At 47.2% G+C, this 282,564-nt stretch overlaps 9 protein-coding genes, 1 long non-coding RNA gene and 1 other non-coding gene across 21 annotated transcripts; 5 read left to right on the top strand and 6 right to left on the bottom strand.

The window, feature by feature from the left end:
- Positions 1-22,478: 22,478 nt before the first annotated feature.
- On the top strand, positions 22,479-38,543 carry CFP (complement factor properdin). 2 transcript variants are annotated; one of them, XM_035097427.3, is made up of 10 exons: positions 22,479-22,577; positions 26,373-26,523; positions 28,223-28,395; positions 29,872-30,042; positions 31,167-31,364; positions 31,939-32,112; positions 33,792-33,986; positions 36,737-36,848; positions 37,865-38,004; positions 38,194-38,543. In XM_035097427.3, exons 1-10 carry the CDS (start codon positions 22,499-22,501, stop codon positions 38,196-38,198), a joined length of 1,398 nt encoding a protein of 465 aa, XP_034953318.1. In that variant the 5' UTR covers positions 22,479-22,498; the 3' UTR covers positions 38,199-38,543. The 2 variants fall into 2 exon arrangements, with proteins under 2 accessions (XP_034953318.1, XP_034953319.1); XM_035097428.3 differs by lacking the exon at positions 33,792-33,986.
- A 1,219-nt stretch (positions 38,544-39,762) lies between these two features.
- LOC118075478 (uncharacterized) lies at positions 39,763-52,233 on the bottom strand. The gene is made up of 5 exons (XM_035097487.3): positions 51,933-52,233; positions 46,349-46,517; positions 41,670-41,847; positions 41,513-41,584; positions 39,763-40,731 (listed from the first exon to the last, which is right to left on the bottom strand). Exons 1-5 carry the CDS (start codon positions 51,997-51,999, stop codon positions 40,561-40,563), a joined length of 657 nt encoding a protein of 218 aa, XP_034953378.1. The 5' UTR covers positions 52,000-52,233; the 3' UTR covers positions 39,763-40,560.
- Positions 52,234-68,625: 16,392 nt separating this feature from the next.
- SYN1 (synapsin I) lies at positions 68,626-152,629 on the top strand. Of its 2 annotated transcripts, none has more exons than XM_088658762.1 (13): positions 68,626-69,106; positions 94,592-94,649; positions 97,062-97,153; positions 99,274-99,430; positions 100,560-100,649; positions 141,163-141,225; positions 142,500-142,642; positions 143,008-143,082; positions 143,649-143,751; positions 145,790-145,939; positions 147,747-147,810; positions 148,112-148,799; positions 150,604-152,629. In XM_088658762.1, exons 1-13 carry the CDS (start codon positions 68,757-68,759, stop codon positions 150,629-150,631), a joined length of 2,061 nt encoding a protein of 686 aa, XP_088514888.1. In that variant the 5' UTR covers positions 68,626-68,756; the 3' UTR covers positions 150,632-152,629. The 2 variants fall into 2 exon arrangements, with proteins under 2 accessions (XP_088514888.1, XP_034996542.1); XM_035140651.3 differs by having other exon boundaries at positions 150,566-150,847.
- Positions 102,942-112,114, bottom strand: TIMP1 (TIMP metallopeptidase inhibitor 1). Its single transcript, XM_035140652.3, has 6 exons — positions 112,083-112,114; positions 111,392-111,556; positions 108,040-108,137; positions 107,039-107,156; positions 104,394-104,515; positions 102,942-103,243 (listed from the first exon to the last, which is right to left on the bottom strand). The coding sequence occupies exons 2-6, from the start codon at positions 111,519-111,521 to the stop codon at positions 103,037-103,039; spliced, it is 675 nt and encodes a 224-aa protein (XP_034996543.1). The 5' UTR covers positions 111,522-111,556; positions 112,083-112,114; the 3' UTR covers positions 102,942-103,036.
- On the bottom strand, positions 121,445-126,232 carry LOC148683327 (uncharacterized). Its single transcript, XR_015947264.1, has 2 exons — positions 125,810-126,232; positions 121,445-123,997 (listed from the first exon to the last, which is right to left on the bottom strand). It is a non-coding gene; the product is annotated as an uncharacterized LOC148683327 (long non-coding RNA).
- Positions 152,630-153,742: 1,113 nt separating the features above from the next.
- Positions 153,743-180,741, bottom strand: ARAF (A-Raf proto-oncogene, serine/threonine kinase). 3 transcript variants are annotated; one of them, XM_035140649.3, is made up of 16 exons: positions 180,711-180,741; positions 174,897-175,129; positions 172,921-173,027; positions 171,098-171,200; positions 170,344-170,498; positions 170,126-170,230; positions 169,341-169,491; positions 168,255-168,285; positions 167,318-167,472; positions 166,062-166,264; positions 165,801-165,977; positions 165,270-165,316; positions 164,856-164,974; positions 158,732-158,863; positions 158,392-158,526; positions 153,743-156,984 (listed from the first exon to the last, which is right to left on the bottom strand). In XM_035140649.3, exons 2-16 carry the CDS (start codon positions 175,119-175,121, stop codon positions 156,844-156,846), a joined length of 1,986 nt encoding a protein of 661 aa, XP_034996540.1. In that variant the 5' UTR covers positions 175,122-175,129; positions 180,711-180,741; the 3' UTR covers positions 153,743-156,843. The 3 variants fall into 3 exon arrangements, with proteins under 3 accessions (XP_034996540.1, XP_060125061.1, XP_034996539.1); XM_060269078.2 differs by having other exon boundaries at positions 174,897-175,057; XM_035140648.3 differs by lacking the exon at positions 180,711-180,741 and having other exon boundaries at positions 174,897-175,302.
- A 7,654-nt stretch (positions 180,742-188,395) lies between these two features.
- LOC118097567 (uncharacterized) lies at positions 188,396-191,846 on the top strand. The gene is made up of 2 exons (XM_035140538.3): positions 188,396-188,455; positions 190,548-191,846. The coding sequence occupies exons 1-2, from the start codon at positions 188,453-188,455 to the stop codon at positions 191,538-191,540; spliced, it is 996 nt and encodes a 331-aa protein (XP_034996429.2). The 5' UTR covers positions 188,396-188,452; the 3' UTR covers positions 191,541-191,846.
- A 12,108-nt stretch (positions 191,847-203,954) lies between these two features.
- KIF17 (kinesin family member 17) lies at positions 203,955-243,383 on the bottom strand. 7 transcript variants are annotated; one of them, XM_035140617.3, is made up of 14 exons: positions 241,902-243,383; positions 240,642-240,788; positions 236,551-236,652; positions 232,955-233,144; positions 230,901-231,353; positions 220,358-220,467; positions 219,221-219,368; positions 217,917-217,999; positions 215,347-215,480; positions 212,687-212,918; positions 211,850-212,108; positions 210,479-210,552; positions 209,007-209,127; positions 203,955-205,644 (listed from the first exon to the last, which is right to left on the bottom strand). In XM_035140617.3, the coding sequence occupies exons 1-14, from the start codon at positions 242,130-242,132 to the stop codon at positions 205,457-205,459; spliced, it is 2,472 nt and encodes an 823-aa protein (XP_034996508.1). In that variant the 5' UTR covers positions 242,133-243,383; the 3' UTR covers positions 203,955-205,456. The 7 variants fall into 7 exon arrangements, with proteins under 7 accessions (XP_034996508.1, XP_088514584.1, XP_034996506.1 ...); XM_088658458.1 differs by having other exon boundaries at positions 209,007-209,124; XM_035140615.3 differs by having other exon boundaries at positions 217,905-217,999; positions 241,902-242,321.
- An 883-nt stretch (positions 243,384-244,266) lies between these two features.
- PPAN (peter pan homolog) lies at positions 244,267-258,743 on the top strand. The gene is made up of 12 exons (XM_035140618.3): positions 244,267-244,904; positions 245,024-245,194; positions 245,962-246,063; positions 246,862-246,912; positions 247,819-247,989; positions 251,017-251,093; positions 254,601-254,708; positions 255,175-255,298; positions 255,507-255,585; positions 256,992-257,121; positions 257,255-257,415; positions 258,158-258,743. Exons 1-12 carry the CDS (start codon positions 244,887-244,889, stop codon positions 258,580-258,582), a joined length of 1,617 nt encoding a protein of 538 aa, XP_034996509.2. The 5' UTR covers positions 244,267-244,886; the 3' UTR covers positions 258,583-258,743.
- LOC118075512 (small nucleolar RNA U105B) lies at positions 246,691-246,772 on the top strand. The gene has a single exon (XR_004691390.1). It is a non-coding gene; the product is annotated as a small nucleolar RNA U105B (small nucleolar RNA).
- Positions 258,744-266,129: 7,386 nt separating the features above from the next.
- On the bottom strand, positions 266,130-274,473 carry EIF3G (eukaryotic translation initiation factor 3 subunit G). The gene is made up of 11 exons (XM_035140614.3): positions 274,321-274,473; positions 272,704-272,750; positions 271,257-271,385; positions 271,070-271,158; positions 270,370-270,429; positions 268,671-268,775; positions 268,001-268,190; positions 267,767-267,874; positions 267,446-267,582; positions 267,222-267,328; positions 266,130-266,221 (listed from the first exon to the last, which is right to left on the bottom strand). Exons 1-11 carry the CDS (start codon positions 274,338-274,340, stop codon positions 266,206-266,208), a joined length of 1,008 nt encoding a protein of 335 aa, XP_034996505.3. The 5' UTR covers positions 274,341-274,473; the 3' UTR covers positions 266,130-266,205.
- Positions 274,474-282,564: the final 8,091 nt, after the last annotated feature.

Below are 282,564 nucleotides of genomic sequence, written 5' to 3'. Positions count from 1 at the left end.
AGCTTAATCAACGAAGCAGTAAAAACATAGACTCAAAGAATCATAGAGTTGGAAGAGACCACAAGGGCCATCCACTCCAACCCCCGGCCAAGCAGGAAACACCATCAAAGCATTCCTGACATATGGCTGTTAAGCCTCCACTTTAAGACCTCCAAAGAAGGAGACTCCACCACACTCCTTGGCAGCAAATTCCACAGTCGAACAGCTCTTATTGTCAGGAAGTTTTTCCTAATGTTTAGGTGGAATCTTCTTGGTCCTGCTAGCTAGGGATGATGGATGCTATAGTCCAAAAACACCTGGAGACTCAAGTTTGGGAAGCACTGATCTAAATGGACAGACTCCCATGCCTTTAACAGTAGTGCAGAAGAGAGAGAAGTTCATCAGGTGCAGCTTTGCTATGTAGGTGAGGAAAGAAGCCACAAAGCTGGATTTCTCTCTTCTAGATGACCATTAAAAGTTCACCAACAGAACATTCCACTTTATTGCTCATGGGGTCAACCTTGGAGATTGGATGGTTAGGATATCGAGGCCTCTAAGACACTCTTAAGCTTAGCTTCTTAACATCACACCTGGGCCCCAGCATCAAATGAATGTGGCTTCCCCTCGTTCTGCAATGGAGATGTTGTGCCCGTGGCTGATTTCCTAGAGATCATGGCATCAGCTGACCAGCTTTGGTGCTAACATCAGAAGAGGGGCCCTAGAAATGTGCCCAGGTTTTTTAAAGGGTCACCTTGCATGGTGTTTGAAAAGCACTACATTGCCATGGATTCAGACTATAAGAAGATGTCTTATAGTGAGTGCATGGATTATCCCATCTGCTTCAATATTGCCCACCCTGACTGGCAGTAGTTCTCCAGGGTTTCAGACAGGAGACATTCTCAGCATCGCCTGGAAATGTAAAGGTTTAAACCTGGGACCTTCTGCCTGCTAAGCATGTGCTCTGAGCCTCTGATATTGAACTATGGCTTCTCAAAGAGACAAGAGATCCTGGGGGAAGAGCTGCTTTGGAATACATCTCAGCCACTACAGCTGGGCTTCTGCAATAATGGGCAGCTGTAGACAAGGGTTGAGTATCTTCTAGTTCGCATGTGATGATGCCCCAGAACTTGCTCTGGAAATTTTTGTCTGCTCAGTTGCCTGAGGGTCCAAGGTTGTGAAAACTGCTATCTTAGGTTCTAACTCCCCCCCCCCCCCAGCCCCAAACGCAGATCTGGGAAATCTGAGGTTCTCTGAATGTTTCTGGACTACAGCTCCCATCACCCCTGACCTTTGACCATGGGTGACCCGCTCTTGAAAGAAAGGCCATGGTCTTAATCATGGAAGCAACCTTTGCAGGCAGGCAGGCAAGCAGGTAAGTGTCACATCAAGGCAGCATCAGTACCCTGGGATTCTACCTTCCTGACTCTCACTCCGCGAGATCTCTGAGGAGCACTGCCAGAGCAAGCAAAAATTTGTTTCAGCATTCACTGTGGCAGGTGGATATGACTTGCATTCCAGGTGCTTAGAACAGTTCTCTGTCCATTACTGTCCATTATCTAGTTCCCATCTGTGACAGAGATATATGGAAGACTATCGGATGGTGCATTTCCCCATTTTGTACAGCACGGCATCACACAGCATGACTCAAGATGCTGTAATGGGTGGAAAGCATGTTTAGCCTGAGGCTGTGGTCTCTTCTGGCAGATCTTCCAGTGATGGGAAGGTCCAGAGGCCAAAATGCTCAGAACAATGAATGTGAATTATACCTTTGTACAGCAAGCTAGTTTACACACACACACACACACTTGCACACTCTCACTCTGTCCTCCATCCAGGTGCTCACAGAATGTTATTATGAGTGTTCAAGAGCACAAGACACCCGGGCAATCCCCCAAAGAGCAGACAGAGAGGCCTGAGAGCTGCATGTGTTCCCTGGGCCTGGGCTTCCCCATTATAAAGGGTATTTTGGCAATTATCTGAAAGGGAGATGCATGCTGCTTGCTTATCACTGTACTCTGAGTTGTTGCTTTTAAATTTGCATTCAACAAAGGCTGTCTTCAGACCCTTCAAGTGTCCTTCTTTTCCAGGGATATTCCCATACTTACAGACGCTGTCCTGGTTTCTGATTTGATCCCACAAATGTCCCACTTTTCCTTAGAAAATGTCCCACTTTTCCTTAGAATTTTCATTTGAAAAATGTTGGAGGGTATGGAGTTACCAGTATGTGACCACCGAGCCAAAGATTTAAGTAACTATACAACCTTTAGAAGACATCTGAAGGCAGCCCTGTATAGGGAAGATTTTTAATGTTTAATGTTTTGTTATGGTTTTATATATGTTGGAAGCCGCCCAGAGTAGCTGGGGCAATCCTGCCAGATATGCAGGATATATATATAAATAATATAAATATAAATCAGGGGTCAGCAAACTTTTTCAACAGGGGGCCGGTCCACTGTCCCTCAGACCTTGTGGGGGGCCGGACTATATTTTTTTTTGGGGGGGGAATGAACAAATTCCTATGCCCCACAAATAACCCAGAGATGTATTTTAAATAAAATGACACATTCTACTCATGTTAAAACACCAGGCAGGCCCCACAAATGACCCAGAGATGCATTTTAAATAAAAGGACACATTCTACTCATGTAAAAACATGGTGTTTCCTGCTTGGCAGGGGGTTGGACTGGATGGCCCTTGTGGTCTCTTCCAACTCTATGATTCTATGATTCCTGGACCATCCGCGGGCCGGATTTAGAAGGCGATTGGGTCGCATCCAGCCCCCGGGCCTTAGTTTGGGGACCTCTGATATAAATTAAGAATACATGTCCTTATTTTCATCAGATAAATTTTGGAGGGTATGTTATTTGCCTCTGCCAGAGATTTATCCCTCCCACTTTTCAATAAAAATTGCTCATGGAAGCTAACAATAAGGTCTGCAACAGAAAATAAACGATTTGCAAACTGTATTATGCAGTAACACAATGTAAACATCAGAGCATATAGGAAAGTGTTTTTTTTAAAATGTCAGACAGTTTAAAATGTATTTAAATTAAAAACATGGCAGCAGAGGCGAACAAGCAGCCTAGAGCAGCCCAGACAGACCTCAGTGGTCAAACACCTGTTTTATTTAAAAGTGTTTTGCCTGCCAGCCGGTTTCAAAGTTTCCACACGTGGGATATTCCAGATCCCCCTGACTCTGCCATTGCTCTGGAAGGAAGCACACCAAACCCATAGCTGGGAGTCCCCCCCCCCCAGCTTCTCATTTATTGCTGCACATGGTGTGTTGTTGTGGTTTGGTACCTCCCTCGTATGGCCAGACATGGCTATTACACAACCATTACACATCCATTAATTCTTGCTTTTCTTTTTTTGTTTAAGTGAGGCCAAGAGAGAGAGAGAAAACAGGGGTGGGGGCAAGCAAGCTCTTTTAATAATTATCTTAATAATTAATTATTCATTTTTATAAAAAATATTTTGAAAAGTGCAATATAATAAAACAACAACAAAACAAATGGTTACTACACAGTATGTGATTTGAAAGATGTGAAAAGCAAATGTTCTGCCTTTAGCCCAGTCTTATTCAACATCTTTATCAATGACTTGGATAAATGGCTTGAGGGCATCCTGAGCAAGTTTGCAGATGACACCAAATTGGGAGGGGTGGCTAATACCCCAGAGGACAGGATCACACTTCAAAATGACCTTAACAGATTAGACAACTGGGCCAAAGCAAACAAGATGAATTTTAACAGGGAGAAATGTAAAGTACTACACTTGGGCAAAAAAAATGAAAGGCACAAATACAGGATGGGGGACACCTGGCTTGAGAGCAGTACATGTGAAAAGGATCTAGGAGTCTTGGTAGACCACAAACTTGACATGAGTCAGCAGTGTGATGCAGCAGCTAAAAAAGCCAATGCAATTCTGGGCTGCATCAATAGGAGTATAGCATCTAGATCAAGGGAAGTAATAGTACCACTGTATTCTGCTCTGGTCAGAGCTCACCTGGAGTACTGTGTACAGTTCTGGGCACCGCAGTTCAAGAAGGATACTGACAAGCTGGAACGTGTCCAGAAGAGGGCAACCAAAATGGCCAAAGGCCTGGAAACGATGCCTTATGAGGAACGGCTTAGGGAGCTGGGTGTGTTTAGCTTGGAGAAGAGAAGGCTAAGGGGTGATTTGATAGCCATGTTCAAATATATAAAAGGATGTCATATAGAGGAGGGAGAAAGGTTGTTTTCTGCTGCTCCAGAGAAGCGGACACGGAGCAATGGATTCAAGCTACAAGAAAGAAGATTCCATCTAAACATTAGGAAGAACTTCCTGACAGTATGAGCTGTTCGGCAATGGAATTTGCTGCCAAGGAGTGTGGTGGAGTCTCCTTCTTTGGAGGTCTTTAAGGAACGAGACAAGGTTGTCCGCTCTCGCCCTTACTATTTATTTTGTCAATTGAATGCGTACTGAATGAGATCAAAGATGATGAAGAAATTAAAAGGATTAGAGTGAAGAAGCATATAATTAAAGTGAGGGCGTTTGCGGACGACATTATAGTCATGTTAGAAGATCCGGGAGAATCAATAAGCAAATTAAAAAAGAAGCTGGAGGAATTCGGAGAAGTATCAGGCTTTAAAGTGAATGTTAATAAGACAAAAATATGATAAAAAATTTAAGAGGAGAGGAGGCAGAAAATTTGGAAAAGCTGACAGGATGGCAAGTAGTAAAAAGAGTGAAATACCTGGGTATAATAATGACCACAAATAATATAAATCTATTTGAAAACAATTATTTAAAATTGTGGAAAGAAATAAGAGAGGATCTGGAAAGGTGGAAGAGCTTATTTTTTATCAATTTCAGGCAGAATTGCAGCTATAAAAATGGTGGTATTACCAAAGATTATGTTTTTCTTTGAAACGCTCCCGATAGTGGGGGGGAAAGCGGTATTCGAGGAATGGAGAAAATTTTTGAGCAAATTTATTTGGGCAGGGGGGAAACCCAGAATACAGTACAAATTATTAACAGAGACAAAAGAAAGAGGAGGTTGGGGAGTACCGGACCTGAGAGTGTACTATGTTGCGGTTCTGCTGGATTAAGGAATGGCTCACTTTGGAGAACAACGAACTTCTAGAGGTAGAAGGATTCCGCAACATTAAAGGCTGGCACGCATATCTTTTAATGGAGCAGAAAGGGAATAAAAGGGAATTCTCAGACCATATAATTAAAAAATCACTGTTCCAAATTTGGCAGGAATTAAAAAATTTAGTGGAACCCCAAAGCCCTTGGTGGGCGTCCCCCGTGGAGATGACGGCAATGGGTAACAGCAGGAGAGATGGCAAACGGCCATCTTATAGGGATCTGGTAGTAAAGGAAGGGAATAGCCTGAAATTGAAATCATATGAAGAAATAAAAACACATTGTTCGAGCTGGTTACATTATAGCCAAATACAAAGCATATTTAAAGTACACAAAGCAATTGGCTTCCCTGCAAAGGAATCTAAATTACAAGAAATAATAATAAACAATGATAAGAAACCATTGGGGAAAATGTATAAATTTTTATTAGATTGGGAATTAAAAGATGAATTAACTAAAAAGGTGATGGTAAATTGGGCAATAGATATTGGAAAACCAATCTTAGTAAGTCAGTGGGAGAAATTGTGGAAATTAGACACGAAATTTACAGCGTGCATGACAATTAAAGAAAACATTTTTAAAATGTTTCATAGATGGTATGTAACCCCAGAGAGGATTGCTAAATTTTACAGATCAGGAGACGGTAAATGTTGGAAGTGTCATGAAAAAATGGGGACTTTCTACCATTGTTGGTCCAAGGATGGCAAAATTCTGGAATGAGATATACGAAAAATTAAAAAAGATGATGAAATGCACATTTGAGGAAAACCCTGAAATATTCCGTTTAAGTATAGTCCCAGTAGATATCCCAAAAGACAGAATTAACATCCTACTATATGCCTGTGCGGCAGCAAGGATATTAATTGCTCTAAATTGGAAGAATGGCAGGAGAAATTGGTAGAATACTTAAAAATGGCGAAACTAACGGCAATAGTAAGAAATGTACCTAGGCGTAAAATAATAGAGGAATGGAAGTATGTACAGGATTATCTGGAAAAAGAAAACATAGAAAGTAATTTAGTAACGTGTTTAGAATAAAGATATAAAAGGAGAGGAGGGATGAAAAATCATTAGAAAAGAATATAAATAAAGGAATAGAGAGGTAGAGCATGAAAAATGACTAGGAGAAGGGAAGCGTGTTGTAAATAGTAGGACAAAATTTTGATTTTGTTTTTTTTCCTGTTTCTGTTTTTGTTCTTTTTTCTTTTTTCCTCTCTATTTTCTTTTTTCTTTCTTTCTTTTTTCGTGTATGTTTCTGGAAATTTAATTTGTTATTATGTGAATGAATTATTATGATTTTGTATCTATCTGTTATATCATGCTGGATGAGTGGATTTGAAGCATTTATGATTTATATGATTTACTTAATTTTATGTTGGATGAGTGGATTTGATATATTTATGATTATTTATGATTTATATGATCTACTTATTGATGATTACCTACCAGTTCTGTAAACTTTTTAAAAAGATAAATAAAGTGTATTTTTAAAATCTAAAAATAAAATAAAATGGAGGTCTTTAAGCAGAGGCTTGACAGCCATATGTCAAGAATGCTTTGATGGTGTTTCCTGCTTGGCAGGGGGTTGGACTGGATGGCCCTTGTGGTCTCTTCCAACTCTATGATTCTATGATGATAGAAAACAAACTATTTACACGGAGCAATGGATTCAAACTACAAGAAAGAAAATTCCACCTAAACATTAGGAAGAACTTCCTGACAGTAAGAGCTGTTCGGCAGTGGAATTTGCTGCCAAGGAGTGTGGTGGAGTCTCCTTCTTTGGAGGTCTTTAAGCAGAGGCTTGACAGCCATCTGTCAGGAATGCTTTGATGGTGTTTCCTGCTTGGCAGGGGGTTGGACTGGATGGCCCTTGTGGTCTCTTCCAACTCTATGATTCTATGATTAAAAGAGCCCCTCCATAATACTCTCAAGAGAAGCGTTTATGAAAGGGGGGAATGGAGTTCATTGTTGTTGTTGTTTAGTCGTTTAGTCGTGTCCGACTCTTCGTGACCCCAGGCCTTAAGTTCTTTGGGGGGGGGGATTGAGAACCATTGAGCCCAAATCTGAGTTTGAATAAAACAATTTATTTATGTACCTATAAACATGCCAGTCAGTGGTGTAAAATGGCTTTGTGGCTTGCAGGGCCAAATGTAGTGTGGCCAAAGGGTTCATCACAACAAGGTCACACACAGCTTACCTTCCAAGCCCACATTGCCTGGACCAATAGCATAGATTTGTCCATGAAACTGATAGAAGCAGGCAGAAGCAGCGAGCCTAATGGTTGTGGTATGATAAACTGGGAGGGGTACGAAAAGCTGGTGACTTGAACTGGAGTCCTAGATGCATCAGGGGGCGGGGAAATACTTGAATGCATGATTCACATTTCAGGCACATGGGGAGCAAAAAAGGCAGCCCTTTCTTAGGAAATGGAAACTACAGAGAGAAAGGGAAATAATAAATCATGACTTGGAATAAACTGTTCCAAGGAAAGGAGAAGAAGATGAAGCAATTTCCTGAGTGTCACTGTGACCTGTGGGCATTGCAGTTGTATACTGGAGTTCTGGCAAGTGCCAGGCAACAAGTCTTATGAATGTATGACAGTCTGCAGATAATAACAAGGAGGCTGTGTATTGTTCAGAACATTGGCCGTGATGGAGTGGCTGAACACATAAGGCAGGCTTTCTTGGTTACCCTTAAGCCCTGGGCTCTGCACTGTCCTGGCAAGCAAACCAAGCTCCTTAGGACCTCCCAATAATAATGATAAACTTTATTTAATGTTGAGCAAACTTTATTTAATGGTGAGGTCAAAGAGAACAACAATTACCAGACCTTTAGAAGCCATCTCAAGGCAGCCCTGTTTAGGGAAGCTTTTAATGTTTGTTGGATTTCTGTATTTTAGTGTTTTGTTGGAAGCTGCCCAGAGTGGCTGGGGGAACCCGGCCAGATGGGCGGGGTATAAAATATTATTTATTATTATTATTATTATTATTATTATTATTATTATTATTATTATTCTGAAAAAAGTTAAGACTTGGACTAAGTAAGTTGAAATTTATTGATTGGGATTAAGAATTTGGCACTGGGAGGAGGCGTAAAAAGGAAGTCAGCCCCCCCCCCCAATTGAGCATGGAATGAAGCAGTAAGCTATGGAAAACCCAGAAATACAATTTTAAAGAACTTTTTCCTGATGCAGAGTAAAGGGAAAAGTTAAAGTGCATATAATCTCTGCAAAAGACTGAGATTTGACAAGAAAGGAATGTGCCTGTCTGAGAGTGAGAGACAGAGAGCTGCAGACAGATAAAGAGGATTTTTTTAAAAAAATAACTTTAAGGCTGCTCAGTACTGACTTTGAGTTGGATGGTTAAGAGAAAAAGAAAAAAATCAGAGGTGGGATCCAGACCAAATTGGACTGTATCTTTTTTCTATACTGGATAATATAATACAACAACAACAACAACAACACTTCCTGTCTGCTACAAATATGGAGGAGGAATGTGGCAATGGACTGGGAGAGAAAGTTCTGCATTTTACCAGCTTCTTTACAAGAATATCATGGGGCACCTTGTCAAAGGCCTTGCTGAAATCAAGATAGGCTACATCCACAGCGTTCCCTTCATCTACCAGGCTTGTAATTCTGTCAAAAAATGAGATCAGATTAGTCTGACATGACTTAAGCAGATTCCACCTAAACATTAGGAAGAATGTCCTGACGGTACATCCTGTTTGACTGTGGAATTTGCTGCCAAGGAGTGTGGTGGAGTCCCCTTCTTTGGAGGTCTTCAAGTGGAGGCTTAACAGCCATATGTCAGGAATGCTTTGATGGTATTTTCTGCTTGGCAGGGGGTTGGGCTGGATGGCCCTTGTGGTCTCTTCCAACTCTATGATTCTATGGTTCTATGATTCTATGCTGGACCAGCCGAGAAGTCGCAGCCCCCCCCCCCAAGTGAACGCAACAGGCCGGAATCAAGGGCACCTGGCCGCTGATCAGCCGCCGTTCAGTAGATCTCTTCTACTGAAACCATTGAGGCATAGTTTGCCGAGCTATAGAAAACAGGAGGGAAGGTAGGTGAAAAAAATATGATTGAATAAAAATGATGGTGGCACTCGTTATATAGCACTTGAGGTGGAATTTGTTACAAATATGCACCTTTTGCACATTTTCTACACCAGTGGTTCTCAACAGGTGGTCCGTGGACCCACCAGGGGTATATTTCGTATGATAACAGATTTTTTGTTTTGGCCGCTTCCTGCATGAGCAGTCTAGCGCAAAACTAGAATTAGATAGAGGCAGTAGTTCTGCTGTATGCCATTAGGTGGCGCTTTACAAACACTACGCGTCGGCTTCATTTGTGCGCTACTGCGCAGGTACCCTGTCTTCTCCATTCCCCTCCCTCCTCCCTGGCGCGCGCTGCCTCTTTGCAAAACAGTAGTGTTTGTAAACAAAGCGTTGTTTTTCGCGGAAGCTACAGTTCGCGTAGTTAAAAATGGATCGTTGGTTAAAAAGTGGTTCGTTAAAACGACAAAGGCCTACAGATGAAGAGGAAGATAATGCATTGATGTTCAAGCATGTAAGTCAGTGACTCTCGAACCGATCTTGTCAGTGTCCATTGAACCTAAATCGTAACTGTAAAAAAACGTATAAATATAAAATATAAAAAGACTCTTAATTTGGCTCTCACTTTTTTAATTTTAGGATTAGGAATTAATGGGGGGTCCTTGTCACAATAGCGGCTCGATGAGGGGTCCTCGAGAAAATTTTGTTGGGAACCCCTGTTCTACACAATAAAAAGGAATAAAGGAAAATTATGTTTTGAATAAGGCAGACCATTGATTGGACTGAGCATAAGGTAGCTCCTCCTCATTTCTTTTTACGAATACAAGGGATTTGGGGGAGGGAGACAGAGTAGGAAAGGAAGACTAAGAATTAGCCAGTGTCATTTGCTTACTTGCTTTCACATGTGTTTGAAATATGATTGGCTGGGGGGGGGGGGGCAGAAGGTGATCTCGCCTAGGGTGCAAAAACCCTAGCATCGGCCCTGAGCACAATATTTACCATGTCTGTCCAGCAGTAAGTTCTACTGAATTCAACAGACTTGTTTCCAGAGTGACTGCTTACTGAGCATTCATCCTAATTTGTTTGCAGGGAGATTAGAAAGCAGTTGGCTCTTTAAAGAGCTTTCACTCTGATCTGTTTGCAGGGAGATTTGATGACACTTGCGTCAAAGCAACTGTTAGAACAATAGGCAGGTAGGGTCTTAGAATATTATAATCTGATTGGCCTGCAGGAGCAGCCCAATCAGGCCCCAGGAGGAAGTTAATCAGTCTATTATGCAGGTAGGTTCCTAGAGTGACATTCCCCTTTTGTGCGCAGCAAAGCGTGAGCGTTAGGTTTGTTAGAACCTCTATAACATTATACTTCAATATTATACTTCCTGGCAAATCCCCTTTTTCCCTCTTAAAAGAAATACACGACACAATGGTATTAAAATAAGATAGAGTTTACTCACATGACATCCTGAGTTATCAGCATAATCTCAGAAAGGCAGGCTTACATAGAAAAGTTACAAATATATACATCTGGAGTCTTCTTAGTAAAGTGAGGCTCTATCTGGTCTCTCTTTTGGCAGCAGGCCGAGAGGGAGAACCATCCTAACTGTAGATTCTCTGGAGATGTGTTCCCATTGAAGAAGAAATGGCTAAGAGAGAGAATGGCTGCTGGCTAGGGGCTTTTGTCTGCCAGCTAATCCATCTCATCTGCATATCTGGAGGAACAGGAACTGAACTTAGTCAGGTGTCCCTCCAGGTGAGTTCCTCTTAGTGGACACTCTAGGAACTGTTGTGACTTGTCTGCTCCAGTGTTCCATCCCACACTCCAAAGAAGGAGACTCCACCACACTCCTTGGCAGCAAATTCCACTGTCAAACAGCATGCACACCATTTAAATAGCAATGCTCATGAACTTCGTGGGGCCCCGGGCCCCTCAAATATTTTATTGCAGGGGCCAAAGCCCCCATTGCCCCTAGGAGCCAAAGCCCCCATTGCCCCTAGGAGCAGGCTCCTATGCATGGTGCCATTTACTGCCGGCTTGCTCCTGACCACCACCATGTCAGGAACATGCTGCATGGTTTTGAACGCCGTCTCCCATCATCCCTTACCATTGATCAGGCCAGCTGGGGCTGATGAAAATTGTGAGTCCAACAGCCTGGCCTTAAAAGTGTGCTATCCAGGTAGGAGCTGCCAACAAATAGATAAGTTGCAATTGGTCTCCACATCTTTAGCCGCAGCTTGAGCTGCAGACATTAGGAAGGAACAGCACTCATCACCTTGGTGTGAAAAGCATCTCTTTACTGCCGCAGTTCTGTGGGGTATCAGCCACCAAAGCTGCTTTTTACCATTCACTGCTTTGTTCGAGATGTGAAGAGGTTGGTCCCATATCTTTCTTTTTGCAGAGCAGAGATTTATTTGCCAAGGAGATCTTTCTCTCTCCCCCCACCCTTTGGTCTTTGCTCGCTTCCTCATTCTTCCAATAATGTGTGTTATTTCCTTGACTTGAATAGCTCTTCCAATCCCCTTTCAGTTCTGAAGAAGTTAAATTTCCACCACTGCAGTTTCAGCCTCAGCTCTTGCCTCTTAATTTAGATCATTCTCAAGGCTGTTCCCAGAAGCCATTGTGCAAGACAGGAAAGAAAAACCTCTTTTCCAAATGTGTGTGGTGACCTTTTAACCCCTTTTTGCCCAAATATTAATAAGCAGCACTTGTTGTTATCAGCTCTTAAGAATGAATGAATGAATAAGACTAATTACTAAAACCAGTACTATTATCAATAAAACAAACAACAGCAATTATAATATTTGAATATTTCTCAACGTTCTTGGAGCATCTCACAAACCACAGACCACAAAATGCCCAATAAACTTTAACACAGCAATAACAATTAAAAACAACCCATTACACATGCTGTTTAAAGCAATTTAAAAACATTTGCTAAAATGTAACCACCAGAACAAAGTAGGTACCAGCCATGCCTCCCTGGGGAGAGCATTCAATAAACTGGGCAACACCACTGAGTGAGAAAGGTGCCTTTGAGGAAGATCTCAGTGTACATGGGCTGGTTATTAGAGAAACAGGTGAAACTCAGAAAATTAGAATATCGTCAAAAAGTGCATTTCTTTCAGTAAAGCAACTTATTATTTTTTATTTTTCTTTTAATTTTTACAAATGCTTTCTTTTGGAAATTCCACAGTAATAAAAAAATAGCTACAATAACACAAAAATAAACATTGCTATTACATTTCATTAATTACATTCCATTTACAATTGACCCACCTAAAGACAAATAATTACAATTAAGCTTAACAAACCCTCGCTTAAAGAAAGGATTTTTCTAGCGGAGGTTGCCTCGCTAGACAAATTCGTTTTACGAAAAATTCGTCTAGCGAATCGCGGTTTCCCATAGGAATGCATTGAAATTCAATTAATGCGTTCCTATGCGTTAGACAAATTTTTCGTTATAAGAATAGACCCGTGGAACGAATTAAATTCGTCTAGTGAGGCACCACTGTACAACAAATAAAGGCTTGACATAACTTGCTTTGCATGTCATGCATCTATCTCATATATTGGTTTCACCTTTTAAGTTGCATTACTGAAATAAATGCACTTTTCAACGATATTCTAATTTTCCGAGTTACAGGTAGGTAGTCGTGTTGGTCTGAGTCAAAGCAAAATAAAAAAATTCCTTCAGTAGCACATTAAAGACCAACTAAGTTTTTATTTTGGTATGAGCTTTCGTGTGCATGCACACTTCTTCAGATACACTGAAAGAGAATCAACCAGACCCTTATGTATATTCAGAGGGTGGGGGTGAGAATGGGTGATGGGCTGATAAGAGTGGTAAACCTGTTGATGGCTGTGAACGACTGCTGATGACTGCAATTGGTCCAATTCTCAGAGTTAACAACAAGACTTTGAACCCGGCCTGGTAGCTGATCGGCAGCCCAGGTGATGGAGCGAGGAGGGCCAGGTGAATAAGCTGTCTTCGCCCCATGTTGCTTAAACTGCAGCTTTGCCTTTTCTCTCTGCACCCTCCTCTGTGAATAGAAATGACATTTTCTGTCTTTTCCTAACATCTTTGGACCCTTTGCTTCGTTATTCCCAAAGAGGTTGGGAAATCCAGGAGGAGGAGAGTCGTGGAAGCCATTAATATTTTTCCTTTTTCCTTTTTTTTTCTTTCCTTTTTTCCCCCTTTTTATATTTTTGCTTCCCCCCCCCTTTTTTCCTTGTTTTTCTTTTTTCCAGTACAGTGAAGAAATAGCTGGGGGATAAGCCAATCCCCAGAGATCCTCCGCCTTTGTCCTCTCAGTGGCAGGGGGGGGATGAGGGGGGAGGAAGGAGGGGGGAGGTCAAACCCAGCTTAAAATGGACCCCTTTGTTCCCCAATACCCATGGGTCTCACTGGTGGCAGAGGTGGGCTTGTGGGTGGAGGGAAAATGAAGGGACAGAGTTTATGTTGTATATTTTGTATGTGCTTTCTTTTTCTAAAAATTAATAAAAAATTATTATTATTTTTTTAAAAAAGTACTATAGCTTTGTAAACAAGCATTTCGGTTTCCCTGCGAATGTCCTGGTCCTCAAACACTCTGCACTTCAATCGGGAGAAAGAGCTCAGGTGATGCTGGATTTCGGCATCAATGTTGGCCCTTGTGGAAAGGTAACTGCCTAGGTGGGAGAAGTGATTGACATTTTCTAATGTTACACCACTGAGTTGGATGTGCATTAGCAATTTGAAATGCAATGGGGAAATGACCTCACTGCCTTTAAGTCAGGGTACACAGCCATAGAATGGTCACTGTTCCAGGCGGTCACTCCACTGCAGCTCTGCATTTAGGCTTGATTTGCAGACATCAGCTGGGATTAATGTTCATGCACATCCTGTAGACAGCCTCACTTGCTGATATTTGCACATGGAGTGGATGTGAAAGGCCCAAGAGCAGGCCAACTCATTTCGTCCTCCTCAGCTGCCAATTTCCTAAGGCCCAGCTCTTCCATTGCAACAAGAATGTAATAGCAAATTGCAATTGCTTTGCTGGATCAGACAAGCAAGCTGTTTCCAACAGCAGCCGGCCAGATGCTTTTGGGATGTGTCACAACCAGAGCATAAAGAAATGGGGGTCCCAAAGGTCATCTAGTGCAACTTCTTGCACTATTTGCTGCATATTTATCCCCAGCACTTGGGGCTGGTTGAGTCTTTGTACTCTGGAGATCATGAATTTGCAAAAAGAATTCATTTATTTCAATTGTAATCTTATCTTCATTGGTCCAACAATCCCATAGTAAGGAACAGCACACTAGGCAGAATCAGTTGGGTGGAAGCATAAGGGTAATGGCACAAAATCACTAGGTAAAAAAGAGAGAAGCTTCTGCAGTAAACAGTTCAGCACAAAACCTCCTGGTTAAGTAAGAAAGAAGGCAGAAGACTTCCTATAAAGGTTTCCTAAGATTTTCAAGAATCTTAGGTGGAGGCACTATGAATATTAATGCTGCCACCTCAGGCCAAGTGCCTTTGAGCACTTGAGGTTGAATCCTGGCAAGACAGAAGTACTGTTCTTGGGTAACGGTGCGGGCTGGTGTGGAGGACTCCCTGGTCCTGAATGTGGTAACTGTGCCCCTGAAGGACCAGGTGCGCAGCCTGGGAGTCATTTTGCCTTGTTTTTTCCAAATAATTTTTATTCATTTTCCAATATTCACAAAAATAAAATCACAAAAGACATAACAAACCCTAAAAAAACCCAAAAAACAAAGATAAAACAAAAATAAAACATGAAAAAGAAAAACATAGCGGTTCTTACATTTTTTTCTAAACATTGTTGACTTCTTCAATTCCCCCCACACTGGGTCCATTTTAGAATCTCAATTAAGCAATTTTCATTTTATATCTTAAATCATTCTAACACATTTTATCATTATCATCAACTATTCTGTTCTCTAAAACATCCACTATCCTCCACCAATAATTAATCAATTACTCCAAATCAAAAATTATTTTCCCATCCTCTATCTTTTATTTCTTCACTCAGTCTAAAATTTATTACTAAAACTTTCCATGATTTCAAATATTAATTTTTCTAACATAATAACATTTAATCACGTAAAACTAAGTCAGCCCCCCCTTCCCCTGGATTAAGGGTTTCCCAGATTTTTCAGCGAGTTCCATAGGTCATTCCAGTTTCGGACCATCTAAGGCAATCAAAAAGTAACATCCATTTTTCTCTTCACCCCACTCCCACCCTGTCCCTTCCTATCCATCCTTCTTCCTTGGTTATCCCCTGCTGCCTCCCCAATTCATTAAATGTTACAAAACACCATCTAATTGGGTGTTAGATTTTTTTTAGCCCTTTCACAATTTTCCTTTCCCTTAAACTCTGGCCCCAGTATGGATTCCGCCCTCCCTTTCTCACTGGTATGGCATTTTCCCATACTGGTTCTTCTTTAAAAGCTCTTTGAATCAAACATGAATCCTATTCTCCCCCTCTCACTGGGGGAGCAATATTCCCTTCGCCTGCCTTTTCTTCTTTTAATTCTGCATTTTCCAGAACTGGTGGTTGTAACTCTATCTTGTCTAAATTCTAAGTTGGGAATAATCCTTCTTCATCCCCCCCCCCCAGTTCTGAGTTATTTTTTTCATTTTGCAATCTGTATTGCATTCTGATACACGTCACATCTTGTTGCTCTTGTTTAGTCGTTCAGTCATGTCCGACTCTTCGTGACCCCATGTAACCAGAGCACACCAGGCACTCCTGTCTTCCACTGCCTCCTGCAGTTTGGTCAGACTCATGTTGGTAGCTTCAAGAACACTGTCCAACCACCTCATCCTTTGTTGTCCCCTTCTCCTTGTGCCCTCAATCTTTCCCAACATCAGGGTCTTTACCATGGAGTCTTCTCTTCTCATGAGGTGGCCAAAGTATTGGAGCCTCAGCTTCACGATCTGTCCTTCCAGTGAGCACTCAGGACTGATTTCCTTCAGAATGGATAGGTTTGATCTTCTTACAGTCCATGGGACTCTCAAGAGTCTCCTCCAGTACCATAATTCAAAAGCATCAATTCTTCGGCGATCAGCCTTCTTTATGGTCCAGCTCTCACTTCGATACATCACTACTTGGAAAACTATAGCTTTAACTACCGGTATGTGGAACTTTGTCTCTGCTTTTTAAGATGCTGTCTAGGTTTGTCATTGCTTTTCTCCCAAGAAGCAGGCGTCTTTTAATTTCGTGACTGCTGTCACCATCTGCAGTGATCATGGAACCCAAGAAAGTAAAATCTCTCACTGCCTCCATTTCTTCCCCTTCTATTTGCCAGGAGGTGATGGGAGCAGTGGCCATGATCTTAGTTTTTTTGATGTTGAGCTTCAGACCATATTTTGGGCTTGGGATTCATCCAGTCCAGCCTTTCGCATGATGAATTAAGTCTTAAGTCTTCAATAAGTTCCAGAAGTTGTTTTTGAAAGTCCAAGTCAGATGATGTTGTGTCTACTGACATCCTGGCCGTCTCAAATTTCCTAGGAAAGCAAAGATTACTAGAGAGGAAATGGCGTATTTCTTAATTCCAAAGTTCAAATACAAAAGTCATGTCCGATCTGGTTCGAACTCTCATTTTTAATTCTTCTTCATATCTTAAAAATCTTGTGTCCATTTATGAAAAGAGCATTGTCCAACTTCATGTACATTTATATTTTGTGCTCTCTTCACTGCTGACAGTTTCCAGCATCAAAGAGGCAAGCAAATTCCTTTCTATTACGATGTCATAATGGCGGCTTGCTGATCCCTCCAGGGACCCGACTCCAGCTTTCAGGGGGACTTTCCGGCTTCGGGCAAATTAACTGCGTCTTGGTACGCTCAATGGGGGAGTGTATAAGAGTGTATAAGAAGCTTTGCAATTTGTGTTTCTTTACTCTTGTCGTGAGCTGATAGAGTCTCTTATTAATAAGAAATTAAATTCTTTCTCTGAATTCAACCCTTGGAGTCTTGTTGACTGTCTCTGTCCTTGACTGGGCGCAACTTAAGGAACCTCCTTATCAGCTGATAAGGCTACAAAACAACTACCTGACATTTAGAAAACATCTGAAGGGTGCTCTGTTTAGGGAAGTTTTTAATGTGTGACATTTTAATGTATTTTAATCTTTGTTGGAAGCCGCCCAGAGTGGCTGGGGAAACCCAGCCAGATGGGTGGGGTACAAATAAATTATTATTATTATTATTATTATTATTATTATTATTATTATTATTATTTGCCGAAGTGGGATTTTAAAGAAGCGTTTAAAGACAAAACGCTTCTGAGCATGTACAGTGTGTCTGTCTATTCCAACACAGTCACTTAAAATAATAATAATAACCACAGATAGTTTTTGAGAATATAAATAGTGCCTGCCCCACTCCCTGCTAAATACACATAATGATCACACTTTTTTTTGGTCCTGGATTTATTTTCTCTTGGTCTGGTAACTGGTGCCAGGAACTTGAAATCTGGTCTGGACTGTGTGGCAAAAGTTTGTCCAAGCTAGATATGCAAATGCTCTAATGGCAGTACAAGATTTTGCCTTAAAAACAAAACAGCCTTGAGACTGAAGCGCAGTGACAGATTCCAGGAATGCGGAGAAGATTTCATTTCCCCACTTATACAAACATCAGTGATGTCAGAGTAGGGAAACAGCAACAGAGCCTTCTGGCTATGGAAGATTTATGCACCTGTAGGCCATTGCAACTTCCCCCCACTGCTGGAGTGCTGGGGCACTTAGGAGGAGCACCTTCCAACCCCCCCCTCTTTTACATAAATATCTGTTTCCCTGAATATTTTACTTCTCAAGGAAAAAAGCAGCTGGAAACAGAGGGGTGATCTTGACCAAAAATGAAACTGGAAAGGAAATAGTTATAGCCGCCACTACTAGACTGTGGGCAGTTTAACAGCTGCTGTTCTACAAGCTGAAAGTGAAATAACAACTCCGCTTCCAGACTTTGTAATTCAAATAAATTCTGTAGCCAAGTGAGCAACACCCCCCTTCACAAAATATGGAGAGAGGTGGTTTTAATTGAGGCTGCTGTGGGGGTTAAAGGGATCTACATCATAGCTGTCAACTTCCGGATTGGAAAAGAAGGGATCAGCAGCGGCGCGGCACCGGAAGTCGCTTCTGCGCATGTCGAGACATCAATGCTCAGCAATGCTCATCAATGGCTTCTCGTCATCCTGGAAAGAAGTGACTAGTGGGGTCCCACATGCTTCTGTCTTGGGCCCAGTCTTATTCAACATCTTTATCAATGACTTGGATGATGGGCTTGAGGGCATCCTGAGCAAGTTTGCAGATGACAACCAATTGGGAGGGGTGGCTAATACCCCAGAGGACAGGATCACACTTCAAAATGACCTTAACAGATTAGACAATTGGCCAAAGCAAACAAGTTGAATTTTAACAGGGAGAAATGTAAAGTACTACACTTGGGCAAAAAACAACAACAAATGAAAACGAAAAAGAAAGGATACTGACAAGCTGGAATGTGTCCAGAGGAGGGCAACCAAAATGGTCAAAGGCCTGGAAACGATGCCTTATGAGGAATGGCTTAGGGAGCTGGGTATGTTTAGCCTGGAGAAGAGAAGGTTAAGGGGTGATATGATAGCCATGTTCAAATATATAAAAGGATGTCATATAGAGGAGGGAGAAAGCTTGTTTTCTGCTGCTCCATAGAATCATAGAGTTGGAAGAGACCACAAGGGCCATCCAGTCCAACCCCCTGCCAAGCAGGAAACACCACCAAAGCATTCCTGACAGATGGCTGTCAAGCCTCCGCTTAAAGACCTCTAAAGAAGGAGACTCCACCACACTCATTGGCAGCAAATTCCACAGTCGAACAGCTCTTACTGTCAGGAAGTTCTTCCTAATGTTTAGGTGGAATCTTCTTTCCTGTAGCTTGAATCCATTGCTCTGTGTCTGCTTTTCATGAGCACCAGAAATCACTTTTGCGCATGCCCGGGCATGCACAGAGGCGATTTTTGGCCAGCAGGAGCTGCTTCCTTATAAATCTGGGGGAATTACGGGATATTTTGCCATTCGGGATAACAGCGGGAAACGGATTTAAATACGGGGGTTTCCTGCGAAAAACGGGAGACTTGACAGCTATGATCTACATTGGGCTCTGCTGTCTCTGTGCATTCTGCTGCCCAAGGTGGTCACCTCACCATGCCTCATGGGTGGGCTGGCCCTGTTTAAAGCCTATTCAAAGCATGTTTCCTCCCTCAAAGGATTCTGGGCACTGTAGTTTACCACCCCAATCTACAATTCCCAGAAACCCTTAACAAAATACAGTGCCCAGACTCCTTTGAGGGGGGAAATGGGCTTCAAATGGGCTTTAGAGGTAGAATGTGTATGCAGCCTCAAAATGGTTAGAACAATCCATTGATGGCCACCAGCCATGGTGGCTCTGTCTCCATCACTGGAGGCAACAATGCTTCTGATGCTGGTGTGAGAACAGGATGCTGGGCTAGATGGGCCATTGGCCTGATCCAGCATGCTCTCCTTATGTACTTAGAGGTTATATAAGTGACCAAACTACTGAAGGGTCACAAAGGCTCATCTATGTCTGTTGAAGTGAGTTCTACTGTATTTTTTTAAAGCTGAATTTTCTCAGTTCTGAAAGGAAAAAGCAGAAGCTGGTCGGTATTGTTTCTGCCTTTGTGCTTTGCTCCTGGGTTCTCCACAGCCATCTGTCCATCTACCGTGACGCAATGTTGCTGAACTAACATGGACCTTTCATGTGAGCCAGGGTAGTTCCTCTTAAGATTGCTGGGAGTTGGGAAGCCTGGTGGTTAAAATAAGCCCAGTTTGTGTGTGTTGGTGACACCGCATGACTTGGGATCTGGCCCATGAAAGCTCATGCCAAAGAGCCTTATGTCTTTTCTAAGGCATTGAAGCTGATTACATCTTATACAATGAAATTTATGCTCTCCATTGTTATTGTTATTTGGAGCCTATGGCCTTTGAGGTGTTGATGGGCTCCCATCAGCCTCACGAAGCACCACCAATGGTCCAGAATGGGAGGACCTGTAACAGCCTCTGTAGTCCAACCTGGCAAAGGTTCCCCACTCCTGACTTAGGGTGTTGTGTGACAGGGTGCCTTTAATGTATCACCAGGTGCACCCCCTTCTCTTCTTGAACTCATTTCTGCCTGACCTGTGCCCCTGCCTGTCAGAGTCCTGGTGTGTCTGCACTGTCTAGTGGCAGTCAGGCTATTGGGGTTCCTGTCATTAAACAGTGCATTAAACCCAATCATGGAGGGGTGAGAAACGTAGGGGGTGTCTGGGTCACCCAGGGTTTTATATTTTGCGCTCTCCTCTTTCACCCTCATTCAAAGGTTCTTTAATTCCTCCTCGCTTTCTGCCATCAAGGTTGTGTCATCTGCATACCTGAGGTTGTTGATCTTTCTTCCGGCAATCTTAATTCTGGCTTGGGATTCATCCAGTCCAGCCTTTTGCATGTTTTATTTACACATACGGTATATACAATCTGAGCACAGGATGGAGGGGCTCCAGGCATTAACATTCTAAGAGATATTGACTCCCCATGAGGTTTCCAGGGAAGCCCCAAGGTCAGCTTTGGGCCCAGCACAGCGCAAGACTCCAGCTTCCAGCATCGGCCAAAAACTCTCAGTAAGTACCTGTAACTCTGGCTATTGTTCTTCTACCTTACAAGGTGATGTTGCTTCCAGCCAGATGGGTGGTGGTGGTAGTTAGCCCCTTTGTCTCCATGGCAACATCTCTCTAATGCAGGGGTCAGCAAACTTTTTCAGCAGGGGGCCAGTTCACTGTCCCTCAGACCTTGTGGGGGGCCAGACTATATTTTGGAAAAAAAATATGAACGAATTCCTATGCCCCACAAATAACCCAGAGATGCATTTTAAATAAAATGACACATTCTACTCATGTAAAAACATGCTGATTCCCGGACTGTCCGCGGGCCGGATTTAGAAGGCAATTGGGCCGCATCCAGCCCCTGGGCGTTAGTTTGGGGACCCCTGCTCTAATGTAAATGGAAGGCTAAGGCCATTATCTTAACTAAGAAACTGGTTTGGCTGGTTTCCTCTCATAGAGTCAGATTGCACCTACAAGGTTTGGAAGGGACCCCAGGGTATCATTCAGATTGACTCCCACCCAAACTTTTAAGAATACCCAGCTCAGATACTGATGTTACAGACTCCTGCCATCTCCCCAACAGACTATGCTCCACACCAGCAGTGAGGAACCTGTGGCCATTCTTGACCATTCCTCATGTTGGCCGGGGCTTTGGGGGTTTGTAGTGTAACAATGGCTTGGGGGGCACAGGTTCCTCCTTCATGCTTGAGATGTTGTGCATTGATCCACAGCTCTGCCTACAGAGAACAAAGAGACTTGCAACCCCTTAAAGACTAATGAATTCATTAAGGCAAGATGAATCTCAGGGTCCATAATGAATGGACAAATGATGGAGGAAATGTTGTCCTTGGCTGGTCAGTGTACATATGCCTATATCAGAGGTTTCCAACCTTTTTAAGTCCACAGCTCCCTTGACCAACTGCCCAGTTAGGTCACCCCTTGCCTGCGGAGCCAGCAGCCCCTCACCCCTTTTTGAACACCCTCCCATGTACTGTAGAGTGTTCCCTTGGCCTCCTCTCCCCTCTCCTTAGGAGTCCTCTGAGCAACTGCTGGTGCCTCTCCTTTTCTCCTGCCTCAAAGAGAGATGCCTCCTCAGTCCTCACACTGCCCCACAGGGGCCTGAGAGGCACCTCCTGGCCAGCCCCAGAGGCACCCTTCGCCTGGGGAGCTTGTAGCCAGGGAGGCAGAGACAAGAGAGGGCATCAGAGGGGAGGAAAGAGGGACTGAGGCCAGTGTTGCCTACAGCACCCTTGACCATCATTCAAGGCACCCCAGGGAACACTGGTTGAAAACCACTGTTCTATATATCCCCACCTTACTTATATTGGTGCAAACAAGAGATCTCCTGGGGGGGGGGGTTGCTTCATAGAGTCATAGAATCACATATTTGAAAGGGACCCCAAGCATCATCTAGTCTAACCCCCTGCAATGCAGGAATATGCAGCTCTCTCACATGGGGTTTGAACCTGCCACCTTGGCGTTATCAGTGCCACACTCTTAACACATGGAGCTATCCTTTGTTGCTCTCCCTGGACTCCGTCCTCTTCAGCTGCAGGTTTCTGAGCAGGGTGCTGCCCCACCTATCAGGGCTGAGTCACTGCAAGGGAGTATTGCAGGAGGGGCTGACCAGGGACTTCCCCTGCTCCAAACTTCCCCAATAGCTGGCCATGTCATCTCCTCTCTCTCAGTTCCTTTCACTCTGCTCCAGAGGCAGCCATGGTGATGGCTGGGGGAAAAGAGTTCCAGCTCTGGGTGGTGGTGTCTTGGTGGTTTGGGGTCCTGGAGGCTCCTGCAGGTAAAGGGGACAGGGATGTTTTGGTAATGAGTAACAATTGCGGGGGAGGGGGAGGGGGAAGAATCTTGCTTCACTTTGCATTTAAAGGCTGGCCTGCCTAATCTGCACTCTCTGAAACAATATGTGAATGGAAAAGCAACTATCCTTTGAAATCTGAGATTCTCCAAATTTTGCAGGGCAGTTCTCCTGACAAGTAATGTGTACAATGCTGCATATAACAGGGTGAACTGTGCACAAAAATGCACATATTTGTGAAAATAACATGCAAAATTGAGTGTATTAGGGGGAAATCGTTTTGCAAGAATGTGTACCTTAGGCAAAACCGCATACAAGAATATCTATAAAAGTGACTGCTTGGAGGTTTTTGAAGTGTTAACTGGTTTATAAATGCTTCAGAATAAAAATAAAATATTAGGATAAATATGCAACAACACCATGATTAATTTTCATGAGGAATTTTTAAAAAATCTTTACAAACTGATGTGGAAATATGGAGAACTGAATTCAAGATTAGAAAAATGAGAAATTAGAGAAATTGAAATTGACAAATTCACCCACCCCTAGTAGTGAAGGGAGAGTTGCCACCATTCTCTGGCAGGGCCTGTTCCTGCGCCTGCAAAGCAAGCAGAAATTAATGTCCTCATGTGCACAGACTCCTCTGAGCTGCATTCTGGGGAAAGCTTGATGTCCTTAACTTTTGTGTACTGGTAGCTAAGTGACAATCCTGGACATATGTTGTGTTTAGTTGCCAGTTTTTATTTCCACAGCAGCGCTGCCCTGCTTTTTTACCAGCTGCACAGCAGACAGGAATTCTGTGCACACAATCCTTTCCCCAGTATATGCAGGAGGGAATCCTTTGCCTATTGGATTTCTGCCTGTCATGCAGATGCTAAGCCCAGGACCCTCACCATGGGAAAAGGGTAGCATATTTAGGCTGCATCTAAGGGTGCTTAGGAAGCTTTCAGGCCCCTTTAAGCCACAGGTGTGGCTTAAACATTTCCATGCAACTTGAGATGTCAGAGGTAAATAGTGCAAAACCTGCCTATTATGTGACCAAAGTATCCCACGGGACTTATCGCTTCTTACCAAATCTTCCCTTGGAAGGGCTTGGATTCAGATGTGGTTTCAGCAGAGACCTTTTGTTGTGCAGGAGGACTGATACAGAACAATCCCTTTATAACTTGAGGCATTTATTTTTAAAAATAATAAATATGTTGCTATCCCAGCGTTTCCATGCGCTGCTCTGGTTTGCCAGAAGTGGCTTAGTCATGCTGGCCACATGACTGTATGTTGGCTCCCTTGGCCAGTAAAGCGAGCTACTGTTCACAAAATTAGAATAAAATAAAAAGGTAAAGGGACCCCTGACCATTAGGTCCAGTCGCAGATGATTCTGGGGTTGCACGCTCATCTCGCTTTACTGGCCGAGGGAGCCAGCGTTTGTCTGCAGACAGCTTCCAGGTCATGTGTCCAGCAGGATTAAGCCGCATCTGGCAAACCAGAGCAGCGCAAGGAAACATCGTTTACCTTCCCGCTGTAGCGGTACCTATTTATCTACTTGCACTTTGACGTGCTTTTGAACTGCTAGGTTGGTAGGAGCTGGGACCGAACAACGGGAGCTCACCCTGTTGTGGGTGATTCGAACCGCTGACCTTCTGATCGGCAAGCCCTAGGCCAGGCATCCCCAAACTGCGGCCCCCCAGATGTTTTTGCCTACAACTCCCATGATCCCTAGCTAAGAGGACCAGTGGTCAGGGATGATGGGAATTGTAGTCCAAAACATCTGGAGCGCCGAAGTTTGGGGATGCCTGACCTAGGCTCTGTGGTTTAGACCACAGCACCACCCGCGTCCCTAGAATAAAATACCCAAACCAAAATACAATGCAATGGATCCTTTCCCTTAACCCAACAGTTAATCTTTAAAGTCTTCATCAGGCTTTTCCATAGTTATTTTCCCACTAAAGCTTTTTTTTCATGCTTTGTCATGCATGCATCTTGTGCTATTTTGGCTACATAAGCAGCAGCACTCACCTCTGAAAACCAATAAGGGGGGGGGGGTGATGCAGCAAAACCATATGAAGCAACGAATACTAGAACATAGGGTGGGAGCTGCCCTAATACTGAGTCAGATCCATTTAGATCCATTTATCGATCCATTTAGATCAGTGTTGTCAAGAAACAGGCTGGGTTTCTATTATTATTATTAAACTTGAATTTTATTAACATATAAAATGCATACATTTACATTTACATAATACATATACACAACACACTACCTTATTTTCATAGCATAAAACATACCTACATTACTCTATATACCGTAGTACCTTCCTCTACTATACATACCAACATACCTACACACCTATCCCACACAGACACCCACCAGGAGACTTGACTTCAAGCGGTTCTTGTTACGCTACTTTATTTTTCCAACTAGTTTAAACGCATTTCATTATTTCTTTAATCTCTTCTATCTTGACTTGACTCTCCTTTCACTTGAATCATTTTCTGGATTCACTCAATGTCTGTCAAAAATTCTTACTTTTTCCACATAGATTTTGATGTATTCCTTAAAGATTACCCACTCCTTATTCACTTTTTGTACCATATTTCCTCTTATCCCCCCTGTTAATTCAGCAATATGGAAGTATTCCATCATTTTAGGTAGCCAGTCTGTTTTAGTTGGGACACTGCTGCTTTTCCAATTTTTGGCAATTAAACCTTGCTGCCGTGGTTGCATACATAAATATTGGTCTGACCATTCTTTTTATTTCCTCTGACATGATACCTAGGAGAAAGGATTCTGGTTTTTTTCAAATGAAAATCTAAACATCTTTTTCAATTCACTATAAATATTTTCCCAGAATCCCACTATCTCTTTGCACTCCCACCACATGTGTAGAAAGGTTCCTGCCCCGTTGTTGCATCTCCAACAAACATCACTACAGTTTTTATACATTTTTGCCAGTCTAACCGGCTGGGTTTCAGGCACCTCCTCCTAGGAAATGCCAGGGATCAAACCAAGGAGCTTTTGCATGTCAGGCAGCTGAGCGATAGTCCTTCCTATGCAAAGATTATAGCTGTTGGTTCTCAAGGGCCACCCGAAACAACAAAGGTTTTACCCATATTCTGAAAACCAGCAAGGAAGAGAGAGCAGGAACTTCCTGGGAGGGAATTCTTTCAGGATTAGGACTGCTACAAGGAAGCTCTATCTGCTGGTGGCGCTAAGGTAGATTCTCGTTTAATTTGCAGCAAAGCGGATAGTATTATTATTGGGGTTAATGTCGTCCTCCCATTTTACATCTAGGGGGTTTCTGAGATTTTGGAGTAGTATTTTGTACATTGTGGACACTATCCCTTTGCTGTGTCCCTTTGTTGTTAAGAGGAGGTTTTCAAAGGTTGTCAGGGGCCTAGTTGCTGCTGATTTTAAGAGGGCATGTAATTGGTGGTGTGTTAGCCTGGGCATTTGGGTGTCCCCTTGTTTGTCTTGTATTTCTTGTGTTGATAAGGGTTTGTTATCTGACCGACCTATTCAAGACTCACCTGGGACTACCAGCACTGGATGCAAACCTTACCTGTTGTAGGAACATCCCAGCTGTGTCAAAGCCAGAGATTTCTACACACACACCTCTGTCCATTCGTGTTCCAGGCAGGTGGGAGGCATCAAGGAGGGTATGGCCTGAAGAGAGTCCCCAAGGCCACATAGGGAAATTAATTACAGCCCCCCATTTGTGCTTAGGAGGGGGATTCCTATCCTCATGCTTGCCGCCTGCTCTTAGCTGGGTTTTCTCATTTCAGGAGCACAAAACGTTTTCTGCTACGGGGTATTTGATGCAACTTCAGGGAAGTGCAACGACCTTCTGGGGGAAGGGGTTGCCCAGGACGACTGCTGCCTAAATCACCGATACGGCTTCCAGTTGGACAGGAATGGACCTTGCCAGGCCTGCCAGTGAGTGTCACACCAGAATCTGATCACTAACCACTGTAGCCATGTTTTGCTCAGCACCTTCTCTAGCTCACCCAATCTCTCTTGCTGGAGATCCCCAAATACCTTCTGTGGCTACGAGCCACAATGGCATACTCTACCTCCAAATAGCAGTTGCTTGGGATCACAAGTAGGGAGAATGGTGTTGTACTCAGGACTCACACCATATGCTCAAAGCACATTTAACACACATGGATTTCCCCCCAAAGAATCACAGGAACTGTAGTTTGCTAAGGGTGCCGAGAATTGCAGTTGTTGTATGAGGAGGCGAACTATATTTCCCAGGATTGTCTGGAGGAAGCCATTTGCTTTAAATGTGCACCAAATTTGCTGTCAATGGATTGTGTATAAGTGGTTACAGCATGAAGCTCGCTTATTTTCTTTCTCCCACCCTAGCCGAGGCACCTGGCAAATGCCAAGCCCATGGGCTCCGGAGGGCCAAACACTGGCCTCCCTTAAAAGTATTTTTGGATCCTAAGCTGTTTCAGCCACCAACCTCATTATCCCCAATGGGACTCCCTCCCCCCTGGACACTATGCCAGGGGTTGGGCCTTAAAGGACAGGGGGTAATTAAGTCCCTGGTGTGGCTGTAGCTGCCTTGCCTAGTACCAGACCAACTACACAGACAACATGGGGGGGGGATCCCAGTAAAGGTACCGTCCTGCTGTGAAATTTGAAATGTTGGTTAATAAACCAGCATGACATCCTCTGATTTTTGTACAGCTTTTGTAACACCACAATTTGACTGTGATAGTGTGTGAGTTAAAAGGGATGCGGGTGGCACTGTGGGTTAAACCACAGAGCCTAGGGCTTGCTGACCAGAAGGTCGGCGGTTTGAATCCCTGCAACGGGGTGAGCTCCCGTTGCTCGGTCCCAGCTCTTGCCAACCTAGCAGTTCGAAAGCACATCAAAGTGCAAGTAGATAAATAGGTACCGCTACAGCGGGAAGGTAAACGGCGTTTCCGTGTGCTGCTCTGGTTCGCCAGAAGCAGCTTTGTCATGCTGGCCACATGACCTGGAAGCTGTACGGCGGCTCCCTCGGCCAATAATGCGAGATGAGTGCCGCAACCCCAGAGTCGGTCAGGGGTCCCTTTACCTTTACCTTTAGTGTGTGAGTTAATTTCAAATAAACACTTTGTTACAGGCAAATATTTTCCCCGCAAGGATATGGCATCCTTGTGAACAGAAAATCTAAGTAGGGTGCTGCCCTCATTGCTGTCTAACTAGTGCGTTGGGAATTAGCTCACCTAATACAAATTTGCACCTAGACTTTGTGAGTATGCAGCTAAGGGAGGAATTCAGTATAGTATGCAGATTGCTTTGTCAGCACCAGCAATCCTGCTGGCCTGAATCTCCCCTCTCCTTCCTGCTACATCCTGTTCGGGGAGTTGTCCTAACCCTCCAGAGCCAATTGGGGGTAGCAGTGGTGGTGTTTATGGGGCAGGGGAGGGAGGAAAAGCTGGTGGAAGTCCTTCCAGAGGCTTCGGCTGCTGGGGCTCTCTGCAGGATGCAGAGCTTCAACTCCAGTTGCGGATATTTTTGGATGCAGTAGTTTTGGGTATGGTTTGAAGAGAGAGCGGGAGAGAGAGCATTTAAAGGGTGTTTAGAGGGTGCTCCCCACTTAACGCAGCCCATGTAAGTCCTCCTCTTTCTTTTTGCACAGGGCAGCCCAGTGGAGTGACTGGTCCCCCTGGAGCCCCTGCTCTGTTTCCTGCAGGGAAGGCGTCCAACGGCGCAACCGGACGTGTCATGGGCGTGACGGCCCAGCCGGCTTTTGTCAGGCCGGCACCCGCCAGTGGGAGATGCAGACCTGCAGCCTGATGGCCTGTTGCCCCAGTAAGCATCTCGGCTCTGCTATTGTGGCTCTTTGTCTTGAACTTGGGGTGAAGCCAGATGTCACCTTGAAGTCCCCCAGGGTCCTTGAACTTGGGCTGAACAAAGCTTCCTTTCAGCTACAGAGTCTCTTGCTCAGATATACACTCTTGTTATCAGGTTGTTTTCCATTCCTCCTGGTCTTTAAGAACTACTATGGTATGCTAAGATCTAGGGCCTGAGTTTACTTGTTTTCCTCTTTCCTCCTCATCCATTTCCCCCTTTGTATTGTGCCTTTTGGTTTGTAAGTCTTCATCAGGGGCTGCCTTGTTTTTATTTATCTTATGCAAGCTGCTCTGGGAGCCTTTTTGACTGGGTAAAAATGCTGTAAATAAATCATTAATATTTATAATTACATCCACATGGAAACCAGTTGCTTCTCTTCCTTATCTGTAAAACCAAGGGTTTTTTGTTTGTCTTAACATTTTGTAGGGACATACAGGGCCAGGTACAGTGGTGCCTCGCTTAACGAATGCCCTGCTTAACAAAATTTCCGCTTAACGAAAGGATTTTTCGAGCGGAGCTTGCCTCGCTAGACGAATTCGTTTTATGAAAAATTCGTCTAGCGAATCGCGGTTTCCCATAGGAATGCATTGAAATTCAATTAATGTGTTCCTATGGGCAAAAAAAAATTCGAAAAAATTCAATGCATTCCTATGGGATTCGCTAGACAAATTTTTCGTTATAAGAAAAGACCCGTGGAACGAATTAAATTCGTCTAGCGAGGCACCACTGTAAATGTTATTCATAACTAGAATCCAGCCCACAAGTTGTGCATCTCCAACCTAAAATTTCAGTTCTCATATAGTGCAACCTTACACCTGTCTGCTCACAAGTGAGTTCTCTGTAACAAGCTCCCAGGTAAGTGTTTGTACAGGCGAGGAACCTGTGGCTCTCCAGATGGGGCTGGACTCTCAGCTCCCATCATCCTGACCCCTGGGCCTGCCAGCTGGAACTGTTCTGAGCTGGAGTCCAACAACATCTGGAAGACCACCAGTTCCCCATCCCTGGTATTGCAGTGGCAGAGAGCAGGCGGGGGCGTGGTGCTCCCATCTTCCTCCGCCAGTGGATATATGGATTGCATCCTAATATTACCTGTAGCACACCTGTCTGTTTATATGATGATAATTTCCCATTATTGTGGATTCTTGTAATCGCTGAATTCATCTCCCACCCATTTTAATTTGATTTAAATATATGAGCTGAATCTTTCAGCTTCGCTAATAGCTCCCGCTTTCTGTCTTCTGAATATATCAGCTAACTGGAGAGCTGCTGCCAGTCAGTCTGTGGACAACAGTTGGTTAGATGGGCCAGTGATCTGACTCACTATGAAGCAGCTTGCTTGGTTCCTAAGAGCATTTCTGCAGAAAAGACTGAACTTCATGAAAAGAATTCAGGGCCTGTCAAGGAAGCTATTCATCCCAGTCTTTTTTCTTGCAGGGGTGGGAGGCTGGTCAGCCTGGGCTGCCTGGAGTCCCTGCTCCGTGACTTGCCTCAGAGGGTTGCAGACAAGGCAGCGAACTTGCACCAATCCAAAACCAGACTGTGGAGGCAGCTGCCTAGGAGACAATGTGGAACAACAGCCCTGTGACACCAACCTGATCTGCCCAAGTAGGTTGTTGGCACTTAGCTGGAGAAATATTGGAAAATAAGAACTGGGTCAAAGGATGTCAGGAAGGGAAGGAAAATGGATGGAATGAGAGAGATGAAATGGAGGAGGAAGCAAGGCTGCACAGGAAGGTTGAATATGGATTAATCAACTACAATATATAGTTGATTATTGCCTTCCCCAGGGAGGTGCACCTGCTGTCTTTTTTGTGGTCTTTCTGGTACCTTTTTATTCACTAAGGTGAAAAAAGCTTAAGCTTGTGTTTCAAAACAAACTCTAGGGCTAGGCCTTCACAGTTTTAATATTGTTTTAAATAAAGCTTATGCTCACCATCTTTTAGGGAGAAATCTGATACACAAGAAGGCAGCTCATGTAAAGTATGGCACACCAGATCCAAATTCTGTTCAGAAGCGGGGCTACTACCAGCTGAGCTGGCCTAAGCCTGGCAGAGGGAAAACAAGAGATCCACTGGATCCTAACCACACCCATCCTGCTGGATTTTTCTATAGAATCACTCTCTTACTGGAGTTTTGAAATGAGCTGCAAATTATTTAATTCTGCTTCTTCTAGCATTATTTTTTTTGTGTGTGTTGCTGTGTTTATTGACTTTTTGTTTTGTTTCAATTATTGTATTTTGACTTTTTAAAAATATTGGATGCCTATTTTTATTTTGTAAGCCGCTAAAAGAATTTCACTGGTAGGTAGCCATACAAAATGATCCAAGAAATGGTTATAATGGTTTTTTTTAAAAGGCTGCTTTACTTTTGGGGTAGTTTTTTTTTTTACTGTGGAACCTTCCAAAAATGAAAATGGTAAAATCAATATTTCCTTCTGCCCCTGAGTGGCAGCATTTATTTATGTATTAAAAAGTGTAAGTTCTTACACTCCTTTGATCCATTAAAAAGGTGATGGGAATGAATGGAGGAGAGGGAATCAGGGTGGGGGGTTGGGGGTGCTGAATGCATGAAAGGAAAAATGGGAGAAGAGAGAGGCGGGACAGACTGAGGTCTGGAGCAAGAATGGAGGGGAAACAGGTCTTCTTGAGGTGAGGTTTCCTTGCCCTCTTTCTGCACCGCCTCCCCCTCACACCCTTCACCTTTCTGTGCTTGCTTCTCTTTTCACATAGCCCATGGAAACTGGGGCAACTGGGGCAACTGGGAGCCTTGTCCTGCCACCTGCATTCCCGAGGGCTCGGGGCCACAGCCCAGGCAGCAGCGCCAGCGTCAGTGTAACAGCCCCCCACCTTCCAGAGACCCCCCTGGAAACCCCTGTCCTGGAGCTGACCGAGATTACCGCTCCTGCAGCGGACTGCCCTTCTGTCCACGTAAGGAAAGAATGCCGCCTCCTTTACCCAGCCCTCCTCATGCAAGCAGCTTGAGGGTGAAGACCCTGTCGCCCCCCCCCCCCCCGGCCTTATGGATTTATTTACTGTGATGCCAGTTCTATATTGCAAAGTGTATATTAAAAATATCTCTTAGCGGTGTACAGATAACTAAAGCAACAACAATGCAAAGTACAGAAAATATTACAAAAGTACAGTTAACATATACAAATGTTACATTAACACATATGTGAATGTTAGATTCTTTGCCATCTCTGGCCGGCCGGATCGTGATCCAGAAAGGAAATGGCCAGAGAGGCTGGCCTGCCCCAATGCTTTCCAAAGTGACAGACCTAGTTTATAGGTCTCCTATAAAGACTCCTCTAACCCTTGACCATTGTCCATGCTGACAGCTGGGGCTGCTGGGAGTCCAAGACCCTCTGGGTGACCATTTTCATAGCCCTGCTGCAGGGAGTTGTGTCCCCTGGACAATCTAGTTCCACACTTTATGGGCTTAGCTTGTGCTTGTCTGAGCAAGTCTGGCTGGGGGTTCAGAGTTCTTTGTATTGCCCCACAGAGGACGGCAGCTGGGGCAGCTGGAAGCCCATTGGCTCTTGCTCGGTGACCTGCGGGGTTGGCCGAACGGTGGAGAAGCGTCTGTGTGACAGCCCTGCGGCAAAGCATGGAGGGAAGTTCTGCCCTGGTCCAGACACCCGCACTGACACCTGTAACACCAGGATGCCCTGCCCAGGTAATGGGGAAGGAAGGAGATATGGCAGGGGCAGCTCTTGTGGGTGGGGATCTAGAGCCAGACCACAAATCCTGCCCTGCTCACTTGATCCTGCCTGGCTGCTTCCCTTTCCTCCAGCCCTCCAGTGCCTGCTGCCATCTGTGGCCCTCCTGCTACCACTTTCTGGTCTTCTTCTGTTGGTGAATCTTGCCCCTTCTTCAGAAGGCTTGTGTCCCTCATGTTGTGAAATTCAGGAATTGAGAGGTGAAACTAGCCAGAACAAGTAAATGGAACCTCCATGTACAGAGGCTGTATATCTTTGAATAAGGTGCTTTGGGATTGTTGCCAGATCCCAAAAAAACTCTGTCCACTCTGAGCTGTCACATGTTGAGGAGACTGTGGAGGTCTGTCTGTACCTCTCAGGGCTGTTGCAAGGCTTCTTCTGTAGGTTATTCAGCTTCCCTTAAGAAGACATCATGCAAATACTCTGCTTAGCTCAGGCATCCCCAAACTTCGGCCCTCCAGATGTTTTGGACTACAATTCCCATCATCCCTGACCACTGGTCCTGTTAGCTAGGGATCATGGGAGTTGTAGGCCAAAGCATCTGGAGGGCCGCAGTTTGGGGATGCCTGGCTTAGCTGCTTGCTAAGAGGTCAACCTGCTCCTCCCTGCTGACCAATGAGTGTGAGGCCTGGGCAGCTCCAGGTCTGAGGGGGTCTCCTTTGTCGGTGGGCTGCTTCCTTGCCCTGCCTCATGGCTACGTCTGGGAACTGCCATGTAAATTTCCTACCATGCCCTGAAGTGACACTATTTCAGGGACATGGCAGGAAGTGAACATGTTTTTCAAAAGTGGGGTCAGGGCAGCCAACATGGGGGGCTCCAGCTGGGGTGCTGCAGATGGATGTTCCATTCTGACTCTAGATGTTTTGCAAACATCTGGATAGCTGGAACTTACATTGGATTTAATTAAAATCTTAATAGAATATAATAAGATGGGTGATGATGAAAAAGGTCCGGCTGTTTATTCATGAAAAGTTTCATGCCATGGAAACTTCCTGCTTTGCTGGGCCTGCTTATGGGTTGTGGTCATGTATTGTTCCTTCTGACTTTAGGCTATATTTTTGTAACTTGCTGAAATATTTTTATAATTTGGACAATCAATGCTTTAAAAGTTAGTTTTAAAGTTCAGTTGGTAATTTGGGGTGGAGGTACACACTTAACAACTACATATATGGATGTGTGTGAAACAGCGTGCAATTTCTTTGATCCATACCCCTAGGAAAGAATTTATATTTAATTATAACCCTTGTCCCAAGGGCTGCTCCAAGTTACAATACCCCCTCCACGTGAATCTGCTTGACATCAAGGTAGACAACTTCAGGCCTTGGGGCCAAATGTGGCCCCCCCAGACTTCTGTATCTGGCCCCTGGAATGCTCCGGCTGCACCCCAAATAGCTCCTGCTCTGCCCAGAACATGCCCCTTCTTTTTCTGTTCTCTCCTGTAGCAATTTTTGCCTGGCTGTGTCCTTGAACTGGGATGGTGACTCTCATTTGCCTGGATGGGGTGTGTGTGTCTGAATATGGGGATGGGTGGCCCTCAAGTCCCACCCCTGGACTATGGGGCTGCCTGTCCTTGCCTACCGTCGAGGTTGGCTAGCATTCTTCCTGACCCTCCTCTTTCTCCCGCAATGCCACACAGTGGACGGGCGCTGGAAGGAGTGGTCCGAATGGAATGATTGCGAGAGGCTAGGCACCAATATCAAGATTGCCTGTGACGAGCTGACTGGACTTCAGAAGAGAACCAGGACATGCATTGGACGAGCGCATGAGGGCAAGCGCTGTGCAGGGCAAACCATTGATATCAGAAGCTGCTACAATGTCCAGTCATGCATTTGTAAGTTTTGGGGATAAAAAGAGGAGGAAGGAGCTGCCCTGCCCAAGAATTTATGAAAGGCTAAGCTTCAGAAATACCACTTATGGGTGAGCCTGGATGATGGGAGGCTGCTAGGAGCCCTAGATGAACTGAGTTTTCTTTTTGTCTTCCTCTCCCACAATGTGATGGCCATTTCTTGGGTGGCTTTTTTGAAAGAAAGAAAGAAAGAAAGAAAGAAAGAAAGAAAGAAAGAGAGAAAGAGAGAGAGAAAGAGAGAGAGAAAGAAAGAAAAGAATTAGGCACTTGTTTTGAGTATAGGTCACTCTGTTAAAAACTAGCCAGGATATCTAAATGGAACCTCCATATTAAAGAAGCAGTATTTCTTTGAAAAAGCTGCCATAGGGGTGTTGCTAGATCCCCCAAAGACTCTGGCCCGTAGCACACATATGCTAAAAACCAGCATGTGCTGATGTACAGATGTGCACAGATGTGACCGTTGAGGGAAAGTGGCCTTACAGTAAAAAAAGGATTTTCAATTCAGGTAGAAGGGAGGAAAGTGACAAACACCTGGAGCTCAGGCCTCCTGAGGTGCTTGGTGGTGAAGAAGAGGCCCAAAGGCTCCTGGCTGTCCTCAACTGGAAGCAGAATGCAGGAGCCTTTGGGCTTTCCTGGTGCAGTCTAATAATGGGCTCTCTTTGGTGAATAAGGCCATTCATGATTCCTCTAGCATGTGGATTTTTAAAAACAACAACAACAAAGATGCTACTTTCTGGTATCTCTTTTTTAAAAATATTTTTATTGGATTTTACATTTTTATCACATTGCCACATCAAAATCAACAAAATACATTCCCCCAATTTCCTCCTCCTTCCGACTTCCCTCAACTTCCTTTTCTGCCCCCCCATTTAAACCCTGCCTGCTTTCAAATATTGTACATCGTATCTCCATATTGATAATTATTATTTCTGTTGTTAATTGTAAATGTTTACTGAAACCCTGCTAGTGAGTTTAGATCTTTACCTCGTTTCTAAGTACAACATGAAAAGTTCCCAATCTTTCTTAAATTCTCTATTTTCTTTTTCTCTTAGTCTTTCTGTTTACTTCGCCTTAGTTGGTATTCTTCCTTAGTTGGTATTTATTCGCTTTTCCATCTTTGGGCTAATAACATCCTAGCTGCAGTTGTAGCATATATAAAGTGTTTCTTCTTTTCTCTCGGTAAATCTTAACCTGTAATACCTAATAAAAACTCTTCTGGTCTTTTAATAAAAGTAAATTCAAACATTTTCTTAATTTCATTATAAATCATATCCCAAAACTTCTTAGTCAGTTTGCAATTCCACCACATGTGAAAAGGGTGCCTTCCTTTTCTTTACATTTCCAACACTTATTTGAACCTGTTCTATACATTTTTGCTATTTTTTCAGCTGTAATATACCATCTATACATCATTTTCATATAATTCTCTTTTATTAAAATAAAATCAGTAAATTTCAAATTTTCTCTCCATAATGTCCCCATTTTTCCATTTGTATATTGTGTCCTATATCTTGTGCCCATTTAATCATTGCACTTTTTACCTCTTCATCTTTTGTTTCCCATTCTAATAATAAATTATATGTTTTCTTCAACAATTTGGTATTATCTTCTATAATTTCTCTTTGGAATCTTGAAATACTCATGCTAAAACCTTCTTTAAATCTTCTTTAAATACCTCATTGAATTGATGATATTGCAGCCAATCATACACATATTCTTTAATATCCTCATATTCTTTCGGTATTAACTTCCCTTCCTTTTCTACTGTATTAGCAAATCTCTAGATGTAGGCAATATTTTCTCCGTATTTATTTTTTTGATTGAAATTACTTCTGTAGGGGAGACCCACCATGGGGACTTTGGTTTTAATCGTTCTTTATGTTTCTCCCATGCCCTTAAAAGTGATCTCCTAATTATATGATTATAAAACACTTTATGTCTTTCCCCTTTGTTGTACCACAAATACACATGCCAACCAAATCTATTGTCATACCCTTCCAAATCTAATAAATCTGTGTTTTCTAATTTTATCCAGTCCTGGATCCAAGTTGTGCATCTCCAACCTAAAATTTCAGTACTCGTATAGTGCAACCTTACACCTGTCTACTCCCAAGTGACGAGTTCTCTGTAACAGACTCCCATCTGTTAGGCCTTTAAGATCAAGTGTAGTATCTGATATCTCTTTCAAACAGATGCAGCCATAGTGAGCTGTAGACATGAGGCAAGATGGCAGAGGGTAGGTGAGACAACTGCGTCTCCCTACCTGATTATTGCTCCTTGCTTTTGAATGCCTGGCCCAAAGCCACAGAGTGTGCTTCAGGTTGAGCAGGGCTTTGAACCCATGGCTTTGAACCTCATAATGGAAAATTTCAGAGTTCTGATTCCAGCTCTACAGCACCATCTGGTATCACATGTTATAATGCATTCATAATGTTTTATTTTTACCAATGTAAAAATACATTGAGTCCTATGTCTTTCCGGTCCTTTTCTGAGGCTCTCACTGCCGTGCCCCACTGGTTCTTCAGATACTGTACCTGTCATATTGACACCATATTGATACTCCTTTAACAGTTGTAATGCTTCCCCCCAGAGCATCCTGGGAGCTGTAGTTTGTTAAGGGTTCTGAGAGCTGTTGGGAGAACCCTCACAGAGCCTTAATGGTGGTTGTTCAGTAGGCAGAGGTGGAGCCAAGGGGATGCCAAACCTGTGGGTCTGATTTGTGTGGCTTCTCTCAGTGAAAGGAGCCTGGACAGAATGGAGCCCCTGGGGTCTCTGCAACCCGCCGTGTGGGGAGAAGCCCATGAAATCTCGCAAGAGGGAGTGCAAAGCCATCTACCCCACTTACCCGTGAGTATGAAATGACCAAAGGGCAGTGTGTGTGTGTGTGTGTGTGAGAGAGAGAGAGAGAGAGAGATGAGTTGAGGGAGAGAGAAATAGGGAGTTGTTTAATTTTTGAGGGGCAAGCCTGTGAAACCACTTTCTGACTTGCTTGACTGGCCAGCTGCAGCTGGTGCAGAGTTCATGTATTTATCTGTTAATAGGCAGAAACTGCTTGGCAGTTTGCACAAAGCAATATCGAATGTTCACTAATAATACTGATAAAAATCACACATGAAAAACAAATGGGCATACAATTTATCAAAATAAATAAAATCAGATTGGAAACAAATAGGCTGTTGTGAGTTTGAGCAGGGAGGGGTTAAGCTCTCTGATGACTGAGTCCCTTCTAATTCCTGGGGTCCTGGATCCAGCAAGGGTTCAAATCCAATGGAGGATTCCATTGTTGGATTATCCAGGAAAGGGTCCTAGTTCCCCTCTAAGTCTGGCTCTGAATATAAAGACACCTGACCCTTTCACAGTCACATGCAAAACCAGTACAGAAGGGAGCCAGCAACAATATGTGGGGTGCTCTGAGCCGGAATCCAGTGGGGGGACGTCATGGCTTCCTTTAAAAAAAATCCTTGGTAACTGTAGTTTGCTAAGGGTGCTGAGAGTTGTTAGAACAGTCCTGGGACAGTCAATTGGTCTTCCCAGGGACTCAGGGAATTGCAGCTCTGAGGGTAATGGGGTAGGGTCTCCTACAAGCTCTCCTTAAAAAACTACAGCTCCCAGAATTCTTTAGGGGATACCATGACTGTTTATAGTGGTATGGCACAGCCTTAAATGTGCAGTGGTACCACACACACACACACACACACACACACACACACACCCTGTGTTGGGAGGTGGGGGAAGACATATCCTGCTGCAGCTGTCATGTTGTTATTGTCTCAGAGACCCCAGTTTGGAGGAACAGCGTAGGGGAGTGTGTCCTCCTAAGCCATGCAGCCGCTTCATTGTGATCCTTTCTCTCTGGCTTGCAGAATGACAGTGGAAGGAGAGAATGGGAAGATACAGAATGTCAGCTTCTGGGGGCACCCAAGACCCACCTGCCAGCCGCTGGATGGACAGAGGCTGGTGGTGGAGGAGCAAGCACCATGCCAAAATGTGCCACCCTGTGAAGGTGAGGTGGTGGCGATCTTCTGGGGAGGAGAAAATGATGGGGGAGGAGCCCAGCATTTCCCCTGGATTTAACCACATTTCTCTCTCTCTTTCTCTTTCTCTTTCTCTCTCTCTCTCTCTCTCTCTCTCTCTCTCTCTCTCTCTCTCTCTCTCTCTCTCTCTCCCCCTCCCCCCCGCCTCCCACCCCCAGACTGATTTTGAAGAAACTGTGGATTTCCGTGCTGGAGACTACCAGGAGCCAGGCTAATGTCAGCTTCCTTTCATCTTTGCAACCCCCAATAGTTGCTTCCTCTATTTGAAATGGTGACCTTGAGAACTGAGGAATAATCAGTACAATAAGTTGTGGTTTTTTCTTATATGTCAACACACTTACATGTCAACACATTGTGTAATGTGGATATTGATTCATAAAGGCTTCCCCCTATTTCGTAAGAATTTTTTCATTTTCACATAGATATAATTCATTGTATGCTTGTTGGTTGTTGTTTTATATATGATTGTTATTTTTGAAATTAAAAAAAAATACGTTTAGCATATCAAGCCAGTGTGTGTCCTAGGTGGGAGATTTTAATCACATCAGGGATTCTACTGTTTTCATTTACTGTAAAAACAACCACTGGATCTGGATGTTTTAGGCTGTTTGTTGAGAGCTCTGCTTGCAGACAGATGAATATGGTGTAAAAGTACATATAGTGGTGCAGCAATAAAACTGCTCACACATTTGCAAAGCTAAGCAGGGTCCAGTATGGTTTCAAATGGGATGGAAGACCGTGTGTTGAGATTCCTGCATTGCAAGGGGTTGGACTTCCAACCCTACAACTCTATGGTTCTATGTAGATTTGCTGAAAAATAGTATCTTTGACAATATGCTAAAAATTAGTAACAATGACAGCTTTGTAAAAAAAGACAATAACCTCTCTAGCTGTTGTCCTGGAATGCTCCTCAAGGTTCTAAGTGTTCCAGAGTGAAAAGCATTTACTGTACTGGGCTGTGTGCTGAGGTTGCAGAGGTAATAGTAGGGCAATACATTCCATTGTATTGTGGCACTGTGGAATAAACCACAGAGCTTAGGGCTTGCAGATTAGAGGGTCGGCGGTTTGAATCCCTGTGATGGGGTGCGCTCCCATTGCTTGGTCCCTGCTTCTGCCAACCTAGCAGTTCGAAAGCATGTCAAAGTGGAAGCAGATAAACAGGTATCGCTCCGGCAGGAAGGTAAACGGCATTTCCGTGCGCTGCTCTGGTCTTGCCAGAAGCGGCTTAGTCATGCTGGCCACATGACCCGGAAGCTGTACTCCCTCAGCCAGTAAAGCGAGATGAGTGCCGCAACCCCAGAGTCGTCTGCGACTGGACCTAACGGTCAGGGGTCCCTTTACCTTTACATTCCATTGTAGTGATTAGTAGGGTAGGAAGGGATGTCCTGGTAGACAACCATCGAGTTGGGTCGTTGCATCTGGACACATGTAACGCACATATCCCTGACACAATAAAGTGGAGACCTCTGGGTTTTGCGTCAGTCTCTGTTAGGCCTCTGAGTATATATAAACTTGAATTCAGGGCTTGTTTTCCCCATGGTAATGGAACAGGCTTAACAGGACTCAAACATTAGGTTTAATTTAGGGTAGAATTGGCAACAATTACTTCTACAAAGTGAATGAAGATCCAACGCTGGTTACCAAACCGGAACGCTTTACCCGGAGAGTGCTTTGAGACCAAAAAAATGAAAAGCACCACAAGCAGAAATCTTACTGCACACACAAGACACAGTTCAACGCTACTTTATTGACACTCATGAATTAGAGAAATATAAAATGGTGTGTTTTTAAAAATGGCTCTCCTCTACTTTCAGGGCTGAGTCCCACTTAGGAAAGGTTCCATATTTTGTCTTAGGTTTGGTTCCTCTGTCAGTGGAACCAGAGCGGCATCATGCATGTATGTAGATAATCGTAGGCTGGAATTCTCCATGGACAAAGACAACAGGCATATAAAAGTTATGACGCTGGAAGATGAGCCCCTCAGGTCAGAAGGCATCCACATGCTACTGAGGAAGAGCGGAGGACAAGTACAAGTAGATTCAGAGCTGATGAAGTGGCTGGGCCAAAGCCGAAAGGATATGCCTGGAAGCAATTCTTGTGTTAAAGGAGCATGCTGGCTTAGAAGTCAGTTCCATTGGAACCAGCGGGGTTTTCACATAAATGGGTTTGAAGACAGGAAAGGCAGTTCAATTTGTAGGGCTAGAAGGGGAATAAGAACACAAGGTGTAGGGAAGGAGGGCAGTGAGCCCAGGACATGGTGTAGGAACATGGACAGCTACTAGGCCATAAAAAGGGATGGGGTGGGACTTAGGGGTCCAAGGATAGCCAATACAGATGGGCAGGGAACCTGTAGCCCTCCAGATGTTGATGAACTGCAGCTGCCATTGTCTCTCTCTGCTGGCTCCCCTGCCTGAGGCTGATGGGAATGGGGAGTGCAGCAACATCTGGAGGATTCCTCATTGCTGGACAATAGGGACACAGTGTGTGTGTGGGGGGGGAACCTGCAATGTCAAAGCCAAAGAGCTTCAAGCGCTGGGGGTGGGGGTGGGATTCTTGTCTGCAGCCTGGATTCTTTGCTTGGGAGATGCTTCTCTGCTGACTTGTGCTGAAGGCCCCACAAAGCCTGTGGTCCATGCATGGAGCCTCTGTGAGGGGGCAGGATCAGAGCTCATGGTCCTGTGGTCTGATGGGGAGATCTGTGGGGGAAAAACAGGTTTGGTCGGGAAATCTGGGCTTCTGATGACACCTGCAACAAGCTGTAACCTGGCATCCTATCCTTCCCCCTCAGCGTCTGGTTCTGTGCTCATAATCCCATATGTGAATTGAAAACCAGGCGGTGACGAGATGTATGGAAAGCAACCCTCAACCTCCCTCCCCCAGCTGTGAGAGCAGCAGGGTGGTTAAAGGGTGCTCTATGGGGGAAGTAACTATGACTTCTTCCCTAGGTCCTTCTCTACCATCCCCTCTCTGCCTTCCAAATGAACAGCACGCTTATCTGAGCAAAAATATATGGAAATTGTGTGCGAATTAGAATCAGGACTGCCTGTACTCTGTACAAACAAATATTTGACATTATGTTGGAAAAGGGGGCCTCATATACAGATTTTGGGAATTCCCTTGGAAATACAGTTATGTTGAGGGTCTGGCCAAACCAGGGGTCTCTAACAGATTTCTCAAATGAGAATGGATGCTCACTAAATACCCAACGCTGTATGATCTGCCTGCAAACAAATCAGGATTAATGCTCAATCAGCAGGTCATTTGGTGTTATGATGTCATCTCTGTTTTATATACATTATAACATGAAATAATAATATAAAACTTTGCAAAAATAAAATGAAAATAAATAGAAGCACCCCCTGCTTCCTGCCTAAGAAAAGCTTAGTCCTCTGCGCCTTGGACTACAACTCCCATCAATCCTTAGTCAGCAGGTTGGGGAAGAGACTGCAAGAGAGAGAGCAGGAAATGGGGACTTACTGCAGGGCTGGTGATTTCAGGGTTCTGGGGGCGGCTCCGGCGGGGGGCGCAGGTGATAACGGAAGGCCGCATCTGAAAGATCAGGGAAAGAGGTGTTTTGAGCTGGAGATGAGGAAGGACAAGGCGAAGGTGGAAGGAGCGCTTAGCCAGGACTTACCTGCTGCAACTGGGAGACAGTGGGGGCTGGATCCAGGAGGGGCTTCCTCAGGGGACATTTATATGGGCAGGATGGGTGAAGCGCTCGAGAGTCTCTGCAAGGCTCAGGTCTGGATGTGGTGACACAGGGAACAGCAATCGGGATCTGTGCAGCAGGAGGAACCCTCTGTTCCAGGGAGCTGAAGAGAGAGATAGAGAGAGTTGCCTATACAGTACAGCAGAGGTTTCCAACCTTTCTGACTCCGTGGCTCCCTAACCAACTACATTCTTCCTGCAGCACCCCTGTAGGGCTCAGGAGCCCAGTTAGGTCACCCCTTGTCTACAGAACTGGCAGCCCCTCGCCCTTTTTCAAACACCCTCCCTTGTGGAGTGTTCCCTCAGCCTCCTCTCCTCTCCCCTCTCCTTCGGAGTCCTCTGGACAACTGCTGGTGCCACTCCTGGTTTCTGAGCTCCCCCCCCCCCAGAGAGGTGCCTCCTCACACTGTTCCCCAGGGGCCGGGGAAGCACCCCCTGGCCAGCCCCAGAGCACCCTTCGCCTGGGGAGCTTGTAGCCAAGGCTGCCGCAAGAAACAGCTGTGCAAGCCTTTGGGAGGCAGAGACAAGAGAGGGCATCAGAGGGGAGGAAAGAGGGGCAGAGGCCAGGGTTGTCCGCTACACCCCGGACCATCATTCAAGGCACCTCAGGGTGCCATGGCAACCACTTCAGTATACAAATGCAGGGGTGGAGGAAGGGGGGGTGGGGGTGGAGCACCCCAGGTGTCTTTGCTGAGGAGGATGACATTTGGCCCGCAACTCCCAAGCCTACCCTGAGCCGTCAGGGGAAGCGGGAGCGGTGCCGCTTTGCTGGTGGCGTTCCCCCACTTCCCCCTTCGTTTTGACAGCTTGGGGGAGGCTTGGGAGTTGTGGGTGAGCGGCACACTGAATGACTGCCATCAGTGGGTTGCTCTGCCCCTGGCTGCAGGGCGGGTGCACTGCTCTGGGCTCCCAAGTGGCCATCCCGCACCTGGGAGGGCACCCTCCGCACCCTCAGGAGCGCCCCCTGCCCTGGGCAGCCCGGCCAAATGCTCCTGCATTGAGCCACAGCCTGTTTGAGGGCCAATTGCCATGCTGTGAACTGCTCTGAGATCTATGGATGAAAGATAGTATCTACATTTGATTGATTGATTGATTAATTAATTAACTAATTAATAATAATAATAATCTAGAGAGTCTCTCTTTGGACTCTGGGGTCTTAGCCTCACATCACAGGAAACAGCAGTGAAGAAGTGGCTGCTCTAAATTTAACGTTGTGCACCCACCAAAAACCCCACCTCTCGCTTCAGGGATTAGGGACGGAGTGTCTTGTTTCTTCCTTAAAGTCTTGCACTTTCTCACTTTCCCTGTGGAAGTTAAGCCCCGCCTGCAATGTGGAAGGGGGCATGCCTGACCCCACACTAGATCTCTGCCACTTGGATGCCAGGCTAAGCAGTGGCCCTGTGTCAGAACTTGCCCGTCAGGAGGTGGCTATATGAAGCTCTCTGGGAGACTTTGGACCAGTCCCTGTTTCTCAGCCTGATCACAATAAACTGGGAGGAGAGCAGAAACTCATGTCCTCTGTTAGTCTTCATGCTCTGGCAGAGGAGAAGGTGGCATCTAGAGAGATGAGACTTAACTACAGCTTTATACCCAGACAGAACTATGGCTTGTATTCATCCCCACCCCCAGTTTTTTTTTAAATATAAGCACAACCTATACAATTAATATAAAATAGTCTATACAGCTTATTCATTCTACACTCGGACTGAAGCTGAGAAATTAATGACTTGCCCAAGGCTCTTCCATCCCAGTTAAAATGCACCTGGTCCCCAAGGATCTGGGACCTTTTCAAATAGGAAACCATCATTTCCAGACAATTTGCATGCCTATAAATATGTGCACCTTTAGGCTTAACTACAGAAAATATAATTAATGCCTAATTTACAAATGAAATTTAGTCTTCTACTCTGAATACATTTTATAAAGTTGTGTGTTTGTACATTTGTATGCCACTGTTCCTCCAAGAAGCGCACTGTGGCGAACATGATTATCCTCCTGCCCATTTAATCTTCACCCAGAGCCGTCCTTCCCCTTGGGTTTAATGGTGTGTTGCACCAGGGCACTGGGACGCTCGGGGGCGCCCCAGCAAGTGGGGGAGCCGCGCGGCTTCGCCCAGCTGGGGCACGGAAGGGGCGCCTAAGGCTGGCCCTGCACCCTCCTCCAGTCCTGCGCAGTGGCAGGGAAGGGCTGGAGAAGCGCTTCGGCGACCAATTGCGGCGCCCGTCGGTCATTGCACCCGCCTCCTGGGCGCGCACACCAAGGGGCGGAGGGAGGCTGATCAATGCGCGCCCGGCTCGCCGCCGCCGCCGATTGCTGCCTCCTCCTCTTCCAGCCTCCGAGCCTCGTCGGGGAGGCTCCGCCGGCCAGGATGGCTCTGCCGCTGCACCCTTCCGCGCCTGCTCTCCTGCTGCTGCTGCTGCCGCTGCCCGAGACGCTGCTGGGCGCCAACCGCACCCAGGCGAAGAGCCGCCCGCCTGTTGGTGCTCGGCTGGAGCGTGCGTGCCGCTAATTTATGAATGAAGGGGGGTCGCGAGGCGCAGCTGGCCAATCACAGAGTCGCGCTAGCCACGCGCGCTGGAACCTGCTCCCTTTCAGCGGGGGAGTCCGAGGAAGGGCGTCCTGCAAAGGCTTCAGCCTCCCCTTTGCTGACTCCTCAGACCCCGAAGGGGCGGCTCACAAGAGCGCCCTGCTCTGCCCACCTCAGCATCCGAGACGGCGGGGGGGGGGTGCGGAAGGTGTCTTGCGCCATCCCCAGCAGGCTTGTTCAGGTGTTCTGACGGCCCTGTCTTCACAACTACTTTGTGAGGTAGGTTAGGCTGAGAGATTGTGACGGGCCTGAGGTTGACTAGTTCGTGAGCTTCATGGCTGAGTGAGGATTTGAACCATGGTCTCTAACCACTGAAGAGTGGAAATATAATAATAATAATAATAATAATAATAATAATAATAATAATAATAATAATAATAATATAATGTTGTTCAGTGGCACCTAAGAGACCAACTAAGTTTGTTCTTGGTATAAGCTTTCATGTGCATGCACACTTCGTCAGAAAGCTCCCCCTTCCTCCAAGTGCCTCAAGACAGTGTACATGGCTTCTACAGAGTACAGTGTCCATTTTATCCTCGCAACAATCCTGTAAGGTAGACTAGTCTGAAACTAGGATGGGCCCAAGGTCACCCAGTGAGCTTCATGGCTGAGTGAGAATGTGAATCCTGGTCCCTCAAGTCCTAGTCCAGCACTCTAACCACTGTTCTGCACTGCCTCTCTCAGATTTATCAGTGCATTGGTGATTCTAACGCATGCCAGCAACTGCATAGCTCTAAAAGCAGATGTTAGAGCAAATTAATTCAGAATAAAAACATGTTTTGCAAAAGTAGTGGAAGATGGACTAAGTGAGGGCAAATCATGAACTCTGGACTCAAGGCTGATTTTCCCCATCTATGAAATGGGAATAACAGTGACCAACTCCACAAGAGTATTATTAGGAGAAATTGGATAAAACATGGTAAAGTACTTGGTCAATGAACTGAGAGAGCTGTCTTCATAATAATAATAAATCAAATCCTGTATGTACGCTTTTACACACATTTTGCTTCCTGCGATGTCTTCTAACAGCGTCCCCACCACACCTAGCTCCACCAGGGCTGCAGACACTATTTTCTAGGCCCGGTTCAGAGCTTTAGCTGTTCAACCACCAACCTGGAAGTGGCAAGAAATCTGTTTGTGACTTGGGCAGCACCCAGCACAGAGCGCCCAGAATGCACACACAAAACCCTGCCGTGTGACAGATGCTTCTGGGCTGTGCATTGTGGGTTCACTCTTCTTGCACAACGGGGAGCTGGTGGGATTAGAGGAAGTGGATGTTACACAGGACATTCCAGTGCGAGCCATAGCTCAGAGGCATAGCACCTGTTTTGTGTGCAAAGGCCCCTAGTTCAGTCCCCAGCATCTCCAGGTAGGGCTGGGAGAGAATAATAGAATCACGGAGTTGGGAGATACCCCAAGGGTCATCTAGTCCAACCCTCTGCAAGGCAGGAATCTCAACTAGATCATCATACAAGAAAAGTGTCACCCAACCTCTGCTTAGAAACCTCCAAGAGTCCACCACCTCCTGAGGGAGACTGTTTCACTGTCCAACAGCTCTTAATGTTAGAAAGTTCTTTCTGGTGTTAAGTCAGAATCTCCTGTCTTACAACTTGAACCTATTGTTTCTGCTCCTACCCTGGCAAAACCAGCAGTTTTCTATTGAGAACCATTTGCTCTAATCACTGGTAAAATGTGAGTTTTCCTGGAGGAAGTGCCAGGGCAAAAAACCAAACCCTATTGGGCAGGGAACTTTAAAGAGCAAAGCTTGGAGAGTGTGACGCAACCGGATGTCTGAACCCTATAAATCAGCAAGCCTCCGTTCTTCAAGTCTTGTGTCACCCTTGGAAAGAGCACCATGAACATCATGGTGAGGGTCACAATGAAACACCTTACAGGGCTGTTTTAAGGGTTGCCAGAGGCTGGAGCCCAAACATTTCAATACAGTAGTTGCATTAAAAATGCTGAGCCTCCCCCCTCTTATGCTACAGCGCCCCCTGGTGGTCCTCAAGGTCACTCACGCTGCCACAGGCCCGCAGGTTGATCGCTTGACTTTCGACGCCCTCTGCCCATGCAAGCTTCGTTCGGGGCTTCTCACATCCACACTGGGCTTGCGTTTGATCGCATAGACGGGCAGCCGATGGGCTGGGAAGCGGGGGAACCTCGGCTCGTTCTCAAAAGATGATTGACCTGGAAAGAGAGCGCCAATGAAACGTCTTGCAGTGCAACTTGACAGCAGGATGGACAGAGGCACGTTTAGGTGGGGGTGCCGTCAGGGTCGGCTCACCCATGAGGCAAGGCAAGGCAACTGCCTCAGGCAGCAAGATCCCCGGAGGCAGTGGATCCCGATGTAGATCTTTATCCCCCTGTTGCTCCTGGTGTTGAGCTTCACTCCTCCCTCCTTTCCTGGTGAAAAGGGGCACCATTTTGTGGTTCACCTCAGGTACCAAAATGTCTGGGGCTGACCCTGGGTGCTGTGGTTTGGGACTGGGAACGAGAGCAAAAATGGACCTGGCACTGGCAGCAAGCAAGTTCTGCAAATGTGGGTTTCCCATTATGCAACGGAGACTGGAGGCCCTTGAGACTGGTAGGGCAGAAGGCATGGAGACCCAGAGAAGGTGGAGCCCAGGAGAAGCAGAGCCAACTCAGCCCTCTTTTATCCCCATCTTCCTCCCTGCTGACTTCTATAATGGCAACACGGAGCCTAAGGAGGGGGAAGCAGGCAGGCAGGCAGGCAGGCAAGCAAGCAAGCAGGGTCGTGGCCTGGCCTGGGCTGTGTGGAAGTGAGAAGGGCAGGCAGATGGAGGTTGTTGGGACAGTGATGATGCATTTGTCCTAAAGGCCTAGCCTCTGCTGCAGTTATGGAGGGTGATGCCATTTGGAAACCATTGAGTTGGGCGCTAAATTGTTGCCTTAAAAAAAAAAAAGACCAGCTTCCTTCCTTTACCAACCTGGAGCGCTCCAAATATTTTTGACTCCAGTTCCCATCAGCCCCAGCAAGCATGGTGTTATAAGAATTTTGAGGTCATATATATATAATAATTGTTCATAAAACATGTACATGAATGTACAGAAACATGTCTGAAGCAGCACAGGAAAACAGGCCTGACTGACACCATTTTGACTCTCTCTGACCAGGTGTTCCTCTGCAAGGAAGAAGTGGGGTGGGGGGAACCTTCTCATTGTCTCAGGAATTAAAGTGATAATCCCTGGCATCCTGATACCTGGGTGCCAGACAAAAGTGTGTGATTAACTTGGCTGGGAAACAGGGAAATGTAAATATCTCTCTCTTTTGTTGATTAGGTTTTGGGGGCAGGGGGCAGGGTCCAGGATGCTCAGATTACTGCCACCAGACCTCCCCTTTCATGATGTACCTATGATGAATCTAGGGAGAGGGGTCTTGGGCTACACCCCTTCTGTGACATATGGATGATGCTTCTGGGGGGTGGGCTGAAACCAATTTCAAATTTCTTTTTAAGGGCAAGACACCTTTGTTTGGGGTTCCTTCCTTGTTCTCCTGCGTGAGAGGAAGGACCCTGTTGCAACAGCGAAAATAAAGGCTTTGCTTCTCAAACTTCTCTGGTTGGCCTCTGTTATATTCTCCAACCGATGGAGAACCCAATAAGGGAATAAGGGCAGATTTTTGCCCATATCAATGGCCAATGGTCAGGAATGATATTTTTGCCTTATAGTGGGGCTTGTTAAAATGATTTGCCTTATAGCGGGGCTTCTTAAAAGAGTGCTCGGCATGAGACAGTTGTCAGTTTTTAAGGCGGAACCCCCTTCTAGAGCAAAGAATGCTATTGCACTCCAGCTTCCATCAGCTCCCACAAGTATGGCCAACAGTCAGGGGAAATCGGAGTCCAGCAGCAGTGCAATCCTACCCTTGTCGTCTCAGCAGTAATCCCCATTGAGTTCAATGAGACTTACTCCCAGGTAAACAGGTTTAGGATTGGAGGGCTGGATACATCTTGTTTCAAGTGCTTGTGCAATTACATGCATGAGCATGAATACTAAGGCGCTGCTTCACATACTGCACTGGAGGAAGTCAATTTTGTACTGTTGATAACATCCTGTGTAATTGCTATATCCGTAACCAAAAGGACAAACACCACCTGGGCTTTTGTCCAGAAGAGGCTCTTGCAGAACAAATGAAGGCTTTGTGGCTCTGGCGGGGATCCTTATTATGAAAAGCAGCCATGTTATAAGTGTGTCTCTGTTTTCTTGAGTGTGCGCCTGCCATGATTCCACAGGAGCACAGAAAAGGCACAGAACATGGCACTGGGCACCACATCCAACTTTTGGAGAATCTCTGCTTTCATCTAAAAAGAAGCTGTGAGCAACACATTGGGAAATGCCAGCGAAGTGGCTGACCTTGATTTCCTGTGGTTAGAAGTGGTGCCTGACATAGCTTTTGGCTCCTCCCCATGACTAGAAATTATGCAGGAAGGGAAACACTGAAGAATAAATTTGCTAAATGAGAGTCTATAAAAAGAGCACAAGCAACAGGCATCAGCATTCATTTTTTAAAATGTAGGATTCGGATTGTCTGGATGCAGATTTTTATTTTATTGTTTAGTGCAGAGGTCACAGAGCCATTGCTCTCTACATGGTGTGGACTGAATGGTAGCAACTGTCCAGGATCTAACGCAAGAGGGTCCTTCTAATCTTGCTACCAGGAATCCTTTAATCAGAGATGGCTGGAATGAAAGCTCTGGACTTCATTCATGTTTCCGTTCTGCTTCTCTCCAAGTCTGAAGATAAAGGGAATACAGTGGAACCTCGGTTTATGCCTACCTCCGTTTACGAAAACCTCTGTTTACAAACTCCGTGGACCCGGAAGTGTTTTCATCCAGGTTCCGCGGTGTCAGATGTGCAGACGCGATCTGCACAGTGCGTGCATGCGTGCACACAAGTGCTCTATTGGCGCTTTGCACATGTGCAGAAGCGTTTGCAAACCGAGGTACCACTGTAGTATAAAAATATTCCTGTGCTGGGACACAGGTGGCGCTGTGGGTTAAACCACAGAGCCTAGGGCTTGCCGATCAGAAGGTCAGTGGTTCGAATCCCCACGACGGGGTGAGCTCCCGTTGCTCAGTCCCTGCTCCTGCCCACCTAGCAGTTCGAAAGCACGTCAAAGTGCAAGTAGATAAATAGGTACCACTCCGGTGGGAAGGTAAACGGTGTTTCCGTGCGCTGGTCTGGTTCGCCAGAAGCAGCTTAGTCATGCTGGCCACATGACCTGGGAGCTGTATGCCAGCTCCCTCGGCCAATAAAGCAAGATGAGCGCCACAACCCCAGAGTTGTCCATGACTGGACCTAATGGTCAGGGGTCCCTTTACCTTTACCTTTAGTCCTGTGTTGACTTTGTAGCCATGAAGATTTCAGAGACAAAAGGGGAAGATACTCAGGTGTCAACAAATTCCACAAAATCACTGCCTTTCCAAGTTCTGTTTTCAGCTGCTTTCCCCCTGAGGTGCAGACTTTTAACTTTTTTAAAAACTCCCAAACTGACTTTGTCTGGCACCTGTCCCAACCAGTCAGGGATTATTATTATTACTTATTAAATTTATATACCGCCCTATACCCAGCGGTCTCAGGGCGGTTCACAGAATATAAGCTTTACCACCCCACCCCACCAGTCACACAGGGAACGTGATCCTCACTTCTCTTAGGCTTCCAGAGAATGCCACATGGCCAATCTGACTTAGCAATGCACTGATACAGTCTCCTGCTTGGCCACAGACCCTCTCCAAAAGACCAGGGGAGTTTTGAGGAGCAGCACTTCTCCACCCCACCCCCACCCCATGTGGGGCAGCCTCCTGTTTGCCATGATAACTAGAGCAGCTTTCTGGGCTGCTTGTGAGGATCAATTGCTCTGAATGAGTCTGTTGAGAACTGCAACATTCTAAGTCTTAGGGCAGATGCAGAAAAAGGACTTGTTACAGCCCTCCTAGGACTGAACTGCCTCAGGGTGCAGATCCCATTCTGAATGCCCCTCATTCAAAAAAGAAAATAAGAAATTAAAAATCCTATACCCATAAAAATGAACCCAATTGGGAAAAGAGCCTAGCTGAGCCATGCTAGGTATCTATGTGCAGGCAGACTTGGCTTTCATTCATTCATTGATTCATCCATTTATTTAAAACAGGGATGAGGGATGGGGAAGCTGTAGCCCCCCCTCCCTGCCAGCGTGACTGAAGGTCAGGGGATAATGGGAGCTGTATTCCAATGGCATCTGGAGGGCCACAGTTTCCCCATCCCTGATTTTTTTTTAAATTAAATACCTGGTATCCCTTTTAAGGCAAAGCATTCAAATACATATGCAGTTCCCTCCATCTGCGTTCTATGTGCAGTTCTAGGTAGGCAATGCCACTTGCCTTTTCTGAGTGCATAAGTCTGGACCTCAAAGAAAATGTCTGGACTGAATGCTCCTGCCTTTTTTCGAAGTGGGTGGAACAATGGCATTGACTAATGGTTCCTGTTCAGACAGGTACTGGTGTGGCACCCAACACCACTTCAGGAAGCAATGTGCCTCTAGACCTGCGTTCATATGTTGTGGGATTAGTTAATTAGCAGTGCACCTTGTCCCATATTCATGCCAGTTCTCGCTTGTTTCAGAGCGCTTGCCCAGATTTATGGTGGGGAAAGCTATTGGGGATGAGAGCCAACTTCACATCATAATATGCGTGAAACTGAGGACAATACTGAGGACAATCCTGCCTGGATCTGCCAAAGTGAGTTCAAGTCCATGAAAGCTACTGATGCAATACATAAATAGGTCTCAATGTGCCAAGAGGCCCTTTGTTGACCCGGCCCCTTCAGCTATACTGAGCCCCACTTTTCCTGCTCTAGGCAGGTAAGACAGAACACTTCCCCCACCCAAAGGGGATTCTAACACCCCTTATTTTTGTGGGCTGCAGTCAAGATGAGCTCATGGTGTGCTACCATGATCACTGTAAAAGACAGAAGTCTCTGCCACAGAGAGCATACAATCCAAATTCCAACCGTGAAGACAACAGCGGGGAAAGGAGGATAGACATAGACAAGGGTAATGTATGCAAATCTAAAAGGAACCACCAGGTGGTGGGGATAAACTGTCAGCCTATAAATCTATAAAACAAATAAAAATAAAAGTATGCATATTGAAAAATCAGAAGGAGGTTAATATGTGAATGAAATATTGCAAGCAGATTCAAATTAAAAATGGAAAATTTTCTCCCCCCCCAATATACTTCCACTCTAATTGCACCTCTAAGGGTGAATCGGTGGGGTGTGTGGAGCAAGGCAGTGTTAGAGCCCTGGCAGTGGCTGGCCCTGTGAAGGGGGCCACTGAGGAGAATCTAAGTGGGGACACCTGGGAGAGCAGAGATGGTGTTGCCTCTCCCAGGCCAAGCACAGCTGGAGCCTGCAATTGCTTTTCATGCCCTCAGGATAGGGCTGATAAGTACAGCATTAGCCTCAGCAGGGAGCCAGTTAAAGGGGATGTGCTTGTTTTAACTGCTACATCCCACTGCCTCTGAGGCTGCAAAAGGGAGCAGGGGAAGTTGCACACAAACTGCATTGAAGCAAGAGGCAAGGCATGGATGGGTTTGTGGGACTCACCTTCCAAGATGTAGACCTTGAATCCACTGCTGATGCCTGTGGTGTAGTGAAGATCAGCCAAGGCCATCTCTGCTAGGAGGTCCTCACAGGAGAGTTGCAGCTTGTTCAGGAGAAATTCACTGCAGAAATCAGGGCCACCCTGAATCTAAATGTTTATGGTAATCTGCTCAAGCTGTGGGTATTTCAAGATCTTTCCCTACTCCAGCAAAGGGAGGCTCTGAATGCGCCCCCTTTTCTCCCCAGGGCTGAAGGGGACCACCAGTTCTCTGGACCCAACAGATTGTTCTTCGAAGAGTGCGACTTTCCTGCACCACCCACAGCATCCCTTCTTGAACTTTTGGATTTCTACATCGCAGAGGCAGAGAGGTGGGGCTAGAATTGGCCAGTTCCAACAGGCCTGACACCCTCCTCTCCCCTCTCTTGTTAGCCCCCTCAGGGCAAGTGTGCGTGTGTCTATGCACTATGTCACACCCTTGTGGGGAGGGGGAAGAGAGTGCAGTGCCCCCCAAGAGGCAGGTGTGCAGCAGATGGCAAAGGGGGGGGGTGGGATATTCCAAGGAGACGATTTGTACAGAGCTTCCATTGACAAATGCTGGAAGAGCAAGGAAGCACTTGGTGGGGGATCAGGAGGTTGAGCATAAATTTGGGGAGAGTCTGATCTGCTAATATCAGTGTCTGTGGAGGTGTTACAGTTTGCATTTTATACTTTCTTTTCTGCTTTGTACATCGTACGCCGGCTCCCTCGGCCAATAACGCGAGATGAGCGCCGCAATCCCAGAGTCGGTCACGACTGGACCTAATGGTCAGGGGTCCCTTTACCTTTACATCATACAGTTGCTCAAAGCAAGCAATTTACTACAGAAATATGGCTCACACTTTGAAAAGCCTATATCAGTTTTCATTTCTAATTTGGTATTAGTTGATCAGTCAAATACATAAAAGGACAAATGGCAGGGAAGGGTCTCAGAGGTCCATCCTATGAATGCGTGAAGAATGGGGAGTGGGCATGGGCGTAGCCAGGATTTTTTGGGGGGGGCAGGCCTTTTTTTAGGGGGGGAGGCAGAACCTTAGCTATGTATTTTTATTGATTTTTATTGATGGGGGCAGCTGCCCCTCCCTGCCCCCCTTGGCTACGCCCATGGGAGAGGGTATGGCATCGAAGCCTGGGAGAAATGTTTGAGATGTGTGCTGCTGAGAATGTAGAGGGGATCAGAGCAGGGAGGAGGCCCGAGGATTGTGTCAAATCAAAATTCAATACCCCCCACCCCTGTAATCTGCTCTGAGATAAGGCATGTGCTATGTGTCCCACACCCACCACATAGGAGGTGATGGGAATGTATGCCATGAGGTGGAGGCAGGGTTGAATTCTGGGTGGAAATCTGGGGTGCTGCTGCACTGGGGGAATAGAGGTGGGTGTGACAGAAAGAGAAGAGTTTGGAGGAGAGAATAGAAGTTGGCTTACGCTCTGTGGGAAGCTTGCGGGGTATCTGTATTTTGGAAACTGAATTTTTTTACTGTACTGCAGAATGTTCAAGCGGCTTCACTTGCATTATCTGGTCGCATCCTTCCTAACAACCCTGTAAGGCAGGACACTGGACCCATACAGCAGCTGGAGGACAGAGGCTGAGAGGGAGCAGCTTCCCCGAGGCCAAGTGAATGCATGGTAGCAGGCAGGTTCCAAGCAGGGGGAGGGAGCTCCCTGTTTCTTAGCTCAGGGAAGTTTGTGGAAACAGCCCGGGAAAGGGTGGCAGGCTCTGGCAAAGGAGAGGTTAAAGGGAGGGGGCCCCACCCAGTCCTGGCGTGAGGGAAGCCACGAGCCAAGCAAGCCCAATGACTTGGGGCGCGTGTCAGGGCTGGCTGCCCCCACACCCTTGGAAGCAGTCGGGCTGCATTCCATGAGCCTTCTCCACCCTGGCTTGCCTGAGGGAGGGAAGATGGCAGGCCTGGGTTGGACCAGCAGGGCCCGTCTCTCTCTCCCCCCCCCCGTGCCTGGCACGCCCCATCCTGCCCCAGAGGCAGCTGTTTTGTTAGGAAGGAGTGGAGTCTAGTGGGTAAGGGCGAGGAGTCTGGAAGTCTGAGTGGACTGGGAAGGAGGTGGGGAAGGGAACCAGCAAGTTTAAAGCAGCAGGCTGCAGGGCAGGATTCCTGGGCTTGCCCGGGTTTGCCCCAGAGGCACAGATCCAGAGATTTTCTTCTTCATCTAGCTCCGCTCCACCTGCATGGCAGTTTCCTTTTTGAGCACAAAATCTTCCTCCAGACATGCATGAGGGGGACTAACGAAGAGGTTCTGTGTGTCTGAATGCACAGCAAGGGGAGGCAGAGAAAAATAGCAGTGAAATTCTCCCTCCTGGCCAGCACTTAAATACACTTTGTTTCTGCTACTGTACTAACTTGGAGACTTGCCCTTTAAAAACAAGAAGCAAAAGTGCCCCTACCTCCCAGCACCTTTAGCAGCAGCAAGCTCTCAAGACCTTAGTTGGGGATAAAAGGCTGTATCACACAATATCTCTCCTGATTTGGCCCATGATGTGCAGAGGGGAGTGAGGTTGTGCCTGCTCCACTCTTGATACCCCTGATGGCCACACAAGGATGATGTAACATTCACACACAACATGTGTAGGCATATTCCAACATATTTAGGATTTCTCTCTTTCTCTTTTTGGTAGAGTGGATTTTCTGGGCCTATTTGTTTTTGGATTTTATCTGCATTTTGAAAATCGCACCACTTACATAGTCAGGAGCACTGGGCAATTTCCATGCTATGGGCTGAATCCCAAAAGTTTGTTGTCTGAGCCTGGGGTTCCCCTTCCATTTTGGTACGTGCAGTGAAATAATGGCAGGTGAGCTATGGGAAGAATTCCAAAATAAGGGACACTCAGGGAGACCATAAGAAAATGACTTTTTTAATGTGTCAGAAAACCAACAGCACTTGTCTTAGGGGAAGAGACTATAACTCCCATTTTCCCAATTAACTTGAAATGAATGCTGCATTGTCATAAGGCACTGTAATGAGAAAGTAAGAACAACAGATAAGCCTAGCCTACAAAACTACTCTGAGTGCCTCTATAGTCTATACTGTCAGCGCATACCAGAACACTAGGTATGCAAGATGAAAGTAGATTGCAGGTCTGTGTCATCCAGGTGCAACAAATCCACTTAAAACAGATGTTTGGGGGTTGGAAAGTGATGAGGGACTAAGGAATTTCTAATGAGAACATGTGTAAACATCCTGCAAACAGATCAGGATGAATGCAGGCTGAATGCTCACCGCCATATAACTGCCCAGGAAACAAATCAGAGCAAATGTTCAATGAATATTGGATATAATTATCTAAGAACCACATAAGCTTTGTGTAAGCAAATCAGGATGCATGAATAAACAGGCCATATGTTAAAGCTCTTTGGCACACCTTCGCTATTGACCAGGGCTGCCATACACCTGGGATTTCAAAGTTGGTGGGAATTTGCGAAAAAAGCTCAACAATTTTGGGGGTGTCCAGATATGCCAACCCTACTATGGTGCCATTTTACTGGGGCTTTTTCTTCAAGCTTTTAAAATAACTTTTGCCTTTTTTTTAAAAAATGAAATATTCACAGAATAGTGTTTAGGTGAAAAAGCATTATGGTGCAAATTAAAGTATATTGCCTTCTTAAAGCACACTTCCTCTTCTGGTCTTAACTGCCAGTGCTGTTTTGCCACTATGTTTGCCCCTTCTCCATCCATAGAGCTCTGTCAAGCCACAAGTGTGTTACCTTTTAAGAGGGTTTTACAGTGAAATCCAAGCTGGATTTCGAAGGGGGAGAGGAACCAGAGACCAAATAGCAAACATGCGCTGGATTATGGAGAAAGCTAGAGAGTTCCAGAAAAACGTCTACTTCTGCTTCATTGACTATGCAAAAGCATTTGACTGTGTCGATCACAGCAAACTATGGCAAGTTCTTAAAGAAATTGGAGTGCCTGATCACCTCATCTGTCTCCTGAGAAATCTCTATGTGGGACAAGAAGCTACAGTTAGAACTGGATATGGAACAACTGATTGGTTCAAAATTGGGAAAGGAGTATGACAAGGTTGTATATTGTCTCCCTGCTTATTTAACTTATATGCAGAATTCATCATGCGAAAGGCTGGACTAGATGAATCCCAAGCCGGAATTAAGATTGCCGGAAGAAATATCAACAACCTCAGGTATGCAGATGACAGAACCTTGATGGCAGAAAGCGAGGAGGAATTAAAGAACCTTTTAATGAGGGTGAAAGAGGAGAGCGCAAAATATGGTCTGAAGCTCAACATCAAAAAAACCAAGATCATGGCCACTGGTCCCATCACCTCCTGGCAAATAGAAGGGGAAGAAATGGAGGCAGGGAGAGATTTTACCTTCTTGGGCTCCTTGATCACTGCAGATGGTGACAGCAGTCACGAAATTAAAAGACGCCTGCTTCTTGGGAGAAAAGCAATGACAAACCTAGACAGCATCTTAAAAAGCAGAGACATCACCTTGCCTACAAAGGTCCGTATAGTTAAAGCTATGGTTTTCCCAGTAGTGATGTATGGAAGTGAGAGCTGGACCATAAAGAAGGCTGGTCGCCAAAGAATTGATGCTTTTGAATTATGGTGCTGGAGGAGACTCTTGAGAGTCCCATGGACTGCAAGAAGATCAAACCTATCCATTCTGAAGGAAATCAGCCCTGAGTGCTCACTGGAAGGACAGATCCTGAAGCTGAGGCTCCAATACTTTGGCCACCTCATGAGAAGAGAAGACTCCCTGGAAAAGACCCTGATGTTGGGAAAGATTGAGGGCATAAGGAGAAGGGGACGACAGAGGACGAGATGCTTGGACAGTGTTCTCAAAGCTACGAACATGAGTTTGACCAAACTGCGGGAGGCAGTGGAAGACAGGAGTGCCTGGTCCATGGGGTCACGAAGAGTCGGACACGACTAAACGACTAAACAACACCACAGTGAAATAAGGAGCCAGCAAGTGAGCGCACACACAGTGTGCTACCCCACCCAAAGTGTGGAAAGTCAGTTGCAATTCCACACACAGCTTATAGCTAGAAAGTAGAAACAAAGTAGCTCTGGAAGACACGAGTTTGGACAGATCCTGAGAGTGCTCTGGAATCACATAAGTGAGTGAGAGGGAAGAAGAAGGCATCATTAATGGTTTCTTGAGTGGCACATTTTGGCACCACGATGGAGACTCAAGAACAGATCTTGGAAGGCAAAACTGGGCTGCCTTCTGCTTGTCCTCCCCTCTCCTTAGGTGAAACTGCCTCTTCCCTTCCTTCTGCCGAAGTCTCCCCTCTCCCAAGAGGAAATCCCCCTCTAACACACCTTCAACAATCCCTGCCCAGAGGCAGCTGCGTTTTTGCACTCCAGCTGGTGTTGCCTGGGCCTCTGAAGCATCTGGGAGGCCTGTGGTGCATCTGGGCCAGGAGTTCACGCCGGGCTTGTTGCAACTAGCCAGGAGTGTGCTGCAGTGGTCTGCGTTCAGGCCTGCCTTACTCCTCCCTGGTGGTGCTACAGGTGGAAGCACGAAAAACAGCGAGGCGCTGAGAAGATGAGCTGCTTTGTCATAGCTCAAGGAAAGGGTTTAGCCTAGCGCCACAACAGAAGTCACCGCACAGAATGCATTAGGATTGCTTGGGTGTTCCTGCCTCTGCCACCATCTGGAATTATGTCCCTTTAAAGGACCATTAAAGAAGATATCCCACCACAGCACACATTAACAGGGAAGGAAAAGCTTCACTTTCTGAATTTCCGCTTGTCACACATTGCCCTTTAAGGGCTCACAAGCAAAGCCAGAAATCAACCTGGCAATCATAAATCTTGCATCGCTCCAAAACTGCCTATGTCCCAGACTGTCTCAGTGTTGGGGTATTTCTTTCTGAGAAATCTCATCCCATTTGGAAGGTAAGTTAGGGACGGAATTTTAAGATTGTGAATTCCCATACATGCCAGCTAAGAAGTAAGTCCTTCGAGTTCAATGGGACTTAACTCCCAATTAAGTGAATTTAGGGTTTTTTATTATTTATTTATTTATTTATTTAGCCAAAATGTTTTAGATCACTGGACCTCAACATATCCAGGCTGTGCACAATTTGAGAATATATGTAATATAAACAATGAAACAGCATAATAAAGCAGCTTTCAGCAGCGGCATGGGGGCAGGGCCAGGATGCTCCACGGGGCCTCTGAGGAGCCTGCCTGCCTCCTCCCACTCAGCCACCCTACAGCTGGGGGGGGGGGAAGGCAGCGGGTGGACCATTGGGGCAGCGCGGAGCCTCTCAGTGGTGACACCCAGGGTGGGCCACCCCTACCACACACCCCTTCCTCCGCCCCTGGCTTCCAGCAGTGGTGGTGGACAAATTAACAACATTAAACCAAAGAAGCCTGAGTGAAGAAAAATGCCATCAGCATCTGTCAAAAGCACAAATGGTAGGATCCTGGCATATTTCAAGAGGGAGAGAGTTCCAGAGATCTGGTGCCACAACTCTGAAGGCTCAATTCTTTGCAGAGGTCAGCTGGGTCTCTTCAGCAACCTGTGACAGAGGGACCACCTTGTAGCCGGAGTGTTGGTCTCTTGCATATGCATGGAATCAATGTTAACAAACTTTGAGTCACTCAGAAAAGGACACAATGAACATGCCGGGTAGATTTTCTTCATTGCCTTCATAGACACATGGTAGGCTGAGTAATGTGCTCTAACATGTGTTCAATCAGGTTTGCAGTGACTCTTGCACCACCTGAGTTTTCATTGCACACAGTTCCATACCCTCCAACAGATGAAAATAGGGACATTTCTCACCCCCCCATTTCCCCCCCCACCTGCAGAGCATTTCCTATCAGAACAAGGACGAGGGCCACCACCACCACTATCCCAACGGGACACAATATGCCCTCCCCTGTCCTGAGAAAACTCCTTAATCCCAATTTTATTTTATTCTTTGGTCAATTTACAAAAAACAAACACACAAAACACATAAATAAATAAATTTTAGAAAGGGGAAAGATTGGATGTGGATACACAAAGCATTTTTAATGAAAAAAACAAGACTCCTTGTGTTCTGCTCTTCTTCCCCTTTCTCCCTGGCCAAGGTGGCCCTGCCCTCTGCCTGCTCCTCAGAGCCGGCATGTCACACAGGGCTGGGCCCTGGCAGCTGCAGCCTCTCCCCCTCCTCACCCGCAGTCCAGCAGCCGCCATGAGCTGCCCAAGCGAGGAAACTGGCAGCAGGGGCCACGGAGAGGCCATGGGATGCTCCCTCCGAACTGCCATCGCCCCCACCATTGCTTGGGCCAAGCACCAACTCATCCTCCTCCCTGAGCTCAGGGCTGGAGGCCCTGGTGGGTGAAATAGGAACATTCTCGGATCAAATCAGAAAGAAGGATGGCTTTCATAATTCCGGGACTATCGCTGGAAAATTGCATTCCTTTACCATCCTGCTTTTCTGGAGGTACCAGTAAAACCTATCTGTTTTTCTGCTGTCCTCCTGCCTAATCCTTTCAGGAATTTTTACTGCTCCTCTTTCCTGTTTACAAGTATAACATACTTTGTAGTGCAGATAGATCTGCAGCCTGGGAAAGGCCTTCCTGCTTTTTCCTCACCTATTCTCTGCTACCTGATCCTCTCCCACGTGAAACCTTTTTGGGATGTGCTGATGTGTTTGATTGGTTGTATTGAATTCTATGATGCAATTCTTTTGTGTGATTACAGTAGCCTGGGCGAAGGGTGGAGGAGGTCCCTTCTCTCTCTCTCTCCCACTTCGGACCAGAGCTTTGCAGGTCAAAGTGTCTGTCTGTCTTTCTTTTCCCCTTTCCCCATTCTTCCCTACACTCATGAGTAAACCCCACATTGGGGCACTTGGAGCATATGCAGTTCCTAGGGCCTATTGGGGGCCACTTTGAATAAAATGTTGGGGGGCCAAGTAAGCCCTGCACTCCACAATTGACCACATGATGCAATGCATGGATACCATTTGAATGGCAATGCTTCAACTTGGGGGGAGGCCCCCTCAAATATTTTTCTAGGGCGCCAAAGACCCTTTGACCCCTAGAGGTTGGCTCCTATGGGGTCTATGATAAGCTGCACAGTAACAGAGGATCTCAACAGGACCGCCAGTTCTCTCTACGGTACTAGGAAATCCCTCAGAGCATACAAGGATCCATCAGATTCTATTAGGTCACATCAACACCATACGTTTAAAGTACATGGCAGTCCCCCACCCAAGAATCCTGGGAACTTTAGTTTGGTTAAAGTTTCTGGGAATTGTAGCTCTGTGAAGGGCCAGCTACAATTCCCAGGAATCTTTGCAGAAAATCTGTGTGTTTTAAATGTAAGGTGTGGAGGTGACTTTAGTCTTCAGGGCAGGATTGCAGCCTTGCTGTACACATGCACACACACAAGTCCTTCTCTTTTCAGCCCATCTTGAAATGAAAATGCATCTTGGTTTTCAGTGCATGGCTTCTTTTCCTCTAAACGATGGCATTCCTTCTCTGGAGAAGTCTGTTGGGATCCCTCTCTTCCTGTGCTTAGACAGGCACTTAAAGCACATTTATTTAATCAGGTTGTACTGATGCTTAGCAGGTCTCTCTCTCCCCCCCCTCCCCCCCGCCCAATGTTTAACCTGGTTGCTTGTTGCTGTGTCTTTGTACATTATAACCCTTTTGCACTGTATACTTCTATGTTTTCATTGCAGCTTGAATGATTTGATGTTTATACTTTTATTTTTTAGTTTTTGTAAGCCATTTTGAATATTATTATTTTGTAGAGCAGCCCAGGATCTCTCTCTTTATTTCTCTCGCTGTCTGTCTATTAAAAACTCCCACCCACAACTACCATCAATTTGTCACATAACAAATGCTTGGAAACTATTCTGAAAGTACAACCAGATCCACTGTGACCTGAAATGGTCTACTATATATTATTCGGCTTCAATCCTATACCCACTTACCTGGGAGGAAGATCCACTGAACTCAATCGGCTTGCTTCTGAGTAGACATATAAGGGATTATGCTTCTTTCTGGAGGGGAGAAGAATATGAGTGATTTATTGAAGCAGCCAGTGCAGAACAGGACTAAGGCAGATTCAATTAATATTAATTTATTTACATGTATTGCATACCTCTCTGGGTTTCCAGAGCTGCTAACAATTAACACAATCAGTTTAAAGCAACAAATCATCACATTAAAACATGCCCCCTGTGGAGAGGTGCCTTCAGCAACATTTGATGTGGGAGGGTGTCTTTGGTGTGAGTCTAGCGATGTTGCAAGCATGCACACGTGTCCCTATTTTCATCAGTGAGAAACTGGAGGCTGTGCAACTGTATGCAGGCAGACTATATCTTTCTTTGAAGGATAATCTCTAGATTTGGGGAGTATTGCAGTTTGGGTGGGGAGGGAGCAGGAAGCCAGCATGGGAAGCCTGGAAAGAGGGTGGGTGCAGCAGGCTGTTTTGAGAATAACAGCAAAAGCCACAAAGGGTCTCAGCAGCAGTATGAAATATGACAGATATAGATGGCCAGGTCAGGCCTCTTTTTCCTTCCCTACTCACCACATCAGCGAATCTTTAACCCCGGCACAACAGACTGAAACTCAACCGGATAATTTCCCATGCTCTGGGCTGGAAATGTTGACATGTGCTTCATTTCTGTCTATCTCCAAGACATTCTGGCACTTCCCCCAACCAGGGAAGAAGGAATGAGTGAAGATCTACATTAGGAACAAGGGGGGAAGAAATATCATCATTGGGAAGAAGGGTGGCAGAAGACTAGCAGCACCTCCTATTTGTTAAGAGGCCACTGTACAGGTGGCATGGGGGGGGGGCTGCCAAGGAGGAAGCAGACCTGGCCTCCAAGGAGTGAACACAGCAGGTGGTGCAGTCCATGGAGACCAGCTCTGCTGCCCCTGTGGATCCTGCCACCTGAGGCAGTCACCGCACCTTGCCTCACTGGCGGAACGGCCCTACCTCTGAGGCACCTGGGGAAAGATAACAGTAATGATAATAATTTATTACTTATACCCCGCCCATCTGGCTGGGGTGGGGAACCTGTGATCTTCTGGGTGGTGTTGGAATCCAGCTCCCATCAGGCCAGTGTGGCCAGTGGTCAGAGTCAGGCCTGATGGGAGTTAGATTAGTCTGGCGACATCTTCATGGTTACAGGCTTCCCAACCCTGGGTTAAGGGAAATAGTCAATGGGATATCTTGCCCCTTTCTGTTGTTGTTGTTGTTTAGTCGTTTAGTCGTGTCCCCATGGACCATAGCACGCCAGTTTGGTCAAACTCATGTTCGTAGCTTCGAGAACACTGTCCAACCATCTTGTCCTCTGTCGTCCCCTTCTCCTAGTGCCCTCAATCTTTCCCAACATCAGGGTCTTTTCCAAGGATTCTTCTCTTCTCATGAGGTGGCCAAAGTATTGGAGCCTCAGCTTCACGATCTGTCCTTCCAGGGAGCACTCAGGGCTGATTTCCTTAAGAATGGATAGGTTTGATCTTCTAGCAGTCCATGGGACTCTCAAGAGTCTCCTCCAGCACCATAATTCAAAAGCATCAATTCTTTGGCGACCAGCCTTCTTTATGGTCCAGCTCTCACTTCCATACATCACTACTGGGAAAACCATAGCTTTAACTATACGGACCTTTGTCGGCAAGGTGATGTCTCTGCTTTTTAAGATGCTGTCTAGGTTTGTCATTGCTTTTCTCCCAAGAAGCAGGCGTCTTTTAATTTCGTGACTGCTGTCACCATCTGCAGTGATCAAGGAGCCCAAGAAAGTAAAATCTCTCACTGCTTCCATTTCTTCCTATTCTATTTGCCAGGAGGTGATGGGACCAGTGACCATGATCTTGGTTTTTTTGATGTTGAGCTTCAGACCATATTTTGCGCTCTCCTCTTTCACCCTCATTAAAAGGTTCTTTAATTCCTCCTCGCTTTCTGCCATCAAGGTTGTGTCATCTGCATATCTGAGGTTGTTGATATTTCTTCCGGCAATCTTAATTCCTGCTTGGGATTCATCTAGTCCAGCCTTTCGCATGGAATGAAATCAAGACCTTTCTGAGTGGAATGAAATCAAGACGGCAGCGACACCTAGTGGCACATCCTAGCTAAATTGGGCCCCAGCTGATGCTCAGGCTAATAAGGGGAAATCTACCCTCTTACCTCCTACCGGTAGTTTTATCCTAGACATCCCCATAGCAACAGGAGTGGCCAAGAGCTTCTCTTTAGCTGCTGTTCTTTCACTGTTCTCTCCATCACGACCCCCCCCCACCTTGCTCTCAGCACTGGGAAAGGCCAGGATTGGCCTAGATGAGAGAATGGGATTTCTAGGGTTCTTTCAGTGTGGTTGTCATGGTGATGCAAAAGCAGAAAATCCTCTAACCCCTCTCCGTCTCTCCCCCCCCCTGCACTACTGCAGCAGCAGAAGTCCTCACAGTTTCTGAGGCTGCCTCTTTTAGTCATAACCACTCATGAGAAAATGTGAGGGGGGAAGTCAAGGGGCCACAAAAACAAGCAAGCAGACAAGCACACAGGCAGGCCATTCTGCATTGGTGCACGTTGGTACAGAAATATACTAAGACTCAAATATGCAGGAACACATTCAGAAATGCACATTTGATGCAGGTAAATATGACAACTCCAGCTTTATTTATTTGTTGAATTCAGGACCTTGTGGAATGCCCAAAGCAGCAAAACCATAAAATATACAAAAACATGTACATTAGATCATTAAAACAGAAACCATCATGCCAAGTCATGCATGTTTGCAATTTTTCATATAGCCTGAAACAAGCCTGCCAAATGGGAGGGGTGGCTAATACCCCAGAGGGCAGGATCACACTTCAAAATGACCTTAACAGATTAGACAACTGGGCCAAAGCAAACAAGATGAATTTTAACAGGGAGAAATGTAAAGTGCTACACTTGGGCAAAAAAAATGAAAGGCACAAATACAGGATGGGTGACACCTGGCTTGAGAGCAGTACATGTGAAAAGGATCTAGGAGTCTTGGTGGACCACAAACTTGACATGAGTCAACAGTGTTGATGCAGCAGCTAAAAAAGCCAATGCAATTCTGGGCTGCACCAATAGGAGTATAGCATCTAGATCAAGGGAAGTAATAGTACCACTGTATTCTGCTCTGGTCAGACCTCACCTGGAATACTGTGTCCAGTTCTGGGCACCACAGTTCAAGAAGGATACTGAAAAGCTGGAACATGTCCAGAGGAGGGCAACCAAAATGGTCAAACGATGTATGAGGAACGGCTTAGGGAGCTGGGTATGTTTAGTCTGGAGAAGAGAGGGTTAAGGGGTGATATGATAGCCATGTTCAAATATATAAAAGGATGTCATATAGAAGAGGGAGAAAGGTTGTTTTCTGCTGCTCCAGAGAAGCGGACACGGAGTAATGGATTCAAACTACAGGAAAGAAGATTCCACCTAAATATTCAGAAGAACCTCCTGACAGTAAGAGCTGTTTGACAGTGGAATTTGCTGCCAAGGAGTGTGGTGGAGTCTCCTTCTTTGGAGGTCTTTAAGCGGAGGCTTGACAACCATATGTCAGGAATGCTTTGATGGTGTTTCCTGCTTGGCAGGGGGTTGGACTGGATGGCCCTTGTGGTCTCTTCCAACTCTATGATTCTATGATTCTAAATGAAATGCTGACACGTCCTTGCAGATGATACACATGAGCAATATATATGTCACATTCAGTACTTTATCAGGGATTTCCACAAACATCTATAGCTAGATTTGCTTTTCCACATGCAGAAGTAGAAATTGGATGGTAGACACACTTCCAATAGGTCTTTTCCTGCCCCCTCCTCTTCAAAGCAGTGCAATTATGTTCAGCAAGACTGGAGCAGCATGACAAGGTGTAATTTAGGCCCTGCAGATACGCAACCAGGCGAGTGTGTTATTAACACCTAAAGAACCCCTAGCAGGTCTGGAAGTGAGACAGGCAATTACAGCACTTAGGAAAGAAAGAGGAGACAAGGCCAGAACAAGAGACTATTCCCACCAGGCCTGTGGGAGATGCAGTGGAATTTACCGTCAACATTTACTTTCTTTTTGAATCAAAACCACAGCAAGTTCAGGCACTTTTTGACCTGGCTCCATGCTTTAAGAAAAAGGAAAAAAAGGCACACAAAATTCTGTGCTGAGAAATTCATTGCAAAGAACACCATGGGGAAAGTTTATCCTCAGCACGCATGCATGCATGCACACACACATGTGCCAAGTGGGCAGCCAAAAGGGGAGCACAAATCAATGACTATTCAGAATCTGGTGTGAACAGTATGAATTCTCCCAGATACATCCTGAAAAACAAGCTAGTGGTATCCCTACACCCTGAGGGCTGAGAGGGTGGAGACCCTCTGTAATAGTTCTAGCTAGGTCTGCAGCCTACTTATTCAATAGCAAAAAGAGAAAATAATATGTAATCCTCCCTCCAAATTATTTTGGTAGAGAATGTTTGACACCTAGGGCTTTAATTCATATTTGATGTGTTTGAGCTTAATCCAATTTCAGCAAATGTTGAAAAGGAGATGTGAGTCATCATGGCTGGATGCACAGGCATGTGTTCCTCTTTGCTACATATTACCATCACCAGTGTCACATTAACCGGCCTTTTTGGTGGAAGAGGGATATGTTAAACATTTTCATAGAATTTATATATGAATCCTGGCCATTTCCCTGTACTTCAGATCCAATAATAATTTGAAGCGGGGGCCAAAGCAGTCGATGCCCCCAATCCTCTATTCTCTTTCTGTAAAGATTTACAGGTCTCAAAGCTGCACAGGTGAACCTGGGATCTGGATGCTGAGGGGAAGCAACGGGCTAGGATACTAATCAGCTATCTTGGCAACTCAATATTTAGACCCCCTCTGAACATGCAAAGAGCACCAGTTTCACCTTGATTCATTACATTAGTCATGAGGCTTGTATGGAGAAAAAGCATAGTATCTATTGAGTCAAAGAGCACCGGATCATCATAAATGCGGGGGAGTTCAAAGTGTCTTTCCAGCTGCTGTTTTGAGAAGGAGCTTGGAAGTTGTTGGTGTTTGTCTGTCTTAAGAGACAATGAAGAGTGCCTCCAGGGGTGAAGTCAAACTACTGTGTTAGCAGCATCGAAATGACCTCCCCAGGGCACAAGCCTTGGCTGCCCATATGACAAGACTCACTTCTCAGCCTTGCTGATGAGGTTCAAAGGAAAGCAGAGCAATATGTCTGGCACCACTCAACTGCAGGAGTTTCCAAAAAGAGGCATACAAGGTGCCACCCAACCTTCTTAGGGACTCCGCTCTGGATTTGTGTTGGGGTTACTCCTTGGAGTTTCCTTCTCTTGAAGTTATCCCACAAAGCAGCAGGGGTTTAGGACCAGAGTTTTCCTCCTTCCCAGGTCAAGGAGCCCCATCTGCCCCTCACTTCCCTCCACAGCATATGCAGGGTAGAGCAGAACTGTAAGGTTCAATCAGCACCATGGACAAAGGCACAGGCACAATCTTCAGCACTATGGACAGCACACCCACCATGATAAATATTGTCTGGTCAAACCTTATGCCGTTGTCCTGCCTCCAGTGCTGAGTGGTGGCTGGTGCCCATTGGAACTGGTAAAGTGGAAGGCTGGGAGGCCAACAGCAGGTGAAGCCAGGCTGCGTCAACTAATTCCAGTTTCTTGCCCAACCTCCTCCCTGCTGTGATCTACAAGGGCAACTGAGACTATGGAGGAGGAAGCCAGCAGGAAGTGTCAACCCTTAGACTGGTTAGTGAGAAGGAAGGCAGGCAGGTGGGGTTTGGCTGAGGACAGGCTGAGGTTAGTGGAGCAGTGCTCTAGTTGCCCTCTGCCCGCCCGCACTTATGACATTATGAGTTCCAGGGATGTTATGGGCTTGCTTAAGCCCTTTCATTCACCCCCTCCCCATTTCAGGCACTCAGGAGAGAAGGGGCAGCTTTAGTATCAAGTTGTCTCCAGTGGGAATTTTGTCTTAAATATGTTTTAAATATTTTATTGGGAGCCACCCAGGGTGGCTGGGGAAACGCAGCCAGATGGGCAAGGTATAAATTATTATTATTATTAATTATTATTATTATTATTATTATTATTATTATTATTATTATTATTATTATTATTACCCAGCCCATCTGGCTGGGTTTCCCCCACCACCCTAGGCGGCTTCCAACAAATACCAAAATACATTAAAATATCACAGATTAAAAACTTCCCTAATATTATTGGTTTGGTTTTTTTCTTTTTGCTTGGTGGTGTGCACCTTTCCCTTCTCTACTTATTTTCATAGCTCTGTAGGTAAATTGTTATTTATTTATTTTACAGATTGATAAACTGCTTAAGAACATAAGATGAGTCCTCTGGATCAGGCCAAGGCCCAATCAGTCCATGGCACCCTGTTCTCACGGGGTCCGTCAGATGCCTGTAGGAAGCCTGCAAGCTGGGCATGGATGCAGCAACAGCACTTGGCTCACCGAGGCTTCCCAGGAACTGGTATTTGGTGGCCGAATGCCAAAAGCTGTTGGAGTGGCATTTGATAAGCTAAAATAAGATTAAATGCAAACAATTAAACTAGCTCCAGAAACAACCAAAGCAATTTCTACAATTCTACAATTTAAAAGTCCACATAATGGCCGGGTCACACTTCAAGCAGGTAGGAAACGGACCTCCCATTTCTCTTCTTTCTCAGAGTCCTGGGTGGTGTCTGTCTGTCTGTCTGTCTCGGGCCCATTCATTGAAGGATCAAAATATGGGCAAGAGGGAAGTTCCTGCCTCTCCCTGTGACTGTAGCCCCATTCCCTGCTGCCCTCAAGGGAGGCTTTCCACTTATTCCGATATCCATTGATACATCCTACAGTGCAGTGGAACCAGTGGGAATATAAATCAGCTTTGGGATTTCTTTGCCACCAGCTTCGTGACATCATCGACACTGGCACCATGACGTCAACCTCAGCATTAAGGGCAGTGGCACCACCAGCATCAATTCCGCTGGAGCGCACAGCATCACCAGCATCCTTCTGGCTCTGTCCCTGCATCTCCGATGTTGGGTACCGGGCCGTACCATTCACACTCGCCAGGGAGGGGGGCTGAGGAGAGAGCAGCCGAGCTCCTCCCCTTCTCCCGTCGGCTAATGGTCCACCCCGGGATTCGCTTGGCAGAGATAAGGTGCCTACCACTGCAGCCGCATAGGGGGGAAGGGGAGCATTTGGGCGAGTCCACGCGCAGGAGAGCTGCTTAACTGGGCAAGGCTGGTTGCTGTGGCTCACAGAAGGACTTGGGAGGAGCCGCGCTGGGCTGGCTTTTCCTTTCTCTCGAGCGATCTCCCGCTCCCAAAGAGCAGGGGAACAAGGGCACCCATCTTTCCCTATAGATCCTCTCCCCAGGAGGCAGGAGCGCCCAGGAAGCGCTTTGGAGGACCTTTCCCGGCTAGAGAGAGAGAGAGAGAGAGAGAGAGAGAGAGAGAGATCCCTCCTGCAAATCCCTTCAGAAGCAAAGGATCCCAGAGGGCTGAAAGAAAAAGAAAAAGAAAAAGAGCAGCCTCATCTTCCCTACAGGAGATAGATCTGCTGCAGGGAGGGAGCCTCTCCCCGTTAGACGACCCCCCTTGAGAAATCCCTGGCAGGCTGGCCGTTCTCTGGATCCTCCTTTAGGTGGGCAATCCCTGAGATCTCCGCACAGCAGCCGTCTGGGGGTAGGGGTGGTGGGGATCCCACCTGGAAGGCTTAGAAAACTCCACCCCACCCAGAGACGCATCGCTCAAGGGGGTCCCCTCCTTAGGAGTCCCCCTGCCCCCACCCGCCGACCCCCTGCGACCCCCCGGCGCCAACATGAATTACCTGCGCAGGCGTCTCTCAGACAGCAACTTCATGGCCAACCTACCCAACGGCTACATGACGGACCTGCAGCGCCCGCAGCCCCCTCCGCCGCCCCCCAGCGCCACCTCGCCGTCGCCCGGCAGCGTCTCGCCCGCCGAAAGGCCGCCGTCGGCCCCCAGCCCGGGCGCGGGCAGCAGCGGCGGGGCCGGGGGCTTCTTCTCCTCCCTCTCCAACGCCGTGAAGCAGACGACCGCGGCAGCGGCGGCCACCTTCAGCGAGCAGGTCGGGGGGGTTGCCGGCTCCGGAGGGTCCTCGGGACGCAGCAAAGTGCTGCTGGTGGTGGATGAGCCAGGGACAGACTGGTAAGGAGCTGGCAAGGGGAGATGGGGAAGCCATCCCTTCCGCCCCGCGTATCCCTCCATCTCTCCATCCATCCATCCATCCATCCATCCACCCTTCCTTCCTCCTTCCGCCTGAAGGAGACAAAGGAAAATACTCCAAACCTCCTCCCCATCACCGCTCCCAGTTCTCCAGAGGGGGCCAACGGGATGGTGATAAAAACCAACTCTATTCTTTCTCCCCTCCCCAGCCTTGGCCACTTTGAGTGTCGTGGCACCAAGTTGTGGCAAATGATTCCTCCGAGGCCGGCTTCCCCCCACCCAACCGTTTCCACGCTGAGTGGCACCTTTGTGTTAAGCATACCGTGGTGCCAGGCAAGCTGGCAAATTGGTAGCTGCTCTTTAGCCCAGCCCTGGCTAACCTGGTCCCCTCCAGGTGTTTCAGGCTGCGGCTTCCATTGGCCCCAGCCAGCACTGCCCAAACATCCAGAGGGCACCCTGCCCCCCCCCCCCCGTTCTTTTGTCACAGCGCACAACAAGGCAAACAGCTCCTTATCATGCATGCTCTGCAGTGCATTTCTTCAGTTGCGCCAGTGTTCTCACTTTTGCATGCTCCCACCTTCCTTTAGAGTTCACCCATCCATCCCTCTTCCACCTCTTCATCCGACCTGTCATTCCATCCCAAAATCCATCCCCCCCCTCTCAGCTATTGCATCACCCCCTCACTTCCTCTTCTTATTTTCCCTTTGCACTTTTCTGTTGCCCCATCTGGGTCTGTGCTGAGTATCTCTTGCCCGTCTGGCAGGGCTCAAGAGGTAACAAAGAAAAGGCTAGAGGGAGGGAGGTGTCAGATAGCAGGTGGACATTGATGGCCACCAGGCAATGTACCCTTTGGTCTGAACCAGAGGTGAACTCAGCCCAGGGTCTTTGTAGACCATGTTTTCAGTAAGTGGCGGAAAGAGGAGAGATTTCCAGGTGAAACAGGTTGGTGTGTGTTGAAGCTGTGGGAAAGAAATGGTGCTTAGTTTTCCTAACACAAATGGCTTACCAAAAAAAAAAAAGGAAAGGGGGGCAACCAGTATTTGTCTTGCAGCCCCAACCTGTATCAGGCTGAGAAGTCAAAATGCCAGCTGGGTGGCAAGTGCCAATTTGGCTGCCCTCCCAGTCTGCATCTTGGGTTGGCTGGCCTTGCTAAGGTATGGAGGAGGTCTGAATAATTGAACAGGAATTTCAGGGAGTTACTGGAAGATGCTTCTCTCTGTGTCTGCCTTTCCCCCTCCCCAGGCTCATGGAAGATGAAGGGGAAGAGAACTGTGTGGGTTCATCCTTCAGCTTTTTGGTGAAACAATTTTGCACTTCCCCAAGGAGACTCCCTTGGGGAATGATCACAACCAAAAGCCAGGATTGTTCTTAAGGCTGCACTGCATGGTCTAATTTTGTTCCAAGTCTCCAGAGAATGTGTGACTCTCTGGTTTGACACACCAGTCCGACCCAGTCCCTCCAGACTCCCCTTCCTGCCCCCACCATGCCTTAACCCAGATTCCCTTCCCTTCAGAGGCTACAGCACAGGCATCAGTTCTCTCCTGGCTCTTCCAGAGACTACACTTGCCCTCTGCCTCCTTTTCCCTCAACCTTCCGGCTTCCTTGTCTGTGTGACCTTCTCTACCCCCAACTGTTGGGCCACTCTGGCCTGTAAGTGGCATGGTTGTCCAGTTTTCCAGAAGCCAACATGAAGAGAAGGCTCCATTTATCTGTGGTTTCTATATAGGGACTCTGAGACCTACCAGTCAGGGAACACAAGCCTATGAAGGCATCAGTCCCTTGAGCATTGCTTCCAGTGCTAAAATCCCAGGCTGGATGTCAGTTGGGGACAGGCATATTATATGGCATGAAGCTAAATCATGCCTAGCTTCCTGTGCTAGGCATCCCCCGAGAGCCTTCTCTCGCCTGCCCCTGATTTCTCTGTCAGAGCGACCTTACAGGGTGAGAAATGGACTCTGTGAACTCTCCCAAGGGAATCATGATTTTGAGGGGTTGTGATAACCAAGAAGGGCAAGTTGAACAAGACTGATGGGTAAGAAAATGGAGAACTCAATGCTTCCATTATGAATGGGATCAGTCCTTGTGCATGGAATTGGATCAGATGAAATGAGCACATGCACACATAATTTAAAATAAATAGGAATTTTAAACTAGAAAATACAGTACTACTGCTAAGCTTTGGAATTGAATGCCCCAGAATATGCTAATGGTCAACTGTATAACTGGATTAGAAAATGAGCTAGACAAATTGATGGCAGGCAGGAATATTAGGACAGCACCAGTTTGTAGAATTGTGTTTTGTTTTTGTTTTAATGTGGGGAAATCAACATAAGTGTCAGGACCTGCAAGCTCAGTCCATCTCAGATAATTCAGGAGGATTGCCAATGTGCCATGATCCCCTGGAGGGAGGAAAGGAAAAAGCCAATTCATTGTGACTTCACCATTAGTTAAACAATGTGTAAACTGAAGGAGTGTAAGCTGTTTTATATACCCCCTTTATAACATCTGATGCTGTCCACGGTCCATAACACAATACTGGCTAAAATAGATGATTGGTTGTCATGACATACTAAGCATTAGGATACATCAGTAACTGTGTTCTACTAAAGCAGGGGTGCCCAGAAGAGGGCCAGATTTGATGAAGTGAACATGCGTGAGGGTCAACAGAAGTTGTTGAGCTTTTTTTTTAGGACATATACTGCCACGGGGGCCGGATTAATTCTACTGGCGGGCTGCATTGCCACCCCCCCAAACAGGGCTTGGACTAGATGACCTTTGAGCCAGGTCCTTTCCAACTCTACACTTCTATGATTCTATGAATTATATGAGTTTCTCATGCAGCATACCGTATTTATGTCCCAATGGCACACAGGAAGCTGCATTTCCCAAGATCATTCAAGGTTTCCCAGCCCTTTTGTGCCTTTGAGTTATACATTGGGTGTTATTCATAAACAGAGGAAGCTCTCCTGGAAAAGAAAAATATATATTTCCTGCAGCTGTGTTTGATAAACACTCTGGTCTGCAACCTCAATGGTTTTCAGTCCTCCATTATCCCTGCAGTTGCCAGACAGAGCAGATGCTGGCCTTGCTGTCTCTTCGTCATTTTTATGGACTGTTTGTGTTTCAAGTGCTCTGCCTGTAATTAATAGGCAGAGTTATGGGCAGAGTTTGCTCCTGTTCTGTGTGTGTTTGTGTGAAGGCAGAATTGGATGTGCCGATTAACTCAAAACAGTCCTTCACTTTCAAACACTTGAGGGCAAAGGGGGCATCTGTTTGAAAGCAACAAAGAGTGACTGCAAGCATGCCTTACGAAAAAACCAAAAAAGAAATGAATAAGGAAAGCTGTGTTGTTGTTGTTGTTGTTGTTGTTGTTGTTGTTGTTGTTGTTAGCACCTCTTGCTACCAAAATAGGCTCCTAAGTACTTTTAAAAACTAGCATAAAGTATACAAAACTAGTTACACAAAAAATTAAATGTAAAGAACCATAATTTAAAGCAGTCCTTTTTTTGGTTAAAAACAAAACAAAATCATAAGGTGCTGGTACTCATATTTTGATAAACATGCAGTGGGTGCCAACACACAATGGTTGTCATGAACAGAAAAAGGAAAAAAGAAAAGAAAAGAAAAAGAGGTGACTGATATTCAGATCAGTGAGCACTATCACACATAAAAATAATTGATTAAAATACAAAACAAAATAATCCTGTTAAAACATTAAGCTATACAGTAGTACCTCAGTTTACAAACACAATTGGTTCCGGATGTCTGTACATAACCTGAAGCGTACTTAACCTGAAGCGTACTTAACCTAAAGCGAACTTTCCCATTGAAAGTAATGGAAAGTGGATTAATCTGTTCCAGATGGGTCCGTGGAGTACTTAAACTGAAAATACTCAAACCGAGGCGTACTTAAACCGAGGTATGACTGTAGATCCATAAATCCATAATTAAAATGAAAGCATACCTGTTAAAACAATACAGCAATTGAAACAGGAAACTTGGGTTGAGACATCAAAGGAATGCCTGCATAAACGTGTCTTCAAAGGCCGGCAGAATGCCAATACAGATGGCGGTTAGCTCTAAGAACTATTGGGCAATGGAGACCTACCTGGGTTCCAGCTTGATCAATCTCTGCCACGTTTTAGTCACCTCACCATCATGGCTATGGCAGAGCCCTATTTCCTTCTGTGTTGGAGGAAGACACTGTGGCTTGGGCACACACACAATCCTAGGTGGTTCACTTGGCAAGCTCCCAATCTCAGGCCATGTGGTTTCTCTGTACAGGCATAGGAAATCTTGCTAGAAAAACATTGGTGACCTTAGGGAAGTTGTGGTGCATCCATGCAGAGCTGATTGCAGGGGGCTCCTTAATTCACACTTCTTTGGGCTTTACCAGTATGTCTTTCCCTGGTGGGGCACCATGACACAGTGTCTGTTGATAAGATTGCTCTGGGTGCAATTCTGAAGTAACCAGGCTTGCAGGTGCTTCTTTGACTCTTTGAATTTATACCTGCAGGCCCTGGTGGAATGACATTAAAACCATGGTTTATGTGAACCCTGCCCAGTGGCTTACTCATTTTCTGAAGCTATCCTTTTGTCGTTGGTTCATAACCTTGGCTTGTTTTAACTATGGCTTGGCATTATCTGTGAACCCAACACCAACCCACCCTAGGCCCTTGCCAGGCTACAAAGGCATGAAGCAGAAGCAGTTGGAAAAGAAAAGAAATGTTGGAGATACAAGCCATAGTTTGTTTGATCATCTGTGGGACAACTTGTGGTTAAGGCAAGGCCCAGGGAAACCATTGACAAGATTCTGCGCAAACACAATGTACAAACCACTTTAAAATCTTGGCTTCAGTGGGAGTGTTTTTAAGCATATTTATAACCATTTGGCTTCCAAGAAGAAGGATTTAGTATCCTGCTACAAGTCCCTTAAACAAAAATGCTGATTTATATATTACCAGACTGGATGGATCATCCTTTTATTAATAGCCTCTAGTAGCCATTTGATTTCTTGCCTGGCTCTATTTCACTTATCACCGGCCTTCACTCACCTGTGATAGATCAGGTTTGGGTATATGTGTTTTGTGATTGCCTATGCGTGGCAGGATATGCTGCTATACTCAGCTACCTCCTTTCCTCTCATGGTATAGTTCCTCCTGCTCGCTCTTTCACTCCACCCCCGCTTCTTCTGTTCCCAATTGGCACAGGCCCCCCAAACCCATCACTCCAGCATTGCATGGTCCAAGTGCCAGTTGCCATCCGGAGGTTTTGGCATGGGGATGCCAGCCCTTGTGTGGTTGCAGTTGTTGTTGTTGGTATGTGTGAAGGTGCATGAAATTTGAGAAACCTCACTTAGACAGAGGTCAGGATACTCAACAGGGAAGAATGTAAACATGCATGCCAGTTAAGTTTATTATGTGAATTAGAAAGATATGATTTCTGCAGCCTGAATGTGTCAAATCCCAGGCTGCCAATGTTGAGGATTGCCACAGTAGGCCAATTGGCAATCTGTTGTGAATTTGCATCTCTCTCTCTCTCATCTATCTATCATCTCTATCTATCTATCTATCATCTATTTATCCTGCAAGCAAATAGCATAGAAATTCCAAACTTCTGAGTAGTTAATCAGTTACCTCCTTTATACAAATGTAACCTACTGAATTCCGTGCTGCAAGGTGGCGTGGACGATGGTATTTGGCTCAACAAAAGGATGAGACAGATCCATGGGGTTGGGTGGGAATACGTTTATCCACAGCAACTAGCCATGGTCAGGAAATGGAGACCCCATGTACAGAGGCAGTATACCTGTATAATATCAGGTAACAATGATCAAGAACAGGGGAAGGCTATTGCCTTTAACTCCTGCCTATGAGGTTCTCAGATACAGATTGCTGGCTGTTATTAGAAAACAAAATGCTGATGAAAATGGGATTTTGATCTGATTTGTTCTAATATTTTTAATGACATACATATCACATTTTGACATGATTGAATTTGGTAGACAATTGTGCAAATACTTCTTATGGTAAGAAGCCCTCAATAAAAGGAAAGAGTCCTTAATAAAATTCACAGAGTAGCATTCTCTCTTGTTGGAATGAGTGGTTCTCGTAGAGACTCTCTGGGTCTCTGAGGCCGGCTGGTTAACAGGGTGACTCAGAAACACCCCAATGGCATCACCAGGGTTATTATAATAGCACAGCAAGTTAAGTGCATAGGCTTACATTCAGCTCCCAGCTGGATTGAGGCTGGCTAATATGGTAGATGTGCATGCTGGGAAAATGAGCTACAAATATATTTCCCTTCTAGGGACATCTTAGGTAAGCAAGCAAGGGGGCTGGAGAACGACAGTAACTGGCTGAAGCAGGGGCAAAGTGGGGTGGTAGGTGGTCTGCCGTACTCGCTCCACTTGACGCCCTCTGCATCACACCCTCAACTGTAATGCATGCTTTGGGCATCCTGCTTTGTCCTAGAGATTGCAGCTTCAGGATGTGTGCACCGTAGGGAGCATGGATTGGCGGTGTTTGTCGCAGGCGGCTCTGGATCCCTGCTGGGGATGATGTGTCAGGATGCAAAGGCTGTTGTTTCGCGGCAGGGCAAGATAGAGGGTGTCAGTGCCTTGAAGGCTGCGGCAGACACACAGACAGCAGCCCTAAGCAGCTGCAGCCAAAGCCCTGCTCCCCAGCTGTCTCCCACTGGGTATGCAGCCCCATGCTGAACAGAAGATCCAAAGGTTGCCTTGTATATGCTGCCATCTCTTGCACCCTTCCCTGAGCTCATTGTCCTAAGCCACAGCCTCTGAGCCTTGCTTGAACCACCCGGGTCCATGTGCTCTGGGCATCCCTTTCAATGGAATGGCCTGTTTGTTTGCAAGGATACTTGCCACCCAACTTGATGTTGACAGAACCACTGCATAGTTCTCCTTTCTGGCTACAGTACTTGCTTTAATTGTTAGCCAAAGAGGCAGCCATGCTAGTCTCCTGCAGCAGCAAAACCAACAAACACTCTGTCAGCTTAATGTAGAGATGGGGATGAAGGGAACTGAAGGCTAGAGAATCTGGAGAGAACAAGGTTCCCCAGTCCTTGCGCTGAAGATTAGCGTATTCATTCTAGCATAACCTAGCCTTTGCCAACATGCTGGCAGGGGCAGAGGGGAGATGTAGTCTGAAACTCCTGGAAGGTACCAGGTTGGCAAAAGTGGTTGCAAAGGGTCACTGTGTTTGTTTGCCAAACCTTTCAGCTTGAATTTTATTGTCACAAAATGCCCTTTTTTGCATTTCTTTTCCCTTTAACCCCAGCCGTTATGTTTCCTCCCCACCCTCTTTTATACTCACATGGATATATTTGTGCCTAGGGGTTCCGGTTTCCGCCTGCAGGAATGGCGGACCTGTTTTCCATCTCTCTGACCTTCGTAAGGAATTTGGCGGTTGCTAGGGGAGTAAATGGCAACCCCCTACCCTCTCCGGGGGTTACGGAGAGGGGCCGCTGGCCCGCGATGCCCCCAGACCCACTCCGACTGTTTTTGGAGTGGGGGGAGCTTGGGCTGAGCACTTACGACGGCCAGGACTCCCGGACGCTAATCTGCATGGCGGGGATTTCCATGGTTAAAGAAGATAATTAGGCTTAAATCTATGGACATACTTCAGAAGGAGGGGAAGAAGCGCTGTTTACTGCTGAAAATTTTAAGCTGCTGAGTGAGAGGAGTCAAAGAATGTACGGCATCTGGAAGAAGGATTGATGGGGACGGAGCGATAAGGGAAGCAAGTTTTTATTTTTTCTTCATATTGTTGCCTCGTACCTTCCCGGACGCGATGTCCTGGCTTGTTTGGAGTGAAAGAGAAGCAAAAGACTGTGTGAGTTGAACTCTATAGCTGTTGTTACTGAGCATATTTCTTAAAGATGTGAAGTTGCCGATGAGAAAAGCCCCCCCCTAGTCAGACGGAAGGAGCTCTGGACGCGTTCGGAGGATTTATGAGCTGTGACGCACTTTAAATTGGAGCAGCGACCTGAAGCTAAGTTCAGCTATAGGGCAGGAAGATCCATTAATTTACCAAGAGTTCATGGTTGGATGTTTGGGTCTCCTGCCTGAAAAAGCTGTAAATTCTATAAAGATAAATAAATCGTAAATCTTCATGGCTATGAGAGAAAATGAAAGTGATTTGAGCCTTTCAAGATGGCGCTGCTACTTCGTCGCAACAGGGAGCTCCACTAAGAAGATTTATGGGGAGGCTGGACTGATTAACTCACACAGGAGAAAGAACATCTGTGAAACTTCGTTTGATATTTATCTCAGCAGCTGGAACAATCGGATGAAAGTGGAAAACACCTATGTGACTGTAAGGGGAAGATTTGGAATATTATGAGTTTGGAGGACGATTTGAACTTTAGAAATAAGACGGCAGTGGACAGTTGCGAGGAATTCCCAATTTCTTGAAGCATGGGAACCCAAAAATAAATTATTTAGATGATTTGGCATAACATTCGGTTTGATTGATATATATATGTGTATAATTTGAAATATTGAATGTGATATAATTGGTTTTAATTGGAAAATTAATAAAAATATTTTTTTTAAAAAAAAAAAAAAGGATATATTTGTGCCTAATGGGGATTATACTTCATCCATCTATGGACTCAGCGCCCACCAAAAGCTTGTGCCATGGTAGAGTTGTTAGTCTTTCAGAAGCCACTAGGCAGTTGAAGGCATGCATGAGCAAGTGTGAGCTCTGATTGTGAATGTGTGCACTACACATACTGAGTGGCTAGGAGGAGGGATGGGGTACAAATCCATTGTGATTGTAAGGTGCTTAACTGATTTTGAAAATTATATTAAGAGTCTTTTAAAAATATTTTAAAAAATCATATTCCAGTTATTCCTATTCACTAGGGACAGCTTTTATTTTCTGCTTTCCTGTCCCAGGTAAACCATTGTCCCCTATTTTTGCCTTTTTTTGGGGGGGGGAATGCCTTTTAATATTTTTTGTTAGTAGAAGATGCAAGAGCTATAGTTCTGTAGCAGTCTTCCCTAAGCTGTTCTGGGATCAATGGGAGTTGTAGTTCAAAACAGCTGGCAGGCACTAGGTTGGTGTAGCCTGTTCTGCAGTGTTCAGTTCCCTCCCCAGGCAATCTAGGAGGGAAATCTCTGAGTGGAGCATAGATCTTGTCTCTAGTGCACATGCAATGGAATGTGCACGCATGAACACTAAGTCACCATACACCACACAGCCTGCTGTTCCATCCACTGCACTTGCTGAAGTTTATCTTGAACTGCCAAAAACCTAGAATAATGATGCATGTTATGAAAAAATGGGATGTGAGGGGAGAGGATTGCAAGACTGTCCTTGCTTTCTTTTGTGAACTGGCAGAGATTATACTGGCACCATTTCTGCAGGGGGCATGTGGCAAAATGGCAACAGGGAGCATTGTTTCACCAAGGAAGTGCAGGTAGCTGAAAGAGTAGAATCATAGAGTTGGAAGAGACCACAAGGGCCATCCAGTCCAACCTGCTGCCAAGCAGGAAACACCATCAAAGCATTCCTGACATATGGCCGTCAAGCCTCCGCTTAAAGACCTCCAAAGAAGGAGACTCCACCACACTCCTTGGCAGCAAATTCCACTGCCGAACAGCTCTTACTGTCAGGAAGTTCTTCCTAATGTTTAGGTGGAATCTTCTTTCTTGTAGTTTGAATCCATTGCTCCGTGTCCGCTTCTCTGGAGCACCAGAAAACAACCTTTCTCCCTCCTCTATATGACATAATTTTATATATTTGGACATGGCTATCATATCACCCCTTAACCTTCTCTTCTCCAGGCTAAACATACCCAGCTCCCTAAGCCGTTCCTCATAAGGCATCGTTTCCAGGCCTTTGACCATTTTGGTTGCCCTCCTCTGGACACGTTCCAGCTTGTCAGTATCCTTCTTGAACTGGGGTGCCCAGAACTGGACACAGTACTCCAGGTGAGGTCTGACCAGAGCAGAATACAGTGGTACTATTACTTCCCTTGATCTAGATGCTATACTCCCATTGATGCAGCCCAGAATTGCATTGGCTTTTTTAGCTGCTGCATCACACTGCTGACTCATGTCAAGTTTGTGGTCTACCAAGACTCCTAGATCCTTTTCACATGTTCTGCTCTCAGGCCAGGTGTCTCCCATCCTGTATTTGTGCCTTTCATTTTTTTTGCCCAAGTGTAGTACTTTACATTTCTCCCTGTTAAAATTCATCTTGTTTGCTTTGGCCCAGTTGTCTAATCTGTTAAGGTCATTTTGAAGTGTGATCCTGTCCTCCTCATTTTGAAGTGTGATCCTGTCCTTCAAGAAGACCCTGAGATTCTTCCCCCACAGCCATATTGGTCACCTGCTGTCTTCTACCAGGGCAGCTTCACAGGCAGTGCAGAAGTTTGGGTACCAAACTCCCTTGAGAGCAGGATGCCAAACACCAGATTCCCCAGAACACCCAGGCAGTTGTTGGGCAGGCAGCAGGGTATTCTGCTCACAAATGATACTCTGCTCATGCCAAGAGGGGCAGTGAAAGAAACTCTGCAGGTGTTCAGAAGCACTCACCACTCCCACATGCTATAATAGTTATAGGCAAAATGTGACAACTCTACTGCTGAGCACTGAAACATGGAGGGGGGGCTGTCTTAGAGTAGAAGATGTTTCTGGAGGAATTTGTTTGTAATTTTTGATCATTCTTCCAAGGAACCTCTGATAAACACGGAAGAAATCCTACAGTTCCAAGAAAGACTTCTTGAAATCTGCAGCGCTAAGAGATAACAACCTGCAGTCTAAGGCCTATTCCTGTAACAACCATTTAGTTGTGCCACAGTTGTGTGCAAAAGTTTATTATTCCTAGTGTGAGTTCACATTCCTGCCTTACAAGAGACGTTGTCCTATGGGGTATATCTGCAAACTTGATCAGGATGCCCTCAAGCCCATCATCCAAGTCATTGATAAAGATGTTGAATAAGACTGGACCCAAGACAGAACCCTGTGGCACCCCACTAGTCACTACTCTCCAGGATAAGGAGGAGCCATTGATGAGCACCCTTTGGGTTCGGTCAGTCAGCCAGTTACAAATCCACTGAATGGTAGCATTGTCTAGCCCGCATTTTACCAGCTTCTTTACAAGAATATCATGGGGCACCTTGTCAAAGGCCTTACTGAAATCAAGTTAGGCTATATCCACAGCATTCCCTTCATCTACCAGTCTTGTTATTCTGTCAAAAAATGTGTGACATGACTTATTTTTCAGAAACCCATGCTGACTTTTAGTGATCACAGCATTCCTTTCTAGGTGCTCACAGACCATTTGCTTAATGATCTGCTCTAGAATCTTTCCTGGTATTGATGTCAGGCTGACTGGGCGGTAATTGTTTGGGTCCTCTCTTTCCCCCCTTTTGAAAATAGGGACAACATTTGCCCTCCTCCAGTCTGCTGGAACTTCTCCTGTTCTCCAGGAATTTTCAAAGATTATTGCCAGTGGTTCTGAAATCACCTCTGCCAGTTCTTTTAATACTCTTGGATGTAGTTCATCTGGCCCTGGAGACTTGTGAACTGTAGTTTACCATCACAGAGCTACAAGCACCTTTAACAAACTATGGTTCCCAGGACTCTTTGAGGGAAGCCGTGGGCCTTAAATGCACGACATGTTGGCAGCCTATGCTTGCCAAGGTTAGAGTGCCCATTTTTATTTTAAAAATAATGATACTTGGGTAGGGAAGGGGGTAAGCCTCAGGCACAACAGCAGAAGCAGCTAATATATTTAAATAATAATAATAGAATGACTCCTATGTCTGGTGCTGGTAAATCAAGTGGATTAAACCTCTAGGGACTTGGGAAGCTTCTTTGAACTGCGCCAGACCATTGGTCTATCTAGCTTGGTATTGTCAACACTGACTAGCAGCAACAATGGACATGGGGGTGCTGGGGATTGAGGCTGGGACCTTGGACATGCAAAGCAGCTGCGCCAGTGTTGCAGCCATTGTTGTGTTCCTGCATAGAATTTGTTGCAGGGTGAATGAGCTGTGCAAAGAGATGGTGGTTATGCCCAGATGCTCTCTTGCTCTGTAACCCCCTCCTCATCTTACCTTGGCCTTAACAGAGCCTGTGGAGGATTATTATTATAGGATGCTCATGCACCCCCATGTCTTTTGTGTAGGCAGAGGCAGCTCTACTATTAGGCAGAGTGAGGCTGCCAACTCTGGCAGCAGATGGGGAGGGAAACAGGCAAAATGTTGACGCCAGAGCTGCACATGCCCTGAAGAGCGAGCCAGCTTGCTTCTGCTCTAGTGCAGTGGAGGATGCTGTCCCCTCGCCAGTGCTGAAGTAAAATTCAGCTGCCCTTTCAGTTTACCTGTAAATGTGGGTGGACTGAAGGATCTTGTCTTCAGCCTCTGGCAGCAAAATGTCTTGGGCTGCTCTGCATGCAACCATTTGTGAAATGGCCTGTTGGGGCTGAGCACAACTATGTGGATCAATCTTCTATTGTTGTTGTTTAGTCGTCTTAGTCATGTTTGACTCTCTGTGACCCCATGAACCAGAGCATGCCTTGGAAACTCTCACTTTCTTCTCAAAGCTTCTCCTTTTTTATGTCCATGGAGTTTTCTTGGCAAAATACTGGAGTGGTTTGCCAGTTCCTTCTCCAGGTGGATCACAGTTAGTTTAAACTCTCGGCTATGACCTGTCTATCTTGGGTGGCCCTGCATGGCATAGCTCATAGCTTCTTGGAGTTCTTCAAGCTCCTTCGCCAAAACAAGGCAGTGATCCATGAAGGGGATCAATCTTCTAAGCACACATAATTTGTGCCTTTACTTTAACTCTGTCTTAATCTTCCCCCCTCCTCCTCCTCCTTCAAAAAGTCCCATCTTCCCTGGCCTTTGGCCATGCTGACTAAGGCTGATGGGATTTGGAGTCAACAACATATCAGAGGGCCACTGATCTAGGCCAAATAGATGTGATGCAAGAGATCCATGATTGAATCTCCTGATGTTTTTCTGTTGTTGTTTTTACTTAAATGCAGCCACAGGAGGGATCTAATTTTGATGGTGTCTTAGACTGTTACATCCTGTACCATTTCCCTCACCAAACGCATGCACACCTGAAGCTGTGCTAATTCCACCAAGGTAGGGAAAATATAGTGGGGGTGGGGGCATCTAGGACAGGGAAACACCACTGTGGGGATGCAGGGGTTAAACAGCTCCACTCATAGTGCTGCTGTACTGATCAAAATGGGAGCTTCTCTGTGGCTATTTTAAAATCCAAGCAAAAAACAGTACACTGAGCATCTGTGTCGCTTTATCCCTTCTCTTTTGGCCCCCTGCTTCTCTTTATTCATCTTGCTCCTCTGCTTTCTTAGCAAACCAATTAAATATTTTAGTTGGCTAATCACCCACCTTTTAAGCAATTGAACAAATAATAACAAAGTTCAATTTTAATAATTTCAGTGGTAAAAACTGCTATTTAAGGGCCTTTCTGTGATATTGAGGGAAGTGCAAGATAATTGAATGAATGAAGCTCTGTTTTACTGTTTCTTTTTGGAAGACAATATTTGCTTTTTGTCATGCCTGATTACAGAAACATCCCAGAATAAAAGCAGCCTCTTAAAAGAAATCTGTGCCTTCAGCTCTCCGTTCTAGATAAGTTTGAGCCCCCACCACCCCAGTTCATAACTTTGGTATGGGGAGGGGAGGGGAACCTGTGACACTTCATATATATTGCTGGACTGTAGCTCCCATCACCCCTGACCATTGGGCATGCTGACTGGGACTGGTGGGACAGCATCTGGAGGAGACCAAGTCCCCATTTTTGCTATAGTTGATACGCCTGCTTTCTCTTTCCGAAAGATGGCTGTGGTAGCACAGTTCTTGTAATCCTCCCTTAGGGCAGTAAAACCAGCGCTAAGATCACTCTCTGCTGTTATTTCAAAGGTACACTCTCTTCCCACCCTGGTTATTTTACCTAGCCTAATAATAACTAAAGCATTGCTTCACTTTGTTGTTGCTTGCCAGTTGCACCTGTTGAATTTCTGCCTGTCAAAGAGGCAGGAAACTTGAGGGGCGGAGGGAGGGAGCTGCAGCATATACAACAGCAGGATGCATTAAGCCTTCATGACCTAATTTCTTGTGTTTGAGGGGACTAAGATCCCATACATCTGCTTTCCACATGCAGGTAGAACCAAGTGGGGAATAAGCTAGTGGAATCCAGTGATTGAATGGACTGTGCCTCTTCAGTCTCTGGATGGAAGGTACCATTTTTAAGGCTCCCCTGTGTGAAACTAATGTTGCAGCGGAAGTTGTGGAGTCTTCTCTATGGGTTCAGAACATGGGCGTACCCAGGATCAAAACTAGGGGGGGGCAAGGGGAGGGGCCAAGGCACGGAAGGGGAGGGGCCACAAAGTGGGCGGGGAAAGTGCAGTCAGAGGCGCCGGGCTGATGGGCAGAGGCGGAGCACAGCCCGACAGAGCGCACCGTGGCGCGACCTCCCTCCAGCTGAGAGATTGAGAGAGAGAGAGAAAGAGAGATCTGGAACCGCGCAGACGCCCCTCTCTCCTTGCGACCCTGTTCTCAGCAACTGCCGACCCCTACACGGTTTTGCATGCGGGCAGATGACGGAGCCAAGCTCCTCCCGCTGCCTCGCGATGGCCCAATCAAAAAGACCCTGGCCAAAGGCGGGCGCCTTTGTCACAGAGAGGAAAGCTGGGGAGCCGCCGGCAATAGTGGAGCCGCCGCTGCGCCAGGAAAGGGGGCAGCAAGGCAGGAGTTCGCCAGGGCAGGAAGGCCCCCCTGCCGCGCTCCCTGGTTCCCCGCCGTGCATGGCTTTGCCTGAGGGCGTGACGGGGAGCTGGAGGGAGAGCGCGGCGCAACGGGCGGGAACGGCGAACCCGCGCTCTGCTGGGCTGTGCCCCTCCCAAGAAGCAGGGCTGGTGGGCGGAGACAGAGCCCAGCCCAGCCCATTGGAGCGCGAGTTTGGCGTTCCCGCCCGCCGCGCCGCGCTCTCTGGTTCCCCGCCGCGCTTGGCCTTGCCTGAGGGCGCGACGGGGAGCTGGAGGGAGGGTGCGGCGCGGCGGGGGAGAACGGCGAACTCGCGCTCCGCCGGGCATTGCCCCTCCCTAGAAGCAGGGCTGGTGGGCGGAGGCGGAGCCCAGCCCAGCGGTGCGCGAGTTCAGCGTTCCCGCCCGCCGCGCCGCGCTCTCTGGTTCCCCGCCGTGCTTGGCCTTGCCTGAGGGCGCGCCGGGGAGCTGGAGGGAGGGTGCGGCGCGGCGCGGCGGGAATGGCGAACTCGTGCTCTGCTGGGCTGTGCTCCGCCTCTGCCCACCAGCCCTGCTTCTAGGGAGGGGCAGCCTGCGGCCCCCACTTGCCCCGCGGTGGGTACGCTCTTGTGGGGGGGGGGCAGCTGGCTTCTAGAGTAGGGCAGCTGCCCTAACTTGCCCCTTGGTTCAGAAACCAATATCATAGTTTTCTGAAGGCTCAGTCAAACTCCATACCTCTTCAGACACCTCAAGCAAAGCTCTCCTTTTATGGGGATGCATTAGCTAGAAGGATCCCACCCCCTTGTTTCAAAACATTCCTGTTGCGCAAACAATGCACCATATCTCCATCCAGCCTACTGGAACAGCAGTCTAACTAGATGTAGCTTCAGCCTTTCCAGAGCACCCCTCCTTCCTTCCTGCCTACTTGCAGAAACAGACGTCCTCTCTACACATGCTACAGAATGCGGTGATGGAGCAAATTTATGAATGGCCCCTTAACGCTCTGCATATACAGTGATTGCCACCATTTAGGCCTATGGGTGCAGATGTGTATTTGAGTGAGTGCCTTGGGTGCCACCCCCTCTCTAGTTACTGCTCCCTACTCAGTGAGCCCCCTGCAGAGAGACAGAAAGCAAATGCATCCTCATGTCACTTTTCCAAGGGATCTCTGTAAAACTTGGATCCAGTATAATTAATCTGCTTGAAAAGCACCACTCTCCCAGCTTCCTCCTTCTGGGGAGAAAAAGGTAACCAACCTCACCCCACATGACCAAGGGGACAGTGAATTGGGAGGGCTCAGAGGTTCTAAGGCAGGCATCCCCAAACTCGGCCCTCCAGATGATTTGGGACTACAATTCCCATCATCCCTGACCACTGGTCCTGATAGCTAGGGATGATGGGAGTTGTAGTCCCAAAACGTCTGGAGGGCCAAGTTTGAGAATGCCTGTTCTAAGGGGTACTATCTTGGCAATGCCTAAAGTAGCACCTCTGCCTTTTCCTGGAAAGGATAATCTGTCTTTAACAGGTGTGACAGGAAGAAATTCAACAGGCAAAACCTTTTCCAGTAGAGGAAAAGCTGTTCTTGTGGCAACATACCGGTTGCATTTCTGTCTATCACAGAGTTGTTATAGGCAAATAAGGCCCCCCACCCCCACCCCCAGTAACCAATTTTGCAGGATAGTGAGATTCTTGTAGATTAATATGGGTGGATATGTGTGCTTTTTCTTAAAAAGTGAAGAGGGCATTTTCACATTAGAGTCATTATTTGAATAATAATGCATGTGGCAGCCAAACACTGACACAACACTCAATTTCTATTAAGTAAAGTGTCACATCTTCTAGCATGGAATACATTCATTCTGATTCCAAAAACAGACAATTTCACAGATAGGTGATATTTGGTGTGGAGGGAAATGTACTCTGCACATGCTCAGAGGTACTTATTGTTCCATATGTTTCAGGTCTGAGCTGGGGCATTTAAACAGGTGTCAGTTTTGAGTCCACAGTAAAGCTCTAATCAGCAGCGCTGCTCTATGCTAGGGTTGCCAGATGTCAGAGAGGGCAGAGCTCCTGCATCTTGAACACCTCCTGAAATTTCCTCTTCTGCACAATTCTTAGAAATTTTGGGAAGCCCTGTCCTCCCTGCTGAATCTGCAAGAGAGACCATAGCTGCCAAGTTTTCACTTTTCTCGCGAGGAAGCCTATTCAGCATAAGGGAAAATCCCTTAAAAAAAGGGATAAACTTGGCAGCTATGAGAGAGACTCTGCTAGTCTCCCTTCTCTGAAGGCCATAAAATGCAGCTAAATGTGGTTGTAGATGTGAACTGAAGAGAATGTTACTTGTGAGGCACATTGACATACGTAAGAGGAGGCAGCATGTGGCAATCCAGGAGGTGCTGATGTGCTGTCCATAGCTGCCAAGTTATCCCTTTTTTAAAGGGATTTTCCCTTATGCTGAATAGGCTTCCTCGTGAGAAAAGGGAAAACTTGGCAGCTATGGTGCTGTCTTCTCCCTGAGGGGGGGGGGGTGCCTAAAGCTTCCATAATGTGTTAGAAGGTATAAAACTACCCGCACTGAAGACTCTTTAGAGCAGGAGAGTGGATTGCAATTTGATAATGGAGTCTAGGTTAGAGGCGTAGGGTTGCCAACTGACCTGGCCTGCTTCTCTGCCGTTAAAAGCAGATTGATCTGGAGGAAATGGTAGCTCCTGCAATTCATAGAGCTAACATCACCGCTGGCTAATGCTTCACATTGAGCTGCTGTTTGACGGTGTAAGTGGCAGTTTGAAAAGCTGGCAACTCCAGTTGAGACAGCATATTGGGAAAAAAAACGTTATAGTGACTGTCTTGACGTCTTTGCTGCAGGGAGAAAACGTAATGAAGATGGACAAGGGTTGGCTACAACATCTTGTTCCATTGCATGGGATTGTTGCTTGCAGTTGTCACACAGATAAAGCATCACAGAACATTGTTATATTTAAAGGTGTGACTTGGACAATTCAGGGAGGTGGTGCTCTGTATTTCGGGAGAGTTCCTCTTCAAAGGCAACCCATTCAATTAAGCAGAACTACATAATAAAAACTTTTTCTGGACTGTACACTGCAGCTGGTGTGTGTGTGTGTGTGTGTGTGTGTGTGTGTTGAATGCACCCCTGTTAAAAGAAACCAGGTTATTTGCAGGAGTTGAACTGAACAGTTATAAGAGGGTGGTTTTCTATGTGCAGAGAGGTTCACCCAGGGAGAGATCATTCAGACATTGGACCCCATCTGTATCTTGAAGTGCTGCAGTCCTGGAAAGGCACCACTTGATTCTGCAGCATGAAAAAACATTGCTTGTGTTGGACAGGTGTGAAGTGTTGTGTGGTTGGCAGCAGTGTTGCACGGAGGTTGTGCTTTGCCAAAGTTTTCCACCTGGAGTCGCCAGGTGTTTGGGGGCTCAGTGGGCAAAGCCTGGAAATGAAAGGGTGGTCCTGGCACTTCAGTGGGTTGATCCCCACAGGTTGTACCTGGAGCTTCAGGTGTGGAAACTGATGGGCATAGAGCAAATAAACGAAAGCTCTCCAGCCAAGCAGAAAATGCCATGTCCCCTTGATTCTGGCCTCTCTCTCTCTCTCTCCGCTGCTTCCCTCCTTCCCTTGGAGATCCTGAGAAGAAGGTTTGAATCCTGCAGGTTCGGATCCAACCCTAAGACCCAGCAGCAGACTGTCACATGGCACTTGGCTTCTTCCCCACAAAATACTGGGAAATGTAATGTGCTAAGCCTAAGGAGTGCTGGGAATCGTAGCTCTGTGAGGGGTAAACTACACTTCCCTGCTTTGGGAAGAAGCCATGTGCTCTGACTATATGGTGTCAATGTGACACTTGTCCTGTTTATGTGGGGGGCAGTTCCTCTGCAAAAGGAAGCTACCTCAGATATGTAAGTTTGGGGTAACAGATGCTTCCCCTCAAGAGGACACCCGTCTATCTATATGTCTAAATGCTCCCTTAGGGAGTGTCATTATAGGAGATGCTGATGCACATTAGTGGAGCACCGAGATGTGCTCCTCCGTTGTGTGGGTGGCAGGCACACCAAGGTGCAGCAGAGCCGAGAGGAAATCTGGTTTGCAGCAATGCAGAGACAAGGTCCAGTCTATGGGAAAGCAGATCAGTGCTAGCACGGTAGATTTGAGTACCCGTACAAGACTGCAGGGACAATGTGGTGCATTGCAGAGGGCAATGGTTTTAGCAACCACAAGTCAAAAGCAAGAGATAGCTGTATTATCAGGTTTGGTGCAGTAAAATTCTATCAAGGTAGATGCCGGGGGAGTTGCTTTGCAGTCTTATTCCTCCTCTGTTTTTGCTGCAGAATTGCAAGGAGCAAGATGCACACCCAGTGACCGTTTCATGATAAGCAGTGCTGCTTGTTAGCAGCGTAGAATGCAGTGCCCCACAGTCAGAAATAAATTTTCTTATCAGAGAACTAGGAGCTGTTAGCCAAAATGAATTTTACAGGCGCAACCAGAAATTCCTGCTTTGTGAACATTTGTTGGAACAGGTGGATAACAAGCCAAGGGAGGGAAGGAACAAAGCAGAAGGCTCGAGAAGGTGGGGTGAGCATTTTCACTGTTTTCCTATTTTCATTTGTAGTATTGTGATCATCATCACTGCCTTTTAAACAACTATCTTAAGGTGATACATGAGGAATATTTATTTATTTATAAACCACTCTTCATCCATAGATCACAACATAAAAATGTAATATAAAACCACAAATTACATAATAAAAACAAGAACAACCCCACAAACCAATAAACCCCTTCCCCACACCCTCACAAGCACATTTAAAAAGGGTATAAGATATAAATCAGCCAAAGGCCTGGCTGAAGAGGAATGTTTTTCATCTGGCTCCTAAAGGTACATAATGAAGACGTCAGCTGAACCTCTCTGGGGAGAGCATTCCACAAATGGGGGCCACCGCAGAAAAGGCCCCTTCTCATGTTGCTCCTCTCATGGAGGAGGCGCAGGAAGAAGGGCCTCAGAGGATGATCTCAGGGTCTGGGTCGGTTCATATGGAGAGAGGCGGTCCTTGAGGTATTGCAGTCCTGAGCCGTTTAGGGCTTTATAGGTCAAAACCAGCACTTTGAATTGGACCCAGAAACTACTTGGCAGCCAGTGTGGTCAGGCTAGGATTGGTGATGTGTATATATGCTCTAACCATCTTCCCCCAGTGGGCAACCTGGCCACCAAATTCTGCACCAACTGAAGTTTCTGAACCATCTTCAAAAGGTTTTTAAAGATAATTAAAAGCAGTTAATTTTAAAGTGCCCTTACATCTTCTTCTTAAAGAAGCCCACTTTGTTCCTTTCAGTGATATGTGCATGTGTGGTTACACTCTGCACATGTTCAGAAACACTCAGCCTCAGATGAGAAACCATTTTTTTTAAAAAAAACTGAAGTGGGCATTCATTGGAAGACTAGGGCTACAACATGGGTGTTGTCTGCACGTGGCCCTTGGGACTGTGCCCAGGCCACACCTCATACTGGTCCTGCTTTCCCTCCTTCTTTAATGGTTTTGCCTGCCTGGAGTAGATCCTTGGAAGTCTGATCATGCTTTTTGCTTGTCCTGTGGGAGGACAGAAATATGTGTGGGTAGAAACCAGCCTACTGCAGAAAGGTAAAATTCACATGACTTTCTCTTCCAACTTTTGCCTCTAGCCCCACCCCCACTGGAATGTGGCTCCCAGAAGAAAATGTGGCCCTTGGGGTGAAAAGTCCCCCCACCTCTGGGCAACTAGCAATGGAATAGCTGTAACCCAAGCAGCATAGAATCATGGAATTGTAGAATTGGAAGGTACCCCCTGCAATGCAGGAATCTTTTTACCCAATGTGGAGCTTGATCACATGACCCTGAGATTAAGAATCTAATGCTCTACCAACTGAGCTGTACACATTTTGGGGGCTTTTGAGGGTATAAATAATAAATTATTATTATTATTAGGCTATTATTATGAATGCCTGTAAGAACATGTTGCAGTCATGCAGCAGAAGCTGTCCATGTTGCAATGCAGATGATATGTGTGTTTGCAAGGTGACTGCTGCGCAGAAGATGCAGCGCTGTGTAACAAAGCAGTCTGCTATGTTCTATAAGTGAATGGCATCCTATCCAGCAGGGCGTGCATCCTGCAGCAGAAGAATAGGGTCCTGCCTCCTGGAGGGTAACCCAAAATTTCAGTGCAGGGCTTTGCATAAATCGAAGGCGTCAGGAATGCAATGCAGGCTACCATAGGATTTTGCAGTTTTCTTGAGGAGTGTGGAAACAGGTGATGTGGAATGGTGCAGGATTTTGCAGCCTACCTGCGAAATGCTTTTTCAGAAAGCTGTTGCCATCTGCCCTCCTGAGAGGCCCATTAACTTTCTAAAAATTGCAGCGAAAACAGCTCACGTCCCCTTGCCAGCTGTTTTCGCTGCAATTTTTAGCAAGAGACTCTCCATCGGGCAGATTTCAGTAGCTTTCGGGGGGGAGTGATTTATAGGTAGGCTGAAAAATCGTGAAGGAGCACGAGGTCGCGTTTTGTACAGAAAAGTCCATCCACGGAAGAAACACGCATCCGTAGCACCACAGGCGGCAGTCTCCCGAAGGTTCACACGTTCTCTCTCCCCAAACGCAGTTGTCCATTGCTGCAGAGAGACCGGGGAAGGGAATGCGGATTTATTTAGCTGAGACAGCTGCACTCTTCGACACGCAGACTTTTGTTGCAATGCGTACGTGTGTGCTGTGTATGCCTCAGTATGGATGACTTTGGGGTGGTGGTTGTTGTTTTGCAATGCGGAAAAGTCTGAGTTTTAGGATGCAACCATCGTTGGGCGCGGGTGAGAAAGGGATTTTGGTGCAGAGTTCGATTCTAAGAAGGGACCGTTGTTGTTCCAAGGCAGTGCGCTGCCGCAGCGGACCCTCGTCTTGCAAATGCCTTGCCAGGCGTTCCTTTCCACCGATTGCTGGCCTTTAGCTTTGAAGTTCTGCAGCCGCTCGGGCTCCAGGATAGCTCGCGAGGGAGATGGTCTCGCACCGCGGGGGGAGGGGGAGGGGGAGGGGAGGAATAGGCAGGATCTTGTGATCCGCAGAGAGGACGCGCTCAGGCGCTCAGCTCCTCTCGCGGTGCGCACGGCTGAAGCGTCGTCATCATCGTCTCTCTCTCTCCTCCCTCTCTCATCCGACTGAGTCAGGAGGCCGCGGGGGCGCCTCAGTGATGCTCCAGCTACAGAATGGAGGGGGGGGGAGAGAAACTGTCCAGGATCGGAGACTGGAGGAGGGAGGACACGCCGTAGCATTGCAGCCCGGCCGAGAGGGGCAATCTCTCTCTCCTGCCTCCAAATAGCCGCTTCATGGGATTTAAACATAATCTTTGCGCCTAGGGGATCCCGGAAGGGGAGCGGGGCATAGTTCACTTCGCTGCCCCTCGACTCAGAGAAGCCTAGGGAACAAATGTCAGAGTTCCCTGCAAAGAGGGATTGGCTCTAACTGTGCTGGAAATATGGTGTTTAGGGCAGCCTTTGCCAACATGGTGCCCTCCAGCCATTTGGGGCTAAACCCCCACCTGCCATAGCCATGGTGAGACTGGTGAGCAGCTGCAGTGCCAAACCACTGCAAGTGGGTGGGCAAAGGTTGGTCGGTGGGGCTGGAATGTGCAGAGGGTGGGGAGACCATTCATTCTGACACTGCTGGGCACCAGAGCTGTACAAGCCTTGCTGAATATCCCTGGGGATGACAAATACCAGTAGCATTGTCAGGGAATGCTTTCAGGTGCGCTCATGCTTGGACGATCGATGTGCAAGCCCCTCTGCTGGCTCCTGGCTTTCCCCTTCTAAGCTGTGCGTTTGCAGCCGGCCGGGCTGCCTCGCTGTTGCTGGTGCGTCTTTCAGTTTGTGCCATCCTGTCCCTGCTGGGCATTTGGTTGCTGAGAGGAGAGTGAGCTGTAAATGGAGGGGAAAACATCTTATTTTTAGCTGCTGTGTCTAGACTCCCTCAGAGCTGGAAGCAAAATCCCAAAGGTCTTGCTTGCTGCCCTGCCTGCCTACCCTGCCCACTTTCCACGAGCCTGAATGTTTGTGTGTGGGCACGAGGGGGCGCCATATTACAAGAACTGGATTTGCTGAAAAGGGGATTAGAATGGGCTGCGAAATGGACCCCAGAGCCCTGGCCCTGGCCAGCTGCGATTGTGCCTGTGGGTTAAACTGCCTTTGCAGCCATTGGTGGCCTCAATAGCCTTCCAGGAGAGACAAAAGGAAATATTGCTTCACAGAACATGTAACTAGCCTATGGAATTCACTGCCACTAGGTGTGGTGGATTTCACTACCACAAGCCTCTAGGTTAGGTGGCTGTAAAATAAGATTTAACAGAGTCCTGGTTTTAAAATATGCACACTGCAAAGTCCTGTGGTACCTTAAAGACCAAAGGGACCCAGGTGGCGCTGTGGGTTAAACCACAGAGCCTAGGGCTTGCCGATCAGAAGGTCGGTGGTTTGAATCCCCGCGACGGGGTGAGCTCCTGTTGCTCTGTCCCAGCTCCTGCCAACCTAGCATTCGAAAGCATGTCAAAATGCAAGTAGATAAATAGGAACTGCTACAGCGGGACGGCGTTTTCATGTGCTGCTCGGTTTTCCAGAAGCGGCTTTGTCATGCTGGCCACATGTCCTGGAAGCTGTACGCCGGCTCCCTCGGCCAATAATGCGAGATGAGCGCGCAACCCCAGAGTCGGTCACGACTGGACCTAATGGTCAGGGGTCCCTTTACCTTTTACCTTAAAGACCAACCCATTATAGCATAAGTTTTTGTGGACTAAAGGACACCGCCGGTGGATTTAGTCACCCAAGCTGATAAAAACACAGGAGAGAGTCCAGCACCCTGTTCTCACAGTGGCCAGCCAGGTGCCTGTGGGAAGCCTTAAAGCAGGACTTGAGTTCTCTCCTGACATTCAATTCTCAGCAGCTGGTATATAGCAGGAGGCTGCCTCTGACTGTGCGGGTAGAAAATAGCCTTTGTGGCTCTTCATGATTCCATATTCAAGACATCTGTGATGGCTAACCCTGGAAACAGTTGCAATGGAAGGTCCGTCAGTGGCTATTTGCCTAGATAGTTGCATGGACCTTCCATGTACACAGGCAGTCTATCCTTGAGTCCGGTCAGGGAATGAACCTCCCTTTCATGCATTGTTTGTGAAAATCCAGCAGCATCTCTGGCTGCTTTTGGGAACAGAAGGGTTTTGTGGCTCCCATGCACTTCTTTGGGGCTTGTGTGGATGTCCTGATGGATTCATGAACCCCATGTGAATGAGTGGAAGGCGGACCACCATTTTAAAATTACTATTATTATCATTAGATTTATTATCCACCAGCAGGCCCCAGGTCACAGCAATAGAAAACACAGTATTAAAACCAACTTGAAACAAATTATAACCATGACTAGAGTGGGGGCTAAAAATATATGTACCTACAGTGTCAAATTTTGATTTTCCACTGCAGGCAGAGTTGTGGGGAGATTGGAGCCTGCCATAATTTGAACAACCACACTTTACACAGCAGTTCAATAAACAAACAAACAAACAAACAACAGCATTGCAATATGGGAAGTGGGAGGAGGAGGGGAGAGTTTCATTTCCCCAGGAACAAAATACTGAGCTTTGATGATGTGATGTCCCCATGTCAGAAGCGCTGCTTGGAGAGTATGTCTGGTTCCTTGGCGGCAAGTGACTAAGTACCGGTACTGCACATTTATTGCACCCAGCCATCTTTACATTCTGGAAGGCCTTGATGCTTTTTGGAAGAGATGGAGGCCATGTTCCATATGATTCTTTGGGTAGGAACTGATCTAGAAGATAGATGGATTCTGTTTTAAATGTCAGTAATAGAATAAAGCAGAGCAGAGCAGGCAGGAATGATTGTGCTCAGAAAAGATGCTGACCAAGGCTGGAATATTCTTTAGCAGCAGATAGCCACACAGATTCCATGTTCCATCCTTGCTCAAATTCAGTTTCCAGGGGCAGGATTGTACTAAGCTGTCCTGTCAGCACAAGGATTACCACTGGGGCAGCAGGATTTCCCCTCTCCTTCCAGCTGTGAGTGCCTCGAACCCACTCCAAATCTGCTCTAGAGGGTTGGAGGGAACCCCTAGACTAGATTTAGGCTGTGTGTGAAGGGGGGGCACCTTCCATTGCGGTGCAGAAATCCTTTTGCTGACAGAACTACTTCACATTGCATATCACCCCAGGACTTCGGTTCCCTCCAGTTCAAGGCAGGAAAAAACCTGTGGTTCTGCAGAGGCTTTTGGTCTCCAGCCTCCGCCATCCCAGACCATTGGGCATGCTGACTGATGGGAGTCGGGAGTCTAGCAGCATGTGGAGGACCCACCTCTGTTCTAGTTCGACTGAGGAAGCGGGTCTTGTGCTTTGAATTGGATCAATACTTTTTGGCTTGGATCCAGCCCTGTTGTTCTGTGCGCTGTGGTGTGGCCACACAGGTGAGTTGTTTGTGTTTGTGCTGCTGGCTCCAGTTGGGATCATTATAAACTTAGAGATTAGAATTGCAGAATCGTAGAGTTGGAAGGAACTATGAGGGTTGTCTAGTCCAACCTGTGGGACTCGAACCCACGAACCCAAGATTAAGAGTCTCCTGCTCTACCAACTGAGCTGAACATGGTGTTTTGTTTACTGCCAGAGACATTAACAATGCCTTTCTTTTTCTAGGGCGAAATATTTCAAAGGGAAGAAGCTTCATGGGGAGATGGACATCAAAGTTGAGCAGGTAAGCCAGTGTCCAGGGTGGGGGACTCAAGAACCAAGAGCCTTATAGGCTCAGGCTGGAACCTAGTGGGGACTGTGGGCTCACTCCACAGGCTCTGACAAGCCTGGGACTAGCAGGTGGAGTGGAGCAACAAACATGGCTTTGCTTGCTATCAATGGCCTGGGCTTGGCTAACGGGATGGTGTATTCTGTTTGCTGTGGTTGCAGCTCCTCCATCTTGAGCTGGAAAGCACATTGTCTAGACCCAGAAGCAGCGCCCACCTTTGGGTACCTGCTGGCCCCTGCTCTACCAGCCCCACCCCAGCTGGCGCTTCAGCCAGTGATGGGTGGCTCAGTCTAGGGGCTGCCATTTTAAATCTCCACAATGTCCTCAAGGTAGCATCTCTTTGTGGCATTGTGGGAAATATAAATGGCTGTCTCTTGGTGTTGCAGCTGATCCAGCACACTCCTTGGGGCCAACCAAGGGTGCCAACTTGAATAATATATGGGTGGGCCAGCTAAGCCCCACCCTGCATAATTGTTCACGTGATGTGAACACACATCGTTTGAATGGCAATGCACATCAAATGTGGGCCTTCCCCAGTCCCCTATGGGGCCAACTGATCTAAGAGCAGAACTCCTCAAACCTGTGGTCCTGTTTGTGACCCCAGACTGACCATGACACTAGTCGCCTGCACGCACATAGCCAAAATTTGTCACTGAGGAAGTTCACATTTTAAACCCTGAAGATACAATGTGTGTCTGCAGTTGGCAGTAGGTGAGCATGCTGCATGTTTATGAAAGAAGCCTGGCCTCAGCCTGACCCTCTCCATGCACCCTGGGGGAGGTAAAAGTTGCCGTTCATTGTTCCCTCACTTTCCCCGGCATGAGGCTGAGCCCAGGGCAAGGTCATGAGGTGGCTTTTGTGGTTGAGCTACTGGCACAAACCACTGCCTGATTCAGAAAGGGGATTCTGGGTAACTTTGGAAATAATGGACGCAACAACCACAGTGAGAGCAGGAAGTGAAACTCAAGGCTGATGGCTTAGGTCAGCAGTTTCCAAGAAGTCCTTTTAATGTCACTTTGTCTTCCCCTTTTTTATTTCGAAGGGGAAACAAACAAGCAGACTTACACATACAAAAAACACACAACATGCAACTGAAAGCAGACCTATGTAAACCCATATAAGAAAAGCGTTCAGCTCAAACAATTGTGCATTATATTCGGAATCTCTTCTAAAGACTGATAGATGCATTGGCATTTAATTGTTGGTTTGTTGTTGGGAAAACCTCTGTGCATTATGAAGGATTCTGTTATGTTTTGGGTGCACACTGAGTTCATGCAGGATGGTTGCTTAGGTCTTGGTTTACCCATGTGATGGGGAAGGCGGAATTCAGGCTGGTTGGAGCTGCTTTCTTCTTTTACTTGAACCCCAAAGTCTACCGACATTGTGCAAAATACACATACCCCATTTATTCATTAATTTTATTTATTATTAAATTTGCAAACCACCCTATACCTGCACGTTTCAGGGCAGTTACAACATAAAATCACAATATAAAATCAAAAAATACTTAATAAAAACAAAAACAACCCAATTAACCTCCACCTCCCCAACACAGTTTAAAAAGGCGTTGGATGTCAATCAGCTCAAGCTCTGGTTAAAAATGGGCTTCTTTTAACTGCTGTGATGTGAAGTTGTGCTTTTTCCCCTTGGACCAGGCATGATTTTTTTAAGGTGCTTTTTTAAGCTAATACCCAGGGCCGTCTTTGGCAGATACGGTGCTGGGGTGCAGCCCAGCGCCCCCAAATTACCACGGGTAGTGGGGGGGGCGAAGCTGCGCACTGCCAGCCATGGTGGGGCGCAACTCTCCCCCATGTTGCTACGGGAGATCAATCCCTGCAGAGGGAGGGAAGCTGTGCACCCGCCAGGCATATGGTTGGCGGGGCACAGCTGGTGGGCGCGCAGGAAAAGGGGAGGCTGCCGGCAAAGCCGCATAGCTCCCCCACTCACTGGGGCACCCCTGAGAAGCCGGCGCCCTGGCGCGATGCACCACTAAGCCCTATGGGAAAGATGGCTCTGCTAATACCGGTCCAATGCCCTAGATTGAGGCGTCTGGTAGCTTTTTGGTTCTATATATTCTGTTGTAGCTGCATTGGATGAGTGTACACCGAAAGGCAGCCTAAAAACATTTATAAATAAATAAAATTCCTGATCTTCTTACTGAAGAGATTCTTGAAAGGACCCTGGGGTCTCCTAGGACTTAAGTCAGCACACAAAACCATTCCAGTTGCGAACCTATGAACTGTCCTGCCTGTGTTTTTCAGGCTTTCTGTGTATCCCTGGTCCCTCCATAGAGTCAGGAGGGGGGCTGCTGACTGTACTTTGTGTGCTGCTTGGTCCATGACTAGGTCTTGTGGGTGTCTCCTGCAGGCAGAGTTCTCCGACCTCAATCTGGTGGCTCATGCCAATGGCAACTTCTCCGTTGACATGGAGGTTATACGCAACGGTGTTAAGGTAGTCAGGTAAGTGGCAGTGCCTGTCCTTTGGTGGCTCATTCAGCTTGTTTTGACGCAGGTGCGCATGTGTTTTCTCTGCTCATGTTTCAAGGCACTTCCACCGAGTGGGATCCAATCCCACACAGCAAATAAAGGTCATCTAATCTCCCTGCAAACAAGTCAGGGTGAATGCTCCTTCAATAGCTAACATCACCTAATCTCCATGTAAACAAAGCAGGATGAATGCTTAAAAATCAGGTCATCTGGAACCACCATTGGAAGTGCTTTCCTTTCTAACATGAGGCAAAGTTTTTCAAACTTTATGCAGAGAGAGAATCATAGAATTTTAGAGTTGGGAGGGACCATGAGGGTCATCTAGTTCAACCCCCACTAGGCTTAGGACTTTCAATAGCACCCAAATTCTCTCTTGATTCTAGGAGTACTATCAAATGTTGCTTCCAGTGATCAAAATTATGTACGTTCAGTTTAGGCATTCTTGGCCCTGCATCTTCGTCAAAAGCCACACTAGCCATCTTAAAAATCAAAATTTGTTAAAATTTTAAAATTTCAAAAATTTGCCAAAATTTCAAAATTAAAATCTCAAAAATCTCAAAAGTAAAAACAGCTATTTACTGCCTTTGTTGTTGTTTAGTCATTTAGTCATGTCTGAGTCTTTGTGACCCCATGGGCCAGAGCACGCCAGGCACTCCTATCTTCCACTGCCTCCCGCAGTTTGGTCAAACTCATGTTTGTAGCTTCAAGGACACTGTCCAACCATCTCGTCCTCTGTCCTCCCCTTCTCCTTGTGCCCTCAATCTTTCCCAACATCAGGGTCTTTTCCAGGGAGTCTTCTCTTCTCATGAGGTGGCCAAAGTATTGGAGCCTCAGCTTCACGATCTGTCCTTCCAGTGAGCACTCAGGGCTGATTTCCTTAGGAATGGATAGGTTTGATCTTCTTGCAGTCCATGGGACTCTCAAGAGTCTCCTCCAGCACCATAATTCAAAAGCATCAATTCTTCGGCGATCAGCCTTCTTTATGGTCCAGCTCTCACTTCCATACATCACTACTGGGAAAACCGTAGGAAAAGGCGTCTTTTAATTTCATGACTGCTGTCACTATCTGCAGTGACCATGGAACCCAAGAAAGTAAAATCTCTCACTGCCTCCATTTCTTCCCCTTCTATTTGCCAGGAGGTGATGGGGCCAGTGGCCATGATCTTAGTTGTTTTTGATGTTGAGCTTCAGACCATATTTTGCGCTCTCCTCTTTCACCCTCATTAAAAGGTTCTTTAATTCCTCCTCACTTTCTGCCATCTGGGTTGTGTCATCAGCATATCTGAGGTTGTTGATATTTCTTCCGGCAATCTTAATTCCAGTTTGGGATTTATCCAGTCCAGCCTTTCGCATGATGAATTCTGCATATAAGTTAAATAAGCAGGGAGACAATATACAGCCTTGTCATACTCCTTTCCCAATGAAGGCAGGCTTAAGGCTCGAGGTTACAAATAAGTACAAATAGGTTCACCCCATATGGGAGATAACCCAGGGACTGCTGGCTGAGAGCAGCAGTGCAGTCCAGGTGAAGCAGGAAGCAAGCAAGACGAAAAATAAGGGAGGGAGGGAGCTACGTGATTTGGCCTTTTACCAGGTCTGGAAAGGTCACACTCACCTACTGGTCACATGTAAAGGAAGGATGCTCCAGCCAGGAAGTTTGACTGGCTGAACCAACATCTACTGCATGTCCACTCTAGTAAAACAATGTTGTACTTGACTGCTTCAATGGATTACATCGCACAGAAAGGAGACAGGAGGGCTGTAGGACAAAAGAGAATCTGAGCTATCCATTATGCTAGACAACACCAATGTACAGACTCAGCAGATGCATTCTGGTTGATTTAGCCCTGGAAAGGAATCTATGGCTCCTTCAGTGGTCAAAGGAAAGCAAGCACATGGTCCAAGAGAACACCTGGTCTCATCTTTGAGATGCAGCAGATTGGAGATTACAGACCTGAGAGCTGAGATTCTGGGATCCTGGTCTCTAGGAAGCAGGCCTTATGAGCAAGGATGGGGGAGAGCGGTTTTCCTGGCCACCCTTTTCTTCCTTATCACGCTGGTTCTTCTTCTCCTCTTCCTCCTCCTCCTTCTAGGAGCCTGAAGCCCGACTTTGTGCTGGTCCGTCAGCATGCCTTCAGCATGGCCCGTGGAGGAGACCATCGTGGCATCGTGATAGGACTGCAGTACGCAGGAGTGCCCAGCGTCAACTCCCTGCACTCTGTGTACAACTTTTGCGACAAGCCCTGGGTGGTGAGTGGTGGGAGCTGATGTTTGGGGGAAGGACCAGACCTACATGACTGTAGGCTTTGGACTAGGTGGCAAAAATGAGTGCAGTGTTTATTGGCATACCCAGAAGTGGAAGGACTAGGGGTGTGGTGTGTACACACAGTATCTTTAAAGCATTCTCTTCCCCTCACAGAATTGTGGGCACTGTTGTTTACCCCTTAGAGAATTATAACTATCCAAAAATGAATAATGAATGAAGGAGCCCAGAATTCCTGGAGGGACCAAATGTGTTTTGAATGTGCTTTTCAGGTATCATGTGCTCAGGGCTCATTTGCTCATTTTCTTCCCATGGAACCATCACTAAATTAAAAGAAATTGACATAAAGCTGAGAGACTAAAGCTTGAATGGCCAGTGAAACCCAGTTAAAAGCCTTGGATAAACAGGAGAAGTGTTAACTAAATTGTAGGCAACAGACAGTCATATAGCTTGGCAGGATTCGAGCAGAGAGGCTGTTCTAGAACATAGATGACACTATTCTTGGAGGATAAGGCTTCTGGGGGGTTATAAAGCCTCCAGTATTGGAGGAATTGGGCCTCTAAATGACAGTGGGTGGAGAACCTGGGAGGAGAGTGTTGCGCTGTTCTGCTCCGCTTATGCTTGCAGGATTCCCATGGGCTTCTGGTTGGTTGCTGTGGGAACTGGATGTTGGACTAGAGGCATCTGAGCTTGCAGGGTTCTTATTGCGTTGCTGTAAGCTCACCAGATCCAGGCAAGGATGCAGCCTCAGGCATGGAGCAGCTATTGGGATGCCATGGGTCCAATACACAGGAAGTGGCCTGATTGGCCACTGTGGGAGCAGGATGGTAGAGTACCTGTTGGCCTGACCCAGCAGGCGGCTTCTTATGTTCTTCATAAATAGAAGGGAAACAGAGCAGAAGGTCATAAGAAGGAAGGCTAAGTTAATGACCCCCACTTTGATTTTGGCCTGCAGCCAAAGTGGACTTTCGAATGTCTCCCTGTGAAGGCAGCAGCAGCAGCAGCTCCCAGAGGGGGAAAGGGGTTCAGGGAAGCAATAGAGGCAAATGGGAGTTAGAACAGATTTAGAAGGTCTCTTTCTTGTTCTGCCTCTTACCTGTGGTGTCCTCCTGACAGTTTGCCCAGATGGTTCGCCTCTTTCGCAAACTTGGACCGGAAGAATTCCCACTCATTGACCAGACCTTCTACCCCAATCACAAGGAGATGGTAAGTTGGGCTGGAATGTGGTGGGAGGGCTGGAGATACCATATTTCTACTTCCTTTTTTTGTGCTAGATCAGTGATCAGAAAGGCTTGAATAATTGGAAGGGATCATGAGGGTCATCTAGTCCATCCCCTTGCAATGCCGTAATCTCAACTAAAAGCATCCACGACAGATGGCCACCCAACCTCTGCTTTAAAATCTCCAGGGAAGGAGAGTCCACAACCCCCAGAGGGAGACCATTCCACTGCCAAACAGCTCTTACTGTTCTTCCTAATGTTTAGTTGGAATCTCATTTCTTGTAATTTGAAGCCATTGATTGGAGTCCTATCCTCCAGAGCAGGAGAAAACAGGCTTGCTCCCTCTTCCATATGACAGCCCTTAAGATATTTGAAGATGCCTATCATATCTCCTCTCAGTCTCCTGTTTTCCAGGCTAAACATACCCAGCTCCTTCAAGCACTTCTCATAAGGCTTAGTTTCCAGACCCTGGTCCATCCTGGTTGCCCTCCTCTGCACATGTTTCAGCTTGTCAACATCCTTCTTTAATTGTGTCAGAATTGGACACTGGACTCCAGGTGTGGTCTGACCAAGGCAGAAGTGAGTGGTACTATGACTTCCCTTGATGTGGACACTATACTTCTGTTGATGCAGCCTAGAATAGCATTAGCTTTGTTTGCTGCTGCATCACACTGTTGACTCATGTTAAGCATATGGTCTAGATCAGGCATCCCCAAACTGCGGCCCTCCAGATATTTTGGCCTACAACTCCCATGATCCCTAGCTAACAGGACCAGTGGTCAGGGATGATGGGAATTGTAGTCCAAAACATCTGGAGGGCCAAAGTTTGGGGATGCCTGGTCTAGATCCTAGTTTCCCCCATCCCATATTTGTGCATCTGGTTCTTCCTGCCTAAGTGGAGAACCTTACATTTGTCCCTATTGACATTCATTTTGATGGTTTTGGCCCATTGCCATTTTCAAATGGGGCTGTCGTGGGCTTAAATGTTGGCTGGCTCTCATTGTGCACTGGATTTAAATGAGATGGGGTGAGAACACACAGCTTTCAGGTTCAAAATATGTCACATGCTTCCTTGTATGGTATTCCTATGGACACACCTTGCTGGCCAAGAGACTGCGGCTAGGACTATGAATAAGGGCTTGCATCGGGGTTTCCCAACCCATGGTTTGCGTTTGCTGTTACTGGGACTAGGCTCATGACTGCTAGCCATAATGGCTTTGGGCTACTCACACAGTCAGAGGTAGTAGACACCTCTGAACACCAAAAGCTTATCTCTTTTCTTGCTTTGCATCTGCAACCATCATCCAGCAACCCTCCCCTTTCCCAATCACCCTTTCCTCCTGTTTCCTTCTAGCCTTTAAAACAATGAACTACAGAGCTGCAGACAGGGAATTTTTATTTTAAACTCTTCTTACAATGCCCAGTATAATTGTTAAGCACAGTGGTGGGGGGGACCTCCAAACAGTCCATTGCTGTAAGCAGTTGCTCCGTTCCTTCCTCTTCAAGCCGAGCCACAATCTGCAGGGAATAGTTCTCCACTGCCCATGCTTGAGACCCTGCAGAGCGGCCTTATTGCCTTGGTTTCCTCCTCCTCCGAGGTTCTCTTGAGTACACTGCATGGTTGGAGATGGAGGGGCTACCTCTCCAGCATTAGGAGCCGCATTTGAACAGCTTGGAAGCCATGTCGGGCTAATGATTAATATTGAAAGCAGATGCTTGGCAGGCTGCATTTCAGGTTTATGGGGAAGGGCCAGGAGTCAGAGGGTAGTTCCAGACTGTCACTATCTTCTAGTGGGATTCAAACACATGATGGCCAATTCAGGTTGTGCAGTTATGGTTGACAGGGAGATCTTGCATGACAAACCTACTCCTCCCAAATACTGGGCTTTTTGCAAGAAGGAAAAGTGACAGGGAAATGCACTCAAAAGTGGTAGAACATTTTCTTTGGTGCAACATCCCCTAACCTCCTTCCATAGCCAGGGCCAGCTCATCTCCCTGCAACAAATGAGGATGGATGCTCAATAAACAGGCCATCCGGAAGGTCCTGCAGAAAATGTTGATGTGGGAAAGGCTCTACGGCTCATTTTGAAGAAGATTCTCTCCATGACCACTGAAGAACAACATCTACAACTTCTCCTGGCTCTACGCCCTTTGCAGAAAACTTTTTGGCTCTTCTGGTTTTTCTTCCAGAAAAAGAACTAGAGGCTTGCTCTTAATGGAAGCTTCAGATTTTCCAGGCAGAGAGCAAACAAGGAAGAACAGGCGAGGGCAGAGAAGGTGGTTTGGAACTGACGTTTATTTTAAAAACAATATTTTATTTTAAAAACAATCCCTGACAATCCAGGGATAGGAAGGGAAGGGTCCACAAAGATATCACTGCCTCAGGAGAACTTTGCGAAGGGAGCCAGGCCCTTGGGTGCTCAGCGATTGCCAAGTGCAGAGGCCGGTGCTTTCGCCCCGGGGCAGGCAAGCCAAGCGTTTGGCCTGGAAACCATCCCATATCCTGGACATGATCCCATCTGTCCACAGGCACTGGTTGTCAGAGGTGATGGAGCATGGCATGGAATTGCAAGGAACAACCTTTTTTTGAAGGAAGAGTGACACACAGAAACATGAGTGGACAGGTCCCCCTCACACATTGTAGCAACATCCCATCCCCCACCTCTGTTGACCAGTGGAGGCTGGTCCATGAGAACAAAACCAGCCCAATACATTTTGGCACCCCCTCCCCACCAGGGAAGAAGTGGGGGGGGATCTAGATCAGGAACAAGTGAGGTGGGATAAGATCCATATCTGGATCTGCTGCCTCTGTGAATCGTCTCGCCTGAGGCAGTGACCTCACCTTGCCTCATGGGTGGGCCGGTCCTGCAGGAGGGCAAATGGGGCCCTGCTCCACCAACCTCATTCTGCTCTCAGCCAGACCCCACCTGCCTGGCTTCTTACTTACATTTTGGAAAAATGGAGATCTGGATCCAGCCTCTATCCATTCATCTTTGATTGATAATGAACTATAAAATTCAACATCCTCTTGGGGGTATCTGTGCCTGTCATTGGCTCTGACGCCACCTCCTGTTGGTCTCCCTGCCTTTTGCCCTACCAGTTCCTTTACACCCCAACCACCACTGCTGGTGATGTGTTAGCTCTGCCTTGCCCTAATCGTGAGGACCACCCACCAGTGACCTGAGGACTCACTCTGGCCCCACAGGGCTTTCCTCAACAATTCCTAGTCATTTTCTTCCACTGAGTGAGATCATATGGGGGAGAGTTTTGTCAAAGACCCCCTTGCTCTCCACACTGGGGAAAAGGGGGTGGACTTGTGCGCCAGTGCGGCTGACCCCTCAATCCTTGCTCAGTTTAAAATACGGTTCCTGTTAAAAAATAAATTAGGGTCCAAATAGGGTTGCCATTTTTCAAAAAATAAAAACCAGGACACCCCAGGACAAAGTGCCACCTTTTGGAAATCCCCCCCCCCCCTGACATCAATTCTGCCCTTGAAATCCCGGACATATGGCAGCTCATACGTATAACAGATAAGGAAGCATGTCTTTCATTAGACCCTTTGCAGCTAATGTCAAATGACATTGGCTTTTGAGCTAGACAGAGCTCTTCAGAGGCTGGATGATTTCTCCTGGAGGGCCCTGCCCCGTCTGCAAGCGTATGACCTCCTCTTAACAACTACATCAGTCTCTGGGGTCCCTCTGAAAGGGTCTGCTGGGGGGCAGGTACTCACTGTGCAGTTGCAGCCCTTGCTGTAGTCTGAACTCAGGCCTCGCTTCTGTGCAAAGGACAGCTGAGACCACGGCGCGATGAAGGAGCAGGCCGTGATCATGACACGGTCACCTTCCAGCATGCCTGTTGGGAGGTGAAAGAGCAGGTAAGAGAGAAAAGTTAAGTGTAAATATGGAGGAGGAGAATATAGAGGAATTGTGCACAAGGCCTTGTCACCCCCAATCCTTGCTTTCATAACTAAAATTGTAACCTGATGAGAGGTTTGAAGGTTTATCAATAACACCACACATCTTTGCAACCATAAGCAGGGTTGTGCATAACCTGCCCTTCGGTGTGTATGTGTGTCATAAAAAATCTTTTTGCTGGACAAGTGCAAATTCCATGCTCCCCAAAAATTGAATTGTGTGACCTGAGTACGTAATTCATATGAGGCCATTTTGCATGAGTCATTTTTCCCCCATCATTTGTTCAGTTTTGCGTGATTTATTTGACTTTGGTAGTCGTGGCTCAGGTTAGGAAGCCATGCGAGGTATTGAACCCCTCTCCCCGAGCATCTCATGCAGCATTCCCTCTGCTTTTTGAGATTTCCAGTGTCATAACAGATCTTTAAAAACATGAGGCCTAGAAACCTGCTGCCACTGCTTCTTCTTAATTAAATGAAAGCTGATATTCTCAGTCAGTTGAATTTCATGCCCCAAACAACATTATGTGTTTTCATGACCCATAGCTAAAGTATCCCTGGGAAGAAAAGAGTTTTCACTAGTTTCCTAGGCAATCTACTCTGTTATTAAGCTGCCCTTTCAAAAAGACATGCTGTGTTCATTTGTTTTGGGGGTTTTTCGGCCATTAGAGCAGAAAACATATTGTTGACATTCTTATGTTACAAGCAGCTTTGAGGCCAGCCTAGACATGGCGCTAACTGTGAGATATTCCTGGGCAGTGTAGGGTGCTCACAACTCATCCATTTAAAAGAACAACTCACTGACTGCACATAGAAAAATTGACTGTTGGTGGGGAGAGGCATTCTGGCCTGCCCTGAAACTATCCATGAGATGCTGGCATCCTTTGTGTAGCAACTCTTCCACCTGCCTCCATGGGAGAGCATTCAGTTGACCATCCCACTCCTGGATTCTGAAGAGGTGCTGTCCGCATAGGAGTGCTTACTATGCATTAACCCAGGCATGTTCAAAGTCCGTTTGGGGGGCCTAATCTGGTCCACCGGTCGATTTAATCTGGTCCCCGCGGCAATATACTGTATGTCCTGGGGTAAGCAACAACTTTGGGGTTAAATCCTAGCTCAACAACTTCAATCCTTTTAAAAGCACAAATTTGGTCGGCCCTCACGCCTGTTCACTTCATCAAATCTGGCCCCTCTTTGGAAAAAAATTGGGCACTCCTGCATTAAGCTGTTGGGCTAGATCAGGCCTAAGCTCTCCGACAAAAGCTGGGGTTAAGATGTTCAAAATCAACAGTATAAGGGCTACTCTGGATGCCCCTTTTCCTGTGTATTCATGATGATTTGTGCTCATGATGGTATCAGGGAGGTTACACAGGATTTCAATACGATTTGCACCTGGAAAGGTTTCAAGACTGCTTTGTTTCTTATTGGTGATTCTCCGTAGCTTCCTCCTGAAATCTTGTAACTTCATAGCCTTCCATTGAAAAACCTCCCCAAGCCCATTTTTGTGTGCTCATGATGCCCAGAACACAGTGCTCCCAAGGAAGTCTTGCGTGATCCTGACTTATTCTTCCTCTCTTCTAAGAGGGAAGCTTTGTGAGTGACACAGTCCTGGGTGTCATGAAGGCCCTGGGCTGGTTGTGGCTGGTCCAAAAAGAGCAGCAGATTCAGAGTGGGTGTCAAAGCAACTGCAGAACAAAAGCATCCAGGATATCGCTGAACCCCTAGACTGGTTGGCACTTTCTAAGAACATAAGTGGAGCCCTGCAGGATCAGGCCAGTGGCCCATCTAGTCTAGCACCCTGTTCTCACAGTGGCCAACCAGATGCCCAGGGGAAAGCAGGCAGCAGCAGCTGAGCAGAAGAGCAGAAGGGCCTTCTCCCCTCCTGCACTTTCCAGCAACTGTTATTCAGAGGCGGCATTCCAGTAGTCTGACCAGAGCTATCATGGTTAGTAGCCAGTCATGACTTTATTCTCCATTGTATAATTCTCCTTTAAAGGCCATCACAGCCTCTTCACCCCATGAGGTTCCTGTATTTTCCTATTCTCTCACTTGTGGTGGTTCAAAACATTTAGACACCTGAGAGAGAAAATTCATTGGTGCCTGAAGCGACAATTTGGTACTTCTTAGTGGGAACTTCAAACCTGCTGCCAAAGGCTTTCGTTCCTGTGACGGGGCTGGCCTTGATCCTGGAAGGGCTATAAGGTAGAACTGTCTATCCTTTCTTGTGCAGTTTGGCAGGGGGATGCCTCTGAGCGTGTGCAGAAGGCATTTCCCTTGCTCTCTGGTGCCATAGCCACTCCCCACATATCTAGGCCTCAGTGACATGGCGCTCCTCTTGACAAATCCATGCCACCCTCAAATGGCTGTGAGCAGAGGGCACATAGGCCTGCCTTCTTTCACTCAGGGCTATTTGTGAGTTTCAGTTTGCCCCAAGTGCTCCCTGGCAAAAAGATGGCGCACCATACCTGCAATGACATATTCTTCTCCTTTGAGAGGACCCTTGTGCTCATAGCCGCAGAGGCTTTCCATGGCAGGAGTGTGGAGGAAACGGACATCTTGCATCTCCTCAGGGCCCTTGTACACCTGTGCAGAGGGGGGAAGGTGGTTCAGTGACCAAGAAGGGGCCAATAGAGGGACAAGTGCAGGGACAGGACTCTTCCCGGCTCTTACAGAAGAGGGTAAGAGGTTGTAGCTCAGGGGGAAGCACATGTCTTGCATTCATGATTGTTCAAGCCCCATAAATTTAACTGATGATGATGATGATAATCATCATCATCATCATAATGCTGAAGAAGGGTCTACTGCTGAGAAGGCTCAATCTTTTGCCGCCGCCCCCTTCAGAGGGTAACAGAGGAGTACCTGTCAGTGTGTTGCGGAGGCCTCAGGGGTGTAGAAAACCTTCAGAGGCAGGGAACCTGAGGGCTGCATTCCCTTCCAGGCCACCTCCTGAGAGCTGCATGCCACTAGTGGTGGGGCCAGACGCAAAAGCATCCTTAGCAATGTACATTTTGCCTTTGTGCTGCAGGCTGGTTTCCCGCCAGACAAGCAAGAGGCATCCTCAGAGCGCAAGGGCACCTTGCAGCCCCTCCTGGTCTAGAGGGTGTTGCAGGGAGTGGGAAGTGAGGATGAAAACAAAGGAAAGGAAAGGAAAGGGAGAAACCAGCTGTTCTGAGAATGGTGGGCGGCAGCGCAGAGCAAAAACTTGCAAGGAGGAGAGGCAAAGTGCTCACATTCCATGGGAAGTTTTTAGGCTCAGCAAACGTAGCATCTTCAGGGAAGAGGGAAGGAGCTACTGATGATGAGGAACACTTGGCGGCTGCTTTTCATTGCTGCGTAGATCCAAGCAGGCTCACTAGCTGTGGAATGGAATCTCCACCACCTTGTCCTGCCCACCAGCACAATGGCAGCTATAGGGGATCCCATTGGCGAGTTTCTGAGTTACATTATAGTAGCGGGAGAAGCTCACCTTGGTGGTTTTGATCTCATGTCGCATCCACCACACTGGTTCCCCTATGGAGATGTTCACCTGCTGCTTGCTGACTCCCACAAACTTAGCCCGGATCACTGCAGAGGGAAAAAAAAGGGTATTGCATCACAGCTTTTCTTCCCTTCTCCCCAGCTCTTGACATTGACTTTCATACGCCTCTCTCCCATTATGTTACACCCTAAGCAGGTGCAGGACACTTGGGAATCTTGTCACCTCAGCTCCGGTTTCTTCTGCGATTTGTCTGCTCTGCAGCCTCAGAGTTACACCCAGACCTGTTGTTCTCACAAGGCCTGCAGCAGGGAACATTTGGCCCTCCAGATGTTGCTGCACTACAACTCCCATCTCTCCTAAGTCTTGGTTCTGCTGGTTGAGGTGGATGGGCTTTGGAGCCTGACCACATATGGAGGACACCACGGTTCTCCATTCTCACACTCAATTTCCCCATAAAACCATACTCTCTTTCTCTTGTAAGGGCCAGGGTTTTGAAGTCCTCCCCTTGGAGTTTGGTCAGTGATGCCCTCCATACGGACTACCTCCCGTCATCTCACCTCTGACTGTGCTGGCCATCTGATATTGAAAGCCCCCTGAATACAGAAAGTGGAGAGCGGGCTGTGACTGCCTGGGTTTTTTTATGCAGACATTTAGTTTCTGCTCTTTCAGTGCAAAATGTGCCACTCTGAGCAGCTTACAACAATAAACTGCATTACAAACAACAATACGAAGGCTCAATGAAGAAGGAGACAAATTCAGCCATTAAGACCAAATTATAAAAACAAAACAAAAGCTTGCTGGAACAAGGAAGTCTTCAGTAGTTTGTGGGGAGGGGGAGCCTGGTGACACTTTTCAGAGTTCCTAAAAGCCACTGGACAGATTTTCCTGCAGCTAGGTTCATGTACTGGAGTTGTTGAAACACCACTTGCATTTTAACACTTGGCTGAAGATTATTCTTCAGTCATTCACATTTTGGTCATAGATCTGCTAGGAAATGCAAAGTGAGATGTAATCCTCTTTGTAGGCTCTCCCATAATCTCCCTCCAAGCAGGCTTTTGAAGGAAACTGAGGGGGAGGAGGGAGGTGGGAGGGGTGTGCGTGCGTGCGTGCGTGCGCATGTTGATTGGACTGCAAGTGGAAATCCCACTCTCGGCCTCCCCCCCACCCCCTAGTGCAGCCAAGGAAGCTGCTTTCTCTGTGCTGTGTTGAGAGTCTGCAACCAAAGAAGACTCAAATTACTACAGCTTTGTGATGGGCTTGGCCTTTAGGCATAGCTAGTGCTCTCCTCTGATTAGGTCCTTGGAGGGACTGTAGCTCAGGGCAGGGCAGGGCATTCCAGGTTCAATCTCCAGCATCTCCAGATAGGGCTGGGAATGTCCCATGTCTGAAACCCCAGAGAGCTGCTGCCAGTCAGTGTGTAGGCAATGCTGAGCTAGATAGTGCAGTACTCTGACCTGGTATAAGGCAGCTTCCTCCAGTTTAAAAGGATCAGGGAGCAGGTGATGGGGGGAAGCCCTCCCTTTCTGACCAAGACCCTGGAGAGTTGCTGCCAATCCGAGTAGACAATACTAGGCAAAGTTGACAAATAGTCTGACTCAGTGCTTTTTTCTAGAAAAATAGGTGCTGGTACTCACCATGAAGTTGTCACAGTAAGTGTCACACTTTTTAACAACAACAAAAGATGTGCTGGTACTGTGTCCCTTGAATATCCCCTGAAAAAAGCACTGGTCTGACTTGATATAAGGCAGGTACCTATGATTGCAATTTTTGTTACTAGTGGCATAATAATATATTGATAACAGCTGAGATGAGGGTTTATAACATGTAAACCAAATAATTTCAGTTGTATTCAGTCACACTGGTCATATTTGTCTGCAATTCTCCTCCTGCTCCCCACCTCAGTGTTCTATGAGTCCTGAGCCTCTTTCAATCCCAGTCAAGGAAAGAACAGAAATCTTAAAAATTCAAAGGGTGAATCACCTAAGTAGCCCTTTCAGAGGAAGCCCTGTGTAAGGACTTCTTGCACAAAAGAGCTCCCCCACTTCTTGAAACTGGCTTGGGGCAGGGAGGCTGGGAGAACCTGCAGAAAAGCAGGTGAAGAAGGGGCAAGATCATTCCATCTGGCTGAAGTTCTTGTGCAGATGGACCATTTGTAATGGTGGGGCATTGCATCCCACCACAAATTTAGAATGTATAATAAAATAAAATGGCCCAGAATCATTTTATGTAAATCTTTTTTTAAAGAGACAAGAAAAGAAAGAGGCACATTTTTGAAATCAGACTCAAGCCTACCAGCTAAACATGCCCATTTGCCTAATTTATTTCAGTGACAGGGTCAAAGTTTCCTAGTGACAGTTTTGGGGGGCGAAATTAATTGCCGGATTCTATACTGAATGTAGCTGAGGTACATCTAAGGGAATACGTATACTGTAGATTGTATACTATAATGCCAGCAGGGGGCAGTGCAGGGCATATTTACTTTTTATCAAGTGCGTACTATTGCAGGACTTAAAAATGCTTCTGAAGCACTTTTAAGGGGGTGTTAGCAAGCAGAAGTATTGAAACAGTTCCAGGAGCATTTAGAGGGGATGAAACCTCAGCATACCATGATGTATGACCAAGTTTCCATTTGCACTGCCAACCTTCAGTTTGTGTGGTGTTTGGGTTCCTGCGCTTCTACCAGCTGCCTGGTTTGCAGAAATTTCGCATGTGAAGCTTTTTCTGGGATGGAGATGAATTGTTGGGGAAAGTTCAATTGCCAAACTTATCCAGGTTAGGTAGTTGAAGATGAGGAAGACCCCAGAGCCCAGCTAGAATCATCACCTTCAACATCCTTATCACCATCTTGGGGCGCTTCCAGGTAACCTGTTTATTGACTCTGTGTCCTGATTTGTTTGCAGGGAGCTTAGATGAAATTGGCTATTTAATGAGCAATTATACAGAGGCTTCTATGAGGTGGTTCTGTGCTTTCCACTGCATTTCCTCCTCACTTTCCTTACTATGAACTTTCAACTACAACTGTGCAACCAGAATTTGCTGGTCTCCCATCTGAAAATAATGAGAGTCTGGAAGCCCCCCTCAATCCGATTGCCATAGGCATGCTGAGATGATGGGCAGTTCCTCTGGGTCCAAGCACTCACCACTGGGAAGTAATCCAGAGTGAAAGCATTTCTAGTGACTTCAAAACACACTCCTAAAGTCTGACTACTCAAGTGGCATCAGTACGCCATCAAACTATTTAAATGACTGGTTATGAACACACAGGCTGTTGGTACAAGTTGTGCCCCAAAGGGCAGAGGAAGTCAGACAGGGCCGAGAGGAGGGCAGGGCGTGGACTCACCAACATCAGCATAGCAGTATGCAGACTGGGGGTGCCGGGGGGCACAGGAACAGGCTGCAGTTGGATCCCCCAGCAGAACCAGAAGGAGGAAGCTGGCTGTCAGGAAAACACACACTTTAGAGGAGTCCATTTTTAACCCGAGGAGAGAAGCGACTCAGTCGTGACCTGGAAGGCACAGAGAGAGAGAGAGGGAGAGAGAGTTGTTTCAGGAGAGGGACCTTCAGGAAAAGGGGTGCGGACATCATCCACAGAGTAGCACCTGCAAGGGAGATCTCTAACCCTGGATAAACAAAGCTCTTTGTTTCCCAGTTTTGTGGGTTGGGCAGGATTGAAACTAAAGGAAGGGTGGAGAGAAGGATGACTTGGCGGGAAGGACCACAGGGGCATCTCCCCCCTCCCTCCCCCGTGGGTGTGTGCCCCCCAAGCTGTGCAGTGGGTTCCTGTCCCTATGGAGACACCCCACCCAGGCTGGGACGGTGGGTTGAAAGGGGGAAGCCATAGCAGGCATGGGGGAATCCCAGGAAGGGAAGTCAAGCGCCTGAGATTTCTGTGCCAGCGTAGAAAAAGGCTGGGAGGAAGAAGGACAGGCAGAAGAGGGAGCCTTGGTCGACATTTCTCTGGGTGAAGAGGGCTGGGAATCTGCAGGCGGGCTGGCGGCTTCCTTCCTCCCCAGCGTCTGGGCGTTGCTCACCTTGTTCTCTGCCGCTGCTCTCGAGGCGTGTGCTGCCAGTTCAGCCTGCAGCTCCTGGGCTTTCCGGCTGGTATTTAAAGCTCACCCCACTTTCCCCTCGCCTCTCCTCCCCCTGCTTTTCCTGTCTTGGCTGCCAAATGGGCGTGACAGGCAGCAGCAGCAGCAGCAGCAGCCGCCTGTGGTTTTGAGCTAGCCGTCGTGCCAGGGTGGAGTGCCTCTTGGCTCAAGAATCTTTCTTAAGGGAGAGGCGGGGAAGGTGGACAGGGAGGGAGGGAGGGAGCCGCCGCAGCCCCCTCAAAGGTCTAGCGGAAGTTTGGGATGACTCGGTTAATTGAAAGAAAGTGATGGTGTTTGTTTCGACGGCTGGCTTCTAAGACACACATCCTCCTGGAGCTCCCAGAGTGTTATTCTTGTACTCTAGACTCTTTCCTTCTCGGGTTGATCACTGAAATTTCCTCCTTTGCTCTTCCAGTTTACAGTGTGTTGGTCACTACCTTCGTGTCACGGAAATTGGCATACTAAATAAGTGAGATAGAATCCTAGAATTGTAGAGGTGAAAGGGACCCTGAGGATCATCTAGAGTCCAACCCCTTGAATATGCTGCTGTCCCATGCCAGGATCAAACCTGCAAATTTGGGATTATCAGCACCCTGCTCTAACCAGCCGAGCTATCCATGTAGAATCAGTCTGTGATTTTTAAGTCTGGGCAAGCTTCTGAGTTTCACAGATATTCTCTTTTGGTAAAATAAGCATTCAGATGACTGGAAATTGCAGGAAGCAATATGTAAGGGGGCAAGACAGCTTTCTGCACCTCTTGGAGACTCTGAGAGCTCCATTCTCTTCCTCCTCCTCCTCCTCCTCCTCTTAATTAACTGCCTTTCACACAGATGTCTCAAGGTGATGTACATCGTATAGCAAAAACAGGAGAGAAAATAACTGCAGATGAACTGAAATACAAGAAGACAACCATGGCAGAGTCCTATTCACCCAGTTGGGAAATGGGGTAGTTTGGAAAATAACTTGGCTACAAGATGAACTTTTGCACTGAAACAAGCCAGGAGCTCCAGAAGCAAGTTTGTGGAATGCCTTCCCCAGGGAGGCTTGCCTGCTACCACCTTTATTTTTAGTTGCCAGGCCCTTGAGGTTTTCAAGTCCTTGTGGCCTCCTTTAGTGGGGCAGGCTCTCTAAGTTATGTCTTTTAATTGTATAGTCGTGGGGTTCTTTAAGGTTTTCGTTGGCATTTTTGTAATTAGTTTTAGAGTTTATATTGTGTTTGTAAGTTGCTTAAGGTCACTTGTGGGAAGAGTGACTACTAAATATTATTATCAGTAATAATAAGTCTTAAGTTGTTTCCAGAAAGTGCAGAAGAGTGTTAAAGAGCCCTGTGAAAATAGTTCTATGAAAACACAAAAACTTCCACCTCCTTTGAGCTCCTTTGAGCTTTCTTCAGGGCCAAAGGTTACATTGGCAGCTAAATTCATTTCCAAACCACCTCATGATGTCTCCTCACCTCTGCTACTGCTCTTCTGCTGTCTCTCAGGATGAGCCCCAAGACTATTCCTTAGCAATCTGGAATGTGTGTGCAACTTCTGTGGCATTCATAGAACCTCACAAGCATGTCTTTTCAAGTTAGCTAAGGTCACAGCCACACCTACCTTTGAATCCCTCTTACCACTTTAACAATCATGGCTTCCCTCAAAGAATGCTGGGAACTGTAGTTTGTTAAGAGTGCTGGAAATTGTAGGCTCTTGGGGGGACTCCTAACAATTCTCAGCACCCTTAACAAACTACAGTTCCCAGCATTCTTTGAGGGAAGCCATGACACTCTGTGTGTATGTGTGGATGGCTTTATGACTGCACCTCATTCTGCTCTATTATTTGTCCTATGATGTTCTCCAATGTTACTGTGTTATTGCTGTCTTAGTGCAGCAGAAGTGGGACAAAAAATAAACCAGCATTTTTTTATGTTTTTATAATATTTTTATTGATTTTATAATAACAAAAAATAAAAAGGGAAAAAGAAAACAAAAAGAAAAATACAGCAAAAACAAAAACCAGAACCATACAAAATCATAAACACATTTGAACATTAATAACATCAAGATTACCTTCACATAATCATATATTGGTCAAATACAATTCTTTATCTCTATGAACTTCCTCCTATCCTCCCTTCTACGTTTCCATTTATAACTAATTCAACACTTTCTAATAAACCAGCATTTGTATGGTATAAAAAGTGACGGTATTTTAGCAGGAAGTGACAGGGCCTGCACCAAATAGCAATGAAGCGGTCTGATCACCTGAAAGTTTTGCAGATGTAAATGATAATGGAAATGTGATTGTGTGTAACCTCCCCAATGTTTTGAGATGTGAAATTAAAAGGACATTGGGAGGGGCCTGCAGTTTGCATTGTTTTGTAAGCCACCTTGGGAATCCTGTTGGAACCTGAAAGTGCAGGATGCTAATTGCTGTAGAAGTAATAAGAAAAAGTGGTGCTTGCATAGCTACCCCTGACCTTGGTTTGGCCTCAGTGATGGCACAAGACTAAGTCCCTCTACAGCACATGGGCTGCTACTGACTTTCTTGTCCCTCCCACTGCTGGTGCTGAGCTCAAGGGCCGTGCAAAAGGTCACAGGGTGGCTCATACAATTGCACACTGGTGTATGACTCAGGAAAGGGGATCCGAGGTCTTCTCTTCTCTACTGCTCAGGAAATACAACTCAGCAAATAAAGAATCCTGAATGTTACTCCATCAGAGTCTGGGGATTTTGGGGTCACGTTGGCTCTGAAGTTGAGTGCAAACCTTCCAGTATCACCTGCTTTCCAAGACCCGGACCAGAATATCTGGTTGTAGGAAACTGAATGGGCAGCATAGCTGCCAAATTATCCCTTTTTTAAAGGGATTTTCCCTTATGCTGAATAGGCTTCCTCGCGAGAAAAGGGAAAACTTGGCAGCTATGATGGGCAGGCCTGGGCAAATGAGCTTGGCAAGAGTTCTCCTTGAATATGCAGACATTTCTGCTACAAACACGGAGGCTCAGTATGGATGCTGCCCAATATTCTAACCACAGTTAGGGAAGTGAGATCACCCTGAGGGTATTGGTACTACGCCCGCTTACTCCTCTCACTTCCATTTTCAGAGCTACTGAATGAGTAGCATTGTTGGGTTGTTGTTTTTTTCTAACTGTGGTTTGTTCCAAACTACAACATGGAGGTTAAGCGTGGTTCTCAATCTGCAGTACAAACCTAGCAATAACCACTGTTTGCACCAAAAATAAAAAAAGAGTGTGGAATTCATTTGCAAGAGTGAAGGGTGCATGAGAAGTGTGAAGGTCCCTAATGTTCTAGTTTCGCGGTTTTAAGAGAATGGGCAGCAGACACTGAGGTCTTGCTCTGAGGGCCTTCTGGCAGTTCCCTCACTGACAGAAGTGAGGTTACAAGGCTTACAAGAACAGCCTCTTCATCCACGGACTATGCAGAGGGCACAGCCTTAGGTGCACTCCATCCTCCCTTGAGCTTGTGGTGCTTCCAATTGGGTGAGGTGGGTGATGGCACAGAATGTTCTGCTCAAGGAACAAAGTCAACAGACTGTTTGCAGTCCAGCTTGTGTGAGGGGAGGAAGATCTGGGATTCAAACTCACCAGCCAGTTCTTTGGATTGTAGGTATGTACTAGTCACAAATTTTCCAGCCTGTCTGTGGGATCTAATGGGCCAAAGCAGATTGGGTTTGGAAAAAGAGCCACCTGTGTTCTGTTTCTATCCTGTGTGTCTCCTTGGTTTGAGGAGAGAAAGGTCAGGAGGAAGGTTGTGGTCAAAGGAACAGCTGAATGAAAAGGGAAAGTGAGGTTTTCCATTCATCACCAGCAGGAAATTAGGCCGTGTTTTTGTTTATGTTTGATTTGCAGTGTTTAAGAATGAGTAAAAGCTATGGGGAAAGTGAGATAGGCAGGGAAGGCCCCTGGCAATGGAGAGCCCCGTGCATCACCAGCTCCCCCCTGCTTCCTCACTCCCCATCTCCTCCCTGGTCTGCCTCCATTTCTCTCTTGCAAAACCCCCTCAGGGCATCAGGAGTCAGGGAGGAGCTGTGACATAAGGGGAACAGAATGGGAACCAAAAGGTGAAGGTCAGGGAGGAGGAGGAGGAGAATGGGCCCACACAGTGACTGTTGAATGGGTGGGGCAGAACATGAGTGATGTGTGTCGTGCCTCAGGCATATTTTCACAATTCTCATCCTCTCACCCTGCTCTGGTCTTACATCATAGTTATCATTAATAATGAGGAGATACTTTGCATGACAACACCTTACACCCACCAACTTAGTAGGCTTAACCACTATTTTTTAAGGAAGACTAGTATCATCCCTATATTGCAGGTGCAGGAAATGGAGGCCAGGAGAGGAGCTGCTTCTTTAAGGCTGGTAGCTCCCATGTTCCTGGTGAGATTTAGGAGCAGTTAAGGACCTCCCCTGCAGATGAAGGCAGGCTCTGGCAGTTTGGGCAGACAGGACTGATAGTCAAGAAGGTGGTTTCTGCCCAGGCTGCAGAGGGAAGTGAGGGGCAGGTGGGGCTCATCCACCTAAGAAGGAAGCCCATCTAGGAGAAGAAAAACTCTGATCTTAGACCTCTGCTGCCTTGTGAGATATCTTTGGGGTAAGAAAATGCTAAGAATCTGGAGTGGAGTCCCTGAGATGGTTGGATTGTGCTTTGTACGTCTCCTTTTAACCACTCCTGCAGCCAAAGCTTTCTTTTGGCCCACATCAGCAAGATTGAGAGGGAGGTCTTGTTGTCTGGCCAGCCCAGAACCTCCAGACACACTTCCCTGGCTTGCACCCTGGGAAGGTCACATCGGTGCTGCTAATAAAGTAGTTTGACTTCACCCCCAAAGACGCACTCCATTCTCTCTCAAGAAAGACAGATACCAACAATATATTGGTATAACTATGCAAGTATATACATGTGACATAGACATTGTACACAAATGTTCTCTATAACATGCTCACTGGCCTTTTCAGGCTGTTTTCCAAAATGTCACTTTGCAGCCAGATGCTGTCAGTTTGAGGGGCTTTGCCAGTGGTTGTCATGACAACCGACAGAGGCCCTGCAGGGAAGTGGTTGAGTTCCCTCCCCTTGTTCCTTCCTTCCTTCCTTCCGTGTCCCTGCCTGTAGGGTTGCTGCTGCCACCAGGGAGAAGGAGGTTTCTCTGTGGTGGCCCCAGGCCCACTGAGATGCTGGTCCCTCCAACATGACACATTTTTAAGGGTGTTTTGAAAAACGTCATTTAGTGGAACTACCTTTTCTTAAACAAAGTCTCTCAGTGCCACAGATTGAACTGTTTTGAAAATACTGCTTCCATGCTGCTGTTTTATTTTATTTTTAGGTAAATTGACTTAGATATTCACAAACGGTATGGTGTTTCATTATGTGTTTTTAATAATAATAATAATAATAATTCATTATTCTCTTGAGTTGCCTTGTGAGGGATATGAATGCTAATGCCAATGCTAATAATTCTAATTCATAGGCCATCTGGTGATGGGAGTCACTTGGTAGTGCAGAAGTCTAGTGGTTCCAGCCTCTGCTTTCCACATTCAGCCCTAACAGGCTCACTAGTTCCTGCCCTCTGCTGACCTCATCTGTGATAGCTTGGGATTCCATCCCTTGAAATCTCAGCTGGAGCAACGGTTGGCTTGCGAGTGACCATCAGGGCTTTGGGATGCCTGTTGAGTGAGACTAGGACCTGGGTTCAAATCCCACTCAGCCATGAAACTGACTAGGTAACCTTGGGTGAGTTACCAGCCTGCCTCACAGGGTTGTTGTGAAGATAAAACGGGGAGCGGGAAAACCATGTATACCATCTGAACATCTTTGTGGAAAGGAGATAGAATCATCATCATCGTCATTATTCATAGTACTAAAAGAAGATAACAGCAAGTGGAGAGCCCTGCTAGTTCCCTGCTTCTCACCAGATGCACTGGGGAAGCCCCAAGGCAGGACATGAATGCAAAATCCCTCCTCTTCCTGCTTTTTCTTTTCCGGAGACTGGTAGTCAATGACGTACTGCCTTTGATCTAGAAGGCAGCCTGTGACTAGTAGCCTGTGACTAGTAGCCTTTTGTAAGAGCAAGTCTCCTTCTTCCATGAGTTGTCTGATCTCCCTTTAAAGCCATCTAAGCGTGTGGCCATCACCACTTCTTCTGGGCACCAAATCCCACAAGCTGGTTAATGCCTTATATAGAGGGGTGATTACCTTCATGTCTCCCAAATCTGTTGCCAAATCAGTTTCTAGTATTATGGGAGAGGGACCATTCTATCTCTGCCTGCCTCCTTTGCACATCATTTTTATCATATCTCCCCCACCTCATTGCACACACACCCATAAACTAAAAAGCCCCAAACCCTTTCACGTGCAGAAAATTCTCTTCCAACCCTGTGGATTATTCTGTTTGCCATTTGCTGTACCTTTCACTTCTCTTTGCTATCCTTTCTGAAGCAGGACAGGTGAACAGAATTAAAAATGGAGCTGCTCCTTAGATCTCTATAAGGGCATTATAATGCTGCCTATCTTATTTTCAAGTTACACATGTTATGAATGTACATTTCAGGAAATGCAATGCCCTTTCATTCTCCTGCGTAGATGCTTTTGCTGACACAGTGCTGCAACCCACACCCACACAAGTGACCTTGTGTCCTTGCAGTAGTCATTGCTGCTTCCCTGGACTGTGGTTGAGAGAGAACTGTGCAGTTTTCCCTCTATGTCCAGTGGGACCTGTGATTCCTGAGCATCAACCCCACTGCACAGCAACACGCTTTTGAAAATGGGGGGGGGGCGGTTCAAAAGCAGCATGTGATGTGCACGAATGCTCATGCATCTGTTGTTCAAGGGGGGAGAAGTGGTGTGTCTCACTGAGCATGCCCAGACTCTTGGCCAAAGCTGATTTCTATTTTTTTTAAAAAAAATTAAATTGCTTTATTAGTTTTAAAAAGAAAAAAACAGTCAACAAACAAAAAACCAAAAGATAATACAAATTACAAAAAGTAAGTGTGGCGACCATTAGGAACCTTTACCTTTACCATTAGGAACATGAGAAAAGCCCAGCTGGATCAGGCCAATGGCCCATGTAGTCCAGGATTCTGGTCCTCACAGTGGCCTGTGAGGATCCACTTGTTGGATTTGATGCAACATCAGCTAAGCCTCCCTGCAAACAAATCACAATGGATAATCCTTAAATAGCCAACACCTTCCATTCTCCCTGCAAAACAAATCAGTACATATGCTCAGTAAACAAGTGGCCTGGAAGTGTTGTTAAAATATGTTAGTGTGGGGTTGTTGTTGTTTTTTCTGCAATTTAAACCCTGATTTGAGCCATGCTGTGAATCCCCCCTGCTACCAAAATATCCAGACTTATTCCCACCTCCCCATCCTGCTTTTTTAGCTTTGGGTCAGCAATTGCTTGAATACATGACCTAGATTTTCTGGAGATCCTGAGTAGAATGCACCGCATTGCTCCCGGAGAAAACAGCTAATATGGACTAGTGGGATTGGAGACGCTCACCGGGCAGGGGGCTCCTGTCTGGAGAATGCTCTCTCAGGACCAGTGATAGTCTAGGATCCCTACACTTGCAATATGAATGGATTGCCTCCTGGGGTCATTTATTTATTTAGGCATGTGCACCTGCTCATTTTTATATAACAAAAGTGAAATAATTATAGTTTTACTTCCAGTGTGATGTAGTGGTTAGTGTGTTGGACTAGGATACTGGTGGTAGGTGCAAGAAAACAATAGTAACAGCAGCAGCAGTAGGCAAATTAAACTACTACTGTACTGCTCTAGTAGTAGCAGTTTACCAGACTTAAAAAAGAAATTTTAGTATTACAATTCCTGTTATTGCTACTAATCCTATTTAATAGCTGTTGTACAGAGTTGCACCTCATCCCTGGATGAGTCATCGCTGTGTGATGCATTTTTGTGTGGTTGTTCTACTGCTCCACCCTAGAGCTGGCTGCAGGTTTTGCTCTGGGCAAAAAAAGAATTTGCCCTTAGCCATTTCTGGACCGTGTCATTTCCGATCCAGCTCTAGGACTTTGAGCAGGAAGCTGCCTGCCCCTGGTTCTTCCAGAAACAGTGGGTTCATGCTCTAAGATGTAAATCTTGCTTTGTCCTTCATGATCTTTTGAATTAAGGCACATAAACTCTTTCTAAGAAGTTGTAAAAGCCAAAGCTTGGCCTGCTATCCAGTTGCAGCAGTGAATCACGAAACTCATATACCGGTAAATGACTCTGAGTACCCAGGGAATGCCATTTGGATTGCGTCAGGTGTGGTGTTGTGTTGATGTTAAAAGTGTAATGGAAAGCTTTGTTTCTGCAAGTGTCATTTGACATCTAGGGCCTGGTGTCCGTCCCCCCCCCCCCCCCAATTCTGAGAGTTGTATGTTATGACCTAAATCTCTTGCCCACTTTACCATGGCTGATTTTACCTCCTCATTCTTCACTGACCATTCTAATAAGATTTTATACATTTTGGACAATGTTTTCTCATTGTTATACTGTATATCAAATCTCTTTCAAACCTTGAAAGTTATTTGTTAAAGCCCTTTTTTGTCTTGTTTTTAATGGTACTGTAACAAATGGTTGACTCTACTTTTTTATTTCTTATTTCTTCAATTCTTCAATTCTTCATAAAGAATGTCTTTATATGTAACCCAATCATTCATCATGTTGACCTTTTTTTACTGTCATGGCTTCCATTGGTGACAACCAGGGTGTCTTTTGTTCCAGGATACCCTGGAACAGCATAAAGAGATCTTCTTATTACATGATTCGTAAAATCTCTGTTGGCTCTTGCCTTGTTGTAGCATAAGTAAGCATGTCAGCCAAAAGGATTATTAAAGCCCTCTAGATCTAATATGTCAATGTTTTTCAATATACTAGCCATTTCATAGAATCATACAGTTGGAAGAGACCACAGGGGCCATCCAGCCCAACCCCCTGCCAAGCAGCAAACACCATCAAAGCATTCCTGACATATGGCTGTCAAGCCTCTGCTTAAAGACCTCCAAAGAAGGAGACTCCACCACACTCCTTGGCAGCAAATTCCACTGCCGAACAGCTCTTACTCTCAGGAAGTTCTTCCTAATGTTTAGATGGAATCTTCTTTCTTGTAGTTTGAATCCATTGCTCTGTGTCCACTTCTCTGGAGCAGCAGAAAACAACCTTTCTCTCTCCTCTATATGACATCCTTATATATTTGAACATGGCTATCACCCCTTAACCTTCTCTTCTCCAGGCTAAACATACCCAGCTCCCTAAGCCATTCCTCAAAAGGCATTGTTCCCAGGCCTTTGACCATTTTGGTTGCCCTCTTCTGTTTTTTTTTTAATTCATCTTTATTCATTTTTCACACACACAAAAAACACCATACAGAAATACAAAATTTAAAAAAGGAAAAGAAAAAAAGAGAGAGGGGAAAAAAGACAAAGAAGAAAAAAAACACATATGAAGACAAAAAAAAATACATAAAAAACCAAAAAATTTATAATATTCATTATCACATTATCGTATCATTTCGACTCCCCCGGTTCCCCCCCCATTGGTTCCCCATTTCAAAATCCTTATAGAACAGTTTTCACATGATACCAATTATTTTCCCATTAATTAAAATTACCTCTCTAATTATATCCTTTCACTTTTATCTAATTCACTCAATTCTTATATACATACATTCTAATTAATTACTTCCCCAACTTAAATTTTCATCAGAAAATAATTCTCTTTTAATACTCATTCTTCCCTCCTTCCCCCGGACCCAGATAATCCAGAAAAACCAGCAAATTCCATAATTCATACCAGTGTCGGACTTTCTCCATTAATCCAGCCTTTAACCACATACATAACTTTTTTAACCCACCCCCACCCTCACTGCAACCTTCCCACAATATTTTGTGAGTTCAGCATGTTGTTTCCCCATTTTTCTTGTTGCTTCCCAGCACCCTCCTCCCATCCCAGTTTGCCAGTGGCTTCCCCGCACTCCCTCTCTCACTGGGAGTGCAAGGGTCCTCCCTGGTTCCCGATTGAGGGGTTCTTTAATCAAGTCCTGAATCAGCCCCACACCTCTCACATGTGGGACATTTTGCCACCCTTCTTCCTCCTCTTCTTTGTAGCTTTTAAGTTTTTCTTGAATGTCCTTATTGTCTATCATTTGTAATTCCTCCTGTATTGTCTCAGAGCTGATCTGTCCTCTTTCCTCGTCTTTTTCTTTATCATCACCTGGCACGTCCAATCTTTTTTTAATTTGACTCCATTGCATATTGTTCTTGTTCAGTTCATCTTTAATATACAAAAGTTCCAGAAAGATCTTTTGGTAATAGAAATCCTGTGATGGTGTTGGAACTTCCATCGTATTTGGTCTTAAATCCCGTGGGAAACAGCAGATAATAAAACCGGATGTGGCAGGAATCAAATTACACTGTAGAATCCATTTTGAGTCCCGGTCCTGGCTATTCCATTAATCCAAGTAAACCATGTCATCTCATCGTAATATCAACAAAATTGTAAGTCCATTCACTGATCTCTCCAGAAACCAAGGTCCGGTTTCCTGGAGGGTTTCAAAGTCTTATTTCTGACGATTTAGTTGTTCCACTCCCTTCCCTTGTCAGAGAACAAGTTACTGTAATTTAAAGTGCCCAATGTGGGAGACCGACTTCCGTTTGTTTTTTTAAAAAATCTCCCACCATGTCCATCGTTAATAAAAAATTTTGCCGCTTAGAATTTTTACTCACTTGGAGTTCTTTTTCCAATCCTTTAATTCACGGAAGGCATCCACTGCTAGCTGCCTGAGGGATCAGGGCTTCGTTTCGGAAGGTGGTGAAGACGCCCAAAATGGCTCCCGCAACTACCACTCCGCTAACTCTCGAGAGCTCTACGGCTTCTCGGGTAGCGGAGGAGTCGCGTTAAGGAGCTCTGCCGGGCCAAAACGCCCCCGGGAAGCTCAACCCGGGGTTTCTGGGGGTCCGCGCGCCCTCGCGGAATCCCCCCCCTCCGCGAAAGCCAGAAGCCTCAGAGCTCAAGGCTTCTGCGCCCTCTCGGCAGCGCAGCAGACCGGAAGTCCTTGGTTGCCCTCTTCTGGACACGTTCCAGCTTGTCAGTATCCTTCTTGAACTGTGGTGCCCAGAACTGGACACAGTACTCCAGGTGAGGTCTGACCAGAGTGGTACTATTACTTCCCTTGATCTAGATGATATACTCATTTTGCGACAGGGAATTTCATTAATGTGAACAGTTTCTGAGCTCTGGGAGCAGTACTGCACCTAAGATTTCAGATTAGAACTGCCACTGCTGGAACAAAAGGAGGACCTTTTTCTGCCTCCCCACTTCCAGCTACTCTCTGAGGACTGGAGAAGGGACCCTCATAAGACTATTAGGGGGGTGGGCAGGGGAAGTATGGCTTTGTTTTTTGTAGTCTTCAGATGAGGACTAGACGGTTGTTGTTGTTGTTGTTTTATACCCAGCCTTTTTCCCCTGGCAGGGACTCCAGGTGTCTGACAGATACAATAACAGCTAAATCATAGAAAAAATAATACTTTACACACACACACACACACACACACACACACACACACACGTTGGCATCTGTCTGTCTTGAAAGACAATGGGAGTGAAATCAAACCAGAGTGTTAGCAAAACCACAGTGATCTCCCCAGGGTCCAAGCCCTGGCAGTGTGTCTGGAGGTTCTGGGGTGCTCAGAGGGTAATACTTCCCTCTTGGCCTCACTGATGTGGTTCAAAGGAAAGCAGAGCAAGACGTTGGGCACCAGCTTGACTGCAGGAGTTGCCAGAAGAGGAGTACAAGGTGCCATACAGGTGTCTTAGGGAATCCACTCTGGATTTGTGTAGCCTTTTCTTCTCCTGAAGATATCCTACAAGGCAGCAGAGGTTTAGGATCAGAGTTGTCCTTCTCCTAGATGGGCTACCTTCTCAAGTGGATGAGCCCCATCTGCCCCTCACTTCCCTCTACAGCACATGCAGAAACCGCCTTCTTGGACATTAGACCCACTCTTGGGTCCAATTCAATCCGTTCAATCTGCTAGAGCCTGTCTTTGCATGCAGGGGAAGTCTCTAAGTCACTGAGGGTTTGAGACCCATCGGCTACCCTCCCTGGTTTAGCCAGCCAGTTGAGCCACAGGTGAGAGTTGGCTTCAGGATGGGGATCAAAGGTGGACTAATTACCCCAGAAGGAGCACAGCATGTCCCCCACCAGAGGTATTACTCATATTTAATGTATTAAAATTACAGAATAAAAACTACATGGCGCCGTCCCTTTCATTTAAAACCTCAGTTCCCCAAAACCTGTTGGAACAACACCAAGCTTGCATGTTGAGCACACTGCTTTATGGAAGCAAGTCGTGGGCAACTTACAACCACCATGAGCAATGCCTCAATGCCTTCCACATGTACTGCGTCAGGAAGATTTGGGGCATCACATGGAAGTGTGGGAATGTTAGGGATGTGGATTAGGATATATTATTAGATAGATCCTATCCAAGCTTGTGTTAACAAGCTTCCAATATCAGCAGAGTGACATTCCCCTTTTGTGCGCAGCAAAGCGAATGCGTTCAGGTTTGCTAAAACCTGTACAATAATATTATACTTTATCCTATATAATAAAGTCCCTGTGTCTCTGCATCCAGATTCCGTGTGTCCCATTTTCTGCGCTACTGAGCATGTGCCCCACGAACAAAGGGATTCGACGCAGAGACTGGACGCACACAGAGCGGGGGGCGACGGGATGCGGTTCTCTCTCCCTCAATGGCTCCCCCTCCAAACTGCCGTTCCGCGCCTCGCCTCCCGATTAATGGCGCGAGGGGAAGGGACTGTGAGGGATTGAGACGCGAGCGTGCGTTCCCCGCCGCCGCCGTTCCCCACCCCACCCCATCGCCGCATCCCAACCCCTCCCCCCAGAGCTGGCGGGCTCAGCTCTGGGTGGGTTGGGAAAGGCGAGGAGAAGGAGGCTGCTTTCCCCCCTTTTTTCCTCTCCTACGCTCCCCCCCGACAACCAGCAGCAAGCGGGCATCACGCACACACACGCTCTCTCTCCCCCCCCACCCCTCTGCCTACCGTTTCCCTCGCGGTGCAGGGTCAGAGGCAGACAGAAGCGGGGACAGCGCATGGGGGGGGGGAGGAAGAGCAGCCCGGGGGGAGGAGATATTTGGCAGGGAGCAGGGAAGGAGGGGCGGGTGGCAGCCGCCCGCCGCCCGCCCCTCTTTCCCTGCTCTGTGAAGCATCTCCTCTGCTACCCAGTGCCTCCGCTGCGTTCAGCAATAAGCCGGTGGCAGCGGAGGGATGCTGCTCATTCTTCCCCGCTAACCCTTCGCAAAAGCAGGCTCGAGCCCAGGGGGAGGGCAGGAAGGAAAGAGGGCCCTGGCCACCCCTACCTTCCCCCCTCCCCTGCCTAGGCATGGACCGCAGCAGCGGAGGAGGAGGCGGAGCAGCGACAGAGGAGCAGCGCCGGTGGCAGCCCAGGAGAGTCCCGGCACGTGTGGGTGGAGAAAAGAAGGGAGGGGGAGAGAGGGGGGAATGGGCGGGGGGGATTGCATGTTCTAGCACCCGTTAATTTAACGGGCTTCAAGATACTAGTACTTCAATATTACACTTCCTGGCAAAGTCCCCTTTGTCCCTCTTAAAAGAAATACACAACACAGTGTTTATAAAATAAGATAGAGTTTACTTACAGTTTCATCCTGAGTTAACAGCATAATCTCAGAAAGGCAGGCTTACTTAGAAAAGTTACAAATATATACATGTGGAGACTACTTAGTAAGGTAAGGCTCCATTTGGTCTCACTCTTGGCTGCAGGCCAAGAGTGAGAACCATCCTAGCTGTAGATTCTCTGGAGATGTGTTCCCATCGGAGAAGAAAAGGCTAAGAGAGAGAATGGCTGCTGGCTAGGGGCTTTTGTTCCAGCTAAACCATCTCATTTGCATGTCTGGGGGAACAGGAACTTAGTCAGGTGTTCCCTCCAGGTGAGTTCTTGGTAGTGGACACTCTAGGAACTGTTGTGACTTGTCTGCCCCAGTGTTCCATCCCACAGGAAGGACAGAGTTTGAAACAAAGATCTGCTCTCTGAAGCCCACATTCCCAGCATGTTTGCACTCCTGTCTCAGCAATGTCTACACTGGCTTGGTCATGTTCACAGAAGGGAAGGTGGCAGGATCCCAAAAGATATGCTTTTTGTGGAGCTGGCTTCAGACACCAGGCCTATTGGCAGACCAACTCTGTGTTATAAAAATGTCTGCAAATGTGACACAAAGGCTGGCAACATTAACCCTGCCATTTGGGAATTCCTTGCAGATGACCACAGTGTCTGGAAACAGTCTGGTTGTGCATCCACAGCAGTGACCAGAGGAAAAATGACCGCTGGGAGGAGTGCTGAGAGATGAAATGCCATGGTGCATCTGTAACAGCATGATAGGGGTCTCCTAACACTTCTTAGCACCCTTAATAGACTACAGTTCCCAGAATTATTTGGGGAAAGCCATGACTATTTAAAGTGGTATAATACTACTTTAAGCGTAGTTTGAGGATGGGGCCTCAGAGGGCCAGGGATTGAATACCCAGCCAGATGGGTGGGGTATAAATTATATACCGTTATTATTATTATTATTATTTTATTTTTATTATTCCTTTTGCACACAGAGCATGCCGTTCTAATGCTGAACCTTTCCCTTGTGAGTAGGGACAGGGTTAAAAAGCAGGATAGAAATCCCAAATGCATAGCATAAGCAGTTGGTCACAGGGTGGGACTGGCGTTTCAGAGCTTCTCCTGACTTCTATTCTTGCCTTCTGCGTGGGCTGGACCTGGCTGGGTCCAAACCCAGGAATCCCAGGTCCTAATCTTGGCTACCGGTGGGCAGTGAGGTTAGAGAGAAGAAAACAGCCCTGTGGAGTGTCAAATGAACCCATTCCACTTTGATGGAGGGATGGGGGAGCAGCTGTCCTTGGGGAAACAGAGTGAAACAGTCTGTGAGTGTGTTTATTGTATGGGGGCGATCCACTTTCCCCTTTCCTGAATGCTCCATTATTCCTGGAAACTGTTGCCCAGGATTGGTGGGGGGGGGGGTGAAGAGCCAGAGTTTTGGCTAAGTGGGACAACTAGGCTGGGCTGAGAGCCAGGCCTTGGTTGGAACCACATGCCTCTCTCACCCTCAGAGGGGGGGGGGGGAAGAGGCAGAGAGCCTGCCTATGCTCCTGCGTATGTGTGCGTGTGCGTGCGAAGGTCAGAGTTGCAACAGAGAGGCTGAGACAAGGGAAGTACGGGGGCTGGGATTCGGAGATGGGGTGATGCACCAGAGGATGGCCTCACTTTGGGAATGGGGCCAGGGATGCCAAATATGGGATAATGGCACAGAGGGGAAGATAATCAGTGGTGTGTGTGTGTGTGTGTGTGTGTGTGTGTGTGTGTGTGTTTCTGCTTGTGTGGGCTCCTCTCTGGTCTTCTTGCTTGGGTCAGGGAGATGGGATGTTGTGACACAGCAACCCAAGTTTTGTCAAAGCAGATTCATTCCCTCACTACCTTTTCTCTGGAATCCTGGCTGCCCCAGCTGTGAACCTTCTGCCTGCTGGAAGGCTGCCCATCTCCCCCTTCCCCGCCCCAAATTCCTTCTCCAGTCAATACTGCACTTGAGAGAAGAGGCCAGCAGGCACCACCAACAGACTGGCACCGAGCATCACCACCCTGAAAGGAGCAGGGATGATGGACGGAGGCATGGCAGAGAGCATGGCAGTAGCCAGGAACCTCTCACAATACTTGGCACCGCACTGTTTTAAGCAGATTTATTGCACTTTAACAGTCATGGCTCCCCCCCCCTGCCCCTCACCAAAGAATACTGGGAAGTGTCATTTACCCCTTACTCAGCTACAATTCCCAGCACCCTTAGCAAACTACTGTTCCCATGAGTCTTTGTGGGAAAGCCACATGCACTAAATGTGGGGTGTGCCTCTGAGCTCCTGCCCCTTTGGCTCCCACCACCATTGGCCTTTGATCTGCAGCTCTCATGCCTTTCCTCTGCACTTTCCAGGCAGGGTCCGTGTTTTAAAGCTCCGTGTCCAAGCGCTTTTCCTTTTCTCTAGAGCTTTCCCCACAAAAACCTTCTCATTCAAGCTCAATTGGAGCAATGAGCAATAAGCTTAAAACCCAAATTGGTGTCTGCTCCAATTAAGTGGTTTTTTGTTGGGCAAGCTCCAGGACAAAAACAAAACAAAACAAAAAAACAACCATGCTTGGATACAGAGCTTATAAGTGGGGCAAGAGGTAAGTGTGGATAAGCCCTCTGTGGCTCTCATTGAGCATCAACGTGGCGGATGGAGCTGGGACTTCCTTACACAGGGCAGGTAATATGGCCAGGGAGTAGTAGTAGAAGAAGAGTTTGGATTTGATATCCCGCTTTATCACTACCGGAAGGAGTCTCAAAGCGGCTAACATTCTCCTTTCCCTTCCTCTCCCACAACAAACACTCTGTGAGGTGAGTGAGGCTGAGAGACTTTGGAGAAGTGTGACTAGCCCAAGGTCACCCAGCAGCTGCATGTGGAGGAGTGGGGAATTGAACCCAGTTCCGCAGATTACAAGACTACTGCTCTTAACCACTACACCACACTGGCTGTAGTGTGAGTAGCAGGGCAGGGCAGGAGCAGGGGAAATGATTTGCCAAGTGCCACACAGTATTGTCATAGCTGAGTGGCAGAGCATCTGCCTTGTGTGCAGAAGGGCCTGGGTTCAAGCCATGGCATCCCCAGGCAGGGTTGGGAATGTCTGGAAGCCTTGAGGTCTGCTGCCAGTCAGTGTAGGCAGTACTGAGCTAAATGGACAAGGGACCTGATGCAGTCAGAGGCAGCTTCCTCTGCTCCCTTGACTTTATTCATTGCCTGCATGGGTTCACTGAGCACACAAATGAGATCCTGCTTGCGCTCCTCTGGGTGCTGCATGTGGTGCCACAAATCTAACCATGTGCAGAGAGGCTGCATCCTGCCCAGCTGTGCACAAATTTGATGGTATAACAAAAAAAAGTAACCTCCTCTGTTTTCTAGAGATGCTGCCATACATCATGAACAGGATTGGAGCTGTGAGTAACAGAGATAATTAGTCGAAACAAAAAATAAAAAAAAATCCTTCCAGTTGCACCTAAGAGACCAACAAAGTTTGTCATAGGGATGAGCTTTCGTGTGCGTGTGCATGTACACGAAAGCTCACACCTATGACAAACTTAGTAGGTCTCTAAGGTGCTACTGGAAGGATTTTTTTTTTATTTTTTGTTTTGACTACGTCAGACCAACACCGCTCCTACCTGTAACAAGAGATAATTAGGTTATAATATAGTGGTTCCGATTTAATAGATAGAAGATAAGGTGCAGCAGAAGGGAAGAAACAACAACTCCATGGAAACAGGGTGAGAATGGATCTAGCAGAACGGATCTGAATCCGCAGCCCTTTAACACAACGGAGGCCCATTCCTCTTTTAGCAGTGTGATTTAGGTGGGGAAAAGTTGTTGGAGAAATGAGTAGGAGTCAAGGATCCTTGCAGATCTACTGCAAAAGCAAACCTAGAGACTATTCCCTGAACAATCAATAGATACAAAAGAGTAAATAAAGCCAAGGAACTAAATGAACACAATTCTTTCTTATAACATAGATACAGTGGGATTTGAAAACTTTACAAAGAATGATTCGGACACTGTGTATCATCACATCAATGTATTCTAGATACAGCTAGATATTTTAAAATACACTGATGTGATATTATGCACACAGCTTTTCAGTGTTGTGAAGTCACATGCAATGGTTGGTCATTATTGCATATTCCGTAAGTCAGAGGTTTATTGTAAACTTTTCAAATCCTTCCATATCTATGTTATTAAAAATGGTTGATTTATGTTTTTGCACCTTTTAGATTTATTCCAGGCACAGAGATTTCCCAAAAGATCTCAGTCTTCCGCCTTCTGTACAATTCAAGCACATGCACTCAGTGAAAATACTGAGGCTGATTTTAAGCCCCAAACAATCCCCGAAAACAAAACAGCACAGCGGGCTTTGATGCAGAAACCCTGGCAACTAGCCTGGACATTTAGAAAACAAAAACTTTGCTGGGCTAGTTTTGTTCTGGTCAGCCAGCACCCCTTGCTGGTCTGGATGCAACCAGAGAATGTTTCTGTTCCTTATTTTGAGTCCTGCAGCGGAGAACGTATCTTCCTTCCACTGCACTCTGAGGTGTTAGAAACTGTGTCTGGTTTTCTGGCTCCTAAGCTGAAGCAATGCCAAGTAGACATTTGGCACCGGCTGGTTTCTAGGCCAAAGCTGAGGGCTGGAAGAAGGTGCAGTAGGACTGCAGAAGGGAGAGTCATGCACACCATTGCTCTGAATGGGAACGAGCCCCAGTATGGGAAAAGGGAAGCTTTGGCAGAAGGGGCTGCTGGTAGGCACTGCTGGCTGAGATCACACCTTCTCTCTCTCTCTCTCTCTCTCTCTCTCTCTCTCTCATCTCACCTCCCACAGTGCTTCCAACCTCTAGAGTTGCCTCAAGCAATTACCACAAGAAATGGATTATATATGTCCGTGTCTTGTAGGGCTTCCTGTCTAGCTATGATGGCCAGTGGGAACCAGCATGGGGAATTCAGCTCTGTTGCAGCAGAGAGCTTGTGAAACTCAAGCTCAGGTGAAGTTTCGCGTTAAATGCATAGTTTGGCTGTGCCTGTTTTTTGTTTGTTGGTTTGGTTTTTTGTGAATAGCATCCCCAAGGTGCTTCCAGGCAACCTGTTTCATGAATTGTTTCCTGATTTGTTTGCAGGGAGTTTGGGGGGCTGTTGTGGCTAGCAAGGGTTATCCCACACTTTCCGGTGCATTTTCCATTAGTTTTCCTCATGGGATAGAAAAAAGTAAGGTCTGATCTTTCAGAGAAGCTGGTTTGTTGAGCAGGAATTCCAAGCCAGCTTTAATTGTGCAACCTTCAGTTTGTGGGGAAAGAGTTGAATCCTACCTGAACATAGTGATGGTCTGAGGAGCACCTTCAGTATCGGTGTTATGGGTCAAGACTGGGACTGTGGAGAGAAGGGAAGTTTTTTATTGACCTTTTACCCTATGACTAGGGAATATAGGGTTCTGCCTGGTACCAGGTCAGACAACCAGTCCTTCCTGCTCAGCACTGTCTAATCCAACTGGCAATGCCTTTCCAGGGTTTGAGCCTGAGGCAGCAATCTTTCCCCAGCCCTACCTGGAAATGCCAGGAATTGAACCTGGAACCTTCCACATGTAGAACGGATGCTCCACCACTGAGCTATATCATAGAATCACAGAGTTGGAAGAGACCACAAGGGCCATCCAGTCCAACTCCCTGCTAAGCAGGAAACACCATCAAAGCATTCCTGACAGATGGCTGTCAAGCCTCCGCTTAAAGACCTCCAAAGAAGGAGACTCCACCACACTCTTTGGCAGCAAATTCCACTGTCAAACAGCTCTTACTGTCAGGAAGTTCTTCCTAATGTTTAGGTGGAATCTTCTTTCTTGTAGTTTGAATCCATTGCTCCTTGTCCGTTTCTCCGGAGCAGCAGAAAACAACCTTTCTCCCTCCTCTATATGACATCCTTTTATATATTTGAACATGGCTATCATATCACCCCTTAACCTTCTCTTCTCCAGGTATATGGCCCTATGCTGTCCAGGGGTCCTGGATACCCCACTCCCCAAGCAGCTATTTGCATCAAGAGAGAAGCCGCCATTGCCTCCTGACGCAAATAGCAGCCCCCGTGGGTTGGCAAGGCTGGCTTTCATTTGAGCTGTGGCATGTTGGAAAAGATTAAAGACCATAGACTCATACTGTGGTCTGGCTTCAGATTCCCCCACAGTTGCTATTAAAAGATAAGAACAAAACACCTCCCAAAGGACACACCAGGTGCAACTCTACACAATGTCTCCTTAGAAGTAAGTTCAATGGATTTGGGGGGGGGTGTTCATGTGTACAGGTGGGATTGCCTCTCTGCACTACTGTTCTCACCCACCTGCTTCCCAGGATGTTCACCCACTGGTCTTCCTCTCTTGATTTGCACTTCAGCTCCTGAAACTCCTCCTTACCTTTGGGGTCCCATTCCTAAGATGAGCCGCCATTTCCCCATTTCCCCAGTTTGTGATAGATGGCTGAGGGCAGTGTCTTCTTTGCTCATTGTAACTAGAAAAAAAGAAGAGAACAGGGCCTGAATGGTGCTGGAAGGACAGTTGGATATGATTAATAGCCAATATTTGGTAGGATTGTGCCTATCTACCAGACTGCTGGCACCACAGATGCAGGTGGTGCTATGTTTTAAACCACTGTGCCTTTTGGGCTTGCCAATCAGAAGGTTGGCAGTTCGAATCCCCACAACGGGGTGAGCTCCTGTTACTCTGTCCCAGCTCCTGCCAACCTAGCAGTTCAAAAGCATGCTGTGGCGGGAAGGTAAATGGTGTTTCCGTGCGCTCTGGTTTCTGTCAAGGTATCCCAGTGCGCCAGAAGCGGTTTAGTCCTGCTGGCCACATGACTGTCTGTGGACAAACGTCAGCTCCCTCGGCCTGAAAGCGAGATGAGCGCCGCAACCCCATAGTCGCTTTTGACTGGAATTAACAGTCCAGGGGTCCTTTAGCTTTAGCTTTTTAACCACAGAGAGATGCTCATTCTGTCCAAAGGGCTGGTGGGTTCTTAGAATAGCAACCACCCTTGGGTCATCTTATTTTTTAACATAGCTTATATTTTAGCGTGCTTAAGTCAATGTCTGGCACCCCAGAATTAGAAGGGGAGTCCTGAGACCCCACTTTGCTTTACATTTGCATTGCAGCCGAGTCCCTAGATTTCCAGGAGGTGGGGAGCTATAAGCCCTGATGCCCACTGGAATATAATGATAGAATGGCAATTCATAAGAGCAGCATCACCACCTGACGCCAACAGTGTGACTCCATTGTTGGATATGATTCCTTTGACACTTGTATTTTTGTTTGGTTTTACTGTTCTCTTGGAAATAAATCTGCAATTTATCTTGCTATCAAGGTGGTGCTGACACTTTCGGGCACCAGGGCTGCAGAACTGCTGGTGCTAGAGAGGCTCAAGGGGGCTTTCATTCTTTTACTCTCAAGCCAGGGGTGTTGCCAAACAAGAAAACTACCACCAATGTATCACTGCCCTGGTGGTCAGAACAGGGAAGAGTCGTAATTGCAGCCTGTGTTGCTTCACTGTCAGCTCATCTGGATCACATCTGACTCCACCACATAGAGCATCATAGGTCCCCCTTGATTGCTTTCCAAAACTGCTAATTAACTACCTATTGTAGGATCAGTATTCTGGACCCACTGATGACAGAGATCATTACTATTATGTTAACATGTGGGTTTCAAAATTGCTGCCCTCAGAAGAATGTCTGGTCTTGATGGGAAATTCCTTGTTTCTCTGAGCAGCCTGTGATTAATCCCTCTCCATTTTTAAGAACTGGCAACTTTTCTCCACTTGGAATGTGTCCTACTTTAACCCCCAGGATAGGACTCACTTACTTTCCTTTTGCTGAGAAAAGGGGGAAAAACAAATTGATGTGCTTGATAGGAAGACAACCTTTGAAACAGAAGTAAATGAAGGGGTTCTGAACAGACAGGACATGAAACTTGCCCATAAGAGCGACCCCTTGTGAATTTGGATGATGAATATCCTCCAAATGTGTGGGCGCCCAGCTATTATTTTGTATTCAGTATTAGGATTTGACACTGATCAGCAATCCGGTTTATCACCAATGCCAGGCAGTGGTGGTCAGTATTTACCAGTATGTGACAGCTGACGTGGGGCCCGCCCACACTCTGCTTTTCCTGTGTTTTCTAGGCACAGGATCTGAGCAGGTTCCCCCTTGCCCCACTCCTTCCCCAGGGAAAGCCCACTCTTTAGTGCTAAATTGGAGCAAACGTCAATCTGGAGAAAACCGAAATTGCCATTTGTTCCAACTGAGTGCTAAGAACGGTTTTTCCCCAGGGGAAGCAGCAGGACCAGAGGAAGGGTGAATGAGCCCTTACATTTTCTTTCAGTGCATTTTGTACAAACTTCATCCATCCTTCATTCATGCATCCAAACAGAAATACATTCTCTTGAATTGGTTGTTGTTTGTTGCTGTTTAGTCGTTTAGTCGTATACGCCTCTTTGTGACCCCATGGACCAGAGCACGCCAGGCACTCCTGTCTTCCAATGCCTCCTGCAGTTTGGTCAGACTCATGTTGGTGGCTTCAAGAACACTGTCCAACCATCTTGTCCTCTGTTGTCCCCTTCTCCTTGTGCCCTCCATCTTTCCCAACATCAGGGTCTTTTCCACGGAGTCTTCTCTTCTCATGAGGTGGCCAAAGTATTGGAGCCTCAGCTTCAGGATCTGTCCTTCCAGTGAGCACTCAGGGCTGATTTCCTTCAGAATGGATAGGTTTGATCTTCTTGCAGTCCATGGGACTCTCAAGAGTCTCCTCCAGCACCATAATTCAAAAGCATCAATTCTTTTAGATGCACAGCCATTTCCAGGTGTGGATGATGAGAAATGCATTTGGAAGCTAGGCAGGAAAGCTTTGTTGGGAGGCAAGCTTTGTTGCACCTCCCTGGGACCTCTCATACATTACTCAACAAACTGAGGTTTGCTACTGAGTATTAGGGATGCATAAAGATAAAGGTAAAGGGACCCCTGACCATTAGGTCCAGTCGTGACCGACTCTGGGGTTGCGCGCTCATCTGGCATTATTGGCCGAGGGAGCCGGCGTATAGCTTCCAGGTCATGTGGCCAGCATGACAAAGCCGCTTCTGGCAAACCAGAGCAGCACACGGAAACGCTGTTTACCTTCCCGCTTGGAGCGGTACCTATTTATCTACTTGCACTTTGACATGCTTTCAAACTGCTAGGTGGGCTCACCCTGTCACAGGGATTTGAACCGCCAACCTTCTGATCGGCAAGCCCTAGGCTCTGTGGTTTAACCCAGAGCGCCACCCACGTCCCCCATTTTAGGGCTGCATATATTAGGGTAAAATCTGCATATAAACCATATACGGTTTATATGAGGTTGAATCCTGACAAGACAGAAGTACTGTTTTGGGGTGACAGGGGGCTGGTGGGTGTTGGGGATTCCCTGGTCCTGAAAGGGGTAATTGTGTCCCTGAAGGACCAGGTGTGCAGCCTGGGAGTCATTTTGGACTCACAGCTGTCCATGGAGGTGCAGGTTAATTCTGTGTCCAGGGCAGCTGTCTACCAGCTCCATCTGGTACGCAGGCTGAGACCCTACCTGCCCGCAGACTGTCTCGCCAGAGTAGTGCATGCTCTGGTTGGACTTCTGTAATGCGCTCTACATGGGGCTACCTTGAAGGTGACCCAGAAACTGCAATTAATCCCAAATGCGGCAGCTAGACTGGTGACTGGGAGTGGCCGCCGAGACCACATAACACCGGTCCTGAGAAATCTACAGTGGCTCCCAGTACGTTCCCAAGCACAATTCAAAGTGTTGGTGTTGATCTTTAAAGCCCTAAATGGCCTCGGTCCAGTATACCTGAAGGAGTGTCTCCACCCCCATCGTTCTGCCCGGACACTGAGATCCAGCACCGAGGGCCTTCTGGCGGTTCCCTCATTGCGAGAAGTGAGGTTACAGGGAACCAGGCAGAGGGCCTTCTCGGTAGTGGCACCCGCCCTGTGGAACGCTCTCCCAGCAGATGTCAAGACAATAAGCAACTATTTTACTTTTAAAAGACAACTGAAGGTGGCCCTGTTTAGGGAAGTTTTTAATATTTGATGCTGTATTGTTTTTAATATTTGGTTGGAAGCCACCCAGAGTGGCTGGGGAAACCCAGCCAGATGGGCGGGGTATAAATAATAAATTATTATTATATTATTATAATATAATGAAATGATTTTTTTAAAGAAATGATAATACAATGCAATTTATGTAAATGCATATAATATTAGGAAAATTCCCTCGCCAAAAATTGTGTATTGGGCAGAATTCCATATATTAAGGGAAATTCGCACTAAGATGCTGATGAATTTTCATGAGGACATCACACACACACACACACACACACACACAGAGAGAGAGAGAGAGAGAGAGAGAGAGAGAGAGAGAGAGAGAGAGAGAGAGAGAAGGCACCAATTCTCACCATGAAGTTGTTACAGTGCCCATGAGTAACCCCAGAAGAAAGCACTGTAACATATATTGCACTGGTGTGGAAGTGTGGGCAGCTGAACTGAAGACTGGAAAGATAAGAAGCTGAGGGATTCACCCAACCCTACTGAAGGGCCACTGGCAGAGCCCAAGCCCCCGCTGCCGCTCTTGGCTGGCCAGCCTGCTGGCGCGTCACTCAGGCATTCTATTTCTATTTCAGCAGGGCTTGTTCTGGGGCTGCACGTGAGACAACATCCAGATACAAGAGAGCTCCATCTGATAGGATCTCACCTTTCCCCCCATTCCAGTACAGTGGAACCTCGGTTAATGAACACCTCGGTTTATGAATTTTCGGTTTACGAACGCCGCGGACCCATCTGGAACGGATTAATTCACTTTCCATTACTTTCATTGGGAAAGTTCGCTTCAGTTTATGAACGCTTCAGTTTATGAACAGACTTCCGGAACCAATTGTGTTCATAAACCGAGGTACCACTGTATTTATTTTATACAGACCGTAGAAAGTTGCAGCTGATCATGCCATTCTGCTGCAAGTATTGCAGTGAAAATAAAAAATAAAAATGTGAGTCATGGAGATGTGCAAACGGATTTCATGCTGATGACCCTTCTTCAGTGACAGTGCAACCTTTAGGCCAGGGTATTCCTGAAGTCAGAATTTAAAGAATTCAGAAGCCTTGTTACCTCTAAATTTGATACTGTCTTTGGGAGTGTTGGGAAGAAGAGGCTGCGCTGCAGAGCAGGTCTGAAGATCATGGCCATGAACTTCTAAGAAGGCCTCAGGCAACTAGGCCTCTCTCATTCTCCCCTCCCCAAAGCTTCAATATGGGTGGGGCTGTTAATACGGATCTACCTTAGGTAAAGGTAAAGGACCCCTGGATTGTTAAGTCCAGTCAAAGGCAACTATGGGGTTGCGGCACTCATCTCGCTTTCAGGCCAAAGGAGCAGGTGTTTTCCACAGACAGCTTTCCGGGTCATGTGGCCAGCAGGACTAAACTGCTTCTGGCGCAGCGGGATACCTTGACAGAAACCAGAGCGCACGGAAACACCATTTACCTTCTTGCCACAGTAGTACCTATTTATCTACTTGCACTGGCATGCTTTCTAACTGCTAGGTTGGCAGGAGGTGGGACAGAGTAACAGGAGCTCACCCCGTTGCAGGGATTCGAACTGCCAAGAAGGCTCAGTGGTTTAGACCACAACGCCACTGATCTGCCTTAAAGAGTTGTTCTGACAATCCTTGTACACACAGACAGGCAAAGTTGGGGCACTCTTGTCTGCAAAATGTAGCATGAAAGTGTAGAACTTCTCTCTCCCCCCCCCCCATAATTTCATTTTTTCCCACTCCTGATGGGTGAAGCTTTGGGAAAACTTCCTGCCACACCTTGGATAAGGCTCCAATCCCATTCACCCTAACCTGGGCCCCCATGGCACTCCAAGAGACTAGGCAAATCCCTACACAGGAGACCAAGGGTACTTTTTATTATGCATTTACGATTATTTGTGCTCTTGGTGGAGTTCCGGGGGGGGGGGGATACGAGATCCCACTTTCAGTACTGTTTGTGCTTGCATAAGTTTCAGGGCAGAGATAATACTTCCAAGTCAGTGCATGTCCCATAATTTCCTGTGAAATCCTGTAACTTTTTATTTTGCAGTGTTCTGCTTTATCTTTTGTCCTGCTCCCCCCCCCTGCGCGCACTATAGCACTAGTAGCGCCCTCCAGAGAGCAATAAAGCAATCATGTTTGGGAAGCATCACAGAACAATTGATAAAGCAGAAGGCTGTGTGGACAGTCCAGTATAAATCCACTGCTAATCCACTATTGTTGCACCAGTGCCAGGTTGCAGAAGGCACTGTCTGCCTGCCCCAAAACCCACCCCGGTCTGGAGGGTCCTTAAGAGTAGTGCAGAAGAAAAAAAGGGGCGTCTGTTGGGGGCTTAGACACAAAGGTCTGTTGGGCAACCAACAAATTGCCCCTCTTTGTCCATAACTACAGAGTTTGGCATCTAAGCATTACGTCAGACCCTCTTTAATCACAGGCCAGTTCCTTCCTGTTTTGTGCCCTCCAGGTTCTTACTGCCTACAATCTACTTTTTATGCACAAGCTGTTGGGGGGGGGGGGTTGTCCTAGGAGACACAGTGTCATTTGGTTTTCGTTACCCCCCTAGACCTTCCCCTTGCTTTAAAATGCTTTGGGTGTCAATGTGATGATTGTGAAGTATGGTTGCACTGCCTTAAAGAAAAAGAAAACTTAAGAGTTTTTTCATTATTAGTATTACTCATGATGAGTGATGGGGCTGAATTTGTACAAAGAAAGGATGATACAGTTGCTAGGCACTTCCCACTTCCTCAAATGGTGAGAGGTTTTACGGTACAGCCTTTTTCAGCATCCGTTTTCTTGCACAGAAGACTTGTGGCATTTTCATAATATCTATTTATTTACAAATGCCAAGTTGTCTTTATGTGCATTTGTGTTTGAGTGGGGAGGGTGCCAAGAAGCAAGCAGGCTGTTACAATGGTCTATTGTAACAGCCAAATGATCTTGCCCAACCTAGGCACCCTTTGGAGCCAGGCTTGCATATTCAGGACCTGATAAGCTAGGGAGACTGCCACACACACACCCCACTCCAGTACAGATGACTCCCTTGTTCTTGTATGCATTCCTTAGGACAGGGGTGTCAAACTCAAATTCATCGGGGGCCGCATCAGCAGTTTGGTCACCCTCAAAGGGCCGGTTGTATCTGTAGGACTATGTGTCCACTCTTTATTATCATAAATTATTGTCACTGCATTCAATTATTACTGTTTTTTGTAATAATGTCAGTAATAACTAGCTCTGAAAGCAGAAACATAGTCAGAATAATGGCAAGTAGATATTCAAATGTACAATTATTGTACAATTTATTGAAAAATGATTTTTGGTAACTGCACTGGGTGGTGGAGGCTCGCTAGGGTTTCATGCAGGAGCTTTGCAGAGCTACTGGTACCTGGAGATGCTGGGGTCCTTCTACATGCAGCTCCACGCGGGGCTGCTGGGTGCTTTGTCTGTGCTTCAGCAGCAGCAGCAACAACAGCAGCAGCAGCCGTTTCCAGACGCCGAGCCGTGGCAGGAGGAGGATGATTCAAAGTGCTACAGAGCACTGCTGCGTCCCAGAGGCTCGGCACTCTCCGTGCGGCGCTGCTGGGCGCTGACCCGGCAAGCTGCCTCCTCCTTCTCCTGCTGTGGCTCGGGGCGCTCCACGCAGCGCCTTTCTAACACCCCCAGGCCCCAGCTGTTTGTCGGCGCTTTGTCGGCGCGGCGCTTCAGCAGCAAGGTCCCGCTGCTGGGTCCCGCTGGCTGGGGCACTCGGCGGGCCACATGACGAGGTCTGGCGGGCCGGATTTGGCCCCCGGGCCTTGTGTTTGACACCCGTGCCTTAGGATCTCTAAGATCTTTTACTTGGTCATCTTCCTTCCTTCTTCCTTCCTTTTGCAATGGAGATCAGCTCTTACTCTCATCTCCAGCCTCTCTCTCCACTGACTCCTTTCCTTTCTGTCAGCATTTTCCTGAACCACGAGGTGCCCGGACTGGAACACACCACTCTGAGTGAGGCCTTAAAGTTGTGCTGCGATTATTAAAGCAGCTCCACACTATATGCAGGAATAGCTTGGGGGGGGGGGGTGTCCCAAAGCAAGCATGTAAAGCTAGTATGGGGAATGACCCATGGACCTCCGGAGAAGTTGGTAGGCTATAGCTCCCATTGTTCCTGACCATTGGCCATGCTGGCTTGGACTGATGGGGGTTGTTGTCCCACAACACCTGTGGGGGCCACAGGTTCCCTGCTGTTCCCAAAACAGTGACGCAGTGGTGGCATAGCTGCCAAGTTTTCCCTTTTCTTGCGAGGAAGCCTATTCAGCATAAAGGAATTTCCCTTAAAAAAAGGGAGAACTTGGCAGCTATGAGTGGTGGTGGGGAACCTCTTTAGGCAGTCACTTCGGAAGCACACCATCAAGATGTCTCTTTGCTCTCTGCTTGACTGCCATTCCATACTTTGCATCCTTACAATTGCCAGCAATAAAGTAACAAAAGCCACCAAGATCTGCACCAGCTGCAATAAAACATGTCTCTTCCGTATTGGTCTCCCATTGGAGAATGGCTTGACTTTTCCTGCAATGGTACACTCTTCCACTGTCTCTTGAGACAGACATACAGACACCAACAATAACAAAAGTGGCTTCCTAGACAGACAGACAGAGGCTGTAAATCTGGTGTGGGGAACCTCTAGTCCTCCGGATATTGCTGAACTCCCATCAGCCCAGCAAGCAGGAATTATGGGAGCTGTAGTTCAGCAACCTTTGGAGGTCCAATGGTTCCCCTCATCTGCTGTAAATCTTCCTTGGGCAGACTGTTACCTAAAGTTTTTGTCCCTAACTTGGAACTGATTTTTGCATGTGTGTTCATCACTAGACAACCACCACACCAAGTGATAACTCATACGGGTAAAAAAAGCCAACCTGGGAGAAGTTTTGTATCAGCTGTCTCTGTATTTTCCAGTGGAGTTAGTTCACACATTCAGGCTCCAAATCCTATACCCACGTACCTGGAAGTAAGACCTACTGAACTACTGAACAGATTACGCTGTCAGTTTGCCAGTTGCCAATGTTCACAAATCAAACAACATGCACAGATGCATAGACTGGACCTTACAATTGCACATTTGGTTCTGCTGTTTTTTGTGAGGCATCCTTACTAAACTGCATTTTGTTGTAATCTTTGAATGACTTTTTCACCACCTTCTCTGTAACGTTTGCAGTCCCTTGTTTCAGGCCAGCCTGTGAATTCTAACCCCTGCAGACTGCTGTCCTGTGGCTAAATGTGCTGATCATCACCCCTTTTCTGACTTCTCTTCCCAGCTCACAACCTCCAAGTACCCAGTGGTGGTGAAGATGGGACATGCTCATTCCGGAATGGGCAAGGTGAGTGGTATAACTTCTCTCCCAAGAGGTTGCGAGATGCAGCCCAGCCCAGCCCAGTGAAGTGCCCTTCGCTGGGATGCCTCTAATGGGCTGATTTATCAGCTGCCCCATTCTGAAAGGAGAGTTGTGTTTTGTTTCGTTTTCCCAGACATTTTGTGTATTGCACACTTAGGGTGACTTGCACTTAGGATGCTATCAGGACAGTCACATGTGAATCCACTTTTGTGATTGCATAAGTTTAGGGTGCAGTCACACTGTGTCATTTCCAATCAGTGCACAACCTGTAAAATCCTGCTGAAACTTCACAACTTTTTATACCACAAATGTTCTGGTTTATTTATGTCCCACTTTCATTGTGCACACAGCAATAATGTGTTAGTGTTGTGGAAGCATTTCAGAACGCATGAAAAAAATCCACCACAAATCATAGCTGTCAAGTTCTCCCTTTTTTAAAGGGAAATTCCCTTATGCTGAATAGGCTTCCTCGCGAGAAAAGGGAAAACTTGACAGCTATGCCACAAATGTGCTATAGAACATGTTACAGAATACACCTCAGCTGAACTCCTGTCTGGTGGGCCACCTTGATGAAGTAGCTTCTCTCCCCTCTTGCTTACCTCTTGAATTTCAATGCCCCAGGCAACTCTTTGACTGGGCCAGCCTTGCTTGGAATGCAAACCAAACTAGAGCTGTTCAGATCCTCCTTTGCACCTCCTTCCAAAAGTGCTTTCTCTCCAAAGCAGTTGCATGGCAGAAGCAGACACTCCTGAAACCATGGCGCCTCATATAATTCCCTAGTTTGCCTCTGGGGTCCCCAAGGGCTCTCTTTCCCAGGTCAGTAGGAGAAGGGAGTGCAGCTGGGCAGTGGGGGTGGAATCGACTCTCTTTCCCTGAACCCCTCCCAATATGAGCCTGTCCTCTTAGCAACGTTTTGCAGTTGCTGTCTCTTTCAACATCATTGCCCTGCAACTCAGGGAACTCTGCTTTTTAAAACCACCTTCAACTTAAAACAATAAAACAAAATTTGCCTCTGGCACTTGGGGGAATGGGTCATGCCCACCTTTTGATTCCCTCTAATTCTTTGGATGAATGAAGCTTGTGAAAAAGTGACCACAAGTGGCTGTTGTGTGTGTGCAAGTCGAGGACAGGTTTTTAAAGGGGCAGCAGAAGCCCCAGGAGTTGCTCACTGTTTGGGGAGTGGGGTGGGAGGCCCAGCAGGGCTTAGCGTGCGTGGGGCGCAATGAGGCAAGGGGAAGCTTCTGTGTGTTTGCTTACAGGTCAAGGTGGAGAACCAGTATGACTTCCAAGACATCGCCAGTGTGGTGGCCCTCACCAAAACCTACGCCACTTCAGAGCCCTTTATTGATGCCAAATATGACGTCCGCATCCAGAAGATTGGCAACAACTACAAGGCCTACATGTGAGCTTGGGGCTGGGGCTGCTGCTGATTGCCTTTCTCTGCACCCTCCGAGATGCAGTCTCTCTAGGGAAGCTTCCTGGGCAACTCCGTGATTCCTCCCCTGCCATTTGAACTCATCTCCCCCCCCCCCCCCACTTTGCCTTCTCAATGCCAGAGTATTGAGAGAGTGTGATGCCAACAGTGATCCCTCTGTGGCATGTCAGAGTCAGTGGAGATGCTGTTGGGCATTCTTCCTTATTCCTGTGGGTGGAGAAACAAGACCATTTCTCCCTACAGTCATTGCCTTGTCCCTTTGCCTCCCTGCTACTGTCAAGTCTTTCTCCGCAACCTTCCTGACACTAACGGTGCCTTCTCTCCCATGGCAGGAGAACCTCAGTCTCGGGGAACTGGAAAACCAACACAGGCTCTGCCATGTTGGAGCAAATAGCCATGTCGGACAGGTAAGTGGCAAAGCATCAGAGATGGGGCTCTGATTTGGGAGAAAATAACTGGGAACTGTTTTTGGAAACTTACGGGAAGAATGAGAAACCAAGACAGTAAACTTTTAAATACAGAGTGGAAATTATTTATTGAATATTTGCAAAATTATTGTAAACAGATTAAATCATGAGCAGGACTGATGTAAAAACTTGTAGTGGTATAAAATATATATTGATTATATGGGATAAATAATCATTTGGCTCAGTTTGGAAATGCAGCATAAGTATTATACAGTAACCATAAGGAACCGCAAAAAGAGGGGAAGGGAAGTCAAAGCATGCTATATATAATAATTTGTACTTTTGTGTTTATTTCTTTGCAAAATGAAAATCATAAATGAAATTACAGTATATTAAAAAAGAAAATGACTGGGAACTGAAGGGGAGTGGATTACATCCAGGGGCCTGGCAAAGAGAAGGGCTTCCTGTCTAAAATAATGAGGCGGAGGCTCTCACTTGCTCCCCATCATGTGCCCAGAGTCACCACTGCTCTCTTCCCCTTCCCTGACACCCGGATTCACCAACAGGTACAAGCTGTGGGTGGACACTTGCTCAGAAATCTTTGGTGGTTTGGACATCTGTGCTGTGGAGGCTCTGCATGGGAAGGATGGACGGGACCATATCATCGAGGTGAGGTGCTGGGCACATGGGTACCTGCACCTACCTGTGCATGGTTCTCGCCGCCACTTGCCCTAAATATGAATCAGCTTACGAATTGCTTTTTAAAGGAAGCCTGTTGATTAATTGAAGACTTTTGAGTGAGCAATCTACCATTTAGTCTGTTATTTGTAACCAATGCAAACAAACTTCAGACCTTTAGTGTGTATGCCTTATCAGAGATCCAGGATGGCATTGTGGATAGGCTGCCACAGACCATAGAATCGTAGAATTGTAGAGTTGGGAGGGACCATGAGGGTCATCTAGTCCAACCCCCTGCAGTGCCAGATTCGTTTTTGGCCAACATGGGGCTCAAACCCTTCACCCTGAGATTAAGAGTCTCGTGCTCTGCCAGCTGAAAGGCCTTGCTCCAAATCCCTGCTCAGCTGTGAAGCTCAGCTGTGGCATCAGGCCTATTCCTGTTTTTAACATACCTAGTAAAGTTGTTGTGAGTTAAAGGAGGGAGCCCTGAGCCCCATAGATGTTGCCTGGGATAAAAATGTAACCCCTAAAATGCATGTTTTGGAGACATTAACAACTCACAGTTTGAAACTACCATTCATTCTTAGAATGAAAGACTTTTGTTCTTCATTTGCTATTGCATAAACACACATGAACCAAAATAGCTCCCCATAGACTAAGATGTCCTTAATTTGCTGCCTGCCCCCCAAAATTTTGTTTTATGTTAAAAAATGCATTCATTGAATGAAATGGGACCACACAAATGAAAGCTTGAGCTGTTTAATCTGCTGATTAAATCTATTGAAGGTAGCAGGTCTTGTTTTTTACCCCATGTGGTTAAACCTGTGCTTAATGTGCTGTCCTGCCTTGGAGAGGCACATTGCTGCACATTGAGAAAATCCGTTCAGCTGCCCAGTCCATTGGATGCCCTTGCAACTGCATCCATCCTTGAGGAATGACAAGACATGGTGTGTCCCTCACTCTGCCCCACACTGCCTTTCCCATGTGCCTTCAGGGCTGCGGGGTGGGGGTGGGGGTGGGAGGCTGGGCACTTCTGCCCTCTAAAGGTGACAAAGTACTAAAAGTCAGCCAGGCCAAAGTGGATTCCAGCCAGCGACTTCTTGGCTTCCTGGATCAGGCTGCATTTTTGAGTCACCACCTGTTGCCTCATGCGGTTCTGTTAATACTACTGCTTAGCGCTTTTATACATATTTTCTCAGTAATCCTTTCCTCAAATATCCTGTAATGTGGCTTATCATCACAATCTCCAGACTTTGAGGGAGGGATAGTGTGTGTGTGGCAAGGCCCCCTCAGACGCATGATTTGAACTGGGAACTTTTTGTATTCAGCGCAGTCTCTTTGCTAATGTGCCACGCTAAGCCTGGCTGTAGGATGCGGGTGGTGCTGTGGGTTAAACCACTGCGCCTAGGGCTTGCTGATCAGAAGGTTGGCGGTTTGAATTCCCATGACAGGGTGAGCTCCCATTGCTCAGTCCCAGCTCCTGCCAACCTAGCAGTTCGAAAGCACGTCAAAATGCAAGTAGATAAATAGGTACCCCTCCGGCGGGAAGGTAAACGGCGTTCCCGTGTGCTGCTCTGGTTCGCCAGAAGTGGCTTTGTCATGCTGACCGCATGACCTGGAAACTGTACGCTGGCTCCCTCAGCCAGTAAAGCGAGATGAGTGCCGCAACCCCAGAGTCGTCCGCGACTGGACCTAATGGTCAGGGGTCCCTTTACCTTTAAGCCTGGCTGTATTTGATTTCTTATTTCCTGATTGTCTCCATCTACATGTTTGGCTTTGAGCTTTAGGAAACCCCATTGTCTGTGTGCTGGGTGTATCTTATCTTACATAACTTATTTAAAACAGGGGTGGGGAGCCTGTACTATTGGACTCCAGATCCCATCAGCTCTAACCCAACATGGCCCATGATGAGGGATGATGGGAGTTGTAGTCCAGCAATGCCTGAAGGGATTCAGGTTCCCCATCCCTGACCTTTTGCAAAAGACCCTCCTGCTTCCCCACCACCTGCTCTTTCTCCTTCTTATCCCAGGTTGTGGGATGCTCCATGCCATTGATTGGAGACCAGCAGGATGAAGACAAGCACCTGATAGTGGAGCTGGTGCTGACACGCATGGCACAGACCATCCCTCGCACACCTGTGCCCTCACCTGTGCGCTCGGCCTCAGGACAACATGCCCAGGTATTGCACCTCCTTTCTCTTCCCCTTTTCGCTCCGTGAGATGGGACTTTCAGTACACAATCTCCAGGCATCTCTTACCAGAAGTAACTTTCATGAACTTCTGCAGAGTTTGCTTTTAGGTGAAGTGGGGATAGGATTGCAGCTTTCACCTCATCACAACTGTGTGTGTCTGTATATGTAAAGATAATTCATCACTTCCTCAAAAGCGGAGGAGAATGGACCATAGGCAGAGAGATGGAAGAGCAGGGGGACTTTGCGGAAGTGTGTGTTCACTCATGGCTGTGGTTCCAGTACCTCAGGGCTCTGGCCTGGGGTCTGTGTGTTGTAGCTCCGTGGAACAGCTTGCAAGGCCCCTGACATCTTCCCAAGTCAAAAGGTTGCTGGGTCAAGATGACGTGGCGCTCAGGATTTGGAGACCCCAGAGACGCGTTGCCAGTCAGAGCTGACATTCCCATTCACAAACTGTCCTGCTGGATCTGACCAAGAGTCCACCTAGCCCAGTGCCCTGATTCCAACCTTGGACAGCCAGGTGCCTTGGGGAAGCTTACAAGTGGAGTCAGAAGCAGCAGTCCCCAGCACCTGGTATCCAGAGATCACAGCTACCTCCAGAGGTTCTGTTAATGCACGGTGGCTCCTTGCTATTGGCAAACCTGTTTGCCTCTTCAAGTCCTCTCAGCTAGTCATTGGGTGTATGCACACACATGGCATGAGCATGTGCATTTGGCACTCAATGCAGGTGCCTTTTGGGTGTGGTACACATCATCCCACCATCACCCCATTCCCCCACTATTTTGCTTTGCACCAAGAATGCGCTTCTCAAGCCCTTTCTGCCTATGTAAGCCCACGCAGAGAGAGCGCTTTCTCAAGGCGCCTCCAACTGGGACAGACCTACTAACGCTGGAGGGCTGCGCATCTCCCCCTCACCATGTTTAACTTGTCTATGAATGAAATAGACAAAGCAGGAAGCGGTAAACTTATCTGCCTCTGTATACTGAAAAATATTCTCGGTGCATCAGGTAAGTAACGCTTTCAAAAGACTGGAAGTTTTGTTTGTTTGCTTGTGTGTTTGTTTTAAAAAACAAGGTATGTGGAAACACTAAACAAGAGGAGGGGAATAGAGCGCACTGTTGCACACTAGTTGAAAGTCCTGTGCTTTTCAAAGGTTAGGGCTGGAGTTCAGCGACTGAGGAGGAAGCACAAGGGCTTCTGCCTCTTGGATTTGTGTGACCAAGCATTCAAAAGGAAGTGAGACAGTAGTAATGGGGGATTTCAACTATCCTGATATTTGTTGGATGTCAAACTCAGCCAAGAGCATAAGGTCGAACAGATTCCTCACTGGCCTTGCAGACAACTTCATTGTCCAGAAATTGGGAGAAGCAACAAGAGGATCAGCCATTTTAGATCTAATTCCTAACCAATAGTGATGACCTGGTTGGTGGGGTAGACCCACCTGCCCATGTCTCTTCTCTTGGTGTGCTTGGTCGGGTGGGCATCCTCAGACAGTGCTGGGCGTGAGCAGCCCCATGGCCATGCTAGGGAAGGATTCACAGCCAGGAACAAGACTAAGACTACAATACCCAATGATGGGAGCTGTCAACTTCACAACATTGGGAGGCCATCAGGCTCCTCCAGCCCTGCTTGAGAAGCTTGCCCCTGTTGGGCAGGTGATGGTTGGCAAAATACATATGGAGCATAGCACCAGCTGGGCCAGAAGGTATGGGAAATGTCCAGCCTCTGAGAGAAGAGGATGGGAGTGTGGTTCTGACCATTCCCCACCATTAATCTTTCACTTTGGTTCTGTCCTCAGGCTCAGCCAGCTCCAGCTGGGCAGCGACAAGGCCCTCCAGCCCAGCAGAGACCCCCGCCACAGGGTAAGGACCCAACATCAAGAAGGCCAGGGAAGTGGGGCTCACATGAGGGTGCAGATATGTGAGCCCCTTTGTGAAGAACAGTCTGGAGCTGGGGGGAGAGGCTTAGAATCCTAGAATCCTAGAGCTGGAGGGAACCCTGAGGGTCATCTCATCGAACCCCCGGCAAGAGTCTCTTTCGCTTGGGAAGTTGTGCGCTCTACCTACCAGAATCCTTCTCTGTGTGTGTAATCACTGGGTTGGGATTTTGAGGACCCATTTCAGTCGTGATGGGTTTCTTCTCTCTCCTTCTCTCTCCTGCCAGGAGGCCCACAGCACCCACCTCCAGGCTCCCAGCGCCCTCCTTCTCAGCAGCGCCCTCCCCCTCAAGGCCAGCAGCTCTCGGGCCTCTCCCCTCAGCCAGGTGGCCCCCCAATGGGCCAGCGCCTGCCCAGCCCCACCACCCAACAGCCTCCTCCGCAGGCACAGCAGCGCCAGGCGGGGCAACGCCAGCCCGGCCCGGGAGCCCAGCAGCCTCGCCAGCAGGGCCCGCCGTCCGCGCCACAGTCCCCCCAGCCCCAGAGGGGTCCGAGCCCCAGCGGAGGCGGGCAGCAGCTGTGGCAACAAGCTCAGCAGCAGCAGCACCACCAACAGCAGCAACAGCAGCAGCGGGCGGGGGGTGCAGGCCCACCCAAGGCAGCCTCCGGGGGGCCCCCAGGGCCACAGCAGCCACAGCCACCACCACAACAGCGCCCCCCAGCGGCTGGAGGTCAACCACGGCAACATCCGCGGCAGGCCAGCCAGGGGGGCCCACCTCAGCAGCGCCCTCCGGGGGCAGGAGCACAGCAACAGCGCCCAGCACCTCCCACAACCCAACAGCCAAGGCCTAGCACTCAGGGGCAGGGGCCCGGGGGGCCCGGGCAACAAGGCGGCCGCCCTCCACCAAGCCAAGGCAAACCACAAGTGGCCCAGAAACCCAGCCAGGACCTGCCTCCTCCGCAGCCCCAGCTGAAGTAAGCGTTGGACTCTGGGGCTCCTTGGGGAGGGGGGGAGGGGGGCAGCTGGAAGCAGTCATGCCTCCTTGCCTGTGTCGCCAGTTTAGCTGGGTGTGGTGACTTGGCAGGATGCTGGGAGGGGGGCAATGGGGGCCCAACAGAGCTGTGTGCACCTTGGTGGCGCTCTCCCCTAATGCCATGCAGAATGAGCTATGCAAAGGAAGTGCATTTGCATATAACTGCAGAATAGTTTCTGCTTTTGCCCTCTTATCAATGAATCTGAAATTCCTGGGTGGAGGGAGGGAATTGCACAGAGATGATAGAGAATGGAGTGGCGGGGGGGGGGGGTTGGGAATGAAAGCTCACTTGCCCACAGGATGCCCTTCCCAGCTACCCTCTCATAAGCCTCCAGGACTCCTGGGTCCAGCATTCCTCCAAGCTTTCCTTTGCTATCATTGAGAGCAAGGAAGTTCTGGAAAGCCACCACACCCCTGAAACAGAACTGAGTTACTAGGTTCCCCTGCTCATGTAGTTGCCCTATAAAGAGCAACACAGCTTTCGCATTGTCCATAGCCAAGTGCGTAGCTCAAGTTTGATGGAGTTTTAAGCTGTGGTGTTTGCATTAGGTTAAACTAAAACCAGGGTAGGTGGGTACCTTTCATGAACACTTCAGTTGCTTGTGAAAAGGACACCTCCAGCCCCCCCCAAACAAAGGTGAAAGTGTTTGCCTGTTCAGAGTGAGGGAAGTACTGCCCCCCCATTGGCTTTGCAATGGTGATAGCTAAATTTGATTGGCTGTGTGGTGCCATCCATGGGCGTAGCCAAGGGGGGCAGGGGGGCAGCTGCCCCCCCTAAATCAAGCCAATAAAAAAAAATACTTACCGTAACTGGCCAATTGTGTCACAGATAACTCAGTTCTGCCCCCCCCAATACCCAATAAATCCTGGGTATGCCCCTGGTGTCATCACATAATCAGACTGGTTACTTGACCCCAGGGATCACAAAAGATAAAAAAGGGTCAAGAGTCTGCTGGGAGCAGGTCAGCAGACAGACCCAGAGAACTGAGCACTTGGGGTTTCAGGGAACACCCCCCCCTCGCCTCCACCCCCCTCAAGCCTGACTTCCTGACAAAAATGTCTCATTGCATATCCAGTGCATCCCTGGGGCTTTCTCTCAAGTTTCTAAAGGCAACAGGTTCTACCCATAGCTGTCAAGGTCTCCCTTTTTTAAAGGGAAATTCCCTTACGCTGAATAGGCTTCCTCGCAAGAAAAGGGAAAACTTGACAGCTAGGGTTCTACCTGAAATTGGAAATGCTGCAAAAACCCCACAAACCTTGAACTGGCAAAACCTTGCATCCGAATTCGAGGGATGCGCCTGAGAATTCCCCTCCCCAGGTGCCTTTCTCTCTAGAAGGGATGCCTCCGTTTTGCAGTTCATTCCCTGCTCTCTGCTTCCCCCTGCTGGACATGCCGTCCTTGGCAGTTGCAGTTTAGAGGAGGAGGGGCGAGAGGGTTGGTGGGGCGGTGGGGCGCAGAGAATTGCATTTCCCACCCACACGTGCCTCCTTGTTTCCTTCACTCTCCCAGGAAGGAGGGGGGGTGCTTCCCAAACGCAAGCCCCCTCTCTTTCTCTCTCCTGCCCCTCACCCCCCACCCTGCATTACTTGAAGACGCAAGTTTCTCTTGCCTGGCCTGATATTAATAGTGTGTTTCTAATCTCTCCGCCTCCCCCCCCTTTCCCCCTCCCCTCTTTCCTGCCCCCTCCCCTCCTCGCTGTCCCTTAGCAAATCCCAGTCTCTGACCAATACCTTCCCCCTTGCAGAGGCGCCGGTGCCGCGGGGGAGCCTTAGTCAGGACGAAGTGCGAGCTGAGAGCATCCGCAGCCTCCGACAGAGCTTCGCCAGCCTCTTCTCCGACTGAGAGACTCCCCCCTCCACGCTGGGACCCCTGACACCCCCCCCCACGCACCTCCTGCGACTCTTCTCCCCTTCCTTCCCGCACCCCCTCCCTCTGCTCCTGCTGCCCCTCCAACACTCCACCGCAGGAGCCACAAGGGACGCGCGACCCCCTGCTATTTGCTCATCTTGGGCCAAGGAGAATCCCATTATGGAGGGGGCGCCGGCCGAGGGAACCCTTGGCAAGAGAGGGGTGCCTCGCCTCGGCTGCCTTGCGCCCTTGGCAAGGGGTGGGGGTGGGGAGCTCCTTTGCGCCCACGGCAGGGGCCAAACTGGCTGGCTCCTAGGTACGTCTCTGCCTGGAAATCCAGCCTGAAAGGTCACCGTACCTGCCAGAACGGATCGGGGCCAAATGTACGGCAGGGTTTTGTGTGTCCAGTGATGCTTCTGACTGTGGAGTCGGTTTTGAAAATAATTCTATACATCTCACAAATCTAACGTCTGCAAAGCTGGATTCTGAAATATTTTCCCACCCCACCCTAAATCAATTTCAAGAGCTCCACTTTCCCGCAGAGGGAGCCTCAGTTTAAAAAATTGCCAATAAATCCCCCCACCCAAACCCCATTTGTTCCAACTCCGGTTCCTAAAACCAATTCTCCGTATGCTTTGCTACCTACTCCCCAGGAAGAGGAGCCCACACCCACAATTAATGCTTCCCAGCACACACTCTGGCAAGGTGCGTCTCCCTGCCTGCATTCCCTGGAGTCCTCCTTGAACCCAAGGCTGGAGATTTCTCAAGTCCACATCTCTTCTAACATGAATATGCAAACTCTGCCCGGCTCTCTTCTCCTGGCCCCGATGCTGGTGGGGGGGCAGGGGCGTCCCCAGGTTGGGGTCCATGGGAGAGGAGAGGGGTCTCCGGGGATCTCTGTACATAGCACGAGGGAGGGGACCCCTCCTGGGCCATGTCTGTGTTTGTGGCCACAAAGGTGTTTGTGTTGCTTTTTGTGAATAAGCCAACCTAGCGCCAATTTGCTCCCCTCCAACCCACCCAGTGTCCCTCTTGGTAGCTTCCCCAGCTGCCAAGCACCACCACCTCGGCTACAGGTGTCCCCCCCCCCCTTCACACAGACCCCTTACCGATTGGCAGCCTCTCCCCACCTATCTTCCTTCCCTTGGGAACAGTATACTTGGCAAGCCTTAAACCCGGTTTACCTACTACCCCTCTCTACCCCTTATTGCAGTGTTCCCATGGCTGTTGTGTTTTGAGGTCCACTTGTTGCTAGAAAGCTTCCAGGCAGTGGGCAGGACCAGCCGGGCTCTCCCTTTTTGTCTGAGCTGGATGCTGGCCTGTGCTCTGATCCACTGCCCCTGTGGATCGGAGGGCCAGTTGGCCACCGATGGGGAGGGAGCGTCGAATCACAGCATCATAGAACTGGACAGGCACCAAGGGACCTCTAGTCCAATTCCCTGCAATGCAGGAATCTCAGCTAGATCACCCCTGACAGATGGCCTTCCAACGTCTGCTTAAAACCCTCCAAGGAAGGAGAGCCTGCCACTTCTCATGGGAGTCCATCCCAGCCGTCTAGCACCTGCTGTTCTTCCAGATGTTTAGTAGGTTTCTCCTTTCTTCTAACTTGAACCCAGATTTGTTGACCCCACTCCCCGACTGGCCGCAGTCCCTCATCCCCCCTCATGGATCCTACCTTCTCAGAGAACAGCCATACTACTGCCGCTGTAGCCAAGGGATGCTTTTGCCAGCTTGGGCCAGTGGCTGAAAGACAAGCACCCATTGGACATTTGAGGGGGCCTTTTTTATTCAACGTTCAAAACCCAGAGCTTGATTCCTCTCCCTCCCTATTTGTACATAAACTCAAGAGAGAAACTCCCCACTATATTTTTGTGATTCCCTTTTCCTCTAAAGTTGTGTCGCCTACCCCCTGCTCCCCTTTGAAAAAAAACACAAAACAACACTGGGGCGGGGAGAGGGAATGCCTCAACGCGTGATGGTCTGGTAGCTGCAAAGTCGCGTGTCGTAGCCGTGTTGTGACATGACGCTTTGAGCTGTGTTTGCAACCTATTGCCAGGGTTGGGGAGGGAGAAGACTACAGGGGTGTCCAGCCAGCCCCTGCGTAATGCATCCCTTTTCTCTCCCTCAACCTCTTCTCCCCAGGCAGATGCTCCTTCTTCCCCACTCAAGGAATCTGGGGAGGGCAATTTAAAGTGCTAACCTGGTATCTCTTTGTTATTTATTCTTGTCTGGAAAGTGCATCCCCTTTCCCACACTCTTCCCATGGGGATAGAGGCCTTTCCTATTGCTGTGATTCTGTCTCTGTGTGGATCAAAGTTTCAATGGATCAGTGGTGTAAAAGACAAAAATAAATATATTATATAAATATTAAAAAACAAAAACCCTCAACCTGCTGAAAAAATGCACACATTTTGTGGCTGGAAAGAAACCAATAGAAAGATATATATATATTATGCAGAGAAAGAGAGTTATATATGTACCAAGATATTAAACTGGAGAAATGATGAGAAGAAATTTGTGTATTATTGGAGGTGTGGGACAAAGGGGCGAAAAGTACCTCTGGAATAAGAGATTCTGCCCTGTTTCCAGGGGTGGCGCAAGGTGTTTTCAGTGACTGAAGAAGAAACTGCAAATGGCACCCTCTGGTCAGAAAAATAAACCCCTATAATACTACCCCACCTACCTGCAGGGATGCCTGTCCACAGTTGTGTTCACATGCCATGAGCCAGAGCTTCTGGCTTGCCATGATTTCCTGGGAACAAGCTGTTGGGGCCAATTGCTCCCCCCCCCTCTGCTCCTTTCCTGGTGAGCTCAGGACAAGCAAAGCAGGACGCCTTGAACTCCTGATGCCTCCAAAATGGGGGTTGCAGCCTGTTTCTCCCCAACAAGCCAAACTTGCCACTCAATCTAAAGCTACATTTTGTTATGTGTGAATGGAGCCTGTGTATCTGTTCTGATAGTTAAGAAATGATTTTTTGAAAAATGTGGGTTAAAAAAATATCAGTTGTTGTGTCTCTGAAAAAACATAACCAGGCTTAAAATGAAATCTTGAGTTTAATACAAAAATGTTAAAACCTTCACTTACAATCTTTTAAATCTGAATCATAAGCATTCATTAAACGCATTAAGTTAAAGTCTATCTATCTATTAAAAAGAAGATTGGGGGCAGGGAGAGATGTTCACAATTTGAGATATGAACCTATCCTAGAGCTCAGGGTTATAAAGGAAAAGTAGAGTTTCACCCACACAATAAATAGAATGGTTTTTCCTATTGACTTTAGTCCCTGGCTCCAGGAAGAGGCCCACAATAAAACACATTGTGCCATTTATCATTCTTAACCTTCACAGTCAGATATTTTAAGTCTCTTAACCCCAGGGGCTGACTTTCTACCCCATGGAGAGGTGCTTTTTAGAAGTTCTGGGTAATGCTGGTGATTTGCAGCAATGGCCTGGATTAAAAACTTAAAAGTGAATCTAGTCCAGGGGTCAGCAACCTTTCTCAGGCGTGGATCTGTCCACGGTCCACTCAGACCATGTGGTGGGCGGACTATATTTTGAAGGGGGGGAAATGAACGAATTCCTATGCCCCACAAATACCCCAGAGATGCATCCTATATAATAAAGTGCAAGTGTCTCTGCGTCCAGTCCCTGTGTCCGCGCTACTGCGCATGTGCCCCACGGACACAGGGATTGGATGCAGAGACTGGATGCACACACACGCGCGCTCTCCCCCCCCACCTACTGTTTCCCTGCGGCCGCCAACCGCCGCTCCCGGCCAGACTAAGTGTTGGCGGGGGGGGGGAGCGCACGTGTGCGTCCAGCAAGGACAGGTCCCGGGGTTCGGAGAATGTCTCCTTCCTGTCGGCAGCTGGGAGAGAGGAAGGAAGGAGGAGAAAGGGCTGCTTTCTCCTCCTTCGTTCCTGTCCCCCTGCCGCCAACAGGAAGGAGAGGTCCCGGGAGCACCGGACCGAGGAGCCGGTCTGCAGAGTCAGCGTCCAGCAACGCCGTGCTGGATTGAGGAGGCGATGCTCCATGCAGCGCTGCTGGGTGCCGACCCGGCAGGCCGCTTCCTTGATCCGGCGGCCTGCCGGGTCGGCGCAGATCAGCGCTGCGCAGAGCACCAGATAGAGGAGCCGGTCTGCAGAGTCAGCGCCCAGCAACGCCGCACGGAGCATCGCCTCCTCAATCCAGCACGGCGTTGCTGGGTGCTGACCCTGCAGACCAGCTCCTCGATCCGGTGCTCTGCGCAGCGCTCACATGTGTTCTAGCGCCCGTTTATTTAATGGGCTGAACGACACTAGTTTTAAATAAAAGGACACATTCTACTCATGTAAAAACACGCTGATTCCCGAACCATCCACGGGCCGGATTGAGGTGGTGATTGGGCCGCATCCGGCCCACGGGCCTGAGGTTGCCTAATCCTGATCCAGTCCACTGACTATCTACCCATCTGACTTCTCCTCTGCAACTGGTTTGCTGGCCCAGAGGGGAAAGGGGAGCCTCCCAAGTCAGACCACTGGTCCAGCTATCTCCGTATTTCCCCCACTGACCGGCAGCAGCTCTCCAGGGTTTCAGGCAGCCCTACTTGGAAATGCTGGGGTTGAACCTGTGACATTGATAGGCAAAGCAGAAGGTCTGCCCCTGACTCATGGCCCCTTCCCCAAAGCGCTGAGGCTGTTGCTTGGGGAACCTGCAACCATTTGCCTAAAAGCAACCGTCAAGGGCTTCTTCCCCCGCCCTCCGTACAGTACCAGGCCACATTCCCTGCTTGAGGAATCCCTCAGTTCCTTTGGGGCATCAGTATCCACCTACGGTGTTTCCTGGCTCCCCAACCTTTCAGCTGACCTCACAGCCACATGCCGAGGAAAGACCGGAAGCCTGGGAGGAAAATGCTTCATGTCGAATGTGGGCACAAAGAGGCAAACCACCATGGGCACAGCTATGGCATTCAATTCCCCCACTGCTTGGGGCCGCTTTACAAAAGCAGTTGGGCAACCTTTGGCACTTGGGGGGGGGGCAACCGGTGGCCCTCTGGAATTTGTGACCGCGGGCCATGCTGGCTGAGTCCAACAGCACCTGGGAGGACCAAGGTAGCACCCCCCCCCCACTTTATAAACATAGTTAGAAGGCGGGACTCAAACCCTCAACCTTGAGATTCAGTCTCATGCTGTACCAACTGAGCGATCCCAAAAACTGCCCCCACTCCCTACACAGTTTCCTCTGATGACTTTCAGTACCCGGGCAATTCATTTCCAAGTCAAAGGCAGAGAGAGATCGTGCTCAGGGGCTGCTCTGCAGATATGGCACTCCTGGCAATGTCCACGTCATGCCTGCATTTATGGGGCTGATGTGCAGCTTTATGGGTAGATTGCCATGCACAACAACCATCCCAACCCTTTGCTGCATGTACATGCTGGAGAGCGCACAGGTGAGACAACTGGAAACGAGAGGGGTGATGTGAGGAAGAGGGTGTCCGCCTGAACTGTCAGAAGGGCTGCCATCCCACCTTCCTCTGAGTTCCAGGAGTCCTTGAGGTCTAGATACATGCCCCCTTTTGGGTAAAAGAAACTGACTCTCCACAAGCCAGCAGTACAGCAAGCCTCCTGTGATGCAGCTCAGGTGGGTAGGTTGTGGTTTGGCAGGCCTGGAGGACAGAGGGAGGAGGACATCATCCAGACAGGGCTTAGCCTTTTTTATTACACCATCTCCAGCTCATTTTTCGCAGACCACCGTCCTTCTTTCAGCCCTCCAATGCTTTTCTCTCCTACTGAAGTTCCCAAGCAAACAAACAAATGACACCTACAACATCCTGGAAACAGGATAAGCCCCCAAAGAGAATACATCTGGGGACAATGAAGCCAAAGTCATTACAGAGCAGGGATGTATCAATGTGTTTCCTGCTTTGGCGACCCCCTCGTAGGACTGCAGGCTTTGGAGTGAGAGTGACATCCAGGTGGACCCCCCCCAGCCCCAGCATCTTTCTGCACACAGACCTGGGCGATACACCCAGATGCCAGGGATGCAGCTGCCCTCCTGGGATTGACCGGCTCCTCTGCCCGCCCAGGGAGGGCCGCGAGTTGCAGACACTGGCCTCGAGGGGGACGTGGTCTTTGGCAGCAGTTCCAGTCAAGCCACGTTAGCTGTGGAGCCGCAAGGCAGCAGGGAAACCGAAGGGAGTCAGGTCTTCGTTGTGACCCAGCCGATGGAGTGTGGGCTCAGAGGCACTGCGTTCGATCTTCGGCAAAGAACGTTGGAGTGACTCAATGGAGGCCAAAATCTGGAAGAATGGGAAATGGAGATCAGACCAGAACTGTGCCCTTCCCCACTAGATACTACCTTAGCAAGCCCAGTTTCTGGACTGTGGAGGTTTAGGCCTAAATCAGCAGTGTGTGTAACTACAGAGTGTCTCAGGGCTCAGCATACAAGTCAATATGGCTAACCTGACCCCAAACACTCACCCACCCCACTCACACATGAAACAAAGACCACCACAGCCAACCACAAATGAACAACCATATCCTAGGTCAACCCCAACATCTCCCTCCATATAGAGGAGGGAGAAGGGTTGTTTTCTGCTGCTCCAGAGAAGCGGACATGGAGCAATGGATTCAAACTACAAGAAAGAAGATTCCACCTAAACATTAGGAAGAACTTCCTGACAGTGAGAGCTGTTTGACAGTGGAATTTGCTGCCAAGGAGTGTGGTGGAGTCTCCTTCTTTGGAGGTCTTTAAGCAGAGGCTTGACAGGCATATGTCAAGAATGCTTTGATGGTGTTTCCTGCTTGGCAGGGGGTTGGACTGGATGGCCCTTGTGGTCTCTTCCAACTCTTATGATTCTATGATTCTAATATCTCTCACCACCAAAGGAACACAAACGAACAGCAGAGAACCTACACATGCGATGCTGACAAAAACAAAAACAAACCCCCCCCATATATTAAGCAAAATAGAAACATCACCACCCCACCCCTCCCCCACCCACCCTTCCCCCATCTACCTCTTTCCCCCTTTCCTTCCCAATGTCTCAACAAATGAAACCGATTTGCAAAATGTTACGGGAGACATTGCACATATTTCTGTAAACCAAGAAAATCTTTAATTAAAAAAAATGCGTAGCTCCTTCCCACTTTTCATAACTAGCCAAAGCAGAATGACATTTGGAAATGAAAGAAGTACATGCAGAACTTAATTTGCCAAATTTGTATAGAAAACATGCCTGTGTTTTGATGGATTCTTATTAAATGCAAACAAACGGAGGCTGTCCAAACTAAAAGCTAATCAAAGAAAGGAAGAAAGGGATATGTGTGTCAGGAGCACATGACAGGAGAAGGTAAGGGTGCATCTGAGTACGTGCAAAGTTCCTTGCCATTTTCCTGGAGGATCTTTACCAGTACCTACATTTTCTGACTCGTGGGCAGGGATTTCAGATTACAAGATGTGGGGTTCTAAAGCAGTTTGAACCTTAGGAATCTCTCTTTAAAACCACTACATGTCCTTAGTTGTGCTGAGTACACGTAGCAATTCTATGGGAGCCATAAAACATGGTGACATTGGCTGAAGAATTAGTTCCTCAGCTTTAATACTTTTAAGTAAAGTTTCTTGAGGTTCTCGGAAGGTGGGATACAAATGTGCCGATCTGTCAGTGAGCACACATGTACCTGCCTATACCTGCCTCTAGACTCACCTGAGGAAAGAGGGGTCTCTCTTCACGCTTGAATTTAAGGCAGTCGCCCATCAGCCTGCGCATGGCTTTGGGGCAATTGCTGGGCACCTTGCTGACGTCAGGGGACAGGTACCCCCGGCCAACCATGAATATAATCTGGAAGGAGGGAAATAAATGCACCCATTACAAAAAGAAAGGCCCCACTTTTCCCCACCAGTCAGAACCACCACCAGCTCTGGATAAACCTCTTCCCTTTGGGCGCGTTTGGTTGGCCATCCTGAATAATGAGTGAGAAACCCAGGGAGAGTTTGGGGAGGGTTTCTTGGCCAGCCCCCTCCCCCAACAAGTCTTCTGTCCTTACCTGGTCCCGGTTGTTGATGTGGCGGTAGGGGAGGGTCCCGGAGAGCAGCTCGTAGAGAACAACTCCATAGGAGTAGACATCTGACTGGAAGCTGTAGGGGTTGGGGTCTTGCATTCGGATCACCTCAGGGGCCTGTGGGAGCCCCAGAGAGAGGGCAGGTGTGAGGGACAGGGGATATCGCGAAGTCCCTCCCCTCCTGAGTTCAAGCCCGTCCCCGAGCAAAGGGGAAAGCAGGGAGAGTTCCGATTCCAGTGGGGAAGCAGGAAGTCGTGTCCGAGGCTCAGGCAAGGTAGAGGAGCCAGGGTCCCAGGTGGGACAGGAAGGGGCAAGTAAGGGGGGAAGACCCATCCCCCCAACTCCAGAATTACGCAGGAAGAGGAGGGGCAAGAGGATGGGTCTGCCAAAGCTTTTGTGTTGGAGAAAGACGCGCCAAAAGCCATTAGGAGGTTCTGAAACCGACTGACAACATCGCTCCGTGTAAATAGCAATGACTTGAGCACTGTAAATACGCAGCACCAATAAAAGAATAAAATGCAGAGCTGCGTAGCGTCGTTACTCTGAAGTAGTCCACTCCGGCCACTGTGACAGCAACCTCCTAATCATTTTTGGGCTACTTTGGAGTTGCCGGGATGAGCGTGTCAGAGGCGGAGAAGTGGCGGCAGATCGCTGAGCAAGCCCAGCTAGAACTGCAACAGCTGTCGCTGCAGGCGCAGGGAGAATTGAAGGCAGCTAAAGAGGAGACTAAGAAGGTCCAGGACGACCGGCTACAACTTGCGGAACAGGTGAGAGAGCTCCAGGAAAAAGAGCAGCATTTAAGGGCGGTGGCGGTAGACCTCCAAAACAAGCTGGATGCAGAGAAAAACAAGGCGGGAGGGGCACCCCAAGTCCAAGTGCTGCCAGGAAGGAGAGCCGGGACCCTAGTAAGCAAGTTCAATGGAGACCCGAAGGAGTTTCAGGGCTTTGAGACTGAGATTGTGTATGCTCTTGAGCTGCACCACGATGAGTTCCCTGATGATGAGCACAGAGTAGCGTTTATTGTGGAGCACCTTACAGGGGCGGCCAGGGAGTGGCTAAGACCGTTAATTGCAACAAGGAATCCTTGCATGAAGAATGTCAAACTATTTCTAGAAGGTTTGAAAACGATGTATTCGTCCGATAGTCATATGGACCAGACTAAGGAGGAACTTCATAATTTACGCCAAGGAAATATGACAGTTCGCGCGTATTGGGCGAAATTCACCATGCTGGTGCACAGATTGGGGTGGGATCTGGAGTCTGCCCCAATGCAAGCGGCGTTTTACTTGGGGTTGCATGAGGAGGTGAAGGATGAGCTCTCGAGAGGTCCAAAGCCCAGTAATATGGATCAACTGAGCAAAGCGGCTCTGGCGGTGGGGGTGAGGCAGGAATCCAGATGGAGCGACAAGCAAGCAACGCGCGCAAAGCGGGCTTGGTTCCCACGGTCGCAGGAGAAGCCACTCCCTCAACAACCCTTTCAAGCCACGCCTGGGGCCAGTCAGGACCAGGAACCCATGCAGATTGATAGCGCGCGCGCGCGGGCTTTTCAAACCCCAGCGGCGCCAAGACGCAAGGAGGGAAGGGGTGGGAATTGCTTTCTCTGCAACTCCCCCCAGCATCTCGTCAGAGACTGCCCACATCGCAGGGAGTGGCAAGGAAAGGCGGGAACGGTTGTGCCCTCCCCCACTGACGCAGCACCACAGCAGGGAAACGGGAAAGCCTGGCTGCAGGAGACAAGGGGCGGCAGCCAGGCACAGTCAGCAGACAACAGCCCCAGCCCACCCACCCGCACAGAGAGGAGCAGAGCCAGCCCACCCCTCCCAGAGCAGGAGTGGTTCTAGAAGTGACGCTCACGCTCCCAAATGGCTATCCATTGACGGTCCTCGCCCTAATTGACAGTGGTGCCTCAGCCAACTTCTTCTCGAGAAACTTTGCAGAAGAGCACCAGATCCAGCTTCTGCAGCTGGATTTTCCTCTGCACGTGGCAACCATTGACGGCAGAGAGCTGCTGGGAGGGGCCATCACTCATCAAACCCCCCCCATGAGAATGACGGTTGGAAGGCACTCAGAGACACTGGCATTCAACGTCACCACCATCTCAGACCCCCCAATCGTTTTGGGCATGAGCTGGCTGGCGCGCCACGACCCCTCCATAAGTTGGCATCAGAGATGCATCACTTTTGGATCGGACTTTTGCCTGGAACATTGCATGCAGCACCAACCAGGGGAGGGGCCTCCGATAGCCACGGTGGCCACCATGCACGTCAAAGGGGGTGAGGCGATACCCAAACCATACTGGGACCTGCAGGAGGTCTTCAGTGAAGCGGAGTCCGACCACCTGCCCCCACACAGGCCTTTTGACTGCCAGATCAACCTGGTGCCTGGGGCAACTATACCCCCAGCCAAGCTGTACGCCATGTCAGACCAGGAACTGGAGGATCTGCGCGCTTTTATCGACAAGAACCTCAAGCGGGGGTTCATCAGAGAAAGCAAGGCAGCAGGGGGCAGCCCGGTCTTCTGGGTGGACAAGAAAGACACGCAACAGCGCCGTCTTGTGGTGGATTTTAGACGGCTGAATTCGGTGACAGAGCCAGTGGCTTTCCCCATGCCCAGAGTGGATGATCTCCTGACAGCGGCACGCAGAGGCAAGATTTTCACCAAGCTAGACCTGAGGGGGGCGTACAACTTGATCAGGATCCGGGAAGGCGATGAGTGGAAAACCACGATGTTCACGCCTCTGGGCTCTTTTGAATATCTGGTGATGCCCTTCGGGTTGCAAGGGGGCTCAGCATGCTTCCAGGCCTTCATGCACCACGTCCTGGGGTCCCTACTCTTCAGGAAATGCTTGGTCTTTCTGGATGACATCCTTATTTACTCCAACGACCCAGTGCAGCACGTGAAGGACGTCAGGGAGGTGTTACAGCGCCTGAAGGAGAACCACCTGTATGTGAAGCTGGAGAAGTGCAAGTTTCACACCAAGGAGGTGGACTTCCTGGGCTACAAGCTGTCAGACAAGGGGCTGGCAATGGACAAGGACAAGGTGCAGACCATCCTGGACTGGCACAGCCCCAGGACGCGCAAAGATGCCCAACGCCTACTAGGCTTTGCCAACTTCTACAGGAAGTTCATCAAGAACTTCTCTCGAGTTACGGCTCCCATCACTGACTGCCTGAGAGGCAAGCAGAAGTTCAGGTGGACACCAGAGGCGCAAGCAGCGTTCGAAAGCCTCAAGAGGGTGTTCGCCTCAGACCAGAACCTGTTCCACGTGGTTCAGGACGCGCCCCTACGCATTGAAACAGATGCTTCTGATAAGGCTGTGGGCGCCATTTTGTTGCAACTGGACGCCAACAGAGAGTGGAGACCCTGTGCCTTCTTCTCCAGGAAGTTGACCCAGCCCGAGCGAAACTACACAGTTTTTGATCGGGAACTTCTTGCGATCCACGCGGCGTTCCAGCACTGGAGACACTTCCTGGTGGGCGCCAAGCACCCCATCCAGGTGTGCACAGACCACAAGAACCTGGAGTTCTGGAGAACTGCCAGGGTGCTCAACCAGCGGCAGATACGGTGGGCGGAGTTCTTCTCGAACTTCAACTTCTCCATACACTACATCCCAGGAGAGCAGAATGTCAGGGCGGATGCCCTCTCCCGCAAGCCAGAGTACATGGAGGAGGAGGCGCCACCAGCCCCAAGGCACATTTTCCCCCCGTCGGCATGGTCCTGCGGAGCAGCAGTGGTGAGCGAGGCAGAACTCACAGCACTGACGGCAGCGGATGAATTTGCCAACCGCATCTTCAGAGAACTGAGAGGGGGGAGGGAGCAGGCAAAAGACTTTGCAGAACGCAGAGGGCTGCTTTTCTACAAGGGTGCGCTGTACCTACCCACCACCCAGCTTCGACGTACGGTCCTCAAGCAGATGCACGACAACCCTACAGCGGGGCATTTTGGAAGGGACAAGACCACTCACCTAGTCATGAGACACTTCTGGTGGCCAGGGGTGAGGGAAGATGTTCGAGACTATGTAAGGGGCTGTACCACCTGCCAGCGGGCGAAGGTGGTCAGAGCAGCGCCACCAGGGTTGCTGGAGCCCTTAGCCACACCACACAGGCCGTGGGAAGTGGTGTCCATGGACTTCATCACAGATCTGCCTTCGTCCAGGGGTAAGACTGCAGTGTTGGTGGTGGTGGACCTCATGTCCAAAATGTGTCACTTTATACCGTGTGCCAGGGCAGTCTCGGCAGAAGAGACAGCCAAACTGTTTGTTGATCACATTTTCAGACTGCATGGATTACCTTTAAGGGTTATTTCGGATCGTGGCCGCCAATTTGTTTCCAGGTTCTGGCGGCGGCTCATGAACCTCCTGCAGGTGGAGGTCAGCTTGTCGACGGCTAGACACCCGCAGACCAACGGACAAGCGGAGAGGGTCAACGCCATTCTGCAGCAGTACCTGAGATGCTACGTCAGCCAGCGGCAAACGGACTGGGTGGATCGCTTGCCACTAGCAGAATTTGCCTACAACAATGCAGTGCACGTCTCCACAGGGGTGTCGCCCTTTAAGGCCAATTACGGGCGCGACCTCAGATCTTTCCCAGAGAGGGAGAGGGAGGAGGAGGAGGAGGGCCCACAGGCTGAGGATTGGGCAGAGGAACTGGAGACGGTGCACCAGCAGCTCAGAGAACACTTGGAGAGGGCCAAGGAAGCGTACAAAAAGGGGGCAGATCGCCACAGGCGACAAGGGGAGGTCATCAGGGTGGGGGACAAGGTGTGGTTGTCCTCGGAGGGCCTTCCCACCAGGGGGAGGTGCAAAAAGCTGGCACCCAAATGGCTGGGCCCCTTCACGGTCACGCAACAGGTCAACCCGGTGGCATACAGGCTGGCACTGCCAGAGGACATGAGGGTGCATCCAGTGTTTCATAGATCGCTGCTGTCGCCGTACAGGGAAAGCAGCAGGCTCAGAGACAGCGAACAAACCCCCGAGGGAGGGGGGGAGAGGGAAAGCAGGGAGCAACTCAATGAGGCCACGGCCATCCTGGATTCAAGGTGGGGGGTGGGGGGCCTGGAGTACCTCATGGCATGGGAGGATGCTCCACCGTCCCAGAATGAATGGGTTCCCGCCACTCAGATACAGGAGGAATTCTTGGTGGAAGAATTTCACGCCCTCTTTCCCCACAGACCCAAGCCCTGGCACATGGAAAGGGAGGGGGAGGAGGAGGAGGCACGGGAGAACAGCTCACCATGGCGCTGGGAAGCGGAGTTTGAGGAACCAGAGGATGAGGTATGGGTGTCGCCAAGATCCACCCAGTCAGAGGAAGGAGCAGATTGGCAAAACATTTTTACCCCCACCAGCTCTGACGCCACGGACTTTTTGGGATTCCCGTCCTCCCAGGCGGAAGGGGGGGGCTCGCAGGACTGGGGGGAGGTGTTCACACCAACGGGCTCGGAGAGCACCGAGTTTTTAGGCTTCCAGTCGTCACCGACACATGGGGGGGGCCTGGGGAGGGGTGAAGGAGAGCTTGGGAGGGGGGTGGATGTGAGGGACAGGGGATATCGCGAAGTCCCTCCCCTCCTGAGTTCAAGCCCGTCCCCGAGCAAAGGGGAAAGCAGGGAGAGTTCCGATTCCAGTGGGGAAGCAGGAAGTCGTGTCCGAGGCTCAGGCAAGGTAGAGGAGCCAGGGTCCCAGGTGGGACAGGAAGGGGCAAGTAAGGGGGGAAGACCCATCCCCCCAACTCCAGAATTACGCAGGAAGAGGAGGGGCAAGAGGATGGGTCTGCCAAAGCTTTTGTGTTGGAGAAAGACGCGCCAAAAGCCATTAGGAGGTTCTGAAACCGACTGACAACATCGCTCCGTGTAAATAGCAATGACTTGAGCACTGTAAATACGCAGCACCAATAAAAGAATAAAATGCAGAGCTGCGTAGCGTCGTTACTCTGAAGTAGTCCACTCCGGCCACTGTGACAGCAGGCATTAAAGTCTGCTGGGACGGGGTGGGGGGCTACTGCTGCTCCACCACAACCCCTTTTCTCCTCCGGCTTCACAACTTCCACCTGCCCAAAATCCAGCCAGAAGCAGCCCCCACCCTTGGGCAAAAGCCTGGCCTCGCAGCGCTGCTCACCATCCAAAGTATGGAGCCACTGGGCTGCTCCACCTGCTGTGAGCTGCTCCAGCGCGTCTTCACGGTGGCAAGGCCAAAGTCGCCAATCTTCACGGTCAAGCCTTCGTGCAGGAAGATGTCTGAGGGCAGTTGGGTGAAGGAGCCTTGCGTGGGACTCTGCCTGGCGGGACCTGCCGCTCCATTCACCCCCAGAGCAGGGTGGGCTGAGCTACAGAACTATCCTACCCCCAAGCTCCATGCTGAAAATCTCCCTTTTTAGTAAGGGGGCACCTGCCCTTTTGGAAACACCCTCTCAGCCATGCAGGTCAAACCAGCACAACCCCCGCTCCCCTTTCCACTGCAACACCCGTCAGGGAGCCCCCGTGGGACAGCCAAACTCCCTGCCCCAAAAGGCGAGGTGGAAGGGAAGGATACTGTTGGATTTGAGGTCCCGGTGGATGATGTTCTTAGCATGCAGGTAACTGGGAGAACGAGAGAGAGACAGAGTGAGATCATTTATCTGCATCCATTCACAAGGGCACCATACCTGCCTCTCAAGTGCACAGCACGCTCAGAGGGAGGGAGAACTGGAGCCATTGAGGGCTGTTCCCGTATCTGGCTGCCCTAGTTCAGAATTCCTAATACCTCTCACTTGCCCAGGGGAAGGATGCAGAGCAGTGAGTGAGCAAGTAGAGAAATCTGCCTTTGGTACAAAGGTAAAGCTGGCACCCCTTGCTCTGCCAGCTTTTGCCTCTGGCTCCACCCACGGCTGGCATTGCCCCAGAGGTTCCCTGGCTGCAGACCCACTCTTGCAGCACAAACACCGCATCAGGACAAGGGTGCCTCTAGTCCGGCATACCATACAGGGCATGAAGGCAACAGCCCTCTCTGTTGTTTGTCCCCCTGGCAACCGGTACTCAATAAGACTTGGGAGGTTCCCCCGAGGGCGCCCTGCCTCACACTCACGCCATGCCCTGGGCCGTCTGCCGGGCCACGTCAATCCGCTGCACCATCTCCAGGGGGGTTTCTTGCACATGCAGGTGCTGGTACAGGCTGCTGCCTTCGCACCACTGGGTGATGATGGCAAACTTGGGGCGGGTCATGAAACCCATGAAGAGCAGGATGTTCACGTGGCGGGTCTTCCTGCAAGGAGAGGCCGGCGTCAGAGGCCTCCTGGCCAGCATCACGACTCAGGCTGCCTTCCCCTCCCCACAGGTCCCTGCTTACCTGAGCACCTGCATCTCATTCTTGAAGGCCTGCACCTGCTCGCTGGTGGGGTTGGTGACCTTCAGGATCTTGACCGCCACATCCCCATACCAGCGGCCCCGGAAGACAGTGCCAAACGATCCAGTGCCTATGCGCTTCAGCATCGTCACCTCGGTGTGGCAGACTTCCCAGTAATAGCTGGAGTCCCGGTAGCCCAGGGATTTCTGCAGGGAGCCAAAGGCAGTGCCAGCGACAGGGAGAAAGAGGGTCAAGCACTTCCACAAGGAGGCCCTGCTCCCCCCAAAAACATCTCTGCCCCCACAGCTTAGCCACACTTGTCCCTAAGGAACACTTTCAGAATAAACATTTGCTCACCCCACACTGAATTTTTTTTTATCAATTAGAAATACACGGGGGAACAAAAAGAAGCAACTCCTTGCACTGCTTGATTTATAACACAGAATACAACCACAGTGGTGCCTCGCTTAACTAATGCCCTGCTTAACTAAATTTCCGCTTAACGAAAGGATTTTTCGAGCGGAGCTTGCCTCGCTAGACGAATGCGTTTTATGAAAAATTCGTCTAGCGAATCGCGGTTTCCCATAGGAATGCATTGAAATTCAATTAATGCGTTCCTATGGGCAAAAAAAAATTCAAAAAAAATATCAAGGCATTCCTATGGGATTCGCTAGACGAATTTTTCGCTATAAGAAAAGACCCGTGGAACGAATTAATTTCGTCTAGCGAGGCACTACTGTACTCAGGGCATCCAGAAAGTATAAAGCAATGCAGTTGCAGAAGAATGCGAATAAACATGCCTCTCCTTAAGTATGTATACAAATTCAATGAGAGGTGTGAGCTTGCTTTTGCCAGGTAGTCTCATTTATATTGGGTCTAATTTAAAACAAACTAACCCTCATCTCCTCCTCAACCCAAGGAAGCCCTTCTCTTTTCTCATCTCTCATATTCACAACAATGTGTTACGGAGAACTGCAGAAGAATAGCCAATGCTCTTGAAGAAAGGCGTGGTCGTAAAGCCCCCAAAATATATTTTGATACTATATACTACACTGAAATGTTTAAATGCTTCTTTGAATGTCCTTGAATCTTCCTTCCACCCTCAGCACCCTCCGAGAGCCACTGATCTGGGCTCACCTTCCGTCATGGCAACGAAGTTCATTCTCTTGCCCCACAATAAGAACATTTGGTAGCCATTTGAAGTGCCCGCAGCACATCAGTTAGCCCCACGTCAGTGCCACCCCCCCACACACACTCACCGGTTTCTTCTTGTCTTCGGCAGGGGCCTTGCGCTCCCTGGGGGACTCGCCGGGGGACTTGGGGTGTGGGGAGCGTCGGCCAGATGAAACAGCAGCCATGCTGGAAGCTGGGGGAGCCGGCGGGGTGCAAGGAGGCGGCTCAAGCGCACCTAGGCCTGTGGCGAGAAGGAGGGTGGGCTTACTGCAGGGCGCTCCCTCACAAGCAGACGGACAGGAGCACCATTTCCTTATGAAGTGCTTGGGGGCTTCCAAATGCAGAGTTCTGATAAAAGTGGGTAAAATAAAATGCTGTGTGTGGAAAGAGGGAGGGCAGATTGGAGGGTCACTGGAGCTTCAGGAGCGACAAAAGGAAGAGGCCTCTTCTTCTTCACAGGGTGCAGAAGCAACTTATATAGAATCTGCTGCCACCGGACATGGCGGTGGCCATGGGCTTCGCCTTTCCCAGAAGGGGTGGCTCCCCTTCCCTATGTGGCAGGACTACAATTCCCATCAGCTGCAGCCAGAACACCTGGCGGTCAGGGATGGTGGGAGTCTGAGAGAGCCCAGGTTCCCCCGCCCATGGATCTGTGGGGGGGGGTGGGAACTGAGCATGGCACCCGTGCTGAGGGAACAGTGGCAGGCCCAACCTCCCTGGAACCTAAGAAGCGGCTTATACCAAGTCAGGCCAGTGAGTGCATCTTGGCCAGGCCTGCCTCCTCTGACTGGCAGCCTCTCCGGCAGGAAGGGAGACTTCGGAAAGTCACCCACTAAGGATCCTCTAGCACTGGGCTATGCCCCCTGTGCTAGTCCTAGTTCGGACCTCCCCCCATGGGCTTATGTCCCTCAACGCACTTCCAATGGAGCGCTGCCCTGGGAGATCTCTGTCCCAGCTCCCTCCCCTCCTCCAGCTGCCAAGGCCCACTCCCACCAACCTTCCCCATTCCTGGCAGACACTCACCCTCTGTGTTGTTATGATTCCTGCTTATGAGCTGGAAAAGAAAAGGCAGAAGGTGAACAGCTCCGCAGGCAGGCATCTCTGGAGAAGAGAGAGGGTCTTCCCTTCCCTTTCTCTGGGGGGATTTGGGGGCAGCTCTCATGGAGATGTGGGCATATGAGAACTTTCTCAGAGTGCTCACATGACTGAATGCTTTTCCACGCAACTCCATTCACAGATAAAACCAGCCCCTCCGAAAGGTGTTCTGTCCTGGCTTCCTCCCCGGCACACTAGTTTTCTATGTGCAGGGATTCATTCGTTTGTTTGTCTGTTTGCATGGAGGAGCATTCCATCAGACCTGGTGTCTGAAATGGCACATAGAATCATAGAACTGTAGAGATGGAAGGGACCCCGAGGGTCATCTAGTCCAACCCGCTGCAATGCAGATTTACCACCTCTGTAAGAACTAGCCCGCCATCAACGACCAACCCATCAGTATTATTTCAGGCTGGGACAGAATCTTCCCCTAGGTTACATTTGCTCCTGACAGGCATCTCTGCTCTATGTATTTAAAGACTGCTGTAAATCCACACTTTTCAGAGAAGCCTGGGAAGTCTAGTTCTGTCGTTTCGTGGGCACTGCTGTACATATGGCCAGGGCTACACCCCTGAATGTCAGTTGCTGGTATGGCCAGTGGGGAGAGTCCTAGTTATTATTTATTAAATTCCTATCCTGCCCTTCATCTGAGGGTCACAGGGTGGTTTACAACATAAAAGCACTAAAACGCCTAACATAGCAACAAACAAAAACAATAGAATGGTAGAGTTGGAAGGGGCTATGAGGCTCATCTAGTCCAACCCTCTGCCATGCAGGAATCTTTTGCCCAACGTGGGGCTCAAACCCACAACTCTGAGATTAAAAGTCTCACGCTCTACTGACTGAGCCATCCCAGAAGCAAAAGTGGAGCATGTGCCCCACCCCCACAATTCAAAAGGCTACATCTGGAGTGTGACAGGTCCCGCCCCCCAAGGTAAAATATGGGCTCTACCCATGAGCCAAGACAGAAACTTCAGAGTGAAGTTCTCCTCCCCCCACAACAAAATGCCTCACCTCAAGCAGGTCACTATCCACGGGGCTGGTGGTACTGACCATGTGGACATTTGGGGTGGAGGTTGAGCGGTGCCGTTGGAGCTGCTGCCCGCCCCCTTGGAGGCTGAGGAAGCTGAAGGCATCTGGGCTGAAGGGGGGCAGCTTTCTTGGGCTGCAAGAGAGGAAGAGGAGGGGATGACATGGCATCCAAGCTGGGGGGGGGCACACTAACCCTCCAGCAGTTCAGGTTTATTTGTATACTTAAAAATAAGAGGCAATGTGACTTTTCCTTGAGTTTATCAACCACAAGTCATTGCTTGATAGTTATGCCGTGGACATGGTGGCTACAGCAGGTATGCTTTCCTACCCCCCCCCCAATACCTAAGGACTGGAAACTTATCTCCCCTGCTTTTTAAAACAAAAATCAAGCTTTCCTTGAAGAGCAAAGCAAACTGCCTTATAGAGAGTCAGATCACAGAGTCCATCTAGTCAACAAAGACCACCCAGGTTTTCTGCAGGCTCTCTTTTCTAGTCCTACCTGGGGATGCCTGGAATTGAATCTAGAACCTTTGACGTGCAGAACATGAACTATGGCACAGGGAGGACACAACAACCTGGGTGTGTGATAGCTTAATGCTTTCAGTTCAAATGTCTCCTGCACAGTAATGCAAGAGGGATGGTCTTGCATCATATGCATTGTGAGTGGCAAATTTAGCCTCCTGCCTGCCTGCCTGTGCTCCTCTGTGGGCCATGCTGCTGCTAGTGGCTATTTCTGGATCACGATCCCTTGCACAGCTGGCTCTTACCTGACAGCATGAGGGGTCCCTGGTTCGTGACTCGGCTGCACTGGGGTAGTCGGAACACTGTCGTGCCAGAATGGAGGATGCTGACCTGGATCATGGCTGTAAACACTACATGAAAGGGAGAAATGGGTTGTTGAGACTGGTTACAAGGGGAACAGGGACGGAGGCAGATGCTCCAAGCAGGGGGAGGGGGAGGGGGCGGCTGTGCAGAGGATACTCACGGCTTATGCGTAGTGGCCAGGTCCAAGCAGACCGTAGGTACTCGGCTGCTGCAGTGCTCGTGGAACTTGTAGCCACAAGTCTGGCAGCGGAAGCCATGGAAGAGGAACTTAAGGCAGAAATCGCAGAATACCAAATTGAAGTAAGTCTTCCGCACCTGTCCAGAAGAAGGTCCAGGTCAGAGGAAGAGGAGGACAAGTGCAAGGGGAGTTGGGGGTGGAACGTTCCCAATATGCCTGTGTGGACACCCAGCAAGGCTGGGCAAAGGAGCCCAAGTCACCTGCATGCAGAAAATACGTCCCTTTGGTGTAACAAGCCTGGCCTGCATTTCCAAGCCTTTGCTGCAGGGATACATAGAATCATAGAATCATAGAGTTGGAAGAGACCACAAGGGCCATCCAGTCCAACCCCCTGCCAAGCAGGAAACACCATCAAAGCATTCCTGTGCGATTCCACTGCACAGGCAGGGCAGCCTCAGGGTCTAGTGCATTCCTTTAGGGCAGCGTTCCCCATTCCGATGCCCACCTGGGTATTTTGGACTACAACTCCCGGCGTCCCTCACTGGTGAGCATGCTGGCTGAGGGCTGGGGGGAGTTGCAGGCCAAAACGTATTTGAGGGCACCAGGCTGGGGGAAGTGGCTGTGTGATGCTCTGGAGTGGGGAAGGGGCAACTGGGTGTCCACAGGGCTTGGGGTGTGTCCGCGTTTGCATGTGCTGGCAAGGAAACATGCTGCTGGAGGGCCTCCCGAGACTCACAAAGTTGTGCATAGTAAGTGGCAGGTCCTCCAAGACTTCCACAGAGAGCTCAGCCCCCTCCAGGTTGACCAGGTCCGTCTCCCAATCTGTGATGGTCTTTCGCCTGCAGAGAGAATCAACACATATGCAGCTGTGACCCAAAGCCCGCCACCTACTGCAGCTCCTCCCTAGAGACAGCCACGATGCTGCTGTAGCTGATCAACTGCCCAGGGGGGGAAACAAACCCCTCAAAATTTCTCCCCACTCTGGTGAGTTCCAAGTCGATTGCTAATGCTAACCACCACACACACACACCAGGTTAATAAGAAGCAAGAAATCAACCATTTTCCATAGTGGAGAATATGGACACAAAGGTGATGGTCTCGGACCCACTCTTTCTTTGCCGAGACATCCCATTCCCCTGTTCCTGCACCAGGACAGCAATCTCTCCACCTCTGCACTGCACTGAGCTTGGGGCAATAAAGCCTCCAACACTGATGGGCAGAGCTGGGAAGGAACATTTAAAAATATTCCAACAGCTCAGGCAACAAAATCTTCAGCATGTTTACAGCCAGATTCTGTGTGGAAAGGGGAAGCTGTCAAATCGGCTGGGATTGAACTTTGCATGGACCCTAGAAGACACTGGTGTAGCTTTTTGGGGCAGGCTGAGGAACGGGACCGTGGAGAAGGGCATGTGAATAGGCATTCCTCTGGGCTTGAAAAGCTGCGATCCATTTCAAATTGGATTCCAACCCATACGAGTCTGAATGGAGCCACAAAATGGTGCTCACCTTCTGCCCCACCTGAGAGTCCTCTTGCCAGTCCACCCACTCCCTTCACAGGTGAAAAAAGGCAACCCACAAACCTGTAACAGTAACACTGCTAAGGGGGGGAATGAGTCTGACATGCTACCACTAAGAAGGCAGGCTGTCCCACCTGAGCTCTGCAAGCATCCTTTGCAGGAACTCACAGAACCCCTCTGGTCTAAAGCCTTTTATTTCCCAGAAAGGTATGCAGAGGGTTGCTTGCTCATCTTTTAAGAACAGATGGAGAGAGGAGACAGGGAATTGGGCAAGGGAGCTTTGGAGGACACAAGGGCCTTTGAGCTCTAACTGGGTGGGCATGGCCTATCCCAGCTCTGCCACCACTTCCTCTGTGGCTGCAGCCCCACCAGTGTGTCTGTGGAAATCCATTGCAAGTTCATGTGTAAACTCCAACTGTGTAAACCATTTCAATTGGGGGAAAAAATCAAAAGGTACAGCACATCATTAAAAAAAACAAAACAAGCCTAAGTAACTGTGTACAGACCCCTGTCCAATTGGATGGGCTTCTTGGCATGTTTGCAGGAAATGCACACGAAAGAACTACATTCCTCTGGACTACAACTCCCACCAGCCACAGCCATTATAGCTGTGTTGATCCTAGCTGGGGCTGATAGGACTTGTAGTCCAAAGCATCAGGGAGGGGGGCACACCAGGTTGGGGAAGACTAGGCCCCCGGGTTCATCTAGTCCAGCCTCTTGTTTTCAAAAAAGGCCAGGGTGGTGCTTCTAAATATTCTGCCACAAGGGCGTGAAGGCAACAGCCTCCCTGCTTCTGACCTCGATCCACACTTGGGATGATGGACTAGATGAATGTAAAACTATCCAGATCTGGACACCCATAATGCAGGATTTCTGGGTGTGGAAAGGGCAGGCCTTGGGCACAGTGGGCTACATTTCATTTGCTCTTTCCTATACCCAGCCAGGTTGAGGACCCTCAGCTCCCTGCCTGGCCTGCCTGCCTTCCCTTGCTTCCCCAGCCAACCTCAGCAGCCACCTCCTCTCCCTGACCGGAGCCACGCACCCATCGCTCTTTTTCCTGTAGACCACACAGCAGTCCTGGTTGAGCCCACGGACCTTCAGGGCCTTGTCTAGGGAGCTGTAGACAGTTGTACCCGGCCGGACAGTCACCTGAGAGGAAGGAGGGAAGCAATCAGTGTGTGCAAGACAGGATATAGACAGTTGAGTGAACAGGGAGATGGTGCTGAACTGACCTTACAGACACTGCTCTCAACATGCGGCTTTGAACTCCACTCCGTCTCTGCCCTCCTCCCATTAGTCTGTCCATGCTGAACAAGGCCCGATATGGACCAGTACAGAATAGAATAGATTCCCAGGACTTAGACCAGTCTGGTTAATACTGGGGCAAGAACCAGGATCCTTTGGTTCTGGGTGCCACTGGCCCCATGTGGCAACCTGTAAGATGCAGCTTTGAGCATCTCCCTGGGGCAAGAACTCAGGCTCTGGACTGGCCACACTGGGCTCCCCTGGAAAGAAGGCCTGTCATTAGGCTTCCTGGGGTCTTGGCTGAGCAACAAATTTTTCTGGCTCTGATCCTTGGTTTGGCGCCTGCCTGCTTTGAGACTTACTACATGGCAACAGGTCAATTAGGATCCGTGATAACTGGTTTCAACAAATCTTCTGCCCCTGATCCAACTCTAAATCCTCCTCTGCGGGGTTTTTTTTTTATCAAACATGAGCCATATCTGATGTGCTGCTATATACCATCTAAGCAATTGTTTTCAGTTTTCTGTGCCATTTGACAACTGACACAAAATATTCTTTTGAAAGATGACAAAAATTATTTTTTTAGAATGCAAGAACACTTGTTGGAATTTTTGACAGTCTTTAATCTTTGACAGATGTTCCATCTTTGGTTAAAATCCAGTCATGGCGGCCTCTGAGGCTGTCTACACACTATACCTGTCCATCAAAGTTTTGCCTCTACAGTTTACCACCTTACAGAATTACAACTCTTAGCAATTTTCAACAAACTAAAGTACCCATAATTCTTGGGGGGGGGGGGTGCTTTAAAAATATAGCGTGCACACATATTCAACTAAGTCCTACTCCGAGGAACCCCACTGAAATTAGTGAACCTAGAGTAGTCATGCCCATTAACTTCAGCGGGTCTGCTTTGAGTAAGATAGTCCAGTTACGAACTCTTCAGGATATCTGAATTCACTACATGGTCAGTCCCAGCCTCACTTCTCCCACCTATAAAATGGGAATAAAAAAACTCAACTTTGAGATTAAAGAGCTCTAATTACATCTATTTTAAATAAATAAATAAATAAAACCCCACTTTTCAATACAGAAGCAGTAGTCCTCAACCTTTCCAAACCCAGGATTATGTATTTAGTATGAATATTTATACCCTGCCTTTCTAGTTCAAAACTGAACTCCTCAAGCACATTAAAAATCAACCAACACCAGGATGCAATAAAAATACAGCAAAAGCAGATGATTAAGCAAACAAAGAAAAAAAATCACAACAAACCAGCAAAATTTACCTGGAAACCCAACCTGCAAACAACGAGACCTATTTTATTTCATTTTTATTTTTACCATGCATGTCTTCCTTCCTCACTTTCATGCCTTCTCCTTGTTTTTCTGTTCCTTACCTTTTCTGCTCTTTTCCTATTCTCTCTCTCACTCTCTACCTCCATCTCTTTCCTTCTCTTAAAAAATGTAAGCAAACATGAAAAGAATGGCAATTCTATTGACCTAAACTGTGGCCCACTTTAAGTCAGTGCTTGACCCAGTTTTGGGTTGTGATCCAGCAATGGAAGACGGCTGGCTGCCCTAAAGCAAGAATGGGGACTGGGAAACCTGTGCTCCTCGTACTGGACTCATCCTCATCCCTGACTGTTGGCTGTGCTGCCGGGGGTCCAGCAACACCTGCAGGACCACAGGCTTGCCTAGCCGCTGCCTGGCAGGATGCTCCCTGAATAGCCTAGGATCACCCACAGCCTCTCATGGCCAGAAAGTCTCGCTCACCACTGTGCGCTGTTGGTTGGGGAGGTCCACCTTGATGGTGCCCCGAGCCTCGGCCATGGCTCTGCCTCCGAGCCTTTTCCTGCGAGAGGCAAGCATCGTTGTCATGCTGTGGGAGAGAGGCAGGAGGTCTCCCCTCCCACCCCCACCTGCAGGGCCGGGGTCTGGAGAGGATGAGGAGAAGCCATTCGTGAGTGTGCCGCCGGAGGAGTTCTGGCTGTGCCTCATCCAGGGGCCTGCAAGGAGAAAGATACCAGAGGCAAACGAAAGGGCTGACCTCCAGGTCCCTGTCACAGTATGCATGCTTTTTAGCAACAAGTATAAAAGAACACACAGAAGTGCACGCCCACAGAATTTTCACATGGAGCACAATCTGCTACCCAGCACATGAAGCCGGCACCCACGGGCTCCCAGATTTAGCTTTCAAACGAACAGCCGTTTCCTAACCCCTCATGATTGTCTGACGCAATCTCCTGGAAAAGCGTATCGCTGGCAGCAGGTAACAAGCTTGCTGTGATCACTTTATATGTTAACTTGTTTTGAAACAACACTTCCTTTATGTGAAAGTGCCCCCTGCCCCCCCTCCCCACTGCTTCACCACTGGACTATTTTGGGGGTCACCCCTTGCATGGCTGCTGTTGTGGAGCATGTGTTCACACAGTGCTGAGCTAGCCAGGAAGACAACACTTCGTTTGCACCCTGACAAGTCACGTTAACAGAGGACATTTTCTTATTGTGTTCCCAGCTTAAGAGAAGCACATTCTGTTTTGGTATAGAGGAAAGTAACTGCATTCTGAATTAAAGTGTAAGCAGCCCGGGGGGGGGGGGGCACACTGATATAGGCAAATACCTGGTCTTCTCACAGCAAATGTTTGTGGAGAACCCAAGTTTCACCAAAGAAATGTGTTGGACATAAATGTTTTCGGGCTTGAAAACACACATATAAATGTTGTTCCTATAATGCATTTTCTGCTCCCGTGCTGCATAGTACATTTTGCTGAACATTTACCATAGAGAGGCAGACTCATGCAAACCCCACAACAGCCAATTTTGTTTTGCTAAAAAAGCATTGGAAGATTGCAACTTTGGGAATGGCAGGGGTCTGAGAAGGCTCAGCCTCCGTTATCCTGAAATGTCACAATTTAATTTCACAATCCCCATCTGCTTTGCATTTGGCTTCACCACAAAAGACTTCCCTCACCCCTTGCAGCACAAGCCAATCCTGTGAGTTTCTAAGCATCCTTTACCCTGGGCTTTGTTCTAAAGCCAAACAGCCACATTTGCTTCCAAGCTTCCATGCCACCCCAACCTCCCAGCTAAGCAAAACTTTCCCACGAACCCAGTACCTCCACCCTCCCAAGGTAGGTGTCAGGGAAAACTGGAAGGGCCAAAACTCCCCACTTCTGTTCTAAAGAGAAGTTTCTGTCACATAAAACCACATAGCCATTATTTAATTACATGATGCTCTTTTGCTCAGAGACCTGGTGGGTGCCATAGAATTGTAGAGTTGGAAGGGACCCTGGGGGTCATCTAGTCCAACCCCCTGCAATGCAGGAATCTCAGCTAAAGCAACCATGACAGATGGCCATCCCACCACTGCTTAAAAACCTCCAATAAAGGAGAGTCCACCACCTCCCAAGGGAGTCCATTCCACTGTCGAACAGCCCTTACAGCCAGAAAGTTCTTCCTGATGTTTAGTCGGAATCTCCTTTCTTGCAACTTGAAGCCATTCAAGTTCTACACTCCAGGGCAGGAGAAAACAAGCCCGTTCCATCCTCCGTGTGACAGCCCCTAAGATATTTGAAAATGGCTATCATATCTCCTCTCAGTCTCCTCTTCTCCAGGCTAAACATATTCAGCTCCTTCAACCATTCCTCATGAGGTTTCCAGACCCTTGACCATCTTGGTTGTCCTCCTCTGCACGTGCTCCAGCTTGTCAACAAGCTTCTTAAATTGTGGTCCCCAGAATTGGACACAGAATTCCAGGTGTGGTCTGATCACAGCAGAATAAAGTGGTACTATTACTTGTCTTGATCTGGACACTATACTCTGCCAGAATTACAAGCCTGGTAGATGAAGGGAACGCTGTGGATGTAGCCTATCTTGATTTCAGCAAGGCCTTTGACAAGGTGCCCCATGGTATTCTTGTAAAGAAGCTGGTAAAATGTGGGCTAGACAATGCTACCAGGATCACACTTCAAAATGACCTTAACAGATTAGACAACTGGGCCAAAGCAAACATGATGAATTTTAACAGGGAGAAATGTAAAGTACTACACTTGGGCAAAAAAATTGAAAGGCATAAATACAGGATGGGTGACACCTGGCTTGAGAGCACTACATGTGAAAAAGGTCTAGGAGTCTTGGTAGACCACAAACTTGACATGAGTCAACAGTGTGATGTAGCAGCTAAAAAAGCCAATGCAATTCTGGGCTGCATCAATAGGAGTATAGCATCTAGATCAAGGGAAGTAATAGTACCACTGTATTCTGCTCTGGTCAGACCTCACCTGGCGTACAGTCATACCTCGGTTTAAGTATACCTCGGTTTGAGTATTTTCAGTTTAAGTACTCTGCGGACCTGTCTGGAATGGATTAATCCACTTTCCATTACTTTCAATGGGAAAGTTCGCTTCAGGTTAAGTATGGACTTCCAGACCCAATTACACTCTTACCTCGGGTTAAGTACGCTTCAGTTTAAGTACTCCGCGGACCAGTCTGGAACAGATTAATCCACTTTCCATTACTTTCAATGGGAAAGTTCACTTCAGGTTAAGTACAGACTTCCAGAATCAATTGTGTTTGTAAACCAAGGTACCACTGTACTGTGTCCAGTTCTGGGCACCACAGTTCAAGAAGGATACTGGCAAGCTGGAATGTGTCCAGAGGAGGGCAATGAAAATGGTCAAAGGCCTGGAAACATTGCCTTATGAAGAACGGCTTAGGGAGCTGGGTATGTTTAGCCTGGAGAAGAGAAGGTTAAGGGGTGATATGATAGCTATGTTCAAATATATAAAAGGATGTCATATAGAGGAGGGAGAAAGGTTGTTTTCTGCTGCTCCAGAGAAGCGGACACAGAGCAGTGGATTCAAACTACAAGAAAGAAGATTCCACCTAAACATTAGGAAGAACCTCCGGAGAGTAAGAGCTGTTCGACAGTGGAATTTGCTGCCAAGGAGTGTGGTGGAGTCTCCTTCTTTGGAGGTCTTTAAGCAGAGGCTTGACAGCCATATGTCAGGAATGCTTTGATGGTGTTTCCTGCTTGGCAGCGGGTTGGACTGGATGGCCCTTGTGGTCTCTTCCAACTCTATGATTCTGTTGATGCAGCCTAGAATAGCATTAGCCTTTTTTGCTGCTGCAGCACACTGTTGACTCATGTTAAGCATGTGGTCTACTAGGACCCCTAGATCCTTTTCATGTGTACTGCTAGTAAGACAGGTTTCCCCCATCTTATATTTGTGCATCTGGTTCTTCCTGCCTAAGTGAAGGACCTTACATTTGTACCTACTGAAATTCATTTTGTTAGCTTGCACCCAGTTCTCCCATCTGTTAATGTCATTTTGAATCCCAATTCTGTCTTCTGCGGCATTAGCTACCCCTCCTAAGTTACCCTTCCTTTGCCCAAGTCATTCGCAGCTTTTCATGAACCCCATGCATACAGCCAATCACCGTGAAGGGCCTGAAGATGCTGGATAATACAAGCAAAGTGAGGAGAAAAACCAAAGGCAAGTGACAGCGAACAAGCTTTTCCTTCTTTTTGTGCAATAGCGTTTGAACAGGAATAGTATATTGGAGCAGAGAGAACTTGACATTTGAGCAGCTGTACCCTGGATAATTTCATCTGCTCAGTTCCAGTTGGGGGGGGGGGAATAAACATTAGGGCTTCCTGGAGTTACCAGTATCAACTTGTTTCAGGTCCACCCTCAGGGAGTCTTGGTGGCTTCAAGCTCCGCTCTGCAGCTCCACCGTCATTACAGCTCCAGAGGCTCCTATTTAAAGCTCAAGCAACAGCAGGCTACCTTCCATCAGAATAAAGGGGTGTCCCCCGACCTCCCCACTTGGCTGTCAAACTGTTCTCTGATAGACCTCAGAGGCTAGTGTGGGAGGCTTGTTCGCAAAGAGCGTGTTCTTTTGAAATAAATTAGCACTTCCGTCACTCAGGCGCCAATTAATCACAGGCATTAGGCGCATCGTGCTGCTACTGTCCCAATATTGAAACAGAAAACACACGACACAGGTTTGCAGCTGGGAACTGCGATTATTACAAAACTTGTGAAGTGAGGATACAGTGGCTAAAATGAAGCTGGCTCTGGGATCCCTTGACCTTGAAATACAATTTGAAATGAATTTATTTATTATTGAACCTCAATTTATTTATCATGAAATTCTGTAAAAGCTTTGCAGGAATAAGACTGTCACTGCCTGACTAAAAGTGAAACTGGCAAGAGGCTGCTTTCTTTTATAACTTGCTTTTGAAGTTTTATCAAAACCTTGGAAGCCACTGCTCAAAAAGCTGCATCTCATGAATGCACCTGCTGCATTGCTGACAACACACACACACACACACACACACACACACACACACACACACACACACCAAAGCTACAACACAACTGTTTAGTGTGTCTAATATGCAACTGCCTCCTTATACAGGGATCTCTTGTCCAGCACCAAAAATGCTTTTGGAACAAGGGCAACTGCCATATTGGGATCTCTAATTCGGAGAGGAAATGCCAGTTGATTTTAGGGCAAGGACAGTGAAGAAAGAAAATATCTCTTGCAGGTAACTGTCAGTCTTGATCCTGTAGTCCATGGGCAGCCAATATGTTGCCTCCCAGAGGCAATTGTCCTGACCATGGGCTATATGCTGCCTGGGGCTGATGGGTCGTGTCCCCCCCCCACACACACACACACTTTCTGCATGAAATGCAGCTGCGTCCACATGCAGAGTGGGTGGCAGTGGCTGCTTTTAAACAGAGAAGCGTGAGGGGTGAGAGGGACCCCTCATGCCAGGAAGCACAGGCCCTGGCCACCAGCATTCATCCTAGCTGAGGCTGGGCCTAAACCCAACCAGGGAAAAGTAGGAGACAGGGCCCAGCTAAGGTGGCAGGATCCACAGGGGCAGCAGGCCCCAAGGTAGATCTTTGGCCTCTGCTTGTTCCCATTGTAGATCTCCACTCACTCCTTCTTCCCTGGCGGGGGGGGGGGGCGGGGGGCCCTTTGCCATTTTGTGGTTCGCCTCAGGTGCTGAAATGTCTTGGGCTGGTCCTTAGAGGAGAGGCAGCTCCAGCCTCTCAAAGCCCCCACCACTTAAACCTGAGCCACAGGCGAGTTCCAGGCCAGTCGGGCAGCATTCCGGGGGGGGGGCAGGGCCACGTCACCCTGCGGCTCCAACCACTAGGCCTCCATCGCCTCATATTTTCCTCAGGAGGCGGAAGGCGGCTCCACCGCACGGAGGGGCCCCACCCCGCTCCTTCCTTGCCACAGCCTGGGAGCTCTCACTCCCAGATTCACCTGCCCCAACTCCGCCATCCTAACGGGAAAAGGGCCCGCGCGCGCCTCTCTCGGATTCCCACGACCGCCTCGCGCCCCGTCCCGCTCCCTGGAACACGGGTGTGCGCGTGTCCTGTGAACCGAAGGGCCTCCATTCCTTTCAGGTTAGGGTTCGCAAAGCGCCCCCCACCCCACCCCAGCCACGAAGACCCCAAGGCCCCGGGGAAGGGTTCGCGACCCGGGGTCCGCCCTGGCTCCTCTCTCCGCCCGACCCCCAGAGAGCAGCGGGACGCGCGGAAACGGAGAGGAAGGGGAACTTCCTACCTGCCGCCGCGAAGCTGCCACCATCTTGTACGAGCGTTCGAAGTGGGCGGGGCCCGGGCGCTGACGTCGCAAGCAGAGGAGGGAACTCCCTGGGGAGGCGGGGCAGGGAAAAGCACTTAACTCCTTCTTCGCCGGAACGGTGTGTTGCGGAATCACAGAATACTGTATAGCCTCTTCTTCTCCCAAAGATGTCCCGCAAGGCAGCGGAGTTTTAGGACTAGAGTTTTCCTTCTCCGAGATGGGCTCCCTTCCCGGGTAGACGAGCCCATCTAATACTACGCCCCAAGCCTCCCTCATTTGGCCTGCACGGCCAGGTTGGCCAACCCCATGGGCGTAGCCAAGGGGAGGCGAGGGGGAGCAACTGAATCAGTAAAATTCAATAAAAATCAATACAAATCTTAGGTTGTGCCCCCGCTAACAAAAGCCAGCGCCCCCCCCCCATGGGCATAGCCAGGATTTTTTGTTGGGGGGTCAGGACTTGGTTGGGGGGGGAGGACTTCTGTTGGGGGGGGGCAGGACCGACGTGATTGGTCAGTAAGTTCAGTATTTCTATTGTTTTGCGCAGATACCCCCTTGGAGCCCCCCTAACAAAAGCCTGTCCCCACCACAAATATCCTGCCTACGCCCATATCAAAGCCACACCCATCTAGCATCTAACATCAGGTGTGGGGTGCAGGAAGATGCAGCTGTGCCAAAAGGGGTTTGCAGGAACCTGCAAAGCTTTGTGCAAGACCCGAGAATCACCAATGGCATGGGGCTAGGATGGCGTGGGTGGGCCCCAGTAATTCAGCACACAATGGCTGCTGAGCCACCTGGACATTGCAAAACCAGACCATTAGGACGACGACGACGACAGTGATAAATAGCCTACCACGCTGCCAAATGGCAGAACCTACGCCAGTGATGGGCAACCTTTTGAGCTTGGTGTGTCAAAATTCGCCAAAAAACCGAGCATAACTCGGGTAGTGTGTCACTTCGAGAAAAAAACCATAATTTTGCAATATTTATAGTTTAAATAACAAAAATGTATAATTGTAATATATAATAAACCAAAAACTAATTATTTAAACTAACCAAACCAAAAAACCCTTATTTATCACAAAGTGCCCAGAGTTGTTGAGTTTTTGGGGGGGAGCTGCTGACCAAAGTTTTGGAGATTTTTTGGGGGGGATGCAAAAGTTGCTTTGCTTTTTTGGGGGGGGTGCCCCACAGCTGCTGCACTTTTTTGGGGGGGAAGAGAACATAAATGACGAATAATACCTTCGCTGGAACTAACATGCAGCACCGACATAGTCTGCCAAAGCACCAAAAAACCCAGCACAGAACGGGTTAAAAAATGAACGCTGTTACACCCAGTCATCTTCTGCCAAAGTGCCAGAAAAAAGGGTTAAAAAACCAATCTCTGGCTACAAGCAACAACAACAATAACAAAAGGATACGGGTTTTAACAGCGGAGACAATGGGTTTTAACAGCGGGGACAAGCTGCAGCGTGAGGAGGAGCGGGAGAACAAATGGGGAAAAAACAACAACAGCGCGAATGGGCCGATGGGGCGTGTGCCAGCTGTAAGGGCTCTGCGTGTCACGTCTGACACGCGTGTCATAGGTTCGCCATCACTGACCTACGCACTGCTAGGAAATGCAGCTGGTAGCAGAGCAAATCTCTTCAGCTCACCCACTGACCACGTTGTTGTTGTTGTTGTTTAGTCGTTTAGTCGTGTCCGACTCTTGGTGACCCCCATGGAGCAGAGCACGCCAAGCACTCCTGTCTTCCACTGCCTCCCACAGTTTGGTCAAACTCATGTTGGTAGCTTCGAGAACACTGTCCAACCATCTCATCCTCTGTCGTCCCCATGTTACGGACCAACAAAGAATGTAAAAAGATTAGATATCCTGTCATCAACCTCTGTACAATGGCACTACCAGACACGATACATAGACCAGGAAGAAACAATCACAATGAGTTGCAAGCTAGTTCAGTTCCGGTGCTGAAATGACAGAATTGGCGGTTCAAGCACAAAGGAAGAGTCCTGCTGGATCAGAGCAGAGCAAAGGTCCATCTAAGCCCCACGTTACGTTTCTGACAAGGAGCTGCCAGAAAACTGTGGAAAAGATGCAAGCAGTCCATAAAAGGGATGCCCATTTCATTTTAGTCGTCCTCAGAGGCAGACTTGGGGGCGGAGGTCATTTGGAGCAGAGACAAGCACATGGCAGAGTGTGCCCTTCCACCACCCACAGTTTTTCTATTGCAAATCTCTCCCTCCCACCTGCCCTCCCCCTTCCAACATTTGCCTTTATAACCTTGCAAGAAGAAGACAAGCTTGTAGAGGAAGGATTGCAAGGGAACAACTCTGGTGCTTTTTCACTTCAAATCCCTCTCTTTGAAAGCAGGTTTGCATTCAGTAAGATAGAAATGGTCGTCCCATCTTGTTATATGCATTTGCTCTGACTTGATGTTCATGAACATGGGTGGGCAAACTAAGGCCCGGGGGCCAGATCCGGCCCAATCGCCTTCTAAATCGAATCAGCGTGTTTTTACATGAGTAGAATGTGTCCTTTTATTTAAAATGCATCTCTGGGTTATTTGTGGGGCATAGGAATTCATTCATTTTCTTCTTCAAAATATAGTCTGGCCCCTCACAAGGTCTGAGGGACAGTGCACTGGCCCCCTGCTGAATAAGTTTGCTGACCCCTGTTCATGAACATGGTATGAATTTAGAGATATAGATATGAGTCTAGAAAATGTTGCATAGACAAATTCATTTTTCCTTGCCTGAATGAGTGCACTCACCCGGAGATAGCTCACTGCAGAGAGATGGGCAAGGAAAGTCCCGTTATTAACCCATTTGAGTCTTCTTGTGCTTATGTAGCCAAAACTGCACCATCCACACGCAACAGAGAAGTAGTGGAAAGCCCAGGGCAATGCCATGTTATGCACAAACATGATAGGAGGGTGTTCCACAGGGCGGGAGCCACTACCAAGAAGGTCCTCTGTCTGGTTCCCTGTAGCTTCACTTCTCACAGTGAGGGGAACTGCCAGAAGGCCCTCGGCGCTAGACCTCAGTGTCCAGGCTGAACAATGGGGGTAGAGACACTCCTTCAGGTATACTGGCTCAAGGCCGTTTAGGGCTTTAAAGGTCAGCACCAACACTTTGAATTGTGCTCGGAAATGTACTGGGAGCCAATGTAGGTCTTTCAGGACCGGTGTTATGTGGTCTCAGCGGCCGCTCCCAGTCACCAGTCTAGCTGCCGCATTCTGGATTAGTTGTAGTTTCCGGGTCACCTTCAAAGGTAGCTCCACATAGAGCGCATTACAGTAGTCCAAGCGAGAGATAACTAGAGCATGCACCACTCTGGCGAGACAGTCCGTGGGCAGGAAGGGTCTCAGCCTGCGTACCAGATGGAGCTGATAGACAGCTGCCCTGGACACAGAATTGACCTGTGCCTCTGTTATGTACTGAGCTGAATCCTAGAACAATAGGATTCAGAATCAGCGGGAGCTACCCAATCCAACTCCAGGTGGAAGTGAATCCGCAACCTGATTGGCCTGCGGGAGCAGCCAATCAGGCGGCTGGCAGAAGTGAATCTGCTACCTGATTGGCCTGTAGGAGCAGCCAATCAGGCTGCAGGCAGAAGTCAATCCACAATATAATTGGCCCACAGGTGTAGCCCTGAAGTAGCCAATCACGCAAGGCCCATTGTGTAAATAATGTATATAAGCAGATGGTTTTGGGAAAAGAGCCATTCGTCTTCTCTTCTTCTCCTTGATGAATATGAGCTGAATAAAGAGCATGAAATTCACTCTCGACTCCGAGTATATTTCAGCCTCCATGGACAACTGTGAGTCCAAAATGACTCCCAGGCTGCACACCTGGTCCTTCAGGGGCATAGTTACCCCATTCAGGACCAGGGAGTCCTCCACACCAGCCCACCTCCTGTCCCCCCAAAACAGTACTTTTGTCTTGTCAGGATTCAACCTCAATCTGTTAGCCGCCATCCATCCTCCAACTGCCTCCAGACACTCACACAGGACCTTCACCACCTTAACTGGTTATTACTATTATCTCACAACATGTCCAAACCTGTGCTGGGTGGGAGGTGACATGGTCAATGAAAGCCCTAAAACCAGGGATTCATGAGGAAGGTTGTTGCTGTGTTGAAGGTGCAATACCAGGAGAGAGCTAACTTTGACACCTGAGAAAACAAGAAAACAGAAGCACACCAAACTGCAATTCCCAATTATTACTGGACCTTCCTGCCAAGCATAAAGGGTAGACCATTATTGAAAGAATGTCTCTCCCAGAGTGCTAGAATGACATAAGTAATCTAATGAGAGAATGTGATATGTGTTATTTTTACTGTATAATGTGTCAACCTATGGGTATGGCTTCACTTGCAAATAGCCTTAAGAGGCGTGACATGTGGATTGACCAATTCAATCAGAGGGTATTCTAACAAGAAATTCCATCATAATTGGGGAAAATTTGGAGAGTATATGAAGAGGCAGCGCCCCACGATAAAATCCTGGGTTTATTTCTAAGATCTCGTACTGAGCTGATTTGATTTAATTCAAGTTGATAAAGTTGATTGATGGTGAACTTCTTTTTTCTATGAGGCATGATTATATTTGAGAATTTTAGGATATATATTTGTAGGAATAAGGGGAAGCAGTACCAGAATATAGTATTTAACGAACCTGAGAGAGAGATGAGTGGAAGTCTACCGGTATTAGGAGAGCAGGAGATATAGGGGCATGAATAAAGGGGATTATAGCTGGAATGTATTTTGAGTATTATGATTATTATATTTTGGGGTTTGAATGAGCATTTGAATGTAGGATTTTAGTTTTTGTTTCTACTCATAATTTTTTTAGGATTACGAGTACAGTGGAACCTCGGTTTATGAACACCTCGGTTTATGAATTTTCGGTTTATGAACGCCGCGGACCCATCTGGAATGGATTAATTCATTTTCCATTACTTTCAATGGGAAAGTTTGCTTCAGTTTATGAACGCTTCAGTTTATGAACAGACTTCCGGAACCAATTACACCCATGCTTCAGTTTATGAACGCTTCAGTTTAAGTACTCTGCGGACCCGTCTGGAACGGATTAATCCACTTTCCATTACTTTCAATGGGAAAGTTTGCTTCAGTTTATGAACGCTTCCTCCGCGGACCGTCTGGAACGGATTAATTCACTTTCCATTACTTTCAATGGGAAAGTTCGCTTCAGTTTATGAACGCTTCAGTTTATGAACAGACTTCCAGAACCAATTGTGTTCATAAACTGAGGTACCACTGTATTATTATGTAAGTTTGATTTAAGTTGGATGTTGTATGAGATTAATTTTTATGTTATATTTTCATTATTATTATTTCATTATATATGATTTTGTATGTTATTATTTCTATATTATTTATATTATTGTTTCATGAGTGTGTATGTGTTTATGTGAGCATATTTTAATTTGAATTCCAATAAAGTTTATTTTTTTAAAAAAAAAATTTTTTTAAAGGAAGGTAACTCAGTTGTGGAGAGAATGGCTGCTTAAGGCAGGAGAAATTCTGGTGCCCAAAAAAAGAACAACATCCTTGCCAAAAGGTTTCAGCAGGCTGCAGTCCACTGACTATGCAGTAAGGATGAATGAAGCTGTCAATTTTGGTTTCTTTCATTTTTTCATTTTCCCAATTTTAAGTTCTCCGTATTTCCACATCAGTTTGCATATATATGATTTTCTTGGGTTACAAAAATATGTATATTCTCTTTTTTTTCAAGTCTTACATTTTTTAAAAGTGTCCTCAACAATTTAATGCAATTTTCACCTAATATATGCATTTTTGCAAAGCAATTTCCCCTAATGCAATGCGTTTTGGTATATTGTTTTCACTAATATATACATTTTTATGCACACTTTACCCTAGTATGTGCATTTTTGTACACATTATTTATGAGCAAATTTGGAGAAGTGGAAAAGTGTGAATTTCAAGGCACAGCTGCTTTTTGGTTTCCAAATTAGGTAAGTTTACCTTTAAATGTGTACTGAATCAACTTTCTCCCTCAGTCCTACTTGTGAGTGAATCTTACGGAATATAGTAGGACTTACTTCTTAGTAAACTTGCATTAGAACAGTTTTGATACAAAATTACTCATTCTTAAAGGAAACACAAACCCCTGGAATCCAGGAGATTGGGGGCAGGTGCAACAATACTTTAGATCTCAGTGCTAAAGCCCTTTATGTTTCCTGTGGATGTCACAACTTAAACCTAATTATATTATATACTGCAGTTATATGTTATATATTGCTTAGATTTCCTTCTTTTGTTTTTTAAAATAATGCTAAATTGTTCCTTCCATGCTCCTTCCAGGCCTAAGAAAGCAATCAGTTACATGCAGAAGCCTCATGCTCCAATGTAGAGCAGTTTCCCTTTTGACAATACTTTGAATAATATATGGTATAAATTGAACCTGAAACCTGGCAAGACAGAGGCATTATATGTTCCAAGTACTTGAGTTTACGAGGTACACTCCCCTGAGAGCAGCAGGGTCAAAGCTTGAGGGTACTTCTGGACCTGGACCCAACATTGTAATTGGAGGCTCAAGTTAGAGCAGGAACTCCTGCTTCTCTTTCATTTTCAGTGCCCTCAGCCACAAGCCCATGAACCCCAAGGGTCATCTAGTCTTACCCCCTGCAATGCAGGAATCTCAACTAAAGCATCCCTGACAGATGGCCATCTCGCCTCTACTTAAGACCATCCAAGGAAGGAGAGTCCACCACCTTCTGAGGGAGACTGTTCCATTGCTGAACAGCTCTTACTGTCAGAAAGTTTTTCCTAATGGTTCATTGGAATCTCCTTTCTTGCTACTTGAAGCCATTGGTTCGAGTCCTACCCTCCAGAGGAGGAGAAAACAAGCTTGCTCCCTCTTCCATGTGACAGCCCTTAAGATTTTTGAAGATATCTATCATATCTCCTCTCAGTCTCCTCTTGTCCAGCCTAAACACACCCAGTTCCTTCAAGCACTTCTCATAAGGCTTTATTTCCAAGCCCTTGATCATCTTGGTTGCCCTCTTTTGTACACGTTTCAGCTTGTCAATATCCTTCTTAAATTGTGCCAGAATTGGACACTGGACTCCAGGGGTGATCTGACCATGGCAGAATAGAGTGGTACTATTACTTCCCTTCTAGGCTGTTGATGCAGCCTAGAATAGATTTAGCTTTTTTTGCTGCTGCATCACACTGTTGACTCATGTTAAGCTTGTGGTCCACCAAGACCCCTAAATCCTTTTCACATGTACTGCTAGTAAGCCAGGTGTCCCCTATTTGTGCATCTGGTTCTTCCTACCTAAGTGCAGAACCTTACATTTGTCCCTATTGTGCCCAGTCACTGTTACACTGCAACATTTTGTTGCAACATCCAAGTCCCAGTTAATGCCAGGATGCCTAAGCTAGGTCAATTTGCCAACATTTGTGTCCTTGCACAAGGACACAAAAGTACATTTTGTCAAACCTTAAAATACAATATAATGCATCCATTTGGGACCTCCCTCTCATTCTCATCCCATCAGAGGTAGAGAGTGTGGTTTCAATTGCAATCAGCTGTGTCCCTTTGCATCTCATTGAAATTGGTCTGGAGGGGGGGGGTATAAAAGGCCCTTGATAAGGAAGCTTGGTTTCCCCACCTCTCCACTCAGTGTCTCCTGCCAGGAAGGAAGGATTTGTAGGTGGGCCTTGTGGTAGCTTGTTCATGGTAAGTATCTCTCCCCCCCCCCCGATTATGCTTTTGCAATCTCTAATCCTTTGAAGCCATGCAGGAGTTTTGGGTAGCTTCTGCTTTGTAAATTTCTCTGCCTGGTTTTACCACCACCGTTTTCTGGCATCAAATCTTTAGGTGCAATCTCTTTCAGAGTGGGATGCTAGCATGGTTCTGCTCTTGCAAGTCATGGCAGACGCCCAAACTGGCAGCTCTGTGGAGCTTGCCTTGCAACTCAGCCCCCACAGTGTTGTGGATGAACCTGACCCATCTTTCTTGTCTAGCTTACCAGGGACTCACTGAGAGGGACCATTAAAGCTTCTAAACTGGTGACAACACAAAAAACTTTGATTCTAATGTGAACTGAGGGCTGAATTCAGTGTTGGGTTTATGTTTTTGCTAAACAAGCTGTAGCTTAGGTCCCCACTCTCCTGCCCCCCCCCAGAAATTTCACTATTAATATACTTCTTCTAAATTGTATTTCAGTTCAACAATTACTTTGATAAAATACATATCTTGTTATGTGCAAATGGCTTTAGATACATAAATTACCATATAGCATACAATGTATTCAACACAAAAAACCAGCGACACTTTGTTGTTGACAAAGGACAGCTGGACATATAAAGGGCCCCATTACCTTCAGTAGCTTAAGGCCTCATCAAATCTAAATCCGGCCCTGGCTAAATTGGTGGAACTGTGAGACCAAACACTTGCCTTTCTACTGATGGTCGTTTGAAGAATGGTTTCTGGTGCAAGAGAGACAGTGTCTAGGATGTGGGTTGGCCCTAGATGTTGAAAGCTTCTGAGAGCTGGTGTTTACTCTGGCTTGAGGGCTCATCCAGACTTTCTTTTGTGCCACATTTCTAGGCACAGGTCTGGGCTTCCCAAGTGCTTTCCCTTTTTTTTTTTACCCTGGCACTTTCCCCATGAAAACCCGCTTTTTACTGCTGATTTGGAGGAAATGGCAATCTTTGAAAAACCTGAATTGTCATGTGTTCTGATTCAGCATTAAAGAGCAGGTTTTCCTGGGGAAAGTGCCAGGTGTGTGTGGGTGTGGGTGTAGCGCTTGGACACAGAACTTTAACACACAGAACTGTCGTCTAGAAAGCATGGTCTAAAAGGCAAATGTGGTGGAGCCCAGAGTACCAAGGAAAAGAATTGTGACCCGGATAAGCATGTCTTTGGTGATACTGACATTGTAGTGATGCCATTGCTCCTCTTCCTATCTGCAGTGATTATCTATACAATTTCAGGGTGTTGGCAAACTTTTTTTTGCCTCTTAGCAGATCAGATTGCTTAATCAGAGGCAGATTGGAAATGGAATATTAAAGACTGCAGACCTAAGCAGGTCTAATTGCACTTCACTGAGGTTTAATTTCAAGCAAGCATGTTTGGGATCATGGGGTGTCCCCACTTGATGGGTGCGGAGCATGTGCAGAGTGCTCCATTTTTGGGACTCATCAACTTGTGTCTTACATGCATGTTTGAACTAGGGGCAGTGGTCTCAGGGTAAGTTTCAAAACGTCTGAGACGGTTAACGTAATAGCTTTTAATAGTTTTCCTGAGGCAGTGTCTTGTCACACTGGATCGTCCAGCCCACCAGGCATGGCTAGCACAGGAGGGAGCTGCACCTCTGTGACTAGAGCAGGGATGGGGAATCAGTGAACTTATTCTGGTGCATATTGGCTGAAGCGGACGGGTGTTTGGAGCCCCACAACACCTGGAGGGGCAGGGGCTCCCCATCCCTGAGTGGGAGCACCCAGATTTGCATCCTCCTGGAGCTCAATGAACTCCATGGCAATAATACAACCTATTACTGAATGTTTGTTTTAAAGCAACCTTGTCCAACCTGCTGCATTGCAGGTGTTTTCAAGTTATAACTCTAAAAAGACCCAACCAGCATGACTGGGAGGGTGGGAGTTGTAGTCTTGCAACATCTAGAGGGCACCAGATGTTTTTGTCCAAAGTATGATTTAAAGATCAGGACCAGAGATGGCAGACACTGTATTGGGAGTCTATTGGGAATAACCAACCCACAAGCTTGCACTATACCCCTGAAATGAGTTTGCATCTATTATTGTTTCAGCTTTGCTTGCGGAGAGTCTCCAAAGGCCTGGGCCAACTTGAAGCCTACATCGATGCAGAAGAAGGGGTGGCTTTCCAGATGGATAACAACCTTATCTGGGACTCATTGGATGGCCAATACACATGGGCCATACAGGGCCTAATTGAAAAGTTGGCATCTGGCAAATTCTGGGTCACTTCTCTGCCTATGGGAAAGGTTATGCTGAGAAACTGGGCCGGGAAGTATCTCGCTGCAGTGGCTGTAGGAGAAAACCCAGTAAGCTTTCCCATCCAGCCTGTTCAGTACTCAGAAGATCCATCTTTGCAGTTTGACGTCTTTTACAAGGGCAATAGGGTTGCTTTCCGGGCCCACAATGGGCTGTTCTTGACTAGGACCTATAGAGGGTTCACTTCAGTTGAAGCAGCCAAGTTGGTCGCTGATGATTCCTGTTATTTCCGCCCCCTGATTGGAGACCTCCTCCCCCCAAAGTTCAAAATACTGAGGGTGATCACAGGCGATCTCACTCACATGATCTACCACCACTCTGTCTTGGATAAGCAGGTCTATGCCAACCGGGGGGAAGCAACAGTGCAGCACACTTTCGACATGACTTGGGAGACTACCGTTTCAGACACCGTTTTCTGGAACAGTCTGTGGGGGCTTGGTGTGGAAACTTCCTGCCACTTCACTCTTGAAGATGCAATGCCTCGTTTGGAGTACACGGAGAACAATGACCGGACCGTCCTTGTGCAGAGGAATATTCATCAGAGACTCACCCAGGAGGTGCTGGTGCCCCCCCATACTGAAGTCTTGGCCAAGCTTGTTGTCCACAAAAACTCTATGGCTACTGTGTCATTCACAGCTGTCATCCAAAAGGTGAAATCAAATGGCGATGTGGTAATGCTGAACAAAGGTGGGCTCTGGAAGGGTCTTGTCTACCACGGGGTCCAGCTGGAGATCACAAAGCGGAAGCTGAGTGAGCGCAGGCCTCTTGAGGAATGCCCCCTCCTGTGAAGTTATGGGGAGTGGTGTCCTTCCAAGCGTGCCATGTGGACTGGATGGCAGGTGACTCACCCCTGAAAAAACATAGCTGTGGCTGCTCAGATTCTGGACCATCCTGGTCCATTGTCACTTTGAAAACTATTCCTGCTTATCAAGGCAGGCAAGGACTGCTTCCTGGCTGTCTTCTGGCAGATCCTTTCTACCTCCTAGGTGCCTGAAAATGATGGCTACCTTTTTTACGACAAAGAGGAAGAGAGCTCCTTGCCTTTTTAGCATAATTAACGCAACTTAAATAAAATGGTGAATTCTTTTTTTTGTCTCTGGAAAATGCCTTCTGCCTCTTTGTGTGTGCGCATAGGTTTGGAGTAGGGGCACTTGTGGGGGAAAGGGTCACTGCTGCTGGAAAAGATCACAATTCAATGGGAAAGCTGTATGGAGAATATTTAAACTAACATTTTGGCTGCACACAAACCATAAATTTCAAGTACCCTGTTTCTCATATTTTAAGACATACCCATAAAATAAGCCATAGCAAGATTTTAAGCATTCAAGGAATATAAGCCATACCCCGAAAATAAGACATAGTGATAGGCGCAGCAGCAATGCCGGCCGCGGCAGGAGGAGGAGGAAAAAAATAAGACATCCCTTGAAAATAAGTCATAGTGTGTTTTTTTGAGGAAAAAATAAATATAAGACATGTCTTATAATATGAGAAACACGGGTACGTGGCTTCCCCCAAATAATCCTGGGAACTGCCATTTACTCCTAGAGAGCTACAATTCCCAGCACCCTTAAAAACTACAGTTCTCAGGATTCTTTGAGGAACATGCAGCTGAAATGTTTTCAGAATTAAATCCTTTAGTTAGCCTGGTTTTGCTATCTGCAGCAGTTCTGTGGAGGAAGAGCCTGCCCCTTTTCGATAATGTCTTCCTTTTTTAAAAAAATCTCCTTGTCCTCCTGCTGCTCAGAGCAATTCTGTTCCTGCTGCATCTTTCCTATTCCAATGGAGCAGGGGGAGCCATCATGGCAGCGCAGTGAGCATGTCCACTGTCCAGCAATGCAGTCCATTCCACCAAGTTCCAGTTATGTCACTACCACTACCACCATTTGGCAGTCTAGAAACAAAACAATGCAACTTTCTATGACACCTTTGGCCTGTGTGTGCAGGGCAAAATAGTACTGTATAGTATGGAGTAGCTGGAACAGGAGGTCAGAGGAAAAGATACCAGGTCATTTCCTACTGCACACTGAGAATCTATTCCGAGATGACTCAAGGGATGGAAGTGAGAGATGTTCATAGAAATTAATGGAGTCATCTCAAGGGGCAAAAGAAGGCAAGACTCCTGCCCCTTTAATAGCTGTGTAGAAGTGACAAGTTCAACAGGTGGTACATTGTGTGTACTTTGTGTTTTGTAAACGGCCCTGAAATCTTTGGATAAAGAGCAGTACTGTATAGAAATAATCACCACCACCACCATCATATAATATTCCTGCTGCTACATAAGCATTAAAGGGACAGGAGCCCCCACCATTTGTGGTCCAAATTCCAAAGCAAATGTGGTTCATATTGTTGGTCAGATGTAGTTGGGAAAGAGTGACTTATTAATTATTACTATTCCATCATGCCACCCCTGCAGGGCCGTGCGAGTGGTTATACAGTTGCACCCTCCCTGATTTCCCCCCAGACCAAAGCAAGCAATCAGTTCCACTCGGAAGCCTCATGCTCTGCTGAGTTCATGTAGAGTGGGTGCCCTTGTAATAAGACTTTGAATAATAGGCAAATACTTTAAATGCAAAATAGTAACAGTAACAGACCCAGCTAACATATGCACATCAGGGATACACTGCTACATTTCGTTGCAGCACCCCACATCCTAACTAATGGCAAGGATGCCCAAGTTGGATTGGAAGAAGAGGAGGAGTTTGTATTTGATATCCTGCTTTATCACTCCCCGAAGGAATCTCAAAGCGGCTAACATTCTCCTTTCCCTTCCTCCCCCACAACAAACACTCTGTGAGGTGGGTGGGGCTGAGAGACTTCAAAGAAGTGTGACTAGTAGGGTTGCCAGACTCAATAGAGGACAGGACTTCTGTGCCTTTAATTGCCCTGTTCTCTTTTGAGTCTGGAAACCGTAAAGAGAAACGAGCAGACCTTTTGTTTAATTTCCAAGCAAAGCGTCTGCTGGTTTCTCTAAGGTTTCCAGACTCAATAGAGAGCAGGGCAATTAAAGGCACAGAAGTCCTGTCCTCTATTGAGTCTGGCAACCCTAGTGACTAGCCCAAGGTCACCCAGCAGCTTCATGTGGAGGAGAGGAGACACGAACCCGGTTCCCCAGATTATGAGTCTACCACTTAACCACTACACCACACTGGACATACAGTGAGACAAGGACACAGAAGTATATATCTTTTGTCAGGCCTAAAGTACCACTGATCCATTGGGGAGCTCCCTTTCAGTCACCTCCCATCAGAGACAAGGTGTGGGCTTTTTAATTGCCACCAGCTGTGTCTATTTGACTTTGATGGAAATCTGAGCAGGGAGGTGTAAAGGTCATTAATGAGTAAGCTTGGTTCTTCTACCTTCTTCTGCCTTCTACCTCTAAGGCTTGTGGGAAAACAGCTGATCTGGGCCTGGTGATCTATTCATAGCTGTCAAGTGTTTCCTTTTCTCGCGAGGAAGCCTATTCAGCATAAGGGAATTTCCCTTTAAAAAAGGGAGATCTTGACAGCAATGGATATATTGCTAATGGTGATGATATTTTTTTAGTTGAATAATGATGCTTCTGGAATCTCTAATAATTTGAAGCTTTGAATAAGTCTCATTCCCTCTATAGTGGGGCTGTGTTTTTTATGGTAAGTTTATGCCTTTCTTAGCCAGGTTTTCATCATCTCTAGCATGCACAGCTCAGGCACAATCTGTTTTTGATGACTGCAAGTACGTTTATTCAGAGAGCTATGCTTTCAAATTTAAAATCAGGCTTCTGGGAATGCAGTGGAGATCTTTACATTGACTTGAATGCTTGCTCATCTGCTGTCCTGGACAGCTGTTGGACAACTTCAAGGCCCTCTCCCTCCTTATAGTTCTTCTAGTGGATGGGTACCAGGCCGTGCTTCCAATGAATGGCTCTTATCTGTGAAGTGGGACATATTTCTTTATTTGTGCAGGATTTTAAGCTGCCCTTCATTAATTAAATGTTTGATATCAAGGCAGCGCAGAAAAAAATAAGACTAAAGATGGCTCAACCACTGCTGATACAAACACAAAATATAAAATGATAAAAACATGATCCAAACAAGATTTCTATTAAAACTAAAAAAAAGGAATACAGATTTAAACAGTAAAATGCATGGAGAAGTGTGACTGCTGTACAAGTATATTGGGAAACAGAACCATGTTCCGGAATCCTGTGGGCTGCCCCTCCCTCTAAATATCTCACTCCCCTCTTTCCTCGGTCAGATGTGAGGCTTCCCCAGAGGTCTGAACTTGGTTAAGGACTGGCATTGGTGCCTGTTCCTCCATTGTAAAAGGGACCCAAATGTGGTGTCAGCCAGGTGTTGCTTATTATTACTGTCAGTGGCTCTCCAAGGTGTGTTGGGCAATGGTCTTTCTCAGCATCAGCTCCTGATCCCTTCTTAGACTGGATCGACACTGATAAAAAAAAACCCAGTCTACCGCCAGCACTGATCGGCGAGGAATCCTCGAGCTCCGAGGAAGGGGGGTAGAATTAGATAAATGTGGTTAAAGGTTATTATGATAGAAGAAATATTATTTGAATGTATGGAAAATTTTGGGGGTATAAATTGTGAGGCTAAAGGAAGAATTAGAGATGAATGGGAAAATAAATTTAGATTTGGATTAATTAATGAATTATAGGTTGAGGATAATTGATTCCCCCCCCCCTGTGTAGTTTAGAATTGGTTGTGAGATAATGGAAAAATTGCGTTAGAATGATTTAAGATGATAAAGGAAAATTGCTTAATTTAGATTTTAAAATGGACCCAGTGTGGGGGGAATCAAGGAAGTCCACAATGTCAAGTTAATGTAAGAAATGATATGTTCCCCCCTTCTTTTTCTCTTTTGTTTATGTCATATTGTCTTTTTTTTTTGCTCTTTGTTTTTTTTTTGCTCTTGTTTTCTGTTTTGTGAATTTTTGTATTTTGAAATGTTTGAAAATCAATAAATATTATTTGGGGGGGGGGGAAACGCTGTAAAAAATGCTATAAAAGCTCTCAATGCAAAACCCCCCTGGTGACGCATCACAGCTCTACAACGCCATCTGGTGTCACATGTTTATATTGCAGTTGATGAGTATAGTAGCTGAGTCCTAAGTGTAGATTTGAAGCTGGGACCTTCTGCCTGCACAGCATGTGCTCTGTCACACAGTGAGGGCCCCCAAGAAAGGCACCCTTGATACACACCCGGGGGGGGGGTGACACTTGGCGTGCCCATCCCTGGCCCGCCCCTCGCCTCTGCCCACGCACGCCGAGCAGGTAAGCGAGCAAGCTGTGGAGTGAGGCTTTTTACCGGGCGGCAGGGCAACGGCGCCTCCCAAGCTGCCGGTAAAAAAACCTCGCTTCGTGGCTTGCTCACAGCTTACCCCACTCCAGCACTGTATGCCAGTGCTGGAGCGGCAGCAGCAACCCGTGATGCAGCGCGCATGCCTCTTATTAAGGCAAAATGGTTTGCCTTTTAATAAATACTGTTACAAAAGCCAGGTGCCCGCCCTCTCTCTGCCAAACAGTGGCAAGAGCCCATGGGGTCTGTGCTCCTTTGGAGAATTGAAGACGCAGCAGAGACTGTCATGGCTTTAAGATACTGTAACTGTATAGGGTTTATTCAGCTATTTACACCTTCAGTCTGCATGGAGGGAGTCCAGATCTTATGGCATGGTCCACAGCAGTGCAGGTAACTTTCCGTCTCCCTGCTCAATATGGCTCTCCCCTTTCTTCTTCCTCCTCCTCCTCCTCCTCCTCAGAAACCCCTTGCCTTCTTCAGAGGCAGATTCAACTTTCTGTGCTTGAACCTAAAATACGAAAGACTGCAATCCTAAGCAGGTCTAACTGCACTTAACTGCAGTTTAATTTCAAGGAAACATGTTGGACATCATAGGGTGTTCCCTCAGGGTACAGATCACTTGGTGGGTGTAATGGTAGTGCTATGGAGCATGTGCAGAGTGCTTACTTTCTGGGTCTTGTCAACTTGTTCCATACAGGCATATTGGAGCTGGGGTGGAGGTTTCTGAGAAGGTTAGGCTTCTTGCAAATGGCTGGGGGGGGGAGTCCTTTGCCTCTTTGTGTATGGGGATTGTGTGAAGAGCAGGGGGGCTGCAGGGAGGAATGTCCACAAATCCTGGGGAACATCACAATTGAAATGTTTTTCTACTCTTGACATTTTGCAGGTGAGATTTAATCCCATGCTGGCAAATTCACAATGTACAATTAAAGTGGATTTAATGTTCTTACGCAACAAGCCCACTCCTAAAAAATAATAACAGATCTGATTCTTTTGTTGTAAGGAAAGTAATGGGAAGGTGTGGGATAGCTTGGGCTGGTTGGATAACCTCCCCACAAACAAATCAGAATGAATGCTCCAGAAATAGCCAATGGTGCACATCCTCTCCATAAGCTTTGTGCAAGCCTAATCAGGATGAATTAGACAGGTGTCTGGGCACAGTGATGGGCTGCATAAGGACCTACCAACTGACGCTGAATCTTGAAATTGCAGAGGTGTTATGTGTTCCACATTCGTTGAGTCCAGGAGGTAGGAAGGAAGACAGCCTGTTCTGGATGGGGTTGCTTCCCTCGTAGGAGTAAGTCCATGGCTAGGCTAATCCTGGGTCCAGCCTGGTCATTTTTGAGGCCCAGGTGGCCTTGGCTGCTTGGAGTGCCCATTTCTAGGTATGGCTGGTTGACCAGCGATAACCCTCATTGGCCAGAGATGCCTTGGCCACAGTATTCCATGTTGTTGGGACTGGACTGAACAGAAGGTTTGGGAACCGGCCCCTCCTTCCCCTCTGCTTCCCTAGGAGGGGGCGTCCCCTTCTCCAGTAGTTTCCAGAGAAGAGGGAGACAGGACTGCATTACAGCAGAACACAGAACTGCCAAATAATAATGATAATATTATTATCATTATTATTATCATTATTATTATTATTATTTATACCCCACCCATCTGGCCGGGTTCCCCCAGCTACTCTGGGCGGCTTCCAACAAAATATTAAATCCATCAAACATTAAAAGCTTCCCTAAACAGGGCTGCCTTGAGATGCCTTCTAACGGTCTGGTAATTGTTGTTCTCTTTGACCTCTGGTGGGAGGGCATTCCACAGGGTGGGTGCCACTACCGAGAAGGCCCTCTGCCTGGTTCCCTGTAACTTGGCTTCTCGTAGCGAGGGAACCACCAGAAGGCCCTCAGCGCTGGACCTCAGTGTCCCGGCAGAACAATGCGGGAGGAGACGCTCCTTCAGATATACTGGACCGAGGCCGTTTAGGGATCTTAGGAGAAGGAGGGGGAGAGCTGCCAACAGAGGCTTCCTTGGAGAGCCTAGAAGCCCCTCCCTCACCCCGTACTTGTTGCTCACTCAGAATTCAAGAGCAAAGAGCCCAACGACATTTGACTCCTGAAGCCTCCCTAGAGACATGGGCTGTTGCTGGGGAAAGAAGGGCAGGGTATCAGAGTGAGCAACGTCACTATGGCGTTAAGACTGGGTTGTTTGTCTTTCTCCACAATTGCTGAATAAAAACCACAAATACAAACTTCCTTGTTTCTTCTTTGTTCCTTGATGCTGTCGGGGGAAGAGAGAATCCCTCAAGTGACACATGCTTTGGTGTATCCACATTTGATTATTGCAATGTGCTCTACATCTGGCTGCCCTTGAAGATGACTCAGAAAATTAAACGGATCCAAAATTCAATGGCCGGATTGCTGGCTGAGGTTGCCTTTAGAATTCCTATAATTCCTGTTTGAAAATGGCTGCCCGTTTGTTTCCTGGCCTAATTCAAGGATTTCACATTAGTGTTTAAAGCCCTAACGACTCCCCACACAGACCCACCCAGGCATTCAAATTAGCAGAGGGGGGCCCTCCTGGTAGTTCCACCTCCCTCAGAAGTTCAGGTGCTGGTGGCCCTGGGGAGGGCCTTCTCTGTGGCAGCCCCTAAGTTGTGGCATTCACCCCCTCCCTACAGAGGTTTTCTGGCTTCTTCAGTGAGTGCTGAAGACACACACTTCTCTACCCTGACCTTTGGCACCTGGGATGTGTGTTCTTGGGGCCCACCCTATTCCTGTGACTGTATATGTGTGTGTTTTTAATTCTGAGTTTTAAATTGTTGTAACCTGCTGTGGGACCTGCTGGTGGAAGGCAGGAAATAAATGTAAACAATAACAGCAACAATAACAATTGTTTAATAAGCAGGCGGTCTTCTAATTTTCTAGGTACCGTAGTTCAAACGACCTTTCTGCAACCTGCGTGAATAACCCAGGAGTTCACCTGCCTAGGGCATCCTTGTAGCAACTCCTCCCAAGGTGCTCCCCGCTCCAATGTAAAGATAGGACTCAACTGTGTTTTAATGCATTTATTTCTGGAACTGAGCAGAGCTGTTTCTTGCCAGATAATAACCCTAATAATGAGTGTTGACTCAGTTTTTTTTAGCATCCCTCCTGACACCAGGGGGCAGTGTTCCTCTACACGTTGCATCCTGCAACATATTGAGACAGGTTCAGATCTCCACAACGTAATCTCCATGCCACCCAGCAAATGAAAATAAAACAGATTAGGACACAATCCAACAACACACTGTGTACATGTTACCAACTTAAAACGTAATTAGTTGTTCATTTTTCTGAATTTGGATTGAAGCCTTGGGGGGGGGCATCAAAATGCTGTACTGTATGTTGCAAGAAACACAGGACAGAGATGGACTGTGACTATCGTGGTGTGTGCACCTCTTTCCAAACCAGTGGGGGAAGCACAGAGTCAATGGGAGTGTGTACATAACCTTGATTTCTTTTACGAAGTTCTCTTCCCTAATCCAGATTTTCTCACCCCAGGGAACCTCCCAAAAGGAGATGGTATGAGAAAGCCTGGACTGAGGGAGGGGGAAGTGTGGGAAGGCAGTGGAGAGGATGCCATATGGACAATGGAGGTTGCAGGAAGCTTACTTTCCACCTTAAATGGCAGCATGGAGGAGCCCTCCATAGCTCACATGTATACATTCCCAGCTGCACATATCCCAGGCTTGGGACAGAGTCCCCTGGGCCACATGCAGCTCCCAGCCCTTGGCTTCCCCAGTCCGGGTCTCCTGTCATCTTAACCCGCCTGCTTGCAGACTGTCTTCCAGAGAGGCTCTTCTTCCTCTTCGACCGACCGGTGGTGGAGGTGCAGCTGGCTGAGATGCAGGAGAGGGGCTTTTCTGTGGCTGTGCTCTGCCAATGGGACAGTGGAGGCCATGCTCTGCATGCAGAAGGTCCCAGGATCCACCTGGGCATCTCCAGGTAGGGCTGGAAACAGATTCCCTGCCTGATACTCTGAACAGTGGCTGCCAGACAATACTGAGCTCCACCTGGCCTGACTCTGTAGTAGTTGGCTTCCGAACTCCTTACTAAGACAAGGCTTCTTTGACCTCCTCTTGCAAAAATTTATTATTATCATTATTATTATTAATTGAATTTATATACCGCCCTATACCTGGGGGTCTCAGGGCGGTTCACAACATAAAACCAAGATATAAAACCACAAAATGTATAACAAAAATAAAAACAACAACCCAATACCCCCCCACCTGTAAAAAAACACATTTTAAAAGGGCATAGGATGTCAAGTACGGTAAATCAACCAAAGGCCTGGTTAAAAAGGAACATTTTTGCTTGAAGACTAAAGGTATATAATGAAGGCGCCAGGCAAACTTCCCTGGGGAGAGCATTCCACAGACAGGGAGCCACTGCAGAGAAGGCCCCGTTCTCGTGTTGCCAGCCTCCAGACCTCTTGAGGAGGAGGTGCACGAAGGAGATGATCTCAGGGAGCCGATAGGTTCACATGGAAAGAGGCGGTCCTTGAGGTATTGCAGTCCTGAGCCACTTAAGGCTTTATAGGTCAAAACCAGCACTTTGAATTGGGCCTGGAAACTAATTGGTAGCCAGTCGGACCAGGATCAGTGTAATATGCTCAAGCCATATTGCTCTGGTGAGCAGCCTGGCCGTTCACTTCTGCACTAGCTGAAGTTTCCAAACTGTCTTCAGAGGCAGCCCTACGTATAACGCATTGCAGTAATCTATCCTTGAGGTTACCAGAGCATAGACAGCAGGAGTTCGGCTATTCCTACCTGGGCCACCACCTGAAGCTGTTGGAAGGCACTCTGGGCCACTGAGGCCACCTGAGCCTCGAGCGACAGCAAGTGATCCAGGAGTACCCCCAAGCTACGAACCTGCTCTTTCAGAGGAAGTGTAACCCCATCAAGAGCAAGCGACCTCCCACCCATCTGGTCTAGGGAAGCACCCACTAGCAGTGCTTCAGTATTATCTGGATTGAATTTCAGTTTGTTGGCTCTCATCCAGTCCATTACCTAGGAAAGACACTGGTCCAGCACTTCCACTGCCTCACCTGCAGATGTAGAGGAGAAATAGAGCTGAGTGCCATCTGCATACTGCTGGCAACATACTCTGAACCTCCGGATAACCCCATCCAGGGGTTTCATGTAGATGTTAAACAACATAGGGGATAGGACTGAGCCCTACGGAACCCCACATTGGAGGTTCCACGGGGCTGAAAAGCATTCCCCAAGCCACACCCTCTGAGAACGACCATCCAAGGAGGACCTGAACCACCACAAAGCAGTGCCACCCAATCCCTAGTTCAGACAGCCGCTCCAGAAGGATGCCATGGTTGATGGTATCAAAAGCCGCTGAGAGGTAGAGGAGAATTAACAGGGACACATTTTCCCTGTCTCTCTCTCGACAGAGGGCGACCAAAGCAGTTTCTGTGCCAAAACCAGGCCTAAACCCCATTTGAAATGGATCCAGAAAACCAGTTTCTTCCAAAAGCACCTGGATCAGGTCTGCGACCTCTTGCCTCAGAACCTTGCCCAGGAAAGGGAGATTAGCAACTGGCCAGTAGTTAGTTGGATTTTCTGAATCCAGGGAAGGTTTCTTAAGGAGTGGTTTTAACACTGCCTCCTTCAAACAGGCAGGGACCTCCCCCTCTCGTAAAGAGGCATTGATCACCTCCCTGGCCCAGTCAGCTGTTCCCTCCCTGCTGGTTTTTATCAGTCAAGAGGGGCAAGGGTCCAGAGCGCAAATAGTTGCCCTGACCAATCCAAGCACCTTGTCCACATCCTTGAGCCTTACCAACTGAAACTCATCCAGCACAACAGGACTAGACTGTGCTCTGGAAACCCCATGAGATTCATCTGCTATAACAGCAGAGTCAAGGTCTTGGTGAATAAAATGTGCATTTTTATCTTCAAAATGTTACCGTCAGTTCTATTATCTCCTTTGGGTCAGCCTGGAAAAGTTCGGCCAGATGACATAATGAGGATGCAATGGAGGCAGCAAAGTAGGCCTTCTTTGCTGCCTTCACTGCCACTAGGTAGGCTCGATAATGAGCCCTTACCAGTGTTTCGTTGCATTCATTCAGATCTTTCCTCTGTTTGTGTTCAAGTCATAGAATCATAGAGTTGGAAGAGACCACAAGGGCCATCCAGTCCAACCCCCTGCCAAGCAGGAAACACCATCAAAACATTCTTGACAGATGGCTGTCAAGCCTCCGCTTAAAGACCTCCAAAGAAGGAGACTCCACCACACTCCTTGGCAGCAAATTCCACTGTCGAACAGCTCTTACTCTCCGGAGGTTCTTCCTAATGTTTAGGTGGAATCTTCTTTCTTGTAGTTTGAATCCACTGCTGTGTCCGCTTCTCTGGAGCAGCAGAAAACAACCTTTCTCCCTCCTCTATATGACATCCTTTTATATATTTGAACATGGCTATCATATCACCCCTTAACCCTCTCTTCTCCAGGCTAAACATACCCAGCTCCCTAAGCCGTTCCTCATAAGGCATTGTTTCCAGGCTTTTGACCATTTTGGTTGCCCTCCTCTGGACACGTTCCAGCTTATCAGTATCCTTCTTGAACTGTGGTGCCCAGAACTGGACACAGTATTCCAGGTGAGGTCTGACCAGAGCGGAATACAGTGGATTTCTCTGAATACAGAGAAAGTGGGGGAGAGAATGCACACCACATGACAATTTACCAAGTGTGTGGTGGGGGGATGTTGCTCATTGCGGGGTTGAAAGCCTAGCCCACCCCACCGTTTCGTTCCAAAGTTGCTTTTAATTCAAACTGCTTTATATCCCTACAAGGAACAGTCACTCTGGAGAGCAAGGCACAAGCCAAGGAGTGTGGGGTGGCTAGATGTTCCCCAGGGTGGGTGTCCATCTGTCCATCCCCCCACCCTAATCTAGGAAGGAAGAGCACCTTGTGCTTCAGGGACCTCCTTCAACAGTTTACTGCTGTAGAGTCGACTAATTTTGGTCACTGCCTAAATTTAACCTCTCACCTATTTTATTGTTCACGCCTAATTCTATGTCACATCTAGGATTTAAGAAGGAAAAATTGTATCTTATTAAAGAGAAACTAGGGGTGCTCTCAGACTGTTGCTTTTTCTGCATAGGAATTAATCACATGCCAGCAAATTCAGGTTGCACAACTAAAGCAAATTTGCAGCTCCAGCACAAATTCCCCCCGAAAGACTGGACATTTTGTGATAAGGGAAGTGACAAGAGTGAGCCCTGGAAAGTGTGTGTTTAACGTGTGCTTGACACAAGGCCACCTAACCAACCTGCAAACAAATCAGGATGAAGACTCAATAACTCAACACTACTTATTTGGCCAGACAAGCTGCATCCTGGCCATTCTTAGCCCCGTCTTCCAGCACCTGTTATAAAGGTATTCTCTTAAACAAAGGTTGGAGACATCACCCTATTTGGAGGGAGCAAATATGGCCCTTCAGGCATCAACATTTGGCCCTATGAAGACCAGGGTCACAGCCCAGCAGCTCTTGGCATGCAGAAGTTTGGAACTGGTATGCAACAGCCTCCCCATTGTACTTGAAGCTCCTTGATTTGGCTGAGGCACAGACCAGCAGAATATCTGCTCCACTCCGTCCCCTGTCCCCCGCCTTGGCCCGCTGCCAGGAATCTCTTGGTATGAGGGAAGTGCAGATATTGCGTGCTAATCCCAGATAGGTTTGGGGACTGGGAGGGAGAAGGCAGGAAGTCATTCAGAACCCCCAGCGTTTGGGGTCCAAGGTTGCAGAGATTCTTAGCAGAGATTCTCTTCTTCCCTGCTCTGTTTCCGGCACATTTCCTTCCAGGGCTACAATTAAATCGAGAATGAATAGTGGAGGACAACACGGGCTATAGAGCAACCAAGCTAAAGTTTCATTAACAGGCAGTTTATTGTGCTCACATAAAAGGTGAAAACAAAGAAATCAACTAACACATGGACAGAGAGCAGTACCTTCAATTAACACCTGACTCCCACATGAATGTGCTACTCTTACTCCCACTCCCGTTTTCAACTGTTCTCATCTAGTGCACAAAGCTGGTGAATTATTGTGCAGTATCAAAAGCCCACGTTCTGTTGTGAGGCATCCATCTTGAAATGGGCTTGAAGAAAGCAGTGGCTAAGACGTGGCAGTAAAACTGTTGTAAGAGTGCATTCTCTTGCTATGGTGAAGGAGGAGGGAAGGGCATGCTGGACTGAGGTGATCTCAGGTTGCAGAAGTGACAAGAAATTGCTCTATCTAAAAATGTAAAACTGAAGAGCTTTGGAAGGTGACATTAATTAATTTAATGATGTCCCCAACAACAATGGGGTGTAGAAAAACCATACTGTGCCTTCTGGGCAGAAGAGGAATGATCTGGGAAAGGATGACTATGTACCGGTAGTCTCTGTCTATCTGCCCCCCCCCACCATCACAAGTGCTGTAAGCTCCCTTCTCCCCTCCAACACGCTATATGTGAATGCAGCTGAATGGCAATGAAATGCTGGGCTGCTGAGTGAAGAGCAGGGGAGAATTTGCCGGGGGAGTCCAGCTTCTGGGGAAGCCCAGGCATCGTGAGCTGGGCAGACATACCCACCATTTCTCTGACCCCCTGCCTATATTGACAGTGGAGCTTCCCAGCCTTACTCAGCACTCTCAGCTCCCCCTTTAACACTGCTTGACAGGTAGGCAGCCCCACCCAGCTGGCTCTTAATGCACAGCATAAATTTAAACTGCGCAGGTTCTGCTTTGAGCACTATTCTTCTCAACTATTCAAAATTCAAACCCCTTCAGCCACTATTCTGCTCTTGAGTGTAGAATGGATCTCCCATCTCCTCTTGTCTGTCTGCTTCAGAATCCCTCAAAATCCAAAATGAGAGCAGAGCAGAGTCAGGATCTAAACTGAGCTAAGCAGGCAGGGCACTGATGCTGCAGGCTATTATGTAGGCTTTGGATTTTCTGCCAGATTCTGCCCACTAGTAGCGTCCTTTCCTACAACAAATTAGAGAGACAAAAGGCAAGACTTGGAGAATCTTAAGGTCCACCACCAAGAGTTCTTAATCCATCTGTCCTGGGTTTGAGTTCCCTTCCTGCTGCCGTGCATTTCAATGATTGGGAGGGGACAGCAGACTGAAAGGCAAGGTCACTACAAAATGGCAAAGGAATAGGCAAGTGTGAGAGAGGTACCAGCCCCACCTTGAACATGGAGGGCTGACCACACTATAGTCTGTGGGAAGCAGCATTTAATTGCTTTCACTCTCCCCAAAAGGGAAAGAAAAGCCATGGATCCCTTTGAAAAGCAGCTATGGTCCCCAAAATGGGGGTCAAGGAAGGGTGTCCAGATATTGACTAGCATGGCCAAAGAGAACTGCAAGCAGACCAAAAACCACAACAGTCAGAGAGGGTCGCCGCTGCTCAGGTTGTTCCGGCTTTTCTTGCGCTTTGTCTTGGCTGAAGGAGAGGAGAAATCCAGAGATTCGAGGCGAAAGGGACGTGGCTGGGGCATCTCCACCGTTTGGGCAGGGGGAATAGGTGTCAGGATGGAGGTATTGTTGTTCAGCAAAGGGGGAGAATTATGGGAAGCTGCAAAGGACAAAAATACATACAAACACACAGACAGACACACACACACACACACACAGAGAGAGAGAGAGAGAGAGAGGGAGAGAACATTGAGATATTTGGTCTAATTTCAACATGAAACACTACATCTCCCTGGAGAAACCTATACATCACTTAGCATAAATATTTTTAATACTAGGGGCTGTGGTCCAGCCTCGCTCTACTCACCAACCCATTTGCCAACCCTGCGACTTCCTTCTCTTCACCTCACCCCCCTTGCCTATCCCCTCCTTCTCACAGCTCACCTGAACCCCCCTTCAGAGGGTGGTTTTCTGATGCACCTCCTCTTCCCCTCCATTAAACCTCGCTGCAGCCATGTTTAATGGATGGGGGAAGGTGCTTCACAGAGCGGTTTGGCAAATAAACAGATCACCTAGTCCACCTGCCCTCACCTCCTGACAGCCACATGAACTACATCATCAACAGCCTTACATTGTTATGTATATAGGAAGATTTTGAGGCTATGCTTTTAAAAGATTTTGAGACATGCTTTTTAAAAAACAACAACAACCTGTACATTGCCTATTGTTCTAGTTACAGGTAGGTAGCCGTGTTGGTCTGACGTAGTTGAAACAAAAAAAAAAATTCCTTCCAGCAGCACCTTAAAGACCAACTAAGTTTTTTATTTTGGTATGAGCTTTCGTGTGCATGCACACTTCTTCAGATACACTGAAATAGAAGTCCCCAGACGCTTATATGTAGAGAAAGGGTGGGGAGGGGTATGGGTGATTGACTGACTGATAGCTGTTGACGACTGTATTGTTAGGAAGATTATTCAAAGATTGTATTTTCCTCAGAAAGTCTGTGGTGTCATGTACGTAGCTGGGAGCACTGATAGCATATGGTTTCAGAACAGAGTCCATATATACAATCTTTGAATAATCTTCCTAACAATACTATACTAGCCACTATGGATGGGGAATCTCTGTATACCAACATCCCACACAATGATGGTTTACAAGCCATAAGGAACACCATTTCAGATAAAATCACAGCGGACTTTGCTACCAAACTCTGCCACTTTGTCCTTACCCACAACCACTTCAAATTTGGTGATGACCTGTTCCTCCAGATCAGCGGCACAGCCATGGGCACCCGCATGGCCCCACAGTATGCCAACATCTTCATGGCAGATTTAGAACAACGTTTCCTAAACTCCTACCCACTTAAACCTCTCTTGTGCCTGCGATACATTGACAATATTTTTATTATCTGGACACATGGACAACAGACCCTGGAAACCTTCCACCAGACATTCAATGACTTTCATCCTACCATCAACCTAACAATGAACCAATCTATGCAAGAAATACATTTTTTGGACACTACTATAAAAATACTATAAAAATAGGGTTAGGGTTAGGGTTAGGGTTAGGGACCCAGGTGGCGCTGTGGTTAAACCACTGAGCCTAGGGCTTGCTGATCAGAAGGTCAGCGGTTCGAATCCCTGTGACGGGGTGAGCTCCCGTTGCTTGGGCCCAGCTCCTGCCAACCTAGCAGTTCGAAAGCACGTCAAAGTGCAAGTAGATAAATAGGAACCGCTACAGCGGGAAGGTAAACGGCATTTCCATGTGCTGCTCTGGTTTGCCAGAAGCGGCTTTGTCATGCTGGCCACATGACCTAGAAGCTATACGCAGGCTCCCTCGGCCAATAATGCGAGATGAGTGCGCAACCCCAGAGTCGGTCACGACTGGACCTAATGGTCAGGGGTCCCTTTACCTTTACCTATAAAAATACAGGATGGATGTATAGACACCACCTTATACCGAAAACCAACTGATCGGCAAACATATCTATATGCTTCTAGCTACCATCCCAAACATACCAAACAATCCATTGTATATAGCCAGGCCCTACGTTACAACCGTATCTGTTCCAACTCTACAGACAGAGAATCTCACCTAAGAGATCTACAGCAAACTTTTTTACAGTCGTCAACAGCTATCAGTCAGTCTACAAAAGCTCATACCAAAATAAAAAAACTTAGTTGGTCTTTAAGGTGCTGCTGGAAGGAATTGCCTATTGTGTATGTGTGCATATTAGATACTTGTACAATAACTGAGGATGTTGATGATATATAATAGGTACAGGGACATGCTAACACCACAGTCCTAACCATGTTTACTTAGAAGCAAGTCCTATTAACTTCAGTTAAATGACTGTAGGACTGCAGCATAAGGCCTGACCTTGTGTAGTACAGTGCCATCCAGGAAACATTAAGTAGTAAGTCCCTAGATTCAGTCTTGTCACTGGGCACTTACAGACTGTTGTTTGGGTGGGATTCAGTCACATGATGCCAAATTCACATTGAAACTAAAGCCAATTTGGTGTTTTTGCACAACAGAACTACTGCAAAATCAACTTGATCCTGGATCTCTTCACAGGTATACACATCCCTGACGTATAACGCCACTCCACCTCCTTTCCTGTTTGGTCTATTTCTCTGAAGTAGATTATATCCCTCTATTACTACATTCTAATCATGAGACTCATCCCACCAGGTTTCAGTGGTGCCTATTATGTCGTATTTAGTTTGCTGTACCAAGAGCTCAAGTTCATCTTGTTTATTTCCCATGCTCTGTGCATTAGTATACAGACATTGAAGACCACTGATCATTCCCCCATGACTCTTATTTAAGGATATTTTCGTCCCACCACTAGGTCTGCATGCTGCTTGCTCCATTTGGTCCTTGACATTTGGGTGATCATCTTCAGCATTTGATAGACTCCTACCTTCAGGACCACTGTCTCCCTCCCCCACATGTCAGTTTAAAGCCCTCCTGATGAGGTTTTTGAGTTTCATGGCAAAAACATTCCTCCCAACCCTTGTGAGGTGCAGCCCATCACTTGCCAGAAGTCCATCTTCAAGAAACTGCAGACCATGATCTAAGAATCCAAACCGTTCCTTCTTGCACCATTTGCGAAGCCAGTTGTTCACTTTCCCTATTTTCCCCTCTCTCCCTGTGCCACGTCGTTCAACTGGGAGGACAGATGAGATGACTTGATGGGGAGGAGGGGAAGAAATAATGTTTTGGCTTGCAAGCTCTTGTTCCCTGTTGGGAATAGGCAGTTGCAGCCGAGGCAGAACTGAACTCTGCCCTTGCACTCTTCTGTTGACAGGTGGATATGGTGCAGGCAAAACTGGACTCCCTGGTGAGCCAAGATCCTCCCACAAGTGCGACTATCCCTGCCTCTGTTGTAAGGAATACTGAAATAATGTTTCAGAAACCTTTTGGACACCTTAAAAGTACAAATGTTGGGTATTATGTAGAATCAGGCAAACCTTTTGGGGAAAAAAGGAAAGAACACATGAAGGGGTTTACCTAGACTCTTCATGGGGTCAGCACTGAGAATCTGGCTTGCTCGTTTTGAGCGAAAATAGTTACTGGCAATATTCTCACTATCACTCTTGCTCAGCATCACTTTATAGCGATCTTCTTCCTGCTGGGAACATAACCAAGCAGTCACCAGTTTGTCATCACTTAAACTAAAGAGGTCACTACTGTTGAACATTTTACGCATGAGGGAAACTGAGGCTGAAACCTGACATGTCAGCCCCACTTTTAACCTGCTGAACTACACTTACTTCTCTGTCAAGTTTCCACACTGGTGTCTAAAAACTAGATTACAAAGACATGGAAAAAATAATCTAATCCAGACCAAGTTATACGTGGGGTATAAATGAGAGGGTTGAGAGCTTACTTACATGTATCCTTTGTGTGTAAAAGAGCTTAACTTCTCATTTAATTTCTGGGGGAGTAACAGCACTGTGGAATGTATGCACTCTGGTTAAACATGAAAAATTGGGAAATATTGTTGCATGCCACCCCTATCTCTGAGCAGTGTGAGATTCCAGGGATTCCAGGAGTTTACCCAGAGTTTGTGTTTCTTTTGGAATGAAGTGCAGCACAGACTGTGGTGTCCTATTTACATATATCTACAACGTGAGGGACGCGGGTGACGCTGTGGGTTAAACCACTGAGCTTAGGGCTTGCCAATCAGAAGGTCGGCGGTTTGAATCCCCGCTGATGGGGTGAGCTCCCATTGCTCGGTCCCAGCTCCTGCCAACCTAGCAGTTCGAAAGCACTTCAAAGTGCAAGTAGATAAATAGGTACCGCTCTGGTGGGAAGGTAAACAGCGTTTCTGTGTGCTGCTCTGGTTCTCCAGAAGCAGCTTAGTCATGCTGGCCACATGACCTGGAAGCTGTATGCGGGCTCCTTCGGCCATTAACACAAGATGAGCGCTGCAACCCCAGAGTCGTCCGCGACTGGACCTAATGGTCAGGGGGTCCCTTTACCCTTTTACAACCTAAGCCTAAAATTGAGTTGTTCACAGCATTGACACCCCAAGAGGGTCTTGCTTCACCATGACCATGATTGCTCCCAGTTAGTCGGTCTGAGCATTCCACACTGACTTAGGGACTGATTTACATATTATACTCTAAATAAAAGAATGCAGGAGATAGGGCTGGCTAATTCCTTGCTGCAACTTTGCATTGGCTGCTGGAAGAAGGCAGGAGCTAAACCCTCCCTGCACTCAAGCCCCCACCCCATATATCTTCCTCCAGTGACCAAGCAGTAGGGCATTAGTTTCATTCTTTCCCCCCAATGTGCGAACCAGCGTGGAGCTCAACAGAATCCCCTGAAGTTTTACCTTTAGCGCAGACTCCCAGCTCTTATGAAGAAAGCAGCAAACAGGAACCCTGTCATGCCAGTGAAGCACACTGGATCATTTATGATGTGTGCATTGTATAGCAGCATTCTCAGTATTGCCCAAGTGCCCTTCCTTCGCTTACCATTGTTGCTGCATCGCCATTCTCCGATGATGAGCTCTTTCTGCCTGCTTTGGTCTGTGACAATGATGAAACTGCTATGGAAAAAAAGAGTAATGGTGGCTCTCAGCCTCAGTGGTGGCTCATTTCTCTGCTAGTTTCATGTCACCTGGGGCCAGTATCCAATATGGGCATAGATTTACAAAGGCCTATTTAACAGATTGCTTTCTAAACATTTTTTAAGTGGGGCTGCAATAAATTCCACCCGTTCAGTAGTCAAGAACAGTTGCTGTTGCTTAATTGGTGGAAGCCAATCAGAGGGCAAATGTCGATTGGTTGGTTAGGACTCATATTTTGACCTGAGGCTTGAGCAGTTTAGTCTCTTTCTCACAAACCCTCTATTCATCATCATCATCATCATCCACCCTTTCTCCCAAAGGAGCTCTGGGCAGCAAGGAGCATTTAAGGCAGGGGTCAGCAACATTTTTCAGCCATGGGCTGTCCATCATACCATGTGGTGGGCCAGGTTATATTTTGGGGGGAAATGAACAAATTCCTATGCCCCACAAATAACCCAGAGATGCATTTTAAATAAAAGGACACATTCTGCTCAGGTAAAAACACGCTGATTCCCAGACCACCCATGGGCCTGATTGAGAAGGCGATTGGGCCGCATCCGGCCCACGGGCCTTAGGTTGCCTACCCCTGATTTAAGGCATCATTTTTTAAAAAATGCAAACATTACTTGTGGGTGGGTGTGATTATTACTGGGATCACAGCAGGCAGCATTTTAACCCTTTCCTTCTCTCCAGCACTCCTAAGGAAAATCCTTCATTTGAAGCTGCTATTTGCATTGGGAGGAAATCTCCATTAGCACCAATAGGGATTTTCTGATGTATAGCTGTAGTCATGTACACACTTACCAGTGAGCAAAAGAACGAGGCTTAATTCTGAGTAGGCACGTGGGGGGTTTTGCAGTTAGAGAAGCAACACATCACTGCATTCTGCAGTTTTTAAGTTGTTCTCCTTCCAGCTGAACCAGAACTGAGCTGGGCAGGGAGAAAAACTCTTGAAGGAACAAAGTGTAGTGGGGGAAGGGGGTCACATTTTGCTCCCCTACTCTGAGAACTCCATTTTGAATGCAGTAAGTAGATCCACACCCCACCACACATCTTGCTTAGCTCGAAGTCCATGAGCCTGAAGCCTGTTCCTGATTTCACTGCAAAAAGTATTTTAAATAGTCCCAGAGTAGAAGTGACCAAGAAGGAAATAAGATATCCAAGAAGTCCTTAAGAAGTGAGTGAAACCCACATGAAAATCCTGGGAGACAATTTTTGCTCCATTTTATATGAATGGGCAACCAGACCAATGGTAATTCTGAGCATTTCTTCTTACCTGCAGGGAGGCTGGTCTTTTGAGTGACAGGCTCTGGGATTTTCCAACAGCCTGATTCTTCATCCCACGTGGACTCCCGTTTGATTTTATCAAAGTTGCTGTAATTACAGTCCCGCCGTATGAGGGGTTGCACCTGGTCCAGTAGCTGCTGATAAAGGAGGAGCTCCCGCTCTTGGCGGCGGATGGTGGCCAAATAATCAATCTTCTCCATTTCAAATTCAGACTGAAGGTCTTTGATTTCAGTCTCAGCAACCCTCAGCTGGGAAGAAAGCAACCAGTTATGGGAATAAGAACTAAGTAAATTGTTGAGATCCAGAGTATACAAGCTCACAAGTCCTTACCTGAGCCTATCATAGGGCTGGCTCACACCTGTACGAGCATCACCCGAGGAGCTTGTACTTGATGATGGGCACTGAACTAGCTCAGTTGAAAATCATAATATAACTACAGAACTTTTTTTTTAAAAAAGAACTTTTTATTTATTGTTAACAAAACAAAAAGTGAAAACATAACAAAGAGAAATACAACAAAGAATCAACAATATCAGTCATAAAGCTCGTCTCGCTGTCAGGCTGAGGGAGCTGGCGTTTGTCCGCAGACAGCTTTCTGGGTCATGTGGCCAGCAGGACTAAATCGCTTCTGGTGTGATGGAAGCCAGAGCACATGGAAATGCCATTTCCACGACAGATGGCCATCCAACCTCTACTTTAAAACCTCCAAGGAAGGAGAGTCCACCACATACCTGCCAAGTCTCCCACTGAAAAATGCGGGAACATGTGGTGTGGAAAGCTGTCCTTCCCCACCACTGTACAAGACTTCAGAGGGGAAAGGAATCACCTTTTCCTTCATCTTTTCCAACAATTTGCTTTTGGCTCGCACTTCTTCCTGGATGGAATCATAGACGTTGAGCAGGACCCAGTCGCTGCTGTCCTCATCCGATTTCTGCAAAGCTGCCAGCAGCTGCTTCTTCCGCTCGTCCGCAATTTTCTTTCGCCGTTTATGCTTTTCCTTCAGATCTTTGTTCTTGGCCTGTTCACCTCCTACCACCTGCTGCTCCAGCATCTGCAATCTAAGAGGGTCGGAAGTTATGTCTTAGCTCTAAGCATGGCTTGTCGAACTTTCTATATTCAGTCTCTCCCACCTCCATTTTGCCACTAACTTGTCTGCTGAGGATCCCTGAAACTTGGAACCCCTGAACTTTGCAAAAGATTATTGGGTGCTAGCCAGTCCTGTTCAGCTTCCCAATTGCTCCCCATAGGCTGTGTAGATTTGAAGCATATTCTTCCCCTCAAACAATTCTGGGCACTATATTTTCCTCCTCACAGAGTTACAATTCCCAGCAACCTTTAAAAACGACAGGGCCCAGAATTCTTTGAAGAAAAGAATGCCTTGTATGTGCCTTAAAACTATAGTGTGGGAATATATGAAGACAAACTGTAAACAATTAGAAATGTTAGCAGGATTGACATAAACATGAGCAGTAAGAAATAACGGGAGTAAAAATGATAAATTTGTAAATAGGTTTGAATTGGTTATGCAGTAAGATTATGATATAAAATAAGGAACCGCAAAGGGGGGGCAGAGTAAAGTCAAATAAAATGTAGGTTAAATTTGTTTTGATTTAATTATTGTTGTTGAAACATTGTAAAATGGAAAATTTAAAAGGGGAAAAAATAAAGCTATAGTGTGTACTCAGTCTAAACTGCGTGTGCCAGAGATGGGTGGGGTATAAATAATAAATTATTCTTCTTATTCTTATGTCCAACACATTGTAGGAGAATACTGGTGATAATGGGCAAGCTATTTTACAGTTTCAGGGAAACTTCCCACTATTTCTGATTTTGTGACTGAGAAACCTCAATAAATCTGTCAACCCCTCCCCCCAAAAAAAGAGTTTGAGAACCAATCTTCTAGTGGACTGAAGAAAATAAATTCCTCCGAAAGGAAAAAAAAAATTCATGCCAGACAGAGCCTGCACATTCAAAGGTTGTTGGAACTGAAGCAGGAAGTGGGGGTCAGCAGGGAGACAGACTTCAAAGGCTAGCCGGAGAGGCAGCTGAAACAAGATCCTCTGGACCAGGGGTTCCCAACAAAATTTTCTCGAGGAGCCGCTATTGTGGCAAGGACCCCCATTAATTCCCAATCCTAAAATTAAAAAGTGAGAGCCAAATTAAGAGTCTTTTTATATTTATACGTTTTTTACAGTTGCTTGAACATCAAATGCATTATCTTCCTCTTCCTCTGTAGGCCTTTGTCGTTTTAACGAACCACTTTTTAACCAACGGTCCATTTTTAACTACGCAAACTGTAGCTTCCGCAAAAAACAACGCTTTGTTTACAAACACTACTGTTTTGCAAAGAGGCAACGCGCGCCAGGGAGGAGGGAGGGGAATGGAGAAGACAGGGTACCTGCGCAGTAGCGCACAAATGAAGCCAACGCGCGCAAAGCATCTTGGGGAGGTGAGCGTTAGTAGAATGCGCGCACTGCCTCTTTGCAAAACAGTAGTGTTTGTAAACGGCATACAGCAGAACTACTGCCTCTATCTAATTCTAGTTTTGCGCTAGACTCTGCTCATGCAGGAAGCGGCCAAAACAAAAAATCTGTTATCATATGAAATATATTTAATATATTTTTTATTCTAATAGCATCTTGCGGACCCCTCTGGCATAGCTTGCGGACCCCTGGGGGTCCCCGGACCACCTGTTGGGAACCACTGCTCTGGACCATACCTGGTTGCTTAGAAGCTGAGCCAAGGGAGGATGAGAAGGAAAGCATGGTGGAAAAGCAAGTGGGGACAAATGAGGATGAAGTGAGTATCTACTGTCATGAAGGAAGAAGAAGTTGCCATTTTCCACCTGCCTCCCCCCCCCCAGGCCAAGGAGCCTTTCCCAGACCGTGACTTGTAAGAACAGCAGAAGCAGTTGCGAAGAGAGGAGTTCAGGGCTTTTATTTTTAAATAATTTTATAAGTTGTGTGTCTTTGTTTCTCAATTTGATCCTTTTACATGGTTTTGTATGTATTGTGTTATTTTATGCATTGTGGCTTGCTGTTGTTATTATTGATTAGCAATTATTTATTGTAATTGTTAATAATTAAACAGAAATTCACTCTTATTTGCTGACATTTAATTTTATTGTGCACTAGTATATTCTAATGGATTATTGAATATTACATTATATGGTGTACCGTAAGTTGTTTATTTTAAAGTTAGGTTTTTATTGTGACTTTTTGTATTGGATGAGGTGTAGGATATTTTGTTGTTTCTTCAGCTTGTAAATTGCCTTGTGCATAGATATAGAAAGGGGACATACAAATTAAAAATGAAATGAAATGAAGGTGTATGCGGGGACTCCAATCCCCCAACACGGAAGGAAAATGGAACAGTGTCTGCTTCAGGCCTAGAGTGCCCACACTGGAGCCTCTCTGGGTCAGAGCAAAGGAGCAAGTCCAACAAACATTGGCCCCCCTTGATGGTCTGTCTATTCCTCACACCGACCTGGCAAGCACTTGCTGCTGGTTCACTGCCACTGGGAGTTCCTCAGCCACATCAGTCCCAGGTGTCCCCGGTCTGACAGCTTTCTCCGTATTCTGGGCCACAGAAGGAACAGAAGGCTCAGTTGTGTTGGACTCCTGAGTGTAAGGAAAAATGGGAGGCAGCCATTTTGAATATGTATGATATCCACATTGAGGGATGGACTGAAGCTGATTCGCATACAAGTTTCCAAAATTCAACATCCTATATTTTGCCAATCTTCCAGAATGGATTGAGAGAAGGGAAACCAAGACTGGCCCGTCCACTGGACACACAGTCTGAAGTCTACGGTCAAGGCTTGCTGGAGCATTGTGCATCCAGTGCTTGGTTCCCACTGCTGTTGGTTTTGCTGCGGCCATACTTCAGTCCCAGCCAACCCAGCTGTTGTGCAAGGTTCTGGGAGAGGAAAGGGAGAGGAAACAGTTTGCTCCCTGGACATGCCCTGAAGTTGCTGGGCAACAGGGAAATGCTTCTCTCATCAACCAGCAGAGCAACTGAGCTGCTGACTTCACAATGCACACTGCAGTGAAGGAATCTCAACTAAAGCATGTTTACCCAGAATTAGCCTCACTTATTTCGGTGGGATTTATTCCTGAGCAAAGCATGAATGTAATCCTATACCACTTACTGGAGACCTTAGTGGGACTCACTTCTAAATAAACACACATGTGCCTGAAGGACTCATCCGCACTTCCATTTGTCCCATGATTTCTAGGTATGGGTCAAAGAGGTCCTTTTTTGTCCCACCACTTTCCCCAGGAAAACCCGCTGTTTACTGTAGAATTGGGAAAAACAATTGTTTTTTCTGAGGACTGATGTTTGTTCCAATTCGGCAGTAAACAGCGGGTTTTCCCAGGGAAAACCTCTGGGACCCATGCCTAGAAATCGTGGGAGAAGCATACATCTGGATGAGCCCTTAGTCTGCTTTTCAAAACTGTTTTAATCCAGGAGAATACCTATTAAGTTCAAGTATAGTTATCTCATGGAACTATATAAAAGTACTGGCTTTAATACAGTGGTACCTCGCTAGACGAATGCCTCACAAGACGAATTTTTCGTAAGACGAATGCGTTTTGCGATTTCAATGGAGACTCGCAAGATGAAGTTTCCTTTGGCGTGCTTCGCAAGACGAATTTTTTTCATCCCATAGGGTGCCTCGCGTCTTGCGAGGCACCCTATGGGAAACCGCACTTCAATGCGTTCCTATGGGAGCCGCTTCGTAAAACGAATTTTTCACTATACGAAGCGACTCGCGGGATGAATTAAATTCGTCTTGCGAGGCACCACTGTAATTTGTTACATCGGACACAGTTCATTAAATTCACTTGAATCCCATAATTAAGCACCTCAAAGGGTGCTTAAGCATCAGCAAAAGGGGGCATTCTGGTGTTAGCGGGGGGGGGGGCAGAAGCACCTTTCTGTTTCACTTCAATTGGTGAAACAGGATGGGCCACCACTGGGTCCCTCTAGTAACTTGGAGTTGGTATAATGGATTAGAATAGTCCTTGAAAGCTTATACTAAAATAAATTGGTTTGTCTTCAAGATGCCACTGCTGTGTCTGAGCACACCACAACACAGCATATATTCAAACTGGGCTAGCCTGTAAGATATAACACATGCTTCCTCAAATTTGGCCCTCCAGATGTTTTTGGCCTACAACTCCCATGATCCCTAGCTAGCAAGTCAGGAATGATGGGAACTGTAGTCTGAAAACATCTGGAGGGCCGAGTATGAGGAAGCCTGATATAACGGTTGAGAAGTGGTTTGGGCCTAAAAGACTACTCTGCTGTGAACCTGCTAAAAGGCTTTAGGGAAGCCACTATCCTCCGCTGCTGACCTAATTTACCTGGCTCTTGTAAGAATTACACCAAGAGGGCTATGTTTAGATGTCATGATAATCCACAGTTTATTGTGATAGTAATGAGCTTGGATGCTCCCCTCCCTTCTCTTCTCCTACCTATGCTGTAGCTGCAAAGATAAATTTAGAAGCATTCACATCTGGGTTTTTTATTTATTAAGCATAGCTTATTGCATAAAAAAACATAATAAGTATTAACAAACCAACTTAAAAATTTGGTTTAAGTCAGAAGTTGGCTTGCTTCAAAAGCCCATAGCTAAGAATAACCATGGTTTAGGGTTGGGCATATTGTAATGCTAAACTGCAGTCAGTCAAAGACAGAAGCAGAAGTGCTGCCCAGTCTCTTTGCAGCTGCTCCTAAAGACGGGGAAAGGAAGGGGGGGAGGGTGTATCTAAGTCATGGTTTCTATCATGATACCTAAACACAGTGATATAAATGGTATATTGTTAAATGCCTGTTATTATTAAATCCAAATTCCCTCCAACTGAAACACACTCCAGTCTCCTGTGACAGAGCTACTCTGCATGGCCATCGTGGTTCATGTTACACAGACCCTGACACCACAAATTATGAAGTACAGTCTGACACATCTTGTGTCATTTTAGAAGTATTTTTGAAGGGTTTATGCATGGCCATCATTTTATCTGTTGAGGGAAGTTCACCTTCCTGGGTACCTTGGCTGACACTTCAGTTTCTTCAGGAAGGCCTGGAGGCAAAGAAGCTTGGTCAGCAATAGCTTCAACTGTCTGGGTGGTTTCTAGAGAAAAGAAAGGAATGCAGAGAAAAAATGAGTTTTAGCCTGAAGCTCTGTTAAACTTGAGAGAGGCAGTAGTTTTTAACTGAGAGTGATGTAATTTTATGTATTTATATATTGACTTCTAAAATATCTACTTTGTCTTTCCATGGGCACTTTCAATAACTAAGACAACAGAATAATAAATATAGCAATAATAATAACAAAGCCTTAAAACATACTAAAAGCCAACAGCAGCAATCAGATTTCTTTAAAGAACCAGTCCCTTCCTAGTCATATTGCACAGAAGTTGCCTCAAAAGAGGGTCCTCAGGTTAAAAAGTATAATTGAATTCCATCAGCTGTCGATTTCCGACTGGCGGGTAGGAAACAGACACACCTTATCCTGCAGATTGACTATTGACCGATAAAGAATTAGCCCAGCCCCTAAAACTTTTATCTTGAAATATTGCAGGCTGGAGGAACAAATTAGCTGACTCTGATTTTAAAAGGTACCTAGACACATCTGACGTAGTCTGTCTGCAAGAGATTTGGCTCCTGGAGACAAACTCGCTAAAGCTCCAGGGCTTTAGGACATGGGAGCAACCTGCCCGGAAAATTTCCTTGCTCAGGCGTGGAAGTGGCAGTTTAGCTACTGTATTTTGAAATCTGTCACTTTAGATGCAGAGATCGCAGAGATAGAGGATTTGTATCAACTGCTGATTTGTATCAACCTCAGACATGACAGCAGAGATTTGGCAAAGGGTGGATGAGTGTTGGACAGAGTCTCTACTGGATATCCTAACTACCTTCTTATTGTGTGGGGGAATTTTAACGCCAGGATGGGGAATGATCTTTCTCATAAGTAAGGCCCCAGGGCTCAAACAAGAGGATATCTTGAGCATTTCCTGTTCCTCAAATGATAAGACTTGTCAACAAATCAGGCCAGGAGCTTTTTCCTTTAATTTACAAATATCAGCTGGTGGAGCAGCTGTCTCTCAGCACTATCTCTGGGACCAGAGGAATGTCAAAATAGTACATCCTAATCCTATTCAAGAGCGCAGCCTACAGTCTCCTAGTCTGCATCATTTGTTCTTTTAATTTCACTGCTTTGCATAATTTAACCTGAAACTTAATAGCCTGAAATTATTAAACATAATTTAACTGCTGGTCATAGAGATGTGCAAGGATACCCACCCCTTCCAACTTAAAGGTACATTATTCAGCCACTCTTCTGGCTTCATACCTGCTTCCTTTTGGAGGTTCTCATCTAAAGTATGGAACTTCATGTCATAAGCATTCCTTAAGGCGCTGATATCCTCCTCAAGCCGGACACGAGATTCTTGTTCAGCTTCGTAGTCAGCCTTCAGCCGTGCCAGCCTCTCCTCATACTCCTGAGAAGGTCAAGGAAAACAGCTGAGGGATCCTTGTGTGGCACATTCCAACTCTAGAGCATATTTTTTGAGGGAGGACACACAGTGGTTTTGCTCATTTATATTTTCAAGAGAATTGAAAACTTTAGATTTTTAAGAAACTTGGCCTTAATGTAAACTTTGCTAAGCATATTTAACTAGAAGGAAATACCATGAATATCATTAGAGGTTTGATCATTTTGGTTTTTTTCAAATGGCTGTGCTTAGGACCACAGCTGAAATCAGAAGGTCAAACTCTGGCAATCAAGTAGTCAGGAGAAAAGATATTTTCAGTTGTGATGGCTTATCTGTGGACTGCTCTCCCAAAGAGAGAGCATTGTCTGGCATTGTCACTAGTTTCTTGGGTGTTTTTATCAATGATGCTAATACACACACACACACACACACACACACACACACACACGTTACCTGTACATATATGTTAGTTAGTTAGTTAGTTAGTTAGTTAGTTAGTTAGTTATCTGAAGATAGGTTAAGTGCTGAAGAAGTGTGCATGCACACGAAAGCTCATACCAATGACAAACTTAGTTGGTCTCTAAGGTGCTACTGGAAGGAATTTTTATATTTTGTTTCAACTACGACAGACCAACACACGGCTACCTACCTGTAGTTAGTTAGTTAGTTAGTTATTAAAATAATGATAAACCCTTCATTATCAGATTCCAGGGTGGTTTATAAAATACACTAATGCAGCATATACTACAACAACAGTATCTCAAAATATTGGTACAATAACCACAGTAGAAAAATATAAAGGCATACTACCAAAAGCTAGGTATTAAACTCAGCAAATACTTGACAAAAGAATAGATGCTGGAACATAATTTAAACCATAATATGTGTTGTTCAGCTAATTAGAAAAGTGACCTGGCAAGTTTGTGCATGGAAGACTGTACTGGAATCCCACCCATCCCTGTTGCCAGAAGGAAGATAGGGTTGCCCCCACTTACTTCTCGAATCAGCTGCTTCTCTTTCTCAATATCTGCCAGGGATTCAAGAGAGGGCTCTGGCTTCACCTCAGGCTGAGCAGCCTCGGGAGGCAGCGCATGAGACAACTCCACTAAGGAAGGAGAAAGGACAGGACTGAGAAGATGGCACACCTGGAAAGCTTGGAAATGGGGCCTGGTAGCAAAGCTCACTTTTCCCTGATGACCCAAAGGAATTCATTTGTGCCTCGACGTACGAATTTAATCTGTTCCGAACGGACCTTCGTAAGTTGAAAAATTTGTAAGTCAAAGCCAATGGGGAATTTTTTTAAAAAAATTGTAAGTCGAAAAAATCCTATCTAAACCGCATCCAAAATGGCGGGTGGAACTCTGTTCATAACTCGAAACATTTGTAAGTCGAGTCATTCGTAGGTCGAGGTACCACTGTAGTTTGATATAGTTTATATTGACCACAAATATATTAAGAGCCTTTCAAAACCCTGGGATGTTCTGTTTCTTTTGTTATTGAACAATGGGAAATATACATTGGTGATTCAGTTGCTGTGGCCAATCTTGATTTCATACCCTTTGTTTGTCTACCCCAGCTGTATGTCATCAGAGGACCTCTCCCCTCTGAACTGTATGTGGGCCAGGATGCTGAGGTGCCTCTGAAGTGCAATAAGACCTGTACCAGCAGTTGGCACTTCCAGGCGGCTAGGGAACAGACTGACCATCATTGCTCTCTGACATTTCTCTTTTACTGTTATCAAGCTCCTCAGAGCTCTCCCCCTCTCTGAAGCACACCTAAGCCAGGCAGGCTCCTTGGAGTGCAGCAAGACCAGCGCTAGAAATGTTATTGTCAGGTAACTCTCATTTTTGCTTTGTATTTATGTCGAGATTAGTTTTTTCTTTGTAATATTGAGTTTATTCTGTGTTTGCTGAATGGTTGGATATTTATTATTTTTAATTTACTGACTTGTTTTGTATTGTATATTTGTATTATCAATGTACTTTATCAATGTCCTGAATGTTTGCCATAAGCCGCTTTGGGTACAGCTCATTGTGGAAAAGCAGCATATAGGTACCAAGTAAAACCAATCAATCACTGTGGGAAGTCACAATTTTCCCAGCACTTAACCAGGGGCGAAACTAGGCTTTCTTTCATCTGGGTCAAAGACTCAGTCTAGCACCCCCTTGTGCATATATTATATTATATTAATAATAGAAACTGTGATAATGATCAGGCACATACCAGAGAGTAAGTTCTATTGAACTCAGTGGGACTTACTTATGAGTAAAAATGCTTAAGATTGCAGTACAGTATAAGACTGTACAATCTTTACACAGTGCCCTCTTTATATACAAGTTGTCCTCTAGATACAGACACATACTGTACAAACACACACAGAGAGAAAACATATTATAAGCAAACAATACTTCAAAGTGCTTATCTTGTGAATTTGCCATTTATATTGTTTAATCATGACAAAAGCTCCTGTTTCCGAAAGATATAGGTGATATTCTGATCTCTTCACCACTTTTAATTGATCTCTGAGATGCTGAGGGGAGCAAAAGAAGGAGGAAGGATAGTTCAAGGGGTTGGCTGGGTGCCTTCCAATCCGCAATGATTCCCAAGTTTAAGGAGGGCAGCCTTCTCCACCCTTTCCTTCTCCAGGATTTCTGTCTCACATAATTGCAAAAACAGACAGGAGGAAAGGGAAAGGGGGATAAATCCTGACATTTGCCTCCCAAGGTTTTCCTGCTTCCCCTTGCAAATAAGCATCCTTGGAAAGATGAGGATCAGAGCTGACTCCAGAGCCAAGGACGGCCACAGTCGGAGGAATCTCACACAGCCTGGGAGTCTCCCATGGTCCCCTCTGGAGGGTTCATCCAGGGTAAAACCTGGCTACCCCCCCCCCTCCCACTACGAACCTGCTTAAACTGCAGTAGGGGAGTTTCTGAGGAAATGCCTTTCTTCCTAATGATAGCAAATGCCATCGCAATTAGGAGTACAACAAGAGAATGTAGCTGTGCCACCATCAAGGACACCTTTTTAAAGAAATTGTTTTCATTAAAGTTTTTTGGGTTACAGAAGTACATACATCATCTCTATTTTCAGATCATAAAGTCCTCTTTACAGATCAGTTATGTCTGATGTGAGACTTTGATGGTGGAAGGTTGGGGGAGAAGACAGGTATGGGAGGAGAGCAGGGAAAGAGAGAAGGGGCATAGTAAATGTTTATTATTTTACACAGTGTATGTGCGAGGTTTTTGTGTCAGGGTCACTTGAGTAGTTCTTTTTCAATCCACTTACTAGTTTTCATCAAGGACACCTTTGGGTTAGTGCCCAACAGCAATGCAATTCCTAGTGTCAATGTTGTGTTGTAAAAATTATTTATTTTGTATGTCAGAATACTTCAAAAGATAATACTTAGAAACCTAGCAATCCTAGCTCTCCCAATGCAGCATGGAATACTCATTTAACATTTTAAATATTATTTTTGAAGTGGAAACTCTTATAGCAATGCTCTGTCATTTTATGACACTTTTGTTCCTTTTTGCACCTTGACTTATTAATCAAAAAATGATATTAAAATGCAACATTTTTTGAACAAAAAACAAGAACAGGCTTCTATCACATAGTGACAGATGGGAGTCTATTTGCCTGGCCAGAGTTGCCCAACCTCACTCAACCTCCGTGAGCACAGTCTGTGGTCAGGGGGAAGAATAACAGGAAGGCTGCATGGCTCCTGCTCCCAGGTCTTCACTTTCCATATTCTGTAGTGATATAGTTCCAGGAGGCAGCACCACACGCTTTATCTAAATGTGTGGATTGCTCAGGCCTGGTGTAGCACCTTGGGATGCTTCTTGTCCTGGCTATTGTTCCACTCTTCCTTCCTTCCTTCCTTCCTATCAGAGTCCCCCCCCCCTTTTGTATTTAAAATAATACAGAACTGCATATCCAAACTTCCACTTCTTTGTACATCTAACCCACTACTGCCTCCTCCAACTGAGTTCTCTGGCCTCTTGGATGGGGCTTGAATATATTGTTACAAAAGTTGGGTGCTACCCCCCACTCTCTGCTGAGCAGAAGCAAGATTCCTGGGGGTTCCAGGCACTCACCCAGCGCCTGTCTTCCTTTGAAGTCTGCATGGAGGGAGTCCAAATCTTTCAGCATGGTCATCTCAAGAGAGGCTCATTTCCCACCACAGTCCAACACCGGGCACCAAGGCATTTCTCCCAGCCTGCCTTCAGCAAGTCTGCCCAAAACGGATCTCTCTCTTTTTGTTCTCTTTCTTCTTCCCAGCACACCTTGCTCAAGTCACCTTTTCCTGTCACCTACCTTGGCAAACCTCTGAACCCCCAGTCACTGTTCAAACCTCAGAGCAAGGGGGGGGGGACAGTTCTCTTCTATTGCCAATGGCCCTCAGTGGCCCTGTATTGTTTCTTAATGGCCCTACCTTGGCCAGGTTTTTTTGCATAGGCCCGCTTAGGAATTCCTCTTCAGCTTGTATTTCTCCCTTCACATCAAAATTCCACCATTTATTAAATTCTAGGGTTTAGGGGGGGTCCCCCCAAATGTATAACACCACCCCCCTTTTAGAAAAAGGGACAGCTTTCCATAGCTGTGCAAAAGACATAACAGAAATGGCACTAACAGCATTCAGTTCAATATATCAAAGCAGATCATAGCACAGTGTCGTGTTTGAAAACACAATAACAGCTCCTCTCCAAATGATCTCCAGCTGCCCTGGAATTCTCCAGGCTTTTCCCTTCCTCTTGTCCAGGCATAAGCAAACTTGGACCTCCAGATGTTTTTGGGACTACAACTCCCATGATCCCTAGCTAACAGAACCAGTGGTCAGGGATTGTGGGAATTGTAGTCCCAAAACATCTGGAGGGCCGAGTTTGCCTATGCCTACTCTTGAGGTACATTCTGGTCTCTGTTTCAGCCTTCCAGTGCCACTTACCCAGTCACCCCCATTGGACAGCCAAGATTGGACAGCGTTTCCATGACATATTTAAGCCAGGATGTCTGCCTTAGTATCACAGCTGTCTCCTCCAAAGACCCTCCTTCATCATTATCATCATTACTTATCAGAACATTCCTAAACACCATTAGCAGTTTTAATCATCACAAGCCTCCAAAATGTACATCACTGAACAGCAGCAGCAGCAGCAGCAGCAGCATGCAAGGAGACAAAGAAAAACACATGGTGGTATTTCAGGATGGTTGCTGAACTTAGTCCCAAGAATGGAAACTCCACCCCCTTGTTGCCGTAGCCTGCCTGTGGTATCCACAGAGCTCTTAGTTCTAGTAGCTTACACAGCTACACAGAAGTCCTGGTCTTGCAATTTCCACATAAAGTTATCAATTCAAGCCAATATTAAAGACTATTAAACAGTTCTCAAGGGGATAAAAATCACAGGTTCAGTCTTTCTGGAGACTTCCTATTATATCATTTCTGCCTCCCTGCTGCTTGTGGATCAGGCCCCAAACTCCTCAAGTCCCACTTCAAGACACAGGTCTCAGCAAAACAGGTGCAAATAAAATGTTTAAGTGCAATATACAATGTGACACTAGACGACAATGAAAAATTCAATGTATTTTTAAAAACGCTTTTTTTAAAAGCATTTTTTTATATCTGGATATGGAACAACTGATTGGTTCAAAATTGGGAAAGGAGTACGACAAGGCTGTATATTGTCTCCTGCTTATTTTACTTAAATGCAGAATTAATCATGCAAAAGGCCGGACTGGATGAATCCCAAGGTGGAATTAAGATTGCCGGAAGAAATATCTACAACCTCAGATATGCTGATGACACAACCTTGATGGCAGAAAGTGAGGAAGAATTAAAGAACCTTTTAATGAGGGTGAAAGAGGAGAGTGCAAAATATGGTCTGAAGCTCAACATCAAAAAAACGAAGATCATGGTCACTGGTCCCATCACCTCCTGGCAAATAGAAAGGGAAGAAATGGAGGCAGTAAGAGATTTTACTTTCTTGGGTTCCATGTTCACTGCAGATGGTGATAGCAGTCACAAAATTAAAAGACGCCTGCTTCTTGGGAGAAAAGCAATGACAAACCTAGACAGCTTTAACTGGACTTCCGGCCACCGCCAGCGCTGAATGGCAGGGTCTGCCTTGAGCTCCGAGTCAACCCGGCTTTGCGAGGGGGGGGGAGGGTGAGATAGCGACCCGCCTCCCCAAAAGAGCCCCAGGTAGTGCGTCCTGGGGACGAATTAGCTCAGCGGTGCCCCGATCCGCGACTCCTCAACTCCCCGGCAAGCCTTAGAGCTCCGGAGAGAGCTTGAGTGGTAGTCGCGGGGAGGCATTTTGAGAGCGATCGTCACCCTCGCGAAGTGAAGCTACGTGCCGGCAATGGAGAGTGGTGGATTCCTTCCCTTTTTTAAATCAAAGAATTCGGGACCCGTGAGTAAATTATTTAAAACAATTGGAATTGGAATTGATTTGGACACGGAGGAGGTGTAAAAGGGAAGTTGACCTCCCCTATTGTGAGACTGATGAAACAGTAACCTGATCCCTGCCGGGAAGGTGAAAAGAAACATTTAATTTGTTACCAATTGGATTTAAAAGCTCTCTCCCTGAAGCGGGGGGGGGGGGGAGTGAAGAGTAAAGCTTAATTTAAATTTCCTGCAAGCTAAAGAAGTGATTTTAAAGGAAGTCCCTGAAGAAACCTGTTCTGGGTTCCTGGAGGGACTGGCGAATGGACCAGAGAAATTAAGTGAGGATTACAGATTTTATTTAATTTGGCCTGGACTTGGTTAAAAAAAAACAAAGAAAAAATAGACAGCTTTAACTGTCTAGGTTTGTCATTGCTTTTGTCATTGCTTTATCTTAAAAAGCAGAGACATCACCTTGCCGACAAAGGTCCACATAGTTAAAGCTATGGTTTTCCCAGTAGTGATGTATGGAAGTGAGAGCTGGACCATAAAGAAGGCTGATCGCTGAAGAATGGATGCTTTTGAATTATGATGCTGGAGGAGACTCTTGAGAGTCCCATGGACTGCAAGAAGATCATACCTACCATATCCATTCTGAAGGAAATCACCACTGAGTGCTCACTGGAAGGACAGATCCTGAAGCTGAGGCTCCAATACTTTGGCCACCTCATGAGAAGAGAAGACTCCCTGGAAAAGACCCTGATGTTGGAAAAGATTGAGGGCACAAGGAGAAGGGGACGACAGAGGACGAGATGGTTGGACAGTGTTCTCGAAGCTACCAACATGAGTTTGACCAAAGTGCGGAAGGCAGTGGAAGACAGGAGTGCCTGGCGTGCTCTGGTCCATGGGGTCACGAAGAGTCGGACACGACTAAACGACTAAACAACAACAAGATTCCAGCACAATTTTAGGATCTCTACTGCTTCCTCTCTGGCAAAGGGGGAATCCCCTTCTCCATTTCTCCTACCTTGGGCCCAGTTTAATTCATCCCCTGCCCCAAACTTCAAATCAAAATCTCGCCACCAGGCTTTACCTGGGCCACTTTCTTCAGAATCTCCAGGCCTACCCCATCCACATGGGTGGACAGAACCCCACCCCCTTTCCTTACTCATGGGGCTAACTTCCCCAGTCACTTTCTTCCCTTCAACCCATTGGACTCTGGGTGATCCTGGCTGCTGCCCCCAGCATTAAGACAGGTGCCACCAACCCTTGCAGACCATCTTGGGGCATCCAAGAGGTAAAACCACTGGCAATTATTATCTCACACACTTCTGCAGGCACACAAGCCTCATGCTGCTCCTGGGCAGCCTCTTTCGCTCGGGGAAATTCCACCGAAACCAACTCAGGAGGAGCCAACTGCTCCCTTGGCAGTGAGCGGACAGAAGGCTGGAGTTGTTCCTTTGTGTTTTCCTCCACTGAAGAAAGCGCCATTTCCCCTTGTGCACAGATAATCAACATCTTCTCAGGGAGAAAGGACACTACTGCCTTTCCCGTAGGTGCTGGCTTCTCCCCCAACTCCTCAGGAACAGTTTCCCCTCTTTCTGGCACCTCCACAGGCACGGGCTCCTCTGTCAGGCTCTCAGCCACCTCCATTTTCTCCTCTTCCACAGGCGGCTTCCAGGGGTCAACCAGAAGCAGCTCAGGTTGCAGCCTTTCTCCCCTGAGGCATTTTCTTCCTCCACTGCTGGAGCTCAGGGAGTAGGAGAGAGATCAATTAGCAGCTCCTCCTCCACTCCAGCCACCTTGGTACCTTTTTCTTCTGCCACTGGCTCCTGGCATGGAGTCACACTTTGCTCTGCAAGGAGATTTCTCTCCCACTCTATTCTCATTTTACTGAACCACTGCATCTGCTGCCCATGATGCTGCTTTCGGTGCTCCTCCATCAGCTTGAGGAATACTGCTATTCCTCCCTTCATTTTGACTTCAGGCGCATGTTGCTCCTAGGCCTTCTCTCCAGGAAACACAGTTCCCACTTCTTACACCAGTGTTACAAAAGCTGAGTGTCACCCCCACTCTCTGCTGAGTGGTAGCAAGACTCCAGGGGATTCCAGCACTCACCCACGGTAGGGTCTGTGCTCCTTTGGAGAATTGAAAATGCAGTGGAGACTGCTGTAGCTTTAAGAAATATAATTTTTTCCCATATTTACACCTTTAGTCTGCATGGAGGGAGTCCAGATCTTACAGCATGGTCATCTTAAGAGGGTTTTGTTTCCAACAGCAGTACAGTACTGGAGTCCAAGGCATCTCTTCCCAGCACATCTTGCTCAAGACATTCTTTTCCTGTCACCTCACCCAGTTACGCTGGCAACCTTAAAAATCCCCAGCCTCAAAAATCAGGGCAAGGGGAGAGGACAGCTCTCTTGATTTGCCAATGAATGGCCCTCTGTAGCCCTGTATTGTTTCTTAATGGCCCTAGCTTGGCCTGGTCCTTTGCTTCATAGGCTAGCTCAGGAATTCTGCTGCAACTTGTATTTCTCCCTTCACATCCCAAACAATAAAAACTCCATTTATTAAATTCTAGGGATTAGGTAAAGGTAAAGGGACCCCTGACCATTAGGTCCAGTCATGACCGACTCTGGGGTTGCGCGCTCATCTCGCATTATTGGCCGAGGGAGCCGGCGTATAGCTTCCAGGTCATGTGGCCAGCATGACAAAGCCGCTTCTGGGAAACCAGAGCAGCACACGGAACCGCCGTTTACCTTCCCGCGGAGTGGTACCTATTTATCTACTTGCATTTTGACGTGCTTTCGAACTGCTAGGTTGGCAGGAGCTGGGACCAAGCAACGGGAGCTCACCCCGTCACGGATTCGAACCGCCAACCTTCTGATCAGCAAGCCCTAGGCTCAGTGGTTTAACCACAGCGCCACCTGGGTCCCAAGGTAAAGGTAAAGGGACCCCTGACCATTAGGGTTTAGGGGTCCCCCCCAAAAAAAACCTATAGCAATATATATGCAAAGCATGCACTCTACTCACTGAGACACCTTAAAAGCCACTCTAGCAAACTTCTCAAGATCTCAGCCTATAAAGGGGTCACCCTGAGCCAGGAGGGCAGAAGCTCTCTGAGGTCTTTTTCTCATTATCTTTTTAACTGGAGTTGCCAGATGCTCCTGCATGCAAACCATTCGCTCTACCACTGAGCTTAGGCCTCTAAGGCAGGGGTGGTTGGCAAGGTTTATCTTGCCTGGGCCGGATCGGTCCCACGGAGATTCCTCTGTGGGCCGAATTGCGCGTGTATGTGAGTGAACACGCCCGTGATTTTGGGCGTCTGCGAGTGCGCAGATGCGTTTTCTGGTGCTGTAGAAGCAAGTCCCCGCACCGCGTTGTGCCGGTTTAGCGCAGCACACGAGCAGACAGCTCGGTTCGGGGGCGCCTTGTGGGCCAGTCAAACGACCTCCGTGGGCCACTTCCGGCCCATGGACCTTAGGTTACTGACCCCTGCTCTAAGGTATGCAGGTGTTTTCAGACACATATCAATGGACACACTGCTTCATTGTCTCCCGAGACAGATGGATGTCAGCAATACAATCAGGGCAATGATCAAGCCTGTGATCATATTGTCCCTTTATTTATAGCTGTATCTCTATTGTTGTTGTTGGTGTTGTTATTCTTAACCTGTCCTTCACCTTAAGGTCCCAGGGCGGGGTACTACATTAAAACAGTTAAAAGCAACTTACAATCATAAAAAATAAAGTGGCCCTTAAAAATACACAGGTGCCAAAAGTCAGGGTAAAAGAGGTGCATCTTAAGCATTCACTGGAAGCTGTATAATGAAGGTACCAGACACCCCTCTGTGGGGAGGGAGTTGCACAGCAAGGGTCTCTCCTGATCCACCACCCCCAGCCTTAGAGAGAAAAGGGACTACCAAGAGGGTCCCCTCTGCCAATCTTAGCACCCAATAGGGTCTCTAGGAAAGGAAGCAGATATAGTGGGTAGATAATGGCTTGAATTTAAAAAAATGTAATATTGCCTTTTAGGAAATGGTCCTGAAATAATGCTGAAAGGGTCAGGTATCCTGTGATCATTGTTTGGGGGGGGGGAGCACTGCACTTATCCTTAATCTGAGACTGTGTCCACACTAACTCATTTGTAGCACCAACATGTACCTCAGTCTGGAATTGTTCATGCACATCCTCAACATGCTGTTTTCAATCTAGACTGTTTCTAAAGCCTGACATTCACAAGGGTGAGTATAGTTACTTAACATGCATTTGAAAACCTTTCCCTTGGTGAAGCTACCCATGCCTCTTCCTCCCTGCATATGCCCCAGGTTAAGGGAAAAGGAAGTGACGATTGCAGTCTTGGTATATGCCTACCCACAGAGTCACTGGGCAGCTGTAGATACAACCTGGCTGGAATCACCTACGTCAGTTGTTATCTTTTTTCAAATGTATGTACTGTGCAATAACACAGAATCAATCTGCAATGAGCTTTTTTTCTTTTAATGAAACCATTTTCTCAATAAGAGCATTTCTGATGGGAAGGTAGTCCACTAAGAGAAGGAAAACTCTGATCTTAAACCTCTGGAGTATATTTGGGAGAAGAGAAGCCTAAGGAGTAAGCCCTACACAAATCCAGAGTAGAGTCCTTAAGACAGTTGGATGGTGCCTGGTCTGCCTCCTCCCAGCAACTCCTGCAGCCAAGCTGGTGTCAAACATTTCTCTGCTTTCCTTTGAACCACCCCGAAAGGGGTGTTTTGCCCTGGGCAGCCCAGAACCTCCATAAACACTGCCCAGGCTTGTGCCCTGGGAAGATCACTTCTGTGCTACTAACACAATGGTTTGACATCACCCCCAGAGGCACACACTATTGTCTATCAAGACAGATGGATGCTAACAACAACAGCAGATGGGGAGGAATGTGCAATAGATTAGTTTGTGTGTGCAGTGTGTCAAAAAACCCCAAGAATTCAGTTTCCATTGATTCCTGAATATGTTGTGTGTACACAAACTAACTGTTGAGAAGGGGGCACCACCTCCGATTAGAAGAATAGCTGCTGTTGTCCCTACTGGTGGACAGAGGTTTCCCCCAATGATTGAGGCACAGAACATAAGCAATTCCATCTTAGTAAGTGGTGAGGCAGCTGCATGAAGGGATCCTACCTTGCAAATGGTTTATGTTCATCTGCTGAGCTAAAATGGCTCTCAGCTTCTTGATTTCCTCCTGGTATTCCCTCAGCAGAGCATCCTTGGGATCCTCATTGATGCGGGGTTTGTTCCGTATGTTCTTGGCTCGGTGGGCGTAGCGCAAGGTGCTGAGAGTCTCGTCGTAATTGTTGTCCGCAGGAGACAAGCACGCCACCATGAGTGTCTTGGTATTGCCTCCAAGCGAGTCCTGCAGCACCCGAGTCAGCTTGGAGTCTCGGTAGGGCACATGCCTACACCTCCCATCTGCCAGGGCTGAGATGACGTTGCCCAGAGCTGAGAGAGAGAGGTTGATCTTGGTGGCCTCTTTGAGGCGTTCGCCAACAGCTCCAGTTTTGGACTGCCTCTCACTCCCAGCCAAGTCCACTAGGTTGAGCTTTGCAGCCCTCAGGTGATCCTGCCCCCTCTCATCTGCAAGGAAAAGAGTCTGGGCTGAGTTGAGTTCTTGAAAGAAGAGAACGATCCTGAATTGTCTAGAGTATACCAGGCTAATGCTTGTGCTGCACTATTAGTGAGAAAATGTCTTGGCACAGCCCTACTTCACAGCATCAGGCAGCAATGAGTTCTACAGATTATCATAGGATTGTGGAGCTGAACCCCAAGGGTCATCTAGTCTAGGGTTGCCATATGTCTGAATTTCTCTAGATATGTCCTCTTTTTAAGGTTTAAAATTTCTGTCCAGGTGGATTTTTTAAATTATGCAAAATGTCCGGGGTTTATTGTTGCCGCCCGAGTATGACACGTCCAGGCGCTCCATATGGCTGCTGGCAGTGGCTGCTGTGGCTGCTCTGGGACGAAGAAGGGACACACGGTGCCTGGTGGCGGTGCTGCTGCTGCTGCTGCTGCTTTGGAAACCTGTGCTTTATCAGAGGCAGGTGCTGAAATGGCTGGGGAAACTCTGGTGGCCGAGGCAGCCACTTACAAGCAGCAGCAGTGAGTGAGCAGGCAAGCAAGCAAGCCAGCATGGTGGGACGGGGCTTTCGAGATCAAGGCCTTGCTTGCTGGGAAACATGCCTGTGCTAGCCACGGGTGGAACTACCTTTATTGAAGGAAAAGAAAAGCAGAGAGGAGGAAGGGAACAGTGCCACCCCCCACATGCCTCCCCCTTTCCCAGGTGTGTGCTCAGGGACTGAATCTTATACTAACCCCAACACAGCTTGCAGGCACGAAAGCATCCCCACCATTGCAGCACAATGTTTATTCAGTGATTTCCCCACGCTGCTTCCTTTCCCCAATAGCCTCGCTTTTTAAATGGTGTAGTGGTTGGCTGGAAGACTGAGGTGGTCGAAAGCCCTGCATATCTGGGGGGAAAGGATGTCTGACTTCCAAAGCTATGCCTTTCAAAGTTACCAGAGAGGATTTAAAATGCAGGTTGGCCATTGTTAAAACTGTCAAACACTTATTGTCTTATACTGGGGGGAGAGAACGGAAGGTGGCTGGGCAACAGCTGGAGGCCCTTTGGAGAGACCTGAGCAGAGCCTGTTGTATGCAAACAGGCAGAAAGGGAAGGCCCCAAATGCTGATGCGGCCACACTGTGAGGGGAGAGAGAGGCGGTATGTTTCTGAAGGTTCCTTATGCCGCTCTCAGCAAATGTATCCTCTTATTTGCTTTTCAAAATATGGCAACCCTAATCTAGTCCAACTCCCTGCAATGCAGGAATCTCAGCTAAAGTATCCATGGCAAATGGCCATCCAACCTCTGCTTAAAAACCTCCAATAAAGGAAAGTCCAACACTTCCCGAGGGAGTCAGCTCCACTGTCAAACAGCTCTTAAAACTTCATTTCAAGCAGAATTGCAAGTACCTTTGCTTCATCCATGGAGAAGCAGACAATGTTGCCACCTGCCACCTTAATTCTAGATGTGCCAGTAGAGCACAGGCAACCTCTGCCGGTGCCTGAGGCAGACCAAAATTGTTGAACTTTTTTGGGGAAATCAAAGTTGTTGAGCTTCTGCGCTCCAGCCCCTGACTTGTCTCATTCACATCCTCAACACAGGAATTTTCAGCTTTTACCTACGACATAGATCTCCATGTTGATGGTGAAGATGGAATGGGAACGGGAGGAGTCCTTGTTCATCAGGGTGTAGCCCACGGCACGGTTTTTCCAGCCCATCTCCATGATGCGCTCACACTGGGCGATGCTGTGCACTGTGTGCAGTGACAGGCCTTTCACGTAGACCCCTTTCTCGGGATGCTCCTTCAGCTGCAAGGAGGGCCATTACAGCAAGTTACAGTAAAAGCTGCAGAAAGACACTTGAATAGGAAATGACCAGAAGCTTGAGGGCCACTGCTATGGAAGGAGAAAGCTCTTATGCACAGACAGTGGCACTCTACCCCAAAGAACAAACCCTACAGAGGCGATGGGTTCCTAAATCTTTTCCCATCACCTACAGGCAAGATGGGTCACATCTTGCTCTGCCCATTTATACACTGGTGTGTTTTCCCAGATGGATTGCATCCGCTTATACACCTCTGGCAAACTGTATTTTTGGTCAAGAGTTGCAAATGTAGGTCTTGCATTTACCAGTAATACAACAGAACTGGGGGAGGACTATCATACAGTACAGTATATGGGAAGAATACAGCAGAAGGTCCAGCAGAAGGTCCAGTCCCTGGTGTCTGCTGAAAGAATCTGGGTAATTGAAAGGCTGGGGAAGATCTGAGGCCTTGAAGAGCACCTGCTATTTAGAGTAGAAAATAATAAGATAGTCTGGCTCATTGTAAGGCAGGGTCATCTGTTTATGTGTGGCATTCATGGACATGACAGAACGTACATGGCCATTAGCGGGTGCAAAACTCCCAGCCCCAAACTCCTGTCATGAAGGAGTGATTCTGTAAGCAAGTATTGCAGATGTTAACAATTAGTCCCCAAAGTGGGAGCAGGTGCCGGCATTCCTCAGCCCCTATATATCTTTGTGTTAACCTGCTGAGGGAGGGGGAGAGAATATGCCATAGATTAGACTGCTGTGCGATGTCTGTAGCTGGTGCCAGAGAAGATGCCAATAAAGCCTGATAACCCATGCCTACATGGGAGTTTTTAGAAGCTTACAGGGAGGACTTCAAAAGCGACCTCCTCCTCCTTGAGATGGTGGCATAGTGGCACATGCAAACAGGAGTTTGGGAGCTTCAGCACCTTGATTGTCAATGGCAAGTGGCTGTTTAGACAACAGAAAGTGTTCATCAATTCCAGGGGAAATGGCAGAGGCTTTGGTGTTTGGTGAGAAGCAGGAAGGGAGCCAGCTAGTTAATAGCTGGATGACCCTAGATGTGACGGGTGGAGACGTAAAGGAGGAATATGGCCAGGTGTCAAGACTAAGAGTGGTTTGGAGCGAGGGAGACTACTTTCCAGAAAGATATTTCAGGGGGAGAAATAATTGTGTTTATTGGGACAAGCATATGTTTCCCACATACACTGAAGGACAGGGTTTAGTCGCATATTTTGCACTCTTTGAAGCTACATGTGAGGACTTTCTTGTTCCTGTAAGCCACTGGATGAGAATTCTGCACTCCCTGTTAACTGGTACATTGGCAGATGTAATGGGAAACCTGCCACCATCCAGTTTTAATGACTATGATAATTTTAAAACTAGCTTTGCAACAATTTGCTGTGTCAGTGGAGACCTACTATCAAGCTTTTTGGAAAGTGGATAGGGAGTGGATAGGGGTGGGCACAAATTTCTTTTCTTGTTGCTGTGAATACACTTCACTTTGAACAGGGAGCATTGGCTCAGGGCTGCTGGAGTAAACACTTTTAATGATTTAAAAGAACTGGTACTTTTGGAACAATTTTATCATGTACTACCAAAAAATCTTCAAGTACTTGTGCGTGACTGGAACCCTAAAATTGCAAAATATGCTGCAGTGCTGGTGGAAAACATTAAATTGAATCACCAGTAAAGTTCTTACGAAGCGCCTCAGTGGTAAAAACAGAAGCGTTGATAATAACAGGAAACCTCCTAGGCGGGAAAGGTTTCAGTCTCGTCTCATAGTGGCCTGGTTTTTTGCTTTTTTGTTTGTAAACAGCCAGGACATCTTAAGAAAGACTGTAGCTTGCTGCAAGACAGAGAATGGCGGGCAAGTTGCATCTCACGAGCAGCACAGGTGCATGTGGTGCAGCCTGAGGAAGCGTTGTGGGGGGAGGAAGGAAGGCCACGTGGACAATCTATAACAGCACCTCCCACTCCCCAGAATCAAGCTTCAACAGAAAAGGGTTCATCAGAAGAGGCGCCAAATGGGGCTCAACAGACTGTGGGAATGGCATTAATTGACCCATTGTCAATCTTGCTGGGCTCAGGTGCAATTCAGTGAGGAAATTAAAATTAATTAACATATTAATAGTAGAGTTAAGGGATACAGGGCTGATATTTCCTCAGTATACAAAGGGTTATTATAGCCTGGCCAAATTTTAGAAGGCAGAGTTGATTGTAACTCCCTATGGGGGGCAAGCAGTAAAAACCAGTCTAGCCCAGGTGGATTGTGAATACAGTTATACCTCACGATACGTCCGCTGTGGGTTACGTCTTTTCAGGTTATGGACGCGCCAAACCCGGAAGTCCTGGAACGGGTTACTTCCGGGTTCGGCGCATCCGTAAACTGCACACATGCGCAGAAGTGCTAAATCGCGCTATGCGCAGAAGCTCCACATTGCATCACGTGTGTGCGCAGATGTAGCACTTCAGGATGCGGCCTTTTCATGTTGCAAATGGGCCTCCGGAACGGATCCCATTCGCAATAAGAGGTACCACTGTACAAAGATTTTACAAGGTCCGTACCAGTTTTAGTACATGAAAAGGATGTTTACACCTTTGCCTTATAGGCAATGGTCTTGCTTGTAGACTATGGTTACCAGATTTTTTTCAATGAATCCGGGGACACTTTTTTTTCTTTTTTGAAGCTTACAGGGAGTCAGTAGTGGGGATGGTGAGGCAAAAGACCCTGGGCCCAAGCATACATGCATATTGTATAAAGGTGCAAATCCCTTCTTTCGCACCCTGTGAAACATAAATGCAGAGAGTTTGTAAAAAACTGGGCAACGGCTGCCCACCCGCAACTCCCGAGCCTCCCGTGATCAGTCAAAACAAAAGGGGAAGGGGAAGGAGATCTGTACCACCGGACACCCCCAGTTCCCCTTTGGCAGTCAGCAGCCCGGAGCCAGCCTCGTAGCGCAGGAGCTGCTCGCGGCCATTGCACCTGCCACTGCTCCAAGTATGTAATCTAGCATGAGTTGTTTTGTCAGATTGCCAGATCTTAGGGTCTGATCAGAATACTTAGGGTTTTAGATGCCTCCTTTGTTTGGATGCCCAGGAGAAAGTCTAAAACAGGCATCCCCAAACTGCGGCCCTCCAGATGTTTTGGCCTTCAGCTCCCATGATTCCTAGCTAACAGGACCAGTGGTAGGGGAAGATGGGAATTGTAGTCCAAAACATCTGGAGGGCCGAAGTTTGGGGATGCCTGGTCTAAAACTTCAGCATGAAGGAACAAAATCAAATTTCCTGATTGGCTTTGTGGGGTTTATTTTTCTCACAGCGAACTGTCAGAATTCTGGTTTCTGTTTTTTTTTTTGTTTTTTTGACTTACTTCAAACTAAGTTGCTAGTCTGGTGTCCTCACCTCCAGTTTTTGTTTGGTGTTTGTACCAAGGAGGTCTCTGATGTCTTCATTATAGATCTCCAGGTAAGAAGCCCTTACCAAGAACTTGGAGTTTTCAGCACACTGTAAAAAAAACCGAAGCAAAAACAAGAATAGGATTCTGAGGTTTCCAAGCTGATTTATACTCTCTCAGGATTGTCTGCTGGGAGGAAGGGCTTCTTGGTGGCATGATGGGCCTTTGGTCAGATCCAGAAGGGCCCTTCTTACATGCTCATGACTGTATTTTGAACATCAGAAACATGCTTGGACCAGGTTCTCACTGTTCGGTCTGTACCACTTCAGATGGAAAGTGGGAGAGAGTGCCCCTGCAGAACGGAAATTCTTGCTCTGTCTACTCTAGCTACAGAAAGGGAACCCACTGTTTCTACTCCGCTAGGGAAACCATTTGTCTATGACCAAGATATGGAGACTGGCTTCTGCTCATGGTTGTTAAGAGAGTAACAAATTTCAAGCCCACATCTGCACTCAAGACAAGCCACGTTCTAGCTTGTTTCCTCCCTGGCATACCTAGGAGTTGGTTAGGTTAAGGGCGCAGGCCCAGAGGGGGCACAAAAATTGCATGGCTGGTAACATGTTGTGCAGCAGGCACCTCCTCTGCAAGCCCAAACAACACCAACCTCTCAGCTTTTCACAGTGCAGGGAGCCTGTGAGTGTCTGGATGCCAAGGAGGTGAGGGAGGGCCTGGGGAGAGAAGAGGTATGTGGCATGCTGCAGGAAAAGGAGTAGCAAGGCTGGCTGCTCCTTTTTAAGGCAAAGCAACACTTTAAGCAGCTCCCCAGCAGAAATTGAAGGCAGGGGTGAAACTAGGCTTTATTTCACCTGGATCAAAGACCCAGTTTGGTGCCTCTCGTCCCCCCCCCATGTACACCTGCATACGCACATCCAGACTGGGAGCCTCTGGAGACTTCACCAGGGCAAAAAACCTGGCTAGCGCGCCACCCGCCCCCCCCCCCAGCTATGACTCTGATTGAAGGAGGTGGGTGTTTTATTTGGGTGAAGGTATAAATGATGGTGATGAGCACCTGTGGATTCCTGCCCATCAGAGCGGAAAGGCTGCCTCAGGCAGCTGATATTGGGTGTCATGAAAGGTGCAGCAAATTGTTAAAGATTTTGATTTATTATTGTGGTATTTTTATGGACTAGGAGCAGGAAAGGTGCTTTTTGGCTTTTCTGCCTCAGGTGCTAGAAGAAACTGGCCAGCCTTGGCTACTATGCACCTTGATGTGGGCACATAGCTGGCAAGTTATCCCTTTTTTTAAGGGATTTTCCCTTATGCTGAATAGGCTTCCTCGTGAGAAAAGGGAAAACTTGGCAGCTATGTGTGGGCATTAAAAGGACTTAAGCCAGCTCTGAATAATTGGTTGAGAATACATTGTTTGCAAATCTGTAGACAGCAGACCTCAAGGTTCAGGTTCAGCATTTCCCACATTTTGGTTTGCAGCATTATAGGAGAAGTCAGAAAAATAATAGTTCGTGAGGTGGACATGTCATAAAGAAGCCATAGATCCAATTCCTGCCAATTCTCAAAAGTTCAGAAGAGAAACATAATTTCATAGAATAGATATTCATCAAGTTGGTGCTTGTTCAGACTAATAAATTGGAAGCAAAGTTGTGTGGCCCTCACCTGTTCTATCCTTCACCTTTGCAAAGAAACTGTGGACATTTAAATGCTGCAACTTCTTTAATTCTTAGAATTCAAATGCCTTACCTTGGTTCAGAAGGGACTGCTGCTTCACAATTAGTATTGCTTCTAATTTCCTTATGAATACTGCACAATTATATTCCATTTATTTAGTCACTACTTCTAGATCAGATTAAAACAGCAAACCTAAAATTATATACTAGGTCCAACTGAATTCACATTGGATTTACTTATGGGTAAAGGTAAAGGTACCCCTGACCGTTAGGTCCAGTCGCGAACGACTCTGGGGTTGCAGCGCTCATCTCGCTCTACAGGCCGAAGGAGCCTGCGTTTGTCCATAGACAGCTTCCGGGTCATGTGGCCAGCATGACTAAGCTGCTTCTGGTGAAACCAGAGCAGCGCACAGAAACGCCATTTACCTTCCCACCAGAGCTGTACCTGTTTATCTACTTGCACTTTGATGTGCTTCCGAACTGCTAGGTTGGCAGGAGCAGGGACCGAGCAACGGGAGCTCACCCCGTCGCGGGGATTCGAACCGCCGACCTTCTGATCGGCAAGCCCTAGGCTCTGTGGTTTAGACCACAGCACCACCCGCGTCCCTACTTATGGGTAAACATTTTTAAATATTACAATTCTGGAAGAAACTTACAATGAACTCATTGGGATTTACTTAGGTGTTTAGGTTCTGAGTGACAGCACAGTGTGGTTGCTGTTGTTTTCAATAATTGCACACCATTAAAAAAACAAGAGAAAACTTTTATGTGCTTAATTCTTGTTTATCTGACTGCTGGTTAAGACCCAGAAGGACAGCTGGTATTTCCTAAATCCACCATCCTAAACGCTCAATGTTCTTTGGAAATTAGATTATATATTTCTGCCAAATCTCATGTGCCTTTCTGGCACCTGTGGCTCACATCCATGTGCCTTAAGCCAGCTTTTGCCAACCTGGCACCCACCAGATGTTTTGGACTACAGCTCCTGGCCTTGCCTAACCCTCACTCCAGAAGCTTCAAGTATTTGGGTTCCATATACCACCCTTTTTTTTTTTTTTGCTCCATAAGACACACCTGACCATAAGACGCACTTAGTTTTTAGAGGAGAAAAACGAGAAGAAGAAAAAACCTGAATCAATGCCGCTGTTGGCGGCGGAAGGAGGAGCAGCCCGTTTTTGGGCTGCTTGTCCCTCCGCCGCCGCTGGGAGCCATGGCTCCAGCGGCAGAGGGATTCCTCCGCTCGAGGGATTCCGCTGCCTTCCAATGCCTTCATAAGATGCACAGACATTTCCCCTTCGTTTTCAGGAGGGAAAAAGTGTGTCTTATGGAGTGAAAAATATGGGGTTTTTTCCCCTGGGGGGCAGGGGAGGGCGGGTGCCAATACAGTGCCTAGATACACCTCTGCTCCCTGCCCCCCATGCCATGGCACAGCAAGGAGCAGGAGAGGAGCAAACTGCTTGTGCACATTAGATCATGGTTCAAAATAAGTTACAGTATTTTTAAACAATGTGTTTGAACCAGGCTAGCATCTCTCTACTGCACCTGAAGGCAATAGGTTAGCTTAGAAGTTGTATGTCACAGAGAAATACTATTTTCTGCCCACAGGATTTGCTGCCTGAAGCAGCTTCCCAGCTCCGCCTAGTGGTCTGGCTGGTCATAACTCTTGCTGATGATCTGGAGTCGCATACAGGCCATTGAATTTCTCTATGGAACAAAGTACTCCACCAGCAAGGGAAAGTACCACCTTACAATTCTTTACATGATCACATTTCCCAGGGAGAAAGAAACCCCTGATCTTGCTAAGGGTTGCTGGCTGGCTGACTTTCATTTCATATCAGTCTGTTTTATTTCAACACCTTTGTTCAGAAAACACAACCAAAACATGACTTTGCTGTCAGGAGCAACCTGTGGCTCACACTCCATGTTCTTGCTCCCCTCATGCAAAATGAGTCTCTCACCCACTTGCTGGTTCACAGCTTGCTTCCAAGCCAGAATCAAAATTCCATTTCAAACTGATTTTGGTTCTCTTTTGGAGGTAATCAATGCTGTGGGGCTCTGTGTTCCCTTATCTCTTGTGATGTCCCCGTTACCAATTTTAGATGTCTTTGGGGAGATTATGACCTCGCTAGCATTGGGGAAAGTCAGGGTGGGGCTTCTGAATTTTCTTAAGACAGTCTTGGCTTTAATAACTCACCTAGTAGCAGGAACACTGTAGGCAGCATTTTGATAAAAGTTTGTCATGTGTCCTCCTTTATTTGTCCCCTATACAAATAGCTTATCGGTTTTTCCAAGATAGCTAAGGTTCAAATTTTATCAAATCAAGTGTCCAAAGAGAGGCCCTCTAGATATCTGAATTGCTAATTATGTAAACAAGCCCTTAGCCAGCTAGTCCCTTGGACAATTTTAATCATATGTACCTGCACACTCTCAAATAAGTGTTCAAATGCTCTGGGAATTATGCCCTTCTGGGAAGATGGATCCTGAATCCCTTGCATGGTAAAAGACTTCCCACTTCCCGTCTGCCCATAGGCAAAGATGGTACCATTATAGCCTTCTGTAACACCCTGGAATTTAAACAGAAAATTCAGATTAATAATAACCATCACCTTGGATTTGTGTTCTCAGATCAGTGTCTACCCTATCTCAAAAGATTTTGTTTGCAGGCAAACTAACCTCAGGCATCAGCTTCTATTAAGACCCCATCAAATATTTAATTAGAAAAAGCAAGCATGTGAGTGTTTCAAAAAGAATCGGGTAAGAGATAGCATGGATGTAGGGGCTCCATAGCCCAGGGCTTACAGAAGTTATTGTTACTTGCAAATTCTGCAATAAATTCTGTGATGAATTCTGTGTAGGCAGAATAGTCTTTCATACATATTATCCTATAGACCAGGAGCAGGGAACTTCAACTCTCATCATCCCTCATCACTTACTATGCTAATAATAGTGGAACAACATGTGGAAGACCAGAGACTCCCCACCCCTATAGATAACCACCAGTCTTCAACCATGTCACAGCTGAATTGTAATCTGATCTAACCCAGGGCCCATCAACATCTACTGGAGAAAGCGGGGGGGGGGGAGAGGAGATTGAAAATGTGTGTGATATATTATTATAACTACAAACTGCACTCTTTCCTGAGGATTTACTTCTTAGTAGTCACAGAATCATAGCATTGTAGAGCTGAAAGGGACCCAAAGGGTCATCTAGTCCAACCCACTGTAGTGCAGGAATCTCAATTCAAGCATTCCTGACAGAGGGCTACCCAACCTCTGCTTAAAAACCTCCAATGAAGGAGAGTGCATCACCTTCTGAGGTCATGCATCGGCTTGCTCTGTAATTTTCTTTTGAGCAGGTTAACATGAAATGAGGTCCCTCAGTCTGAAAAAATTAAAGGCCACTGCTACAGATTTTTTTCCTGCTCCAATACCTTAATTTTTCCCCTGCTTTAAGTTACCCACTTCTCTAGGGTAAGCAAAGTATGGACACATACGCTTAGGTACAGTATGTGACATTTATATCACTGAGCTGTAGATTTCCCAATAGGTAAAAATAAAGGACCCCTGGAGCCAGCGTTTGTCCACAGACAGCTTTCTGGGTCTGCTTCTGGCACAATAGAACACCGTGACAGAAGCCAGAGCTTGGAAACGCAAAACCTGCAGCTGGTTGCACTCACCTCTATGAGGGGGTAGGCAATTTCATTATAGATTTGCTCTGTGTTGTGGCTGATGTTATATGCCCCATCAAAGGTGAACTGTTTGGGTGGGTCCTCTGATGCCATAGGGTTCTGGATAAAGCACTGGCCACAGGAGCTGTCCATGTTGACCACCACCTTGCAGCCCAGCTGCTTTTCACGTTCATTCAAAGGGCGGCAACGCACAATCACTTTCACCGCTTCTGAGGCCATCTTCAAGGCCCATCAACTTGGGCTTGGAGACTTGGTGTGTGGCTAAGGCACGTTACTTCCAGCACAGGAAGTAGGGCTTGTGCTCAGTTCAATGGAGTGTCAAGAACAAGGCAGTAGTAGAAAAAGGCAGCCTGAAGGCCAGCTGCTGTGCTGTCAGACAACTGGCCAAGGGTGAAGACTGCTTTGCCTGGCAAAGCAAGTAGTACAAAATAGGTAATTCCTTTTGGGTAAGATCAGTGCAGGAGATGTGACCATAACAGGGCAACATGTGCTACACCAGGTGATGAATTTTCTAGGGAAATATGGGACACCTGAAGTGCCACAAGAGAAGTGCCAAGAATGTGAGGGGCCTAAGGCAGTACTATGCTAGGGCAGTGGGGTGGGAAGCCTGGCAGAAGAACCGGTGTTCTTCCTTGGTCTTGCTTTGGCAGGAGCAGTGATGAGTAGTAGAGGCGTTTTCTAAGAACCTGGAATGTGAGTGTGACCTCACAAAGGCCCTGCTAGGCAATGAAGGCTCCAGTGACAGCGGCCTGCAGCTCCGCGCAACTGTGCAAAGGCGGGCATGGAAGCCCTTTTCTTGCTTCCCCAAAGGACTGGGTGTTGCCAAAGGGAACAATGGGTGGGGGAGACACTCATAAGTTTCACCTCTAAATCTGACAGAGATGATCCATAAATGGGGCTGTCAAGCACAGAGACTTTGTAGCTACAGGGCCCTGGCAGTATGAGAAGCTGTGAACTGGGCCTGCATGGGGCTGGGGTGCAGGGAATGGGGGCAGTTGGTCAGCTGGCACAGGAGGGGTGCCCTTTCTACAGCACTGCTGAGGCCTGGGCCCACAAGCGGAGGGAGCAGCTAAGGGCCCAGGGAGCCTGGCCAGGTGCGCGCGGCAGGAGAGCGAGTGGGAGCGCTGGGATCCTCACCGCAGCCTCACGGGGGGCTCCGGAAGGATCCAGGCATGGCGCAGAAGAGGCGCGTTGCATGCGATCGTGGACATGGGATCCTGGTCCGCCGGGCACAACCCCCCTGCCCGAACTCAGGGCGAGCCGCGCGGCTTCGGGCAGCCTGGCTCGGGAGAGGAGAGGCGCTAGCTAGGCGGTGCCCGCTCGGCGCAGCTGGACAGGGGCCGCCGGCATCGAGGGAGGGTCGGGGCGGGAGGGAGCTGCCCTCCAAGCGGGCCCTGGCCTGCGTGGCGCCGCTTCGCCTTCCAGCCCGCCCGGCGGCTCCTGGCAGTGTCGGCGGCGTCCGCGTTGCTCGGGCGACCGGCAGCGTCTCTCGGCGCCCGGCTCTCTCGGCGCGCGACAGCCTTCAAGGCGGGGCGAGGAGCGCCGTAGTCCCGCCACGGCCCCGGAGGTCTGCACGGACCCGCGCGCCGCTCAGAAGCAGCAGCCACGCGGCCGGGTGGGCGCCCCTTCTCGGAGCGTCAGGTGGGGCTTAAACCCCCCACCCACCGAACTCCAGGCCTAACAGCGGCTGCCCAGCCCCACACGCAATTGCGCGCCCGAGTCCGCGGATCGCTTTGCTCATTCGTTTCTTCAATGTAAACAGCGCCCTTCCCCCGAGGACCACGGTCCACAGACGAGGACATGGACTAACAAATGGAGCAATGGCTAATAAGCAGGCATGAGTGCCAACTTGACCCCGCGACCGTGGGTGCTCGGGGCCCTGGGCGCCATGCGGCGTGCATGACCCCGACACCAAAATTTGGGGAATTTTGTGGCTGTTCAGGCACCCAGAGCCCCAGGAACACCTTTTCATGCTGAAACTTTTTAAAAGAAGCTCAGTAAAACTTTTAGCAGTAAAATCTGGGGCTGCCACAGGATGGTAAGAAATTGCGTTCAGTTGTACGTCCGATCAAAAAGTGCGACCCGTGAATTGCCCAGGACCATGAAAACTTTCGCATTGGACTGAACCCAAAGGTGTGGGAAGTTATGCATCACGCGTGGCAATTCGCCGTCGTCTTTGAACTCAAAAATAACATCTCCACCGGTTTTCTTTTAAGCATTTCTGCTCTACGTACATTTCTGCCTCCAAAAGAATCCACATAGTAAAGGTTACAAAATGCTCAGATATTTGGTGCTTTGTTTTATAACTGCGTGTGCGTTTTAAACCTAAAAATACATGCAGCCCTCCCTAACCATTGGTATAAAAGATAATTGTTGTTGTTTAGTCGTTTAGTCGTGTCCGACTCTTCGTGACCCCATGGACCGGAGCACGCCAGGCACTCCTGTCTTCCACTGCCTCCCGCAGTTTGGTCAGACTCATGTTGGTGACTTTGAAAACACTGCCCAACCATCTTGTCCTCTGTCGTCCCCTTCTCCTTGTGCTCTCCATCTTTCCCAACATCTGCGTCTTTTCCAGGGAGTCTTCTCTTCTCACGAGGTGGCCAAAGTATTGGAGCCTCAGCTTCACGTTTTGTTTTCCTTCCGCTGATCCAACTCAAAAAGCCGATTGTTCCCAACAGCCCTGCACTTTAGTCCCCCCCCCCGCGGAATTGCAGAGCCTGGTTTGGACCACGGAAGGAGCAGAACTCCCCGCCCAAGGGCTCGTCCGCACTTCCGCTTGTCCCAGGGCGGCGAGCGAATTCTACCGTAGTCGCGGCCAGACAGGCTTCTCGTTTGGGGACAACCCGGACCGCTGATTGCGCGCACAGGGCACATCCGGTCCGGGCCCGGCGCTTTGGCAGCAGAGCACGCGCGGCCGGAAGTTGGTCGTTGCCGCGTGCTCTCTTTCTCTCTGGAGAAGCCGAAGAAGCAGCCATGGGGCGGCCGCGCAAGGTGAGGCCTGGGCTGCGAGAGGGTTGCGGGCGTGGGAATGGGAATGAAGCGGGCGCGCGTCCAAGAGAGACGCGCTTGCTGTGCTCCCGGCTCCACGTGCTCCCGTTCCTCCCTTGCAGACGAAGAACCAGAAGAAAGAGCGGGCGGCTGCCCAGCATCGCTCTCAGGAGGAGTTCGGCTCCGTCCCTCACTCCTTCGTCTTCCACCGCGGCCGCGTGGGCAAGAACCTGCAGCAGCTCATCCTGGATGTTCGTCGGGTGATGCAGCCCTACACGGCCACCAGCCTCAAGGTGGAAAGGGTCGTAGTAATCAAAGTGAAGAGAGGCAAATGCAGGACAGAATAGGTTTTGTGAAATAAATGGTGTTTAGGAATCATAACGGGGGCAGGTGGGAGAGGTCTCTTACAAATGGAATTTGGCTTAGATGGGTTAGGGTAGAAAATACAGAAATTGGGACTTCTGACTGATTCTAAGGGGAATCTAGGCTAGTGCTGTATATGGGGATGAGGAATTAAATCCACACATAAATCCCCAGAAAACAATTTGATTCTCTCACTACATGCATTTTAAAATGTATGGTTTTGGACCGCTTTTGTTCAGAACAATAAAACATTGCTCCAGTAAGCATAATCTTCTCCCTTCTGGATCATTTAGGGGGTGGGCTCTCTCTCTCTCTCTATGTGTGTGTGTTTAAAAAAAATATATCTTGCAAACATATTACCAGTTACCCAGAACTGTGTTTATGAAACCTGGATCACAATAGTACCTTGCCATTTTGCATATTTAATGCAAAATGCTAGTCCTTGTGATTGTTTTGTTTTGTTGCAAAAGTGTTCAAGCATGCAGTTGGGAATGACTGGGGGACAGGTAGGGTAAAAATACCAGAGGCTTTCCTGAGCACATGTTTGCTCAAAATGGATTTCTAAAACTCTAGTAACTTCAAAGCATTTTACTACAACTAATTTCATTAAATAATTTAAAGACAATTCTATGTCCTAGTTTTTGTCTGGCAGCACAGACAGTAGAGCCACACTGATTACAGGTCTTGACTTTTTCAGGTGCGCAAGAAGAACACTCTGAAAGACTTTGTGACAGTGGCTGGACCTCTTGGTGTGACTCACTTCCTGGTGTTCACAAAAACCCCCACCAATATCAATCTTGTAAGTTAAGCAGTGAGAAGTCGCTCAGTGGTTGCAACAAGTGGTCCCAATATTTTTCTGCCCTGCTAGTCTCGTGTTTTGGTTCTAGAATGTGCAACTTGAATTCTTTCTCTCTATATTGATGCTTTTCAAATTCATGTCTTCAAATTGATTTGTCTGTTGAGGACAATTTTGTGTTGTCTTTGTGGAGATTCTAAAGCATGTACTAGATTTTACAGCCAATTCCTATGCAGCACTGACCAAGCTTCTTGGGCCTTGTTGCTGAGTGTGAACTGTGTACATCTCCTAGGACACACAAGTCCCCCTGCTTGCCCAGGTCACTGATCACTCCCTTCAATAAGTAGTCATAGAGCAGTCTTCCCCAACCTGATGCTGTCCAGAAGGTCATGGTCAGAAGGGCAGCAGGTTGGGAAAGGCTACCATGAAGCAGTATGGCAAGTCAGTATGGCTTGCCTGGTACTGTCCCTTTCACTGAGGGAGTCCTGATAAGCTTCTGAAGAACTTTATCATTCTCCAGGATCCTCCTTTGCAGGATGGACTGTTGTGAAAGCTCAGGTCCTCTTCCTCTTATATCCTCTGTTGGTTTTGTTGGCCCAGTTGTTTTATCATCATAGCTCTGCCTGATGACCTGATGCAAATGATGACAATGTGTTTTGCTGAGTGAAACCTGTGATTCTCACTTCAAAGTAAACGCACTGATGCATCTGGATTTTGCAGAACACTAAAAGCAGAGTTTGAATTATGATGACCAATCTGCCTGTGGTAGAGGCTGCTCTGATTGATTTCTCTCTTCCTCAGAAATTCTTCCGTTTGCCTGGTGGGCCAACCTTGACCTTCAGAGTTGCTCAGGTACCAATTGCTGGAAATAGTAGGGTAGGCTAGTTGGAATACAGCTGCCTCTGAAAGACCCTTTTATAGCTTGCTAAGGTTAGAAGGGTTTTTTGCTACCTGTTCTTTCTAGTGGGTTATTTATTTATTTAGTATATCTCCCTTCATCCGTAGATCTTAGGGTGGTTCACAGCGTAAAAATACAAGATTAACACACAAAATACATAATAAAAACAAGAACAAAAACCAAGCAAACTAATAACCACCCTCCCACCCTAGACTGTTAATGCTTTAAGGTGTGCTGTGAATCCTTGACCTAGGTGAATATTTCTCTACTTCAAGACAATCTAAATTTTGCAGCCTGTATCACTTATGTAAATTGCCTAATCCTGGCTTTATGACTACTGAACATCATATTTGCTGCCATGAGGTCTAGGAACCTGTCTGTTTTTTAAAAAATGAAAGCTTAAGATGCTCATGAAGCTGAACCAGTACCAAATTTTGTGTAGATTTTCTACACTTGTGGAAAACAAAGAGCCCTGGCTAGCTGCCTCAAAAATAAGAGTTTACACAGTCTACAGGCCTTCTGGATTTCAGGGTTTACATCAAGGATGGGCACTCCAGATACTGCTGGAGTATAACTCCCATTATCCTGACCTTTGGCTGTGCTGGCTGGGCCAGATGCCAGTTGTATTCCAATAGCGTCTGGAAGGCGCTGGTTTCCCACCACTAGTTTACAGGTCTGTGGTGTACTACCTCTTGGTCGTAGTGCAGGATCCTCTATTATTTTTATTATTATTGATTATTATTTAATTAAATTTGTATGCTGCCCTTCATCTGAAGATCCCAGGGTGGTTCATGACAGAAAGATACAAAATGAGAATACAAAGTACAAGAATACTCCCTCACTCACCTGTTTCACTTCAGTATTCGCTCATCAAAGATGTTGTGTCAACCCTGAAGCGGCACCGGATGCACGAGCAGCAGTTCACCCACCACCCACTCCTGGTCCTCAACAACTTTGGCCTTCAGGGCATGCACATCAAGGTCATGGCGACTATGTTCCAGAACATGTTCCCTTCCATCAATGTCCACAAGGTAGGTGTGTGCTGGCCTGGAGACTGGGAAGTCAGCTTGATGGTCCTGCTCTGCTCCTCAGGTGCCTCTGGCCCCTGGTCTTCCATGGCGTGTCATACAGGTCAGCTCTGCCCTGCTTCTCAAAAAGAGTGTGTGTTATTTATAACACTTGTGTCTTCTTCATCGGCAAATCTCAAAGCAAATTTACTTCTGTGAGGTTGGTTAGGTGGGAAATGTGTGGCCTCAGGAAGGTGTGTCTTCTGTACCATGTTAGATTGGAAGTGAAGGCTCACACAGTTGGAAGCTTCTTAATAGACAAAAAATATCCCTCACCTAGAAAACATATTGGGGAGAAGGCAAGAGTGGAACCTGCTCCCTGATGTGAATTTAGAGAGGTTAGTTTTATGGAGCATTCAGTCTGAAATGACACCTCTCTGACAACAAAGCTAGTGACAGGGTGACCTCATCCAGGATATATAGAGTGTGTTTGTGATTTAGACCTTTGTTTTCCATTCTGGAAAGGGATTGTGGAAATTAATCTATATGTTTGTGCTGGAACTGCATTGCCTCTTGACACCATTCTTGTGCAGTGGGAATCATTGTAGAGTTGGAAGGGAACAACCCCCTGCCATGCAGGAATCTCAGCATGTCCCCCATCCAATTGGAAACCATACCAGACCCTACATAGCTTTGCAAATGTGCTAACAGTCTTTTTACTGCTTCATATGTTGTTGGGCTCCAGCTCCCACCAGTGCCAGCAGCATGGCCAATGGTTTGGAATACGGTGAGTTGTAGTCCAGCTACATCTGGATGGCTGCAGGTGCCCCACCTCTGCCTAGCTGGAACCTTCCCCTGAATTGGAATTCCTTACCCATTAAAAGGAATCAAGAATCAGAGAAGTATCTGCTCACAAATGGTCCCCATAGCACAATATTTCCCCCGAAATGTTTGATACCAGGGGCACTTGAATTAAAACTGGAGGGATGTGTCACTCTTGGACTTAAAAAGATGCATATACATTTTCTTGGTCAGTTCTCAGGACAGTGGGCTAACACCACCACCACCTCCGGGCATCATCCTGCCTTCAGTTCTATTTCTTTCCACTCCAGTCAGGACTGGGCTCATGCTTCCTCAGCAGTGCTAATGCCCCTGGGATTCCCTGTGTTAGCTGCAGGGTAGAGGGTGGTGAGGGAATCTCTAGAATATTGTAACTGAATTTCCATTGGGGGTGGGGTTCAATGCTGGATAGAAGACCTTCCTGCTCCAATAGGCATAGAGCAGTTCATAGTGATGACATCAGTATTGTGCCGTTATTTTTTTAAAGAGACACTTCACCCCTTCTTGCCACCTTAGTTCTAACGATGGAACAGATGTAAATGATGATAGCGTACCTTTGACATGCTCTGTGATTTCCTTTAAAAGTAAAGGCACTGGTGCGCCTGGGCTTGGTTCCTTTATGGAGGTCCTTCTGCTGTGTGTGCTTCTAGCATTAAGCTGTGGCAAGTACGGCTCTCTTCTTTAGAAACTCTAGGCCACAGTTTGTGGGCAAATGAGGCAGAACTAGTCCTTAGCTTCTTGGGATTTTGTGTTTTGTTTCTGGATTTGATTCTTTTGAGGACAAGTAGGATTCCCAAGGTCCTTCATTGGAGAGCACTCCCTTTATATGTAAACTACGGTAGCTGGCCCTGCCATACATTGCTGTGGCTCAGTCTGTTAAATGGAGGCTCAGAGTCCCCCTTCAGACTCCCCTCACCTTCAGAGTCCCCCTGTTTTACGCGTGTTCTGTTTACACAGGCATATCCCTGTGATTCCCCCCCACCCTGTGCCGATCCATGACGTATCCCGACCCCTCCCCCCCAGCTCATCCCTGTGACTGGTCCCACCATGTCCTGGCCTATCCCGCCCCCCCAACCCCCACCCAGGTAACTCAGTACCTCCATTTGGCCTAGTCTGTAAAGGCTTCAGCCTAGTATGTAAACGGGAGCTGAGGTGCTGTTGAGAGGGAAGGTTTTATAGCTGCAGTACCAGTGTAGCCGCCGCTACAGGGCGGTGGTTTGCAACCTGGTTCTTTTCCCAGCATGCACTTTTGTCTGATTTGTGAGTTCTGGAACACGGTATGGGCTTGCTCTCATATTCGAACACAATCGGTCAAGCAGTTTTGGTGAAACGTGGATACTAACGGACATGGTCAGTTTACATTTTTATTTAGATAGATACCTAACAATTATAGAAAGGGGGAGGATGTTAGGATAGAAACCTAACAGTCACTAGTGGGAAAAGATTCCAGAGATATAAGAACAGGATGAGGCATAACCGTTAGTTAAACTTACTCTGAATCAGCACTGTGTTTTTGGATATATTGCATTGGTAAGCTCAGTCCTGCCAACCTAGCAGTTCAAAAGCATGTCAAAGTGCAAGTAGATAAACAGGTACTGCTACAGCGGGAAGGTAAACAGTGTTTCTGTGTGCTGCTCTGGTTCACCAGAAGCGGCTTTGTCATGCTGGCCACATGACATGGAAGCTGTACGCCAGCTCCCATGGCCAATAACGCGAGATGAGCGCTGCAACCAGAGTCGGTCACGACTGGAGCTAATGCTCAGGAGTTCCTTTACCTTTACCTTTAAGCTCAGTTACTGAAGTTGGATACCTAGCTAAGCTGTACACTAGTGGAAGCTACCACATTGAGTCCTGCTGGCAGAATGGGATTCCCTGTCTCTCTGCCTGCAGCCTTCTCAAATCTGCTCAGAAAGGTCAAGAGAAACCCCAGGAGGAGGAGAAGGAAGATCGTTCCATCTGGCAAGCAGAAATGCTTGTGCTGACAGAACAATTGCCTTAGCATAATTTTGAATTCCACCTCAATAGTACTAGGGAAATTGGGTACTAGGCCTCCTGGGTTCTATAAAGGCTGTCACAGCTAGGGAATCTTCATTGCCACCTAAAATACTTGTCAGGTGAGGGACTTATGCCATATTGTGAGCCTTGGTTCTCATGTTGTTGTGTTCTCTTTTCTCCTACCCTTCCCCCACCCACCTGCCTGCCCTGCCCCAGGTAAACCTTAATGCCATCAAGCGTTGTGTACTGATCAGCTATAACCCAGACACCCAGATCCTTGAATTCCGTCATTAGTAAGTATCTTCTGTTTCATGCTGTGCTGAAGGATCAGATCTGAGCTCACAGTAATCTACATCTGCAAGAGGGACATATTACATGCATGACCACTTTCATAAAAGACATTTTAATTAGTCTCTGTGTTAGCAGTTCATTGTTAGTGTGCCAGTCCGCATTATGCATGCCAAACATTCATATTATTGTGCTCATTAAACAACACACCGTTTTGCGCTGTAAGGATGTACACTCAGGGAAGAAATACTTCTTTGTGGCTTTGGTCTGATGATAAAAGATAAAGCTCAGGGCAGCATACCAGGGGTGCATCCTATTTTATCCTTGCAATGTAAAATAGTTTAGACCAGGGGTCACCAACCTTTTTGGACCGGGGCACATTTCAGATTTTGAAAGAGTGCAGTTGGCACTAGTCACAAAATGGTACAATATGGCTGTGCTGGGGGGGGGCATGGCTTGGCACAAAATTAAGAGAGCAGCCACAGTGAAACTTTTCCTGTAATTGTATTTCTATATAAGAAAGGGTTTAGCCTGCTGAATTTCAGCCTGACACACAGCAATTAAAGGCATAAGAATCCTGTTTTCTTCCAATACCAACCATAAACCCAAGCCTAGGATACCATCCTGTACCTACTTATAAATATTACTTCTGAGAAGACATGTACACCATTGTTCTGTAAGTTAACTAGTTAGTGAATTCTTAATGTGTGCCTAGTCTTTAGCTTCTGCACACCAGGAAACATACCCAAGCCTCTTAGCAAAGTTTTCACATTTGCCTTTGGAGGGGAGGGGAATTTGTTATCATCCATCCACACTGTGGTAGTTCTGTAGTAGTACTTGCAGAAAATAGCTTCTAGGTTTGCCTGATCTCAGATAAGCCCACCACAGGAAAGATCATCCTGGGAGTTAGGGGGGAAAGAAGGGCAAACAAGGAGCACATGGCGAGAGTGTAGTCTGCTGATGTGTCTCTGATCTTTCTCTCTTTTTCAAATAATTTTTATTCGTTTTTCAAATACAGAATCACTTAACGTTGTTTACTTAACATTGTTTACTTAACATTGTTGACTTCCTCGATTCCCCCTCACTGAGTCCATTATATAATCCAATTAAGCAGTTTTCATCTTATCTCTTAAATTAATCTAACACATTTTATCATTGACACTCAAATATCCTGTTCTAAAAATGTCATCTATTCTCCACCAACAATTAATCAAATCCAAATCAAATATTATTTTCCCTGTCTTTATCTTCCATTCCTCCCCTTAGCCTAGAATTTTTTACCAAGAACTTTCCATAAATTTAAATATTAATTCTTATATCATATAAATATTTAAACCCATTATATGCAATTTTAACCCCCTTTCCCCTGAACTCCGGGTCTCCCAGATTCATCAGTGAGCTCCGTAAATCATAAATCATTCCAGTTTCGGACCATTAAAATCAATCAAGAAAGTTAAACCCATTACTACCCCTCAGCCCACTCCCACCCTGTCCCAGCCTGCCCACCATTCTTCCTCAGCCATCCCCTGATGTCTCCCCATTTCTTCCAATGCTGTAGTACAAAACCAACCAACAAAAATTCTCTTCTCCAGCCCTTTCTCAGTTTTTATTCCTTTTGTATTCTGACTCCTGGATGAAATAAATAGGCAAAAATAGGCAAACCGAGGGACGGGGGAGCTCGCTTTTGCGTCTGCCGGATCCACGTCCCCAAAAAGCTAGATTTGGGATTTCTTCTGGGGGGGGCGCTGCGCTGGAGCAGTCCCCCCCTTCCTCGAAAGCACACCGTTCTTCTCAACCGAGGAAAACGAATCTAAGCTGTTTGGGAATGGGAGTTTAGGGGATTGCTGTCTGGTGGTGTCACACTACTTTCTTCCTTTTTTTTGAAAAATATTTTATTAAGGTGATTTCAATTAAAGGTAATAGTGATACAGGAAAAAAAGAAAGAAAAGTGAGAGGGAGAAAACCAACAACAATGATACATATCAAAGTGAAAAGAGTTTTGAACCTTTTCAAGGTTTTTGAACCCTGGGAAATTTATCTAACCAACATTTTTTCTAGTATATAATACCACCTGCCTTGTTGGGGCCCAGAGCAACTGGAAGACAGCCAGGTTGTGGGGATACTTCCCTGGATGAAGTGAGGATCCAAGGAGTTTGCCTCTGCATCTGCATGAATCTAACAGCTAAATTTTCTAGATTGTCTTCCACACCCCTAGCTGGGGAAACCAGGCTTGTTTCAAGAGTTGTACAAAGATTATGTCTGCTAATATAGGAGCAAGGCAGGGGTAGCCCCTGCCCAGATGATAATGTCAGCACATCACACTTCACATAATGACCCCTGCCAGAGGCCTCAGGCAGAAGAGAAAAGAGTCTTTCCTAGGCCTGCATCCAAATAATCTTTAATTGGAGACGCCAGTGACTAAATTTAGGACCTGGTACATGGCAGTGCTGGGATGCAGGTGGCGCTGTGGGTTAAACCACAGAGCCTAGGGCTTGCCGATCAGAAGGTCGGCGGTTCGAATCCCTGTGACGGGGTGAGCTCCCGCTCCTCGGTCCCAGCTCCTGCCAACCTAGCAGTTTGAAAGCATGTCAAAGTGCAAGTAGATAAATAGGTACCGCTACAGCGGGAAGGTAAACGGCGTTTCTTTTTTCCCTTTTTTAAAATTTATTTTTATTTTGAATTTTCATAATACAACAGAAAAAAGAAATAAAGAAATAGAAAGAAATATAATTCCAAAACATAATAATAATAATCATATTCATAATAAGAGTTTGGATTTGATATCCCGCTTTATCACTACCCGAAGGAGTCTCAAAGCGGCTAACATTCTCCTTTCCATTCCTCCCCCACAACAAACACTCTGTGAGGTGAGTGAGGCTGAGAGACTTCAAAGAAATGTGACTAGCCCAAGGTCACCCAGCAGCTGCATGTGGAGGAGCGGAGACACGAACCCGGTTTCCCAGATTAGGACTCTACCGCTCTTAACCACTACACCACATACGGTGTGTGTGTGTGTGTGTGTGTGTGTGTGTGTGTGTGCGCACACACACACACACACACACACACACACACACACACAAATAATAATAATAATAATACTGTAATACAAATAATAATACAACAAAATACAAAGGGGAAAAAACTACCACACAAATCAAGATAAACAATTCCCTCTCACCCTTCACCCTATACCCCTACCACCCCCCTGTGTGACTTCCAGCCTACGGCGTTTCCGTGTGCTGCTCTTGTTCGCCAGAAGCGGCTTAGTCCTGCTGGCCACATGGCCTGGAAGCTGTACACCGGCTCCCTCGGCCAATAACACAAGATGAGCGCTGCAACCCCAGAGTCGGTCACGACTGGACCTAATGGTCAGGGGTCCCTTTACCTTTACATGGCAGTGCATATCTGCTCTGCCGCCTCCTCCCTTATCCACCAAACACAATAGCAGTGGATTGCTCCTCTTGCTTGATGGAATACCTTCATGCACCTCTCCTGCCCTTTGTGTTTTGCAGCAGTCTGAAAGTGGTGCCTGTAGGAATAAGCAAAGGGCTGAAGAAGATCATGCAGGAGAAGTTTCCTAACATGAGCCGTCTGGAGGACATCAGTGAACTGTTGGTTAGGTGAGAAAAAGACCCTCCACTTCCCCATAAAGCTAAGCCCCCACTCCCACCTCATTCAAAGTGTAGGTTCGTTTTGGGTCCTGGAGCAGGTTGAGCAGTTCTTAGCAGAACCAGAGACTGAGTAGAGACTTGTGGCTTGTGAATAAGGCAGGATGTAAGAAGGAGGTTTGTGCATCTTGGGCCCTGTTTCATGATGCCATTGCTCTTATTTTCTGTTCCTTTTTACTTTTTCCTGTATGTTTAAACTCCTGTGGAATGCCAAGCCAGCTTGATTCTCATCCTTCCACTGATACATCCTCTTCTTTATTGGTGCCCATTCTTTTTCCACCACACTTCTTCCCTTGTGTGTCTCATCTTGCTGGGACTGTAAGGCTAGTGTCTTTTCTTGCCTTGTTTTATGTGCAGAGCTCCTCTGTTACCAGCATGCCAGGAATAATAATGTTTTCTCTCTCTCCCTGCAATGCAGAGACATAAATCTTTCTGAGAGTGAAGCTGAGCAAGATGGCAGTCACAACACCACAGAGCTGCCTCAGGCCTATGCCGGCCGGGGGAACATGAAAGCCCAACAGAGTGCTGTCCGCCTCACCGAGGTCAGGCCATGGAACTCTTGAGCTCACAGAAGGGGAGTGGGAGGGCGGGGGCAGCATAGAGCTGACCGCTGCTCTTCCAGTTGCTGTCTACTTCAGCAGTGAAAGTCCTGGTCATCCGAATTGGGATAGCCATGAGGCTGCCAGGCTCCTGCAGGGGGTGGTGGTGATATCTCTGACCTAATGAAGTGTCTGCCTCTTTCCCCAACAGATTGGCCCTCGAATGACCCTGCAACTGATCAAGGTGGAGGAAGGGTTAAGCCAGGGCAATGTGCTCTATCACAGCTTCAGTGAGTATCTTTCCCGGTTCATGGAGCCCTCCTCTCCTGAGCTTCTATGTGGAAAAACAATACCCCCCCCCCACTCCCACAAACACATTTAAAAGGCTGTAGAATATTAATCAGCCAAAGGCCTGGTTGAAGAGGAATGTTTTTGCCTGGTGCCAGATAAACCTCCCTGGGGAGAGCATTCCACAAATGGGCAGCCTCTGCAGAAAAGGCTCGTTCTTGTGTTGCCATCCTCCAGACAAAGAAGGGCCTCAGAGAATGCTCTCAGGGTCTGGGTTGGTTCATATGGTGCCAGGTGGTCCTCGAGGTATTGCAGTCATCACCCTCGCCCTCACCCTCATTTGTATGCCACCTTCCCACAGTTAAAAAGAATGCTCAAGGCAGCTTACAACATGGCAAGATTTACATAATTACAAAAGTCATAAACAATAATAAATAAACCACATCAAATGATACACAACCAAATGGAAAACAATTTCCACATAAATCAAAATCTAAAACTAAGAATACAGCATTAATGTCACAGTTTAAAATGACATAGGTAAAAAATAACAGCAATTTAAAAACAAAACAAACAAAAATGGAGCCCCATCCTAGGCCAGGTGGTGAGTAGCAGGACGGGGGCCCTCAGGTGCTGAGCAGGGGAGTCCTCCTGGGTAGCAGCAGCAGGAGTTCTTATAGGCCTGTCAGGCCCCACCCTGGGCCAGGTGGTGAATGGCAGGACGGGCCCTCAGGCACTCGGCAGGCGAGTCCTGAGCCATTTAAAGCTTTATAGGTAAAAAACCAGCATTTTGAATTTAAAGGTGGGGGGAAGTTAAAGTGAATAGCTAGGGGTGCACCCCAGTATTAAAGATATTGGACAATAAGTCTGTATAACTTCCAGCCATGTTCCAACAGTGCATTAATAAATCTGCCCTTGCTGTCTCCCCAGAACAGCAAAAACAGGCTGTTGGGCATCTAAGCATGTTGCATTCAGGTTGGTGGGCCTGTTGTCAGCCATCGTCTTCAGTTGCTGAGTTGTGTTAGTGGTGCCACAGTCACTTTCTTAGATAAAAAGCACTTGTATGTGATGCCTGCTCCCACTGGGTTCCCAGCTGCCCTTTAAGAGCTTGCATAAGTCACTGATGGAGTAGATATTGCGTGGAACGCAATCACTCCATTGGTGAAGCATTTAAACTTGCCGGATGGAATGATCTCTCTCCGTGCCCACCCACCCCAGCTCTGGGGTTTCTACGCTTCCCCACGAGCCAATTGGGGAGAGAAGCCCCAGTTGCACTAGCAGGACTCATTAGTTTGGCTCCCACTAAGCATAACTGAATAATCCATCCCCATGTGTTTGTTTTATACTTGCTAATGTGTGGTGTCAACATTAACAGCTGTTGGTTTTAATTTCTCACTCCTGCCCTCAGTTCATAAGACTGAAGAAGAGATCCAGGAGGTCCTGGCCCGGAAAGAGGCAAGGCTGCAGCTGAAGGCTGAGCGGCGCCGCAAGCAGGATGCAGATGTGGAACGCAAGCAGGAGCAGAAGCAGGCTCACAGGTGAGGGAGAGAAGAGCTTACGTTCCACAAAGCTTCTGTCCCTACATGCACCCATTCCAAAGTAGCACGCTGCTTTGCTTTGGGAAGACAGCTATATGCACTTGTGATTGTATTGTTGGTTTGCGGGCTGCAGGAAGAAGAGTCTGGAGGGGATAAAGAGGAAGAAGAAGCAGGCAGAGGGAAGTGACAGTGATGCAGAGGACCCTGGGATGCAAGAGGACCAGAAGGTGGATGAGCCATCAGATGATGACATGGAGTATTATCGGCAGGAAGTGGGAGAAGAGCCTGATGAAGGTTGGTATCTAATTAGTGGTGCTTAAAAGACTTGGCGGCTCCGGACGCTGCTGGATGCAGCTGATGAAAACAGTTGTGCTTCTGAGCATGAGCTGGGGCACTTGCAAAGTAAATGCTCAGGTGCATCTTACCCAAGAGAGGGAGGGACACTGCATGTGTGAATGCTACCTCCTAGCATCATATGGACCACCAGTTGTACCTGTGATGTAATAGTCTGCTCAGAAGCAGAGACCCACCTTTTTACATGGGACCCTGTACAGTGGTACCTCGGGTTAAGAAGTTAATTCGTTCTGAAGGTCCGTTCTTAACCTGAGGTACCACTTTAGCTAATGGCGCCTCCCGCTGCTGCCGTGCTGCAACCACACGATTTCTGTTCTCATCCTGAAGCAAAGTTCTTAACCCAAGGTACTATTTCTGGGTTAGTTAGTGGAGTCTGTAACCTGAAGCGTCTGTAACCCGAGGTACCACTGTACTAACTTTCTGACCCTGAGTGATGTTCTTCCAGAGTGACCAGATGCAGAGGAAGGGAAAATTTTATCAGCATTTTCCTAGTCCAGCAGGACCAGCTGCCACCTTCCAAAATTTCCTCCTTGTAATCTACAGTGCTACAGGTTTTGTTTTTTCTTCCAGCAGCTCTCTGCTTTTCTGAGGGTCCTGACTTACCACTTGAAGACCAGTGGCCTAAAAGGCAGCATAGAGCCTGCAGTGATCTTTATCTTCTCTCCTTGTGACCCTCCTTTAGATCTGTTTCCCCAAAGCGCTAAGAGGAAACGAAGGCCAAGTCTGTCTACCAAAGCTGGGAAAAGGCATAAATGCACCCATTCTGCTGGTGACCAGAGCCCAGCAGCATCTGCAGGAACCAGCACCAAGGCAAAGAAGCAGAGGACCCCATGGCAGCAGCAGAAGTTGAGAGGCCTCTCTCCTCGACAGCCCAAGGGGCCCCAGAGTCAGCAGCAGAGGGAGGCTGGTCAGCCCGCAGTGCAGCACAGAGGGTCACCAAGGACCAGGAGGAAGCGGCCCCAGACCCCAGGGCAGCACCACACCCGGCGGCAGCCTGGCTCAAGGCCCCAGGGGCAGGGCAAGTCTGGACTGGGGCGGAAGCCGGTGTTCACGGGGAAAGGAAGCTTCAGAAAGCCCAGATATTCAGGGAAGAAGAGGCCAGCCTAGAGCCCTGGGCCTCCCTCCCTTGGTTTTGTATAGCTGTTTGCAGGATACATATAGCTACTGATTCACCGTGAGCTGCCTGCCTTTTTGTCTGACTGACTCTGTGGAACTTGCCCTTTCCCCATTGCCTTGCAAAGCACAAATATATTCGAATTGCTACAGAATTGGCCAGCGGTGTCTGTCAGCTGGATATGGTGGCTGATAAGGCTTGTTTGCTGGCAAGGGGAAATGGAGCAGGGGGGAAATCAGTTGTTGCTGGAATAGTGGGAGATTCAAGACACCTGAAAAGTGTGGTGGCTGGTATCCATTGGAACTGGTGGGGCAGAAGGGAGGGAGGCCAACAGTAAGTGGAGCCCGAGCCAGAAGTGGGCCGATCCCATTCATTTTGTTTTCTGCCTCTTTCTAGAAGGGCAGGCGTGGGGGACAAACTGGCAGGCCATTTTGCCCCCTGAACTGATTGCAAGTGAGGGCGCAGGCTGAGGTTGGTGAGGCAAGTGCCTAGTTTGTCCTCCTGGGCCAGCCTGATTCCTTCACGCAATATGTAGTGATTGCTGTCATTGCAAATGTCTTTTTGAAAGGGAATAGGACATTTCAGGGAGGATAACTCTTAGCCAGCAAGCCTAGTAGTCACTGATACACATTACCTCCATTATCAAGCGTCAATATGCCTTTGAATAACTCTTGTTGGGAGAGCGACAGTGGAGAGGCTGACTGCATTTGTGTTTTGGCTCTGGGTTTCTCACAGGCACCCGACAACTGAGAACAAGATAGGCCTTTAGACTGATCCAAAAGGGTCTTCTTAAGATCTTAACTCTGCAGCTTATTGAGGGTATAAAGTAAAGGGACTCCTGACCATTAGGTCCAGTCGTGACCGACTCTGGGGTTGTGGCGCTCATTTTGCGTTATTGGCCGAGGGAGCTGGCGTACAGCTTCCGGGTCATGTGGCCAGCATGACAAAGCCACTTATTCTATTCTACTCTACTCTTTTTAAAAGGTTTGTCAAATGGGCTCATTTAAATTACTTTTTTTAATACTTTAGGACACTCCTTAAAATGTGCCATGGAGCACCAGTGACCCCCGGAGGTTGTTGGATTCCAGCTCCCATCATCCCTGACCATTGGCCATGCTGGCTGGGGCGAGAGGGAGGTGGAGTCCACATTCTCCATCCCTGCCTTTGAAGGTGGTCAGAGCAAGATACACAAAGTGTGGATATTTCCTTTTGAGGAGACCAATTGTGGTTGATACTGTTACCGTGATGAGATTCCATGAGCAATTCCCAATAATTTTCTGGTCTCAGAATGAGACCCATTAAAGGAAATTGCTGCTTAGCCATGACCACTCTGCAGATTCTTCATAGTTGTGTCCATGTTTGGAATTCCGAAAACCTTGCCTTCTGAAAGTAAGAGCAAGTATTCCAGTCCTCATGGGCAAGATAATTTTTAGAAGAGGGATGCCTGTGGCTCATTTCAGGCATCAAGCTGAACCATGGTTCACACAGCTTGGCGTGATTGTTAAAGCAGTTGATTTAAGAGGTCCTTATATAGGTTTCTGTGTCTTTCTGCCTGAGAGAACAAAACACCACTACAGCTGTTTCTCCCCCATCAGGGGGAAAAACATACTTATTGTTCCTTTTGATAAAAAAAATATCAGGTTTTGGATGAGAGGTATGTGAAATGATAAATGGAGCTCTCAAAGTGGCAACCACGAGGATCCTTAACAGTCTGCACCATATTTTGACTGTCAGAGGAATGCTCCATATGAACTCAAATGTCCATCAAAAACTGTGGAGAACATTTCCTTTTAAGGTGGGTGTGGAACCTGATAGCCACCTGTACATGTGGGTTTTACACATGTGATGAAAGAATAAAATGGAGACCAAGGCAGGGCTTTGACCAGCAGAGCCCTCAGGAGTAAAGTGCGATCCCGCCTACACTCCCAGGCTATTTTTATTACAATAAGAGAACACAGAATTCAAACACACCAACCAAATTCTCCCAGCTCCTCCCAGAGCATCTCACAAGGTTGTATGTGGGCAAGAATCGGATGCGACAGCTGCACTACAAAGCCATGCATACTTGTTAAGCCAGAAAACCAGGAAAGAGTAAGCAGGGCAATAGAAATTCCTGAAGGAATTAGGCAGGAAAACAGGTTTTACTACTTCCCTGTAGCAGGAGATTTTACAACAAAGGCCTCCTTAATCTTATGGTTACAGGAAGCCTGGTTCAGAGAGAGCAGATGGTCTTCTGTGCCTGCTTGCAACTAACTGAAAGGATTGTGTGCCTAAGTTGTCAGCTATTTGTAATGGGAAGGGATAGACAGCTAATAAGAAATAGAATCAAGAATCAGCAAAATGTGCAGCTCATATAATTCATATCAGAAATCATATTCATAAGGTGGCCCTCACTAGGAGTCCCCTACTTGACTGAATGAATATACCTCCAGGAGTATCTGACTCAACCAAATTAATTCATGATTTCTCATAAATTTACTGAGATGCTACATTGCACATTGGTCAAGAGAAATATATCTTATTGGAAATACATACCCTTCAACCTATCCCTCAATTCCTGCTTTGGTGACTGCTGAATTTAGGCTATAAACATGTTTGAGAGGATCCACAAAGTGTCCAGTTTTCTGTCCTGTTTGAAAAGCTCTTTGCCAAATGTTTTCTTCAAGTCCATGTCTCACCTTTCGCCTTCGAGTCATAAATTTGTTGGCATTTGTCTGTGTCGAGACAATGGAGTGTGCCTCCAGGGGCTAAGTCAAACCACTGGAGAATTGCAGCGCCTGCTGTGGCTGCAGAGACTGTTAACTGCTGCCTCCAGCGCACAAGCCTGGGCAGTGTGTCCTGGGTTGCCCAGACAACAAGACCATACTCTTGGCCCCACTGATGTGGTCCAAAGGAAAGGAAAGCAATACATTTGACACTATAAAAAAATTCCTTCAGTAGCACCTTAAAGACCAACTAAGTTTATATTTTGGTATCAGCTTTCGTGTGCATGCACACTTCTTCAGATACCTGAAGAAATGCACACGAAAGCTCATACCAAAATATAAACTTAGTTGGTCTTTAAGGTGCTACTGAAGGAATTTTTTTATTTTGCTTCGACTCAGACCAACACGGCTACCTACCTGTAATTTGACACTATGTAGCTTGGTTGCAGGAGTTGCCGGAAGGAGACGTACAAGACACCATCCAACCGTCTTAGATACTCCACTCTATATTTGTGTTGTTTACTCCTTAGCCTTTTCTTATTCCAAAGATGTCCTGACAGAAAAGTGGGTATGGGTTTTTCCTCTGGATTTACTCCTGAACCCTTTCTAATGAATAGGTAAAGCAGTGAGGCAGTGGAGGTTTGGATCAGAAGTTTACTTCTATGTGGGCTGCCTTCTCAGGTTGTTGAGCCCCATCTACCTCTCACTTCCATCTCCAGCACATGCAAAAGCCACATGGACCATTGGACCCACTACTCAATACGCTGAAGGTTGTCTTCTCCCCAAGCTGGCCAGTGGAAGCCATTTCTTGGGTGTTGCCACTGTCACATACTGACAGCTTCAAGGAGTCACAGGTGAGAGCTGGGTGCAGGATGAAGACCAAAGGTGGACAACGTACCCCAGAAGGAGCACAGCATCTCCCCCCACTAAAGGGAGTACCCCTCCCCAACACCCCATAATTTGCATGACCCAGCTAACTTTAAACATGCCCAAAGCAATGGAAATTGGAAACATTTAACTCTTGACTGGATTGTGCTGTGGTCTTTGTGCTGTTGCTTTGTTTGGGTGGAATTGCCTTGTGCCTCCAGGGGCCAAACGACTGGAGAATCAAAACCTGCATGAGTTCCCTAAGGTTACATTCCTTAAGCCAGGGGTCAGCAAACTTTTTCAGCAGGGGGCCGGTCCACTGTCCCTCAGACCTTGTGGGGGGCCGGACTATATTTTGAAAAAGATATATGAATGAATTCCTATGCCCCACAAATAACCCAGAGATGCATTTTAAATAAAAGGACAGGGTCTACTCATGTAAAAACATCAGGCAGGCCCCACAAGTAACCTAGAGATGCAATTTAAATAAAAAGACACATTCTACTCATGTAAAAACATGCTGATTCCCAGACCATCCGCGGGCCGGATTTAGAAGGCGATTGGGCCGCATCCGGCCCCCGGGCCTTAGTTTGGAGACCCCTGCTTAAGCAGTTGGACTTTCGACCAAGTAGTACAGGGGTCAGCAAACTTTTTCAGCAGGGGGGCAATCCACTGTCCCTCAGACCTTGTGGGGGGGACTATTTTTTTGGGGGGGGAATGAATTCCTATGCTCCACAAATAACCCAGAGATGCATTTTAAATAAAAGGACACATTCTACTCATGTAAAAACATGTTGATTCCCGGACCATCTGCAGGCCGGATTTAGAAGGCAATTGGGCCGCATTCGGCCCCCGGGCCTTAGTTCGGGGACCCTGAAGTAGTAATTGATCTTTAAGTTTATAGGACCTTCTATTTCTTCCCTCCTCCCAGTGAAGCAGACTTCTGTTTTTTTCTTTTAAAAAATCCTTTCAACATAGAACATTATAGTAATAGAACATCCCACTCTAACCCAGAAGCTGATATTTAGGCCATGCATGCAAAATAACATAAGTTCTTATCTCAGACTTATATTTGTATCGGTGATAAATGGTTGAAGTTAACCAATATAGTCTTATGAGAGGACTCCTCTAGTTTAGATTTTAGCCATGTATGTAATAAAGCTGTGCCATTCAAATACAAATGAGTCTTTGCTTTAAAAAAATTCACAAGTGCTATTTGCCATACTTTATTTTACCAATTTGTTAAAGAACCACCTCCTAAGTTCTTACATTATCTCATCATTGTGAGCCTTGCTGTTAGTAGAACTTTTTTTAAAGTTTAGACGTAAGTTTTATTTAGACAAATCCTTTCAGAACAGCCACCTTCCCAAAGGTCCACACTTTTTTGTAAGAACCAGATTCTACAGCCTCTCTGGCAGTTTGTTGATGAGGGGCTTATATATGATGAGGTGACTGCATAGGCAGAGTGCCATTTTTGCACTATTTTAAGTGCTACCTCTCTCAGACGAATGTCCTCTACACTGAAATCCACACCTCTGTTGATAGTTATGTGCTGATCTGTTTCCTACATTTGCCTTAAACCACCTGCTGTACCCAGTGCTTTTTAAAAAGAATAAAGGTGCCAGTACTCACATGAAGTTGTTACGAGTAAGTGCCAAACTTTTAACATTTTAAAGAAAAAATGATGCCAGTACTGCATACCCTCGAGTACCCCCAGAAAAGCAGCACTGGCATCCCATGTCTATTTGGATTAACAGTTTAGACACTAGACCCTGTTCTACTTTTTTTAGCAGAATCCCACAATCATACCTCATGTTGCATCTGCTTCAGGTTATGTGTTTTCACGTTGCGTCCCGCGGCAACCTGGAAGTACCGGAACGGTTACTTCCGAGTTTTGCTGCATGCGCAAAAGCACTAAATTGCACAGCGCGTGTGCGCAGACGTGGCATTTCTGGATGCGAACGCTTCCGATTTGCGTAAGCTGTATGAAGTCCCCTTGAGTATGCACTCTTGCTTAAGAACATTGTCTGTCTAACCTACCATTCTTTGTAATAAACCCAGTAATTGTAACCTGTTCAGCAGATGACTAGAGATTGGCCAGTGATGTACCAGTTGACAAGGCTCTATCTCCTGTTCTAAGGGGTGGGACAAATAACTTCAAACTTTTATCCTTTAATAAGGTTGTGAAGTGTTTAGCCACAAACCACACAACACGGGGAGTAACAAACTAAGCTGCAGTAATTGTGAGAAAACCTTTTAAGAGGTTATGGATGGATGAAAAAAATGGTCATGAGTCATAAGCAGGACTGCAGAGGACCTGTTTCAAAACTCAGGCAAAGTAGTGATTCATGGAATATCAGAAAGATAACATCAGAAGTTACCACTAGTCAAGTTATCAGTAGGGCCTTAACCAACAGTTGTACTGGAGGCCTCCCACACCTAATCCGGAGTCCCTCCACCCAGTGGTGTAGCAAAGGGGGGCGGTCTGCCCTGGGTGCCACCCTGGAGGGGGGTGACACTCAGCACGCCCCCCCCGACTCCCAAGCCGAGCGGTGCCACTCCAGCGCTGTGCGGGGATGGTGCAGAGGTCCTGTGTGCAGGCGCTGCACGCAAGGCATCATGGGAGCTGTAGTTTGAAAAGGTGCAGCAATGGTCACCACCACCACCACGTGGGGATGGTCCTGTGCTTGCGGCTGCAGTGGTTTGCTGGTGACACCGCTGTGCAGCGCGCATATGTGTATCACACATGCATGGTGACGGTGCACATGTGCATTGCATGGCGATGCCCTGCCCCCGGGTGCACCCCCCTCCGCCTCTGCCTCCACCACCCCAGAGGGAGAAGAGCTGGGGTATTGGAGGGAAAAGAGGGGAAGCAGTTGGGCCTCTAGCACTGTTAAGGCATGGTACCTACTTCCTGTTTGCCTGAAGCCTTTTGCTAAGCTAATAAGCAAAAGTTGCACAAGGCTATGCTGAGTGGGCAGCCTCCCCCATCCCAAAGAAAGACGGAAGCCACAAGCCACAGAAGAGAATTGTTATCAGGCTCCTTACAGCAATACTGTCACTTTCTCAAGCAGCAATCCGTTGCATGAAGATATTTCTCCAATGGGTCAGTGCCACCAGCAGTGCCTGTTTGCTGGTCAGCTTAATTTCTTTAGAAAAAGGAAGGTGAGGGCCACTACACAGATGTGACTGCAGAGCAAACTGCACCACCTTAATTTACCGTGTTTCTCATATTATAAGACATGTCTTATATTTATTTTTTCCTCAAAAAAACACACTATGGCTTATTTTCAAGGGATGTCTTATTTTTTTCCTCCTCCTCCTGCTGCGGCCAGCATTGCTGCTGCGCCTATCACTATGTCTTATTTTCAGGGTATGGCTTATATTCCTTGAATGCTTAAAAATCCTGCTATGGCTTATTTTATGGGTATGTCTTAAAATATGAGAAACAGGGTACTTTCGCATGGTTGTAAAAAGGTGCAGCTGGCATCCTGGCAGAAAAGATTAAAAACATGCAAAAAATAATGTAAAGTGGATCTTACATGGCATACTGGAATTAAAGGAATATTGTAAGATTGAGAACCTTTTCTAAAGAGAACTGTAAGAGTCTGTTACTTGCTCACTCCTCTTCTTTTGCTCATTACTGGAGGCTGCAGAGAGTCCAGAATGTGGCAGTAAGTCAGTAAATGGCAACATTCAGCTGAGCAAGCCATACAAAGACACCTTCCTTTCGCTACACCTAATCCCATTCTGGGTCAAACCCAGTGAAACAGTTCAACATTTACTTCAGAGGCCTGGGTCTCCCTCTAAAACAGGGTTATAATAAAAATTAAACACTCTTGCATCAGAAAGCCTGTGTATCTAACAAATCACTCAGTAAAAAGAAACTCTGTTGTTAAAATGAAATTGGGTGACTCCAGCAACAATAGGGCTATTTTGATGAGCGACTGAGACACACCACAGGAGAGTGACTGAAAGGAACCTTTATTTCCAGTGAGGAGCAGAACTGGGCAATTTCCAAAGACAAATGCAGGACAGGAAGCCTTAGTTGGTGGAAGGTCTGGAGTGAGGAGGGGAAAAAAGAGGCATTAGTATTTTAACAAGTGGACGACTGAAGATTTTGCATCCAATGCAGAACCTCTCATATTTAAGAACAAAGCTGTTGCTAAGCCTCATGTAGTGAGAAAAGCTTGAAAATTTTAAGGGCAACTTCAGCAATGGACTCAGAAACAGGATTTAATGGTGACTACTGTCTTTTTCCCCTGAGTGCCGGTTGCTCTTCATTCCAACATGCTAATTGTGGCTGGCTCCAAAAGATGGCAAGGTGGGAAATTTGCTCAGGGTGAAAAGATCAACTGAGGGTTGGCCATCAGCCATTGTTACTTTGTATGGAGCCATCAACGTTAGGAGACAGACAGACAGACAGACAGACAGACAGACAGACAGACAGACAGACAGACAGACAGACAGACAGACGGGGAGAGAGAACTCCTAGGCTGCCAAGTCCTGCCTTTTGAGGGGGGGGGGAGAACCCACTGAGGTGCTTTGTTTCCCCAATCACTGGTCCCAGGTGCTCCTGACTTTGATTCCAACAAAATTCTGATTCAAAATTCCACCAAGGCTGAATTTTATGACCAAAACTGAGGGCTATTTTAAAAAAACTAAAACAGTGAATCCGCATAGCTCTGCACCACTTCAGACTGGTCGATCCCTGTAAGGCTGCAGTCGATCGTGGGCTCCTTTTCCTTTGCTTTTGTCTAAGAGCCCTCTGCCCCTCTCCCCTCCCTGCATTTTATCCTGTTCCGTGGAATGAAGAACGGAGTTTTTGCAGCGATATTTTGGTAAGCGAGTAATCCTCCTGCCCCTGAAAGTTAGGTGGCCCCCACAAACTGAAGTTTTTACCCTGCACCCCAAAAAAGGGTTATAAAAAAACTCAACAACTTTGACCTGAACCCCACTAAAATGGGGGTAGATCACCTCCAGTTTACAACTCTGCAAGTAGATCGCAGTCTCCTGGAAGTTGGCTACCCCTGGCCTACCCTATATAGAGTCCTACTTACTTGGCCCATTCCACATTTAGGATCAGGTGATCGTAGCCAAAGCCAGATACCCCTGCAATGGCCCTAGCAGCATCTTCTCGGCGATGGAAGCTGATGAAGGCAAAGCCCTGAAGGTAAGCAGCAGGAAAGATGAAAATAAAAGAAGGTAATTTTTGCTTGTATCTATATTATTGCCACCTCTTCCCCCACCTCTTTCAGCCCAATTATCAATCCCTCTTTCTCACCTTGGATTGGCCAGTGGTTTTGTCCTTGGCTAAGTAGATGCGGGATATGGACCCAAAAGGACGGAACAGCTCCTGCAGGTCAGTCTCCCGGGTGTCTTCGGACAGATTGGTGACACGGATGGTGGCATTATCATCGGCTAAGATACAAGGAGGACTGTTGGATCAGGGTAGCAAAAACTGAAGGACTCTTAAATACCTGCCAGCTAAACTATCTTTCAAGCAGGCCTAGGGCTTGTAAGGCACAGAATATACACAGGACTAGACTGCAAGATGTCAGGACACGGTCGATTCAGTCCCAACCTCCCCTCAAAGGGAACCTACCTCTACGGTTAGGCTGCATGGACTCCCCTCTGCGGGTGGCTCCATCTCTCAGGCTGGGTGGGACATACTTCCCCGTCTTGCTTTGCTGGGCTTGAACAGGTTCCGGTTCTGCAGAAACAAAATGCAGTGTTATTGAAACTCTGAGCACAACTCTTCTTCCCATCCCTGGCATAAGCCAACCTGTCTCTGCAGGAAGGGCTCACCCCATATCCTCTGCCTTTTTGCACCCCTCACCTCCTGGTAGTTTGTCCTTCTCGCCTGTGGAGAGTCCCAGCTGCTCTGCCAGCTCCTTCTGCATAGGTCCCAGGGTGTCTTTATATGGGCAGCGAGTGGTCCAATGATCACCCTTGCAGATACGGCACGACACGATCTTCTGCCCTTTCAGCTTGTTCATGGGGTCCTCCTCCTCTTGGCAATTCAAGTCCTGGCAAAGGACACAACCGAGTGTGTGGCCAACTGAAAGTCTGCTTGTCTTCCCACCCGCATTCAGAGCCCACAAAACGATTAAGTTCCAACCAAGTGTCTCCTATCAGCAGTGTCTTGTCTGTGCCAGTAATCTTAGGAGGCACAGGCAATACCGGTAGAAAGTGCCCTCTGCTCCACCCTCAAAAAAGAATGTGTCAGAATGTTAACAGGCAATGGCAACAGCTCAGTGGCAGACACCTGATTTGGAAGCAGGAGGTCCCATGTTTAACTTTCTCCAGGTAGGGATTGGAAGGACCTGCTCCCTGAAACCCTGGAGAGCAGCTGCCACTCAAGGTGGACATTACTGTGCTAAATGGCCCAGGGGGCTGACTCAGAACAAAGCAGCTTCCCATGCCATTTCCCCCCGGAAACACAAGCACCACAACCTGTCTTGAAACCCTGCTTTCCACCCCCTACCTTCCTGCATGCTGCCACTCACCTCCTTACTGGTAATGAAAGTCATGAACACATCATCGCTCACGGTGGTAGTGGCCACATTTGGGCCAGGGGCATCAAACTCTGAGTTTCCAAATTTTTTCCAGTTCTAGAGAGCAGAACAAAAGAGCTGGATGAAGTCTTTGATCTCATTTGCAATCCCCAAGAAGTGGGGGAGAAAGATGTTGCAAGGTAGACGTAGTAGGAATGGGCTGGAAAGACCAGCAGGGTGATTTCTAAAAGAATCCCCAGCTGGCAGATTCCAAATTCTGAGCAAATTGCACACCAGCTGCTCCAAAGCAAAACAGCAGCAGCAAAACACTCTTGTCAACAAGATGTAAAGAGTATCAAAACACCATATAAGATCCAGCATCTCAAAATATGAGATAGTACAATGAAAAAAAATCATCCACGTCAAAATAATTTCCCCATCTAAAGCTATTAAGCCAATATGGCCGGAAGCCTAGGAAAGGTAAAGATGTTATGTTACATTACTTGTTCCAAGGATTAGGAGTGAGGAGTGCTGAAAACAGGCACAAGATATGATGTATGCCCCGTGGAGGACCTTAAGGTCCATAAATAGTAACACCTGAGAGGTCCTGGGCCAGAAGGAAATCAGATTAGCCTCAACTAGAACCAGGGCCTTCTCAACACTGGCTCCGACCAGGTGGAGCGCTCTGTCTCCTGAGACTAGGGCCGTGCAGGACCCGATTTCTTTCTGCAGTTGTTGTGCCTGGCCTTTGGCCTGGAGCCAACCTGATCCCCTCCCCCACTTTCCATTTCCTTCTGTATGAGGCTACATTTTTAATTTTAATGTATTTAGTCTTGTTCTTAGGTTGTATTTTAATCAGTTGTTTTATATCTAGTGTTAGCTGCTCTGGGCTTGGCTGGGGAGGGCGGGATATAAATAAATAAATAAATAAATAAAAATGTATTATTAATAACTATTATTATTATTAAGACCAAGCCAGCTTTTCTCCCTCCCCGACTTGCTTCATTTAACATCCAGGCTGACAAAGAGTTTGAGTCCTCATGGACTCAAAACTCTTTATGATTTTACTGTCTAGTTTCTTGTTTTTATATTGTTGAAAGCTGCTGTGAAACATTTTTATGACATAGTGCCATATAATTATTTGTATAAATATATAAAGAAATAAAATAAATTCAGCCCCAAACCATGTAATTTACAGCTGAGTTGGCTGGAATAAAGCAAAAGACCTTGGGTGTCCCCCCCCCCTTTAGCCAGCCTCTCCCAACATGGTCCCTCCAGATGTTAATTGGAACGTAACTCCCATCATCTAGCCAATGTGAAGAATACATGCAAAAACGACCTCTTCACTCAGAAAGAGAGAGCAAGACTAAAATGTTACAGATCAGAGGGCTGAGTTCACAGAAAAGTCTGACGAGCACCAAAACTTGCATAACTAATGGTGGGACCTCCCTTCAACATGCACTGGCTGAGGGTGGGCCTCAGATCCAATTTTAAGCCAATCAAGAACAAATTCAGACTTCACTTCTTATGGACCTATTTGTTTATCATTGGAATACTGGTTTGAGATTAAAAAATATACTGTACTGTATATTGTTTTGGCTTTTAGACATCTCTTGCTCCAGTACCATTACTTCAGATCTGATGATGGCATATGCCTTGTGGTCAAGGAGGAAGGTCCAAGGGGGTAAATTCACTCTCTTAGGTGACTCACCTTTCGCCTAGCCACAGCCTTTGAGGCCTTCCGGGTCTCAATTCGAAAGGTGCGGATAATCTGGCAAAGGATAGCAATACGTCATATTATGCCCAGGGCAAGAATCAACAAAGAGGAAATGGGAAAAGCCTGAGGATCACACCTGCAGGTAGAATTTGCTTGCTTCTTCCTGACCACACAGTTACAGTCACAACCAACCTCCACCCAAAACCTATTCAATCGAGCCTGCAGAACTCGAGCAACATGAAAGATTGGAGGAAAACATCTAGCGGGGTCATCACTTTCAGACTAAAAACAGAAATGAACCATGGGACATGGAGATTCTGCCCCCATGCAACCTAGGAAGTGGTGTGCTGTCAACGAAAGGCAACTGGAAGTGAGGGGGGGGGGGCCAAATCCCTAATAACACAAGACACCAAGAGGATAATGACACCCTGAGAATGAGAGCTGGGGGGGAAAGAGAGGTACAGTGGTGCCTCGCAAGACAAAATTAATTCGTTCCATGAGTCACTTCGTCTTGTGATAATTTCGGCTTGTGAAGCGTGGTTTGCCGTGGCAAAAACAAAACAAACCGCAAAAAAAAATCATCTTGCAAAGGACGGCCGTAAAAAACTTCGTCTTGCGAGTCACCAAAACCATCGCAAAACGCTTTCGTCTTGCGAGGTACCACTGTATGGCTTGATCCCAAGCCCCCACTCACCTTCACCTTGCGGCCATCCTCCTCTTCCCTGTACTCAGTCACTGTTTTGATGTTTCCATTCACAAGCTCCTTGGGTGATGGGAGAGGTTCTGTAAAAGTAGTGGGGGTGGGAACTATAGTAATCTTTCTGTGTCTCCAAGTCACCCAATACTGCAATCCCTTTTTGAAATGCAAAGTGAGCATTTACCTCCTTTCACAAGCTCTGGCTCAATGGTTACAGTTACATTTACAGCTCCAGCTCCAGCTCCACCTCCGCCTCCACCCAGCACTCCACTCAGGGGGATGTCCTTGAGCAGGTCGCTGGTGATGCATTTATCTGTGTTGGGGAAGGACAATAACTCAGTTAAAGTCTTTACATGAAGGATATTATCATTCTCTCTAATAGTAAATTAGTATAGTCAAATTTGTATAGCTGTTCGGAATGAAAACAGGGCTGCCCAAAATAAAATACATTCATGAGATTCCAGAGGTAAAGATACTTATAAATACCTAAGTACTCCTGAACATGGCCACATGAGCTTCAAGTTCCTTTGGAATGTTGACAACACAGAGATAAGAAACTTTAGAGGAAGATCTCATTGTTTGGAGTGGAGGCTTCACAATTAATATTATTCCTTCCAGTAGCACCTAGAGACCACGAAAGCTCATACTAATGACAAACTTAGTTGATCTCTAAGGTGCTACTGGAAGGAATCCCACACACACTACATCAGACCAACACGGCTACCTACCTGTAATGAATATGATGATGAAGAAAAAGTTAAGACCTCTTGGAAGGAATTCAACATTACCGTGTTTCTCCGGAAATAAGACACTGTCTCATATATGTATGTGTGTGTGTGTGTGTGTGTATGTGTGTGTATATATATATATATATATATATATATATATATATATATATATGTCTTGAAGAAGACACACTATGGCTTATTTTCAGGGGGTGCCTTATTTTTTTATTACGCGTCCAGCCTCACCTCTTCCTTGGCACCCTCCAGAACTGCGCCTATCACTATGGCTTATTTGGGGGGTATGGCTTATATTGCACAAATGCTTAGAAATCCTGCTATGGGTTATTTTATGGGTATGTCTTATTTGGGGGGAAATAGGGTAGCAGTTTGCTCCATCTGAGCAAGCATATCTGCTTACCTGATGGAATGATCTGCCCTCAGTGTGGCTCCCCTGACAAAAGTAGTAACCTGTTTCCAGCCAAATCCACCCCCCAACTATTACTCAAAATTCACATGGTTTATACTCCCTCCTGCCCCTTCAAAATGGATTGTTGAGGCCAGGCTTCCATTTCTTTGGAATTTCTTTGGAGCACTGTGACTTCTCGCAGGCGCAGAATGCATGCGTGGCTAAAGTACTTCCGGGTTTGCCGACTTCGTAAGTCGAAACCTTCGGAAGTCGAGGCATTCGGATGTTGAGGTACCACTGTAGCACCATAAACTTGTCTGAAGGCATCCAGGTGGGATAGACAGGGAAAAAGCAGAGGCTAGCTGAGATCTAATTTCCTTGGTGTGTCCAAGATGTGGGTACAGATTTCAAGGTACAAGGAAAATAAAACCCATTCTGGGCCAAAGGGGCTGCTCTTCCTTTAGCATGCACCTTGTTCAATGACACATGAAATTTCTCACCATCATCTCCTTCCTCTTCCACTTGGTCTGCCCAACTGGGCTTGGAGCTGAAACAGAGTTAGAGATACCAAGTTAAGAATCTGTTCACAGTTAACGTAAATACAGTCATACCTCAGGTTACGTTATGGCCGCTTCAAGTTGTGCGCTTTTGGGTTGCGCAGCAGCACTAAATTGCGCTTTACGCATAAGCGCCGAATCGCAACCCGCAGATGCGGCGCTGCAGGTTATGAATGCTGCGGGTTGCAAACGTGCCTCCCGCACGGATCACGTTCGCAACCCGAGCGTCCACTGTATATAATTAGTCCTTTCTTGTCCTCTAACCTCAGCAATCGCTCTTCCCACACCCAGTACTTTCTTACCACTTACTTGTAGTATGACTAGTCCCTGACCCTCACCCATATACCTCATACTTTCATTGCGAGTCACTTTAATTCTACCAAAATGCACATTGGCTTCTTCATATGAAAGATAGGAACGTCTCCCCACCACATTCCAAATGGCATCCATAACCACCCTGAAACTCTATTCCAGGTACTCTGCCATTAACACATTTGGTCAACAGCTGCTCTTTTATTTCCTCTTCTGCCCAACCTCCAAGGAAAAGCATCCGACTACTAGTCAACCAGAACCTACATTAGTCTCTCAAGCTTTCTGACCAAGGCCCAGGAGTTCTGCCTCCAAGAGATAAACACGTCCCGCAAAGGGCACAGGAGCCCCACAGAACAAGGTCTACCAAGCTAAGGCCTCATCTTCCTTCTTCTGCACTCCTGCATGCTCCTTCCAACGCCTCCCTCAAAATAAGCTCACATGCTTCACTTTGCCCCAAACCCAGCAAAGAACCACCTTCTCCTTACCAAAGTATTTACCTCTCAATCTAATAGCTCAATCACCCTTTCCAAGACCTTCTCTTGCACAAGCACCCAACACACTCCACTCCTTACTGAGAAAGTTTGAGGCGGAGGCTCAACCGTCCAGAGCTCCTCTGCACATGCACCATCTCCCCATCTATTAAACTCACAGAGAACAGACTGGCTTCTGGAGCCCACGTCTGTATATGAACACGACACTTTACATGGGGAGATGTGACAAGTCTCCCACCCACAGCTTTCCAACCCGAACTAGGCCCAGGAAACAACCAGGGGCTGCGAAACAGAGGCTGCGCAGGATCACGCATTCCTTGGGGCTTTCTGGGTGCTTGCATTGCAGGGGGCTGGACTAGATGATCCTCAGGGTTCCTTCCAACTCGACAATTCTAGGATTCTCTGATGCTATGTTTAAACTGGCTCGGGGTCAGATGCTCGAAGGCAGGGGCTGCTCCCGGGACGAGGGGCGGCGCGGCAGGGAAGGAGGGGGCGGCCGGCCGGAAGGCCCGAGGCGAAGCCCGAGCGCCAGGCGGGAGCGAGCAGGCCACGCAGACCTCCAGCGGCCGCCGCCGCATCTCCGGAGCCCGGGAGGAGCCTCAGGGCAGCCGCCCTCGGAGCCCCTCGCCCGCCCCGAGAAGTGGCAGGGCCCAGGCCGAAGCGAAGGACGCGGGGAGGCGCCGCCTGGAGCCCGCCAAGGCTGCGCGACCCGCCCGGCTCCCGCCGACCCTCCCCACGCCCAGCACCCCTCTCTCACTCGTAGTCCCCCGTCGGCATGGTCGCCCAGCAGCAGCAGCAGCAGCAGCAGCGCGAGCAGGAAAGAAAGCGCAGGCCTCGTGCGCACGAAGAGGGTCGGGCGAGGCTCAGGCGCGTCGCGGAGCAGAGCAGAGCAGAGGCCTCAGCGGGCGCGTAGCATCCTGGGAAGTGTAGTCTCTCCGGCGCGGTGGCTGACTGGTGGGGGAGGCCACTTGCGCCTGCGCCTCACGATGCGCGTTGGACCAAAGCGCCGGGACGTTGCGCAGGCGCGGAAGAAGCCTCCTAAGCCACTCTGGCGTCACTGCAGCGGCGTTTTTGCCGCCCCTCCCACTGCTCCTCATCCGGGAGCCCCGCCTTCCCATTCCTGTCCCTTCTTCTCCGCGTCATCATGTTCATCCCTTAATGCCTCATCATGTTCTTTCTTTGTATTGCTTCAAGCCCAGACAGCTCCAGCCGCAATATTGCGTACACACGTGCTAAATCCTGTCTGTGGTGCCTACCCTCATCCCCAATAAAGAGTCAGGAGTCAGGAATATGGATTAAAATTGGCCACAACTTTTATTGAATTCAAACGTGGGAAACTTGGCTCAGGCCTTGGCAGGTAACCCTCTCAGCCCCTGTGGCTGAGGATTTGCAGGTTGACGGGGCCCGAGAGAGGGGACTGTAAAGCGCAAACTTACACAGCATGCCCTCCTCTGACCCCATCTGGGAGTTTGACCTACAAGCCGCTGCTCCAGGGCCAGGGACTCCCGATTTTTGCCCTTTTTAGTTGGGCCCCTGCAACGCCGCCGCATGAAGATAGACAAAGGAAACCTTGCCAAGGCCTAAAAACCGCCAAAGTTGTGACGAATTGCTGCGGGGAAGGCGAAACCTGCCAATGCAGGGAAATTCCTTCCCGGTCCTGAATACAGCAACCAACTATGCCGCAGCAGCGCCCGCTCACCTGTAACGCAAAACGTTATGCTGTAAAGAAAACACTGTTAGCCTGATGATCGCTGCCTTAGGAAGGAATTTTTAATTATTATTGTTATTATTATTTGGAAAGAAGAAAGTTAACGGAAACACTGTTAACCCGGTGATCGCTGACCTAGGAAGGAAATTACAAAAGGCAATTAAATGAGGGAGGGAGGGCGGGTGACTGGAACAGGAAGAAGGACAAAGAGGCTTCCCCACGGTGCTCCTGTCCCTTTTCTTTGGCCTTACTCCCGCCCCCACCGGCCAGGTGCCCTTTGTCTTTACTGGCCGGGTGGCAGGTCATAGGCCCGACGCAGCCAGGTAGGCGTCACCAGCCAGGTAAGCCCCGCACGGTGTCGCAAACCTCGCCCACCTGAGGGGAGGGGTGAGGGCGGATATTGCTCAAGGACGGAGGATTTGGGTGGCGTCACAGGCGCCCTCCGCCCCCCGCCGAGTCTTCTCGCAGCCCTCCGCCAGCCCGGGAAAGCCCAGGAAGGCCCGGCGGGGGGCGGGGCGGCGGCGCTGAGGTTCCCTCCGCCATAGGGAGCGGGGTGGTCAGGCAAGTGTTTCACAAAACTCCCTGTTTAAAAATCCCTGAATTGCAGCAAGTGGCGCAGGAGCCCATGAGAAGGGGTTTTTATTTCTGTTCTTCAAAGTCCCCCTAGTCCCTTTCAGCCTGAAACAACCAGCTTCACCAATATAAGATGGAGGACGCTTGGCTTACAAGCAGTGCATGTTAAAGGATCTGTAAAGGTAAAGGGACCCCTGACCATTAGGTCCAGTCGTGACCAACTCTGGGGTTGCGACGCTCATCTCGCATTATTGGCCAAGGGAGCCAGTGTACAGCTTCCAGGTCATGTGGCCAGCATAACTAAGCTGCTTCTGGTGAACCAGAGCAGCACATGGAAACGCCGTTTACCTTCCCGCTGTAGCAGTACCTATTTATCTACTTGCACTTTGACGTGCTTTCAAACTGCTAGGTTGGCAGGAGCTGGGACCAAGCAACGGGAGCTCACCCCGTCACAGGGATTCGAACCGCCGACCTTCTGATCAGCAAGCCCTAGGCTCTGTGGTTTAACCCACAGCGCAGACCACAAAATGAGTCAACAATGTAATGCTGCAGCAAAAAAAGCAAATGCTATTATTGGCTGCATCAACAGAAGCTTGGTCTCTAGATTCAGTACTCCTCTATTCTGCCTTGGTCAGACCCCACCAGGAATCCTGTGTCCAATTCTGGGCATCACAATTTAAGAAGGGTGTTGACAAGCTGGAGCATGTGCAGAGGAGGGCAACCATGATGATCAAGGATCAAAAAACCAAGCCTTATGAAGAACGCTTGAAGGAGCTGGGTGTATTTTGCCTGGAAAAGAGGAGACTGAGGGGAGATAGGAGAGCCATCTTGAAAGATCTAAAAGTATCTCACATGCTGAAACATGTTTGTTTCCTCCTCTGGAGGCTAGGACCTGAACCATTGGCTTCAAGTTACAAGGAGATTCCGGCTAAACAACAGAAAGAACTTTCTGACAGCAAGAGCTGTTCAACAGTGGAACAATGTCCCTCAAAAGGTTGTGGACTCTCCGTCCTTGGAGGTTTTTAAGCAGAGGTTAGATGGCCTCCTGTCTTGGATGCTTTAGCTGAGATTCCTGCATTGCAGGGGGTTGGACTAGATGACCCTTCCAACTCCACAATTGTAAGATTTTATGAACAGTCCTTACAGCATAATGCAATTTAGTTCCATCTGATTAGGCAATTATAAATAAATGACACACACACACACACCCTGGAGAATAAGGCACTCAAATAAACTGGCTAGTGGAGATCTTTTTGGTCTTTGGTTATAATTACAGGCTAAAAAGGTAAAGGTAAAGGGGCCCCTGACCATCAGGTCCAGTCGTGTCCGACTCTGGGGTTGCGGCGCTCATCTCGCTCTATAGGCCGAGGGAGCCGGCGTTTGTCCGCAGACAGCTTCCGGGTCATGTGGCCAGCATGACAAAGCTGCTTCTTTTTTTTTTTTTTTTTAACATAATTTTTATTGGTTTTTACAAATTACAAAAAATGGTACATACATAAACACCTTTTCCACCTTCTTCCCACCCCCCTCCATGGGTCCTCCCCTGCCACAGAAGTATCCCACGCAGGTGATCAGTCAGAAGTGGTCCATTTTATGATTGGGTTTCTGTCCTCCTCCCCCTCCCCTGCCCCCCAAGCCCCCCCCTGCCACCAGGGAGCTCCAGTGAACCAGGGCAGTACGCAGGAGTTCATCCATCCAACCATCTATTGTCATACCAAAAAAAAAAAAAATACAAAAAGAGAAAAAGAGAAAAAAGAGAAGAGGAAAAAAAAAAGACAAAAAGGAAAAAAGACAAAAAAAAAATTCATCATAATTGTTAAATTCATAATTGTTAAACCATATTTTGTGGGCTTCCCCACCCTCCCACCCTTCCCCGGTTTTCCTCCCTTATTTATCATCTTCAACAGTTTCATAGTTCATATTTTATAACATACACCTTTATATCTTATACCACTTTTAAACTATTATCATTTTCGCCTATTGTCCAATCACTGAGAAATCAAACTCCCATTTTTTCTTCCCGTGCCTAATTTTTACCCCTCTATAGGCCTCCATATTTTCACCTTTTTCCAGAATCAATTCACTTTTTAAACCTATAACTATTCCCAAACTAACCTTACTCCCCCCGAGTACCTGCTCCACCCCTCCAATCCAGCAAGTTCCATAGCCAGCAGTCCAGTTATAGTCCTATTAACCCATCCTTACAATCACCACTTCACTTTCCCTTCACCCCACCCCCTGTTTGCAGTCTTTTGCCATCCAGGCCTCCATATCAGACCCCTGAGCTTCTTCTCTTCTCTGCTTAATTTTTCCTTCTTCCCTGTGGTCATTCTGGAGTTCCAGTAAATCCAGTCGTGCCCCCCTCGAAGGGGAGGCACTCCATCCAACTTTTTGTAGAGTAAAATCATCATTTTTTTCGTGATGGGCTTCATTTTGTGTTAAATCATCACAGTCGTCATCATTGTCATTCTCACATTCATCTTCTTCAGTTTCAAAAGCTTCATCTTCTAGGAAATCATATTCTGTCATCACAATCTGGAGTTGTTGCTGTAACACTAGCCGTTGTGTCTCCTCTTGACATAGTTCTATTCTTGTTTCCCACATTAAGGTCAAAACAGTCCGCTGAAACTCAGGCGGGTACCTTTTTGTTGACATAGTTCAGTCCTGTCAAGGTCAAAACTTGTCACATGGGGTGGAATATGATCGCAGTCTATTTTCTCGACTCCATTTTAACAAGCTGGCTGCATTCTTAAAAATAAAGTTCGAACTCACATTTCAAAAGCATATAAACCAAAAAAAAATTCCCAAAAAGTCCAGAGATAAAGATAGAAATAAAATTTAACTATAAATCCTGGTCAGCTCACTGGGTTTTCTGGGCTGCCGGCTCCCGAGAAAAAGAAAGGTCTTTCTTAGTCTTAACTTCATTCTGCAGGGCAATCACAACAGTCTCTCTCCCCTTTTACCCTGCATTTAGGGGAGATTCTCTTTGATGCCTTTGAGGAATCCTTTTAAGTTAAAATCTTCTGTTTACGGCTTCGGGTTTCTGTTTACTGTCTCTTATGTTACCGTGGGGGGGGGGTGGCTTCCTCTTTTCCCCTCTCTCCCAGGTCCAAATTGTTGCCTTAATTTACATTCCAAAGAATCCAAATTACTCACAGTCTATTCATTTGCTGAATGCTCTTTGAAGAATTGGCCACCTCCACTTCCCAGACTCGCAGCTTCGCACTCTCAGAGCAGCAATGTCAGCCTGTCCGCCGCGGTTCAGCTCCTCGCTCTCGGGGGCTTAAACAAAGCCGATCCGGGGAGGAGAGAGCCCGCTTTTGGCGCCGCCAGGCAAAATCTGTCCCCAAAAAGCACGATTTGGGGCTTTTAAGGAGGTTTCGTTTCGCTGGAACGATTCCCTCCACCTCTGAAGCGCCGAGGTCCGCTCCGCTGTGCGGACCCCCGTCTGAGCAAGATGGCGTGGTCAACCGGAAGCCTCTGACAAAGCTGCTTCTGGCGAACCAGAGCAGCGCACGGAAACGCCGTTTACCTTCCCGCCGGAGCGGTCCCTATTTATCTACTTGCACTTTGATGTGCTTTTGAACTGCTAGGTGGGCAGGAGCTGGGACCGAGCAACGGGAGCTCACCCCGTTGCAGGGATTCGAACCGCCGACCTTCTGATCAGCAAGCCCTAGAATCCTACTTAGTGCAGACCCTTTGAAATCAATGCTTGGATTTTTAATTCATTTCAGTGAGTCTACTCAGAGGACTAGAATAAGAGATAAACCATATGTGTGTGTGTGTGTCATGTAAATTTACATAGCAGATGGGCGGGGCAAACAAGCGCTGAGACCAAATGCAGAAAGGATGGGACAAGTGCATATTCCTGCACTGTGGAGGGTTAGCCGCCCTAGATAATCCTCATCGGGGTCCCTTCCCACTCTACAATACTATAATTCTATGAGAAAGGAGCCTGCGCTAAACACAGTGAATGGGGGACCCCCGCTTGTATATTATATGAGATATTACTATGAGGAAATCATGTACATCATGAACTGTACTTTATTCCTGAGAAAAGCCACAATTGCAAAAAGGTGACTCCACATACCTCCTGATACACTACACTGACATACCTCACACGTTCAGTGAAAGAAATGACACCAGGCTAGGTAACTGACAATAGAGTCACAGTTTATTCATTAGATGCAAACATTGAGACTATAAGGAAATGTGCCCGAGGAGATGAGACTGCAAGGGGCCACAAACATTCCAGTGAACATCCATAGAGATCCTGAGTCTAGTAGCTGTTACATTCTTTTAGCAAAGCTGTTCCTGTTGGGGGAAAGACTTGACAGATTAGCCAGCAATTATGCATATGCCCAACTCCAGAAGACCACCATGGTTTGGGGCAGATCTGATCAGCAGGAACTGTCTGTATTTAATAACGTGTTGTGCTCCAGCCAATGAATGTTATCTAACAGCGCCATCTAGAGTATGAAACACTGGTACTGCAACCATATGAAGTGTTTCCCCTTCAATTCTGAAGGGGTATCTGAAGAAGTGTGCATGCACACGAAAGCTCATACCAAAATAAAAACTTAGTTGGTCTTTAAGGTGCTACTGAAGGAATTTTTTCATTTCCCCTTCAATTGACAGCTGTCATCCTAACTGGTTATAATGTTACTATGTCTCTAGCCTAGAAGTAATTTTATCCTGTCTAAGTCACTGTATAAAAGATGCACTGTGCAGAGCCTCAGGAATCCACTAAAAGCAGCTGCTCCTTCCATCTCCACGAGTCCTGTTTGGCAGGGGAGAAAGAGACTCCAGACAGCCATTTACCAAAAAGCGTAGAGTCAGTAGGCAGGAAACACCTCACCCCAGGGGTGACACTTAACTCAAGTGCCAGACAGGTAGCCATCAAGATCACAAAGAAAGGCAGCCCAGGAATGGATTCTGACTCAACTTGATCAGTTGGGTCAGGAAGTGTAAAGAGTTTTATTGTCTTGTATTACTGGGTATCAGGTGATGGGTAAAAGGCGGGAAGGATGGCTACCTGACACCCAGGTACTGCCCATGCACCTCCCCTCTGATGATGTAGAGATGATGTGGTGATGATGAAAAATGGAAGGGGGGGACTGGAAAGTGGGGGGGAACTAATAAAAGTTGGGAGCACCTTCGGGGGTGGGGGGTTCCCGACAGACCCTGCTTTAGCAGTTTTGCTTATACAAATAAAGGTCAGGCTTCTTAGCCACTTTGCTTTAAGTTTTGCCTTGGTCTTGCCTGTTTTTGTTCAAACTTCCAACCGCAGGGAATCCTTTTACATAGCGGGCTCACAGAATCCCCTAAGGACTAGAGACCAGCCTGTGAGCATTTTGGTTCTTTTCAAGCCGAAAGGGGAAAATTGCTCCCCAAAGGTTTCTTTGCAGGGTGAGAAAGGACTTAAAGAGAGGCAGGAAAGAGTTAAGCAGGGAGATGTGGAAAGGTGGGAGGGGGCGAAGAGAGAGAGGGAGGAAAGAGTCACTCTGTTAATCTGTTCACAGCATCAACAGAGCCTTGGGATACTTCAAAAACACAGCACATTACTCAAGAAAATACATGGGTGTAAGTGCTTCAGAGTGCCCTGCCCCCCCCTCTGTTTCTGCCTCCCAGAGGAGTATGGGGAGGCGCTGCCTGAGCCTGAGTGGGTTCAGGAGGGGTGGCACAGGCACAGCTCTCAGAGGGAGGGAAGGAGGAGCAGGTGAAGAGGACACTGGGCAGTCCCATGGTACTGGTGGTGGTGGACCGCCCCCCCTTCCTCCACTATTGCCTCACTGTGTTAGCCATCGATTTGCAGGAAGTTTTTTTAAATTTAAATTACACTAAAAACATACTCTGCGGCCTGACAGCCGTGTGTATATATAAAAGGTTGGGGGTTGGAAGTAGCCCTCTTGGTGATCATGTTTTCTTCCGCAAGAGAATCCCTTGGCACATCATCCCAGCTGAACTAAAACCCTGTCAATTTCCATGTTCCAGCACAGAGTCCAGGCAGGCAGGCATTTCTGTCCTTAAAGCAGACATTCAGGCCTGCTTAAACTACTAGCCATCATTTTCTTGCCTGAGGTTCACTTCCATTCCACAGCTTCTGGGGTTATCACCATCATCATGCACAGCTTTGCCCCCCAAACTGTAATTGTGCTGAGTCTCCCTCTCACTTGAAAAAACAAAGAACAATCACAGGAAGTGGCAGGTGGAAAAGCAGATGAGGCAGAGCATGATTTTGAGCAGTGAAGAGCCAGAGGAAAGAATAAGGAACCCCTCTCCCCCTTCCATATCAAAACACACAGCCTTTTATAGCCGTTTGTTAAATAGTATGCACCTATCTGTGGCTTGACCATGAAATACCACATGCAAGTGGCCAGAGAGAGAACACTGCAGTTCTTCTACGATTCTTTAACCCAGTTACATGCAGTTGTCATGGCATGCCTCACCAGGAGTTTGGAGCATCCCTTGATGTTTCACAAATGCAAAGAGATCCTTGAGCTGCAAAACAAAACTTGTCAGTTGCTGATGGTCCCTCTAGTACCATTTGAAAACCAGATATTGCTTATTCCCTCTGGTTCTTCTCAGTTCCATTTTGAGACCTCATCACTACCATCAAGAAAAGTTATCAAGTATTGATATTTGATCACCTGGCTTATAACCGTCAGTTTCATTTAGACACCTGTTTGAACTGTCTATATTGATGTCTATGTTCAGAAC

This window comes from Zootoca vivipara, chromosome 15 (assembly GCF_965207765.1).
Source record: "Zootoca vivipara chromosome 15, rZooViv2.hap1.1, whole genome shotgun sequence".
NCBI classification, from domain to species: Eukaryota; Metazoa; Chordata; class Lepidosauria; order Squamata; family Lacertidae; genus Zootoca; species Zootoca vivipara.
This window is presented reverse-complemented; position numbering and strand designations above follow the sequence as displayed.

What these genes read in the sequence shown, in the direction of transcription:
- CFP (XM_035097427.3), top strand. Translation starts at nt 22,499, where the DNA reads ATGGTGATGGCTGGGGGAAAAGAGTTCCAGCTCTGGGTGGTGGTGTCT. An exon ending in GGACCTTGCCAGGCCTGCCA is followed by an intron (nt 26,524 to 28,222) that starts GTGAGTGTCACA and finishes CTTTTTGCACAG; the next exon opens with GGCAGCCCAGTGGAGTGACT. An exon ending in CCTGATGGCCTGTTGCCCCA is followed by an intron (nt 28,396 to 29,871) that starts GTAAGCATCTCG and finishes TTTTTCTTGCAG; the next exon opens with GGGTGGGAGGCTGGTCAGCC.
- LOC118075478 (XM_035097487.3), bottom strand. Translation starts at nt 51,999, where the DNA reads ATGGCCTTGGCTGATCTTCACTACACCACAGGCATCAGCAGTGGATTC. An exon ending in CAAGGTCTACATCTTGGAAG is followed by an intron (nt 46,518 to 51,932) that starts GTGAGTCCCACA and finishes CTCTCTTTCCAG; the next exon opens with GTCAATCATCTTTTGAGAAC. An exon ending in CTGAAATCACCAGCCCTGCA is followed by an intron (nt 40,732 to 41,512) that starts GTAAGTCCCCAT and finishes TTTCCCCCACAG; the next exon opens with ATCTCCCCATCAGACCACAG.
- SYN1 (XM_035140651.3), top strand. Translation starts at nt 68,757, where the DNA reads ATGAATTACCTGCGCAGGCGTCTCTCAGACAGCAACTTCATGGCCAAC. An exon ending in GCAGAGACCCCCGCCACAGG is followed by an intron (nt 147,811 to 148,111) that starts GTAAGGACCCAA and finishes CTCTCCTGCCAG; the next exon opens with GAGGCCCACAGCACCCACCT. An exon ending in CCTCCGCAGCCCCAGCTGAA is followed by an intron (nt 148,800 to 150,565) that starts GTAAGCGTTGGA and finishes GCTGTCCCTTAG; the next exon opens with CAAATCCCAGTCTCTGACCA.
- TIMP1 (XM_035140652.3), bottom strand. Translation starts at nt 111,521, where the DNA reads ATGGACTCCTCTAAAGTGTGTGTTTTCCTGACAGCCAGCTTCCTCCTT. An exon ending in ATACTGCTATGCTGATGTTG is followed by an intron (nt 108,138 to 111,391) that starts GTGAGTCCACGC and finishes TTCCCTCTGCAG; the next exon opens with TGATCCGGGCTAAGTTTGTG. An exon ending in AGAAGAATATGTCATTGCAG is followed by an intron (nt 104,516 to 107,038) that starts GTATGGTGCGCC and finishes ACCTCCCAACAG; the next exon opens with GCATGCTGGAAGGTGACCGT.
- ARAF (XM_035140648.3), bottom strand. Translation starts at nt 175,196, where the DNA reads ATGCATACTGTGACAGGGACCTGGAGGTCAGCCCTTTCGTTTGCCTCT. An exon ending in CCAACCAACAGCGCACAGTG is followed by an intron (nt 173,028 to 174,896) that starts GTGAGCGAGACT and finishes CCTTCCTCTCAG; the next exon opens with GTGACTGTCCGGCCGGGTAC. An exon ending in CTGGCCACTACGCATAAGCC is followed by an intron (nt 170,231 to 170,343) that starts GTGAGTATCCTC and finishes CCTTTCATGTAG; the next exon opens with TGTTTACAGCCATGATCCAG.
- KIF17 (XM_035140615.3), bottom strand. Translation starts at nt 242,132, where the DNA reads ATGGCCTCAGAAGCGGTGAAAGTGATTGTGCGTTGCCGCCCTTTGAAT. An exon ending in CAGCAGCAAGTGCTTGCCAG is followed by an intron (nt 212,919 to 215,346) that starts GTCGGTGTGAGG and finishes CGACCCTCTTAG; the next exon opens with ATTGCAGATGCTGGAGCAGC. An exon ending in TGGAAAAGATGAAGGAAAAG is followed by an intron (nt 212,109 to 212,686) that starts GTGATTCCTTTC and finishes CTTTCTTCCCAG; the next exon opens with CTGAGGGTTGCTGAGACTGA.
- PPAN (XM_035140618.3), top strand. An exon ending in ACACGGCCACCAGCCTCAAG is followed by an intron (nt 245,195 to 245,961) that starts GTGGAAAGGGTC and finishes TGACTTTTTCAG; the next exon opens with GTGCGCAAGAAGAACACTCT. An exon ending in GTGCTGTCCGCCTCACCGAG is followed by an intron (nt 255,299 to 255,506) that starts GTCAGGCCATGG and finishes TTTCCCCAACAG; the next exon opens with ATTGGCCCTCGAATGACCCT.
- EIF3G (XM_035140614.3), bottom strand. Translation starts at nt 274,340, where the DNA reads ATGCCGACGGGGGACTACGA. An exon ending in GGAAGAGGAAGGAGATGATG is followed by an intron (nt 271,386 to 272,703) that starts GTGAGAAATTTC and finishes TCCCCAACACAG; the next exon opens with ATAAATGCATCACCAGCGAC. An exon ending in GCCAGAGCTTGTGAAAGGAG is followed by an intron (nt 271,159 to 271,256) that starts GTAAATGCTCAC and finishes CTACTTTTACAG; the next exon opens with AACCTCTCCCATCACCCAAG.